Source organism: Pseudorca crassidens, chromosome 19 (genome assembly GCF_039906515.1).
Source record: "Pseudorca crassidens isolate mPseCra1 chromosome 19, mPseCra1.hap1, whole genome shotgun sequence".
NCBI classification, from domain to species: domain Eukaryota; kingdom Metazoa; phylum Chordata; class Mammalia; order Artiodactyla; family Delphinidae; genus Pseudorca; species Pseudorca crassidens.
Window position 1 is genome coordinate 44,621,599 of NC_090314.1, and position 208,946 is coordinate 44,830,544.

General features: G+C 51.7%; 10 protein-coding genes across 26 annotated transcripts; 4 read left to right on the forward strand and 6 right to left on the reverse strand.

Moving 5' to 3' along the window:
• Window positions 1-21,117: 21,117 nt before the first annotated feature.
• EIF1 (eukaryotic translation initiation factor 1) lies at window positions 21,118-23,751 on the forward strand. The gene is made up of 4 exons (XM_067717229.1): window positions 21,118-21,305; window positions 22,014-22,177; window positions 22,321-22,422; window positions 22,874-23,751. The coding sequence occupies exons 1-4, from the start codon at window positions 21,275-21,277 to the stop codon at window positions 22,916-22,918; spliced, it is 342 nt and encodes a 113-aa protein (XP_067573330.1). The 5' UTR covers window positions 21,118-21,274; the 3' UTR covers window positions 22,919-23,751.
• An 18,069-nt stretch (window positions 23,752-41,820) lies between these two features.
• Window positions 41,821-42,277, forward strand: GAST (gastrin). Its single transcript, XM_067717062.1, has 2 exons — window positions 41,821-42,031; window positions 42,174-42,277. The coding sequence occupies exons 1-2, from the start codon at window positions 41,821-41,823 to the stop codon at window positions 42,275-42,277; spliced, it is 315 nt and encodes a 104-aa protein (XP_067573163.1).
• A 9,756-nt stretch (window positions 42,278-52,033) lies between these two features.
• HAP1 (huntingtin associated protein 1) lies at window positions 52,034-61,285 on the reverse strand. The gene is made up of 11 exons (XM_067714309.1): window positions 60,786-61,285; window positions 59,911-59,990; window positions 59,404-59,520; window positions 59,175-59,284; window positions 58,691-58,793; window positions 58,546-58,612; window positions 57,079-57,209; window positions 56,645-56,719; window positions 56,188-56,409; window positions 55,909-56,054; window positions 52,034-54,509 (listed from the first exon to the last, which is right to left on the reverse strand). Exons 1-11 carry the CDS (start codon window positions 61,255-61,257, stop codon window positions 54,080-54,082), a joined length of 1,953 nt encoding a protein of 650 aa, XP_067570410.1. The 5' UTR covers window positions 61,258-61,285; the 3' UTR covers window positions 52,034-54,079.
• Window positions 61,286-77,388: 16,103 nt separating this feature from the next.
• Window positions 77,389-104,045, reverse strand: JUP (junction plakoglobin). 10 transcript variants are annotated; one of them, XM_067716430.1, is made up of 15 exons: window positions 103,888-104,045; window positions 92,977-93,192; window positions 89,433-89,689; window positions 88,957-89,195; window positions 87,663-87,864; window positions 86,731-86,875; window positions 86,501-86,604; window positions 84,461-84,799; window positions 82,688-82,843; window positions 82,358-82,477; window positions 79,751-79,901; window positions 79,521-79,642; window positions 78,934-78,973; window positions 78,503-78,668; window positions 77,389-78,174 (listed from the first exon to the last, which is right to left on the reverse strand). In XM_067716430.1, the coding sequence occupies exons 2-14, from the start codon at window positions 93,182-93,184 to the stop codon at window positions 78,517-78,519; spliced, it is 2,235 nt and encodes a 744-aa protein (XP_067572531.1). In that variant the 5' UTR covers window positions 93,185-93,192; window positions 103,888-104,045; the 3' UTR covers window positions 77,389-78,174; window positions 78,503-78,516. The 10 variants fall into 10 exon arrangements, with proteins under 10 accessions (XP_067572531.1, XP_067572539.1, XP_067572536.1 ...); XM_067716438.1 differs by having other exon boundaries at window positions 92,977-93,189; window positions 103,888-104,027; XM_067716435.1 differs by having other exon boundaries at window positions 103,873-104,025.
• Window positions 104,046-115,099: 11,054 nt separating this feature from the next.
• P3H4 (prolyl 3-hydroxylase family member 4 (inactive)) lies at window positions 115,100-121,536 on the reverse strand. Of its 2 annotated transcripts, XM_067715280.1 has the most exons (9): window positions 120,681-121,536; window positions 120,414-120,566; window positions 120,125-120,296; window positions 119,267-119,395; window positions 118,234-118,379; window positions 117,976-118,026; window positions 117,487-117,570; window positions 115,873-116,017; window positions 115,100-115,547 (listed from the first exon to the last, which is right to left on the reverse strand). In XM_067715280.1, the coding sequence occupies exons 1-9, from the start codon at window positions 121,161-121,163 to the stop codon at window positions 115,525-115,527; spliced, it is 1,386 nt and encodes a 461-aa protein (XP_067571381.1). In that variant the 5' UTR covers window positions 121,164-121,536; the 3' UTR covers window positions 115,100-115,524. The 2 variants fall into 2 exon arrangements, with proteins under 2 accessions (XP_067571381.1, XP_067571382.1); XM_067715281.1 differs by lacking the exon at window positions 117,976-118,026 and having other exon boundaries at window positions 120,681-121,530.
• A 484-nt stretch (window positions 121,537-122,020) lies between these two features.
• FKBP10 (FKBP prolyl isomerase 10) lies at window positions 122,021-130,067 on the forward strand. The gene is made up of 10 exons (XM_067715279.1): window positions 122,021-122,565; window positions 125,143-125,288; window positions 125,617-125,806; window positions 125,921-126,066; window positions 126,524-126,713; window positions 126,825-126,970; window positions 127,569-127,761; window positions 128,079-128,221; window positions 128,450-128,613; window positions 128,985-130,067. Exons 1-10 carry the CDS (start codon window positions 122,204-122,206, stop codon window positions 129,168-129,170), a joined length of 1,866 nt encoding a protein of 621 aa, XP_067571380.1. The 5' UTR covers window positions 122,021-122,203; the 3' UTR covers window positions 129,171-130,067.
• Window positions 130,068-131,597: 1,530 nt separating this feature from the next.
• Window positions 131,598-139,300, reverse strand: NT5C3B (5'-nucleotidase, cytosolic IIIB). Of its 3 annotated transcripts, XM_067715284.1 has the most exons (9): window positions 139,249-139,300; window positions 138,928-139,026; window positions 138,283-138,352; window positions 138,150-138,196; window positions 135,809-135,894; window positions 135,153-135,242; window positions 134,005-134,167; window positions 132,957-133,157; window positions 131,598-132,100 (listed from the first exon to the last, which is right to left on the reverse strand). In XM_067715284.1, exons 1-9 carry the CDS (start codon window positions 139,258-139,260, stop codon window positions 131,966-131,968), a joined length of 903 nt encoding a protein of 300 aa, XP_067571385.1. In that variant the 5' UTR covers window positions 139,261-139,300; the 3' UTR covers window positions 131,598-131,965. The 3 variants fall into 3 exon arrangements, with proteins under 3 accessions (XP_067571385.1, XP_067571383.1, XP_067571384.1); XM_067715282.1 differs by having other exon boundaries at window positions 138,928-139,295; XM_067715283.1 differs by lacking the exon at window positions 138,928-139,026 and having other exon boundaries at window positions 139,027-139,294.
• An 812-nt stretch (window positions 139,301-140,112) lies between these two features.
• On the forward strand, window positions 140,113-145,756 carry KLHL10 (kelch like family member 10). Its single transcript, XM_067714222.1, is given in 5 exon segments — window positions 140,113-140,332; window positions 142,736-143,225; window positions 144,091-144,708; window positions 144,995-145,144; window positions 145,364-145,756. Coding segments are annotated over 5 exon segments (1,845 nt in total). The 5' UTR covers window positions 140,113-140,138.
• Window positions 145,757-145,946: 190 nt separating this feature from the next.
• Window positions 145,947-156,765, reverse strand: KLHL11 (kelch like family member 11). Of its 3 annotated transcripts, none has more exons than XR_010937392.1 (3): window positions 156,163-156,765; window positions 149,956-151,711; window positions 145,947-147,813 (listed from the first exon to the last, which is right to left on the reverse strand). XR_010937392.1 is itself a non-coding variant. In XM_067715278.1 (2 exons), the coding sequence occupies exons 1-2, from the start codon at window positions 156,705-156,707 to the stop codon at window positions 150,130-150,132; spliced, it is 2,127 nt and encodes a 708-aa protein (XP_067571379.1). In that variant the 5' UTR covers window positions 156,708-156,765; the 3' UTR covers window positions 145,947-150,129. The 3 variants fall into 3 exon arrangements, 1 of the variants encoding a protein (XP_067571379.1); XR_010937391.1 differs by having other exon boundaries at window positions 145,947-148,413; XM_067715278.1 differs by having other exon boundaries at window positions 145,947-151,711.
• Window positions 156,766-157,717: 952 nt separating this feature from the next.
• On the reverse strand, window positions 157,718-200,276 carry ACLY (ATP citrate lyase). 3 transcript variants are annotated; one of them, XM_067716061.1, is made up of 29 exons: window positions 200,120-200,276; window positions 194,984-195,165; window positions 193,685-193,807; window positions 191,901-191,963; window positions 191,256-191,446; window positions 190,711-190,790; window positions 189,521-189,648; window positions 188,605-188,723; window positions 187,875-188,011; window positions 186,982-187,043; window positions 185,062-185,179; window positions 182,924-183,078; window positions 182,383-182,473; window positions 181,267-181,296; window positions 177,996-178,137; window positions 177,544-177,712; window positions 175,678-175,782; window positions 174,319-174,515; window positions 171,787-171,868; window positions 170,980-171,090; window positions 166,791-166,918; window positions 166,100-166,193; window positions 163,907-164,061; window positions 162,410-162,560; window positions 162,067-162,210; window positions 159,903-160,016; window positions 159,455-159,537; window positions 159,097-159,173; window positions 157,718-158,679 (listed from the first exon to the last, which is right to left on the reverse strand). In XM_067716061.1, the coding sequence occupies exons 2-29, from the start codon at window positions 195,140-195,142 to the stop codon at window positions 158,585-158,587; spliced, it is 3,303 nt and encodes a 1,100-aa protein (XP_067572162.1). In that variant the 5' UTR covers window positions 195,143-195,165; window positions 200,120-200,276; the 3' UTR covers window positions 157,718-158,584. The 3 variants fall into 3 exon arrangements, with proteins under 3 accessions (XP_067572162.1, XP_067572161.1, XP_067572163.1); XM_067716060.1 differs by having other exon boundaries at window positions 189,521-189,651; XM_067716062.1 differs by lacking the exon at window positions 181,267-181,296 and having other exon boundaries at window positions 189,521-189,651.
• Window positions 200,277-208,946: the final 8,670 nt, after the last annotated feature.

Below are 208,946 nucleotides of genomic sequence, written 5' to 3' on the forward strand. Positions count from 1 at the left end.
AAAGAGGGTCACTGCTTACCACCAGACCAGCTCCCAGGATGGGCATCAGCCAGGAGCCAGGCCTGAGTCTGCAGCCCAAGACCTCCCCAAAACTCCCGGCTCTGTGTCCTGTCCACCGCCTCCCAAATCCAGTCTGCTCCCCTCCCCCACCACCATGTAATCTGCAAGAAGAGGAAAGGCACCAGATATGCTCATTGTATGCAAATAATATGCAAATGAACTAGACTCCCTGGGTCAGCTTGGACAGTGAGTGACCAGAGCAAGGGGACAGCAGACCTTCAAACTCCAAGGGGATAGACCACCCCCAGCACTGTCTCAGTCCTCCCACTAGTTCCTAGAATACATAGCCCTCACCCCCAAACCTTCACCCCGAAGCTCCAGTCTCCTGCTCTTCCCTTCACCTACTGGTTCAACTTTGAGTCACAGGGGGGCTGCAGGATGGAGGCCTTGAGGTGGGCTCAGCCCCTGCCTTCCAGGAGCTCACAGTCTATCTGGGAAGTGGACACAGACACAGCCACCACTCCCCAGTAGAGAGCCGGGCTCAGGACAGCGCTTCTCAGCCTTGAAATTACCTGGGGACTTGGGAACTCAGTAGTTCTGGGTGTGGCCCGAGACTCTGCATTTCTGGCCAGCTCCCGGGGATATTGATGTTCCTGGTCCCAGGCCACTCTGCAAGCACCCAGGAGTATAGAGGTGTGTGCACAGTGCCCCTGGGAACACGAGGGGGCTGGGAGAAAAGCAGGTAGAAGAGCCGTTAGGAACCAGCAGGCCAGGCTCAAATCTCAGCCCTGTCCTGATTTGCAGTGGGCACGTGTCTCCCCAACCCAGAGCTCGGGGTCCTGAGCTGAAAGATGCCCATGGATAACAACTGCCCCCACCTCACCAGGTTCCCGAGGCTTCAGTGAAACAGGACTTGTCAAGGGCCTCCATGAAGCCTGGCACATTGCAAGTGCTTGATAATTGGGAGACATTAAAAAAAAAAAATCCAAGGTTGATTAGGAAAGGGCATGGGGAAGATTTTGGGGTGAAGGAAATGTTCTCTATCTTGATTGGGGTGGTGGTCCTTTGGGTACACGCATTTGTCAAAACTCATGAACTCTGGGACCTCCCTGGTGGTCCAGTGTTTAAGAATCCCTCTTGCAATGCAGGGAACGCCGGTTTGATGCCTGGTCCGGGAACTAAGATCTCACATGCCACAGGGCAACTAAATTCTCGCACCACAACTAGGGAGAAGCCCACACACTGCAAAGAAGATGCCGTGTGCCGCAACTAAGACCCTACACAGCCAATAAATAAATAAATAAATAAACTCATGGACTCTGCACTTAAAATGGGTGAATACTTCAATTAAAGTTGAATTAAATACTTCAATTGAATACTTCAATTGAACTTCAATTGAATACTTCAATTAAAGTTGAATTTTTACAAAGAGAGAAATGAGATTGGGACTTGCAAGGTGAAAAGGACAGGGGTTTCATTAGAAAGAGAGAACTGCCCAGGTGGAGGCATGGAGGTGGGAAAACGCAGCCACAGGAAGAAGGGGAGGAGACAGGTCTCCCTCACTGAGCACTTCTGTGAGGGGTGGAGGAGAGCCAAGACCAAAACTGGGAGGAGAGCGTCCTGACTCCCTCCAAGGGCTGCTGGAGACCAGGGTCCATGGAGCCCCTGCTGAGTGTTTCCGGGTGGCTGACATCAGTGACCCCTCATTGAGCACCTACTGTACGCCAGGCACTGGTTTGGGACTTAACCTAGATCAGGGCTCACCTGATCCCTTCCCAAGAACTAAAAATAGTATTACATATTTAAGTCATTTTTTTTAAAGTAAAAGAACAACATTCCATGACACGAGAAAATTGTACAAAATTCAAATTTTGACGTCCAATAGTAAAGATGTATTGGAACACGGCCACGCCCATTTGTCCATGGGTTGTTTCACACTCCAAGGACAGAATTGAGTAGTTGTGACAGAGACCAAATGCCAGCAAAACCTAAAATATTTACCATCTGGCCCTTTACAAAACAGTTTGCCTCTTAAGCCTACAAAGTAGAGGTTAAGACCGCACTGTACGAATGAGGAAGAATGAGGGCGCTACGCAGCCTTCCTCCGTTGCTGAGGTTCGGACCTGCCCCCAACTCCAGGCAGGGCTGACCCCGCCTCCCTAGCCCTGCTGGCAAACCCGACCCACCTCCTCCGAGCACCCGGCAGAGCAGCAGCGTCCCCTGCCGGCGGTCGGAGGTTGGACGGCACGAGCCGAGCCCCGACTCTTGGCGTCTGCCGCCACCTGGTGGCGTTCTTCGGACGTGCAGCCAGGGGACCAGGCGGATGGGGTCCGAGGGACGGCGGGGCCCGTGCAGATAGATGTAGCAGTGACCGAGGCCAACCGGCAAACTATTCAGGCAGAGATTGAAGCCTTCAAGCTAGTGTCCACTGAAAACGTTTCACCTCGTTCCTGCTTATTTGATGGGTGAGAGTACCTGTGACAGTGCCTAGCGGGATGCCTAGATGCTTAAAAACGTCAGGTGTTGACTGTGGCTCTCAGTCTCCACTTCCTGCGGGGGTGGGGGGAGCAAGAGCTGCGGCCAGAGGATGATTGGAAGGGACTTGAAAGATCTTGAACTGACCCAAGTCCCCCAACCATGCACTGGGCTTTGCATGCTTCTTTCATTCTTTCTTACCTTCATTCATTATTCATTCATTCTTCCAAGAAAACTTTCTTGAGCACCAAACGAGGCAATGCCCTGATAACAAGACTGTGTCCTTGCCACGTGCATCTGATAGTCCAGTGGGAAAGGCTATTACCCGATAATTTCAGTAAGGCATGAGGAGCCATATTTAGGGGAAGCAGAGAAGCCTAAACCAGCAGGGCAGCACACAAGACTTTGGGGAAGGCTTCAAGTGGCCCAAAGATGGGTGAGTGCATGTGCAAAGGCCCAGAGGTGAGTGTGCCCAGCAGGTTGCTGAAAGAAGGCCTGAGAGGCAGGAACACAGAGAGCAGCTGGGCAAGGACACAAGACGAGGCTGGAGGGAGAAGCGGACTGTGCCAGGCAGAGCCTTCAATGCTGGGTGGGTGCACCAGGGTCAACGGGCAGCCCCTGCAAGGTCTGGGAAGAGGCAGGGCACTTCTGTTCCTCAGGCTCACCCATTCCATGACTGGGCAGTTCTGATCGCTGGAAAGTTATTCATTCTGGGGTGAAGCAGCCAGCTGTAAGCTCCCCCTGCCCACAGGCTCCTGTCCTGCTCAGGACATGCACAGGTGGAGTGGCCTCCCTGCCCCCAGGACAGCCTCTCACCCCCTCACAGCCTCACTGGCTCTTCCCTGACAAAGGCAGCCTCACAGGGCAGGCGGGAAGGAGCTCTGGAACCAGGCTCCAGGTGCAAATCCCAGCTCATCCCCTTAATGGCTGTGTAACCCTGGGCCTCTTACCTAACCTCTGTGAACCTCGATTCTCTCCTCTGTGAAAGAGGCATAACACTGCTCACCTCAGAGTGGGTGCACTTGCGAGGGATGGAGGTAAGAAGTACTCCCTGCCCTCGGTGTGCTCCCAGGGCCCTGGGCTGACCTGTGATGTGGGTCTTAGGTGTCGGTCATCAGTGAGCGCTCCTCGTTTGCCACTTCACTCCCAGTACAGTGCTTGCCACCTCATGGGTGCTCAATAATTTTAGCTGGATGAATGAATAAATGAGTAAATGAATGATCACCGTGCTGATTACATGCAAACCCACAATTGCCACTCGGGACACAGGACAGCACAATTACGAACGGTGACACAGCTCCCCAGCTGAACCAGCAGTACCCTCGCCCCCATCACATCCCTGGTGAAGGTGCAGAGGCCCAAAGCTCGGAAGACAAACCCACTCAATTAAGAAGTGGAGAAGGGCTTCCCTGGTGGCACAGTGGTTGAGAGTCCGCCTGCCGATGCAGGGGACACGGGTTCGTGCCCCGGTCCGGGAAGATCCCACATGCCGCGGAGCAGCTAGGCCCGTGAGCCATGGCCGCTGGGTCTGCGCGTCCGGAGCCTGTGCTCCGCAACAGGAGAGGCCACAACAGTGAGAGGCCCGCGTACCACAAAAAAAAAAAAAAAAAAGTAGTGGAGGAAACTCAAGACTGAGCCCTGCGTGCTCGCGGCGCCCTCTGTTGGACAGACCCATCATTGCGCGCCGCGGGAGGGGGTGGGGGACACGCAGTCCTTACCCCCGCCCCGCCCCCTCCTCCACTCTATCCCCGCGAACCCCTGGGGATAGCCCCGCCCCTTCCTCACACACCCCGTCGCCCAGGGAAGCCCCAGAGTGTACCTGACCCTCCGCAGACATCTTTGTCCTTCCTCTCGCCTCTCCCCTGCGCCCTCGGCAAGCACATTTCAGGCATTCCTAAATCCCCGCTATCCCGCCCCCGCTCTCTCAGTTGGTCTCAATTGCCAAATGTTGGAGCGGAAAAGGACTTTAATAATGATAGTAAATTATTAAAGTCCCTCTCTGCTCCAACATCGCCCCTCTTCTGGGCCACACAGAATCCCAGAAAGGGGGAGAATGTGGTGACCGTCAGGTCATTAGTGCAACCATCATTTCGCCTTCGGGAAAATCGGGGCAGGGGGAGGAGACTTCGTGGGCATTTGCCGCGAGCTGGACTCTATGATCGGCCCTTTCCTGGTACAAAGACACTTGCCCGAGGCCGCAGTGCAGAACCAGGACCCAAACCTGCCACTCCCTCCCTGCCTGGTACTCCTTCCATCCTACCGGGATCTCTCTTGGAAAAGGGACCTTGGAAGAGGGCGGTACAGGAAACACACGCACACACTCACTGTAGGCCTCCAACTGGTGTGCCCACCCCAGACCTAACGCCCCCACCCCTAGGGAGAGGACTCTCTTCCACACACCTCGAGGGAACCGAGTAACCTTTCAGGGCTTTGGATGCTGGGAAGGTAGTAGGAACAAGGGGGGCGGGGGCGGGAACCGGCGGGAACCTCACCTGTTCTGAAGCCCGGTCTATGCTGCCATCTTGTGGCCTTAGCAGGAAGTGCGCCTGTTCCGCCGCTCTGCGTCCGTCCTGTAATGTTCCAAGTTAACACGGGTTGAGCGAAACTGAACAGTGTGCTCCGGCTCGCAGGGACATAGAAAGGAACAAGGCACAGCCTTGAAAAGCCCGTTCCTTTACAGTTCATTTAAAGCTTACAGTCTGGCCGGGTGGCCTCCAAGTGACATGGTCCAAAACTCAACTCAGAGCCAGATACCAAAATAGAAGGTCTGCAAAAGGTTCCAAAAGACGGAGAGGCATCAGAAAAGTGATGTTGAAGCTGGGCGTTAAAGGGCAGGTAGAACTGGAGGCAAGAGAAGATGAAAGAAGACACTCCAGGTGAAGGGACCAGCCTGAGCAAAGATACAGAGGCAGGAAAACATCGGTTCTAAGGAATCCAGTTTGTCCCAAGACTAGGTCAGATGTAAGGCATTGAGGGCGAGATCATTTGGGAGACTAACGGGCAAAGCTGAGTTTGTACTTAAATCCTTATGCAGTGAGGAACCAGCAAAAGTCTCTGAGCAGGGGCACAGCTCTGTCAGGGATCTGTCCAGGAATAAAAGCATAGGAGCTGCAGAGGAGGGGAGTGAACAGGGCAGACAGGAGAGAAGTTTGGGGCAGCTGAGAGGCTGCTGGGCAAAGAGAACAGATGAAGAACACGCAGCGCTGATGGTGGTACTACTGAGAGTGCTGACAAGCCAGGGCCACCAGGAGAGACGAGGACTTCAGCTCGAGTTGCTCTCGGTGAAGACGTCCTTCACGCAACTAGAAGTAATAAATTAATAAAAGTGGAAGCAGTAACACTCGCTCACATGTGTGCAGACTACATAGTAAAGAAAGCACTTTAACTCATGCATGCCTTTGACTAGTATTTATTGAGCCCCTACTATGCACCAGGCCCTGTGCTAAATGGTTTGGGATCCATCAGTAAAGGGTGGTTGATTCCAGTAGGGGAGACAGACATTAACAGCCCTAATAAATACGTAAAGTACATGGTGTTCTAGAAGGTGCTATGGGAAAAAAGGAGCCGTCATGCAGGGAAAGGAGTATGGGAGGACTGGGTGGAGAGCTGCAATTTAAAACAAGGGGTGGGGGGGAGGGGGGTCCAAGAGGGAGGGGATGTGTTTATGCATATGGCTGATTCCCTTCGTTGTGCAGCAGAAATTAACAAAACATTGTAAAGCAATTATACTCCAATTTAAAAAAAGTAAAATTTAATTTAAAAAATATAAATAAATAAAACAGGGTGGTCAAGAAAGGAGCCATTTAAGCAAAACCTCGAGAGGAAGGGTAGCAGGGAATCTTAAAAAAAAAACAAACACAAGTGAACTTTTTTCCAAAACAGAAAGAGACTCACAGACATAGAAAACAAATTTATGGTTACCAAAGGGGAAGGGGGTGTGGGGGAGGGATAAATGAGGAGGTTAGGATTAACATGTACATGTCACTATATATAAAATAGATAAGCAGCAAGGACCTACTGTACAGCACAGGGAACTCTACTCAATATTTTGTAATAGTCTATAAGGGAAGAGAATCTGAAGAAGAATTTATTTATTTATTTACCTACTTACTTTACTTATTTATTTATATTTATAGATAACTGAATCACTGTGCGGTACACCTGAATCTAGCATGATACTACAAATCAGCTATACTTCAATTTTTAAATTTTTTTTAGTTTACTTTCCCCTAAGAGGCCTATGTTCCCCCCGCCTTCCCTTTTTTCTATTAAGATGTATTTAAAGCCTGAATTCTAAGCCACCTTGGAATTGCTCTTTTTTTTTCCTGGGTACCTCTCCCGCATGCATGAGGTATACATGTTAATAAATCTGTTTGTTTTTCTCTTGTTAATCTGTCTTTTATTACAGGATTCTCAGCCAATAACTTAGAAGGGTGGAGGGAAAATTATGTTTTCTTCCCCTAGAACACATTGGGAAAGAAAGCCACGTGAATATCTGGGGAGAAGCTTCCAGATACCAAAGTGGGAGCATTTCCGGCATGTTCTAGGCCCAGCAAGGGATCTGGTGTGGCTGGAGTTGGGGGTGGAGTGTGGAGTAGCTGAGATGGGCTGGGAGAGGTGATAAGGACTGATACAGGCGCCCTGTAGAACATGTGAAGACCGGCTTTTTCTTTTGAGCGGATGGCAGTCATGTTGTGATTTCCATTTTAAGGAGCTTCCTCAGGCTGCCGTGTGGGGACCAGCTCCAGGGAGCTGGGGTGAAAGTTGGGGGGCTATTGCAACAATCCAAGGCATAGATGATGGTGGTTCCGTCTGGGGCAGGAACCAAGGAGTGTTGAGCAGTGATCAGGCTCTGATATATTGTGCAGAGAGAGCTCAAGTTTGCCTAACCATTGGATGTGGGGTGGGAGAGAAGAGTCAGGATGCTGTCTCCATGGGGAAGGAGCAGCTTGGGCGGGGAGGGGAGATTAGGAGCTCAGACTAGGGCTTGGTAAGTGTGGGGTGTTTATTAAGCATCATAAGGCGGATATCAAGTGAATTAACTTCATTCAGCCCACTTGGTAACCGTGTGTGTGTGCGTTTGTGTGTGTGTGTGTTTTATTGTGGAAAGTACACGTAACATAAAATTTACCATTTTAATCATTTTTAAGTATATCATTCAGTGGCATGAAGTCGATTCACATTGTTGTACAACCATCATCCAACATCATCTTCCTCATCACAGTCCACCTCCAGAAACTTCTCATCATCCCAGACTGAAACTCTGTACCCATTAAACAATAACTCCCCATTCTCCCTTCCCCCAAGCCCTGGCAACCATCATTCTATTTCTATAAATTTGCCTATTCTGGTACTTCCTCTAGGTGGAATCATCCAATATTTGTCCTTTTGTATCTGGCTTTCTTCATTTAGCATAGTGTTTTCAAGGTTCATCCGTGTTGTAGCATGTGTCAAAATTTCATTCCTTATTAAGGCTGAATAATATTCCATTGCATAGGAATTCGTCTTGTTTATCCATTCATCCATCAGTGAACATTTGAGGGTTTTTCACCTTTTGGCTACTGTGAATAGTGCTGCTATGAACATGGGTGTACATCTGCTCATGTCTCTCCTTTCAATTCTTCTGGGTTTATACACAGAAGTGGAATTGTGAATCATATGTCGATTCCATGTTTAGTTTTTCTGAGGAGCTGCTATGCGGTTTCCCAACCCTGTGTGTTTTTTCCCCACTTTTACCCAGGAGGGCTTGAGAATCAGACAGGGAAAGGAACTTACAGGAGGTAGCAGAGCCCTGAGCCAAGGATGCTTGCCCCAGAGATGTTTCTGGTTCTCTTGGCCACTGTGATTCGGAAACCCCTGCTAGAGACAGACCTGGAAATAGAAACTTGTGGGAGCTGAATTGAACCGAGGTGCAAACTTAGGAGCCATCTTCATAGAGCTGGTGGGGAACGAGTTTGCCAGTTTGCTGCAGAAGAGAGGAATGTGAGACCCAAGACAGCAGGAAGCAGGAGTTTGGGAACTGGCAGGAGTCCAGAGAAGGAAGGGGAGCTAGCAGAGAAAGCAAAGGGAGAGCTGCCTGTCAATACAGTCCATACAGTCCAATACAGTCCAGACCATCCAATCACAGCTTGCTAGCAGCTGTGTGACTTTGGGCTGGTTACTTACCCTTTCTTTTTTATTTATTTATTTATTTATTTATTTATTTATTTATTTATTTATTTATAAGTAGGTAAGTCCCTACTTACCCTTTCTGAGTCTCTGTCTCCCCATCTATAAAATGGTGATGATAAAAGTTCTTGCCTCAGGACTTCCCTGGTGGCGCAGTGGTTAAGAGTCTGCCTGCCAATGCAGGGGACACGGGTTCAAGCTCTAGTCTGGGAAGATCCCACATGCCGCGGAGCAACTAAGACTGTGCGCCACAACTACTGAGCCTGCACTCTAGAGCCCGTGAGCCACAACTACTGAGCCCCCATGCCACAAATACTGAAGCCCGCGTGCCTAGAGCCCATGATCTGAAACGAGAAGCCACCGCAATGAGAAGACCACGCACCACAACGAAGACTAGCCCCTGCTCGCCTCAACTAGAGAAAGCCCGCACGCAACAATGAAGACCCAATGTGGCCAAAAATTAATTAATTAATTTTTTTAAAAAAGGTCCTTGCCTCGTCGGGTTGACGTGACAACTAAACACGATGAACTAGGATTTGTAAAGCCCTTGGCAGAGAGCTGAGCGTCACAGAGTCCAGGGAGGAAAGAGTCAGAGAAGTGGCTGGGAGAGAAGGGAAAGGCCCTCCTTCACATGGGCTGCTGCAGAGGGAATGTGAACCAGTTTGTCTCTGGAGGGCAGTTTAGCAAACACCTTAAAGATATGCTTTTCTGTTGACCCAGAAAATCCACTTAGAGGAATTATCCTGAAAGGCGTGCAAGTTGAATTACCCACAAGGATGTTCATGCAGTGCTGTTGATGAGAACAAAGGATTGGAGACGATTTAGATGTCCAAGAAAAGCAAACTGGTTACATTATTTATGCTACATTCAGATAAATAAAAACTTCATAGCCGTTAAAAGTGTGGTTGTAGGGCATCCCTGGTGGCGCAGTGGTTGAGAGTCTGCCTGCCGACGCAGGGGACACGGGTTCGTGCCCCGGTCCGGGAAGATCCCACATGCCGGGAAGCGGCTGGGCCCGTGAGCCATGGCCGCTGAGCCTGCGCGTCCGGAGCCTGTGCTCCGCAACGGGAGAGGCCACAACAGTGAGAGGCCCGCGTACGGCAAAAAAAAAAAAAAAAAGACCAGGAGGGGTCTGCGCAGCTAAGACTTTTGAGCTAAGTTAGGGGAGGTGGTGTAAATGCCCTCTGTTGAGGGTCACTGGGTAAAACTTACATCGTTCGCTCACGTTTTAAGTAAGAATGGATTCTTTGGGGAAGATCTGAAGCCATGCCGAAGGCTGTGTACAGCATAGCAAGGCACAAGGCAGGAGGACGCTGAAAGCAGTGGGCAGATTCATAAACAGACAGAAACACGCCAAAATGGGTCCTGGTCATCCCTGGGTGGTAACTGCCTTAACAGGTGTTTTTTGGGGGGTCACTTTTCTACTTTTCAAATTTTTATGCAATAAGAATGTATTATTTTACAACTTGGGGAGATATCATTATTTTGAAAATAAAATGAAGCATAGAGATGCTGAAAGAACTGAAGGAAGTGGGTTCACTCAAGGGCCATGCCAGGCCGCCCTGCCCTGGGCGGGGCTTCCGTGCCTCCCCCGCCCTGGGAAGAGAAGCCAGCAGTGATTTGGGGGTATCTGTTGGGGGGCACGGCCAGGCACAGACAGTCCTCCAGGGCGGGGGTACCCTCACAGTTAAGGGCACAGGCTCAGGGCTTGAACGCAGCCCTGCCGCTTACTAGCTATGATCTTGCGAAAATAATCCCAGCTCTCTAAATTCAGTGTCCTCGTCTGTAAGAGAAGAGCCATTCCCACTTGGTGGGGCTTAGGGAGGATTGAACAAGACAGTAAATATAAACTGCTTAATGCCAAGCCCATCACTTGGAAGCAGATAGTAAATAATATTTCTACAACGGGCCATGGCCTCCCTATAAGGTAACCAAAGTGTCACAGTTTCCCCCATGCAGAAGCCCAGGCCAGTCTTGAAGCAAAAGCCCAAACCTCACTCTGTCCCCAAAAGAAAATCCTCTCCTCAAAAGCACCAGTGAGCAACTGGTATTTTACGAAGGATTCAGCAGGAGCAGTGAGGATGGGTCAGGTGGGACACCAGGTGGGACACCAAATCCAGGTTCTCCCAGACCCTCCCTCTCCACCTGGCCCCACAGACTGCATGGCCCCCAGCCTCACTGGCCACACCTACCCCTCCCTTGGCATCTCCCCGGGGGTCTCGTCCTTCGCCCAGCATCTTAGCTCCACCAGTCTCCTCCACCTGCCAACTAAGGCCCCTCAGGGCACTGGAGCTGCTCTCCTTAGAAGGTGAGCTGCAGGTTATAGATAAACCAGTGGATTTTTTCCTGATACATACAGGAAAGGACGCTGAGGTTCAGAGAGATTATGCAAGCTGTCTTGTAATAGGGAAGAACAAACGTGACTCCCTCCATACTGGATCTGTTTCTTTTACTTTAACCTTTTCATTCTACTGCTCTTCTTACAAGTTAAGAATGTTGCTTATAGCCTGCAATTTACAGGATAGCCCATTCTTAAGGCTCTGAACTTTACAGGTATAACACTTTTCTAACCATATAGAAATAAAAAGTTGCAGAACAGAGAATAACCTTTTTCTTGTTGAAGGTTTACAGGAACATCGAAACCTGATCTATGCAGACAGCTACAAGGGGAGGGTGGGACAAATTGGGAGATTAGGATTGGCATATATACCCTACCAAGCATAAAATAGCTAGCTAGTGGGAACATGCTATAAAGAACAGGAAGCTCAGCTCAGTGCTCTGTGACAACCCAGATGGGTGGGATGGGGGGGTGGAAGGGAGGTCTAAGAGGGAGAGAATATAGGTATACGCATAGCTGGTTCATTTCATGGTACAGCAGAAACTAGCACAACATTGTAAAGCAATTATACTCCAATTTAAAAAATTGTTTTAATTAAAAAAAAAAAAGGATTCTGGCACCAAGAAGTTTGCAGCAACCAACCACACCCCCTCCCCTTTTAGTATAAAAGAAGCCTGAATTCTGACTCAGGGAAGACGGTTCTTTGGGACACTAGTCCACCACCTTCTCTGTCTGCTGGCTTTCTGAGTAAAGTCGCTATCCTTTGCCCCAACAACTGGTCTCTTGATTTATTGGCCTGTCCTGCGGTGAGAAGTACGAGCTTGGAGTTGGTTACAGCCTGAGGACACAGAACACACAAGTAGCAGGACAGCATCTCAAATGGTCCCTTGACTTAAAACCCCAATTTTGTTAGCAGGGCCTCCTGTAGGGACCGAGATGATTCCCCTGGGTTTGGGCTGCAACGCAGGAAGCTCCCAGATCCTCGGGAGCATCTGGGAAGAGAGAAAGGAAAACACCCACGAATACATGCTCACACTTACTCAGATGTGCATCCACACGCACACTGACACTCACATGCCTATAGCCTGCACATACACTCTCACCTGCACGTATTCACACACACCCACACATACACACACACACACACACGTTGTCCCGCTCATCTCTGAAGCACAACTGAACTCTGGCAGCCCCCCTGACCCTTCTGTCAAAGTGTGGGTTGAGGCACTGTTTGTTTAAAGAAAGGAATTAGGGATCCAAAAAAATGTTTGTTTGTGTGTTTTTTTTGTTTTTGTTTTTTGCGGTACGCGTGCCTCTCACTGTTGTGGCCTCTCCCGTTGCGGAGCACAGGCTCCGGACGCGCGGGCTCAGCGGCCACGGCTCACGGGCCCAGCTACTCCGCGGCATGTGGGATCTTCCTGGACCGGAGCACGAACCCGTGTCCCCTGCAATGGCAGGCGGACTCTCAACCACTGCGCCACCAGGGAAGCCCTAAAAAATGTTTGTTTGTTTTGCGGTACGCGGGCCTCTCCCATTGCGGAGCACAGGCTCCGGACGCGCAGGCTCAGCGGCCATGGCTCACGGGCCCAGCCGCTCTGCGGCACGTGGTATCTTCCCGGACCGGGACACGAACCTGTATCCCCTGCATCGGCAGGCGGACTCTCAACCACTGCGCCACCAGGGAAGCCCCCAAAAATGTTTTTTAAATCCTAGTCTATGTGCTGTGATAGCTGCCCTGTCCACAGCAGCAGTGACCACCCAGACTCAGTCCTCGAGAGTGTAGTAACATCCCCTCCTCACCCCAAGAATTGGGATGCACTCCCAGGCACTAGCCCCACCAAGGAAATGACCAACCCCCTACAAAGGCAGAATCACCCCAAGGCTTCTCCTGGAAACCCAGCCACTCCAGGTGGCCACGCTGCCCACCAGGAAGAGGGCCACCACCACCCTGGCCAGTGTCCTTGTCCAAGCCCAGGCTTGGACAGAAGAGCTAATGCCACCTGCTTTGTCAGAATCTCGTGGGACGGGAGTGGGAAACACTCAGCACAGCATGTAGTGAGTAGCGGGTACTCAATAATTGTTCGTTTCACAAAATGAAAAATGTATCGCCCAAGAGTGAACGCTAACGTAAACCATGGGGTTTGGGTGACTGGAATGTGTCACTGTAGGTTCATCAGTTGTAACAAATGTACCACTCTGGTGGGAATGTTGACGGTGGAAGAGGCAGCTATGCCTGGGTGGGGGCAGAAGGTATATGGGAACTCTGTACTTTCCTCTCGATTTTGCTGTAAACCTGAAACTGCTCTGAAGAATAAAGTCTATTTTTTTGTAATTATTTCCTAGAATTCCTCTTAGGAAGAGTCTTATCTAGGGGTAGAGAGGACAGCATCTAAGCTGTTTGGGGCAAAGGACAAGGTCGGTGCCCCAGCCCCTGGGGCATGGTCAGGTGGCCATATTTGGTCACTAGCTGGTGGAGGCGTCAGCTTGGGCTGGGCGAGTGAAACAAAAGGAAAGACCTTCACCTTCTTGGTGGTAGAACTCTCAGCCCTGCCCAGGAAGAGACCCAGTTTGGGTGGGTGAAGATAAGCCACTTGGGAAAGGAAAAGATCATGTAACTCTCTTCACATGACCATCCCTGAGCTGTTTTCTCAACTGGGAGCAGGAAGCAATTCGCAAGCTCATCAGAGATGCTTGAGGCTGGAGTAGGAGACCAGGAAACACGTCTGATGTTGGTGAGGAGGAGGCTGGGGGGACAGTCAAGCGTATGAGTGTGGATTTGCCACATGCTGTGTCAACGAACCCTCTCTTCAGTCTGGAATCATCTAGAGCAGTGCTTTCCAGTAGAAACATAATGCATATGCCACCCATGTAACTTTAAATTTCCTGGTAGACACATTTTTTAAAAAGTAAAAAGAAGCAGGTGAAATTAATTTTAATAATCTATTTTATTTAACCCATATATCCAAAATATTATTATTTCAATAAGCAATCATATAAAAGTTATTGAGATATTATTTTTTATTTTTGGCTGCATTGGGTCTCCGTTGCTGCGTGCAGGCTTTCTCTAGTTGTGGTGAGCGGGGGCTACTCTTCCTTGCGGTGCGCGGGCTTCTCATTGCCGTGGCTTCTCTTGTTGCAGATCACGGGCTCTAGGCGCACGGGCTTTAGTAGTTGCAGCACGTAGGCTCAGTAGTTGTGGCTCGTGGGCTCTAGAGCGCAGGCTCAGTAGTTGTGGTGCACGGGCTTAGCTGCTCCGCGGCATGTGGGAATCTTCCCGGACCAGGGCTTGAACCCGTGTCCCCTGCATTGGCAGGCGGATTCTTAACCACTGTGCCACCAGGGAAGCCCTACATTAGCTTTTTTAAAAATAAAATAAAAATAAAAATAAACCTGAGGAGGTATGGTCTCTGTCCAAGGAAGACTGCCAAACACACCTGTGAGCTTCTCCCAGAGAGGGACCTGGTGTGAACTGACTTCCCCACAACGACATCTGATGCTCTTTACTCCATCTGGAATGTCTACCCCCACCCCCACCCCACCCCAGGGGACTCCTACTGCCACGCTCAGAACGCAGCACCCTCTGTGCACCTGTGCCCCTTCCGCCTGCGCCCCTGGCTCGCTGGGGGCATCTTCTGAACCCTGCCAAGCTGTGAACTCCCTGAGGGTAGGTGCCAGGTCTGGCCGTCTAGGCTTCCTCCGCAAGCCCAGGCTACACTTTATCCTCCCCGCAACCGAGTCTGCAGTTTGCCTGCCCAGGGGAGGGGAACCAGGGTCTCTGGCCTGTACCTCCCTTCCTAAGCAAAGCTGCCTCCCCCCGATCCCATCCACAGAGGGTCCTGCAGGACTCCCAGAAGGAGGAGGAAGCAGAGGGGAAGGAGAAGAAAGCAGGATGGGGAAGGCAGATGCTCCACCGGCAAAGGGGGGCCGAGCAGGAGTCCCTGGCAAGCGGAGGAAAAGTGAGAACAAGAAGAAAGCCTGGGGCGCAGCGGCAGGGGCCGGGGGGGGGGGGGGATGGCTGGAGGGGAGCAAAGCACACTGGGCTTAAGGGTCCAGCTCCGTGAATTTTTACCACCAGGATCAAGATGGAGATCGTTTCCAGCACCCCATAAGGGTCCTTCGCGTCGCTTCCCACCACACACCCTGGGAGGGGGGAGGTTGAAGGGTGATGTATCATGAGCGGAACCCCGGCTGAGGGCTAAAGCACATCTCACAACAGCCCCGTGCAATCTGGGTCAGTGCTGCAGCAAGCCCAGGTCTGCCTCCTTTTCCAAGCGGTAAGAATAGCAGACTTCATTCCCTGAGGAGCGGTGGGGGGGACATGATTCCCATCATGTACATACATACTGGTAGCTCCCAAATAAGGAATGCAAGAAAGATCGCATGTATTTGACTTTCTTTCAATCAAGTTAAATCCTGTGCCAGTTATCCCACCAGCTGCCCAGAAATCTGACCTTGGATGTGACAGGGCCTGATCCCCAGGATTCCCTCTAGGTCACGGGGTTCTCTGTAGCACCAGAGCTACAGGGAGGCTGCTTGGACCAGATGAGCCATCTGCCTTGGTTACCATGGAGATGCCTATTTCCCCAGAGGATGTGATCTTTTCCTGGTGAGAGATTCTGCTGCTTCCATGCCAGGTTCAGAGCCCTGGGGAATCTTAATCAAGGCTGAAGGTCCCCAGGAGTCCCACACAGCCATGCCCTTGCCATGTCCCAAGCTCACCCTGGAGAGGTGCCCACCTCTGTCCCCCCATTCTCAGGGACTTACTCCTGTCCCCTGCGGCTCTGAGCTCTCTCTCTTTCCCTTCTCCTCTGAGAATCTGGCATTATCTACTTAGTGATTTAATAACATTACATTTTTATCCTGTCACACTTATTTTTCTCTTTAAATCTCCTCAAAAGCTTAAGAGAGAAAGTATTCATATCCCTTTGTGCAGATGAAAAATATGGAGGCTGGGAGACTAAGTCACCCAGGCAGGAAGAGGTGGAGGTGATACTCAGATTCAGGTACTCCAGAGCCCGTGCTCTGGGGTCAGGACTCGGAAGTAGAGTGCGGTAACAAACAGGACAGTATTATCAGCAGGAACAGATGTCACTTTCAGACAAATTTGTCCTGGCTCCATCATTACTATACAAGCTCCCCGGGCTGGGACAACCTCTGCACTAGGTGGTGGACTCTTTTATTTTTTTTAAATAAGATTTTTTTTTTTAATGTGGACCATTTTTAGTCTTTATTGAATTTGTTACAATACTGCTTCTGTTCTATGCTTTGGTGTTTTGGCCCCAAGGCATGTGGGATCTTAGCTCCCCTACCAGGGATCAAACTCGCTCCCCCTGCATTGGAAGGCGAAGTCTTGACCACTGGGCCGCTAGGGAAGTCCCTGGATAGTGGACTCTTATAGACCCTCCTTGGAAATGTCCCCAACGGGAACACAGAACTACAGACTTTAGACCTGGAGAAGGCCTTAGAAATCACTGAGTCCTCCTTCTAGGGGATAAAATGGAAGCCCTGAGAGGCGAACAGGGTTCGCCCAGGAAGCTGGTGGTAACCAAGAACTGGGTGTCCCACTTTCCTAGCCACCTGCCCCCGGCCTGGCCTCTGAACAGTAGTAGGCTGGCCAAAGCAAAGCCTGTGTGTGTTTGTGGCAATAACTGTTTACAGTGCACTGAGGTCAGGTCTGGCACCGGACACCAGGTCCCTGTAAGAGGAGCTGGGGAACATGCTTATCTAGGGCCACCCTCCCTGCCCTGCACCAGGAAGCCAGGTCCAGGAGCTCCCTTTAGAGCCCAGAGTCGGACCTCTGAAAAGGACCTTTTCTCAGTGCTTCACCCCAGGACTCTCTAAGAGGGCGGCAGAGGTTGCAGCCTGGAGCCAGGGGTTGGCCATTCCTAGTAACTGAGCAACTATGAGACAAGTTGGGACCTGGCACTCTTTGCTGCAGTGTTTGCACCTGAACAAACATCTCCTAGAGCAACAAAATGCAAAGAAACTATGAGGGACTAAAAATAACTGCATGCATGCACAGTTGGGGCAAATTATGGATAACAAGATACAAAAAGACCAAAAACCCAACTGCCACTTCTGAAGACCCAGGAGCAAAAGCGGGGTACTGCGCATGCCCCCTGCACTCAATTCCACCAAAGGGGTGGGCAGACCTCCTGAGCCACCCCTCTGGCCCGACCCCTGGACACACCCCTACCTCACCCCATATAGGGAACCAGCTCGCCCCCCCTCAGGAGCAATCAGGGGAACCGGTTGCTTGTTTTTGCTCCCCCCTGCTGCAGCAGGGCCCCCAGTGAAGCCTTGCCTGAATTTCTTGTCTGGCCTCTTAGCAATTTCTATCGATTAAGGAGGGCCAAGAACCCTAGCCGGTAGCACCTACAACGCCTGTTCATTCGACAAGTATTGCACACCCACCGTGTGCAGGCACCCACTGCACACACACAGCAGAGGAGAGAGGCACGCACCCTATTCTTTTGAGCTCACAGTCTAACAGGGAGATAACTAAGGGAACTGGCAGAGCCAGACCACGGGCATGCCACCTGCGCCATCACACAGGGCCCCACGCTTAGGAGGGCGCTGTGCCTGGCTTAATGTTCTGCTGTCGCTGTCTTCAAATTCTGAATCGTTTTTGAACAAAGAGCCTCACGCTGTCATCTTGTACCAGGCCCAGCAATTTATGTAGCCGGTTCAAGGAACAGGCAAGCAAAATGCAGTGTGATTAATGCCAAAGAGAGGAAGCGGGGGCACAGAGATGACTCCCAGCTGAGTCCTGGAGGATGAGTGGGAGATATCAAACAGGGAAGAGGAGGGGAAGAAAAGGGACAGCACGTACGGACCCTGCAATGTGAGAGATCGGGTGCTTCATAGAACGTTGTAGAACGTGGGGAGCGGTGATACACCATGAGGTGAAGGGGAACTAGGACCAAGAAAAGCCAAGATAATCCTGAAGAACAAAACAGAGGAGCTCACGCTATTGGGCACAGAGACTTTTTATAAAACTCCGATAATTGACAGATTATGGCTCTGGAATAAATAGAGCAGTGGAACAGAACAGAGAGTCTGAAAACGAACCCACGCATAAATGGAAACACGATTATGATAGAGAAGGCAGGACAAATCAGGTACTAGTCAATAAATGGTGCTGGGACAATTGGCTATCCACATAGGAAAAAGAATTAGACCCCTCTCTCACATCTCACACACACACACACACACACACACACACACACACACACACACACTTCCTTCCAGGTGGTTTAAAGACCTAAATGTGATTGGGAGATTGCGATCGACATATATACACTAATATGTACAAAATAGACAACTAATGAGAACCTGCTGTATAGCACAGGGAACTCCACTTCGCTGTACAGTAGAAACTAACACAACATTGTAAAACAACTATATCCCAATTTTTTTAAAAAGATCTAAATGTGAAAAAGCAAAGCTTTAAAACTTTCAGGAAAAAAACAGGGTATCTTTATAAACTGGAGGCAGAGAAAAGATTTCTTCAATATGACATAGAAAGGATCTTTTCCTAAAAGGAAAAGATAAGCTGGACCACACTGCGATTTTAAATTTTCTTATAACAAAATACGTGTGCACACTGGGGGAGCCAGCTCTGACTCATTCACTCTCTCCCCCCAAACCCCTTTCAAGCACAGCCACATCTGTGAGTGTAGAGGTTTCCAGGTGGAGGAAGGTTGTGTCCTTAGCTTCTTCTGGGATGGGTGTGAGACTGGGACGCCCATGCCTTCTAGCCATGGTTCCCCAATTCCTGATATCAAGGAAGCCAAATGATTATTCAAAAGACTACTTAGTAAATACGGAATCAAAAAAACTATCAAGAAGAATGGTATAGATGATCTTACTTGCAAAACAGAAATAGAGAGACACAAACATAGAGAACAAACGTAGGGAAACCAAGGGGAGCGGGCGGGTGGGGGGATGAATTGGGAGACTGGGATTGACATATATACACTGTTGATACTATGTATAAAACTGATAACTGGGCTTCCCTGGTGGCGCAGTGGTTGAGAGTCCGCCTGCCAATGCAGGGGACATGGGTTCCTGCCCCGGTCCTGGAAGATCCCACATGCCGCGGAGTGGCTGGGCCCGTGAGCCATGGCCGCTGAGCCTGCGCGTCCGGAGCCTGTGGTCCGCAACGGGAGAGGCCACAACAGTGAGAGGCCCGCGTACCGCAAAAAAAAAAAAAAAAAAACTGATAACTAATGGGAACCTACTGTATAGCTCAGGGAACTCTACTCAGTGCTCTGTGGTGACCTAAATGGGAAGGAAATCCAAAAAAGAGGGGATATATGTATATATATAGCTGATTCACTTTGCTGTACAGTAGAAACAAACACAACATTGTAAAGCAACTATACTCCAATAAAAATTAATTTAAAAAAAAAACTATCAAGTACACCCAGCTTTTCCTCCTTTGGGGTTTTCCATGTTATGGGCTCTTTCTCTTTAAGCATCAACTGGGAAGTCACCTCCTCAGAGGCCTCCTGAAGCCCTTGTTGTGATGCGCTCCACGGACAAAGAACAAGATAAACTCAAAGGGCCAACATCACCGGAACAGAGAGTTACCAGACCCTTATCACTCTGTCACAATGAGACCATTGCAACATCTCTGAGCTTTCCCAAGCAGCATGCCTTGCTCCTTTCCCATCCCATATAAAGGAAGGTATTCATCCCACTGGAAACATGTGGACCCTACCCAAGTGGCAGGTGACTTCACAAGTCCCTGGCTATAAAAACGGACAAGCAACCCATGCTCATCGTCGACTTTCCCTGGCTACCAGGAAGTCGGCCCACTGTTCTTGCAGCGACCCTTCTCTTTAATAAACTCTTCTTTACATTCTGCCTTGTGTCTGGAAATTCTTTTCCAACCCGTGCTCAGACCATGACATTTGTCACTCTCTCATGTCACCTTATTTACTTCTTTCTTGGCACCTGTCACAATCTGTCATCTTATTTATTGTCTCTCCCTCCCATTAGACTCCACTGGTGCCAGTGACCCTGACCATCAAGATACATAAACCCACAGTCCTTGGGGCCAGCATACATGTTTCTGTTTGCCTTGCACAGTGTTTTTCCAAAATTAAATTTATTGGCAATGATTAGAAATCAAAAGATTTTATAGAAACATCTGAATTTCAGGGTTCTCTTGAAAAAGAAGATCCAGCACAATGGGCTGGAGCCGCTGCAGCCTCTGATTTTCACCCCGGCGCTCACCACACCCCGTTACACCACCCTTGGCTGTCTGCACTCCTTTAACTTACCTCTCTGGTCCCTAGAAGCCTTTGGAGTCTAAAACCATACTAGGTACCCCTGCAACTATGAGCATTTCAATTAATAAATTGAAAGTGCAAGAAAGGTTGACTGTTTTTAAGGAAATAGTTCAAGCTCTGGGAAGGCTCAACCTCACACAATTTGTATGACAAAAGTGCATGAATTCTTCTTGACCCCCAGAACCAGCGTTACTCTCCCTTGAACTTGTGCTAATGATCTGGGAATTCTTTCCTTAGACGATCTAAACGATACGTTTAAAGTAGATTAATTCATTTTTAGATTAGATTCATCTAAATGATAAATTAATCTAAATGATAAAGTTAAGGTTTTGGTTATACTATTGTACGTTGAAAAAGTGCCGCCCTAAATCTGTTACGGAGCAAATCTGTAAAGTAGGGAGTAAGTGGGTAGTTGGGTGGGTATGAGATAGTGGGAATTTGTCGTGTTTGGGAGAGTCAGCATCTAAATCCCCTCTAAGGAGTGTCTACCCCAGGAAAAAACCCTTCCCTGCAACAGGATCAAGAAGGCGGAACAAGCCAGAGAACATAGGGTGCAGGCGCAGAAACCTCCGCCAGTTGTCTGCACCGGCCACCTTCCTCCAGCACTGCGCAGGCGCCTAGACGAACCAACCCTTCCCTCCCCCTTCCATCTCTCCCCTAGTCGAGAGGACGCCCTCCCGCAGCACACAGTTCCTGCGCAAGCGCCGTCCCGCGTCCCCGCCTCCGGACCAATTGGAAGCGGCGGCGCCCGGGCGCAGGGGGCACAACGTCGTGGGTGGGGCCTGGACGTGAGGGCAGCGCGCTGGCGTCACAGGGCGGCTACATAAGTGAATACAGGCACCGCCCCTCCGTCCCAGTCACTGAGCCGCCGCCGAGGACTCAGCAGTCTCCCCCTCGAGCCCCCTAGCTTCCCGACGCTCCGTCCCCCCCGCCCGCCTTCTCCAGCCGCCGCCTTCCGCAGGCCGTTTCCACCGAGGAAAAGGAATCGTATCGTATGTCCGCTATCCAGAACCTCCACTCTTTCGGTAAGTCCCGGAAAGGTCCCAAGAGGAGGAAGGCCCGGGCGGGGCGCTCCGGCTCCGCAGCCAGGGCTCGGAAAGCTGCTAAGCGTTCCGTACCTTAGTGAACTTGGGTAGAGGAGAGATGTCGGGGCTCGCAGGCAGTGGGGCCGCGGCCTGGGCCCTGGGGTTGGCCCCTGAGCGCGACCGGAAGGAGCGGGCGGGAGGTCAACCCTTGGGCGGGTCCGGCGTCTCGGGTGGCGCATTTACTAATGGCTCCCTGGCCTTTTCGGGCCACACCCGCCCCTCCCGCCACCCTTTCGTCACATCCCATACGTCACCGCCGTTGTCACAGAGCCGGGAGGGAGAGGCGGTGCCAGCCATAAGTGACAGCTGCGCGCGCCAATGGGGCGGGAAGCGTGGCCCCGCCTCGGAGGTTGGGTTCCGGCCGGTTGCATCAGCTGGGTGGGGCGCCGCCGGCCAACCCTGGCTCCCCCGACATGTGATCGGCTTTCGAGGGCGGGCCTGGGGCAGGAAGCCCAGACTTTCTCCCGGACTGGAGAAGCCGGCCGTCCCGGACTGACCTGTTCGAGGAGAGCCAACAAAGAACATATCTGATCTGACCAGGCCCTGACGATTTCAGTATCAGTTTCTGCACACGGAAGAGATCCAGTGGGAGGGTGGCAGTGGGATCTGAGCACAATAGCACTAAACGAGCTTGACCTTTCTTCCCAGACCCCTTTGCTGATGCAAGTAAGGGTGATGATCTGCTTCCTGCTGGCACTGAGGATTATATCCATATAAGAATTCAACAGAGAAACGGCAGGAAGACCCTTACTACTGTCCAAGGGATCGCTGATGATTACGATAAAAAGAAACTAGTGAAGGCGTTTAAGAAGGTAGGTTTTCAATGAGATTGTAGGGAAATCGTGTTCACCTTGCCTACGTGGGGCTGCTGTCCTGTATTACTTTCTGAAAAGGGTTATTAGTGGCATTCAGGTTGTTGCGCTGCCTAACTTGTTTGCTTGCATTGTCCTTGCAGAAATTTGCCTGCAATGGAACTGTAATTGAGCATCCAGAATATGGAGAAGTAATTCAGCTACAGGGTGACCAGCGCAAGAACATATGCCAGTTCCTCGTAGAGGTGAGTGGTCACTTCCTGTTAGTACATTTGTGCCTGTGCCCTGGCTAACTCATCTGAGATCTGCCTAGTCTAGTCGGTCTCTGCTGGGGACGTAGAAGTTTGTTTTCTAAGGCTAAGCCAAACAGTTGAGTTTTTGAAGTTCATCGACAAAATGTATTTCTGAAAACAAGGGATTTGTCTGCCTTAAGTTTACTGTTTACATGGGTCTGCTTTAAGGGTGCAATTGCATGCAGACAGATACTAAAACAAGCAGGATGTCTGGTTGGCTGTTCCTAAGTGCTGAAATCCTATTGCACCATTGGTGGTTAACTGAGTGTACCCTGAGTTGAGAGCATCTGGGCTCTGGGACTTCTCTTGACCAGTGTAGAAGCAGGAAGACAGGATTGTTGTCATCAGAAATGGAGGCTTTAACTCTATTTCCTCTTTAAAACTGCCCTTTTTTCCTTTGCAGATTGGACTGGCTAAGGACGATCAGCTGAAGGTTCATGGGTTTTAAGTGCTCCTGGCTCACTGAAGCTTAAGTGAGGATTTCCTTGCAATGAGTAGAATTTTCCTCCTGTCCCTTGTCACAAGTTTAAAAACCTCACAGCTTGTGTAATGTAACCATTTGGGGTCTGCTTTTAACTTGGACTAGTGTAACTCCTTCATGCAATAAACTGAAAAGAGCCATGCTGTCTAGTCTTGAAGTCCCTCATTTAAACAGAGGTCAAGCAGTAGGCACCTGGCAGTGTCCGGCCTGAAACAAAGCAATAACGGTGATGTTTCAGCCAAGTCCAGAGCCCCAAGATCACAGGCGGCTATGTCTGGCCAGAAGCTCCTCAGCAATCCCTCTACAGAGTTCCCTGCCCTAAGAGAATGTCGCCACCTGAACAGCCCTCGGTGAAGCTGAGAGTGGAGGATGGGGTGAGGCAGCGACGGCAGCTGTACTGCTAGAGGGAGTCTCTGATCATCAGGGGAAAGATCCCGTGGTATCTCCAACGTGACCAGGTGGGCAGAGCTTAGAGCAGCCACCTTCCTTCTATTGAGGTGACAGGACATCTGGCTTGCCACCAAGGTCTTTTTGACCACACATATCCTAGCTGATCGATGTCCAAACTAGAATGTGAGGCCAACCTTCTATCAGAGTTAAACTTTTGACAAGGGAACCAATTTCAAACCGATGTATCAGTCATGTAGCTGTAGAGCTCGCAACTTACTAGCAACAGCTGCCCGATGCCACGTGAAGTAACAAACTGGTTTTTGGTTTTTGGGGGGTTTTTTTCCCCTTCAGTTTTAATGTTATGTAATGTATTTAAACCCTTATTTAAATAAAACTTGTTTTCAGAAACATCTGACTTGCAGATTTCTGTTTAATATATAGTCATAGTCAATCTTGTATGTGTGGAGGAACCACAGAAATGGCAGTAGAGGTTACATCTGCACCTGCAGCTCCTCCAGTGGGGCCTCAGCCTCTTAATGAAAAACTAGTGAGCTTGTCCCTCCAAGTGCCCCCCATGTCAGCTGTCCTGTAAGCATTCAGCCAGAGCTGTGCTGTCCCATTAATCTGTCCTGAAAGAAGGTGCTGCTTGGCTGACGGACACTTGGTCAGCTGCCTGAGTGGTGTAGTGGTTGTGGAGGGACTTGCCTTGTGAGACGACAGAGCAGGGTTGGTTTGGAAATCCTTGACTTCCCTTGTTAACAGGTCTTAAGGACTGTGACAAAATGATGAATATGGTGTGCGACTTGATGTAATCCACAAACCCTAGAAAAGGCATAACGAAAGTAATTTTTCTAGAGAATAGGTTTGTAGTATTAAAAATGTAACTAAAATGTTGGCGAAGCTGATACTTAATGTTGGGAGGCCATCCCTTGACAAAGGCAATGAGTAGTGAAGTGTATCAAAGTCTGCTCTTAGGGCCATTCTATTAAACACAAAATTTTCTGTTTGTGGATTGTGAACTGGTCAGACTTCAAACTCGAATGGTCGTTAGGAGTCAACCCTTCCCCTCTTGGTTGCCGGCCCATTTTGTAGATAAAGGTTAGCCTCCCACATAGAGGCCAACCTGGAGCCAGGGAGGTGTTTGTGGAAGAGGAGGACCAATGAGATGCAGGGCTGAGCCAGTGGTAATTGCCCTGAAAAGAAGATTCTAACCCCAGAGGCAGAAGCTTGTAACCCAAGATCCTACAAAACTGATTGTGTTTAATAAACAACTTACCACTTGGCTCCAAATGTAGTAGCATTGTTCAAATTATTTGGATGATACTTTTAAAAATCAGAAAGATCTGACTGTTAGCCAAAAGGGCTTATAGGGGCTTCTATTATAGAACAACCTAGAGGCCAAACCCGCAGAAGACCACAATCAGAATATGGGACGAGGGGCTTCCCTGGTGGCACAGTGGTTACGAATCCACCTGCCAGTGCAGGGGACACAGGTTCGAGCCCTGGTCCGGGAAGATCCCACGTGCCTCGGAGTAAGTAAGCCCGTGTACCACAACTACTGAGCCTGCGTGCCTAGAGCCCGTGCTCCTCAACAAGAGAAGCCACTGCAATGAGAAGCCCACGCACCACAATGAAGAGTAGCCCCCGCTCGCTGCAACTAGAAAAGCCCGCGTGCAGCAGCAAAGATCCAATGTAGCCAAAAATAAATACGTAAATTTTTTTTTAATCTGTTTAAAAAAAAAGAAGATGGGATGAAACAGTAAGAGAATCCTGTGCTGTTGATGTGCTGGTCCTGTGCTAGGTTGTTAACATCTCTTGTGGCTATTAAAGACCTCCAGTTCTCCAGGATGGGACTTGGAAAACTGGCAACATCAGTATTCAATCAGCTGTCTGAAACTAAAACAAGTATCTGAACATAATGGCAAGAGGTTTGTGAACATTATTTATTTTGGCCTCACCAAATGGCATGAGAGATCTTAGTTCCCCCCCGACCAGGGATCAAACCTGTGCCCCCCTAGTGGAAGCTTGGAGTCTTAACCACTGGACCACCAGGGAAGTCCTGGTTTGTGAACATTCTAATCAAATTGATGTGACTTGGGTGTATCTCAGGGAATGAAATAATTAAGAAAGGCTAGGGACTTCCCTGGCAGTCCAGCGGTTAAAAATCCATGCTTCCACTGCGGAGGGCACAGACTCAATTCCTGGTCGGGGAACTAAAATCCCACGTGACACGTAGTATAGACAAAAAATAAATACACAGGGCTTCCCTGGTGGCGCAGTGGTTGAGAGTCCACCTGCCAATGCAGGGGACACGGGTTCGTGCCCCGGTCCGGGAAGATCCCAAGTGCCGCGTAGTGGCTGGGCCCATGAGCCATGGCCGCTGAGCCTGCACATCCGGAGCCTGTGCTCTGCAACGGGAGAGGCCACAACAGTGAGAGGCACACATACCAAATAAATAAATACACAAATGGGCGTGCCCCCCCAAAAAAGCCTAATTGTCTCCATTTGATAGTTAAAAAATATGAAATGTGGAAATTCCCAAGGCTAATAGGTGGTTGCACATTTTCTAGAACCCAGGACTCTCCACTGCTCTTCCCACCAGATGACCTAAATAGTTTATTGTACAGAGGTTGCATGCTTGGTATATGCAGTGCAGTATGCAAGGAATCGTGGGCCTCAAAAAGGCTAGTCAGACACCCTGTGCTTGGGATGCTGACCCCAGATAGGGGTGTGAGACTGGCACACAGCCATGACACAAGGCAGAGAGGGGTCAAGGCCACCAGTGACTTTACCAAAGAGCTGCAGGATCTCTGAGGATTAGGAAATGTTCCCCACTTCCATAGGACCTCCCATAGGACCAGGGAAGGCTTCATAAAGGAGGTGCCGTCAGAAGCAGGGCATTCCAGGCAAAGAGAAGGAATCAAGACCCAGGGGTGGAAGCACCTAGTGTGTGTGAGGAAGCCATGGCTGGAACAAAGGCTCTGCCTGGAGCAGAAATAATTCAGTACTGCCTCTCACTATATGCCAGCCCGGTGCTAAACGACTCATTTCACAGTACGGACTCAGTCCCATGGTAGACAGATTCAGAGGGAATATAACTTAACCAGCAAGTAGGTGGGGAGGAGGGGGTGGAGGAGAATAAGGGCTGGGGGAAGACTGGTGTGAGGTCAGAGTGGGCTGAGACACGAGCTAAGACGTTTTAATGTCAATAGGCAAAAGAATCACAGTAGAGAATGTCTCGCAGGGAATTCCCTGGTGGTCCAGTGGTTAAGGGTCCCCGTTCCCACTGCAGGGGGCACAGATTCGATCCCTGGTTGGGGAACTAAGATCCTGCATGCCGTGCAGCTCGGCCAAAAAAATAAAGACTGATTAGGAAGATGATTAATAAAATTTACGGCCAAAAAAAAAGTCTCCCAGCTCTCTGCTCCTTAGTTCCTTTCTCCCACCCCCAGTTTTTTCTCTCTGCCTCATCCTTCCCCTCTCTTCCTTCAGTCTCCCTGCCCAGCCCAATGCTCACCCTCGGCAACAGGGACAAGCAGGACCAAAGACAAAATGAAGGCAAAATGCAGACTGGTGAGCTAAAACTACTTTAAAACCTATTCAATTTTTAATCTATAAATAGGTCAAAGAAACCCAGTATATTCGTGAACAAGCATTGTACCAGGAGGCTCTAGAATTGACTCCCTTCCTCGTTTACCAGCCTGGGTGGTATGTGGCATCAGTGTCAAAACACTTTACTATTAATCTGAAAAAGAATGAATATATGTATGTATAACTGAATCACTATGCTGTACACCAGAAACTTAACACAACATTGTAAATCAACTATACTCCAATAAAGTTTTTTAAAAGAGAATTAAATTTTAAAATCTATATGGGAGGGACTTCCCTGGTAGTCCGGTGGGTAAGACTCTGCGCTCCCAGGGCAGAGGGCCTGGGTTCGATCCCTGGTCAGGGAACTAGATCTCACATGCATGCCACAACTAAGAGTTCACCTGCCACAACTAAGAGCCCACATGCCACAACTAACACCCGGAGCAGCCAAAATAAATGAATAAATTTTTTTTAATAAAAAATAAAATGTATATGGGAAAAGAATCTAAAAAAGGTTGAATATATGTATATGAAGAACTGAATCCCTGTGCGGTACACCTGAAACTAACACAACATTGTAAATCAACTCTACTCCAGTAAAATTTTTTAAAAAGAATTAAAAAAACAAAACAAAAAAAACTATTCACTGTCACAATTACTTTGAAATTAAGAGCTCCTTGACTAATTTTTAACTTTTAAGGAGATAAGACATTATTTCAAAATTAGCTCATAATCAAGTCCAATTAAAATATTCATAAAATGCACTGTTCTTGGGGGAGCCTGTTAAAAATTCAGATTCTAGGCCTCCCCCAGGACAGTTTGGCTGTACCGGGTACTAGCTAACCAGTGCCCGGGTCCCAGCTACTTTTCAAGGGCCTACAAAAATGTCTAAGGACTGAAGAAAAATGCATCATTTCCAAAATCTGACTCAAACACTGCAAAATCAGCATAATTGTTCAACACTACAAAAGCTAACATCGTCCGTAGCTGCAATATAATTCTTATATAACTATATGTAAACGTAATAAAGGTTCTAGAGAAAGAATAATATTATTTTTAACAAAACTCAGATTTGTAAAATTTATCAATATGTTTTCAAAAATGTTACAGAATTGCTTCCTCCCTCCTCAAAAAAAAAAAAAGTTACAGAAAATGTATGTCTATATGGCCTGTGAGTACATTTTATTCATTTGGTATGAGGTGTGACGTAGCCTCGGAGGATATTACAGAGGCCTACAAACTCCAGGAAATGGCGCTGCCTTTAGGGCCAGAGATTCTCATCCAGAAGCTCTGAAATGGGGCCCAGGAACCTGCCCTTTAACCAGCATCAGCCAGTTCCTATGGGAGGGCCACAAACCCCATGTGGGAAAACACTGCTGTGGCTAATGGGGAGATATTGAAGAAACTTGAGCAGGAGAGAAGCATCAGCAGAGCTAAACTTCAGGGCAGGTAATCAAGAGTATTTTATCTAAGGGACTTCCCTGGTGGTCCAGTGGTTAAGACTTTGCCTCCCAAGTTAGGGGGTGCGGGTTCAATCCCTGGTCGGGGACCTAAGGTCCCACATTCCTTGCAGCCGAAAAACAAAAATCAGAAGCAATATTGTAACAAGTTCAGTAAAGACTTTAAAAATGGTCCACATCAAAAAAAACTTTTAAAAAAGAGTATTTTATTTATTTAAGATGGTAGAAAAAGGGGTAACCGAGAGTTACCAGCATCTGAGAAACCAACCCCTGAGACTGTGAGAGTTCATGTATAACGTATGTGTGTGCGTCTTCTTCCAGACCTTCCATAGCTTTAATCAGATTCTTAAAGGAAGCCACTACCCAAAACAGTTAAGAATCTCTGGCCCATGATTTCCTCCCAAGACTTGCGAAGCCCCAGGGATTATCAAAGGTTTTCCAGGCACATCACTACAAGCAGTAAAAGTGCCTATTTCAATGTCGATTTTTTAAATTAATAACTATTTAAAATATTTAAAAATAACTCTGAAACGAGTGTGTTGAGCAGAAGACGCACGCAGCGGCCAGACTCCAAGGCGCTCAGAAGCCCGCACACGACTCACTCGCTGCACAGCCACTATCACCAGCCGTCATCCAGCTGCAGCCATCCAGATCGTTGCGAGGTTCAAATTATCTTTAATCTTAGACCTTGATGGTTAATTTATACCCAGAATGGACAACTGGTTGAAAACAGGAAGCATAGGGAACGCAGAGGTTGGAAAATGTTAATGTGGAAGCATAAACATGACAGTCATTCTGTGCGTGTGTCAGGTCATTGATTCTCACTCCATTTCTATGAAACAGTAGAAAACAAACACAGGACCAAATCAGGTGCAGGGAGATTGCGACTTAGGTTCCATTGTCCCATCATGGAAACAGAGCTAAAGACCTGCTGCTCAGCAGCACCTGGGAGCTTGTTAGATGTGCAGAATTTCAAGCCCCACAGTAGACTTAGTAAATCAATCTTTTTTTTTTTTTTTTTTTTTTTTTTTGGCCGCACTGGGCTTTCATTGCTGCGTGCAGGCTTTCTCTAGTTGCGGCGAGTGGGGGCTACTCTTTGTTTCAGTGCACGGGCTTCTCAGTGCAGCCGCTTCTCTTGTTGCAGAGCCCCGGCTCTAGGCGTGCAGGCTTCAGTAGTTGCGACGCGTGGGCTCAGTAGTTGTGGCTCGTGGGCTCTAGAGCGCAGGCTCAGTAGTTGTGGCGCACGGGCTTAGTTGTTCCAGGACATGTGGGGTCTTGCTGGACCAGGGATCGAACCCGTGTCCCCTAGCATTGGCAGGCGGATTCTTAACCACTGCGCCACCAGGAAAGTCCCTCAATCTTCACTTTAACAATCTTCATTAACAAAGTTTAAGAAGCACCAGCTTGGACCATAAAATTAGCAGACCTCATAGAGTGATCTGCAAGCTGGTTAAAGAAAGACGGTAACGTTATGAGTTTAAATTTTTTATAAATGCATTTCCCATTACAGTTTCAGATATGCATTGAAATGCACAAAAACAGACCGTTGAAGAATGGAAAGCAACAGTTATGAGCTAAATATGAACTGGTTAGTACCATGGTACACTGATTAGTACCATGCATCTCCAGGTTATTCAAGCAGACAGCACCTGAAAATTATTTTTCTCCTAACATGCTGTTTTCATTTATGACACAGCAGCTCCTTTGTAAGTACCAGGTCACATCCATCCCTTGGTACATATCTCTATTTGCTTTTAGACCATTTCTTTTGTTTAAAAATAATAATAATGAAGCTGATTCTATTGAAATGCAAAAAATAAATAACATGGCAGCGGCTGAGAGGTGCAGAAACCTGGCTGTCACAGCAGTCAGCTGGGGTGCTTTTTACTGGTACCAAGCCTGAGCTCAGCCCTCAGATCCTCAGGCCAGAACCCCTGGAGTGGCCCATGAGTGATCTCTCCATTCACCACTACCGAACCCTACCAGATCTGCAGGTCCTGTTCATCGGATCAAGGATGTCAAAAACAATGTTGGAGGAGAAAATACAAGGATGGCTATATCAAATGTGGCTTTTCATTTACTGGGACCAAAGGCAGCGCCCATCTCTCATGTGCTATCTGTAATGTGCTTGCATAAGTAGCCTGAAACTCTCTTATATCACCCTCCAGGAAAAATAATACAAAGTTTATTAAAAAATATCAGGTGATCCGTATGGACTACAGCTTTAAAAAAAATACATAATGAACTTTAAATCTGCATTTTAACATATATTTGTTCTCATAACCAAGCATGATGCAATATCACTTTTTAATTTGTCTAAAATCGTGCTTTTTCTTCTAATTAAATATAAGCAATGTTTTGTCACTTTTAAATGGGAAAGTCAAATTTTATCTTTAAATGGTATGATTATTACAGATATTTTATTTCATTTTTATTTTTTATTGAAGTATAGTTGATCTTCATCGTTGTGTAAATTTCTGCTGTACGGCAAAGTGATTCAGTTTTACATATATAAATACATTCTTCTTTATATTCTTTTCCATTATGGTTTATCACAGGATATTGAATATAGTTCCCTGTGCTATACAGTAGGACCTTGTTGTTTATCTATTCTATATGTAATACTTTGCAACTGATAACCCCCAACTCCCACTCCATCCCTCCCCCATCCCCCATCCCCCTTGGCAACCACAATCTGTTCTCTGTGTCTGTGAGTTACAGATTATATTTTAAATTAAGCTTTAAAGAAGAACCTGTCATTACCAACCTCAAATAAATTATCTTTTACTTAAAATGCCTGGCGTATACCTGGCATATGATGAAAATGATCTAAAATTCCCAAGCTGGTTCTCTAGGTTCTTGTGGTGGCTTGTGGTGGCTTATGGAATCTTAGTTCCCCACACACTCAGCAGTGGAAATAGGGAGTCCTAACCACTGGACCGCCAGGGAATTCCTCTCTAGATTCTTTTTTTTTTAATTTATTTATTATTTATTTATTTTATTTATTTTTGGCTGCATTGGGTCTTAGTCGAGGCACGTGGGATCTTTTATTGTGGCGCGAGGGCTTCTCTCTAGTTGTGTCCTGCGGGTTTTCTCTCTCTAGTTGAGGCATGGGAGCTCAGTAGTTGTGGCACGTGGGCTTAGTTGCCCCACAGCATGTGGGATCTTAGTTCCCCGACCAGGGATCAAACGCACATCCCCTGCATTGTAAGGCAGATTCTTTACCACTGGACCACCAGGAAGGTCCCTCTAGATTTTTCGTATGAGAGTAAGAAGGATCATCGATACAAAAAATTGAGACTCACTGAGAGAGATCTCAGATGCTTTGCTGCTGGAGGCGGGACAGAAGACACGGTGTGGGTGACTCTGAAAAGCCTTCCCAGGTTTATGACAGTGCCCAGTGGGCTCATGTAACCCAGGGTTTCTCAGCCTCAGCACTATTGATATTTAGCGCCAGGTAGTTATTGCGGGGAGGGAGAGGAGGTGGTCTGTCCCGCGTATCATAGAACGTTTAGCGGTATCTCTGACCTCTACGAATTAGATGCCAATAGCACTCCTTCCCCTACCCCCCCTCCCCAGACAACCAGAACTGTCTCTAGACATTGCCAAATGCCCCTGGGGGCAAAATCATACCTCCCTTTTGAGACCCACTGATTTCTCCCATCCTTTACCTCCTGCTCTACCAGATAGGCTAACCCTGCTCATTTTAAGCTTCTCATAGCATGAGCCATTCATTCATTCAATAAGCATTTATTCAGCACCTAATATGTGCCAGATAGTCTTTGAGGCACTGGGGATATAGCACTAAACAAAGATCCCTGCCCATGTGGAGTTTACACTCCAGTGGGGGAAGATGAACAGAATCAAACAAATGAATTAGATCCTTGTCCAGAAGGTGATAAGTGCTATGGAGAAAAAGAGAGCAGGAAAAGAGTGCCTCTCCCTGTCACACACTGAATGTGACCCCTTGCCTAAACACAGTGGAAATAATTTAGCTATTTGTACAGTGGTTGGCTTAGCGTCTGACTCCCCAACTAGAATAGAAACTCCATGAGAAAAAGGTGTGGTTTGACTTGTTCGTTGCTGAACCCCTGCATGGTAGAGCACCTGCACCAAGTAAGTACTCCGTAAATGTGAATGAATGAGCGAATGAATGAATGAACACAGCCGAGAGCTGGCAATGGGGTCTGGATATGGAAGAGAAGGTGTGTCTGGAAACAGCTTTAAGATCATGAACGCTGAAGTCATGACAGGGTGAGACCATCAAGGGAGACAGAAGAAGCGTCCATACGATCCCTGTGGAACTCCTATATTTGGAAGGAAAGGAAGGTTCAGGTAGGTAGAGAGGTTGAATGGTGCCTAGCAGGAGACCTTAAAGAAGCCCAGAGGGCTGGACTACAATGCCAAATGCTGCAGGAAACAGTTGTAGGCAACTAGGAGACACCCAAGGCCAATGAGTTGGTGACCTTGAGAAGGGTCAGAAGCCCCTTTTCAAGGAGCAGTGTAGGGGGTTGGTGAAGAGGTGAGTGCATTGGATACACACTACTCTTCCTTAAAAATATATATTTTATTTGACTCTGAAAACGATATGCACTCACTGAAAAATTGGAAAACAGCAAAAAGTAGGAAAAAAGAAAACAGAAATCTATGTAATCTACTATGTGAAAATTTCCCTGTATCCTTAACTGTTTTTCAAAAACACCATTATTGGGCTTCCCTGGTGGCGCAGTGGTTGAGAGTCCGCCTGCCAATGCAGGGGACACGGGTTCGTGCCCCGGTCCGGGAAGATCCCACATGCCGCGGAGCGCTGGGGCCCGTGATCCATGGCCACTGAGCCTGTGCGTCCGGAGCCTGTGGTCCGCAACGGGAGAGGCCACAGCAGTGAGAGGACCGCGTACCACAAAAACAAAAACAAAAACCCAGTGAGATGACACTTTACTCAGTAGGATGGCTATAGTCAAAAAGACAAAAAATAACCATTTTTGGTGGAGGATGTGGAGAAATGGGAACACTCATGCATTGTTGGTGGGAATGTAAAATGGTACAGCCTCTGAAGAAAACAGTCTGTCAGTTCCTCAAAAAGTTGAACATAGACTTACTCTGTGATCCAGCCCTTCCACTCCTAGGTATATACCCAAGAGAGCTGAAGACATATGTTCACATAATACCTTGTACATAAATGTTCCTAGCAAGCATTGTTCATAATAGCCAAAAAGTGGAAACAACCCAAATGTCCATCTAATCACGTTAATTGATGAATGAATAAATAAAATGTAGTGTATCCATGCAATGCCATATAATTTGGCAAAAAAAGGAACGAAGTACTGATACAGGCTGTAACATGAGTAAATCTTGAAAACAATGCTAAGTGAAAGAAGCCAGACACAGAAGGCCACGGTTTGTATGATTCCATTTATGTGAAATGTCCAGACGTATCCAGAGACAGAAAGTTGATGAGTGGTTGCCAGGGGAAAGGAGGAATGAGGAGGGACAGCAAAGGGGAACAGGGTTTCCTCTTGGGGTGATGAAAATGGTATTAAATAATGGTAATATTTGGGCTTCCCTGGTGGCGCAGTGGTTGAGAGTGCGCCTGCCGATGCAGGGGACACGGGTTCGTGCCCCAGTCCGGGAAGATCCCACATGCTGCGGAGTGGTTGGGCCCGTGAGCCATGGCCACTGAGCCTGCGTGTCTGGAGCCTGTGCTCCGCAATGGGAGAGGCCACAGCAGTGAGAGGCCCGCGTACTGAAAAAAAATAAAAATAAAAAATAATGGTAATATTTGGGTAACTTTGTGAATATCCTGAAACCCCTGGATTGTATACTTTAAAAGAGTGAATGGTGTGATATGTGAAATATATCTCAAGAAATAGGTTATATGTATTTTTTTAATTGCATCCTTTCAAAGCTGGCTGGGTGAGCCAATTATGAGCAGGGATTTTTGCTCTTGCCACATGGTACCCCTTTGGCTGGTGAACACAAATGTCCTCTACCCTCTGCCAGGGATAGTGTAGAATGAGATGGGTTTATAAATGCAGGAGAACTTCTGTAAAGCCTGGAGAAATACACTGCCCCCTCTCCCCTCCCTGAAATAGCTTTTCACAATAGCCAAGTGAGGTCGCAGGTAAAACCAGCCATCAAAACCTCCTCCCATTTCTCCTTAGCCCCACTGTCCCTCCAACCAACCCCACTCAAAGACTGCCGTACAGGGAGCAGGAAAGCAGCAAGGAAAGACTTTTATTTAATGCTTGTGAAATCAAACTGCCTAAGTTCAGATCTCAGTGGATGAGCCCTGTGTCCCGGGCAAATCACTGTGTGACTCTGGGATTGATTTGATTGATTTGATTTTATCCTAGTTGGGAGCTGATAAGTTATTCTTTGATCAATGCCGGCAGAAGACAAAAGACTCCTGGGTCAGAGACAAATAACCTTATTACTTACAACCCAGCTAACAGCATGATTTGCATCAATTCCCCTCGCCCCTCAAGCTCCACAGTTGGTGACACAATATGGACCCAGATGGATGCTTTGTGGGCAGTAGTTGCAGCTGAGGAACGCTGAGCTTGGGGAATCTCCCTACTCCCATCGGGAGATCAAGAACCTCATCCTTCAAGGTTACTCACTCCAAAGACATCTCCGAGACATGGCCCAGGTGAAGAGTGGTCATAACCTTGCATTCTTGGCCTCCTCAGCAAGAACATTCAGGAATGCTCAAGGTCCATAGTGGACCTTCATGGCTTCATTGCTTCTCCCAACAATCACCAGCTCTTTCTGTGCGTTCGTTTCTTCAGCTATAAACTAGGGACAAGAGTGTTACCCTCCTTGTGGGGTTGTGGTAGGGATTAGAAGACATAATGCATGTAAAGTGCTTACCATGGAGGTCTGGCCATAGAAATGCTCCCTAAATTTTAATCACCATCATTCTGGGAAGAGGGAGGGGAAACGTGTTATAGATGTCAGGAGGCTTTCATGGAGGAGAGCTTCAAGGTCCAGGGAAATAGACAAGGTTCCCCCGCTTACATCACCCCCAACCACCTGTAGTACCTTAAGCTCCCATCATACTGTCTCTCCTTCAAGACAAAAGGCATGAAAACCCTCTCGATCAACACTGTGTCCCCAGGGCCAGCACAGTGCCTGGCACTCAGTGAGAACTTAGAGGATTTTTGTTGAAGAAACAGATGAATGTATGAATGAATGAATGAATGAAAAAGTGAAGGCACAAGGTCTCTAACCAGGCAGGAGGGTCTGGGATGAAGGACCCTGGGAGGGGGGGTTGATCTTGAACGGGGCTATGGCCCCTCTAGTAACGGCAGAAAGGAGAAAAGGATGGAAGGCAGGGATTTCCCTGGTGGTCCAGTGGTTAAGACTCCACACTTCCACTGCAGGGGCACAGGTTCGATCCCTGGTTGGGGAACTAAGATACCAAGGGGCCTAAAACAAATAAAAAAAAAAGGATGGAAGGCAGACTTGGACAACCTTGTTCATGGTGGAGAGATGGGGGCCGATGTCAGATGACTTTGAGAGTGAAGGGAGAGATGAGTCACAAGGTTGCCAGGCAACAGCCCAGCTGCAGACTATTAATCTGTAATCGAATCAACTGGCCACTTTCAGGAACTTTCCTGTTTGCAGGGAGAGGAGGACAGAGACTAAGGGGTAGTGGCATCCTCTGGCAGGAACTGGGGACCAGCCTGGCAGGTTCTGAAACAGGACAAGGGCAGTAATCCAGAGGCACCACACACGACTGAAATGACAAACCCTGTGACCCAGGCTGGGGAGGAAAGTGAGACCGGGAAGGCTAGGTGGGTTGTGAGGACCCAGACGGGGTTGGGGAACCGGAGGTCCCAGCAAAGGTAGATTCAGCAGGCGCTGGGCTTCAGAAGAAAGGGTAGAACAGGAGGCTGTGGGCGAGGAGAGGCTGCAGTAGCCGGAGACCAAGAAGATGGACCAGGTTCACAGCTCAGCCGCCTCGCCTCCTACCCGTGGGGTCTGGGGTAAGCGACTCAACCTGGCCAACCACCCCTAAAATGTACCTGAGGAAAGAGTCCTCTCACATTAGTACTTTTAGAATTATTTTCCCATTTAAAAACACTATCGGTGGGACTTCCCTGGTGGTCCAGTGGTTAAGACTCCACACTCCTGATGCAGGGGGCCCGGGTTCGATCCCTGGTCGGGGAACAGATCCCGTGGGCCGCAACTGAGACCTGGTGGAGCCGAATAAATATTTTTAAAATAAAAACACTGTCGAGGAAGTGGGGGGGGAGCTTCCCTGGCAGTCCAGTGTTTAAGACCCCGCGCTTCCACTGCAGGGGGCGCGGGTTCGATCCCTGGTCGGGGAACTAAGATCCCGTAAGCCGCGCAGCACAGCCAAAAAAAAAAGAGAGAGGTGAGAGGCAGGGCCAGGGAGAGAGGCTGGGATGGGAGCACCTCTGCTCTCTCTCCTCTCCGCTGGGCCTGTCACCTGCCCTTGAGGTTGGCGGGTGGCCTCTTCGGACAGCAGGTGAGGCTAGAAGTCGTGAACCCACCTCCCTCTCCCCAGCCCCAGCCCTGGGAGGAACCGTGGATGCCCATGTGGATATGAACGGCACCCAGGTGTCACTGTTTGTCCCAGCACCTTCACACCCTCCAAGGCCCCGTTGCCTGGGGCGGGGTGACTGAGTCACCGTCAACCTCTCCCTTTTTCCATATCAATAACTGATTAGGAAGCCAAGGCACTGCCTTCCTGACAGCAGCTCATCAGAGGTTTCCCAAGGCCAGTCCTGACAGCAGGGAGTGTAGCTGGGGCGAGGGGCGGGGGACGTGGTGGCAGCGGAGTCCAAGGAAGATTTTCCCCTTGACAGGGAACCATCGCTTTTGTCTATTTTATGTGTCCCCCCTCCTCAAGAATCTAAACTCCACCAAAGCAACGAGAGGGCTGGTCACAGTCTCCTCTTATCCCCAGGGCCTCATCCAGACCATGGTTTACAGCACATGCTCGATAACTGGAACAAAAATGGACTAGATGGACAGTCAGATGCCCTGACAAACATCTCCCTTAATTGCACTGGAAAAATCACCCGCGAACTCACTCAGGGTCCGTTCTCACTGACAGAAGCCTTCAAAAGGCTGGAACTCCTTGGATTCATTTTCTAGTGTTGCCATAATAAATTACCACAAACTTAGAAGCTTAAAATAACGCAAATTCATTCCCTCACAGTTCTGTAGGTCAGGAGTCCAGGTATAGCATGGCCCACTGGGCCGAAATCAAGGTGCTGCCAGGGCTGCATTCCTTTCTGGAGGTGCCAGGGACAAATCCAAGTTCAAGTTCATCCAGGTTGTTGGCGGAATTCAGTTCTTTGCGGTCATGGGGCTGAAATCCCTGTTCCTTGCTGGTGGTCAGGGGGAACCACTTCACTCCTTAAGGTCACCTGCATCCCTCATCTCGCTGCCCCTCACCCGCCTTCAGCCCAGCAAGGGCTGGTCCTTCTCATTCTTCAAATCTCTGTTTCATCCTTCAGCCACATCACTTTTGCCTCTGGCCGAGGAGCGCTCTCTGTTTTTAAGGACTCATCTGATTAAATTGGGCTCACTCAGACCATCCAGAGTAAACTTCCTATTTTGAAGTTTGTAACCTTAATCGCATGTGCAACATCTCTTTTGCCATGCACTGTCATATCTTCACGGGTCCCAGAGTTTCCGGCCCAGCTCTCCTTGGTCAGTCATGTCAACTCAGGACCGTGTATGCAAAACGTGTGCATAGATCTTGTCACATTCCCCCTTCACCACAGCCCTGTGAGGTAGGAATGAGTGATTCCCATTTCACAGATGAGGCTAACTGAGACCCAGAGAGGCTAAGGGGAGAAGATGCAAACAAATTAGGTGCCCACGATATTCTGGGCAGCTTGCTTTATGTACGTCATCTTCAAGACTCCTCTCCAAGTTACTTCCTTCATTCCCTGGGGGGATAAAACAACCATCTGCCCCAAACTGGAAAAGGACAGAGCCAGGAAACCCTTCCCTTTGCCATCGGACTGGCTCCTCTTGTGAGGAGAACATGCAGTTTCTGTGACTGTGAGCCCCCCCACCACCACCCGCAGGCCCGCCAACGCCCACCAGCAGCAGCCGTCTTCCGCCATCACCTATTGCATGGGAGTACCTGCTTCTGTTTTGTGCAGTGGCCGCCCCTCCAGCAACCAGCCTGCAGAAGAACAGCCAAAGGAGCATAACCCCCTCCTCAGCAGAAATCCAGTCCTGGGCCCTATACAACCAGGGCTCTGCTGTAGGCTTATAATTTCCTGTTACCACAGCAACGCAAACGCCTCTATTCCCCTAGCACGTGAGCAGAGCTGCTCCCCACCACACCTTTTCTCCCAAGGCCCTTCAAAGTCCCTTCCATCTCTAAGATTCTGTGATTCGATTAATTATCAACAATGCCTGCCCCGTTTTTGTCATTTTCATTTATTTCATCTGCTGAGTCACTGAGTCCTGCTCCGGTTGTGAGTGGTTATTTACCAGAACGTTTGGCCACTGGTTGCCATGGACACTTCACAGCCTGCTTCTTTCATCATCTGTTCATTTTCAGCAAGTCTGGCTGTGAGCGTGGGTACCATGGCCCCTTATGATACCCAGGGACATCAAAACTCCCCCAGACAAGGAGGGGCCCTGATGACACATGAACAAGAGCTAAATCTCTAGCCCCAACCGTGGAAAAATCAAACACAGCCTAGAGCTAGTTGTATCCACCCAAACCAGGTCGATGCAGCAGTTTATCAAATAAGTTGACCAAACGCACCCTTTGGTTTTCTGGTACATTCGGGCAAACGCTTTAGTCTCTTGGCTAACCATTTAAAGATATATTTCAATATTGAAAAGTGCAGATTACTGTCTTGCTTTGCAAACAAAATGAGGGAGCCTGGAAGTCCAGGAACCTCAGGGAGCTGGCTTTGATGGGGGATGCAAGGGGTGGGGGAGGAGGGACAGACCCAAGAGATGATGGGGAACACCAAGCTAAACCCAGCCCAGCACAGAGGGCGTCAAAGGCATCAGAAGGGGGACGCTCAGGTTTTTCCAGGTAAGGGAGGTGAAGGGGCTTCAGAGGCAACCAGGATGCAGCCACTAGGCAGAGAGAGCAGGACCATCAGCCCACGGCCCATTGCTCCTGATAGCTATGACACGTCCTGTTTGCAGAGCCCAACAGAGGGGACAGGGGATCAATACATCACTCCACATTCACACACTCCCTGCTCTTCAAACATGAACGTGTCGGGAAATATGCTTCCCCTGAATCTAAGGTCACTCGGTCCATCCAACTGGGATGTGGTCCAAGGAATGACCACCAGGCTGCTGACCCCAAGGACATGGCAGGGGGCTCTGTCCTGAGCCCAGGGAGCCTGTCTCCCGCCTGATATGCCCAGCTGAAGAATTGCCCCCACTCTGCTCCTGCCCCTCTCTGTGAAGTTCAACTCGCCTTCCCTTCCCCCACATCTGGACAGCTGACTAAATGACAGGACGGGGCGGGGCTGAGGTACCTGTGCCCATCCTTATTCCTCTGCAGTGGGGAGCCTGGCCTCCTGGGGGAGGAGGGCTTGGGAGGGCCCTTGAGGGTTTATAAGTCAGGCTGGAGCGCCCAGCAGAGCAGAGAACTGAGGCGCCAGGCCAACAGCAGCGACACGCATCTCCCAACTCTGCAGGTGAGAGCACCCAGGAAGGGAGGGGAGAAGTTGGGAGGAGGGTTAATGGGACCCCTGCCCTCATCCAGTTAGCAGCCTCACACTTCAGTGTCTCCAGGGCTGGGAGCCTTCCCTTAGCCCTTAGCTGGGTTAGGTCTCAGCTCTAGGACCCACCCTGGCATCCCAGCCCTTGCCTTCGAGCTGCCCTGCTGCCTCAACCAGGGCCCTTCCCTGACCCCCTGACTCCATGCTCACCCCAGCCCTGCGGGGTGAGGATGAAGACTATTCTCCCATCTCTCGGGGGAGAAAACTGAGGCCCAGAGAGAGATGTGACTTGCCCAAAGTCACACAAATTGGGCAGGGTTGGAACTGGAACCTACAGCTCCTAGACCCATCTCAAGCTCTTTCCTAGACCAGCACTGTCTCATGGAACTTTCCATGTTGGTGGTAACATTCCACAGCCTCACTGTCCAATACGGTATCTGCCAGCCACATGTGCACTAAAAATGTGGCTTGTGCAAGAGAGGAATGTGTGTGTGTGTGTGTGTGTGTGTGTGTGTGTGGCCACCCAGCATGTGGGATCTTTGCTCCCCGACCAGGGATTGAACCCATGCCCCCTGCAGAGGAAGCACAGAGTCTTAACCACTGGGCCGCCAGGGAAGTCCCAGGAATTTTTAACTTTTATTAATTTAAATGTAAACAGCCACATGTGGCTGGTGGCCACCATATTGGACAGCATCGCTCTAGATCACTGGTTTTTCAGGTTTGTTTCTTTAGCAGCAGAACCCTTTCTCTTCCAAAAGAAATCTAACAGAGAAAACAGATGAAACCAGTAATTTATTAATACAAATGTGTTCTTCGAAGGCAACATGTTTATTATTTACTTCCGATAAATTTTAGATTTGTTTGAGGGTCCGGTTTATTTCTGTATTCTGGTTTCCCCAAACTTGGTTCACCTTGACACACAGCTGCAAATGGTGACAGTTTCAGTTTGTTTGTTTGTTTTTTAATTGCTAGATTATCATCAGAGGATAGTCCTCAGGTAAGTGAAAATGGCAGGAGAACCTTTCCTCCGAAGGCTGCACAAAAACAGGGTGACCCCACTACACAGTGAATGTGCTGGTTGGCTGCATAGAGAGGCGTGAGCAGCTGAGTGTGCGTATCCCATTCCTATTACTATTTAAAAGTTCACCTTCAGGGCTTCCCTGGTGGCGCAGTTGTTGAGAGTCTGCCTGCCACTGCAGGGGACACGGGTTCGTGCCCCAGTCCGGGAGGATCCCACATGCCTCGGAGTGGCTGGGCCCGTGGGCCATGGCCGCTGGGCCTGCATGTCCGGAGCCTGTGCTCCGCAACGGGAGGGGCCACAACAGTGAGAGGCCCGCGTACCGCAAAAAAAAAAAAAAGTTCACTTTCAGTTCCAAGACTTAAGCAGCTGAGTGTGTGTATCCCATTCCTATTACTATTTAAAGTTCACTTTCAGTTGCAAGACTTAAGCATTATGGAACCGCTCACATGGCCTCAAATTCTTCAGAACAGTTTAGAAACCATTGTTCTGGGTTTTAAATTCCTCCGAGAGAAACAGTCGCTGTAACTAGGGTAGGTAAGGAGCAAAGGGGCAAGGCTTGAGGTTGGGAGTTAGGGGAGGATCTGGCAGGACCTGGAGGAACAGACCACAACCCCACGCAGAATTGCAGATTTGTCAGCAGGGAGGGTCCTGGCCCTGCCTCTGGGTGCCTGGACAGCCCCACCTTTAAGCTCAACCCCTCTCTCCTTTGCAGACAAGATGCAGCGACTGTGTGCGTATGTGCTGATCTTGGTGCTGGCTCTGGCCACCTTCTCTGAAGCTTCTTGGAAGCCCCGCTCCCACCTGCAGGATGCACCCTTGGGTCCAGGGGCCAGTAGGGGCCAGGAGCCACGTGGGCTGGACCAGTTGGGCCCAGCCTCTCACCACCGAAGGCAGCTGGGGCTCCAGGATCCTTCACACTTGGTAGCAGGTAGGAGCTGCTGACAACAGTCCCTACTTGCCTCGCCCAGCCTGGTTTAGCCAAAGTCCCCCCAGGCTGGCCCTGGCCTCAGTCTCCAGAGGCTAGGCATCCTTCCCCCATCCTCACCTCCTCTCCCACCTCTGACCCTCAGACCTGTCCAAGAAGCAGGGACCATGGGTGGAAGAAGAAGAAGAAGCATATGGCTGGATGGACTTCGGCCGCCGCAGTGCCGAGGAAGGGGACCTAGGTCCCTAGAGCCAAGCTTGAGAGCCCAGCCACCTCCCAGCCCAGCCTAGCCCAGCCCCTGAAACATAAATCGAAATAAACTAGCTTCCAATGGATCACATTGTGTCAAGTGTCACGGGGCAGGGAATGGGGGTGGCTGCGGCAGAGTTGAGACAGGGAGGAGGGTTGAGCATGCCCCTAGGGGCAGGGATACTGGCTAAGTCTCCTGGGCGTCCCCAGAGCTTAACATTGAACAAGACTCTATAATGCGGATGGGAGAATAGACGGTGTTATCGCAACCAGAGTGAGCCTTCTAAAAGAGAAATCCATCATGCCACTCCAGAGTGAACACCCCAGTGCTTTCCGTTGCACTTAGAATAAAACCTAAGCTCCTGGGGACTTCCCTGGTGGTCCAGTGGTTAAGACTCCACGCTTCCACTGCAGGGAGCACGGGTTGGATCACTGATTGGGGAACTAAGATCCCCGCATGCCGCATGGCCCAGCCAGAAAAACAAAACAAAAACAAACAAAAAAACCAACGTGGGCTCCTTGCCATAGCCCTAAGACCTAGCCCTGCTGTCCTCTTCCACCTCATGGGTGCCAAATTCCTTCCTCCTTCCTCTTCCTTCCTGCTACTCAAGCGCACCATGCTCTTTCCTGCCCTGAACCTTTGTCCTCTCTGTTCCCTGTGCGTGGAATGCATTTCCTGGGCACAAACGTGGCCGGCTCCTCTTTTTCTCTTGGGTCTTGGTTGAAAGGCCTCTTCCTGTGAGACCTGCCCTTTCTGCTCCTCGCACGCAGCCCCCAATAGTCTTTCATCACAGCATAGCACCGTCTGCAGGGCGCATTTCACAATCTGTAGTTGTTTTGTTTGCCAGTTTATTGTCTGCCGCCCCAGGTAGAAGGGAAACTCTATGGGTGGGGACTACGCGTCCTTCTTCCCTGCTGTATCCCTAGTGCCAAGAACAGGAGATACCCCATACATATTTATCAAATAGGGGACTTCCCTGGTGGTCCAGTGGTAAAGAATCTGCCTTATAATGCAGGGGATGCAGGTTTGATCCCTGGTCAGGAAACTAGGATCCCACACGCCGCGGGGCAACTAAGCCCGCATGCCTCAACTACTGAGCTCGTGTGTCTCAACGAGAGAGCCTGCGTGTCACAAACTACAGAGCCCACGCGCTCTGGAACCCGCGCCACAACTAGAGAAGAGAAAAATCCACGCACCACAACTAGAGAAGAGAAAATCCACACGCCACAACTAGAGAGAGGCCCGAGTGCCGCAACGAGGGGTCCCGTGTGCTGCAACTAAGACCCAACGCAGCCAAAAATGAATTAAATAAATAAATAATTTTAAAAATATTTATCAAATGGATAAATATTTATCAAATGGATAATTTGATTTATTTTGATAAAAAACATTTATCAAATGGATAAATATTTTAAAATATTTATCAAATGGATAGGCACGTGGCCGGCACACACACTTCGCGTTTTGCTCATATTCCTTTACTGTTCCTGTGCCTGTCACAGCATCCTACCCCAGGCACCTGCTACTCGCCACCTGAGGGCTTTCAGAACGGCAAGGCAGGCTAGAAATTCTGGGGAGTTAGTGCCTCCAGAAGCATCTGTCAGTCAATGACAGATTAGAGTTGGAGAACAATTACCCCAGCTCCCTCACCTGGGGCGGGGTAACACTGAGGTATATGCTACTCTGTCTCCCAGAGGTCCCCAGTAGCACTGAGCCCTAGTTACCCACAACAGTAACCTGCTCAACGATCTCCTTTATTGGCTCCCTTCCCTTCCCTGTCTCACATCCTTAGGCTGCTACAGATATTTCTTGTGATCACCGCCCAGATAAACTACCTGCATTCAAATCCCTATCTCCAAGTCTGCACCTGGGGGAACGCATCCTAAGACAGTGGGTACTAGAAGCAGTTATAGGAAGTAAGACCCCCATGATGGGATTCCGAGATTTGGTCCTGCACCGGCCAGACCCCATTGCTGTGCTAAGAAGGGTGCTGATAACACCTGCAGCATCACAGTCCCCTGTGGATTCTCTCATCTTACATCACAATTCCATTCTAGCAATGGAATGGGTCTTCATTGCTCCCTCTCTGAGCCTGTTGTCTCCTTCCTCAATACTCTGCTGAGGCAATTCAGACATCTTCCATTCAGTTGCTGTATGCTGTTGTTTTGTCTGTCAAGGAGTCATTACCAGCGAGTCATCTGGCTTCAGGTGTCTTTGCCAGGAAGTTAGATCCTGAGTCATAGGAGAGTAGGCATCCTTGTCTCCTATATAAATAAACTCTCCCCTGGGAATCCCCTGGCGGTCAGTGGTTAGGCTCCACGCTTTCACTGCCGAGAGCCTGGGTTCAAACCCTGGTTGGGGAGCTAAGATCCCGCAAGCCGGGCGGTGTGGCCAAAATAAAATAAAATAAAATAAACTCTCCCCTAGCCAGTCATTCTCCAGCTCACCCTCCTGGGTCTACCAACCTCAAAAATCCACTCCTATATTTGCTGTCCTGGTCCCTGCTGGTACATATTATCAGGTCATTCAGCTCCTGCAGCATTTGGCGGAGAGTAATCCCTCTATTCTCTTACCTGGAACAGTACTTCTCCACATGCTAAGACCTGGACGTCAGCTTGTGGTTTAGAAACGCCTAAGGGTGGCAGGGGCAAATCTTGAGAAGCATCATTTCAGGAGGCATCTGCCTCAGGGAGGTCTTTGCAGCCTCCAGGTAAAGGGAAGCTGCTTCCCTCTGGCAAAGTAGAGGTCCTTCTTCCAGCCCAGAGGATTCCCGGAAACCGGGAGTTCAAGATTCTTTTACTTTTTTTTTTTTTAATTGAAGTATAGTTGATTGACAACGTTGCGTTAGCTTCTGGTGTACAGCAAAATGATTCAGTTATACATATGTATATATATTCTTTTTCATATTCTTTTCCATTATGGTTTATTACAGGATATTGAATATAGTTCCCTGTTCTTTACAGTAGGTCCTTGTTGTTTATCTATTTTATATGTAATAGTGTGTATCTGCTAATCCCAAACTCCTAATTTATCCCACCCCTTTCCCCTTTGATAACCATAAGTTTTGTTTTTTGTTTTTTGTTTTGTTTTGTTTTTTGCGGTACGCGGGCCTCTCATGTGGGATCTTCCCGGACCGGGGCACGAACCCGTGTCCCCTGCCTCGGCAGGCGGACTCTCAACCACTGCGCCACCAGGGAAGCCCTTCTTTTCTTTTTTAAATGGGGGAGGGGATTTATTTGTTTGTTTGTTTGTTTGTTTTGGCCTTGGGACGCAAGGCTTGCAGGATCCTAATTCCCCGGCCAGAGATCAAACCCAGGTCACGGCAGTGAAAGTGCCGAGTCTTAACCACTGGGAATTCCCCATAAATTTGTTTTCTATGTCTGTGAGTCTGTTTCTGTTTTGTAGACAGGTTCCTGTCATTTTTTTCTTAATTAATTAATTTATTTTTGGCTGCGTTGGGTCTTCATTGCTGCGCGCAGGCTTTCTCTAGTTGCAGTGACCAGGGGCTACTCTTCGTTGCGGTGGGTGGGCTTCTCATTGCGGTGGCTTCTCTTGTTGCGGAGCACGGGCTCTAGGCGCACAGGCTTCAGTAGTTGTGGCTTGCGGGCTCTAGAGTGCAGGCTCAGTAGTTGTGGCTCACAGGCTTAGTTGCTCCGTGGCATGTGGGATCTTCCTGGACCAGGGCTCGAACCCATGTCTCCTACATTGGCAGGCAGATTCTTAACCACTGCACCACCAGGGAAGTCCCTGTGTCATATTTTAGATTCCACATGTAAGTGATATCTTTTGGTACTTGTCTTTCTCTGACATCCTTCACTTAGTATGATAATCTCTAGGTCCATCCATGTTGCTACAAATGGCATTATTTCATTCTTTCTATGGCTGGGTAGTATTCCATTGTATATATGTACCACATCTTCTTTATCCATTCATCTGTCGATGGACATTTAGGTTGCTTCCATGTCTTGGCTATTGTAAATAGTTCTGGTACGAACATAGGGGTGCATATATCTTTTCAAATTAGAGTTTTGCCCACATATATGCCCAGGAGTGGGATTGCTGGGTCATACGGCAACTCTATTTTTAGCTTTTTAAGGAACCTCCATACTGCTTTCCATAGTGGCTGTACCAATTTACATTCCCACCAACAGTGTAGGAGGGTTGGGAGTTCAAGATGCTTAAGGGTAGGGCTTCCCTGGTGGCGCAGTGGTTGAGAGTCCGCCTGCCGATGCAGGGGACACGGGTTCGTGCCCTGGTCCGGGAAGATCCCACATGCCGCGGAGCGGCTGGGCCTGTGAGCCATGGCCGCTGAGCCTGCACGTCTGGAGCCTGTGCTCCATAACGGGGTACTGCCAAAAAAAAATAAAAAGATTTTTAAGGGTATCTCCTCAAATGTTCCACCCATGGGTGTCATGGTCCCATTCCTTTCATTCTAGGACTTCAGCAGAGGAGACTTTTGGGGTGCTGCTTTCAGCCTCCTTTGTTACTCTGCACTCTTACCATCAGGTCTTGGTCCTGATTTCCAATGCAGTCTTCCCTTTGTTGCAATGGAGGCCATTTGACTTTCATACCATATCCTGAGTGAATGGTTGGCTGACCTGAGCCTAACATTTTCCTCCTTTAGAGATTCTCTGGTGATTAACAATAGCCAAGCCACTCCACAGTCATAATAATCATTGCTCTTATCTCTCAAGCGCTGAAGCAATTGATAAGCCAATGGACCCTCATCCACCAGGATCCCATCCTAATTCACTACAGATAAGAATCTCAGTAATTGTGAAGGACCTACTGTATAGCACAAGGAACTCTGCTCAATACTCTGCAATAAATGGGAAAAGAATTTGAAAAACAATAGATACATGTACAACTGAATTACTTTGCTGTACACCTAAAACTACACAACATTGTTAATCAAATATACTCCAATATAAAATAAAAATTTTTTAAAGGAATCTCAGTAATTGTGTTGCTACAGATCCCACAGTGCTAGAAATATCTGTGTTGGACAAGAATTTCATGTGAAGTCTCTGGGAAATCCCAATAAGAGAACTGCAGTGCAGACCCCTAGGGCTGGCGAACTTCTTTTAAAGGGCCAGATGGAAAATATTTTAGGCTTTGCAGGCCAAGAGGCAAAATCAGGGACATTGCATAGGTACTCAAATAACCATTCAAAGTGTACCCATTTAAACTATAAAAAACATTCTTAGCTTGCAGGCCAAACAAAAACAGGTGACGGGCCAGATTTGGCCCATGGGTTATAGTTTGCTGACCCCTGTTCTAGAGTCAAGGGCATGCTATCTACAGAAGAGAATTATTTACTGTTAAAAAAGCCACTCCCAGCATGCTACTGGGCCCTAGTAGGGAATGAGCACTTGACCACTGGACATTAAGTTACTATGCAATCAGAGTTGCCCACCCTGAGCTGGGTGTTTTCAGACTCACCACGTCATAAGGTTGAATGGGCCAAGCAGTGATTCAGTTTAGGATGAAATGGTACACTTGAGATTGGGCCTGAGGAAGGCCAGAGGGTACAAACAAGTTAGTCAGTCACCCACACCCCCAGGCCACCTATGTCTACTGCACCAGTGCCTCTTCCTCGGCTTACCCCTATAGCCTCACTGGAGGTTCCCTATGGCCAGCTCATACAGGAGGAAAAATTCAGACCTGGTTCACGAGGAGGTAGACTTGAAAAGCCGGTAAAAACTGAAAATAAACTGCTGCTGAACCACGGCTCACTCTGGGTGGCCCTGGAAGACGGTGGTGAAGGGCAGTCTTTCAGGTGGGTAGAGCTTCACGTTCTGGACCTGGGCATCCACTTGGTGTGGAGGGAGAAGCGGTTTGGTGGAAGAACACACACAGACCTCCGGGCAGCAGCAGGTCGGTCAGGGGACATGCAAGAGGAAGACTAGAAATTCCAAGACGAAGACAACTGGGAAAGAAGCAAGTAGATAGATCCATGGAGGGCGGCACAGGGCCTGTGGACTTCCGTGTCTCACACCAGTGCCCACCCGAGAGCATCCACTGAAACGACCAGGTGGTCAGGATGTCTCACCCAATGGAGGTCAGCTAGGTGCAGTCTTTGGCCACTCCCTACTTGCACTATGGGCCCATGAATAAAGTGACCATGGTGCCAGAGACAGAGGTCAGGCATGGAACCGATCGTCAATCCAGCTACTACCTCTGCTGCACATCTGACTTGTGAGCAGCAGAGGCCATTTCTGAGCCCTGGCTGTGGGACCACGCCCTTAGGGGACCAACAAGCCACTTGGTAAATTGATTCCATCAGACACCTTCCACCCTAGAAGGGGCATTGAACCATCCTGGTGGGGAGTGGTTCACGTTCTGAATGTAGGCTTTCCCTTCTGCCCGCAGTGCCTCCCCCAGCACTACAGGACGACAGAGCATCTAAGGACGTACAGCGTGTGACATGCTATCACAGGATCCCCTAAAACATGACCTCATATCACCTCACACGGGTCAGAATGGCCGTCATCCAAAACTCTACAAACAAGAAATGCTGGAGAGGGTGTGGAGAAGAGGGAACCCTCTTGCACTGTTGGTGGGAATGTAAATTGGTACAGCCACTATGGAGAACAGTATGGAGATTCCTTAAAAAACTAAAAATAGAACTACCATACGACACAGCAATCCCACTACTGGGCATATACCCTGTGAAAACCATAATTCAAAAAGAGTCATGTACCACAATGTTCATTGCAGCACTGTTTACAATAGCCAGGACATGGAAGCAACCTAAGTGTCTATTGACAGATGAATGGCTAAAGATGTGGCACATATATACAATGGAATATTACTCAGTCATAAAAAGAAATGAAACTGAGTTATTTGTAGTGAGGTGGATGGACCTAGAGTCTGTCATACAGAGCGAAGTAAGTCAGAAAGAGAAAAACAAATACCGTATGCTAACACATATATATGGAATCTAAAAAAAAAAAAAAAGGTTCTGATGAACCTAGGGGCAAGACAGGAATAAAGACGCAGATGTAGAGAATGGACTTGAGGACACGGGGAGGAGGAAGGGTAAGCTGGGACGAAGTGAGAGAGTAGCATTGACATATATACACTACCAAGTGTAAAATAGATAGTTAGTGAGAAGCAGCTGCATAGCACAGGGAGATCAGCTCGGTGCTTTGTATCCACCCAGAGGGGTGGGATAGGGAGGGTGGGAGGGAGATGCAACATGGAGGGGATATGGGGATATATGCATATATATAGCTGATTCACTGTTATACAGCAGAAACTAACACAACATTATAAAGCAATTATACTCCAATAAAGATGTTAAGTTAAAAAAAATTAAAAAATAAAAAAACAGGACCTCAGACAAGGGACCTGCTTTATAGTGAAGGAGGTGCAGCAATGAGCACATGACCATGGGATCCACTTGTCCTACCAGACACCATGTGACCCAGAGACCGCAGGCCTAAAAGAATGTCGGAATTAAAGGTGCAGCTAAGGCACTAACTTGGGGATGCACCCTGGAGGGTGGGGTGCAGGATATATTTTGAGCCAGAGGTTCTCAAACAATGCTTTGTCCCTGACAGCCAGAACACATGGGATAGGGAACCTAGGGGGAGAGTGGAAGTGGTCCCTATGACCACCATTGCCAGTGGCCCACCTCAGAAATTTGTACTTTCCGTCCCCACGCTTCTAGACACTCCTGGACTAGAAATCCTGGTTCCTGGGGAAAGATGCTTCCACCAGGGAGAACAGTAAAGGTTCTCCTAAATCTAAAGTTATAGGGGCTTGCGAATTCCCTGGTGGTCCAGTGGTTAGCACCCTGTGCTCCCACTACGGGGGGCCCAGTTTCCATCCCTAGTCAGGGAACTAAGATCTTGCAAGCCACACAGTGCGGCCAAAAACAAAAAAACAAAAAAAGAAAGAAAAAGAAAAAAATAAAGTTATAGGGGCTGCCTGGCCATTTTTGGTTCATGTCCATCAGGCAAAGAAAAGTCAATTATTAGCAGCGGTTACTGATTCTGATTAACATGAGGGGTTAGGATCACTGCCTCATAGTGGGGACAGGAAGGAGTATTCAGGGTCTGGAACTCAGGGGGATTCACTGAGGTGCGTCTTGGGACTTCCCGCCTGGCAATAACCATAAACAGGCAGTTGCAGTAACAATAGCCTGACCAGGGCCGATGACCAAGTGTTCAGACCTCTCAGGAATTACGATCTAGGTTACTTCACCAGGAAAGCAACCTGGACCAGCTGAAGTGCTGACCAAGGAAGAGGGGAATATAGGATGGGTGGTAGAGGAAGGAGATGAGAAGTATCATCTAGGGATTCAGGAGCAATTGCAGCTGAGGACCACAGCTTATACCATTCATCCTCCAGGTGTAATTCTTCTTCCTAAGACACTGTGACCAGCCGCCATCTTGGGCCAGAGTGAACTCCACATGGGGCTTGAGCGCATCTGAGTGGCACAAAGGGTGGACTGTAGCAGACTGTCAGTGACCTGCCCGCCTCCTCGGCACTCACCATTCTAGCACACGCTGACCACGGTCCATGACAAGTACAGTTAGTCTCTGCCAGGGGGCTTTTCCCCAGCGTATGTGTGGAGAGGCCAGAGCACCAGTGAGTTAATAACCCCCGGAGCAGACCTCAGCCAATGACAAACAAAACTTGGAGGATGCCTGCCCCAGCTTCCTCGCCCCTTGGATGGGGTAACTGAAATGGGTTCTAGACTGGTGCATCTCCAACTTCAATATGCATTGAAGGTCAAGGTCTTGGGGACCTTGTCAACATGCAGATTCCGACAATATAGGTGTTGGGTGAGACCTGAGACTCTGCATTTCTGATAAACTCCCAGGAGATGTTAATGATGCTGGTCCACAGACCACACTTTGAGTTGCAACGGGCTACACTCCCTCCCAGGTTTCCCCGGTAGAACTGAGCCTCTGTTGCCTAAAACTCCCTTTCGTTAGCTTCCTTCTGTTCTCAATTCCCCACTCCCCCACCAGCAGGGCTTCCTGGGATCATCTTCTAAATAAACTACTTGGTTTTTTTTTTTTTTCATGATTGAAATCTTTATTATCAATGCTCTGGAAACACCAAGAATTAATTAGAAGGTGACTAAACCGCTCTGAGAATTGAGCTCTTATTTTCCAAAATGATAAACTCTAAACTGGAAATTGAACATATCAAGCCAGACTCATAACAAAAGTTCTGGGACCCTCTGATCTCATACTGTTTTCTGTCCCTCTCTGCCTGCATGTTTGAGAATCCTGCCTTGGCAAGAGTCAGTCCAACAGCCTCATTTAACGGAACAAACGACGTGTTTTCACATGTTGTTCTGGGGGACCTCTGCCTAAGACAGTGGTGACTTCATTCCTGCTTTACCCTTTGCAGCTAGGCACTGAGTCAGGATCCCAGGAACAGAAAGGATCGGGGAAGGGGGCCTGCCCAAGCATGGGCTCTGGAGGCCTGAGGGCTTGGGTTCAAATCCCAGCTCCACAACCAGCTGTTCCACTCTTGGGAGGGTCACTTCACCTGCCTAGGTGTCAGTTTCATCACCTGACGACCATTTATCAGATCACCCACCAACCCTCCAGGGGTTGTTGAAATGATTATGTGTTTAATCAAAGCCCCTGGCACGTAATTCACTACTGGAGCCCATCCTCTCGCCACAGCTTTGCCGCACCAAAGTGCACATGCACACGCACACATTGCACACACACACACACACACACACACGTGCACTCCCTGAGAAAGACAGCAGAGGCTGGGCCAGGTAGCGCACAGGTCCTTTATTTCCTTCACCGGCACGTACACGGTCTGACAAGCAACAGAAGCATGAGAAGCACTGTGGGGAGGTGGGCAGATACCGACAGGGGCCTGAGCCCCCGACTCTAGGTGTTTATGAGTAAAGGGTGGGAAAGGGCGAAACATCTAGAACAAGGAAACAAGGGGCACTGAGGAGAGGATGTGGTGGGGAGTGACAGGGCCTTGGGAGGGAGCCTGGACACTCACAGGCCACAGGTGGGGAGGTGGGGAGGGCAGGGGAGGGGAGGGAGCCCTGCACCCCCATCCCGGGCAGAGGGAGTCCTCGCCCACACAGACAGATGCTTCTGGTTACACACAGCAATTAGGGACTGAGAAGAAAGAGCTAAGAACCGGGAAAGACGACCAGGTCCCTAAAAGTCACCAAGGACTGGGAAGCCACCTTTGATTGGGGGTCAAGGGGTGAGGGGCATGTAGTGACCAAGGTGCTCAAAACAACTTCCTACACCCCGGGCCTGAGCCCTGCCCCAGCTCAGAGCCGAGTCTGGTAGCTGGTGGGCCTCCCCCTGGGCTTCTTACGCCCCCTGAGCTTCTTACGCCCCTGGGGCCACCAAGTGATCCAGGCCCAGCAGCCACAGCTTTTGCACCAGCTGCAGAACGAGGGCCGGGGTTCCTTCAGCCTGTCCCAGAAGAGGGTCAAGGCTTGGGCCCTCAAGTTCCGGCCCAGGTTCATCAGGACAGCGGGTGGGCTGGTGACAGATCGGGGGTCCGGTTTCTGAGCAAGGGAAGGGAGGTCTGGAGAGGGTGGGGCTTGGCCAGGCAGCGGAAGGAGGGGCCTCAGGCTGTCTGTGGGGCCTCAGCAGGCTGCTGGGAAACAGCAAAGCCTGGAAAAGAAGTGGGTGGACGTGAACTGGGGGCCTGAGGACCACAGGTCTGGCCTGGGCAGCAGGCAGGGGCTACGCCTCGTCAGCTGTATCAGAAAGAGACAGCCACCATTGAGTTATGCAGGTTGTCTAGCCATAGAGGTCACCATTCAGTTTACAACCTGCACAACCTTACATGGCGACCCTGATGAGGCCACCCAGCAGTGACCAAACGGCCATCAGAGTCAGGGCAGATCAGATATAATGGTGAGGCTGCCAACAGGTTATAAACATCACAGCTCACCCAGGAGGCCAAGAAGGCACCAGGACAGGGTTAGAGGGGAGGGATGGGTCAGGGAAGTCGTTATGGCATAGCAGTGACGAAAACGGGTTCAGTGGCCTTGAACAAATTATTTTGCTCTCTGAACCTCCGTTTCCTCTCCAAACGGGGATAATACGTACCTACAGGGGTGTGAGGATTAGAGAAGATAATTCGCATCACTAAATCATCTTTGATATCTCCATGTACTCCTCAAGGCAGGGCTCTCACAGCCTAGCACAAGGCCTGTACTCAGCAGGTGTTACTCCCCAACCTTTGGGGCTTCCAGCTGGGGAGAGGAGACCTTAACCGCCCCCCATCACCCTGTAGGAGCCCCTAGCCCACCTTCAGACTCACCCAGGGGACTGGTCCGACTGTGGCCCTTGCTGGCAGAGGCTTTTGTCCTAATGGCCTGGGAATGTCCTTCCAGGCCCTGGGAGGGTGATTGGCCCTTTCCTCCTCCAGCCTCCGAAAGTCCTGGGTCGGCCCCCACAGCTGCTGCTCCACGACCCCGCCCCCCATGTTTGTTTTGGCTGCTGCCCCTGCTGCAGGGTTGAGGAGCCTTGGGGATGGGGGAGGTGGGGGTGGGGGGGACGCGGGAAGGGGGCGGGCCGAGACAGGAAGCTGAGACGCAGTGAGGGGCTACAGTCCGCGCCCTGACCCCCAGCCCAGCCCCAGGAGCAAAAAGGGTGAAGATCTGGAATCCTATGCACACTCCACGTAAATAAGCATTGGGGCCACAGTTCCCACTGAGGGGGACCTGAGATGCCTATGTAAATGATATGCAAAGTCCATGCAAATCAGCACGCTGGGTGGGGCCGGGCTGGGGTAAGTGAGCGTCTGGGGGGCTCACCTACCCTCACCTTTCATCGGCTTCACGATCTGCAGCTTGTCCGGCTGGCCGAAGGGAGGCCCCCACGGGAGCACTCACCTTTCTGGAGCATCTTCTGCCGCAGCTGCTGCCTGTAATGGGCGTCCTGCCAGTTGGCCAGTTGCTGGAGGACATACTTCATGTCCAGGCACGAGGGGCCCAAGCCGCTGGCATCCAGGGCTGACGTGACCACATTCATCCGCGTTGCCTCATCCAGCTCGGGCTCCGCCTCTTCCCAGGCCTCAGCCTCCTCAGACACCAGCTCTGCCTCTTCCGTCACCCCCTCGTCAGCTGCCAGCGCCTCTCCTGTGGCCCCCAGCTCCTCCGCAGGCACCAGCTCCTCCGCAGGCGCGAAATCCTCAGCTGACATCAGCCCCTCCTCTGCCTCGAGCCCCTGCTCCCGCTCTCGATCTTCACTGTAGTGCAGCTCACAGCTGGGCAGGGAGACAGGAGAGTCCTTCCCTAACCCCCCAAAGCCAGAGCCACCCCTCTTCACTGCCCCAGGGCACCTCCAGCCACTGGGGCTCCTGCTCTCCGCCCCGGCCTGCACACAGACCCTGATGGTTACTCCCCAGTTCTGTCCCAGCCAGGGGAGAGGGCAGCTGGGTACCAGCCTCAAGGCTTCAAACACCCAGCCCATGACCCTGGTAGAAAGAAGAATGGTCACCAACAGTGCCTAGGCCCCGCCTTCCCCCAGTAACCACACCATGCTGCACGGAACAGACCAGCAGGAATAACATCCCCTCTGCCCCCCTCCTTCATTATTTAACATTCACAACCCATCCCACATCTAGTTGCCATGGGAACAAATCCATTTTAGTAAGGCCCAGACAGGTCAAGTGACTTGCCCAAGGACACACAGCCAGTAAAGGGATCAAGCTGGGACTCAGTCCCAGTTGTTTCCAGCTCCTAGGCCAGTGCCCATTCGCCTCTCAGTCCCTGGTCAGGTGAAGGGAAGGCTTCAGCTCCCACTTGGAGAAGCCTCAAATCAGATGGCCACCCATGGGGCAAAATTTGAAGGCAAAGCGGGCAGCTCCTTCCCAGAACAACTCTTAGCCCAGCCGGCCCGAGAGCAGGGGCTTCTCCAGGGTTGTAGGGCCACAGAACCAGCTGCAGGGGGTTGTCTGGCTGCTGAAAGGTGAGGGCAGGTGGGGACTTCCCTGGTGGCGCGGTGTTTAAGAATCCGCTTGCCAATTCACGGGACGTGGGTTCAAGCCCTGGTCGGGGAACTAAGATCCCACATGCCACAGAGCAACTAAGCCCATGTGCCACAACTACTGAGCCTGCGCTCTAGAGCCCGCGAGCCACAACTACTGAGCCCGTGCACCACAACTACTGAAGCCCACGCACCTAGAGCCCGTGCTCTGCAACAAGAGAAGCCACCGCAACGAGAAGCCCACGCACCACAACGAAGAGTAGCCCCCGCTCGCCGCAAGGAGAGAAAGCCTGTGCAGCAACAAAGACCCAACGCGGCCAAAAACATAATAATATTTTTTTTAAAAAGGTGAGGGCAGGTGAAGGGGGAGCCCCTGGTCGGCGTACCCCAGATCTGAGGTCTCCTCTGGAGTCACCTTCAACATAGAAAAGGGCCTTCACTGTCCCGAGGCAACGGGAAGCTGAAAGTGTGAAACCCCTGGGACCCCATCATGCAGAAAAATCCCAGGGAGAAATGATACACCCAGAACGTGTGCACAGAGGAAAGGTTTTGAGTGGAAGGGGCCAAGGACCAATGAGGCAGGAGGAGGGGCAGCCGGGGGGGGAGGAGCGGGGGAGGGAGGTCAGAGCGGGGTGTGAGGTGAACCCCCTCCCACTACCAGAAAGGCTGCTGCCTACCAGGTAGGCGAGAGTGAGTGCAGGGCAGGCAAAGGTCTGGGGCCCAGAGTGCACCTTTCCATAAAATACACAGGGTCTGAGATAATCCTCCTTATAGACGTTCTGAGCTCCTCAGCCAGCGTCTCCTGGAAATCAGGAAGTGCTTCCTACGGTGGAGAGGGGGCACATCACCAGAAGATCCCCACAGAACCCCCCACCCATACCCCCAGGCACAGGAAAGGACCGCGGATAGACACAGATCGCACAGAGGTAAAAAGGCAGGCAGCCAGGGGGCCTCACCAGAGGTACAGTGTCCGTGTAGTGGGTGACAGAGCCAGTGGACGCCGGGGCTTGCTGGCGGAGGGGCTTCACCTCCTCCTGGGCCTCAGTCAGCATGCTCCCACGCTCAGAGTACTTCTCCCGTAGGTCCTGCAGCTGGGAACCCGCCCACAGGCTCTGCTGGGACGCAGGCACACCCAGCCCAGACGCCTTGCCCACTCTCTCCCCAGGGAGCGGGGAAGCCTGGGCAAAGAGGCAAGAGGCCCAGACTCTAGACCCCCATAATGATATGCAGGGTGATCCCCGGACTCCGCTCCACTCAGACCCCAAATGAACTGCCACCTGCCAGGCCCTGTGCCAGAGGCTGAGGGTATGGAAAGGACAGACCCAGTCCCTGCTGCAAGGAGCTTGTCCTCTCAGGAGAGTCAGGCAGCTGCCCAAGGGTCCCAGGTCCCCCAGGAGCCCAGGGTAGCCTCACCTCATCCTGGAGCTGCGTCTGGATTTCTTTCTCCGAAGCCAGCTGCAGCTGCAACTTCTCAGCCTCAGCCCCATACTGGAAGGACCCAAGACCAGTGAAGTTCACCCCAGACCTCCCCGCTCCCGCGCACACCCTGCTCTGGCAAGTCTTCCCAGGCTCATCAGTGAGTCTCTGGCAGCTCTTCCAAAAAGAAGTCACGTGGAATAAGGCCAAAGAACGTGGGGAGTCACGTGGCCTGTTTCCTGGAACACCCTGTGTCTCTCTTTGGGCTCGGTCCCCAACTTGGGACGAGTGGACAGGATGAGGCGCTCTCTGATGTCTCCTCCAACACTGACTCTGACACAGAGAGGGGCCTTGGGCCTCTGAGCTCCATGGGGTGTGGGTCCCATGGGGCCACGACAGGAGCAAGGAGCCCCGCACACACCCCGACGCACCGTCTGGCAGCACTGCTGCAGCTTCATGACCTGGGCCCGCAGCTGGGCAGCCTCCCTCTGCTGCTGTTCAGAGTTCTGCATCCTGAGCGCCAGCACCTCCGACAGCTCGGCCATCTGCTGGCTGGCCTCCGCTGGGGAGGAGTGAGGAGAGGTCAGTTCTGGTTCCCTGGGTCCTCAGTCTCCCAGATGCCTCCGTCCACCTGCACCCCTCAGCTCGCGCCAAGTACCCGAGGTTCCACAGGGCTTAGCATCCCTCACTCGGGTCTTCTTTTCAATAAACATTTACTGACTGACACAGAGCAGGGTGTTGGACAAGCAGTCAGCAAGACCTGGCCCCAGCCCACACTGAGCTCAAGACTAGTGTGGAGACTGAGGGAAAAAGAAATCGCAATAGTGCACGTTATGGACTAGGATGCGGCAAGCGTAAAGGGTGCATCGGGGTCACAGCTGCCGCACCCAGGCCAGCCTGGCAAGGTCTGAGATGCTAGGACCTCCCCGGGGAAATGGGGCTCGCCCAGCAGAAGGGAAGACAGGGCCCAGGCAGGGTGTGGAGAGGCCCAGAGGACACCAGGAGGGAATGGCTGGGGCTGTGGGCAGGGCCCAGATCACTAGGGCTGGGGTAGGGAGGGTGGGGTTTATCCTTTGGCCAATGGGGAGTTACTTGGGTGTTTTAGGCAGGGGAGTGACATAGATTTGGTTTTAGAAAACTCCTTTGCGCTGTGTGCAGAAGGGCCTGGAAGGGTAGGAGTGGAGGCAGAGAGACCAGTTAAGAGTTGGCCTGGGCTAGAGGCAGCTGGGGTGGGAAAAGGAAAGAGACGTGAGCCTTTCCTAGCCTTTCCTGTTGTAGAAGCAACAGAATGTGGGGACTGGCTCCTACTCCGGGGGCCTGGGACCGGGGTGGGGGGGGCCATTCAGGGAACCCAGGGGGAAGGAAGGCCAGATTTGGGGTGAGCGGAACAGCACGAGTTCATCTGTTGCCACCTTGAGTATGCATCTCCCCAGCTAGGCCTGAGCTCCTCAGGGACAAACGCTGTGCCTCACTCATCTTCAGGACCACACAGTGCCAGGCACAGCCTCTGCCTGATAATGCAGTGCCTGAGGAGGGAGGGGGGCCCTGGTCTCTGGCGGTTCATGGCTCCCTCCATTCCTCGCTCCCAGCCCCCTCCCTCCCCCTTCTCAAATAACAAAAGGAGACAAGCTTAGAGGAGCCCCACAGCATCCGCACAGCTCTTTACAGTTTGCACAAAGCACTTCCTCAGCTGTAACCCCTGGAGAGGTCAGCAGGGCCAAGTTTATGAACCCCCATTCTAAAGATGAAGTTTCAGAGAGGTTAAGGAACTTGTCCAAGGTAACACAGCTAGGTGTCAGAGCTGCGACATGAACTCAAGTCTCCAAACTCCAAATCCCAGGTTCTTGTCTCTGCTCCTCTGGACAGCGCCCCCTACCCCCAGTTACAAGTTCACGTACAAAACTGCTCCACACAACCCAGGATGAACATCTGTCCTTCCTCCTCAAGGTCATCGAGTTGAGAGACCTGGAGAGCGGGAGAGAGGAAGGGGCAGGGGCGTCAACACCCCCTGCCCACGGGCACGCCCTCCTCCCCCGTCCTCACCTCCTCTCGCAGCTGCTCGTTCTCCTCCTCCAGCAGCCGCAGCCGCTCCTGCAGGGCCTCCAGCTGCGGGCAGTGGTGTGCCTCTGACTCTGTCAGAGGAGTCCTAGGGGAGGGAGTGATGGGAGTCGGGGTGCAGGGGCTCGGGGGACCCAGTTCCCAGCCCACTCAGGGCTCCCCCACCCCAGGCTGACTGCGGTGGTCTCAGTTAGCTCCAGCAACCCCAGTGGCAGGTACGTGGTGTCCCTGTTTGCGAACAAGGAAACTGAGGCTCGGAGAAGGGGCCGCCCAGGTGCAAAGGCAGGACACTTGCGGGGGGTTCCCTGGCGGTCCAGTGGTTAGGATCGGCACTTTCACTGCCATGGCCCAGGTTCAATCCCTGGTGGGGGACCTGAGATCTTGAAAGCCGCGTGGCGCAGCGAAAAATTAAAAAAAAAAAAAAAGGCAGGACACTGACGGATCTGAGGCTTCGTAGGGATGACCATGCCCCCGCTCTTCTTCTTCATCCTCCTCGTCCTCCTCCTCTTCATCATCAGAGTCTGAGTAAAGCTGAAGGAGGTCATCCCGCAGGCTCACCTGGTGTCTGAGATGTAAAATCTGGCAGGAGGAAGAGAAGCCCTAGGGCGGGGTATGCGCAGGGGCAGGCACACAGCCCAGCACAGTGGGATGGAGGCCGGCCTGAGATACGCCTCCCGCTGCCCTCCCCACCCAGGTACCTCCTCCCTGGCCGAGCCCAGCATGGCTTCCAGCTTGCTGTTCTCCTCCGGCAGAACACTGTTCTGTTTCACCAGGGACTGGCCAATGTGAGCTGCCGTGTTCAAGTCCCGCTCTCTCTGCAGAGGGATCCCCATCCATGGGGAATATGTTCCTGGTTTCTGGGATCTCCCAGACAGATGGGAGGAGCTAGCGTCCAGAGGAAAGCTAGGCCACTGCTGGAGACCCTCTCCATCCCCTAGTTCTCCGAGGTACTAGACAAGAGCCTGCCATGAACCCACTGTGGGACCTGACTCAGTTTCCCCCTATGGAAAAAGAGATCAGACCGGAAGGTGCTAAGAGCTCTTGCAGCCTGGACATCCCACATCTACCTGTCTTCCGTAAGAGGGACCTCCAGCTTGGCCCCCAGAGAGGTAGCCAGGCAGGAACACTCCTACCCCTACAGACATAATTAAAACGGGAGCCTGGCTAAAGCTGGGGCTGTCCCGGGCGGGGAAGGCAGCACACACCTCCTCTAGCAAACTCAACATCACTTTGACATCTTCTTGGGTGATTTTCTTGACTGGTGGGTGTAGGTCAGGACACAGCGCTGCAAGAGAAAGCGGGAAGCCACATCAGGGAAAAGAGGGCCCATGCTACCTGCCACCTTACTGTTTCCTGCCCTCAACAGCAAGGATCAGCAACAACGGAGAAGACTGAGTTCCCTTTCTGCCCCCAATATCCTCTGCATACCCCCAGTAATCAGCACTCCCTTCCCTGCTCCCAGGGCCAGCTGGACTCCTGTTTGTTTGATTGATTGATTGATTGTTTTTTCTGGAGGGGCCTGGGAGGGGTAAGGAGATCCCAGTCCTACAGCTCGGAGGGAAGAGGAGAGGCAGCTTCTGTCTGAGGCTCCGCCCACCCCCAAGATTGTTTGGGGGTAGGGGGGGAAGCCCGATCTTGACCCCAGCAGCCAGGAGGTTGGCAAAACCTCCTCTCTGCCCACCCACCTCCCCGTCGCTGGCGCGGCGGGCCAGCGCAGGCTCAGAGCGCACCGGGCAGAGCCCTCCCGCAGCCCCCCGGCCCTCTCCTGGCACTGCGGTAGCCTCGGGAGGGGGGCACTGAGAGTGCGCAGATCTGCTGCAGCAACAGGCGTGAAGAGGGGGGCAGGGGAGCGCGAGCACCGGGGATCTTACCCACCGACGGAAATAGGGAACGAGAGAAGGGGAGAAGGAGGTGGGGAAAAGGGGACCGGAGAGGCGCCGCAGACCATGACTTCGCAAGGGTGGGCGGAGGGGTGGGACTGAGGGCCAGAGGGTACCGGGCGCCCGGACCCGACGGGGCCCCCTCCTCCCTGCTGCTGCCCTAGTCCCACCTGCTCCGGGGGTCCGGGGACCCAGTTTACCTTCCTCCAGCTCCCGAATAAAGGAGGCGCGCTCGGGGCCCGACACCCCAGGCCGCCGGCCGATGTAGGCAGCCGGCGTCTTCCAGATGCCCGCTGCCTTTCCAGTCCCCAAGCCAGCGGCCCGGGGGCCAAATGGACCTTGGAATATGAAGCGAGTCCGCGGCGCGTCCGAGTTGTCGGGCACGGACTGGGCATTCCCCTGGACTGCCGAGAATGCGGACGCGCGCTGGACTCCTGCCTCCGATCCAGCCTTGGAGGCCGGGCGAGCTCCCGCTGAGGGTCCCGAGACGGTTGCGGATCCGGATCCTGCTGCCTGTCCTGCCGCCGGTACCTGCACAGGGGCGGGCTCAGGCTCGCCGGAGGGCTCTGGAGCGGGATTGCCTGCGGGCAGAGGAGCTGGGGTGACTGCTGCCGGATCGCCGGGTCCCGGCCAGTCGCCGGCTGAACCCTGCCCCAACTCTTGCGGGCGCATGTTGAGTCCGCAGTCGGCTGCCGCAGCAGGGCCTTTATAACCTGTGCCTGGATGCGCGCCAGCCGGGCCGTACCACGCGCGGGAGGGGGCGGCCGAGGAGCGACTGGTGGTGCCCGGCACTGGCGGGCGCTCAGGAGGCGAGCCAATGAGGCGAAACAGAGCGCAAAAGTAAGAGAAGAGCGAGGAGAAGAGGCGAGTGGAGTTCCAGCTGGTTCAGCGGACTTGGGCTCCGAGTGCTGGCCTTCTCTCCCCTCTCCACCTCCGGAGAATGGTTTTGCCCAAAGCCGCCGCTTCCCGGGGTTTCGGTTACCCGGACTTGGAAGTCCCTAACTGGGGGAACCCCCTCGCTCCGCTCCAGCCAGAGGCTTTTCGGCTGCCTTCCCTGGATCTGACCTGTAAGTTGGGGCCGTATTGTGTCTCTCCCGCGTGGGCTGGGAGATAAATCCAAACTCCAGTACGGCCTCCACGCGCTGCCCAGTCTGGGACATCATGATCCCGGCGCTCACACCCACGGTGTTCCAGCCGCTTGACAGACCTCTTTCTTATTTCTTAAGTCGTTTTATTGCCTTTCCTAGTGCTTTACCTCCGCCCTTATTCACTTTGCCCACCTCATACCACGGTAGCAAACACCTGTTCTTCCGGGAGACCCCACTTAGATGTCTCCGCGTAAAGACTCATCCGACCCCGTCCTTCTCGGCCCCAGAGCATCCTTTATGCGATGGCCGCAGTGGTCACACTGTGTCTGTCTCCGAGACCAGACGTGCGCCCCTTCAACACAGGGAGCGTGTTCCTCAGAGCGCAGCACGTGACGGGATACCTGTGAGGGTCGCCGTAAGTCCTGAATGAACTGTGGAGCGGCAGAGGAGTCCAGTGGCCATTTCTGTGCCTTTGGACCGGAGGAACCTACAGGCCAAAAAGAAATGGCTGCGGCACTGATTCTTTTAAAGCCTTGGGATTATTCTTGGTGCCCCAATTCCCTTCTCTTCAATACCGTCAATCACCAAATCCTGCTTAATTTACCTCCTAAATAGTTCTCACATGTGCCACCTCCTTTTCAGCCCTTCTGCTCTTGAGGCCTCATTCTCTCTTCTAGATTGTTGTGAGTCTCTCCTCCCACCCACCCGACCCCCATCCACATGACTCCATCTCTAACCCATCTCTCTCACTCATACCCCTATCCTAGCTAAGGAATTCCAGGAGCCCTTTTCCTACCGCCACCACTCAAAGCCGGAGCCCAGGACAGAGGCTGTGCCCAAGGTGTGCCCCTGGGACAGAGGCTCTTCGTGCTGACAGCGTGCTTTGGGGGCCAGGTGTCCATGACACAGCCTGGAACAAGAGGCACAACCCAGGAAGGAGGATCAGAGTGCCCCATCCCCAGCCGTCCAGTGGAGAAGCAGTGTGATTAGAGTATTTCCTTCTGTCTGGGTTCATTCATTCCTTTGACAAATATTTCTTGAGCACCTACTATATATACTAGGCACCGTGCTAGACTCTCAGGCTAGACCAGGGAACAAGGGAAACTAGATCCCTGCTCTCCTGGAGTTTAGAGTCTAGAAGGGGAGGCAGATAAACAAGAGAACAAGTAAGGTAGTTACAGAGTGTGGGGAGTTCTCTGAAAGAAACAAACGGAGCTATGACTGAGAAAAATGGAAAGTGCTACTGACAGGGTAGTCTGGGCCGTGGCAGAGGAGAAATCATTAACTGCGTAGTATTTTGCATCTCAACCCACACCTCCACCTTCACAGCCCATTCATACCCACCCCCCTCCAGTGGCAGCCTCTCTCCCCAGAAGCCTGTGTTTCTTATTCCTGATTGGTGAGTGAACCCTGGAGCCAGTTCACCTCCCCTTCCCCAAATCCTGCATACCCACATGGGGATTCATCTGCCAGTTGATCAAAGGAGCAGTCTGCACTAGTTACGTTGTTTCTGAAACAGTGGCTCAAATGCAGCCCCCTCATTGGCTGGGAAGTAAGAAGTGGTTCCCCTGTGGAACCAGACCCCTCCCAACCCTTGCCCACCTGGCCCCTGCTCCCTCTTCCTCTCCTCTCCTCCCATCCAGACTCCAGGGCACTTCTGCCAAGTTGTTAAAGGTGGCTCAGGCCAGAGGCTTTGGATAAAAAGATGGGGCATCTAAGCTCCACGGCCATTTTTTATGGTCATAATCCTTAACAACCTTAATATTTGTTGGCTTCATTTCTTCTTTCATCTCAGCTCTTCTCGTCCCCCTAACTTACCTTCTACTCCTTATTCATTCAACAAATATTTATTTATTTATTTATTATTAAAGTATAGTTGATTGACAATGTGTTAATTTCTGCTGCACAGCAAAGTAACTCAGTTATACACATATATACATTCTTTTTTACATTCTTTTCCATTATGATTTATCCCAAGATATTGGATGTTGGATATTCCCTGTGCTATACAGTGGGACCTTGCTGTTTATCCATTCTATATGAAATAGTTTGCATCTACTAACCCCAAACTCCCACTCCATCCCTCCCCCATTCCCCCTCCCCCTTGGCAACCACAAGTCTGTTCTCTGTCTGTGAGTCTGTTTCTGTTTTGTGGATAGATTAATTTGTGCCATATTTTAGATTCCACATATAAGTGATATCATATGGTATTTGTCTTTCTCTTTCTGACTTACTTCACTTAGTATGATAATCTCTAGTCGCATCCATGTTGCTGCAAATGGCATTATTTTGTTCTTTTTTATGGCCGAGTAATATTCCACTGTATATATGTACCACGTCTTCTTTATCCATTCATCTGTTGATGGACATTTAGGTTGTTTCCATGTCTTGGCTATTGTGAACAGTGCTGCTGTGAACATAGGTGTGAATTCAACAAACATTTATCAAGCACCTGGTGCCAGGCATTGTGACAGGTGTTGGGGACACATCAGTGAGACAAAACAAAGATCTTTGCCCTCCTAGGGCCCACATGCAATGCAGAGCTACAAATAATAAACAAAGAAGTAGAGCACATAGCATAAATGATGTGAAAAGTGCTGGGAGAAGAAAAGAAAGCAGGAGGAGGACCTGGGAGGGGTGGGTGGGCTGTGGGTTGCAAGTTTAAATATTTGGGTGGTCAGGGAAGCTCTCACTGAAGAGTCACTTAAGTCCAAAGCTGAAGGAGGGAGGGAGCTGGGGAGAATATTCACCAACAGAGGGTTCGAAGCAGCAACAGCAAATGCAAAGACTCGAGGCCACAGAAGGAGCCACAGTTGCTAAAATGACATGAACAAAAGGGACTATAGATGAGGGAGGTGGAGAGGTAACAGCAGGGCCCGATGGGCTAGACCTAAGTTGAGTCAGTGGAGGACTTTACATCAGAGGAGTGATGTCACCTGGCTTAAGCTTTAACAGGAAGGCGCTGGCTGTTTGGCTGAGAATAGACAGCCAGCAGGGGGTGTCTTAGTCCGTTCAGATTGCTCTAACAAAATACCATAGACTGGATGGCTTACAAACAACAGAAATTTACTCCTCAGAGTTCTGGAGGCTGGAAGTCCAAGATCCAGATGCCGGCATGTTCCGTGTCTGGTGAGAGGTCCAATTTCTTGTTCATAGACAGCGCTCTTCCCTTCTCACTGTGTCCTCACCTGGTAAGGGAGCTCTCTGGGGTCTCTTTTATAAGGCTGCAGTTCCCATTCAGGAGGGCTCCACCCTCATGGCATAATCACTTCCTCAAAGCCTCCTCCTCTTAATACTATCACATTGGGGCTGAAGTTTCAGCCTACGAATTGCAGAGGGAGGTGGAGGACAAAACAGTCTGTAACAACCCTATCACTCTTTTAAAAAAAAAATAAAAGCTTTTTTGAGATATAACTCACGTGCCATAAAATTCACCATTTAAAAGTGTCCAGGGGCTTCCCTGGTGGCGCAATGGTTGAGAGTCCGCCTGCCGATGCAGGGGACACGGGTTCGGGCCCCAGTCCGGGAAGATCCCACATGCCACGGAGCGGCTGGGCCCGTGAGCCATGGCCGCTGAGCCTGCGCGTCCGGAGCCTGTGCTCCGCAACGGGAGAGGCCACAACAGTGAGGCCCGCGTATCGCAAAAAAAAAAAAAAAAAAAAAGTGTCCAATCTGGACTTCCCTGGTGGCACAGTGGTTAAGAATCTGCTGCCAGTGCAGGGGACACAGGTTCAAGCCCTGGTTCGGGAAGATACCACATGCCGCGGAGCAACTAGGCCTGTGCGCCACAACTACTGAACCTGCGCTCTAGAGCTCACGAGCCACAACTACTGAAGCCTGCACGCCTGGAGCCCGTGCTCCGCAATAAGAGAAGCCACCGCAGTGAGAAGCCTGCACACCAGACTGAAGAGCAGCCCCCGCTCGACACAACTAGAGAAAGCCCGCACGCAACAACGAAGACCCAACACAGCCAAAGTAAATAAATAAAATTTTTAAATAAATAAATAAAAATAAATTAAAAATAAATAATTTTAAAAGATAAAACAAAAAAAAGAAAAAATGTTTAATCTCTGGTTTTAGTATATTCACAGAATTGTACAACCAACACCACTACCTAATTTCAGAACATTTTCATCAAACCAGAATGAAACCCCATACCTATTGGTAGTCATTCCCCATTCCCCTCCCCCACAAGCCCCAGCGACCACTAATCTACTTTCTATCTCTATGGATTGCCTATTCCGGACACTTCATATTAATGGAATCATATAATATGTGGCCTCTGTGTCTGGCTTCTTTCACTTAGCATCGTGTTTTTAAGGTTCATTTAAGGTGTAGAATATATCAATACTTCATTCCTTTTTTTGTAACCAGACTTATTGAGGTATAATTGACAATTCTAACTGAACATACTTAAAGTGGAACATACTTAAACAGGGTAAGTTTTGATAGACTTATAATACTCATGAAGCCATCCTCACAATCAAGACAATGAACATATCCATCACTCCATATTTTATCTTTCAAAAAAAATAAAGTTTATATTTTAGAGCAGTTTTAGGTTCACAGCAAAATTGAGCTTAGAAAGTACAAAGAGTTCCCTATATACCCCCTCCCACAACACACGCATAGCTTTCCTCATTATCAGCATCTCCCCCCAGAGTGGGACATTTGTTACAACTGATGAGCCTAAACTGACACATCATCATCACCCAAAGTCCATAGTTTACATTAGGGGTCACTCTTGGTGTTTTACATTCTATGGATCTGGACAAATGTATGACATGTAGCCATCATTATGGTATCATACAGAACATTTTCATTGCCCTAAGAATCCTCTGCAACATGGATAGGCTCAGAGATTATCATACTAAGTGAAGTAAGTCAGAAAGAAAAAGACAAATACCATATGATATCACTTATATGTGGAATCTAAAATATGACACACATGAACTTATTTACGAAACAGAAGTAGGCTCACAGACGTAGAGAACAGATTTGTGGCGGACAAGGGGGAGGAAGGATGCGGGAGGGATGGACTAGGAGTTTGGGATTAGATGGCGCAAACTCATATATAAAATGGATAACAAACTTGGATAACCTTGTTGTTTAACAAGGTCCTACTGTATAGCACAGGGAATTACATTCAAATCCTGTGATAAACCATAATGGAAAAGAATATACAAAAGAATGTATACATATATGTATAACTGAATCACTGTGCTGTACAGCAATAATTAACACATTATAAATCAACTATGCTTCAATTTAAAAAAAATCCCCTGGGCTCCACCTTTCATCCCTCCCTCTACCTCAACCCTGGCAACCATAGATATTTTCACAATCTCATAGTTTGGCCTTTTCCAGAATGTCATATAGTTGGAATCACACAATATCTAGCCTTTTTGGATTGGCTTCTTTCACTTACTAATATGTATTTAAGGTTCTTCCATGTCTTTTCATGTCTCGATATCTCATTCTTTTTTTGCACTGAATAATATTTTATCATCTGGATGTATCATGGTTTATTAATCTATTCACCTACTGATGTCCTTTCATTTTTGTTTGATTTATTATTTATTTATGTATTTTGGCCGCGCCAGATCTTAGTTGCAGCACACGGGATCTTTGTTGCGGCATGCAGTATATTTAGTTGAGGCATGTGGACTTCTTAGTTGGGGCATGTGGGCTTCTTAGTTGCAGGAATGCATGCAGGATCTAGTTTCACAACCAGGGATCAAACCCGGACCCCCTGCATTGGGAGCGCGGAGTCTTACCCACTGGACCACCAGGGAAGTCCCCTTACGTTTTTGAAAAGAGCCTTTTTTTTTTTTGGTACGCGGGCCTCTCACTGTTGTGGCCTCTCCCGTTGCGGAGCACAGGCTCCGGACGCGCAGGCTCAGCGGCCATGGCTCACGGGCCCAGCCGCTCCGCGGCATGTGGGATCTTCCTGGACAGGGGCACGAACCCGTGTCCCCTGAATCGGCAGGCGGACTCTCAACCACTGTGCCACCAGGGAAGCCTGAGCCTTTATTTTTTAAAGATAGATACCGAACTTTTTGTATATGAAACAATGTCTGGGATTTGCTTCAAAATAACACAGGAGGGGGAAGCCGATGGGGACATAGATGAAACAAGGTCGGCCATGAGTTGGTAACTAGTGTCGTCATCATGGGATAAACACAGGCGGATCATAATACTGTTCTCTCTCTCCCGTGTGTTTTTTGTTTTCCATAATAAAATCTTACATTTTAATTGAAGTATAGTTGATATACGATGTGTTAGTTTCTGGTGTACAGAAAATTGATTCAGTTATACATATATATACATATTCTTCTTCATATTCTTTTCCATCATGGTTTATCCCAGGATAGTGAATATAGTTCCCTGTGCTATACAGTAGGACATTGTTGTTTATCTATTTCATATATAGTAGTTTGCATCTGCTAATCCCAAACTAATTTATCCCTCCCCCCTTTGGTAAATATAAATTTGTTTTCTATGTCTGTGAGTCTATTTCTGTTTTGTAAATAAGTTCATTTCTATCATTTTTTTAGATTCCACATATAAGTGATATCATATGGTATTTGTCTTTCTCTTTCTGACTTACTTCATTCAGTACGATAATCTCTAGGTCCATCCATGTTGCTCCAAATGGCATTGTTTCATTCTTTTTTATGGCTGAGTAGTATTCCTTTCTGTATGTATGGACCACATCTTCTTCATCCATTCATCCGTCGATGGACATTAGGCTCTTTCCATGTCTTGGCTATTGTAAATAGCGCTGCTATGAACATTGGGGGGGGTTGTCTTAATAAAATCTTACTTTTAGGAAATTCCCTTGTGGTCCAGTGGTTAGGACGCAGAGCCTTCACTGCCAGGGCCGGGGTTCAATCCCAGGTCAGGGAACTGATATCCCACAAGCTGCGCGGCACAGCCAATAAATAAATAAATAAATAAAATCTTACTTTTAAAGTAGTAACACACAGACACACATTACCCCTGATAACTCCCTATCCTCTACAAAGAGGGCTGAAAATCAGTTGTAAGCATCTCTCCTGCTTTGTCGCCCAGAACATTCCAATCTTACATAGTTTTATTGTCATCAAGGCCAACAAGAGTCCAACTTTTGGGCAGCACATTCATTCCTGTTTGGGGCTCCCATCTCACCCACCTGCACCTATGCCATCCACTGACATCCCCCCGCTCCAGCCATGCAGGACTTCTCCCAACCCTTGGAACTTCTCACACTTTCATTCATTCACTCAACAAGTCTTCATTGAGCCCCTCCAAGAGCCTGGTACTCTTCTAGGAACTGGGGATACAGCAATGAACAAGACAAGTCCCTACCGTCGGGAGCTTCCACTCTAGGGAAGTAGACACGGTAACACCACCTATAATGTCACATAGTGACACCATGTATAATATCCTATGGTGATAAGCACTGTGGGAGAGAAAGAGAGCCAAGTAAGGAGGAGGAGGAACAGGTGTTACTGTTTCAGAAAGCGTGTTCTGGGAAGGCTTCCCTGAGGAGGTGACATTTGGGCACAGACCAAAGTGAATTAAGCAAGTGAGCCCTGCCTATATGAGGGAAGAGCTGTTCAGGCAGAGGAAAAGCAAGTACAAAGACCTGGAGACCCGTGCCTGCTTGGATGCTCGTGGGATGGGACACCCCCGAGGATTTTCCAGCAGGAGAGCAACATGGTCTAACCTACATTTATGAGAAGATCACTTTGGCTCCTGGGTAAAGAATGAATTCTGGAGCAACGCTGTCCAATAAGAATAGAATGGGAGTCACAAACACAAGTCACAGATGTAATTTTTTTCATATTCTTTTCCACTGTGGTTTATCACAGGATATTGAACACAGTGCTATACAGTGGGACCTTGTTGTTTATCCATTCTATATGTAATAGTCTGCATTTGCTAATCCCAAACTCCCAATCCATCCCTCCCCACCCCCTTCTCCTTGGCAACCACAAGTCTGTTCTCTATGTCCATCTGTTTTTGTTTTGCCACACATGTGATTTTAAATGTTCTAGCAGCTGTATTTTTTTATAGCAGCTGTATTTTATTTTATTATTTTTAATACATTTATTTATTTTATTTTTTTATTATTTTTGAATGCGTTGGGTCTTCGTTGAGATGCACGGGCTTCTCATTGCGGTAGCTTCTCTTGTTGCGGAGCACGAGCTCTAGGCGCACGGGCTTCAGTAGTTGCAGCACACAGGCTCATTAGTTGTGGCTCGTGGGCTCTAGAGCCCAGGCCCAGTAGTTGTGGTGCACGGGCTTAGTTGCCCTGTGGCACGTGGGATCTTCCCAGACCAGGGCTCGAACCCGTGTCCCCTGCATTGGCAGGCGGATTCTCAACTACTGCATCACCAGGGAAGTCCCCCACTGATCTTTTTTAAAAAAACAAAAAAAATTTCTTTCTTGTGATGAGAACTCTTAGTCTTTACTCGCTTAACGACTTTCACAGATAGCATAAAACAGTGTTACTTCTATTTATCATGTTAGACATCACATCCCAGGAACTTCTTTATCTTGTAACTGGAAGTCTGTACCTTTGGACTGACTTCCCCTACTTCCCCCTTCCCCTACCCCCCATCTCTGTTAACCACAAATCTGATTTCTTTTTCTGTGTTTGTTTTTAAAGTATAATCAACCTACGACACTGTGTTAATTCCTGTTGCACGATACAGTGATTCAATATTTCTATGCATTTCAAAATGATCACCATGGAAGTTCCCTGGTGGCATAGTGGTTAGGATTCCAGGTTTTCACTGCCGTGGCCCAGGTTCAGTCCCTCGTCGGGGAACTGAGATCCCGCAAGTCCCGCAATGCGGCACCCCCCCCCCAAAAAATATATATATATATCTCACCATGATAAGTCTAGTCAGCATCTGTCACCATACAAAGATATTACATAGTTGTTGACTAGATCTCTCACTGTACATTTCATACCCATGACTCATTTATTTTGCAACTGAAAATTTGTACCTCTTGATCTCCCTCAACTTTTTGTTTCCTCCCCTCTGACAACCACCTGTTTGTATCTCTTATCTATAAACTTGTTTCTGTTTTGTTATGTTTGTTCATTATTTTTTTTTTAGATTCCACATATGGGTGAAATCATAGGTATTTGCCTTTCTGTCCGACTTATTTCACTTAGCATAATACCCTCTAGGTCCATCCATGTTGTTGAAAATGGCAAGATTTCGTTCTCTTTTATGGCTGAGTAATATTTTATTTTATACATATATATATATATATACGTGTGTGTGTGTGTATATATCACATCTTCTTTATACATTCATCTGTTGATGGACACTTTGCTTCCATATCTTGGCTATTGTAAATAATGCTGCTGTGAACATAGAGGTGCATGAAGTGTGCACGTCTTTCCTACAGTTTATTTGTCAGCAAAAAGTTTTTTATTTTTTTTTATTGAAGTACAGTTGATTTACAATGTTGCGTTAGATTCTGGTGTACAGCAAAGTGGTTCAGTTATACATATATATATTCTTTTTCGTTATGTTATTACAAGATATTGAATATATTTCCCTGTGCTATACAGTAGGACCTTGTTGTTTATCTGTTTTATGTATAGTAGTTGGTGTCTGCTAATCCCAAACTCCTAATTTATCCCTCCGCCCCTCCTTTGGTAACCATAAGTTTGTTTTTTATGTCAGCGAGTCTGTTTGTTTTGTAAATAAGTCCATTCGTGGACTTATTTACATATAAGACTGTACATATAAGTGATATCATTTGATATCTGTCTTTCTCTGTCTGTCAACAAGAAGTTTTAAGAAGACACAACCCAACCCCAAGGGCTTGCTGTGGACAGGGAGGATGGAGAATACCAGGAGGTGGCCATGACCTGGCATCAGCACAGCCCGGACTACGTGAGGCTGCCGCTCTGTCGAGTGGCTCCCCCACTAGCCACTAGCTTCCTGGACAGTCTTACTGGAGACATCTCTGTAGCTCCAACACCAAGCACAGAACAGGACATAGAGTAGGGGCCCATTTAATTTTTGCTGAATAGATGTTTGCTGAACTGAATTATCCCAGTCCTTGAGAAAGCAGCCCTGAGACCCCTGGGAAGTGTGGGGTAAAGAAGAAGGAAGTGGGATGGAGAAGACAGAGTTGAAGGGGACCCATGAGGCTCCCAGGTAACAACACCCTCTAGGACCAGGCACTAGTGCCTGGCAACTCTCACTGTAGCCACCAGAGGGCAGTGCCAGTCCACATGCCCCCACCCACACCCCACCCAACCCCAGCTCCCTCGCCTGCAGGGTCATCACCCCACAGAAGAGGCAGTGCAGGGATGGTGACTCCATTTTTCAGATGGAAAAACTAGGGCTCAGACCCCCAGTCCGTCCGCAATAAGCATTTCGGTCTGGCTGTTGGGTTTCTGCCGCTTTCTGCCCAGGTCTGCCAGGCATACTCCTCACCGCAGCCATGAACTTGGGGCACAGACACTCTGATCCCCAGCCTTGGGCGACACACACCCAGCTCAGGCCACCTCCCTTGGCCTGAACCTGGAAAAAGCCACCTGGGACAGGGTTCCCCGTGGAAAGAGCCCCTGAGGTTGAATGCAGGGACCCGGGCAGACCCAGGCACCAGGCCTACCTTCTGCATCAGACTGGGGGGCAGGACGGAGGGGTGCCCTGGACGTGGGACAGCACAGACCTCTCACCCCCACCCCCTCTCCTGCTCGTCTCCCGCAGGCCTCCGGGGAGCCCTCCTCCCTCTCCTGGTCCCACTTCCCCAGCAGAACCAGGCAATGGCCACGACAGTGTAACCCCCGATCCCCCGGGTCCCTCCACCCCTCAGCGCCCCCTTTCCCTTACTCCGCTTCCCAGGATCCCAGCCAGACTCCTGGGGCACTGGGCCTTCCAAGCCCTCCCCTGAGCCGGGGTGAGGACGTGGGGATGCACTGGGGTCCTGAGCACCTCAGCCCACTGTCTTCTGGTTTCTAGGCCCTGCTGTTGGCCAGGACAGTGAAGAGAGACAAGCAAGGAGAGAGGACAGAGGGGAAGTACCTGGGGCGATGGTCAGGGTGGGACGCAGGGGCCCCAGGGAGGATGGCCAGGACCTTGGGCAGAGTGCCATTTCCTCCTCTCCAAGCCCCACCAAGCTCTCTCCCACAGGGCTCTTGTTCCGTAGAACCCCTGCCACCCATACAGCCTGCAGGCTCACTCCTGCTCATCTGTCCTTCTGAGGTTGCCCTCCTCCTCTGAGAAGCCCTCCCTGCTCCGAGACCAGGGTGTCTCCTTGATCTGCCCTCTCCTGGCACCCTCGCCTGCCTCTCACTGTTCACCGTGTAAGATTGTTACCAATGAGCTGATTATTTTAAAAACAATGAGGAACTGATTCACTTTGTTATAAAGCAGAAACTAACACACCATTGTAAAGCAGTTATACTCCAATAAAGATGTTAAAAAAAAAAAAAAAGGGCTTCCCTGGTGGCACAGTGGTTGAGAGTCCGCCTGCCGATGCAGGGACACAGGTTCGCGCCCCGGTCCGGGAAGATCCCACATGCCGCAGAGCGGCTGGGCCCGTGAGCCACGGACGCTGAGCCTGCGCGTCCGCAGCCCGTGCTCCGCAACGGGAGAGGCCATAACAGTGAGAGGCCCGCGTACCGCAAAAAAAAAAAAGGGAAAGAAATAGAACAAAATTAAAGAAAGAAAGAGTCAGGTGTCCTGGATTCAGATCTCAGCCCCGGTGCTCACACAGCTGTTCTGCCTTCGGCACGTTTTCTAACCTCTCTGAGCCTCGGGGGCTGCACCTTGTATAATTTACCTTCATTTTATACACCTCACAGGGATGTGGGGACTGAGATTATTCAGTAAAGTACTTTGCACCTGAGGGCTCATAACTGCTGTTGTTAGTATGAGTTAAAACTATAGAGTTATAGGCAGGTCACTGGAACGTCGTTAGCCTCAAAAGTGAAATGAGAGGAAGTAGTCCTCCCCCTCAAAGTTGTGAGGAAATCACTTAGCAGAGGGTCTGGTACTAAGGAAAAGGTAAATGAGTGATGATGGGCATGATCACTGACTGTTACTACGACCGGCCCTCCAAGAATGACCTCAAGACAGAACCTCACCCTCCACGTGGGGTCACTGTTGCCTTCTGGTTAAAACCTCAGTGGTTTCCCCACACACACACCCCAGCTTATCCAGGATCAAGTTCACACGGTTTGGCCAGATGCACAAGGCCTTCCGCCCTCTGACTTTTGCCCCATTTTCCAGCCTGTTTCTCACTGTACCGCCCCCCTCCTCTTTAAGGGCCGGGCACACCAACCCACTGTTATTTCTTGAACTCCCCACCCAGATCCCCATGTCCATGTCTTTGCTGTTCCCACTGCCAGGAATGCCAGTGCCTCCCAGTGACGGCCAGCAAATACCTCCTCCCTATTCACAATGAGGCTCAGTTGCCCCCCACTCCCTCTCGGACTTCCTGGACCCACCCAGACTCCTAAGCACATGCTCCCATCCATGCCGTCCTGCTGGTCTTGGTTTACTGTCCATCCACCTTCCCCCTGGAAGACAAGAACATGGGCGTCTCTACCCACGGTGCCTTGAACAAAGCCTGGCAAACAGCAGGCCCTTAGGAAGCAGTTGATGAATGAATGAATGAATGAATGAACGAACGATCCACAAATCTAGCCAACGCAGTGCTACTGCGTTCCTCCAGAGACAGTTCTTTCCTTGGGGAACAAAGATCCCACGTGCCGCGGGGCAACTAATCTTTCCCACACGTTCTGGGTGTAGCTGAATTTCCCCATATTTCCTATATGTGCATAGATGTTTTTAGATTAAAGTATAGGATTTAGGATTCCATCAAATTATTTCCTACCTAGTTATTTTATCTTATCGATTGTACCTTTTAAGCCAACTTACATGCTTTGGAGATGAGGTCATGCAGAAATGTTTTTTAAATGTTTAGTGTAAGACTCCCTTTAATAACTTATTTTTAGTAACTTATTTTTTTAATTGACAGACGTTATTTTAAGCCATTTTAGGTCCACAGATGAGAACTTATTTTTAAGACTTTTTTTGGCCACGCCATGCAGCATGTGGGATCTTAGTTCCCCGACCAGGGATCAAACCCATGGCCCCTGCACTGGAAGCGCGGAAGCTTAACCAGACCGCCAGGGAAGTCCTTTAAAGACGTATTTTAATAACTTGATATTAATCCCACCTTGTTGGATTCTGCCCCTCATTCCGGCCCATTGCCATTTCTAGGCGGGTGGGGGCTTGGTTCGGCCATCTAGCAAGTGACCCTCCCTTGTCATAGGTGGGTGTCTGTCTGCATTGGTACTGTTGATACCAAGGTAGAGATGTTGATCATGTGGGTGGCAGAGACCTTCCTCCAGACCCTCTAGATGGACAGGGCCAGGGTCCTATTCCTTGGATGTGGGTCAATCAGGTCTGCCCCCCTCACCTAGGTGTCTCTCTAGAAAAAAGCCTCTCGCCCTTTCCTTCTTCTTGCTGGAGTCGCTGTGCTTTCTCATTTCATCCTCATGCTCGGTAGGCGGAGCAGGCATTACCCCCTTTTTACAGATGAGGATATTGAAGTTCAGAGAAGTGAACTGACTTTCTCAAGGTTGTGGGGCTCAGACAGCTCCTGCGTGAAAACTGAAGCAGCAGTCAACTCACTCCATTGAGTTTAACTTGCATTGTTTCCCCTTTTGACCAGGCTGCCAGGAAGCTCAGCGTCAATGAGGAAGCTCAATCATGGCTAGTATGAACCCTTAACATGGGTGCTTTGCTGCCCCTTGCTTTCCCTTGTCCTCATTGCCTGTTTTGAGACTTGAAAGAGCAATCCTTTCTTATAAGCCATCTCCAATTCTCTTTTGGAAAGATGGTGGGTGGGAGAGAGTTATATTCCACTGGCTTCCCCAGATCTACTCCCCACTCTGCTCTGGACAGCAGGATACAACATGGATAGACCACATTGATGGGCTCTCTGGTTTCTGCTTGGGTTTGGCCAACAGGGAGCACCAGTAGGGAGTGAGGTCACAGCCTTCCCTTGTCAGGAACCTCATCCACAGGGCTCTGTCCCCAAGAAGCACTCCTTCCCTTCCTGCCTGAGGGTAGAGAAGGCGAGGCCCCCATAATTAGTCCAGAGTACTACCCTCTCCCTTCCTGCTTCCTATACCTGCCCACACCTTTGTAAAACTGTCCCTTTAGCAAATTCTCAAATTACCCAAATTGATCGTTTCCTATCAGGACTCTCTTATGGGCTGAATGTCTGTGTCCCTCTGAATTCATATGTTGAAGTTCTAGCCCCCAGTGTGATGGTATTTGGAGATAGGGCCTTTGGGAGATAATCTGGTTTAGATGAGGTCACAAGGGTGGGACTCTCATGATGGGATTCGTGCCCTTATAAGAAGAGGGAGAGAAATCTCTCTCTCTCTGAGCCAGCACCAAGGAAAGGTCATGTGAGCACACAGCAAGGAGGTGTTGTCTGCAAGCCAAGTAGGCTCTCACCAGACATGGAATCTACTGGCACCATGATCTTGGACTTCCTGCCTCCAGAACTGTGAGAAGTAAATGGGGTTTAAGCCACCAGTCTATGGTATTTTGTTATAGCAACCCGAGCAGACTAAGGCAGGCCCTGAACACAGAGTACAGAAAGTGCATTGTTAAGAGACCTTCTCGTGGGAATTCCCTGGCAGTGCAGTGGTTAAGACTGTGCACTTTCACTGCCAAGGGCCCGGGTTCAATCCCTGGTCGGGGAACTAAGGTCCCACAAGCCGCGAGGCACAGCCAAAAAAAAAAAAGACCTTCTCATGATCTCTGAAAATTCTGTTCTCCCCTCCCATTCCACGGCCCCTCTCAGCAGAGCTCTCCTCAGCATCTCATCACCTCTCCCCTGCACCTTTCAGCTGCCGCCTTACTGGGCTCCCTGCCCCGCCCCCAACACCAGACCTGTGCCACTGCTCCTCCAAGAACAAGGCCATGACCTCCCTCCACGGCCCGAGCTCCAGGCAGGTATAGAGATGAGGCAACGGATCTGGTGAGAGCAGGCCCGCAGGGGCCACATGTTCCAGGCTTGGCATGTGTGTTATACTCAGCCCTCCCCAGGAAGGAGAATTTGGGGACGTGGGCGGGGGACCGTCACATAAGCTGACAGTGGCACCGTGATGGGTGAAATGAGAGCAGAGGGAACAGCATGGACAATGATCAGGAGGCAAGAAACAGCGCGGAGGACGTTGGCTGAAGGGACGGAGGGGAGGGGTGCAGGGGCGGGGGCGGGCCCACCACACACCGACCAATAAGGGGCCGGGACTCCAAGCTACAGGCCACGGCGGGGCGGGGGGGTGGGGTGGGGGTGGGGTAGTGTTCTGCCCTGGAGAGATGGGCCAATGTTCATTAAGGCTGGACGGGGGCAGAGCAGGCTGGAAGTTGAGAGGCCGGCAAGGAGGCTGACCGCTGAAGAGATAAGTACGGCCTGGTGTGCCCAAAAGGGGGGACTCACCCCCAGTCATCTCTTCACCCCTCCTAGCCTCCCAAGGTTCCAAGTTGTGTGTATTAAATTAAATCAACTCCAGCTCCTGGACGGCTCCTTTCTCCCCGCTCCCCCGCACCTTGCCTTCTCCACACACAAGGCAGCCTGGACGCTCGGGATCCAGCCGAGGAGGCATCAGGCTGCTAACGGAGCCCCGCCCCCCCCCACCCCTCTCCCCCAGACAGCCTCCACCAGATCTGTGCCTTAGTTTTATTTTCTTTGCTTTGGTCTATACAAAAAACCAATAACCAAAAACATAAAGCGATAATAATAAAATTTTCTACTGGGACCTTCCCCAGCCCCCCACACCCGTGTGCAGGAGGTGGTGGGGGGAGTCTGAAACAGGAAGGGGAAGAGAAAGCCCCTCACCGCACACCAGAGGGGTCAGCCAAGAGCACTTTTCCGGGGGTCAGCTAGGGCAGTTGTGTGGGCGGGACAGGTGCAAGGGAGCTGCTAACCCTGGGAGGGGCCAAAGCCAACTGCGCATCCTGGGGAGGGAGCAGGCCATGTCCTGGCGCAGGGGAGGCACTCTCCGCATCTCCGCCCCATCCCCCTGGTCAGAGGATCCCTGAACTTTTCAAGATAAGCTTTGGATTCTGGGCCTTTGGGCCTTGAACCTGGGGCCTGGAGACCCCAGGGGCTCAGTACAGTTGGTGGAGTTCAGTGACCAAATCGGAGCCAGCCGGAGAAGGAACCACGGCCCTATGGAGACGGGAAGCCCAGGAGGAGGGGGGACAGAGTGGGGGCCTCAAGTCTAAAGCTTTAGTGCCAGGGCCTCGGGGGTGGGAGGGGGTGTCGGGCCCTGGACCCACAGCCCAGAACAGGAAAGCAAGAGCAGATCGCCATCCCGAGAAAGACCCTACAGAGGACCTCTGAAGGCGCAGGGTTCAGCAGGAAGTTGCAGCCCTCCTGCCCAGGCTCAGGCACTTGGCTATCTCGCCCCAACGCCCGCGAGGAGAGCCTCTCAGATGGGGAACCGCACCTGGAGGGAGGGGCAGACACAGAGGGGTCAGGCCAGCCCTGTGGCCCGTAGGAGTTCGTGCATAACCCGGCCACCATGGTAGAAGGGGCAGGACTCCTCGCCTCAAGCAAAGATAACAGAATGAGGCAGGCGAGGCACACCTTCCCTGGGGGAGCTCAGCACCAAGAGACCCCACACTTGTTCCCCCCAGAAAGGAGCCAGGGTTTCAGGGGAAACCTGAGAGGGCCTCCATGAGAAGGAGGTTCTGAAGGGAAGGGAAAGCCCGAGCCTCAGCAGCCCATAGCGGGAAGGGAGAGCCGCAAAGCAGGGCGGGGAGGGGTCGCCATACTAGGGTCCAGGCAGCTAGGCCAGCATGTGGTCCGCAGTGGGGTAGGGGGGCCTGAGGCCGTCGCTGTAGGTGTCAATGGGATAGTCCCCATCCATGTCCATGTGCATCTCCAGGGGGTCCAGGGGCACGTCACTCGAGTACATGGGGCGGTAGGTGGCATCCATGTCTGGGGAGGAGAAGGGAGCTCCGTCCAGGGTCTCAGGTTACCCTGCGTGGGGGTCTGGACAGCCCTCAGCCACACACTTTCTACCTCTGCCCGCCCCCAGTGGGTCCGCCCCCTTCCCCAGACTCTCACATCAGGGACCCGGACAGAAGTGCATGTGGACACGACAGTGGCTGTCACTGGTCCTGTGGCCCTGGGGTCACAAAGTTGCCCCCTTGCTCACACCCACACACGCACCCCCTCTGCCCTGGGCTCTGCACACACTTACCATCTGCGTAGGGTTCATTAACGGGGATCATGCTCTGGGCCTGAGGATGGAGACAAAGAGAAACATTGTGGGAGGGGAAGGATGGAAAATGTAGGCTCCAGGCTGGGGGCAAAGACCCCTTGAAGGAACAGAGGATGAGATAGGGTTACACAGAGCTCTGATGAACTCCTCTCCTCAGGCACCTCCCCAGGGTGGAGGGTCCCACCATTCATGCTAGGAGGCACCCTCAGAACTAGAGCAGGGAGGGGAGTAGAGGGGAGAGGACTAGAGAATGGGTGCCAGGAGCTGCCCCACCCAGGATCAGGGCAGCCTCCAGCCTATACGGCACCTTTGTGCAAGTTAGAGAAAGGCACCCCTGCCCCAACACTTCAGATTAGTCTGGACAAAATAAAAGTGCCATTTTGTAGGTCAAAAACAGTAGATGGTTCAAACCACTACTTCCATCTGCTGGGGATTGTCATAAATGATCCAATTATAAAATAAAAATCTATGAAGTTGACAGGATGGTAGAGGCCTCCCTAAGTGCAATCCTTGTGCAGTGTACAACTTGCACAACCAGACACTGCAGCCCAACCCGGGATACTCACAGCCTCCCAGGCTGCAGGGTCGTGCTTGAAGAGGGAGTTGGTGAGCTCCACAGACACACGCTTTCGGTAATCTGGGTTCTTGTCCTCGGAGATGCGGAACAAGACAGCAGCAGCGTAGGTGGCTGAGCAGAGAAAAGGACGGGCCGCGTCAGGTCCCTGCCTCCACCCAGGCTGGAGGAACAAGGCCCAGCTTCCCCCCTCGACCCCTCGCCCCCAGCCCAGCCCCTCACCGGTGCCCTCATTGTGGGAGTGCAGTAGCTCCATGAGTGGGGCTGAGGCCCCCTCAGCATCAATGACGTCGGCCGCCTCCTTGTCCTGGGCCAGCTCGCACAGCACCCCAGTGGCCACACGCTGGATGTTCTCCACTGAGGAGTACAGGAGCTGGGGAGAGGGGGCGTGGGGTGGGCGTGAGGCAGGCGGGCATGAGGCACCTCACCGCCCTGACCATCTCTGCCTCCGTTTTTTGGATTTAACCCAAGTCCATAGTAGAAAGCATGAAAAGTATAAGAAAAGTAAAAAGAAATGGAAAAGCACGCTGGACACAATCCCCCACCCAGACACAGCTTCTTTGCATTGGATTTTTATCATAGTCATATACATATATTTGATTCCTGTTTTTTTATCAAACATTGTGGCATAAAGCATTTTCCCACATTATTCAATAACTTTTCTTTAAAAATCTATGAGTTCACGGGAATTCCCTGGCGGTCCAGTGGTTAGGACTCTGCACTTTCACTACCGAGGGCGTGAGTTCAATCCCTGGTCAGAGAACAAATAAGAAGCAGCACAGAGCAGCCAAAAAAAAAAAAAAAATCTACGCGCACGTATTGATACTCAAGAGAGAAAGAGACAGAGACTTGGATGGACCTAGAGACTGTCATACGGAGTGAAGGAAGTCAGAAAGAGAAAAACAAATATCGTATATTAACTATTAATATTTGTGGAATCTCAAAAAATGGTACAGATGAATCAGTTTGCAAGGCAGAAATAGAGACACAGATATAGAGAACAAAAGTAAGGACACCAAGGGGGGAAAGCAGGGGGAGTGGGGGTGGTGGTGGTGGGATGAACTGGGAGATTGGGATTGACATGTATACACTGATGTGTATAAAGTAGATAACTAACAAGAACCTGCTGTATAGGGGTTTCCCTGGCGGTGCCAGTAGTTAAGAATCCTCCTGTCAATGCAGGGGACACGGGTTCGAGTCCTGGGCCAGGAAGATCCTACATGCCGCGGAGCAACTAAGCCCGTGTGCCGAAACTACTGAGCCTGCGCTCTAGAGCCCGTGAGCCACAACTACTGAAGCCCAAGCACCTAGAGCCCGTGCTCCACAACAAGAGAAGCCACTGCAATGAGAAGCAGGCGCACCGCAACGAAGAGCAGCCCCTGCTCGTCGCAACCAGAGAAAGCCCGCGCGCGGCAACAAAGACCCAACTCAGCCAAAAATAATACATAAATTAATTTTTTAAAAAAGAACCTGCTGTATAAAAAATTAAATTTTAAAAAAAAGAGAGAGAGAGAGAAAGAGAATGCTACAAAGCAAAACAACAACAAAAAGTAAAAAAACCTCATCAATCGCAAGTGGAGGTAGCTACCGGCACCAATTCCTTACTCTGAACGTTAATAATTAAAGGAAAGAAATTTCAAAAACTAAAAGTTCTTCTTCGACACCATTGTCTATGACCACATGATATAATGGACCATTCTTTTTTTAACCATTCTCTTATCATTGGACAGTCGGTTAATTTTCAATTATTAGTAGTAACACTGCAATTGTCAGCTCTGTGCATACACCTATGCCATGTGTTCAATTACATTATGCTATTTCATAAAGACAGAGTCCCAGACCTGTACTACTTGGCTGTCTATACATATTTCAAAACTGCTTTCTGGAAAGGTTCTACCACCTTATCTTCCCACCAGCAGGGTCTAAGACTGCCCATTTGATCACATCTTCATCAGCACAAAGCACTCCATTTTTTTTTTTTTTTGCGGTACGCGGGCCTCTCACTGCTGTGGCCTCTCCCGTTGCAGAGCACAGGCTCCAGACGCGCAGGCTCAGCGGCCATGGCTCACGGGCCCAGCCGCTCCGCGGCATGTGGGATCTTCCCGGACCGGGGCACAAACCCGTGTCCCCGGCATCGGCAGGCGGACTCTCAACCACTGCGCCACCAGGGAAGCCCAAGCACTCTCAGTTTTTTCTTTGCCAATTTGATCGTGGAAAATGGGCTCTCACTGCAGGGTAATCTTCATTTCTTTAAACTCCTGGGGTTGAGCATTGCTTTTTGTTTTTTGGGTTTTTTAATATTTATTTATTTGGCTGCGCTGGGTCTTAGTTGCGGTACGCGGGGTCTTTAGTTGTGGCATGTGAACCCTTAGGGGTGGGATTGAATCCGGGCCGCCTGCATTTGGAGTGCGGAGTCTTAGCCATTGGACCACTAGGGAAGTCCCGAGCATTGTCTGTTTATGAGCCAGCTGGGAATTGCATGTGCCTCTTTTTATATAACTACTGGGGTCTAGTATTAACGAGCTCTTTTTATATGAAAGATATTAAACTCTTGCCTGTTGTAATGCTTGCAAATATGTTCTCAGTTTGCTGTTTACTTTTCAATGCTTTTAGGTTTTGTCGGACATTAAAACATAGTTTTTATTTTCATTTGCTGGCGTTTGCTAAGTGGTCACTCCTGGTACGGCCACTTCTCTCCAAACTCCTCCAAAGACCTCTTGATGCCTGGCCCAGACCCCCTCAAACCCATGGCTGGCAACCTTCCCCTTTCAGCAGTGGGCAGAAGCAGGGGTTGGGGGAACCTCTCCTGCCCACCTGCCCCAGACTCACCTGCACAAACAGGGGGATGGTGTTGAGTCGGAAGATCTCCATGCGGTTCATGGGATCCCGGGCGAGGATGTGCAGGGCTCCGGTGCAGCCTTCCACGATCTCCTCCATCCTCACGCCGTCCTGTACAAGAGAGAGCCGTTGGGGCATAGCAACAGGTAGCCCTTGGGAGTGGTCACACACCCCCAGGACGCTGGCAAACCTCACTGGTCCTTGGAGTTGGCATCAACTGCAACTCGCCTCCCTATTTACACACTCGCGTGCGCACACGTTCACACAGAGGACACTCTGACTCCCCGGGTAGAGGGTCATAGGCCCCTGCAGCTCACTTACCGTGTAGGGCTGCTGTGTGCCTGCAGCCATGTGGCGCTGGGCATCCTGGTGGGCCTTGACCAGCAGCTGGACGAGGCGGGGAATGACCGCTGCCTCCTGCAGTGGGGCATGGTTGGCTGGGCACAGGGCCAGATTCCTGATCAGGCCGATGGTTGCCTGGCAAGAAAAGGGACACTCATCAAGGGCATTTCCTGGGCATCACTTCTCCAGCATCATCTCCTCCTTCCCCTCTCATCTCTTCTGTCCCCCAGGCCAGCCACAGACATGCTGGAAGATCTCCAGAGAATGAGATCACCCCCAGCCCATGCCCCGTATTCCACACAATCTGTGGGTCCCCATGTCTAACTCTTAGAGCCCCTGCTAAAATGATACCCCATTCCAGAATATTCCATCAGCCCCCAGGCCCTGACACTGCCCCCTGTCCCCTCTCTCTTACCTCCCACTCACAGACAACATAGTCTTGCTTTTCTGATAGTTCCCAAACCCTGATTATAAGGGAGAGGGGGTCCTCACTAGGGGTGACCCCGAAGCCTCCTGCTTTGGTGACGCTCACACTGTAATCAACCCCCAGCAGGCGGCTCTGGGAAGAGGTCTCTGCCCCAGGGTCCTCCCACTCCCAGGAGCCATTCTGGCCTCCCAGGGCTCCTTGGGGAGCAATTTATCATCTTATTTGATCCTCAAAACAAGAAACCAGGAGGGCAGGGATGAAAATCACGAGGGAGATGAGGACAGGGTGGATGACCTGCCAAGGTCACTTGTCAACTTAGCTGCTGGGTCAGGGTGCAAACCCTCCGCCCACCTCGAGCTTGTGCTGCAGACCAAGACCAAGGAGGGGAGGGACCGCGTGCTGCCCTTTCTTTAAAATACGATATATATAATCACTTAAGAGTCATTCTCATCTGGACTGTTCTATTGTTGAAAACGTAGGCAACAGGAGCCCCTGCCAGCTGGCTCCTGCGCCCTTTGACAAGACCCCAGTCTACGGCGGCTTCCCTCACTCTCTAGCACCAGGTGTCACACACACCGGTAGCTCTGCCCTGGCTCACCCTCACCTCCCCTGCCTGTGACAGGGAACTGATACACATCTCTCCTCTACCCAGGCAGCCCCCCGAGAAGAAGGCTCCACCCTGGCTCCCGGTAGCAGACACCCAGTGTCCCCAGAATCCTCTCTACCCTTCGTCTTTTTCGCAACCCTCCTGAGTTTGAGCAGGACACATAAAACAGTGCTAACATCCTTGCATCCAGATGTGGCCAAATGACCAGGTTCCAGAGTATGGGCTGAAGTGCTGTGTCCCACTTTCTGGTCGCTGCTAGCCCTCCCTACTTCTCCAGGGCTAAAAGGCACCTATGGGGATGATATAGTCCAACTGTTCGTGTGAGGACAGCCCACCCTCATGACCAGACCCTCTGGCATGAGGAATGTGCTCCATGGACCACCAATATCACCTGGGGGCTTGTTAGAAATGCAGACTCTCAGGCCCACCCCAGGCCCACCGAATCAGAGCCTGCAGTTGAATGAGACTGCCCAGGGCATTCCTGTGCATATTAAACTTTGAAGCTCTATTCTAGGAGATGGCTGAGCTACGAGATAGAAGGAGTCTGGGTCTCAGGAGGTCTAACCCGGAACATGAGAGAGGAGTAAACGTTTGTCTTATCGGAGCCACTGTATTTCAGGCTTCTCTGTTACCGCAGCTTTGCCTGAACCCATACAGCGCCTAATCTGGTCTTCAGAGCTCCTCCCCTCGCTGGACCCCACCGTGCAGTGGGCGGTACCTTGACCAGCGGCCACTGGTTGGGCTGGTTGAGCAGCTTGACGATGGCCGGGATGCCGTAGTTGAGGCGCACGGAGTTCTGAGCCATCTCGGCCTCGGGGTGGCGGCTGGTGAGGTGGCGCAGGGCACAGATGGCGGGCTCTGTGATGTCATCCTTGTCACCGGCACACAGGATGGCATGGATGAGCGCCTCCACGCCGCTGTTCTGCGTCACCAGCGTCTTGTTCTTGCTGTTGTTGCAGGTCAGGTTGGACAGAGTACCCGTGGCACAGGTGAGGACGTTGACGTCGTCCACGCTCAGCTGGTTCACCAGAATCTTCAGCACACTCTCCAGGCCCTCCTGGGGTCGGGGGAGGCAGAGTGAGGGAGATTCCCAAACGCAGGGTCTTCCCAAGTGTACCCGGGAGAACAGATGGCCTACGGAGGTCTCCAGCCCACTCAGCTCATACTCGATGGGCCCTGCCTGTGTGTGTTCATCCCCGTGATCCCGCCAAAACCCGTGAGAAGGTAGTCACGGGGCAGCTGAGGTCCAGAGAGGTTGAGGGCCTTGCCCACAGACCCACAGCTAGTGAGCCGGATCTGAACTCAGGCCTGTCTGTAAGCTCCACGCTCTTTCCTTCCACCCGCTCCTGTCCTCAGACCCAACAGAGCTCTACTCAGGCCGAGGGAGGCCCCTAGGCCAGAAAGAAAGTGTTGAGGAGGTCCATGCTTCCATGGCCCAGCTGACCCACTTTTACACGCTTCTCCCCTCTCTGGGCCTTAAGCTGCTGCCCATTCTGTGGTCCCCAGGCCAAATCTGCTTTCAGGAAACACCCCTAACCCAGGAGCCTCATTCTCCCAAGGGGAGCCATGTGGGCCGTGATGGAACAGGAAGAGCCCAGGATCTGGGGACAGACAGTCCTGAGTTCAAATCCCAGCTCTGCTGTCTGTGACCAAGGGCCGTTCCTTAACTCCCTGAGCCTCTCTTTTTTTTTTTTCTATTTTTCTGTGAAAACTTTCTTTTTCTTTAAATTTTTTATTTTATATTGGAGTATAGTTGATTTACAGTGTTGTGTTAGTTTCAGGTGTACAGCAAAGTCAGTTATACATATACATGTATCTATTCTTTTTCAGATTCTTTTCCCATTTAGGTTATTACAGAATACTGAGTAGAGTTCCCTGTGCTATACAGTAGGCCCTGTTGATTACCTATTTTAAATATAGCAGTGTGTACATGTTAATACCAAATTCCCAGTTTGTCCCTTCCCCCCGGTAACCATAAATTTGTTCTTTAAGTCTGTGAGTCTGTTTCTGTTTTATAAGTAAGTTCATTTGTATCATTTTTTTTTTAGCTTCCGCATATAAGCGACATCGTGTGATATTTGTCTTTCTCTGAATGACTTACTTCACTTGGTATGATAATCTCCAGGTCCATTTGTGTTGCTGCCAATGGCATTATTTCATTCTTTTTAATGGCTAAGTAATATTCCACTGTGTATCTGGACCACCTGAGCCTCTGTTTCTTCATCTAGGCCCCACACTCTACCTCCCAGTACTGAAAGGGGTAAAGGAGCCAATGTCCCCGGTGCCTAGTGGAGCCCAGCACGTGGCAGGTGCTCAACAAGCAGCCGATCGATGCAATTCTTAGCAGTGACAGTCAGGTTGGAAGAGGGACCAGAAGACTTGTCCTGAAACTGCATTTTTCCTTAAGCTGTTTTTAGGCACTGGCGACCCCCAAGCCGTCTCCTGCACACTACTGCTCCCCCCCGCCCAGGGTCTAGGTCAGAACTGTTCCTCTGACACCACCTGAACCCCAGCCAAGAAACATCAGCCTCCTTCATCTAGTCCTCTTTCTGAATCCCTAACAGGGATTAGAGCCTTGAGCCTAAAGGGATGAGGGGTTACAGGGCACTTCCATCCCCAGCCACAGTGGAGCAAGATACAGAGGTCTCAGCCCTTCCCCAGCTCCTAAGGTCAGACTCCCAGACAGGAGGTTGGACATGGTAAGATGGAAGGACGAGGTGGCTGAAGAGGCAGACCCAGGCTCCACGACCTCCCTCACCTGCTTGGTGGCCACGTCCGAGAGGTTGCGCAGGGTCCAGAGGCAGTTCTGCACGAGGCGGGGGCTGTTGCTCGTCAGGTGTTTGCCCAGGGCCTGCATCCCACCTGGGGTGGGAGACAGGGGCACCTCAGCCACAGGGGAGCACCGCTGACTGAGCCTGGTCACTGGTCAGAGCCCCTACCCCCGCCTGCCTGGCCACATGGGCCACCCTCACCGGCCACAGTACTCACCAGCCTCCACGATAGCGGGCTTATTGCTGGGACACACGGACAGCACCTTGAGCACACGGCTGGTGGTCCAGAGCAGCTTCTCGTAACTGTAGTTCCGCATGATGTGCACGAGAGCCTGGGGCCCTCCATTGGCCAGGATGATGAGCTGTGGAGGGAGGGGGGAAATGCGTGTGAGACAGATAGGGACCATGACAGGGAACAAAGAAGGAAGGGGGGTGACAGAGCTGTTACTACTGTGCTTCATCTAAAACCTGAACAGCTTTTGTGACTATTAAATAAGCCAAAACGTTACAAAAAAAGGTAATTCACAATGCTGGAAAGGATGAGGTGAAACTACGAACGCACATTGCCACTGATGGCATTGCAATAATGCAATCCTTTTGGAAAGTACCTGGAATTCTGCGTAAAAGCTTAGAGATATTAAAAATCCTCAGCCCCACTGATGAAAAACTTTTCCTACTCTCTGGGAAAGGCTGTGTACTTGAAAATGTTCATTACAGCATCGTTCGTTCATCAAGGTGGAAAATCGGGAGCAACCTAGATGCCCTCCCTCAGAATAAAGTCTGGGGCCTCCACTTAAGTGAAATGCTATTTGCTGTTATAGAGGGTGGTTTTGCGGACAGTCTAGCCAAAAAAAAAAAATTTAATATCATGCAGAAAACAGATGCAAAGTTGTAAATTGCTCGAAGTACAACTGTGTACAAACATGCCCACAGGAAAGCACTGGAGAAGCACACGGTTGTATGAGGATAATGAATTTTTTCTTTCCCTTGTCCTCAAAATATCCAGTAATATGGTGAAACATGTACATCTGTATACACATATATATTTAACCTAAATAGGGTAAGAAGGCAGTGTCCTGAAGCTGCCGCTGGACGGAGGGTGATGCCACGGGGGCTGCAGGTCTTGGTTGGGGGTGGGGTGCGGCCCACCTTGCTCTCCTGGTTGCCGTAGGCCAGAAGCTGCAGGCAGTCGGTGGTGATGGCCAGGAACTTGGGGTTGTTCTTGTTGAGCAGAGGCACCATCTTCTGCAGCCCGTCTGCCAGGCGCACCGCCATCTTGGCGCCCTCCTGGTACAGCAGCAGGTTGTGCAGCGTGGTGATGGCGTAGAAAAGGACCGACTCCACGGGGGAGCTGGGAGAGGGGCAGGGGGGTCACGTGAGTCAGGTCCCAGGTAAATGTGGGCCACCTCTCAGTACTGACACCCCAATGGTGTCCCTTGAGTCCAGCCCCACTTTTTTTGGGGGGGCCACACTGTGCGGCATGCAGGATCTTAGTTCCCTGACCAGGGATCAAACCCACGCCCCATGCAGTGGAAGCGCAGAGTCTTAACCACTGGACCGCCAGGGGAGTCCCCCAGCCCCATTTTTTTTTTTTTTTTTTTGCGGTACGCAGGCCTCTCACTGTTGTGGCCTCTCCCATTGCAGAGCACAGGCTCCGGACGCGCAGGCTCAGCGGCCATGGCTCACGGGCCCAGCTGCTCCGCGGCATGTGGGATCTTCCCGGACCGGGGCACGAACCCGTGTCCCCTGCATCGGCAGGCAGACTCTCAACCACTGCGCCACCAGGGAAGCACCCCCCCCCAGCCCCATTTTTATGCACAAAGCACACAGCATCTCTCCTCTCTCCACTGGGACCAGGACTCCTCCTGCTTTATGCTCCCGGCTGGGTGCTAACGCACGGTTGGTCCCTTCGACACCTGTCCCTACTGAGTAACTGCCATGTGGAAGGCCTCGTATTAGAGAGGCCCTGCAAGGGACTCAGGGGAATAAGATCAGTATCTCCACCCTTAGGTAACTCGCAGCCTCATATGATGTAAGGAAAAAGGCCAATCAACACTGCAAGGCTGGGAAAGGTAAAGGTGGCAAAGGACTTCGCACATGCTGTTCCCTCTGCCTGTAATACTCTTCCCTTCATCTACACCAGCCAAACTCCACTCATCCGTCAACCCCCTGCCATTAGAGTGAACAGCTTCTTGGAGCTCCGCTGACCAATCTTGGACACACCTCTGCTCTCATCTATACTGTATCCTGATAACTAACCTGTGAGTTACATGCCTGTCTCCCCTGCTAGGCTGTGAGCAGCTGAGCACCAAGACTGGGTGTGGTTCTGCACCTGGCACATAGTAGGTGCTCAGTAAATGTATGGAAGCCCAGGGACGTGGGCAGGTTGGGGAGTCCAAGGGAGGGGAAGCCCCAGGCTCCCGCGGTGGGTAGGGGTCGGTACCTGAGCATGCGGACCAGGGCAGGGATGCCACCCGACTTGAAGATGGCAAGCAGCCCCTCGCGGTGGTGGGAGAGGTTGTGAAGGATGCTGGTGGTACAGCGGGCTGTGTCCAGGTCGCTGGTGTTCTGCATGGCGCGCACGACGGCTGCTACCAGCTGGGGCGAGCCCATCAGCGCCCGCCGAGATGCCTCCTTCTTCGACAGCTGGTTCACGATCATGGCCGCCTTGGTCACCACCACCTGGGGGGAGGGGGAGGACAGGAGGATCTGAGCAGATGGGCCAGGCTGGTTGCCACTGTGAGAAGGAAGGGCCAGGAGACCCCTCCACAAAGCTCAGACAGACCCGGGTCAGACTCTTCCCACTGATGGGGCTTTGGGTCAATGACCTCCCTCCACCCCAGGTAGGGCCCTCTCCTGCAGACACCTGACCTCTCCCTTCCCTGCCCCGCCTCCACCCCAGCCAGATCCCTCACAGACCGGGTCCTCATCGTTGAGCAGCTTGGTGAGCTCAGGAAGGGCCCGGGTGGCCAGCTCGGCGTCGTCCTGGTAGTTGATGAGATGCACGATGGCCGACTTCAGGAGCTGGGACGGCTCGGCCAGCCGCTGCAGGTTGGTGGTCTGTCCCTCCACCTGGGTGGCCAGCAGGCAGCTGTCCTCTCTTGTCACACCAGGACATATGGCCTCCCGCACCCGCTGGGCTCTGCCTGTCGTGGACATCTGGTAATCCAGGTCACCTGGGGGCCAACAGGCAGGGACTGAGCTGCAGGATGCAGGCAGGGGGACACTGGGGAGCAGGCATCCCATCTGGGTCCTCTGGACCGCCTCCCAGACCACCACTCATAGTTCTACCTTTAACCAGTGACCTTGAGGAGGGCATCATCACCTCAGTTACATCATCTGTAAAATGGGGCACCACCTGTTCTGTCCGTCGCAGGGAATTCTTACAAGAATTAAATGAGATAATAGTTATGAATTGGGACCTCCCTGGTGGTCCAGTGGTAAAGAATCCTCCTTACAATGCAGGGGATGCGGGTTTGATCCCTGGTCAGGTAACTAAGATCTCACATGCCGCGGGGCAACGAAGCTCATGTGCCACAACTACTGAGCTCACGCACCTCAACTAGAGCCCACGTGCCACAAACTACAGAGCCCTCGCGCTCTGGAACCCACGTGCCACTACAATGCCCACACGTCCTGGAGCCTGCGCACCACAACTAGAAAACAGAAAATCCACATGCCACAACTAGAGAGAAGGCTGTACACCACAATGGAGAGTCCACGTGCCGCAGCTAAGACCCGACGCAGCTAAAAACAAATAAAATAAATAATAAATAAATCTTTAAAAAAAAAGTTGTGAATTGCTCTTAAAAGAAAGGATGACGAGGTACTTCCCTGGTGGCACAGTGGTTGAGAGTCCGCCTGCCGATACAGGGGACACGGGTTCGTGCCCCGGTCCGGGAGGATCCCATATGCCGCGGAGCAGCTGGGCCCGTGAGCCATGGCCGCTGAGCCTGCGCGTCCGGAGCCTGTGCTCCGCAACGGGAGAGGCCACAACAGTGAGAGGCCCGCGTACGGCAAAAAAAAAAAAAAAAAAAGAAAGGATGGGGGCTTCCCTGGTGGCACAGTGGTTGAGAATCTGCCTGCCAATGCAGGGGACACGGGTTCGAGCCCTGGTCTGGGAAGATCCCACATACCACGGAGCAACTGTGCCCGTGAGCCACAACTACTGACCCTGCGCGTCTGGAGCTTGTGCTCCGCAACAGTGAGAGGTCCGTGCACCGTGATGAAGAGTGGACCCCGCTCGCTGCAACTAGAGGAAGCCCTCGCACAGAAACGAAGACCCAACACAGCCAAAAATAAATTAATTAATTAATTTAAAAAAAGAAAGGATGCATGTGCCTGGCACATATTGCTAAAAAAAAGTTCAGAGATTATTATTATTAAAAGGAATAGCTAACATCTTTTGAGTACAGGCACATCTTGGAGATACTGCGGTTTCATTTCCAGACCACTGCAATGAAGTGAATATTGCAATAAAGTGAGTCATGAATTTTTTGGTTTCCCAGTGCATATAAAAGTTATGTTTACACTGTATGTAGTGTATTAAGTGTGCAATAGCATTATGTCTAAAAAATGTACATATCTCAATTTTAAAATACTGCCCAAAAATGCTAACCGTCATCTGCGTCTTCAGCAAGTCATAGTAGTAATATCAAAGATCACTGATCATACATCACTATGACAAATAGAATAGTCATGAAAATGTTTGAAATACTGCAAGAATTACTAAAATGTGACACAGAGACATGAAGTGAGCAAACGCTGTTGCAGAAATGACACCGATTGACTTGCTCCATGCAGAGTTACCACAAAACTTCAATTTGTAAAAAACGCAGTATCTGCGAAGTGCAATAAAGTGAAGTGCAATAAAACGAGGTGTGCCTGTACTTATTATGTGCTTAGCAGTGAATTAAGTGCTTTCCTTATACTTTTCTCATTTAATCTTACAACAATCCTAGAACGTAAGGACTATTATTATCTCCACTTTATAGATGGGAAAACTGAGACACAGAGAGGTTATAAGAACCCAAGCTGGGATCTGAACTCAGACAGCCTGACTCCAGAATCCAACCCCGACTCTATGCCCCTCCCTTAACCACCAGGTAGGGGTAGGATGAGACAACCTCGGTCTATTTTCAACCCTGAAATCTCACGGTTCTAATTATACCCTCATCCTCCCCAAAGGAGACAACTCTCCCATTATACGGGCAGGCAAATAGAGGCCCAGAGGGCCACCCAGTAGAATACAGCAGATCAGAGGGAAAGTCCAGACTGTGGGTTTCAGCAAGCAAGAGGGGGGCTCTCAGCTCAGAGTCCAGGCTCCACCCCCTGGCGGGTCTGGGAGTCCCACAAACAGGTGCCCCGGCTTCCCAGGCAGCCCTGCCCTGGCAGGCAGCCCTGCCCTGGCAAGTGTCCCAAAGCCCCGAAGAGAGGGAGGCAGAGGTTCCACCCTCCAGTCAGTCGGGAAGGAGAGACCATCCACGTGACTTTCCCGTCTGGATGCTGTACTTCAGCTACCAACACAATGCCTGGCCCTGCCAGGCTGAGAGGCCTCTGCCTGCCGTGTGGGAGGAGCTCCCCAGGGTGCAGAGGCTGAGCTCCGCCGTGGCCCAGGCTGCCGAAGCCTACCCAGCGCCCTCCCCAGCTCCCATAGCTCTCCGGGCTGCAACACTCAGGGCCCTGGAGGTATCTGTGGACTACAGACAGGACTGGATACTCCTCTCCCCCAGAGAGGCAGGGCACCCTGGGCTGGTGGGGAAGGCTCTGCCTTCCCGGCATATTTGAGGCTCCTGGAGCAAGAGGACTGTGTCTTCCCCACAGTCCCTGAATTCCCTGAAGGCAGCAGTGATGCCTCCTCATCACACTGTAAGTTCACGGAAGGCAAAGACTGTGCCTCTTCCTTCAGACTGGTGGGCAGGGTCTACGCTTCCGCTCCGTACCAGAGGTTCATGGAAGAGGAATCTGCCTCCCTCCCAGATGGGGGCGCTCTGAAGTCGCTGTGCCTCCTCCCTCAGACTGGTAAGTCTAAGAACAGGAGCTGTGGGGCTTCCCTGGTGGCGCAGTGGTTGAGAATCCACCAGCCAGTGCAGGGAACATGGGTTCAAGCCTTAGTCTGGGAAGATCCCACATGCATCGGAGCAACTAAGCCCACGTGCCACAACTACTGAAGCCTGCATGCCTAGAGCCCATGCTCCGCAACAAGAGAAGCCACCGCAATGAGAAGCCCGTGCACCACAACTAGAGAAAGCCCGTGCGCAGCAACGAAGACCCAATGCAGCCAAAAATAAATAGATAAATAAATTTATATATTAAAAAAAACAAACAAACAACCGTAGCTGTGCCTCCCTCCTCAGACCGGGAGCCCCCTAAAGTCTGCCTCCTCTGACCCTGACCTCCCTCCAGTGCCCAGCCTGGTTTTCGGCTGGAATAGTCCCATGGAAGAGTCCCCAGGGATCCTGACCTTGGCTCTGGGGCACCGCCTGGGTGTAGGTGGTGGTCTTCTTCAGCATGTACTGGCGCTCACAGGCCTCGTCATCCTCCGTGACGCCTTTGCTGCTGACCGAGGGCACGCAGGTATTGACCCCCGAGTGGATGCCCGAGTCGTAGGTGTACGTCTGTTGCCACTCCGTCACCTTGATGGGTTGTTCGATCAGGTTCATCACGTCCATGGTGGCTGCTGGGGACACAAAGGAGGGGCAGGAAATCAGCTGGCCGCAGTGAGGCATCCCATCAACAGGCCCAGTCCCCACCTTCAGCCTCTCCCCAGGCCCTGCCCATCACCCCTAACCCGCACCACAGCTGCAAGGCCGTCAGCAGGCTGTGGAGGAGGGTGGGAGACAGGAGACACCAAGCCCAGGGGGGGACTGCCAGGATGGGACACCTGTCTGTGAGTCCTGGGCTTGCATCTCTGACCTCCAGCCCAGGGTGGGGCGAACCCAATAGCGGGAGGGGTATAAAGGGCCAGATGCCCCAACCCAGCCCTCAGCTCACTCACCTTGCTGTCCCAGCCCCAAACCCCCAGAACAGGAGAAGGCATTCAGGACCTTCAACAGCTTCTAGGGTCCCGCAGACCCACCCCCATCCACTGGGGCCCCCTGGGAAGCACTGTAGAGGTGAGGCAGCTACACCCCAGGCACTGGGCAGGAAACCGGGTGGGGCAGGGAAGCAGCCAGACAGGTTTGTCTGGGAAGCCTCAGAGACTCCAAGATCTCACTTTCCTGCAGATGGGGCAGGATCACGAGTGACCCCAGAGGCTCAGGCCCTAAGGACCCCATCTCTCCAGCACTCCAGCTTCTAGAAGCCTTTCCCGGAATTCTGAATCCCACCAACCAGTTCAAATCTCAGCCACATACTTCAGAGGCTCTGCTGAACCTCAGTCCTCATTTGTAAAATGGGGTAGCACCACCTCCCTCGTAGGCTGTTGTGAGGACCAGATTCGTAAAGGACCCAGCCTGGTGCCTGGCACACAGTAGGTGTTCAATGTTGGTGACCATGGCCAGATATCAGTATTGCTTCTCCCTCAGGGTGGGGCAGACTACTATTCAGAGACTTGGGGCCACTTGAGGCTCATGAAGAGCTGGGCCTGACTCTACCAGGGAGGTGGTGACTCCCACTTGGTCTGTCCAGCTCCCGTCTCGGTGCTGACCTCCAGAGTCCAGCAGCTGGGAGGACGGGCAAGGGAGGCTGTGCCCCAGTGAGGGCCTTCCTGGTGTCCTTCAAGAAGGCTTCCCTGGTGGCGCAGTGGTTAAGAATCCGCCTGCCCATGCAGGGGCCACGGGTTCGAGCCCTGGTCCAGGAAGATCCCACATGCCGCGGAGCAACAAGGGCCATGCGCCACAACTACTGAGCCTGCGCTCTAGAGCCCCCAAGCCACAGCTACTGCGCCCGCGTGCCGCAACTACTGAAGCCCGCGCACCTAGGGCCTGTGCTCCGCAACAAGAGAAGCCACTGCAATGAGAAGCCCGCGCACCACAACAAAGAGTAGCCCCCCCTCACCGTAACTAGAGAAAGCCTGAGCACAGCAACGAAGACCCAACATAGCCAAAAATTTTAAAAACAAATAAATAAATTTTAAAAGGTCACCATCCTCACAAGTGGGTTTCGAAGCACATGCTCTGCTCCCGCATTTACAGATGGGGAAACTGAGGCTCCACCCAGTAAGGAGGCATAGCAGAGAAATGACAGAGCCAGGCCCAGGCCCAGGTGTGAGTGACACCCGAGTCTGTGGCCTGTGCACACCCAGTGTGGCCTCAGATGGCAAGTAGACCCCAGGCTGGTCCACCCGTGAGGCTGGGCATCAGTACCCAGCACCTCAAACCCACTGTCCCACTGTGTTGGGCGACCAGTTAAGGACGAGGCTGGAGTGGCTGGTGAGCCTGGTCCCACCCCAGGAACAAAGATCACCAAGGATATGTCTTCTGGGACGGCCCCAGTGCTACCCTCCGGGAGGATGACAAAGATCCTTCATGTCACCCTGCCTTTTATGGCGACCCCAGCTCCTCGTCTGCCTGTGAGCACACCTGGAACCGGCAGAGGCAGGAGCCAGACCAGCTCCCCGCAGACTCCTTCCTCTCCTCCCATCACCCCGAGTGACTCAGAGTTTCAGGCTGATAAACAGAAGCGGGCTCGGTGCCTCCAGACGTGCCCAGCTGCTTTCCAGGCACCGGCCAAGTGTGGCTATTTCAGGGGAAGCCCTTCCCCCTCACCCCCACCCTAACCACACACTGCCCGGCACTCCTGCCTTCCCTGGACACAGAGAATACAGGAGAGTTTGGGAGGAGAAAGCCTGTCGCAGAAGCCCCAGGGAGAAAATTCAGGCAGGAGGCCTTGGACATCCAAGCACTGGAGAAGGAAGATGAAACTGCATCAGTAAATACAGTTGCATTAACCCTGTAAAGGCCACTTTGCCGAGCAGAGGGCTGAGCCGACATCTGGACGCCGAGCCTCAGTCAGATTCGCTTAGGACAAACTGGACATCTCCAGCCCTATCAGTAAAAACACGCAACCCGAGCCAGAAAAAGCTGCTCCCCGGTAGAGACCACCGCCTACCCTGATGCTTCTGAGCCAAGTAAGAGGGATACAGGCCTTGGCCGGAACCTCAGGGACAATCCCCTCACCAGCCCCATATGCAAAGGGACCACCGAGGTCAAGGCTGGCCATAGGAGGGGCATTTCCTCAGCAGGCCCCTCACCAACCCCCGCCAGCCCAGGCCTGGAGCCAAAAGAAGTTGAGGGCTGGACAGCTGCCCAGGGCGAGACAGAGCCCTCAGAGGTCAAAGGATCCATGGCGGAGGGGAGGCGGGGCGGGGGAAAGCCTTAACTAGCAAATGAATCTCATGCTTCCCTAGAAGCAACCCTGGCCGGCATTTTATTATTCCCAGTTTCTAGGTGAGGAAACAAGCTCCAGGCTGAAAAACAGTGGCGCTCTGCTCAAATCCAGATCTGCCTCACTGCCAACCAGCCTCCAGCCCACCAAGGAGAGAATGCCAGACACCCTGCTGCAGAAGACAGTGAGGGGCAGGGGGCAGGAGGGGCACAGGTGGAGCCGAGCACCTGCTGCTTGGCAATCAGGAGTCCCAGGTTCTAGTCCCACCTCTGCTGCAAACTTGCTGTGTGTCCTTGGGCAACAGCTTTCCCTCTCTGTGCTTCATCTTCAGAAAGGGTAGCCCAGGTGATCTCAGAGGAAAGTTGATATCTAAGATTCTAGGGATAAAGAGTCAGAATTCCCATGACAGACCAGAAAAGGCTGAGGGTGGGCAGGGTCAGAGGTGGAAAGCAGTCCAGAAAGGACATGCACCAGAACTCTTCTTGAAGAAAGGATGCTGGTGGGAAGTCACTCCCGCCACAGGAAAGATATAAGTCAGACCTCAGGCAGGGCTGTCAAGCAGCCCCACCTTTCTCCCCACCTACTCCCCAGGAGAACCAGGGGAATTCTTTTTTTCTTTTTTAATATATTTATTTATTTATTTTTGGCTGTGTTGGGTCTTCGTTGACGCACACGGGCTTTCTCTAGTTGCGGCCAGCGGGGGCTACTCTTTGTTGCAGAGCACGGGCTCTAGGCACACAGGCTTCAGTAGTTGTGGCACATAGGCTTAGTTGCTCCGTGGCGTGTGGGATCTTCCCGGACCAGGGCTCGAACCTGTGTCCCCTGCACTAGCAGGCAGATTCTTAACCACTGCGCCACCAGGGAAGCCCCAGGGGAATTCTTTCACAAGAAACAAAAGTGCTGTTTTTGCAGCTCCCAGGGTGGAGGAGGCCGCACCCGGTTTGGTCTTGTCCCTCTCCGCCCTGGACCTGGAGTGACACCCGCCACAATGCCCCTGGACAGAGCCAGGGTGGAAGGAGGCGAGACAGACGCGGGCCCTGCCCCTGCACCCTGGCGGGAGCCGGGCAGAGCCAGACACAGGGCGGGGCCCTGAGTTGAATGGGCGCACTTTGTTTAGCAAGCAGTCTCTATTGCAGGAGGAAGAAGCCAGCTCAGAGATCACTGGGTGGGGTGGGGGACCTGGCAAGGGACAGGAAGAGAGAAGACAGGGGCCCTGAAGAGGGTGTGCGAAGGACCCTTCCCCCACTGGTCCACACTGGCCAGGAGTCTGCAAGCAAGGGGACTGCTTTGGGGCCTGCCCTGCCTGTCGCTCCTGCTTCCTCCTCCGCGTGGCCAACCCAGGGGGCTGGCAGCAAGCACCCTAAATCGAAGACTGTCCTGGCAGAGTGTGGCCCAGTTCTGACATTAAAAAGAACTCCCAGGAATTCCCAGGCAGTCCAGTGGTTAGGACTCCGTGCTTCCACCGCAGGGGGCACGGGTTCGATCCCTGGTCGGGGAACGAAGGTCCTGCATGCCATGCGTCACGGCCAAAAAAAAATTAAAGAGAAATAAAAAGAACCCCCACCAGAGCTGCATCAGGCTTCTTCGCCCTGCCAGTACCTGCCGCAGTGACGGGCTGGGCCGGGCTGCAGGACGCCAAGTGTCAATAAGACACGGGGAGACCAGGACAGGAAATGGGCTGCCTGAGAGGTGAGCTGGGACCCGGCTCAGAAACACTGCATCAGAGCAGTCAGGGCCCCCCAGAAGTTCCTTGGGCCAGAGGCCAGCACCCTGTGCAGACACGGATCACGGGCTCAGAAAATGACAGACGAAGGGGGCCATGGGCAGGGCGGGAGGGCATGGGGGTCAGGGGAAGGCTCCATCCAGCCCCCCGCGCTCACTGGCCGCGTGCCCTTGGGCGAATCACGCAACTTCCCGAAGCCTCATTCCACCTCTGTAAAGTAGAGACAATCAAGACACTCCCTTCTTCAGACGGCTGTGTGTTGTGTGGATGGTACACAGCCATGACTGTGCAAGGCCTCTGTTGGTAGGAAAGGCCCAGGCAAGCGTCCTTCTACTAGGGAAGCACAGACATGGCAGAGGAGGAAGCCAGCAGAGATGGGCCTGGCAAGGTAGCCGGTAGCCAGCCTGCTTTGTGGGACCCAGTACTCAGGGCAAGACCCAGGCTTCCTTTCCCTGACCCCTCAGATGAAGGCTAGGAGGGGAGCTGCCTCCCGGCCCTAGGCCAGAGCCCCTGGGGTCGGGGGAGGTGTGGCCGGGGAGGATGAGTTATGTCCAGGTCCTGGGAGGGGAGGCCAGGTGGAGACATGGCGCTGCCCCTCTCCCCGGTCACACGTGCCGCCTTCTGCAGCTGGAGGCCTGCAGGCCAGTCAGGCCTGGACATTCCCCACATAGCAGCCCCAGGGGAGAGGCTGGGCTCCACAGTGTCGCCAGCCACCACCCTTCCCCACTCTGTCTCTGGCTCCAGAAGAGATCTGGCGAGCGGTCCCAAGCACAGACGGAAACAGACTCTAGAAAAGTACAGAGACAGACAGGACTGCATCCCTTGAGAGCGCTGTCTCCCCCATCAGGCTGGGGCTTCCCATCTAGGCCTCTCCCCTCAGACGGGTGGCTCCAGGAGAAATGTCCACCACCCGCACACTAGATGTTCCTTAGCAGAGACTGTGGTCTCCCCCATCAGACTGGTCATTCCAAACGGGCAGGGACTGAAGCGGGTACCATGTGTGGCCAGGGTCCTGGGGACGGGAGAAGATACAGAAGCCCATCCTGAGCTTCCGGAGGAAACCCCTCACTTCCAGGCTGGAGGACAGCCTGAGCTGTGGCCCAGCACTGGCTGCGAGTGGAGGTTCAGGTCAGGCCGACCCAGCTGCTGTTTATTTTCTTCCTTCTGGGCTCCTGCCCAAAGCAAACAAACCAGGGTGGGAAAATGAAGGGGACTTGGAGGAGAGGGAAATGCCTAGCCAGGTGGCTGGACCCTGGGAACCTCCGGGCTCCCCTGGAGAGGGCTCCAGCTGGAGCGCCATTCCCTGCTGGGGACCCTGGGTGGGCAAAAATCCCAAACCGGCAGATGACCCTAAACCGGGACTCCTGGGAATGCAAAAACACTTTACCAGCCTCAGGAAACAACAGCTAAGGACTCACTTGGGTCGGTGACGTGTCTCAATACCCAAGTGCCTGGTGTCCCCACCTGACCGCCCCCACCCAGGGGGGCTTGGGGAGCCCGTCCCCAGCTCATGTCCACTCCTCAGGGTGTGATTCCCCAGGGTTTCATTCTGCAAGGATCGCTGCCTGGCCCTCTCCTGGAAAAGCAGGGAAGACCCAACTCTTACTTCCCTGTTCAGCATTTGCTGGAGAAAACTAGGGTTCGGATAAAGATTTGGTTAAAACTTGTTATTGTATACAGAGCATAAGAGCATCCGAGAGCGAGGCTGAGATAACAGGAGGATGCTAAGAAAAGAGAAGGGAAGGAAATGTTCATGGTTAGATGCCTCAACAGGATTACGGGTGACTTTTTTTCTTCTCTTGGAAACTTTCCTAAACTTTCCAACTGTTTTGTAAAATGATCAGATGTTACTTTTTCAATCAAGTGGGAGCGGGAGTTGTGTAGTGAGTGCATCCTCCGCTCACCACAAAATAAGCAGTGTATTGATTGCCCAGCCCCGTCCCAATTCTCCCCTGTCCCTGCCACTCACCAGAGACAAGAATCCTCTGTCCCCACAGGGAGGAAAGACAGTCGACCTGTAACCCACACTCTGCAGGTCTTAGAAAGCTGAGCTTCCTGCCCTGAGGGCCCCCAAAGCCTGAGGGGCCAGGAGGCTGAGCAAAGGGGGAGTGGTCGGTGAGCTTTCTCTTCAGCCTAGCCAAGGAAGCTGCTGGAAATCAGGACAGTCCACGCCCCCCAGACCTCCCCCAGATTCAACCACGTCCCTGGAGGCAGGCCTCAAGGTGTCGCTTGCAGAGACACAAACCCTGATGACCTGCCCCAGTCACACTGCTGCTTCTCTTCATAGGGGTCACTGGGCCAGCGGCTCATGGCCACCTGCCTCTCACATGGCCAGGTCTCTCCTCCCAAAAGACACAAGACTAAGAGTTTCCCCAGGGACCCCAAAAGACCTCAGACTCGCCCCAAAGGGTAGTGATTCCTACCTGCCCTCTCTCCTGGGGCAGCCTGGCTCTCCCCCAGCTCACAGGGATGGGACCCTGCTTCATCCTCTTCCGAGAAGAGTCAACCCTGAGCCTCCACCAGGATCTCCCTCTTGCTCATCAACTCAAGATCTCATCTCTAACAGGCAGGAAGTCCTTCCTCCTGTCTAGCCTCCATTCCTTCCATAAGAGTCCCAATCGCTCTTGTGTCCTCAGGGCTGTTGGAAAACTGCAAGCCTGTCACCCTTTTCACAGCAATCACCCGGGACTAAGTTCATTCTCTTTCTTTCTTTGTCACATCAAGTCCCCTCAGCCTTCTCTTCTCCAGGATCAGTAACTCCCCATGCCTAGGGTCCCCTCCTGACCTCAAGGGATCTGGAAGCCCCGTGTCGATAGGCTCAGTACCCAGGCTGTACTGACACAGATAGAGGCCCCATTTCCCAGGCCCATTCCGGTGTCAGGTGCCCAGTAGGCAGACGTGCCAGCAGGTCTGAGGACAGTGACACCAGCCCCTCCCTCCAGGACCCAGGCCCTGCTGACCCCACCCCAATCACCAGAAAGGCCTCCTCAGCAGCAGAAAACCTACTCCCAGCCCCCAGGGCTCCCAGCTCCAGAGGACAGCCAGCTCCCCGCCCTAGACCAGCCTGGCAGTGCTGACTGGTAGAGTCCAGGCAGGACACTGGTCCGGTCCTAAATCTGACTCTCGTTTCTCTCCACTCCCCAGGGGACAGGCCCCCCTTTATCCTGGCCCAGCTCCAGCCCCCAGCAAAGCATACAACTCCCACTTCCTATACAGGGAGAAGTCCAGAACAGTCCATGGCTCGGCCCAGCTCAAGCCAGGAGGCGGCAGCAGCTTTGACCCCTGCCCTCCTCTCCCTGCCGAAACCTCCTCCACACATCCGCCACAGCCCCTGGCCTTGGGGAGACAGCCCCCTCCACCAGGAACCAAAAACCAACCCACGGGAGGGTCAGGGGTTTCAGAGGACAGGAGGCTGGGACGTGAGTCACCCCTACCTGGCAAACCTGCCCCCGCCTTCACCAACCACACACACCACCCTGGAGCCTTTGGAATTCTCTTCTCCCCAAACTCCTAAGCAGAGACTCTCAAAAAAGGGATGGCAGCAAAATTCTTCCCAGAGCCATGGTGGGGTGATACAGCAAGATGGGCCCTGGGCTGGGCGCCAAAGGACCCAAATGCCAGCCTTGGCCCTGCTTGGGTCTCACTGTGCAACCTTGGGCAAGTTACTTAACTCCCCTTCCTCACCTGTAGAATGGGGTAATGATACTTGCCTAGAGGGATGGTCATAAAGATTAAGTGAGAACAGTTAATGACAGTGCTTGGAATCTGTAAGTAGCCCCTTACCTTTTAAGTGGCCACTTATCAAGTACTTATTCGGTAGTTGGTACTATTATTTCCATTTTGCCCAGGAGGTCACTGAAGCTCAGAGAGGTGAAGTGACTTGACCAAGGCCACGCAGGTAACGAGCGACAGAGCTGGGAATCAAACCTAGCTCAGTCCAAGCCTAAATCCCTATGCTCAGAACTGCCCCACTATAACATTTGTCCAAATAATAGCCCTTCTGTAGAGAAGTCAACTGCCCCATCTCATTCTAAGGTGGCTCTTTTCCACAAGCCCTCCCAGGCCAGGGAGAGACCCCCGTCACCTGTACCTGCCCAGTCAGTACCCCTTCCTTCCCATGCAATGCACTCTCAAAGCCTCATCTCTGGCAGCCCAAACAGAGATTCCAGAGGAAATGGGGTTGTAACTGGGGTGGGGTAGGACCGGGTGGAGGCATGGAGAGGGCTCATGTCACCCAAGCTGAGGCTTGATCTAGCAAGAAATGACCACTTGGATCCTACCTTTTTTTCCCCTCTCCCTCCAGTCCAGTAAGTAGCCAGTTTGCACCTCCTAACAATACTTCCTCAGTATTATCTTTTCATCGAAGCCAGGAAACAGATTAGCTAACCTAATCATTTAACCAGTGTAATTAACAATGCCTTCCCCTCCTCCACTTTGGCACAGAGAAGAGGGAAAACAGGTTATTTTGCCCAAACTCCTTGCCCTTGTGACACCCACTGGAGCAGAAGAGGTATGGGACTCCCCCTGACCCAGGCTCCCCCTGACCCAGGGCACTCCATGGGGTGGGTCTGACCTCCGCCCTCACTCTCCCATCTACCCCCCACGGGGTAAGGGTCTTCCCAAGTGAGTCAGGGCAAGCAACCCTGATCCCCCCAGTCTTCCCTTCATCTCAGGAATGGAGAACCTGGCTGTTACATCCCCCCTTTCTGTTCCCCAAGGAGGCCAGGGAAGGCGCTCTCAGGAAATTGTTGGGGGGGAGTAGGGAGGGCAGCAGCTAACGCAGCTCTGCCTGAAACCTTCCCCACTGAAGGCTTCCTCCAGTCCCACCTTCCCCATCGAAGTCTCTCCGGAAAGGGGGTGGGTGGGAAAAGGACTTCAAAAGCCTCCAGAAGGAATGCACCTTCAAAACCCAGAAATCAAATGGAAATCCAGCCCCATTGCTCCGCGCTCTTCGGACTCAATCCCCAGCCAGCTAAATAACGTGGGGGATGGGATAGAGGGAAAAAAAACACCAGAACAATCGCTCCCCCCACCCTCAGTCAGTTTGGCCCGACCCGGCCCCACCCCCATTCCTGGGGAGGGGGGCAGAGCTCGGGAGAGAGCCTGTAGGGCAGACCTCCTGCGAGGGGGTGTGGTGGTCCCCGGAGACAGGAAGACAAGGAAGAAGCTGCTTCCCCTTTGGCCCGGCCCCCCACCCCGGCCCCCCCTCAGGCCCCAAGGGGCCCAGCAAACAGGATGGAGGTGGGGGCTGGGAGGACGGGGTCACAGCGCAGGCACTGCCCAGGTTCAGCCTGGCCGGCTGGGGGAGGGGGCTTTGCTCCGAGAAGGACCCCTAAAGCCTGCGGGAAGCCCCGGGCAAGGAGGCAGGAAAACCCCCAGAGAAAGCCGCCGTGAATACTCCTTCCTGGAAAGTTTGTTCGGCGTGATTTTTCCGCCAAGAAGAGGATAGAAAGGAAGGGTAGTCCTGTTCCCATATCAACACTCTGGAAGCCGCAGCTACTGGAAACTGGGCCGGTGAATTCTCCACCCGTGCACGACCCCTCCGCCCAGACCCCTATCTGGAGCCTCGGGTGCCAGACACCGGCTGGGCGCGGAGCCGGGCCCAGCACCAATCCCCCTGCCATCCCATCCCGCCTCCGCTGGCGGAGCCAGAGCCCGGCACCCACCCGAATGGAGCGGAGAGAGGCGCCGCAGGTACAGTCCTGACCAGGCTCGCAGAGCTGGAGGGCAGGGCCTCCGGACTCCGTGTGCTCACCTGCTCGGCAGGTGGGGCCCGCGTCTCTAGGAAAATGTGCGCTCAGCCCTCACAGTTGGGCAAGCCGGGCGTAGACAATAGGGCCCCACCCAGGCCTGGGGGAGTAGAGAGGGAGGGAAAGCGAGGATAACGCGTGGGGTGGGGTGACGGTGGCCCCAAAGAGACCAGCGGCAGCAAGTTTCGCAAACAGTAAATTCCTGATTACAGAGTGAGCGCTGGGACGCAGGCCGAGCAGGTTAAAGTCTCCCCCGCAAGAAGCAGGGCCAGAGTCAGGGACGCGGCGCCCAGCGAGCTCCGCGGGTCCCGGGGGAGGCGCGACCCGGAGGCACCTGCCCTGATCCCTCCCCACCTTTCTCAGACACCGGCTCTCGGAGCCCCCAGTCGCGCTCCGCGCGAACCTCGCGCCCACTTAGTCACCGCGCCCAGGACCCCAGCGCGCCCCCTACCGCCCGTGCAGGGTGGCTCTCCCTGGCTCCCGCCCTCACCTGCCCGGGGACGGCGGGGATCGGCCTCTCGTCCGCTCGCCCCGCTTCCCTCGCCTCAGCGATACCTGCCCCGATCGTCCGCACCTGCGTTTGGAGCCTGGCCGGGCTGGGTAGGGGTCGGGCCGGGATGGGAGCCGGCGCGGGCTGCGAACTGAGCTTAGCGCACTCGGGCGGTGGCTGCTCCGGACTCTGGCCAAGGCAGCAACTCAGTAACCGAACAAAAGGCGAAAGGACCTGACAGCCAAGCCACGCCTCTCGCCCCCTCGAAGCTCCGCCCCTGAGGGAGACGCCCACCCGCTGATGTGGGCTTACTGGCTGCCTGGCCTGACTGTCCTATGGAGAGGCGGAGCCTCGCGCCCAGTCCCCTTTCACCGCCGCCTCTGTTTATCCGCTGGCCATTGGCCCCAGGGACTGCCACTCGGCCCTAGAGACGTTTTCCAACTTGAGGTTCCATCCTAACTCCTCACCTATTGGCAGATTGAGGGTTACTTCCTCCTGATTGGGTAAGGAACTGTCAGTAAGACTAAGGAAAGAACCAATGGAAGGGATGGGGTGTGTCTTGTCCCACCCTACCCCCGAGCAGGTAAGAATGATTACTCTCCCCTTCCCCCTACCTGTCCAACAGGTGAGTCAGGAGGGGCCATGGGAAAGGACAGATGACTTCACTGGCCAGCCAACTCAGCATCAGGCATGATGCTTCTTTGGGCTTATTCACCCTTGCCCCAAAGTGGTAATAACGTATTAGTATAGCATTTCATAGGCTTTTTTTTCTGGGCTGGGATTTTTTTTCCCAAAAGATGGAGTGCTCATGAGCTTTACAATTAGAAGTCCTGGATTCGGGTTCTGCTACTTAGTAGCTGTGTGATCTTAGGCAAATTACTTGTCTTTCACCCTGTTTCTCCACACCTGTAAAATGGGTTTATGAGCTACATCTCTCTCATGGGGGCGAAGGAAGTTTTGTGAAGTCACTTGGACAACTGCTAAAACTTAAAGTTAAATTAATGATGGGTTTTTAAAAAAAAATTCTCATGACAATTCTGAAAAATTGCTAGGGCAACAAAATGGTCCTCATTTCAAAGATGAGGAAACTGCTTCAGAGAGATGACAAAACTAGAAAATGGCACATCCTAAACTAGACCCCTTTTCTAACTTCAAGGTCCACCAAACCACATGCTCTCCTGGTGGAATAATAGCATAGACATAAAATGTCAAAGCAGTGGGGAGGGGCTGGGGAAAAGGCAAAAATGAATATTCTGGGGAGAGGCAGAAGAGCCACGATGTGTGTCAAAGAGAAAGTATTGGTGGGTTTGGAAAAAGTCAGGCAGCAGATCTAAAGGACATCAACACTGGCATAAAAGAAATGGGGCAGCAGGCCCCTCAGTAGTGGAAGTCTGGGTTAGTTATCAGAAAGAACTTCCCAGGGCTTCTCTGGTGGCGCAGTGGTTAAGAATCCGCCTGCCAATGCAGGGGACACGGGTTCGAGCCCTGGTCTGGAGGATCCCACGTGCCACGGAGCAACTAAGCCCGTGCACCACAACTACTGAGGCTGCGCTCTAGAGCCCGCGAGCCTCAACTGAAGCCCACATGCCTAGAGTCCATGCTCCGCAACAAGGGAAGCCACCGCAATGAGAAGCCCGCGCACCACAACGAAGAGTAGCTCCCGCTCGCCACAACTAGAGAAAGCCCGTGTGCGGCAACGAAGACCCAACACAGCCAAAAATAAATAAGTAAAATAAATAAATTTAAAAAAAAAAAGAGGGCTTCCCTGGTGGCGCAGTGGTTGAGAGTCCACCTGCCGATGCAGGGGACAAGGGTTCCTGCCCCGGTCCGGGAAGATCCCACATGCCGCGGAGCGGCTGGGCCCGTGAGCCATGGCCGCTGAGCCTGCGCGTCCGGAGCCTGTGCTCCGCAGCGGGAGAGGCCACAACAGTGAGACGCCCGCGTACCGCAAAAAAAAAAAAAAGAAAGAAAGAACTTCCCAGTAGGCGGGTTGAGAAGACAAGGGTCTTTCTGTGGTTGATGAAGTGAATGCCTGCTGTACAGTGTGCCAAGGGTCTTACAGACATTCATTTATTAACACAAGTATTGGGCTTCCCTGGTGGCGCAGTGGTTAAGAATCCGCCTGCCAATGCAGGGGACACGGGTTCGAGCCCTGGTCTGGAGGAACCCACATGCTGTGGAGCAACTAAGCCCATGCACCACAACTACTGAGCCTGCGCTCTAGAGCCTATGAGCCACAGCTGCTGAGCCTGCGTGCTGCAACTACTGAAGCCCTCACTCCTATAGCCCGTGCTCCACAACAAAAGAAGCCACCGAAATGAGTAGCCTGCGCACCACAATGGAGCGTAGACCCCGCTCTCAGCAACTAGAGAAAGCCCGTGAGCAGCAACGAAGACCCAACACAGCCAAAAATAAATAAATAAATTTATTTTTTAAAAAAACCACAAGTATTGAGCACCAACTGTATACTAGACACTGGGTTAGACCCTGGTGACAGGGAAAATCAAATGACCCCAACCCTCAAAGGGCTTCCAGAGGGCCAAGTGTAAACAGGTCATCTTAGCCACTCCATGTGTGTCGGTGTTGGAGGGGTGATTGTTCAGGAAAGGGTCCCCCGCTCAAAAAACCTTTACATCCCCAAAGCTAGCCCTCAGGATGGGCTGGATGGAGGCATGTCCATCCTTGACCACTTTCTCCACCAGAGAAAGGAATGATGGCAAAACAGTCTCACTTCTGAGGCTTGTGCCATCCAAGTCTTCCTGGAAGGGGTCAGGGAGACATCAACATCCCCAGCCAGTTACCATCCACATGCCCTGGCCACTGCCCTGTGCTTTGTTTCCCCTACTCCCCAACTTCTTTCTCCCTACCTTCCCTGTGCCCCATCCACCTGCTTGCCACCCTGCCGCGCCATGCAGCAGCCAGCCCCCAGCTTGGGAGGAAAAGAGCTCCCAATCCTAGGCTGCTGCCCCCTCCAGCGTTTCTCTTCATTCCTCTCCCACCTCCCATCTTCCCCTGCCCACTTCACGTACCCACACAAGGCGACACACAGACACACACATGTCCAGACCTAAGCCTGGCTTAACCCCTTCCTTTCTCCTGACTTCAGTAGGTTGTTTGACTGCAAAAGGGTGGAGAAGCCTGGGTGGGGTGGAGAGACAGAAATAAGGCTTCAGAATAAAGCCTGTGTGTTTGTGTGTGTGTCCCCAGAATTCTCCCTGCATGTCAGCCTAGAACATGCTGCAACAAGCTGGCCCCAAAACTCAGCCTGAGACTGGGTGGAGGCATCACCACAGCAGCAGGAAAGACTGGGCTAAGAGCTGCATCTCCCACATCAAGGGAGTTTCTGCACGTTTATTAAGCACCTACTGTTGCCTCCTAGGCACTGAGGATTCATCTGTAGGATACAGAAAAGAATCAGAAAATGAGGTTTACTAGAATCAGCTGTCTATATAGGGGATTTGGTCTCATGGGGCAAGGAGGTGCCTAGGGATAGGGATGAGAGTCCCTGTGGCCACAGTCTCCTCTGTAGCTTGAACTTGAAGGAAAGGCCACAAGACCATCTTACCCAGTCCCCTGCCTCCAAGCCTTTAAAGGCAGGGACTTCTCTGTTTGACAAACCTCCAGGAAAGGAGATTCTCCAGCCTCCCTTATATGAATACCCTTGTCTCCTTATTCTAACACTGGTAAATTCCTTCTGGTGTCTAGCCCTCATTCATATCCCTGCAGTTTAAACTAATTTCTCTTGCCCAGAGCTCAGTGGAAGCGGAGTCTTTGGGCCACCAAGAACACATATAGTTAATTCAACCTTGCAGATTCGTGGGGCCTCAGAGTAAAGGAGGAAAGGGCATCAAGTGGCCCCTCCCAAGTCCCCCCAGAGACAGGAGTTACTGGCAAAGAGGGGCCCGTCTGATGAGGGGAGCCGGTGGAGGATGGGAGGCGTTTCCCTGGAGAAAGGGGACCGAGGCAGCCCGGCCACCCTCCTCAGCTCCTCTCCCTTCTTCTCAACCTCCACGAGGCCTCTGGGCCATATAAGGAGGTGCATGAGTCTCTGTTATCAGTCCTTTCTCTGTGGAGGCCCCTTCCCCAGACAGAAGCAAGTAGACATTTAGATCTGCACACGTTACACACACACACACACCCTTCCATGCTCACACCTCAAGGATATACACTCACAGGCACAGATTCATACACACAAACCCCAGCTGAGTCAGCACTCTCTCCCCAGTACACTCAAATACACACGGCCTTCTTCCCTCCTCTTCTGCCTGGCCTCGGGGATGGCCGCCTCCATAAAGGAAGACCAGGTAAACAGACGGGACGCTAAACTTCAGGCTGATGATGGTCCCTTGCCACCACCCAGCAGCTCTCCCCTGGTGTTACAGCAGCGGGAAAGGAGCACGGATAAGTGGAAGTCATTCCCGGGGGGCAAAGTCCCAGGCAAAGGGGCAGAGCCATCCGTACACCTAGGCCCCTGCTCTGGTCCTTCTGCGGTCGCGTCCCTCCACACAGAGCCAAGGGGATGAACGTACACAGATTGATGCCTTGGCCCTTGGAGATCACACTACGGGTACGTGCCCAGCTCTGACCCTGCTTCTAGGGCCTGTGGGTCTCTTACTCAGGTTCTTTCTCCTGTTCAGATAGCAGCACTGTGCATGGTGTGAGCACAGTAGGCCAAGGGGCTACAAGGGGCAGTTATGGGAAAGGGATGCACACAGCGGGGACATGCAAGCTGTGGTCCCTGCACCCACATGCTGGAGGCCGTTTGTGGTGTGGGGGAAGCCAGGGCTGCGAAGGGGAGGGGAGATGGCCCGGGGCTGGGGGTCAGGGAGAAGTTTTCTGCAGGCTTCCATGTTCTGAGAAGGAGTCAGAAGTCTGAATTCCAGCCTGGCTTTCAGGTCACGGTGGAGGTATACTTGGCAAGGTGTATTTTTTTTTTTTTTTTTTGAACAAAAGAGCATTTATTCTTCTCTTCCTTATTACAAAACATGTTAAGTATAAAAAATGAAAAAGAATCAGCTATATTCCCATCATAGTTAAATAATCGCTGTTCATACTTTGTTGTGTATATTTCCAGCATTTTCTCTAAGCATTTTCACGTATCCATTTTTTCTTTTTTTTGGATTATAGTCGATTCACAATGTTGTGTTAGGTTCAGGCGTATAGTAATGTGATTCAGTTATACATATACATATATTCATTCTTCTTCAGATTCTTTTCTCATCTAGGTTATCACAAAATTAGTAGACTTCCCTGTGCTATACGGTAGGTCCTTGTTAGTAATAAGGTGTACCTTTGAACAGTTAGCTTGACTTGTAACTTATGTAGATCTATGTCCGTGCAACTCCGTTTGCACTGCTGCCCCTGTCCACTGCCCCTGGCGTTTGGGTGAGGGGACTTGCTCAGGGTGACCCCTTCAGGCCTGGGGAGAGGACACTGGCTACAGAAGGGTCTCCCAAATGCTCTGGCTGGAGTGGGCCCAAGCATCGCCAGGAGTGGGAACAGGGCAGGACGGTGCAAGGCCCCAGAGGTGAGGGTGGGTGTGCTCCTGCCATTTTTGCTCCCCTTTGTCCAAGGGGAGGAACCTCGAGGCCAGAGGCTGCCCACGGCCTGGCCCAGTGGGTGTGTGCCCAGCCGGCCTGGGGAGGGCTCTCAATAGCAGAGGTAGCTCCAGCCACACTTCCCAGCGAGGCGAGGTGTGTGGGCGGGGATGGAATGTCAAAGGGAAAACAGGGAGACAAGAAAACAGAGATAGGATGGGCCAGAAATAGCGCGGGCCAGGGCGAGATACCAGGGGCCAGTGGTGGTGGACGGAAAGGCTGGAGGAGGGTCAGGACCTGTCCAGAGAATGTCCATCTCCGAGCGGCCCCCTCCTCCCCCCTCACCCACCTTAACCGTCCCAAAGTACGATTTCAGGGCTTCGGGAGCCCAAAAGGCAGGGTCCCAAGCATCAGGATTCTATTCTGGAGCTGCGTCTCCCTGGGTCTCTGAGTAACCTTCTCCCCGTCCTGAGTGGGTTGGGGGAAGGGAGGGGACGAGGCCTTGCCGCTTGAGTCACCCCGCTTCCAGTTCCTGGCCTGGGCGACTCCACTCACAGGCTGACACAGCTGGGGCCCCACCCGCCTTGCCAGCCTGCCTGCCTGCCCCTCCCTCCCCCAACAAGCCAGGGGCGACGCCTGCCCCGACAGGCACCCTTCCCACCGAGAGGCCACCCCTCCCCGGCCCGCATGCGTGCGTGCGTGTCAGCGCGCGCGCGCACGCACACACGGCAGGAGTTTCTCTCCCACCTGTTGAGAATCCTTGGGAAGAGGGAGGAGTACTCATTAATAAGAGGCCCCTTCCTTGTATATTTGGGGACACTGAATTTGGAGCTAGGAGAGGAACTTCCCCAAGGTCACACAAGCAAACTCCTGGCAGTTGGGGGGAGGGGGGCAGATGAGAACCAACCTTGGGAGAAGTCAGCTGGAGGTGTGACTTCAGGCAAACCTCCGGATTAGAGAGCCAAGGCTGGGGGAGGGGTGGGGCAGCCAGGGGCCGGCAGGCCCTCCTCAGGGACTAAATAAGTACCTTCCCTCACTTCCTCTAAACCCTCTAAGCCGGCGAGGGCCCTACACAGACCCACTGCCATCGATTATGCAAAGAGACCCTTCCCCCACCTCCTCCCGCGCACTGGCCTTCCCGGTCTCCCTGACCTGGACTCCACCTCGGTGGGAACTAGGGCCAAGGTTTGGAGGCCCCTAGCCTTGTACATTAATCCCAGCTTCCCTAGTCCCATCCTGCGGCCACCAGGGAATTTGAGAGTTGAGATCCTTGAATATTTCATCAGCACTTCAGCCTGCAGTTGAAGAAGCAGCCAACTTACAGCTCATGGATAATTTATGGCCCCAGCAGAGAACCTGGAAGTAGTGAGGGGGAGGGGCAGGGAGAGTGGGGGCGGGTGAAGCCTGGACCCGGCTGTGAAGCCAGCTCCATCCGAAGTATGTGCTGGGGGCCGGGGAGGAGCTCCAAGGCCAGGGACATTTCCATTTTTGAGGATATCAAGGTATTACCAAAAAAAAATGGTTATCAAAATAATTATGCTAAAGGTTAAAGTTACATGACAAGCATTTTCTGACTTCATTCCTGTGTCTCTGTAACTGTGTGCATAACCTCACTTGGAGATAACAAAAAATTTATGTTATCTCCTTCATGGCTGTGAAACCTCCAGAAAGACCCCCTGCTTCCCACACCCACCCAGGGCCAGGGAAAGAGGCCAGACTCCCCAGTTAGACTGTCTGAACCTCACTCCTTTCTAGCCTCCTCCTCCAGGAAAGCCACCAGGATTTAGCGAAATGCTCAAAAGAAAAGAATCTCAAATGGCCACCACTTACTTTGCTCCAGGAACATAACACAGCACTCTTCTCGTTAAAGGAAAGCTGAAAAGATGACCCCAAATAGAAAATGTCAAGTTCTCTTGGCCTCTTCTTTTTTTGGCCTCTTCTTTACCAAGGGACATACCTTAGTGCGTTCTTCCACAGATTCAGAGGATCAAGTATATGGGGCGGGGGAGGGGGGTAAACAAGCAGCCATGTCCTCCTTTTACCTCAGTTTCTCCACCTGAGTTATGGGCATGAAAGGTGCTCCCACCGCAAGGGCTTTTTGGGGGTCAGAAGAGATGCTATTCAGGCACCCCGGCGCCAGCTGGCACCCAGGCAGGTGGTGATTATGGGGTGATGTGTCCCCAGTGTGGGCTGGGGCTGGCTCCAGTGGGCAGCCCCAGCACTCAGCATACTCCCATATAATCCCCAAGTCATCTTGGAGTTTTATCATGCAGCCCTGGGAGCCCAATCTAGTCTCTCTGGGCCTCAGTTTCCCCATCCATGAATTTGGGGCCATCTGCTGGAGCCATCCTTGGAGAGAAGCTGCAAGAGGAGGGCTGGATGAAGGCCCCTGAGTGGGGAAGCTGCAGAGGGCTTGGGTCCTGCGGCTGCCAGGACTCCCCCAGTAAGCTTATGAGGTTGGCCCCAGTGCCAACTGGACACAGCTTTCTGACACAGGAGCGGGTCAGGGGGACCGTACTCTCCCTGAGGAGGAGAACACTAGGGTGAGACTTCAAGAACTAGTTCTCAAACCTAAGCAGGGAATTTCTTCCTCTGGAATTTACAAGAATTTGGGGGAATCCCATAGGACCCTCCCTCCCCTGCCTCCATTGGCCATCACCTCTCAGGATTCAAGACAAGGCTGGTCTAAATGACCCCAGCGAGTCTGTCCCCAGACCCTCTAACATCTGGTCCAATCCCAGGGAGCCAACAGCGGGAAGTGGGACTGGGCTATGGAATCAGGCCTGAGAGTGAGGCTTGACTGCCTGCCCTTCCTCCCCTTCCTGCTTTCCTCCCTTCCTCTCTACCCTTCCTCCTTCCCTCTCTCCCTTCTGGAACTCTCTGCCTCCCTCGGTGAGCTGTGGCAATGTGTGGGCTTTGTCTCCACATCTGGTCCTCACCTTCCTCTCCCCAGCCCCAGCTGACAGCCTAAAGGGACAAAGCCAGCTCCGGGGACCAGAGAGAGGAGACCACGGTGTTCTCTGCTCTCTCCCTTCTCTGAGTATCATGGATTTAGGGAGAAATGTTTCAAACCCAGCTCAGGCACCCCCCACCTTGAGGAACCTTGGACAGGTTGCTCTCATTCCTCAGCCTCACCTGTGGCAGAAGGGAATTGATATCTATGTTGCAAGACTGTTTTTTGTTTGTTTTGGCCGCGTGGCATGCGGGACCTTAGTTCCCGGACCAGGGATCGAACCCTTGCCCCCTGCGCTGGAAGCAAGGAGTGTTAACCACTGGACCGCCAGGGAAGTCCAGGAACCGGAAGACTGTTTTGAAGGCTGTAAAGAACCTGCCAAGTGCCCGGCACACAGTGGGTATTCAACACATTGTAGCAGCGATGCTTTGCTTGGGGCAGGGCCTTTCTGGATCCAGGACACCTCTGAGACATCTGAGTCTGGCTCTGTTGTGTGAGGTCATCATCCCCAGTGCCCTTTTGGCTGTCTCTAACCTTCTAGCCATTTTGCTACAGATGCTAGGGCTGCTGAGATGCTGGGTGGGTAGTTGGGAGCCGGGTAAGGAGAGGACCGAGTGAGACAGAGACGTGGAGGAGGTGAAGGCGTCTGGGCTGGGTGGGCTTGGGAGAATGGGCTGGAGGGCCCCAGAGGGCCCACGCTGGGACTCGCTGGGACTCGCTGGGACTCGCTAGAACTCGATCTCACCGGTCTGGGGAGCTGGCCGGGCAATGGGGAGACACTGACATCAGAGAGAGGTGGGAGTGGCTGGTGGCTGGTGGCTGCCAGGGATGGAGAAGCTGAGTAAGGCCCACTGGAAGGGGAGGTAACGCCGGGGTGAGTACCTAGAGAGGGGCGGCCTTCTGTTCCCAGGACACACGCCCGCACGCGCACACATACACACACACACCCTCACCCTCAGATGCACACTTGGACACACACATCAACACACTTTTTTTTTTTAACACACTTTTTAAAAATTTTTTTGGTACGCGGGCCTCTCACTATTGTGGCCTCTCCCGTTGCGGAGCACAGGCCCCGGGGGCCCAGCCGCTCCGCGGCATGTGGGATCTTCCCGGACTGGGGCACGAACCCGTGTCCCCTGCATCGGCAGGCGGACTCTCAACCACTGCGCCACCAGGGAAGCCCTAACACACTTCTTAAACCGTACCCCCATTCCCGCCCTGTTCTCCCGATCCTCTCACCCTGCTCTATTTTTCCAACGCACTTATGTTAACATAGCCAGATAACTCATTCATTGTAACATTTATTGTTTATTGCCTGTCTCCCCGCTGGAATGCAAGCTCCAGGAAGGCAGGGGGTGCTTGGCTTGCTTTGCCCACTATTGTATGCCCAGCACCTGCGACGTACCCGGCTCGTAGGTGCCCAATACATAAGCGTTGAGTACAATCACATATTCTAGGGTTAGGGTCACGAATGCGCGCACCCTCAGGGACGCATGCGCAAACCCGCACTGTCGCCCACGACGCTGCCACGGACATTCTCAGACACGTGCACGCAGGCACTCGCTCGCATCCACACCAACACACAAGCACACAGGCCTTCTCGCTCCCGCACACAGGCGCTTTCAGACTCAAACCCAGCGGTCCAGATTCCAGAGCTCCTACTCACGCAGGCATGCTGGAGCGCGTCCCCACTCCCCACCCTCCGGAGGGCCAGCCCCGGAGGGCAGCCCCTCCCAGAAACAGGGGGCGGGGCCTCGGTGGAAGCTGACAACACAGCAGCTTGAGAGGGGTGGGGTGGGGCAGGGCCGCCCTGGTACCTGGGAGCTCTTTGGAGACGCTGCCACTGCAGACCCACCTACGGGAGGGAGGGAGCAGTGAGGTCACCGGCGCCCCCAGCTTTGACCCCGCCCGTGCTCCACACTCCGCCTCTGTCCTTCCTTTCTTCATCTTCGCCAAAGGCCCAGGAGAAGGGCATGGGGTGAGGCAGGGAGTCCTCCTGGACACAGTGATGGGCAGGGCTCAGGCCACGTCAGCTGGCACATCTGGGCAGGGGCTTACCAGCTTCCGCTCCACCTTCCAGTAAGAGGAGAAAGGTCCTCCACCACCCTACCGCTGGGAGAACAGAAATGTGGGCAGTGGGCCAGAACTGTCACCTGGCTGGCCCTAGCCCGGTGTCCCTCCGCAGAGAGACCCCTTTTGCCCCTATTTCCCTGCTCGGGATCATGAAGTGGGGGGGGAATCACAGGGTGGGTGGTAGCCACCTCCAAATTCTCTGCCCCCCCAGAGCCAATGCAAGATTGGGCAAGATGGTCTGGCAGTCCCACTGCCACCACAAAGTCTCATGTTATCAAGCCGTATCCCTAGGGTTCCTCTGGCCACTAAGAGGGTCTGTTCCCTGCCGTGGAATGAATGGGAGAGTGGGCAGAGAGGGCAGCGCAGGGCATGCTTGCTCTCAGTAAACGCTTGGAAAGCAAAAACCGGAAGTAAGTGTCCTTGGCCCCCCCCCCCCTCCCCACATTCCCTGAGGGAAGCGATGCTGAACTAGGAAAATACAGGACATACCACCTTAGAAATCTGAAACCACCATCTTGCCAGGACTCAGGCAGAACTGCATCCTCACGCCCCCTAGTGGCAGATTGCAATGGCAGGCTGATGCTCCTCGTGGTTGCAAACACCCAGGGTCCATCCACAGAGGCCAAACTGTGGCCCCTCACCTGTCTCCACATTTACTGATGAGGGGAGATGGGTGCAGAGGGAAGGAGGGAAGGACTTGCCCAGGGGAGTCTGGACCCCAATGCTGTGATTCATTCAACAAGAAATGTTTATTGAGCACTGACGGCCAATGTGCCAGGAACCGCTGGACTCCTGGTCCAGTGCTCTTCGGGATGCCAGCTGCCCCTCTGCTGTGTCTGCAATTCAGCTTGAGACCCCGACTAGGAAGAGCTAGCATCTTCTCTTCCAGGAGACTGCCCCACCGGGTGGGGAGGACACTGGGAGGAGGACAGGCCGGCAGCCGCTGCAGCACCATCATACGGTGGTCCAGAGACCCAGAGAGGAGGCAAGAGGGGTCTGGGGAGCAGTGCTCACAGTTGGGACAGGATGGGGCCTGGTCAGCTATGTCCATTTACATGTTTAATAAATAGTTGTTGTTGCTGCCCAGGCTGGTGGGGGTGGTACCACTGGGCCCGGGATTCCCAAAGCTCTTGAGGGGTGCCGGGGGCCCTCTTCTTATGCTAGTTCAGGCTCCGGCTCTGAAAAATGAAAGGAGAGAGGATTGGGGTTAGCTTCCCATCCCCAACAGGTTTCTGGGTGCTGTCCTCGGGGAGGTGGTGCAGGCAGGAGTGAGGGTCCCCAGGAACAGGTCTCAGCCGGTCCCTCCTCCAGGAAGGATGTCACCCCCACCCCTCTACCAGGTGGGACAGGGGCTGCTAACAGGCCGGAAGCCCCCAGAAGAGGGGTGCCAGCACCCAGCACAGCTACTCCACAGCCTCTGCAGGCCAGTGCTTGGATCCTCCTGTCCCTAACGTCTAGCCCAGGCTGCATCCCCGCCCCTCCACCGGGACACAAGTCGCTGACCGGCCTCAGCCTCGTCGCCCTTGGCATCTGGCTCCTGCCACCAGTCGGCATAGATGCTTTCCTCGTAGTCGCCCTCCCCTTCAAACTCGGCATCAGACGGGGGCTCCTCAGGCTCCACGGGCGGTTCTGTCTCCTTCAGCTCCATCTAGAGCAGCGCCAGGATGGGAGGATAAACCAGGTCATAGCAGGCACAAACCCGGATCGGCTCCCTTCCTGGCCAAGGGGCCCTCCCATCCCATCTTGGTCCCAAACCCCTCCTTCCCAGTCACACTCAAGACCTCACACAGGAATAACTAGAGGGTTTCTCCCTAAGTCCTCTTCCCAAACTGCCCCCTCAATGAACTGATGCATGGGGCTCCACCAGCAGAGCTTCAGGGTTGGTGTAACCTTCTTCCTCTCCACAGCCCACCTTTTAAGCGTAAATATCCAGGCAACACTGCTAGTCCATGAATACTGTCTGCTCATGCTGCTTCCCAGCCAGGAACACCTTTACTCCCCTGTGCTTGGATAGCTTTTGTTTATCCCTCCAACACCAGGCATCAGCTCCAGGATGCGGCCCTTGCTGATGACCCTGGCTGGGTCTGGAGGCCTCGTCCAGCACCCCGTGCTGACTTCTCCCACTGCACTGAACGGTGATCTGATTGGGCGAGGGACTGTGCCTTTCATCAATTTACCACAGCCCCAAGCACGGTGTCTGGCAAACAGCAAGCGACAAATAACAGTAATCAAAATGGCTACCACCCCCTGAGAACCTACTATGCGCCAGCTCTACACTAAGTGATTCACATCCTAGATCTCATTGAATTCCCACCACAGCAGTGTAAGATGGCCATTATTCTCTCCATTCCATGGAAGAAGAACTGGAAGTTAGAGGGTTACCTAACACTTGCCTGGAGGCTATCCAACTGGGAAATGGTGGAGCCAAGTCTGGTAAGCACCAAAGCCTGGGGGCTCACTGTGCAGACCTGGCCCCCTGTTTGATGAGGGGGGGCATGGGTGCATGAACAATGGGGGGGATAGATAAATAAGCACTGGGCGGCCACACCTCAGAGAATTCAGGCTCTCAAACCCTCATTTAGAATCAACGTAATAACACACCGTGGTCCTTCCTTCCTGGCGTCCTGTGTTCATTCATTCACTCACTGGTTCATTCAAGCCCAGTTTCTGAGGGCCAGCTCTGTGCCAGGTGCTATGGGAGAGCTGGGAATAACCTGGTCCCTGTCCTGGAGCCCAGTCCTCTAGGAGACTGGCTGGAGAAAAGGGCGGGGTGAGACAGACAGGGCTGTAAGTAACTCCGGTCCAGGGAGGCACAGACGGTCAGAGTAGGCACTGCAAGCCCAGAAGACAGAGCCAGGACGTACAGCAAGGGCTTCTGGAAGAGGCGCCACCAGAGCTGGGCCCAGGAGAAGCGAGATTCAGACATGTAGAGAACGGGGGTGTGAGGACACGGAGTGGGGAGAGGAGGGCAGGTGTAAACAAGGGACAGGTGAAATCCCTCTGCTTCACAATGGCTGACTGCCACGAGCTGAGGCTGAGGTTCGGCACAGCGGCCCCAGGAAGAGGATCAAGGGGTGTCCGTCACCACCCAAGCCAGGAGGGCAAGGGGCCACTTACCTCGTCATCTGACTGCAGGTACATGTGCGCAAACTCCAGCAGCTCCCGAAGCTCAGCTGTCTGGTTGTGGTAGAGCATGGCCTCCTGGGAGGAGGGAAGAAAAGTGAGGTGAGCCAGGCCCTGCTGCCAGATGGTGGAGGGGCCAGAGCTCCTAGGATCTGGGCCCTCGGGCCCTTTCACAGCTCGAGGAGCAGGGAACAGGTATCAGTTCACATGCTGGTCGAAAAATCACAGCTGCTTGAAGCGCCGGGTTAAGAAGGATTCTGAGGGCTCAGTGAGAAAGAGTGCCTAAATCGATTCGCAAAGTCTGCCACTGACAAGGAAGTGGGGAGTGGCACCACGTGCCCCATATTTGCCAGTCTTGCCCTAGAATTCCAAGGGGTTCCTCAGTTGGTCCAGGTTATGGGGTCCCTGGGGAAGGAGGGCAAAGGCCAGCAGTGAGCATGGTGAGAGTGGGGAAGGGAGCAGGCAGGGACAGATATTTTTTACCTCCCACATGCCAGGCACTGTGCTGGAGACGTAGGCTGTTCCACCCCCATTTTGCAGGTGAGGCAACAGATTCAGAAAAGGCCAGTAGTGTTCCCAGGACCACACAGCTGGTGGGTTTGAACCTAGGACTCCAACTACAACCCAAATTCTTCCTTTTTATTTCTCACCCTGCCTTTGGAAGAAGCCATGTTTTTTTGTTTTTTGTTTTTGTTTTTTTAATCAAATCGTATATCCTGAGAATGCCTCGGCGATGCCCACCTCCCTGGGCTGGAAGTCCTCCTCCTCCAGGCCCCAGCGGGCCCTGTGGAAGCGATAATACACCAGGTTTTGCTGCATGACATTGTCTTCGGGGTCAAAGAGCATGTAGCTGGCGGCACTGCGGGCAGCCTGGCGCACGTCGTTCACTGCAGGCAGGACAGGAGTGAGTAGTGGCCCTGGCACTTCCCCACCTTCAGGGATAACCCTCAACTAACCCACCCCTATCTCCCAATCTAGTCCAGTGCCCCTGGCTCCCCAGCTGCCTCCCAGAATACCTGTTGGGCGCCTCATCCCACCCAGTAATAATACAAGCTAGAATGTATTGGGCACTTACCTTATGCCCCATGTAACTCATTTAAACCTCACTGTTACTGTCATCCCCATTTTACAGATAAGAAATCTGAGGCACAGAGAGGTCAGGTAAACTGCTTGAGCTCACACAGCTGGAGAATGATGGCACTGGGGAATCAGAAGCCGGTGGCGCAGCCCTCAACCTGTTTGCCAACTAGAACACAAAGGGTCTCCTGGCCCTTGGTCTTCAGCTCCTCCTCTCCAGCTCCAGCCCGTCTGAATCTTGGCATCTCTGCATTGCAGAAACCCTGGAGATTGACCATCTTAGCCCCGGCTGATGCCAGAATCCCCCGTAAGTGAGGACGGCCTTAAGTGCTGGTGCTACTTTTTATTAGCCATGTTAACTAATGGCCCCTGACCCTCTGTGAGCCTCGGCTTCCTCATCTGAAAAATGGGTCCAGTAACGCCAGCTACCGGTTGCTTGTAAGGGGATCAAGTGAGATAAACAGATGTGGCAGGGCTTTGTAAACTATCAAGTGCTGTGCAGTTGTTGACTATCTAGTCATTTACCCAAGAGGCCCTGGCATTCTCCCCTGAGGCTGCTCTCTGTTCCCCGCCACAAGCTGCTCACCTGCCTCACCACCGCCAGCCTTCCCTCCCATCACCAAGGGTCCTCAATTCTGGCTCGGCTTCATTCCCAGTGCAGTGCTCTCCCCCACCCCAAGCCCCCCAGGACGCTCACACTTGTAGTAGGCAAACTGCAGGTAGTGATACATGGTGGCCACGAACTTCTCCACGAAGAAGCCACCCACGTTGGGGGTCAAGTTGGCCTCACAGTCCACCTTGCACTGCAGGGATTCTGCAAAGAGATCTGGGGGTGGGGGTGGCAGCGGTGAGGAGCTGGTGTACTGAAGCGCTCCATCCCGCTGATGGGGAGGACGGCCGATGGCTTCCAGTCCCAGCTCTGCCTGCTGATCCCACGAGACAGTCGAGGGACAAGGGATGCGGCGGAAGCCTACAGTGGCCTGGGCTGACTTATCACCCCCACAGCTCACCCACCGCCCCAAAGCCAGAGGAAGCCAGGGCACACTGGGAGGTTGGCAGGTGAGGCCTGCAGGTGGGACTGAAGCCCAAAGAGAGAAGCTCAGGACAGTCCCTTCTGCCCCTGCTGAGGGACTCTGCCCTTAGGGATCCCCAGACTAGGTGTGATTTCTGGCCACAAACTGCTTTCTGCACACACCTGCTGGATCGTTTCCCACCTCAGCAACCTTGCACCTGCGTTGCCCTCTGCCTGGAAGGCCCATGAACCCAACCTCCCCAGACCCTTTTGGGATGTCACCTCCTCTCTGCACCGATGCCCAGCACCTTGGACACTCCCTACTGCAGCCCTCTGCACCCAGTGGCAGGTGTTGTTGGTCCCTCTCAGCCAATGCCGACTGAAGGGTCTGAGGGTAGGGATAACGCCTTATGCCTGTCCGCCTCCCAAGCACTTAGCAGGCGCTCCGTAAATGTGTATGGAATGAATATTTGTGTTAAGGTGCCTTAGAAGTTCTGGGAAGCAGGGCCCTGCGATGAAAGGGATGCCCACCGGGGTGGATACCTGCTATGGCTGGATAGAAGTCCTTGAAGTCCACCTGCTCGTGGGCCCCCTCGCAGCCAGCCAGACACCGGGCAAAGACGGCCATGTACTCGGCCAGGGCCCGCTCCATGTCCTCGGTGCTGCTACGGAAATCTCCGCTGTTGTAGAGCTTCACAGCCCGGAGGAACACGGCCTAGGGGGAGGGGACGCGGCACAGGGGTCAAGGGGACCCCCACACCTCCCCTCCCCCACGGGCCCTATGGGGGACTCAGGGAATTGCGTCAGGGCTGGCCCTACCCTGGCACCCCACCTCATAGGGCTGGGCCTCCAAGTCCGTGAGGGGCTCGTCGGCGGCGTCCAGCAGCCCGCGATAGTAGTTGAGATACTTGGCGGTGAGCTCGTGCTTCGGGTTCCTCTGAAGGAAGGTGTAGGCCGCGGCCACCGCTTTCTCCAGCCGGTTCGCCTGCGGCGTGGGGACAGGGCCGGTCAGCAGGGCCAGAGCCCGCAGCCCCAAGCACACGCGAGGAGCCGCGCTCCCCCCGACCCGACTAGGAGGCGCCGCCGGCTGGACGCACACCTTGAACTGCGCGTAGTGCAGGTACTGGTAGGGCAGGCGGCTCTGGAAGTCGCGCAGCAGCTGGCGCGGCGGGTAGGGCACCTGGAAGGCGGGCAGCGAACGCTTGCAGCGCCGCAAGCAGGCGGCGCGCTCCAGGACGTGGCCGAAGAGCCGCAGCTCGCGGGCCCACTCGTCGCCGCGGCCGCCGTCGGGGCCGGGGGTCGCAGGCCCGGGGGGCGCGGCGGCGGGCGGCGCGGGGCCGCTGCAGTTGGCGTGGCAGAAGGCCTCGCTGTCCCGCAGCAGCCGGTGCAGCCGCAGCGCGGCCTCGAGGTAGCGAGCGCTCTCGCGCCAGCTCTCGCCCTCGTACTGCTCCAGCGCGTGCCCGTAGGCCGCGGCCAGGGGCATCAGGTCCTCGGGCGGGAAGCCCCGGAAGCTGTACTTCTCGTACTGCGCCCCGGCGCTGCCCAGCAGCAGCCACAGCAGCCCCCACGCCGCCCGACCCATAGCCCCCTCCGCGCCGCTGTCTCTTCCCTCCGCGAGCTGGCGTCCCGGCCCAGCTGCCGGGCAGGCTGGCGGGCTCAGGGGCCCGGGACTGGCCGGCGCGCCCGCTGGGTCTTAGCGCCTGGTACCGGGGGCAGCGAGGCGGGGTCGTGGCTTGAGTCAGATCCCCCGAGGGCCCGAGGGCTGTGTCTCCACTCTTTTAAGAAAGCCAACACTATCCTGCGTCTCCGATCTCCTGCCCTTGGGGGTCCTCCCCTTGGCAGATGGTGAGAGGGTGGAGGAACAATTCCCGCAGGGATGCGGAGCCCAGAAAGCCCCTCCCACACAAAGACAGTCCCCCCACCCCCAGACCTTTATATAGAGAAACTGAGGGAAGTGCCACCTCACTCTACTTTACCCAAGCCCTGGAATCTGCTCTTCCATCAGAGCGGTCCTTCTGCTCACTCCCCACTCCCAGCCCCGAAGACGTTCCTCCAAGTGTCCCCCCAGCCCGCGACGGGGAGGCACACCCCCGGTTTTACCCTGCACGTCCTCCACTCTCACCACCTCCCACTCGATCTCCATCCCCACGTCAGTAAGTCCTCTGGCAGTCCAGCTTTTGCAGGACAAAGCAGCCCGTCGTCCCTGGAGAGGCCGTCCCTGGGGCAGAAGGGGTGGGAGGGAGCACTGAGATACCCCTCCGATTCCGGAGCCTCACCAGCCACCTGGAGAGACCTAGATTTGGGGTTGCCAGCCAAAGAAACAAGGGATGCTTCAGTCCGGCTTTAGGACCCGGGGGGCTCCAGAAGAAAGACTGAACTTTTTTTTTTAAGTCGGCTCCGACTTTCCCAACTTTCCGGAACTTCCCTACCCCTCCCAGGTCTCTCAGCCCCAGGGTACGGGTGGGGGGAAATCTGGAGGGCTTTGTGGTGCTTTCCTCGTACTCTAAAGCTATCAGCCTGGCCCTCCTCCTCCAATTCCACACCCCTTCCCCCCACTCCCACCCCGCCAGCTCAGCCTCCCCAGCCCCCATTCCACGTGGACCAGCCAGGGCGGGGGTGAGGATGGAGGACAGGAAGAGGGGGAGCCAGCTCTGGGAGGAGGGGGGCGAAGGAGTCTGGCGGCGGCGGCGGCTCTCTCGCTCGCCCTCACTGCCGGCCGTCCCAGCTCCAGGCACCATGTTCCGCGCGGGGCGCCCCAGCCACACCGTCCTCCGGCTCCCCCTGCTGCAGTCGCTGCTGCTGCTACTGCTGCAGGCCGTGGGGAGGGGGCTGGGCCGCGCCAGCCCGGCCGGGAGCCCCCTGGAAGATGTGGTTATCGAGAGGTACCACATCCCCAGGGCCTGTCCCCGGGAAGTGCAGATGGGGGACTTTGTGCGCTACCACTACAACGGTACTTTCGAGGACGGCAAGAAGTTTGACTCGAGGTAACGGCTTGGGTGCCCCCAGACTCACCATTTCCCTTCCCGGAGCCCGGGACCAAGCTCTCTCAGTCCTGGGGTTCCCCCGTTGCTGCTTTTAAGCTGTGTCTGCATGCTCCCTACTCACACCGTGATCCCCTAACCTCAAACACAGCACCCTGGGTGGGGGGACTCCTAGACGTCCATCTCCCCAGACATCCCTGCCCTCAATTTCAAACCTTCGCCTCTCAGAAGACCCCTGTTTCTTTCACACAAACTCTCTCTGTCTCTCAGAGTGCTTGAGAATCACGGTGAACTGCTCTATTTACTTACCAGTGCTCTATTTAAAGACATAGAGGGGGTTTTCTGGTCCACAGAGTTGGGGGGAAGGGCATGGTCCCTGCTGCATGTGAATCCTCCGGTGGTCTCAGCACAGCACCCTCTACATTTCCATCCACCCTGACTCCCTTTCTGGTTCCAGCCACAGGTTTCAGTGCCTTTGTGTTTAGAGAAGAAGAAGTAAGTAGAGTTTTGGGGGGAGGGGGAGGGGTTTTAGCAGCCAGTGGGGTAAAGCAGGTGGGCACTCTAAGACAGCAGGATGGATCAGGGAGTGCAGGGCATAGCTTGGTGTAAGGACCCTGTCTGCCTACATGTCACACGGTCACACATGCCACCCTGGGCTCCTCCGAGGGTTTTCATGCCTCCCTCTCCCCGTGATCCCGCACCCTCATCTCCCTCCATCTTAGCTCGACCAGGTCAGTGCTGTCGCCCATCTTGCCAGCCTTGGGGTTTGAGAGATGGGTTTCTGGTCTGTGTCCAGGCTTTCCGTCTGCTCTGGCAAGTCCATTTTTCTCGGTGGGGGCAGGGCCGTACGCCAGGCCAGCCTCAGTTAAACCTTGGGTCCAGGTCGCACACACAACTCGGCCTATAGAGATTAGTGGCTTTGGAGGCGAGCAGTTTATTGGGTAAGAACACGAACTCCTGAGACCAAGACCCTGGACTCAAACCCAGGCTGTGATCATGGACGAGGAGTTTTGCCTCTTTAAGCTTTACTTTCCTCATCTGAAAACAAGGAGATTAAAAAACAGTCTGGAAAACTGCATCCCTCCTTCCTAAGGCTGATGTTAGGACTCAAGACGATGAATGAACGTGAACTTCACACAGTACCTTACGGTCTGCAAGCGGGTTCAGTACCCATTGATTAGCCTTGACTCTGGGGAGAACTTTGGTAGTGTTTAACTGGTAGAAGCTTCTTGCCATGCTTGGGCTCTCACAACGGCACTGTGGAGGAAGCAGGCCGTACAACCAGCTCAGTGGGCAAAATGAGGCATAGGCAGTAGACAGGAGTACAGCTGTGAGCCTGTGGCCACCCAGGAGTGGAGGGGGGGTTGGGAGTTGGAGAATGGCCTCCCTATCGGGGATTCTGATAGGGACTCTTGGACCCAGGTTGCATCCAAGCAGTGCTGAGCTTGGAAAACTTTCACAACCCATGACACCTTCCATCAAAATAATAATCTCCCATCTTTCCTTAACTTCTTGAAACTTAAACCTAACTAAATCAAGTAAAAGCCATGGCGATTTTAGAGTAGCCTTTTTCAAAATTGAAAACCAATCCCTATCCCCAGCCAGCTCTGCTTTTCCCTTCCTTTCTTCTGTGAATTGATGGTGCAGTGGCCCAAACGTGGGCTTTGGAGTTCAACAGACCAAACATTAGCTGTGTGACCTTGGGCAAATCATTTGGTCTCTCAAGTCTCAATTTTTCTCGTAAGAAAAATGAAATCAATAATGCCCGTTTCGGGAATTCCCTGGTGGTCCAGTGGTTAGGACTCGGCGCTTTCACTGCTGTGGCCCGGCTTGGCCCGGCTTTGATCCCTGGTGGGGGAACTAAGATCTCACAAGCTGCATGGTGCGGCAAATAATAATAATAATAATAATGCCCACCTCACAGGGAGAGAATTAAATAAGATAATGCATGCAGGGACTTCCCTGGTGGCCCAACGGTTAAGGCTCCGCGCTCCCAATGCAGGGGGCCCGGGTTCGATCCCTGGTCAGGGAACTAGATTCCGCATGCCACAACTAAGAGCCCACATGCCGCAACTAAAAGATCCCGCATGCCGCAACGAAGATCCCAAGTGCCACAGCTAAAGATGCGGCACAGCCAAATAAATAAATATTTTTAAAAAGATAATGAATGCAAAATGCCAACCATTTCTTCGGCCTTATCATTTAAGTGCTGGATAACTGGTCTCCCCCCCCACACACACACCCCCACCCCGCCCTGGGTCTGCACTTCCCACTCCTTTTCTGTCAGCAGATAGCAGCAGCAGATGGGACTGCTGGCACCATCCCCCCACCCCAGGGTAGATAAAAGCCCCTGGCCTCCTGGAGGACTTCCTTTCATAACAGCCCATCCTATTAAGGCGGGAGTCACGCGCATCTAGGAGGGAGGCTTGAAGAGTTGAGGAGCCTGTGGACCTGCACCTTTGTGTAGGGAGGGGGATGGGGTGTGTGTGTGTGTGTGCGTGCGCGCGCACTTGTGCACCTGTGCATGTATGTGACCATGGGCAGAGGCCACTGTATCCCACCTGTCCCCTCCCTCCCCAGCTATGACCGCCACGCCTTGGTGGCCATCGTGGTGGGCGTGGGACGCCTCATCACCGGCATGGACCGAGGCCTCATGGGCATGTGCGTCAATGAGCGGCGACGCCTCATCGTGCCTCCGCACCTCGGCTATGGCAGCATCGGCGTGGGTGAGGAGAGCCGGGGCCCAGGCATGGGGGGGGGGAGGAGACCAGGAGGCGGAAGCAAGGGCTCAGGGCCGGAAAACTGAAGCTCAGAGAGGGAGAGCGGCTTTCCAAGGTCACGCCGCATGCGCCGCAGAATGAATAGCGCGGCAGGTCTGGGACTAGACTTTTCCGTCTCTTGCCCCTGGGGCGGGAGGAAGGGCAATAATAGGGCCCTGGGTAGGATCCTAGCTTGACCTGGGAGAAGGGGAACTAAGGATGGTGGAGTGGGAGGCCAAGCAGGATGCTCAGACCTCCACTCCACCCCCCACTCTGGGGGCTGCACCAAACGCAGCGGGCCTTATTCCCCCGGATGCCACCCTCTACTTTGATGTGGTCCTGCTGGATGTGTGGAACAAGGCGGACACTGTGCAGGTGAGCACCTTGCTGCGCCCGCCCCACTGCCCCCGCATGGTCCAGGACAGCGACTTTGTCCGCTACCACTACAACGGCACGCTGCTGGATGGCACTGCCTTCGACACCAGGTAAGGGCTGGAAGGAGCCCTGGGGCGCCAGGGACTGTGGCACGCAGCGGAGAGTCGGGGGCCTTCCTGCCTCTCCCACCAACAGCAGCCTCACCCCTACCTCATCCTCTGCAGCTACAGTAGAGGTGGCACTTACGACACCTACGTGGGCTCTGGCTGGCTGATCAAGGGCATGGACCAGGGGCTGCTGGGCATGTGTCCTGGAGAGAGAAGGAAGATCGTCATCCCTCCATTCCTGGCCTATGGCGAGAAAGGCTATGGTGAGGGCAAGCAGGGACTTGGGCTGCCACATATAGTTGTTCAGGTTGAGTACTGCACAAGGACACCCAGCCAGGGAGGCAAGTAGTGATGCAATCTAGCCCTTGGTGGTCACCTCACTAAGAAGGGGTGCTTGGGTGGTTAGGACTCGGCACTATCACTGCTGGGGTCCGGGTTCAATCCCTGGTTGGGGAACTGGGATTCCGGAAGCCTCGAAGCACAGCCAAAAACAAAAGGTGCTTTATTCCGATTCACACAAAGCCTCATACGGGCTGGTGGTGGCCCTGGGGAGAGCTCAGCTCAGGCCTCACAGGGGCAGAACCGGGGCTGCTGATGGGCGTCAAAGGCTCTGGAAAGCAGGGTTAGCACCTTTTTGCACGGTGCTCACATAGGCCTTCCTGAGTGGAAGAGCCCTGCTTTGCTCTCCACGTGTATGGTTCAAGCCTATCCCTTCCCCAGGGACTGTGATCCCCCCGCAGGCCTCCCTGGTCTTCCAAGTCCTACTGATTGACGTCCACAACCCAAAGGACGCGGTTCAGCTGGAGACACTGGAGCTGCCACCTGGCTGCGTCCGGAGAGCCGTGGCTGGGGACTTCATGCGTTACCACTACAACGGCTCCCTGATGGATGGTACCCTCTTTGACTCCAGGTCCGGGGGGTCCTGAGGACGACGGTGGGGGCTGGGGGCGGCTCTGTGCTGCAGGAAGGGCGGGGCCGCTGTGACTCTCTTGCCCGCCTCCCCGCCTTGTATGTATTGCAGCTACTCCCGAAACCGCACCTACAATACCTATGTGGGGCAGGGCTATGTCATCCCAGGGATGGACCGGGGGCTGCAGGGCTCGTGCATGGGGGAGCGCCGGAGAATCACCATCCCCCCCCACCTTGCCTATGGGGAGAACGGGACTGGTAGGCATGCTCCCTGTTCCCCAAGCCAACACCGCAGTTCCTCCTGACCTTCCCCCTGATGGGCAGGGGCAAAGGGGGCGGATTCCAGCCATTGCTCTGCCCCTCTCATCGAAAAAACTGGTCCCCCACCCAACTCCTGCCACAAGGACTCCATCCTTTTCTCCAGGGGGCAGTCCCCCACTTCTCCCCTTCCACACTGGAGAAAGGCAGCAGACTCCTGAGCTTGGGGAGGGAGGGTGGTTATGGAAGAACAGAAACAGCATAGCCCTGGGAAGCAAAGAGACCTGGATTTGAGTCCCAGCTTTGCTGGAAGCCTTTGTTTGCTCACCTGTAAAATGGACCTAATCACATCGATCAGCAGGGTGAGTTATTGGGAGGTTGCAAGATACACATGGAAAAGGCTTTCCAGCTGGCGTGCCCCTCCCCTCCCCTGCCTCCTCACCACCACAGAGTACATTACAAGAGTTGACTATGTAGACAAACATCCCATCCCATCCTTGTTTAAAACCCCAGGATGGGGAAGGTCTGGGGCCTCCATGGAGACCTAGAGCAGCCCCTCCTAGACTCCAGCTGATCCACGCCCCCATTCTGGCCCCAGGAGACAAGATCCCTGGCTCTGCTGTGCTGATCTTCGACGTCCACATCATCGACTTCCACAACCCTGCAGATCCAGTGGAAATCAAGACACTGTCCCGGCCCCTGGAGGCCTGTAACGAGACGGCCAGGCTTGGGGACTTCGTTCGCTACCACTACAACTGCTCTCTGCTGGACGGCACCAAGCTCTTCTCCTCGTGGGTCCGGGGCAGGGCCAGGGCTGGGCAGGCGGGTGGGCCTAGCAGCACCCCTGACCCTTCCTCCCTAAGTTCCCATCTAAGCTGAAATTCTTAAGTCCACAGGCAGAGGGAGGGTGAAGTAAGCAGTAGGGGAGCTGCTAGTTCCACTCAGTGGAGGGAAATGAGCAGGGAGAGATGAGCCCCCGGCCACACTGCAGGGCAGTTACGAGATAAGGGGATTGATCCTATCTCTGCACTGCTGGGTCCCCGCACCCTGCCCTGGGCCTGCCAGGGACCAGGATGAGCACTGACCTGGGAATCTGCTCTCCCCCCAGCCACGACTACGGGGCCCCTCAGGAGGCGACTCTGGGCGCCCACAAGGTGATCGAAGGTCTGGACACAGGCCTGCAGGGCATGTGTGTGGGAGAGAGGCGGCAGCTGGTGGTCCCTCCGCACCTGGCCCATGGAGAGAGCGGAGGTGAGCAGAGACTGGCCTGATGGCTTTCCTCCTCCCCTCTGCCCCCGCCCCCTGGAGCCTGGATGGCTGCGGGCAGGAGTGAGTGAGGCCTTCCCAATGCTTCCCATTCCATGCCCCACTCTCCAGCCGCCAAGGCAGGAGCTGAGGCCTGTAGGCTGGGAGCGCACTGGGCAGGCAGTGAAGCCGGGCCCAGACCCTTCCCTCTCTCTACTCCTCCCCTCCCTCCAGCCCGGGGGGTTCCTGGAAGTGCTGTGCTCCTGTTTGAGGTGGAGCTGATGTCCCGGGAGGATGGGCTGCCCACAGGCTACCTGTTTGTGTGGCACGAAGACCCTCCTGCCAACCTGTTTGAAGACATGGACCTCAACAAGGATGGCGAGGTGCCCCCGGAGGAGGTGGGTGAGGAGTTCACCCCTAGTAATCCCTCCCACGCTGTCACCTGGCAGGAGCCACCTTGCACGGTGGCATCTAACGAGAACACAGTGTGTGTCCACCATCCTGTCTGCACCCGTCTTGCTGCCCTTCTGCGGGTCAGTGTGCCTTAAGCCCCTCCTCCCGCCTTCACCTCTGGCACATGCAGCCCATCGCCCCGTGGCTGCCCGACCCTGGGCACGCCCTCCGCCCCCGCCCCCCTCAGGACGCAGCACCAACCAGCTCCTCTCCTCAGTCCTCGCTGGAAGGCCTCCACCTGGGGACCCGTCCCAAGATGAGCACAGCTGCTCAGGCAGGACGCTCTCTCCCCTCCCCTTGGCTCTCCTCGCTGCAGTTCTCCACCTTCATCAAGGCTCAAGTCAGTGAGGGCAAGGGACGCCTCCTGCCTGGCCAGGACCCTGAGAAAACCATAGGAGACATGTTCCAGAACCAGGATCGCAACCAGGATGGGAACATCACCGCTGAGGAGCTCAAGCTGAAGTCGGACGAAGACCAGGAGCGGGTCCACGAGGAGCTCTGAAGGGCCGGGGCCTGGGCCCAACTGCAAAGGTCGTCTAGGGGGACAGCGGGCAGTGGGGCCGACTTCCCAACAGTCACCCTCCCTGCTGGCATGAGGTCTGGAAGTTTCTAGAAAGTGGTCAGAGGGGACAACTCTGGTTTTCCCACTGCCCGAGAGTAAAATCCACAGCACAGATCTCTATTTGGTTTTTCTCTCCCAGCCCCAAACCCCTTCCTTAAAAGTTTTGGAATTACAAAGCCAATCTGGGGATTGGTGGAGTTTGTGGGTTGGCTGGGGTCATTGCTGGCCCCTTGCTCAGACCTCCCCTCCGTGTCACCAGACACTGAGGAAGGCCAAGCTCATCATTTCCTTCTCTCCCCAAACTTCCCCTTTACCTGTACTTTTCCTCACCATCCTCAACCCGCACACCCCCGCCCCCGCCCCCGGTCCCCATTCCTCTGTCCTGGCAGCTCCCCAGGAACATGAACCCCCAGCTTTCCTCCCTCGGCTCTGGCTGGTTCCTAGGGAAGGGGACGTTTCCGGGGGGGCAGCCCTACCTTACCTGTCCGGTTCCCTTCACCTGTCTCACGCCCCCTCGCCGCCGACCAGTGGTGGCTGAAGAGCCCCTAGGGTGCTGCACTTCAGGGCTGGGCTTTGTGTCTCCTTTTATCCCTAAAGAAGGCTGCCTTCTCTAGGGACCAAAGAACAAGAGCAAATTGAAGGGGGGTGGTATGAGGAAACCTACTTGGATGGATCTTAGGGCTACGAAATCCTTGGTTCGGGGCTGAGATAAATGTGGAAAAGGGGCTCATTATTGAGGGGTGAGGGGGGGTGGGCAGAGCTCTGCACACTCAAAAGGCTAAACTGGTGTCAGACCCTCTTCTCCTTTGTGCCAAATAAAACACGTCCGAAACCAAAGTCCTCGGGATGCAGTCTTTCTTGATTGGTGGCGGGAAGCTTAGACCCAAGTGTTGGGAGGAAGGGGAGCAAGGCAGGCCATCTCCATGGCCCTTCAGCTCAAGACCCTGTGTCCCTAGGTCTCAGCCTCCTGCCTCCCTGAGGCCCAGCTGGGGCCCTCACCATGGAGGGAGGCTGGGGGGTACGTGTCCACAGAGAGGGGCCTGCAGGGGAGGCCTGGAGACATGATCCTGATCTCCTAAGGGTCCCAGCTGAATGGAAAAACAAGTTCCCTGAACTCAAACACAACATGCAAAGCTCAGGGGTTAAATTAAACCACACAGGTCAGATTCCCCTTTCACACAGACCGTTTCTAATATGGTGACGTTCCCACCTCTCCCTGCTCCTGGCCGCCAGCTGTTACCACCTGCCTGGTGCTTCTCCCTCCTGCCAGAGAGAAAGGTAATGGAGTTCAAACCTCTGGTGTCCTGAGGAAGGAGTTGCTTCAGCCACTCATCAGGCCATCTGCCCTCACCTGCCTGGCTGGACTCTGGCCAGTGCGACAGAGGTGACCCAAGCCATCCAAGGGGGTGGGGTGGGGGGGATGCTTGGGAGAGAAAATGACTGGATTCACACCCCAAACTGCCCCCACAAGCACCGAGCTCTTGCCCAAGATCCCCCGAGAGACGGAGCTGCTCCCCACGGTCGCCAGCAACTGATACTCCCTGGTCCCAAAGCACAGAAAGCACCTCGGGGTCGACAGAGGTGACGGCCTCAGATGATGACCACCCTCCCCCAAGCCTAACAGGACAGCCTGAACTAAGTCCGTGTGGAGGCAGCGTGATGCAGAAGAGGAGGCTGGCTCTGTCGGAAACACTGCAACCCCAGTGTTAGAAAGGACTGGTCCTTTCTAAGTGGAAAAGGACCCCTGTGAGGATGAAACGTACCTCATGCAGGACCCCTGTGAGGATGAAACGGCACCTGCAGCACCTGGGTGCACACAGCTGGCCCTCAGTCAGCTGGCCCATCACTTTCTCTGCTGAGCTGCAGACAAACACAACTTACCAGCCACCAGGCAGGCGGATGAGGGAACGGATCCGACCACCCTGAGCACCGGCTCCCTTCAGGTCCCGACTCAACCACCCTTAAGTCGTGCACTTTAGTGGCCGTGGAGGAGGAGGAAGGACAGGAGCCAAGGGCCCCAGTGAAAATCCACACTCATATGCATCACTTTAGGGACCCATAGAGAGGGGGCTCTGCATCCAGGGCCGGCCAAACTCAGCTGATCCCTGCTGAATTTCACGTTTAACGGCTGCATGAGAATCAAGTCAAACCATTCCAGGCCAGAAACACACCCTTCCGACCCTGCCTGCCCACCGTGATGCCCACAGACACACTAGGCTGTGCTCGCTGTGCTCAGCGTCTCCTGGGCTAATTCAGGGGTTTTCAAACTGTGTTCCGTGGAGCTCTAGCAGCTTCTCGGAGGTTCCTGCGCCTCCAGAACCAGGAGGTACAGGCTCTGCCCCGCCCCCACCCCAATCGGAACAGCTCTGTGTTTTCCTTTTTTTATTTTGATCTGTTTCACATATTAGATTTGTTTGAAGAGCAGCTGCCCATGTTAAAAAATACTGGAAAAAAGATTCCCTGGACCAAATGATTCCTAAAGTGCTAACACTGTGTAGGTCCACCGTTCATCTGGAATGGCTTTTGCTGCCCTCCGGGCTGGCAGGGCTCCCTCAAGGCTCTGCAGAACACAAACCACGAAGCCAGGGAAAGGGGGAGGGAGGGGTGTGGGCCAGCAGCTCCCGGCCGCCCGGACTCTTCTCTGCAGCACAGGCAGGAGCAGTGCTCAGAGCAGAGTAGCCTTCCGGTGAAGCCCGTCCGCATCACAGCCCGCGGGGCCTGACCCCGGCCCGCCCTCAGGAGCCCTGCATCTCTGTGCAGTCCCTCTGCTGCAGGATGTGCTGCAGCAGCCCGTTGACCACGTCCAGCGTCTCATCCTTCTCCAGCACGATGTCATACGAGTCCATGTAGCGCTCCCGCTGCTCCTCCACCTGCCGGGGGAGCAGAGACCGAGAGTCCCCCAGCGCCCTGCCCTCCGCGTTGCCCGCTGTTGCCCACCTGGGGCTGGGGAAGAGGGCATTCAAGCTGCGACTCCCCAGGAGGAGCTCAAGGTTACCGGGACCTGCCCTTTGGAGACACAGATGGCCATGGATGCAGGCCGCCACAATTAACCCTTGGGTCAGTGCCAAAAGGACCATCACAACCATTAGAAACAAAAACTATCAGACGTTACCTCTAATCTATCTGGATTGAATCTTCATGAGGCTTCAGCACCTGCCGGCTGAGGGTGAGAACTGGAGGCCTTCTAGCCTGATGCCATACTGTGCCCCTCTGTGACCTTATGTTTTCACCCCTGTCAACCTCTGGTCTGTTCCTATGCTTTCCTTCTCTAAATTATAAACCCACATCCTGAATACCAACATCTCCCATCTCAATCATGCCTTACTGGTATGATTTAGGAGGACTGGTAATCAGCCCAACCACTTTCTAAACTATGTCACCTTGGGCAAGTTACTGAACCCCCTTGCCTCAGTTTCCTCATTTGTAAACTGGGTATAACAGTCACTACCTCAGAGTATGACTGCACAGATGAACTGGGTTAACGTGCGCAGCACTCGGTAAGTGTGGGCTGATGACGTGCTCTGACCTCTGGGTCACGCCGTGTGCTTCGTGCACAGCTGTAACCACTGGGTATTTCTTCTGTTTCCTATGAGACTATGGCTTGTGTCTGACCTCTGTGCCTCTCGTACTTCACACAGGGTCCAGCCCACAGAAGGTGTTCAATAAGCACTCGTTAACAGGAATGAAGGAGAAGCCGGCCATGAAGAACCCGGGTCTCCTACCTACCTTGTCATTTAGGAAGCCAACCTTGAGAATGTTCTCCACGCCAGGAACCCCATCGGCCATGGTGAGGTCCCCCATGGAGTCTCCCAGCAGGAGGATGTTGGTTTTGCCCTGAAGCTGCTCGAAGTAACCAGAGTTCTCGCACACGGAGCTGTTCTTGTTGTAGGTGTGTATGAGCTGGCCCTTGAATCCCTTTAGGAAGCCCTAAATAATCAAGACGAGAGACAGACAGAAGGACTACAAGGGCCCATTCGGGACCAGTGTTCCACTGTCTCTGCCACAGAGGAAAGGGAATCCTGAAAGCCACAGATAATGCCAGAACTTCATTGTGATCCAACTAGGGGCCAGCAAGCTAGGGCCCGTGGACTAGATTTGGCCTATTTTTGTAAATTGCTTTGCTGGAACACAGCCAGGTCCACTTGTTTACATCTTGTCTACGGGTGCTTTTTTGTGTGACAGAGTAGCTGTGACAGAGATCATATTGCCCGCAAAGCCCGAGATACTTACTACCTGGTCTTTTACAGAAAAAGTTTACAACCCCTGGTTTAAATTAACAGGAACCATCAAATATTGTTGATCGCCTACTCTGGTGAAAGCATGAAGCCCGTGATACAAGCGCTGCCTGGCTACATGTGCGCTAACCTCAGCTGTGGGCCACACCCTAACCACAGGTCAAAGGGATGAAAATTCCAGCCTTGGTTTTAAGGGGAAGAAGTCAGAACACGGGTGAGTCAGAGCAGCCCACCTCTGGCTCAAGAAAAACAAGTCCAAGTCCAAGCCCTTGAGTACCTAGGATGGCACACGAGCCATGACAGTGACACAGGGCCTGGCCAAGCCCTAAACTCAGTCCTCCCTGGCAGAGTCGACTGTCAGCCAACACCCAAGAGTGGGTCCTTCAAAAGCGACTGTCTTTAGCTGGCACTAATAAATAAATAACTGCCGAGGGCAAAGAAGGTGGTATGCCTTCCCTCCCCCCTCCCCCATCACGGTTAACATTTAGGGTGAAGCACCCTGGCTGGCGGTCCCCACCCCTCTTCCAGCCCCAGCTCACATCTTCATCAAACTCCATGTAGTTAGAGACGATGTGGATGTTCGGGTGGAACACTTTCCTCTGCCGCATGATTTCTTCCAGGATATCCCCAACGCCCGCGGAGAAGATGAAAAGGGGAACGCTGTTCTGGGAGAGGGTGTTGAAGAACGTCTTGTATCCATCCCTGAAGTGACATGAACGGTTCTGAAATGGCACTGCCTCTGCGACTGTTCTTTATTTTCTATTTGGGTTACATCTTTAACATTTTTAAAAAACATTTTAAATTGTGGTATAAAATACATACAGTAAATTATTAAAGTGCACTAATCTTAAGTGTTCAGCTCAGTTAATATTTACATATGTTCACACACATGTACTTACTAATCAGGTCAAGATTCCCTCATGTTCCTTCCCAGTCGATGCCATCGCCCCCATTTTGACTTCACATCACCATTGATTTGCTCTCCCTGCCCCTGAACTTCATATACACCATATAACCACATTTTTTGTTTGTTTGTTTGTTTGTTTGTTTCTGTATTATTTTGCCTGAGCAAAATACAACCAGGCAGCTATCCTGAGGCAGCTTCACTGGGGGACACCTCCAACCCACCCAGGCACTTACTGGGTTTGCACGTGTCTACTCTCCTGGCTTTCCACGAGCTAGCCTCTCTCCCCAATCAGGACACACAATCCTTGAGGGAAGGCACCCGTGTGGACTCCTTCCTCTACGTGCCCTCATCCCTCCTCCAGTAAAGAACGCTCCAGCAGACAGCTGCACTGTGAAGGCCACGGAAGATCAAGGGCCCTAGGTCAGCCAACTCCCATGTCTGGATAAAGAACGCCAGTCGCCATGGGGACCCCAAAAGTCTGTTTATCATTGGGAAGAATGAGCTAGACGCTGTTTGTTCTAGGAGATGGAGCCCTGGTCATATTCACACCACATCCACTACCAGCAGACTGCATCCTGGGACACACCCAAGGATAGAAAATTCTCTGGCTGTGTCCAGAGAGGACAAGCAAGACCTTCTCCACGTCATCTACTCATGGTGCTAGATCGCTTCTGACTCTCCCAGCAACCGACTCCTCTTTGATTCTTCCCAGCCTCTCTTTTGTGAGCAAACCCATCGCAAACAGTCTGGCAGAAACATTTTCCAGAGCAGGCAGCTCACCTAAGCATTGCGTTGGACTCTCTCACCACCTGGGCTATCTGAAACTTCTGAACCTTCTGCTGGCACAGGAGCTCATGCGCTTTGGTCCACCTGGAAACAGACACCCCACAAAACCCCAAATTCAAACCACTAAGTAAAGTGACCTTTCCCATCTCAGGGCCGAGTCTCCTCTGGAAGTACTGACAGCGGAGGCCTCATCCTTTCCCCCAGAGCCATTTCCTGAAGGACCCTGCTTGTCCCTAAAGGAAGAGGGTAAGACAGCAACACAGCAGCAACACAAGAGCTGGGCAAGTTGCTGCTGATGTCAAAGCTCTTCTGAATCCCTTCCTCTGTGACCCCACTCTATGGAGAACTGGGGCTTTGCCCAGTGATACTGGTTTCCTTAGGAGGGTTATTGCCCCAAAGCACTTATTGCCCCAAACTAAGGGGCTTCTAACTCATTCCAAGGATACTTGGTGAGCCCTCTACTCTAGCAGTAGCCACACGTAGCCTGGCTTTATCTGGACAATTTGTTCTAGCAGCTGCGCTTGTGGCCTTCAGTTAAGCATTCAGTAAGGTAAAGGAGCCTGCATCTGACCAAAGCTCAGGAAAAATACGCCCCCGTCCAGACCAAGCATCGTGAGGGCCAGGGGCGTTTCACCACCACCATCACTTACCATTCCACCATGTCAGGTAACTTCTCTTTGATGGTCCGGTGTGGGTCAATCTCAATTGGGTAATAGTGGTGGAAGAGCGCTTTGAGCTGTGACATCGAAATGAAGAGAAAAGCCGTTTAGTCCACATCAAGTTTTCCCCAGCAGAGTCCTACAGTCCAGCATGAGAAAAAAGTCACCTAGAAGATGCAACTCCAGGTAAGGGAGTGACTGGAGCTGCAGAGCCGGCCATCCCTCTGCACTCCTGCTTAATCAGTAAGAACTGATTTAACGCTGTATTTCCCAAAATGTGGTATATTTTCTCAGGTGGTAGGCAAGATAACTTTTGGGGGGGGCGTACATGGATAAAAACACTTTTCATTTTAGTGGTTTGGGATTCATTTTAATGTATGTCGGAAAAAAAGAAAACTAGAATAGCACACTCATGCTTTCATGAAGATTGCTCCTTTCTTTTGCAAGTTAACTGCATTCAGATCTTTAAAGGCAGGGTAATTTACACAGATCTGGCAAAAATCATTCAAGTGAACTAGAAGACTGGAGCTTGGGACACAGCATGTTAGGGGATAACTCCATCGCACTGCCAATGTCAGGTGGACAACCTCACGGGGAGCATCTCTGTGCACCTCCTCTGGCTAAGGTCACCTTCCACATGCCAGGACCTTCCACAATCTAGGGAGGCTGCTTCAGGGATCATGTGTCACATGGGCTCAGTCAGTAACAGTGCCCAATAAAAATGAGAATTGACTGAGTAAAAAATTTTAATTTTAATACGTGCATGGTGTCGGAATATTATGAGATCAAATGGAGTCCCTGACCATCAGTCCAAAAGAGGGTTAAATACAAAGAGTGACAGAGACAGCAAGCTCCTAAAATGTATTAAGATTCTCAATGTTTCCTTGAGTGTGAGAACATTTTTCTGAAAGTATAACAGAATTCAACAGAATATAAATTTCTTTTTTTAAAAAATTTATTTATTTTATTTTTGGCTGTGTTGGGTCTTCGTTTCTGGGCTTTCTCTAGTTGCGGCAAGCAGGGGCCACTCTTCATCGCAGTGCACGGGCCTCTCACTGTCGTGGCCTCTCTTGTGGAGCACAGGCTCCAGACACGCAGGCTCAGTAGTTGTGGCGCACGGGCCTAGCTGCTCCGCGGCATGTGGGATCCTCCCAGACCAGGGCTCGAACCCGTGTCCCCTGCATTGGCAGGCAGATTCTGAACCACTGCGTCACCAGGGAAACCCCCAGAATATAAATTTTTAAAAAGAAAAAAGATTTCTTACATAAATTTTGCTTTGTTAATTTCTTCAGGAACCCATCAACGCCACAAATCTTAATGTTCTCTAGCTTCTTTATCCCAGAGAGGGCATCCAAACCTATTGTCTTATTTGTGGACGTAGCTCTCTGGAAGCTGCTATGATCAGGGATGTGAGGAACCAAAAAAAGTGACCTGCCAAAGGTAATCAGTGGTGGAGCCAGAATCTACCTTAAGCTACAAGTGGCATCACCAGAGAGACAGGTGTAGAAACAGAAGAGCTATCTATAATTCACTGTCCATCTTAATAACCAGTAATCATGACAGAGTATTAGAAGATCTGACCAATATGGCAGACCAGCAGACCACTTAGTAACCAATTTGGTGAACTTCATAATCAAGTGGAACTAAATGATATAGCTCTTTAGCAGAAAGAGCTCAGCAACCTGCAGAGAAACGAGGGGCTAGCACAGCTCTGCTCTGGCAAAGAGGACACTGATGGGAAGAACGCGTAGCAAAGTAAAATGAACTCCAAGCCTACAGGGATCTCTTTACAGTATCTGTATGCATCTTATGGAAACGGGAGTTTCATACACAGATGTTAATTCAGAAGCCTTTCTTGGTACCTGCTGCCTTACCAAGAAAATTTATACTATCAAGGAAAGAGCATAATATAGAGGAAAGAGTTCGGGAACAGAATCAGATCTATGGGAAAACCAAGCTCTGCATCTTGCTGTATGACCTCGGGTACGTTGCTCAAACCTCTCCAAGCCTCTGTTTTCCCATCTGCTAAATGGAGACAGTAATGATTCTATCCACCTCTCGGAGTTGTGGGAGGGTTAAACAGCAAACATCAAAGTCTCCTATTAAGTTCTACAGATAGGAGTAAGCATATTCCAACCATCTATCATCACGTGTCTTGGCCAATAAGGAAAAGCTGTTTCAGTGTATTAAGACTAGGTCCACCTGAGCATAACAACAATTTTTAAAAAAATTAATCTTCTAAGGTCTCAACCCTGGAATCTTTGGTCCTAACCAAGAACCACTGGAAGTCGTATATGATAGCCATTCCTGAGCAGAGAAGGGAGTAACCCACCTCTTTCCGGCACTCCTCACTGATGATCTTGCTGTTATCCAGAATATCTGCAAAAACACGGAACTCCTTTTACTTGCCCCTTATAAGCCATCGTCCTGTCAAGCCCAATAAAGCAAGCTAGTATGTGACTTACTGTAAGAAGAAGGGCATCGCTTTCCATTATATGCAAACCTGCTCAAGGTCATGTCAAAATCAGAAATGACCTAAAATGCAAAAGAGAGATGAAGCCTAGACAGGCTCCTTCCAGGGTGGCCCTGTGCCAGCCAGGGAGGATGATTATGGAAGTCCAAACAGCTCAGTGCAGGTCTGCGGGCAAAGCCCTGGGGGAGTCAGGAAGCGCCGAAGGAAGAACTAATCCTAGTTAATACCTGTGCTAACCCAGAGAAGATCCAGCCTCTCTGAGGATGGGGGTGGGGACTGCAGAATCAGGACCCCTTCCACTCTTTCAATAGCACCCATCTCAATGCCCTGGTCCTTCGTAAGATGCCCCCACCTTTTGGCCCATCTACACATCTGCGTCTTCTTGGGGAGCCCACCAACCTCGGCTAGTGAGGACAAGACCCGGAGGCCTGGTGTGGGGTGCGTTCTGTCTACAGCACGACCTGAGAAATTTGAAATCTAGGTTGCTGGGCAGGTGGGCTCTCCCCAAGGCAAAACAGGCTTGCCCTCGGGCAGCTGGCCATTTCTAGGGGCTGAAGGCATGCTTGCTGGTGTCCGCAGCAAAGCGGGAAGGCGCACTGGGTAGGCCACATCCCCAGCCCCCCCGCCCCCGCGGTACCTGTAAGCGGTCTCCCCCGCCCTTGCGGAGGGCGCCCACGATCTCCTGCACCCGCCCGGGCTGCCGCATCAGAACCGTGGCCTTCATCAGGGTGCTCACCTGTCCCGAGACCCGAGAGAACCGCTGACCCCGGCACCGCGTTGCGCCCAAGGGGAGGCCGGCGAGGCCGGGCCGGGGGCGCGGGCGACGAGCGGGGGCTCCGGCCGGGCCTGGGCGCCTACGGCCGCAGTGGCGCGGCGAGGCCCAGGCGGCCCGGTGGGGGTCTCGGAGCGCCCGGGGTTTCGGGGCCCGCCCCACGCCGGTCTCCTCCTCCCGCCTCACCTCCTCCGCCATGGCGCTCGCCGGCCTGTTGGCGGCGTGGGCACAACGACCGCCCCGCGGCCTCACTGCGCAGGCGTCGCTTCCGCGGGGCGGGGTGGGGGTGAGGTGCGGGGACGGGGAACGGGTCCGGGGCGGGGGGTGGGGGGTGGACGGGGAGTGTCCCAAGAGGCTGGGGTTACGTGGGTGGGTGCCACTCTTTTTAGAACAAAAACCCTAACCGGAATGGACGTTTCCAGGCTTAAGGTTTGCATGAGCAAAAGGGCGCAGATGGGAGGGGGTGTGAAGGAGCCATAAGTGAGTTCTGTTGAAGATCCAGAAGGTGCTTCCTTCACGGGCCTCGCTCCTCATCACAGAAGATGAGTGACTCAGTCCAGAGGGCAGGAGGGCCCTGGACATCTGGGCCAGAATGAAAACCCATCAGCTTTACTTCTCCCTTCTGCCTCCTCTGACTCGGTTTCCTTGAACTCAGTGTCTCAGGAGCCAAGGGCCAAGCTGCGGAAGAAGGTAGATGGTTGCCACAGAGACGCCAAACTGAGCACCGGAAGCGGGCAGCAGGAGCTAGAGTGAATCAAAAGTCTTACGTGGTGTTAGTGGTCACGTCCTGCTTCTGGTTGGTTGCGGAAGATGTGGGGTGGTCTTCAGCCTGAGTGATGCCATGGGGGCGGGGGGGGGGGAGGAATGAGGACAGGGACAGGAGAGAGTTCCAGAACCTGACATCACAATCCTGAGAGTGATGTCACAGCGGGCCCAGGATTCTGGAACTTGGGCTGCCTGCTGGGCCCAATGTGAAAGGTATAGTAGGAAGAAGGAGTGACAGCTGGCTAAAGGGCCCCGACCACCCTCCCCGACACCCTAGGAGAGCAGCCTGGCTCCCCTTGTCCCAGGGCGCCATGGAGATGGAGAGCACGGCGGCCTCCGCAGGTTTCCACCAGCCTCACATGGAGAGGAAGATGAGTGCGATGACCTGTGAGATCTTCAACGAGCTTAGGCTAGAGGGCAAGCTCTGCGACGTGGTCATCAAGGTCAATGGTTTTGAGTTCAATGCCCACAAGAACATCCTCTGTAGCTGCAGTTCCTACTTTAGGTACAACACGGTTGCTGGACTAAGCCAAAAGGGGGAATGGGGCTCATTCTGAGACATTTTGGTTCATTTCATATTTCCCACCCCATTATCTTAAGTTTAGGGACACTGTCAAAGCCCTGGGCTCCTGTAGACTGGCTCCTTTGTCTTCTGAAGAGGCACAGCTAGGGCCAGAGCCTCTTCTGTCTCATTTTCAACTAGATTTCAACCAACTATTGGTGGGCCAGATGCTTTTTTTCTTTGATTTTCACCCAAACCAACCTTTGGGAAGGTTGGACACCTGTAGTGGGTTTCCTACTTAAACCTAGATGACAGTGCCACTCCAGCCACCCCTTAAGCCCCTATCTGAGACTATCTCAAACAGGGTGACAAATTAACAAGGACTGAGAGGGTGGGAAGGGGGATGAGGGGAAAGAACCAAGGAAATATTTTTCAGAAGAAAAAAGGAGTTTGAGCCAAAACTATTGTAACCCAGGAAGTAAAAGACCTATTTTGTTCATGAGCTGAAAATATGTGAGTACTCGGTTCCAATGAAGATATGATAAGTGCGTGCCACCCGTTGCTAAAAATTCTCATTCATCTAGACCTAGAGCAGGGTATACAAAATGACCAAATAGTGACTATTTTAAGCTTTGCAGGCCATACAGTCTCTGTCACAACTACTCCACTCTGCCTTTAGTAGGAAAGCAGCCACAGACAATACTAAATGAAAGGGCATGGCTCTGTTCCAATAAAATTATTTATGAATACCGAAATTTGAATTTAACTTCCAGGTGTCACAAAATATTTTCCCCCCAAAAGAAAAGAAAAAAATGTTTCCCCATTTAAAAATGTAAAAAATATTCTTAGCTCACGTGCAGTACAAAAACAAGAGTTGGCCTGAATTTGGCCAAGAGGCTGTAGGTTTTCAGACCTCTTCTCTAGAGAATTTGATCTCTGAGCCCACATTCCCTTAAACTTCCTAGAAAAAGGAAGGAAAAATATATTAGAGCAGGGACTTCTGTCCTCTGCAACACCTAGAGAAGTACCTAGCTACATAGTAGGGACCCAATAAGTTGTTGTAGAATAGTAGTCATTTTACTCATTCAATAATTATTTACGGAGTGCCCATTTTGTGACAGGTACTGGAAATAAAACAATGTATAAACATTCCTGTTCTCGTAAAGTTTACCTTCCAGTAGGGGGAACAGGCATTTAATAAATAAAATACATATTACGTCATAAGTGCTAGGGAAAAAAAGGAAGATAGAGAGGGGTCAGTGGTAATTTTAAATAGGATTATCACTTTGCTGACAAAGTGACATTCGAGCAAAGACTTCAAGGGGCTGCGGTCTTGGGAAATAACGGAGATCTTGGGGGAGCCTTCCAGGCAGAGTACGAAGCAAAGTGCACAGATGGAAGCATCTCTGGTGTATTCAAGGAAAGCAAGGCCAGCAGGGCTGGAGCAAGGTGAGGAGGAAGGTGAGAGGAAATATGGTTAGAGAGGTATTCATGGTCCAGATCTCAGAGGTCTCTTGTAGTCCCTGGTAAGGACTTTGTATTTTACTCTGAGTAACAAGGGAAGTCAGTGGAAGGTTCTGAGCGGAAGAGGAGCATCAACTCATAAGGAGCATGCTGGTGTCTGGGATAAGACTATAAACTCTGGAGGTGTCAAAAGCAGAAGCAGAGAGATCAGTTGGGAGGTTTACTTCCAATAATCTAGGCAAGAGCTGGTGGTGGCTCACACCAAGAAGGTAGCAATGAGAGAGGTGAGAAGCGATCAGATTCTGGATATGTGTTGATTGAATAATACTTGGTTTTTTTTGTGTTTTTTTTGCGGTACGTGGGCCTCTCACTGTTGCGGCCTCTCCCGTTGCGGAGCACAGGCTCCGGACGCGCAGGCTCAGTGGCCATGGCTCACGGGCCCAGCCACTCGGCGGCATGTGGGATCTTCCCAGACCGGGGCACGAACCCGTGTCCCCCCAGTCGGCAGGCGGACTCTCAACCACTGAGCCACCAGAGAAGCCCAATAATACTTGTTTTAAAAGTGTATTTGCTCAAGTTTAATTTCCTTAATTAAGATAGAATTTGGTGGGCAATGGGCTGAGACAGAAAAAGACCTCGGTCTTACTCCCAGCTGTAGATACCAGTTTCTCCATCCACAAAATGGGAAAAAGCCTACTTATCATGAAGATAGGAATAAAAGTGACCGAAGTCAAAGTTCTTGGAAAGGTTCTCTTGACCACTGTATAAAACCTACCCTCCTCCCCCCGCTTCCTCACGCCAATTTATTTCCAATTTACTTATTGTGCACACTATTTGGAAAATGTCCAAATGTCCCACAACAAGAGAAGGTGGCGGGGGTAGGGAACATGGCAAACTAGAGAGAAGTATTTCAGTGACCGCTAGTTTCTTTCTTTCTTCCAGAGCTTTGTTTACAAGTGGCTGGAACAACATTGAAAAGAAGGTATACAACATCCCTGGCATTACCCCCAACATGATGAAGCTAATTATCGAATATGCGTACACCCGGACCGTCCCCATCACACCAGACAACATGGAGAACCTGCTGGTTGCTGCAGACCAATTTAACATCATGGGTATTGTCAGGGCTTGCTGTGAGTTCCTCGAGTCGGAGCTGTGTTTGGATAATTGTATCGGCATCTGCAAGTTCACAGACTACATCTACTGCCCTGAGCTGAGGCGGAAGACCTACACGTTCATACTGCACAACTTTGAGGAGATGGTGAAAGTCTCAGAAGAGTTTTTAGAGCTCTCAGTCACTGAACTTAAGGATATCATTGAGAAAGATGAGCTCAACGTCAAACAAGAAGATGCTGTATTTGAGGCCATTGTAAAATGGACTTCTTATGACCCCCAAAATAGGAAGCAGCATATTTCAGTCTTGCTTCCCAAGGTCGTTTAGTTATTCTTTTGTGGGATGCTTAATTGCTTTTTTTTTTTTTTTTTTTGCCTGTGCCACATGGTTTGTGGGATCTTAATTCCACAACCAGGGATCGAACCCGTGCCCCTGCAGTGGAAGCTCAGAGTCCTAACCACTGGACTGCCAGAGAATTCCCTTAATTGCTCACTTTTGATTCATTTATCCCAGAGGGATTGTCCCAAGAGCCATACTCAGATGTTTGACAGATTCCAAGGCTGTAGTTATACTTACATATACTTATATATGTACCTCTACAGAAGGCATCCCCTGCTATTCTCTGGAATTTTGCAATTTTCTTTGCCCTTGACATTGCTAGTTCCTTCTGCTCCAGTTATATTCTCTTTGACCAAGATTCTCCCTGGTAGTGGGGGAAGGAGAGGGCAGGCCTTCAAAAGAATTCTAAAGGGTCTTCCTCTCACCCCTTTCCTTCTGTCAGTTTCCCCAACCAAAACAGGAGTTGGACAAGAAACCAGATCATGGGCATTGCACTCAATTGTAGCCATTTGGTGCTAATTCATGTTATTTTACATATAGAGACATAGATATCCAATTACTGAATAATGACCACAGCTTTTTCTGGTCTAATAGTCCTGTCCAGGGGCCAAGGAATGGACTAGCTCTGTGACCACTTGAGGTGGCTTCTATCTCGCTCATTCTCAGCATCCAATGTATACCACCTCCAAAACACAAATATTTAAACTGTGAGCTGTAAATTACAAAAACAAAACAAAACATGATCCTACTGCATTCGGAGAAGACTGTAAAACTGCGGGCTTAAGGACATGGGTTTTCCAGACACCACACCTAGTCTGAATGACTTTCTCTATTTCCTTCTTAGGTTCGCCTGGGTCTAATGCATGCTGAATACTTCATGACCAATGTTAAGATGAATGACTATATCAAAGACAGCGAGGAATGCAAGCCAGTCATCATTAATGCACTGAAGGCCATGTATGACCTAAACATGAACGGATCTTCTAATTCTGACTTCACCAACCCACTCACCAGGCCCCGCCTGCCCTACGCCATCCTATTTGCAATTGGTGGCTGGAGTGGTGGGAGCCCCACCAATACCATTGAGGCATATGATGCTCGGGCAGACAGATGGCTGAATGTCACTTGTGAGGAAGAGAGTCCTCGTGCCTACCACGGGACAGCTTATTTGAAAGGCTATGTTTATATCATTGGGGGGTTCGATAGTATAGACTATTTCAATAGTGTCAAGCGTTTTAACCCAGTCAAGAAAACGTGGCACCAGGTATCCCCGATGCACTCCAAGCGTTGCTATGTCAGCGTGACAGTCCTCGGTAATTTTATTTATGCCATGGGAGGATTTGATGGCTATGTGCGTCTCAACACTGCTGAACGTTATGAGCCAGAGACCAACCAATGGACACTCATTGCCCCCATGCATGAACAGAGGAGTGATGCGAGTGCCACAACACTCCATGGAAAGGTAAGACCCCAGGGGAAGGGGGGGTTAGGAGATGTGAAAGCAAACAGGCCTGGAAATAATGGATGGAAAACAGAAGTGGCAGGATTCACTTTGCAATACTAACTCCTTCATCAAATGACTATCTTTTCTGATTTTACTTATTAAAAAGCAATGCATGCACATGTGGAAAAAAGAAACTCAGACTGAAGACTGGCATCAGAAGTGTCCCCTGCCCCAGCCACCACCATATACACACCCTTTCTTTCTACTCCCCAGTTTTAATAATCTTGGAACTCTCTTCACACAGGTCTACATATGTGGTGGGTTTAACGGAAATGAATGCCTGTCAACGGCAGAAGTGTACAACGCTGAGAGTAATCAGTGGACAGTCATAGCACCCATGAGAAGCAGGAGGAGTGGAATAGGCGTAACTGCTTATGGAGAACACGTATATGCGGTGAGTTCCTTTTGTACAACAAAAATTATAGCCCTACATTTCCTATTAGCAGATAGGTTTACACTACCACTGGGAAGAATCTGAAAGCTTCTTTCCGTGGAAGATAGTGGAAGAGGGAGGTATGAAATCACTGGTCCCCCCCGCCACCCCCAAAGAGGGCATCCTCAGCAAACAGAAGCGATGGTTAACAGCCAGCTGTGTTTCCTCTGCTGTCCACAGGTAGGCGGCTTTGATGGAGCTAATCGACTTAGGAGTGCAGAAGTCTACAGCCCAGTGGCTAATATCTGGCGCACAATCCCCACTATGTTTACTCCTCGTAGCAATTTTGGTATTGGGGTGGTAGACGACCTCTTGTTTGTGGTGGGTGGCTTTAATGGCTTTACCACCACCTTTAATGTTGAGTGCTATGATGAAAAGACCGAAGAGTGGTATGATGCTCATGACATGAGTATATACCGCAGTGCTCTGAGCTGCTGTGTGGTACCAGGGCTGGCCAACGTTGAGGAATACGCAGCTAGACGAGGCAACTTCACAGGATTAGCACTGCGCGATGAAGTAAGGCATTCCGCCTCGACAAGTACCCTACCTGTATGAGCCTCTTCACTTGGCTAATAAAAAGTCTAAGCAAGCAATAAGAATTTTCTTTTAAATAAATGCAGTGTTTAAACTTCTAGGAGTATTGGAAAATGTTCAACTTAAGGGAGCCAAGGGTTGCATGACTGAAGGGAATAAGAGGGGAGGAAGAAAGCAATTATATTCAATGGTGCAGAGTTAAAAAGGAAAAATCACAGTGCAAATCAGCTCTAAAGAAATACATTTATTTAAAACTTACATTGAGATGATTAGTAGCTATAACACAGAACAAGATAGCTTAGGAACATAAAACAAGCTATTTTACAATGTAATGTCTCAAAGCGTCCTAAATTCTATATCTCCTCTGACTTAAGGGGGGGCAGTCAAGATTATACTTGCAGTAGATAGGGGCTTGATACTGTCAGCCCAGAAAACTCACTATATCAACTGGAACTAAATATTTATTTTACAAATAACTCAAAGAGCCCCAGCACATGGATCGTAAGATCTTCAACCATGTAGCAAGCACTACTTTTCAGGAGTGCATTATGCAGGAGGATTAAGTTAACAAGTGCCCTACTGTATGTGCTTCACTGTCAGACATTTCCAGTAATGGTCATGGAGAGTAAGACAAAAGCCCTACAAAGGTAATCAACAAAGAGTGGTTATTTGCTATCTAATTAAATTCCTTGAAGCAAAATGACGATTCTGTTATTGTTATTGTATTACATCACGACTATGAGTTGTTTTGTTTCCAATGACCAAAACATATTATAATAGTAAGCATTATAACAAAAACAAAAATGGACTATTCTCAAGAAAGTAACAAACTGGAGTGATGAACTGTGACAGAATGTTTAACAGTTTAAAAAAGGAGAGACTGAATTGTTTCTCCAAATATTCTACACTTAAATGACAACCTATACACACCCTATGTTTCTAGTGTAGGCAGAGAACTTGCTTCACAATTCTACATATTTGGAAAAGACGTGAAATGTGGCCGATACACTTAGTTTGAGGCAAGTACAAAAAAACCCTCCCTTTGGTTATGCTCGATTAGGCCAAGTAACTAAAATATACAATTCAGCTTATGTGTCTACCAATAGTATAGTGTTCATATTAGAATTAATGAAGCAGAGAATGAAGTATTTACACATACCACGTCTACACTAGCAAGAAACATAAAGAGGAAAAAAAGTGTGCCCTAGAAACTGCCTTACCAGCAGCCTGAGGAGTTTAATATACAGAAGAACAGAAATCTGCCATAAACACTATCTTTCTATCTCTTCAAACTTCTGTCCTACATAAAAAAAGATTTCAAAATTTTTTTTGTCCCAGAAATACAATGCAAAATCAAGTAATCAAGACAAAACTGATGTCAATGAATTTTGAGGTTTTTTTTTTTTTTTTTTTAGCAAAGTAGTTTTGAATTGGCACAGCAAAAGCAAAGTTGGGTATCAAGATACACAAGACTAATCATGCAAACAACTGCAAGTGAGATGTATTACTTAAACACTAAGCTCATGACTGACATTCTCAATATATACACTGATTTTTTTTTTTTAAACTGTGGTGGGGTAGGTATAGTTAAAGGATATCCATTCTAAGATACAAGCAGCCTCACTCATATAGGTATTACTTTTTGGTATAATCAATTCCTCTCTTTTCCTTCTACAAAACAAAAACAAAAGCAAAAAAGGTTTGCTTGAATACATATTAAGCTGTCTTTTTAAAGCTGCATTTTTAACTTCTTAAGTTATCAAACACAATCTTTAAGGTTTCATCAAAAAGGAAATTTCTTTCCCAAAGAGCCACTTTAGGCTGGTCATCATAATCAGAACCTTTCCAAATACTGCAGGAAGTTACTTCCAGTTTAGAATTTCAGAATGTCAGCCTTGAACAGATTTAAGCAAATCTGGTTTCTTTCCTTATTAACAAGTTAGTTAGGATATTTCAGAAACACAAGTTACTGATGTGAAATCACACATGTGAATTCAAAGATGAAAATTAGGAATCCAGTAGTCAGGAACCCTGCACACATCGTCATGCAAGGAAGGAAGGACTTACCCTCTCTTTCCAGCCATGGCCTCGGCTGCCTGCCGAGTTAAAAAACAACAGTTTCAATCACGTTTTCAAAACCAGATTCTACCTAAATCTTATGAGTTATGACTTCCGCCACATCATGTGAAAAAAAGATAACCCTACAAATAACTTGGTAATGACTGTCTCAGAAGACAACTCTGAGACAAAAAAAAAAAAGGCAATCAAAAACCTTACACCCTTCTGGAGAGAAACTGGCACCTTAGTGAGCTACTAAATTATTTCAACAGCACCAAGAAAAGGCAGTTTGCTAGCACAGTCTATCAGAGAGAAATGAGAACTTCATTCAATGAGCTTTCCTGTCTTACTTGCATAGACCTCTCACAACTACTTAGCACTTCTCAGAATCCAAATAGCTTTTATTAAAATAACTACAAATAAATGGAAATTAAGAAAACAGTAGAGGTGGGGTAGGATAATATATCCTCATATAGAAATAGACTTGCAGGGCTTCCCTGGTGGCGCAGTGGTTGAGAGTCCGCCTGCCGACGCAGGGGACACGGGTTCGTGCCCCGGTCCGGGAAGGTCCCACATGCCGCGGAGCGGCTGTGCCCGTGAGCCATGGCCGCTGGGCCTGCGCGTCTGGAGTTTGTGCTCTGCAGTGGGGGAGGCCACAACAGTGAGAGGCCCGCGTATCGCAAAAAAAAAAAAAAAAAAAAAAAAAGAAATAGACTTGCAGTCTCCCGTCCCTACCCCGGCCTAAATTAAATGGTTTTAAAGCAGATTTCCAACACATTATTGAAAAACTTTGTCCTAGGCAGGGATACCGATTCAGAAATTTCAGTTAAGCTCTTAGTATAGAGTCCAAGGGCTAAACATTAATAGTCTCACAGCACACTGAGAGCCAAAATTCCTGGTTGTGCTTTTTTTCCTTTTGATGTTTGATCCAACTAATAAGATTAACTATAATGGACTAGGGGGAAAAAAAAATCACTGTACTTGGAATTCACCTTCTAGAATGGTATTCCAGAATGTCTAAGAAGGTAGAGACATTCTGAAAGAAACAAGAAAAGTATACTGGACCCACACTTCAAACCGTTAGAGCAGGAGTCCCTTATGTTAACTGAGTGCTAAAAGTCAACCTAAGTGCTAATTTGCATAAAGCCTGGGCGCAGATAAGAATATCAGAAGAATGCATAAAAATAAATAAAAGATAACCAAAGTGATAAATTTTTAAGAGCCATAATTATGCGCCCAAATGTAGTATTCTAGGCTCAGGCAAAGTTCCAATGAAAGTCTAGGGCAACTGGATAAAACATTGTAATAATCCAGGCTGAGAAATAATAAGGCTTCTCTTTAGCAACATTTCTCTAAATTGTTACTTCCTTCCCATTTTGAAGAAAGTTTCTTCTAGAAAGGAATGGTAAGGATTCCATACAATATGCATCAGAGCAAAAGTTAAAACTGAAGGCATCGTGTCGATTGTCATTGGCATTATTTACACTCATTAATTTATCTTCAAATAAGCCTGCAACTCCCGAAAAAAGCGTTTTTAAATTTTTCGGTGCCTTTGATTTCTTACTCTAGACTAATAATACTTTTCTTCTTAGAGAAATAAATCTCACAGATATGACTTCCTCTGTATTCAATCAGTCAGCTAAAGATCAGTACTCTTGCCAACTACCACTGTCTCAGAGCGATGACTTGAAGTTTATAACACAGTTGCTAAAGAAATGAAAAATACTCAAAAAATGCATGAGCCAATCACAAAGTTCTTATCAATCATCTCTTCTAGAAATAAACAAGACAGCATTTGTAGATAAACAAATATAAAAAAGTATCAATGCAAACATTCTGAAATCACCTTGCTGAAATACTGTGCTTTTCCCTTCAAATTTCAATCTCACTATTGCACATACCTCCTGTAGATGACGGCTCAATGCATAAATTCTGATCTTGTCAAAACCAACCATTCGGGAAAAAAATGAAAAAGATTATCAAAGTAAATGTGCAAATATAACTGGTGCTTAAAGCATGTTCAAAACATAAGACCCTAAGACAAAGGAGTTAAAACTTGCTGGCAGACAAACAGTCAAGTAACTACACCTGGTTTTTCCACTTATCTTTAGTAAGATCTTATTCAGCTAATACACACGCAAACCAAAGATGGATAAAGACTGCAAACTAACAAAAATTACCATGTATTGAATTGATCTTCCCATTCTTCAGTTTTTGACTATATCTCCTTTATATGGGGCGATAATCAGTTCATGTAGAAAATAAGTTATTGACATACTTTTTCAAGTAACAGTCTGGGTATCTTCAGCCTCATGAACAGGTATAACGGTTTTGAGCTGCACATATCAGAGAACCTAGCATTCTATCTGAGAGCTTGGCACTCGTCGCATGTTTAGGGCGTGTCGATGTATTTCTTGCATCTGTCTGATCCGGTCCTTCTGCCACATTAAGTTTTGAGGCATAGGATATCTCTGAGTGCCATGCAAGTACCGATATGGGATTCTCACATGGCAGGCAGTGGCTCTACAACGAGGCTGTGGCATGGGAGGAAGAAGCATCCACCTCTTTCTCTCGGCACAATATCGGTAAGCTTCTTTCCGATACTGTTTGTCAATATCGTCACTGTTTTTCCAGCCTCCAATAATGAAAACGTCATCTTTGTAATAGCAAATGGCCGCTCCTTCGATGCTTAGGACTTCTGGAGGTAAGCTTTCAAGGATCTCATCGGAAACTTGGCTGGCAATTTTTCTTACTGCCTCTTCATTTTCTAAAGAATAACTCTTGGGACAGCATGAGGCTGTCTGATAAAAGTTTGAATTGACCACAGACATTTGGAAAAAGCAGTAATTGTCAATAAGTGGCAAAGATTCCACATCTTGCCACTGTCGAGTCTCCGTATCATAACAAGTGATGACAGCCTTTAATCCATCTTCAGTGTCCCGGTCCACAGGAGTGCGGGCAGCGATGTACACAAACCGGTCTTCAATGGCTAGTGCTTTAACATCTCGAAGAATCTTTGGTGCTGATTCCAAGTTGTGCCATTTATCAAGCTCGGGATTATAAACAGTCACATCTTTAAAACCAGGACTGAAGTTGCCATGTCCTCCAATGCTGTATAGCTTCCCTTTGACTTCTGTTAGTCCAAAAGAATGCTTCCTTGTCATCAGACTACAAACGTGTTCCCAGGTATTCAAGTTTGGGTTATACCTTTCCACAGTTTTAGCAAACCCTGGTTCCATCGACCCAGCAACATACACGTAGGATTCTGTTACTGCAACAGCATGTCCATCAAGGTGATTATGAATATGGGGTAGGTTTACCCATCTGTCCTCATCGACAAAATATCCCACACATTCACTTAAATAGTCCCCTCCTTCTGACACGCCTCCAATAACCATGATCACGTCCATGTTTTGCCCATAGCGAGGTAATAATGAGACATGAGAAGCAGGATGCTGGAACGTGCCAGACTGTATATTCTCGGCTCTAAGAGCATGCCTCTCCACTGCGTCGGCCACTAACTTGACACAAACTTCATTATTGGCCACCAGCCTCTCTGGTTTGACATGACGAGTAAGGTAAGTAGGTTTCATCTGGGACAATCTGAGCAATTTAAAAAGTTCTTCAAAGTATCTCTCTCTCTCTTCAGCATTTCTCTGAACCCATTTCAAAACGGTTTCAAATAGAACCTCTTCAGAATCAACTGTAATCTCCAAGTCTGACAGCCAGTCTCGAATGAGGTGGAACGGTAAAGTATAAAATTCCTCATCCTGAATTACTTTGTGGAAGTTTCTCCGTATCATATCCGCAGCTTTCAGAGCAAGTTGGCTTAGAGTATACATGTGAGCTAAACTATGAATGGCCACACAATTAGACAGATGAAGTTTTTTCTTGAGAAATTCTCCACAAAATTCTTTTAAACGAATTAATAGGAACCTAAAATCAAGAAAAAGAGAAAGAATTTTCAAATGTGCGTATTTTATGTGGCTGTACTTTTGAGAGCATCTGAATTATAAACTGAAATGTAAGCTTCATCTCACTTCATGCACAACACCTGAAAAAGCATATCCTCCCAAATTAAAAAGGATTGTGCTGAAAAGTAGGTTTAAAAGCATATATAAAAATCATCTTTATATATTTTAAATTATTTCCATTAGATAGTTTATATGTACTATATATTACACAAAGTATGTATAATACACACACACACAGAATTTTTGATTATGTAAGGTGTTTCAGAACATATCCTTCAATAAAGTGCAACAGTCCCATACTTTATTTCCACTTTAACTTGCCCTTGGCAAAGGCAAATCCCTATCCAAGGTTGTCTCTGCCATCCTGCCCTAGTCCTTTGCCAGCAACCAGCCTCTTCTTAGGTGAGGCTGGGTCTCAGTGAAGAGAATTTCTTTAGCATCAGCTACATGGTACAGGAACTGTGACTCCTGGGAGGCTGTCTGGTCAGCTCTCAGAGGGAATGGCGGTGCAGGCTTTGTGTCAGAGGTTTTAATCCTCTCTTCACCAGAGCTTTCTCCTTGAGTAGCCCAGGGGTGGGGGCAGGGGTGGTGCTCAGGGGTTTTGTCCTGAGCTGGGTTCTCATTAAAGCAGGTGAGGCAAGGCAAACGAAAACATCTGAAGAAGCCAGGAAATAAAACAACAGAAAACGTGTAGGATGGTCCACGTTACAAAAGTAAAGAAAGTAGTTTGGCATGTAGCTGACTAGATGTTGTTTGCTCACATAAATTAATCTGGCAGAATTCAGCCCCAGGGGTAGCCAATTTGAGACCACTGCTGAAGAGTAAGTCCCCAGAACTGAGAACATTAAATAATGTAAGAACGACTTCATCGGGACTTCCCTGGGGTCCAGTGGTTAAGATTCCGTGCTTCCACTGCAGGGGACGCGGGTTCCATCCCTGGTTGGGGAACCAAGATCCCACAGGCCGCTTGGCACGGCCAAAAAAGGAAAAAAAAAAGGAATGACTTCATCAGTCCAGGCCTCTCTCACGTCAGTAACCATTTGCTATTGTGATTATTGTGCTTAATAACTGACTGCGATATGAAGATGAATCTCAAGACAGGCTCCCTTCACCCTCTCCAGAGAACACACCATCTCAGACATAAACCAGAGACAAGGTTGAGTGGTAAGAGCTCTAGTGGCTCTCAAACATGTCGGTGCCAGGGTCACTCACTCCTGGGCTGCCCCACGCCCTACTTCTGATTTTTGGCAGGCACTCCAGGTAAGCCGACACGCATCCCCTTGGACAGGTGTTTGGAAACACTGCTCTATGAAAACAATAGCTACTGTATACTGGGCACGCGCCACGTGACAGGCATCATGCTGGGCACTTCCTATTATCCCTTCAGGTTGTAGGTGCCTGCAAGGTAGGTGTGATCAACAGAAAGAGTATATGGGGGGAGGTGGGGAGGTAGTAAAGGAATCCTGCCTCAGAGCTGATGGGTGAGGTTGGATGTGATGGTTGCAGGGCGCTTAGTGCCAAACACAAGGCAGCTGCTCAGCAACTGACATATGGAGAGAAGTTAAAGTGTTAAGTCAACTGCCTGGGGTGTTCTCTCCTCTCCTCACCCCAATTCTCCAGTAAAGCAGCAGTAAATCTGAAAGAACACAAGCTCACATGACAGAAGCAAACGCGGCTTGAATGAGTGCAATGACCCTTCTCTATCCATCTGCATTCAACAAACCTCCCTCTCTTCTCTCAGACCTACATCCACCCACCCAACCCCACCCTCAAACAGATGACCCAGTCTCATGCTTTGAGAAAACAGAAGCAGTCAGGCAGAAACTTCATTTTCCCACTACCTTTTTTTTTTTTTTGGCCACACCTCGCAGCTTGTGGGATCTTAGTTCCCCGACCAGGGATTGAACCCGGGCCCCGGCAGTGAGAGCACCTAGTCCTAACCACTGGACTGCCGGGGAATTCTCTCCCACTATCCAATCTGTCTGCCTAACAGCTGTACCCTATACTCTGCCTTCCCAGTCCAACTTCTCCACTTTTAATATGGATTCCATCCCCTTCTTGGTTTCAAGGACTTTGGTCCTATAACATCAATTTCTCCTCTTGCACAGATTCATTTTCCATCAGCACACAAACACGCTCCACTATCTCCTGTCTTGGGGTTGGGGGGGAAGACCTTCCTGGACTCCTCTCCACACATGTCCATGTGTATCATTTTTCTGGTCCTCTTGACAGTCAGACTTAAATGGCTCTTGTCAGTGCCATCAGGGACCTCTATTATCACCAAATCCAATGATCACTTACAGTTGACAGAGCTGACATGATTGGCTACTCCCTCCTTGACACACTTCAGGCTTCCATGGGATCAGTCTCCTCTGCTGGTTCCTCTTTACCATTCTGGAGAACCCCAGGGCTCAGTCCCGCTGTTTCTCTTTTCTATCTAGACTCTCTTCCTAAGTAATTTCATCCAGTCCCGAGGCTTTAATTACCACCGATTGCTAATTTCCTTCCAATCTGTAGCTCCCAGTGCTCTTCTATACAACTGCCTACTAGACACTTCCTGGACCAAAAACCAAACTCCTGATTTTCCTCCCAAACACTTTCCTGCAGTCTTTCACATCTTAATAAATAATGAACGAACTCCATCTTTCCAGTGGGTCAAAAAACTAGCAGTCTTTTCCCTAACCCCCCACATCAAATCCATCAGCAAATGCATCTCCTCTGCCTTCAAAATATGTCTAGAATCAAAGCATTTCTCATCACTCTTCGTTCTCCCTCCTCAATCCAAACCTCCACCACCATTGCCACAACCTCCTAAACTAGTCTCTCTGCTTCTGCCCTTGCAGCCCCTTCCCCACCACCTCATCCTTTTTCTCAACACAACAGCATTCTCCAAATCAAAGTGCATCATTCCTCTAGCCCAAACCTTCCCATGTCATTCAGAGTAAGAGCCCAAGTCCTTCCACAGGCTGACAAGGCCCTGTGGGATCCGGATCCATCCCCATTACCACCTTCAGGCCTCTCCTACTCCTCTCACCCTGCATCCCTTTGATTCAGCCACACTGGCCTCCTGCTATTCTCTAACACCCAGACAAGCACCACCTCAGGACAAGCACCTGTGTCCCCAACCTGAAACACCCTTAACCTCACTTCCTTCGGTTCTTTGCAAAATGTCTTCTTCACAAGGATTTCTCTATCCATCCAATTTTAAAAACAGCTCCTTTACACCAGCACTTTCTATATGCCCCACCATCCTTCATTTTTCAAAACAGCTCTAGCAATCACCTAACATGCTGTTTTATTTATTGTCCATCTACCAATGTAAGTGCAATGTGGAAAGGGACTTTCGTCTGTTTTGTTCACTGCTGAATTCCCAGCAGCTTAGAACCCAGTGTCTGAACTGATGCATAATAGGTACTCAATAGGTATTTGTTCAAATAACGAATGTGTAACATAATACCGCCCCCAAAGACTCCGCCCCACCTCCAAACTGCATTCACCTGCCTCCTACCTAGTCTCTGGAACATCCATCTGGGCCCCCTACAATCCATCTTCCCCAGCAGCAGGATCATCTTTAAAAATATTTAAATCAGATCATTTCTTTAGCCAGCTTCCCATCACCCAGTAAAATCCAAACGCCTTTTCCCAACGCATTTCACACACCCTTCTCCCCTTCATCCACTAGATCACTGAGTTTTCCTTTTTTACTTCTTCTCTAAGCCAAATGAGATCCCGCCCGAGGGCCTTTGCGCTATCTGCCAGAAATGGTCATTCCCCATGTTTGCATGGCCAGTACTCCGTTGCCGTTTAAAGGTCTGTTTAAATGTCACCTCCTCAGAAAGGTCTTTCCTCTACGCAATCACTATCCTTTCATCCTTTTTATTTTATTTTAATTTATTTTATTTGCGGTACGCGGGCCTCTCACTGTTGTGGCCTCTCCCGTTGCGGGGCACAGGCTCCGGACGCGCAGGCTCAGCGGCCATGGCTCACGGGCCCAGCCGCTCCACGGCATGTGGGATCTTCCCAGACCGGGGCATGAACCCGTGTCCCCTGCGTCGGCAGGCGGACCCTCAACCACTGCGCCACCAGGGAAGCCCCCTTTCATCCTTTTTAAATGTCAACACAGTACTTATTACATGCGGACCTTCTTCTTCATTGCCTTTGTCCCTTCACCTGGAGTCTGACAGGGTGCCCTCGCCGGACTGGCAGGTTGCAACCTCAGCACCCAGCGCAGGGGCGGCCCCACAGCACACAGCAGGAGCTCAATAAGTATCAAACGAATGCACTTCGTCAGGGCTCACTCGAGCCCACCCTGGACACTGTCCTCCCCGCCTTCTCCTGCGCCCTCCCTGGATGCGGCCCTCGGTCGGCGAGCATCCCCACCCCCGCCCTGCACATCCCGCCTTCGCCACCTACCTGTCGGCTAACTCCAGCACCTCGTGCACACTGCCCGTGCTGACGCGGATGCGCCCGGTGTACATGTACTCGATAACAGCTTCCACCGTGTCGGGTTCGGGCCCGGGCTCGGAGCTCCACTTGCGCATCTCCACCCGGCCCGAGCGGGACTCGGAGAACTGGCCCGAGAGCAGGGGCGTGAAGTACTCGGTGGCGGCGGCCAGCACCGAGCGATGGGCCCGGAACTCGCGGCCTCCCGCACCGCCGAAGCACAAGGTAATGTCGCAGAAGAGGCCCTGGCGCCGCTGCTCGTTCTGCCTCCATGACAGCTCCGAGCAGTGAGAGCTGCACTCGAAATCCTCGGCCTCCGGGCCCGGGTCGCCCCCGCTCGCCTCCATTGCAGACAAGCCAGGACCAGGCCCGAAGTCCACCGTGCCGCTGCCTCTGACTTCGGCGGCCAGCCCCGCCGAGCCGGCGGCGGCCGTCTCCATGCTCTCCATCTCTAGCACCTGCAGAGATGCAGCCGCAGCCGCCGCTGCTGCTGCCGCCACCGCCGCCGCCGCCATCTTGACGCCGCCGCCCCCGACCCCGCAGTCCCCGAAGGATCCGGCAGTCCTGGTGCGACACAGAGGGATTCTGGGAATAAGTAGTGGGCGCGGGGCGGAGCCGGCCGCCGCTGGGTCTGCGCATGCGCCCCCCCGCCCTAACGCGTCCCCCTCAGGTAAGGTGCAAACGTAATGCTCCCCAGTTATGACAGTCTCCCCGGGGGCCGCCCATCCACACGCCCTTGGGAGGATGGCTGTTTCCATCCCCTTAGAGAGCAGCGTGCTCTTCGTGATCGTTTTGTAAAACAAAAGCCCCCTTAGACGCTCACCCAGTGTTGTCTTGGGTGGCAACACTGGATTTTTATTTAAACGTTTAGAATGGCCTTGGAGTAAAAATTGAAAAAGAAAAAAAAGACTCGAGACTGAGCCCCAGTTAAGTGGATGCGGGTGAGCAAGTTACTTATTATCTCTGAACTAATTTATCTTTCTAAAAAATGGGATACTATCTAGATTGGAAGACCGCTGTGAGGATTAAATGAGATGCTTGTCAGGTGTTTTACACAGTGCTTGGTCCACAGTTACTGTTCCATAAATACTTGTTAAAAAGATAAATAAAAGCCACTTTGGGGCTTTAAGCAAGGGAGTGGCTCAATCAGATGCCTGTTTTAAAATGTCGCTGGTGGCTGTGTGGAGAATGGACCGTAAGGGGACAAAAGTGGAACTAAGGGCACTAAGTTATCAGACCAGATATGGGTAGATCAGAGGGGTAAATCGACAGGACTTGGCAACCAGAGAAGTGAAGGCAGGCTTTTGGCTTGAGTATCTAAGTAAAGCTTTCGTTCCCATTCACTGAGAAATGGAAGGTACAGATTCACGGGAGAAGATAGTGGGGGTTTTTTGAAGGTAGTATTTTGATTCTTTTTTTTTTTAAGAGATGGATGAACATTTTTAAAACTACATGTAGTAAAACTATTAGAAAGTACACTTCAAAGGAATGCAGATGAAAGGAAATGGATGACATGAGACAGCAGTATGTTTTCATTGTTACTATATAGTTTATTTAAACCGAACTGTGATAATACAGAGGAGAGACTGAAGTGGCAGCTGCCCAGAATCTTTGTGGATTACAGATGCAAACTGAGGACAAGTCGATAACAGACAAGTCAGTTGCATAAATACAGAGAATGTCAAGACACAAGACATTTCACAGCTTTTTGCTTGGCGCTTCCATTTTAAACATATGTATGTTACGACTTTACATTTTAAATTACTGCTCCACATATTCTGTAACAATGGCTAAGGATGCAATAGTCCTGTCCCCCTGACATTGGTCTGCAACATGGAACATTTCAGGGGGATACCAAACAAACTCTTAACACACAACATACGAAAAGATCCTAAAAAAAAAATCAGATTAATACAATGTTCTTCAGGTTATATGAGGAGGGCGAAAAGGAAAAACAACATATTAGGGGTCCTTTAAGTGGAGAGTATCTTGAGGTCTTAAAAGTGTCATTCCCTTCCTTCAAGGGGAAAACGTTTTTTTAACTAATGGAAAAAAGAAAGCAACATTGTAACACCCTACAATGAGGAAAAACACTATCCTGACAGTGCTTAGATGCTTCCATATAATAAATACAGCAGGTAGCAAAGCAAATGTTACAAGTATTGGCTGGGTTCTTATTTCTATGCTTATAAAAAAAATATTAAGCTTCTTTGTGTAGACTGAACAGTGTTAGCCTGTGGGTGTTGGTCTTCGGTGCCTGTACACTGGTGGCTGTTTACATTCCAGGCCCACCCTTTAAGCAAGCTCCAGTGCCAGCTGTCTGTGGCTATTTCCCGGGGGTGGGGGGAGGCGTTCTCGTCTTCACTTTACTGTGGCAGGGTTCCTGGCTCCATTACATGCTCATGTGCTCCGGAAGAACGTATGAGATATCATCCCATGGGTGACGATACAGCCCCTGCTTCAGCCTCTTCTGATCGAGATAGTGTCCTAACATGAAGCAAACGCATCTTTTTGTTAAGAGTTGGTGAGTTTTTTAAATTTTGGTGAGGGGGAGGAGATAAGGAAGGGAAATCTTAACTAATACAAAACAAATGGGGAAGGACATCCCGATCCATCCCCCAGGCAGATGCCAGCCTTGGTAAAAGGGAACTATTGGACTTCATTCTGTTTCCCTGGGCTAGCAATCAAACTCATTTCCAAGAACAAAGGAACAAAGATAAAGATAAGGCAGAAGTTTAAGAAAGGAAGGATTCGGAACAATGATTAAGACAAGGTGTCATCTCTCTCCCAGAAACTGGCCACATAGGTTAAGTGGTATACCTGAACCATGGGGTAAAACAAACAAAAACAGAAACAAACAAAAAACACAAAAACAAACACACAGAACTCTTACTGCCAACTCACCAATGAAGCCCATACTCCTCCCCAGCACAAAGATGCCATTGAGGGCTCCAATGTCAATATATTCATCAGCTTCCTCCCTGCAACACACAATCCACTTGTAGTTTTACAGTGGCTCACGTGACTGCCCTCCTCCCCAAAGAAAGTACAATTTCTGCCCAGGAATGAGAAGCTAGCTCTCTTTGAACTCAAAGTAGAAAAAAGGGATGTTCTGGATGGTAGGTGTAGAGGCACTTTTTTCTTCTTTATACCTCTCCATATTTCCTAAATCCTCTCTAATGAGCATGCGTTGCTTTTAGAGTTGGGAGGAAACAAGAAAAATCAGTAGGCATTAGGAAGAAGAATATAGCTGCAAGCTCACCGAGTGAAGGACCCACAGTTTCTGAGCATGTCTACAAATGCAACTCCAATTAAACCGTCTACATTCAGGATAAGGTTTGGTTTCTGGGAAGGCAAAAAAATTCCAAGTATTTATCATTAGTACTCATTTTTGTTCCTCGTAATGTTCCACTATTACCATGACAACTATTACTACGAATTCCTGACCACCATTTAAAAGGCTCCCGCCAAAACATCCCAGTTGATTAGGAGAGACAGTGTCTTACTTAATTCCCAATGTCTAGCAAAGGACCCAACCCCTCGTTGACACTTAGTACGCCTGTTCAACTTAGTTAAACAACAGAAACAAAAGTTTCCAGAAAACCAGGTTCAATTTTAGCTGCACAGTCAAAATGTAACCTGGCTCTCATTTTCCCCGAGAAATTCAGCCAAAACTCTGATTCGGGCATTAGGGACATTTTCTTTTTTACCTTCGAGGTGGTAATCTTCTCTACTTCCAGGGCATAGTCAAGCAGGGGTGTGGCAGGGAAGTGCTGTCTGACGTAATCTTTGAGGATCTGCACACGCATGTCTGGGTTGTTTATCTAGGAAGTGACCCAAAGTTACAGAGGAACCCACTCTAACACTGCTGTTAAAAGACATGTTCCTGGGAATACCCTGGTGGTCCAGTGGTTAGGACTCTGCGCTTTCATTGCTGGGGCCTGGATCCCTGGTTGGGGAACTAAGATTCTGCATGCTGTGTGGCACGGCCAAAGGGGGGAAAAAAAAAAAAGATATGTTCATGCTTGTGTCCCACACAGGTGGACACAACTGTACGTGTCATATCCAGGAGGTGTGTTTCAGGGACTTGATCCACATGTATGATTCCATGCAGCACAGATCACGACACTGCTGTGGGGCTTAAGGTTTTTTGACGTCCTCTCATATCTTATTTGAGCCTCAAAACCACCTGAGATGTGGCGATGTTGGGTAAGTCAGCCATAGGGTCAGGCAGCAGGGCTGGGGCGCCTACCCTCAATGGGAAGTCTGAGGTTCTAGCCGCTAGCCATACTGCCCACCAGCTTGGCAACGTAGTCAAGCTGTAACCAAGTTCTAGGTTTTTAACTAAGCAAGCACGTGTTGGCAGTGGAGCAGCAAAGCATCCCTGAAATTCCAGGAAAACGTCTGGACCTGAGATGAATGGAGATGAACCTTCTGTTCAGAGACCCACACTAATCACCTGTTGGGGGTGGGGGGTGGGTAGTGAGACAGGTTAGGCGCCCGCCAAGTCCCGATACCACAGGGACCTCCTCCCTTGGCCAAGACACGCAAGGTCAGGATGGAGTCCAGGAAGGAAGGCACCCAAAGACTGGGCGTGGCAGCACAGGCCTGCCGCTAGCTGGGGAAGATGCCCTGCGCTGTGCGTGTGCCGTCTGCCTGGGAGGTGGCGATGGCTGAGCCAAGTTCTGTGAGCCCAGATGCAACATCCCTCAGAAGGAACCACCGTCCCTGGTTCAGTCTTTGCCATCCAGCTGCCTCTGGATCTACCCTGAGCTGGCCCAGCACGGGGATGCCTGGATCGCACGCATGACCCTCTTGTATTAATGTGAGTCATACACCCCGCTCAGAGCAGCAGAGTGAGGGCTCTGGAGCTACGGAGCCAAGGACCCCGAGCAGCTCCCCTTCTCTCGTTGCCTTTGATTTCTAAACACAGCTCACACAGGACACACAGAGGACTAGATGCCCTGTGAGAGACTCTATTAATTACTTAGAATAGTCACGCTGGCCTCTCCCAATCGGGCTGGCCCTGATTTTATTACTCTTCCCGCCCCAGTGGTGTCAGGCTTAACCACACTGACTTGCTTTGGCCGATGAAATGTCAGTGAAGAAAAAGGGGCTGTGCAACGTCCAAACAGAAGCTTCAAGAGCTTTCTTGTGGTTCTGCCACAGCTGTTTTCCTTCTGACATGAGACCAGCACCTCCTGGATAGGGGCTGCTCCTTCGGTGGAGATGACAGAGCCGTCACCGTAGCCAACCCACAGTGGATGGAGGATGAGTAAGAAACGAACCTTTGCTGCTGTGAGCCACTGAGATTTTCGGAGTTGTTTGTTACAGCAACCTGCAGCATTATGTAGCCTATGGTGACCAATATGTCCCCTTAACCCTGACCTTAGTCCTTTCTCCTATTAAGATTCACCTGGGAAGCTAAAGTTACCAAGTTTCCAGCTCATTGTATTTTCACACCACAACTGAACACAATAAAAACTGTTTAAGGGCAGTCTGTATTATAATGGAAAAAAAGCTGCCTCGGGCTTCCCTGGTGGCGCAGTCGTTGAGAGTCCGCCTGCCGTTGCAGGGGACACGTGTTCGTGCCCCGGTCCGGGAAGATCCCACATGCTGCGGGGCGGCTGGGCCCGTGAGCCATGGCCACTGAGCCTGAGCGTCCGGAGCCTGTGCTCCACAGCGGGAGAGGCCACAGCAGTGAGAGGCCCGCGTACCACAGAAAAAACAAAAAAAACCAGCTGCCTCAGTGCTGGCATCTGTCAACAAAGCTTTTCATGTTGGGAGCCGAGAGCCCGGCTGTGCCCAACTAGATCAGTGCTCTCTCATCCTCATCCACCCTGTAGATCCAGTGCCTTGAGAGCGACAACTTACCGATTTCACTCGGTGACCAATGCCCATGATGAGTTTTCCTTCCTTCTTCATCTTGTTCACAAACTCCATGGGGATGATGCCACTGTCGAAGGCCTTGCTGAACATCTTGGCTGCTGCATCCAGGGCACCCCCAAACCGGTCGCCCTATAGGAGAAGCCAGCCCATGCCGCCCCAAGCTGTCGGAGTCCCCTTCAGCTTCGCAGGCCAATCCGGCGTGCCCCGAACAGCCCCCAGCACGGGGTGTCACACTCCACGGCTCCCTCTACGACCCTCCTGCAGCCAGGCGGCATGATGCTAAAGCCTGGTGTCCCTGCTGTTTACCTCCCAGGATGACGGTACTCACGATGGTGAGCAGTCCCGAGGTGAGGCTGGAAACCAGGTCCTTCCCGGCCCGAGCGCAGATGATGGTGTTGTGAGCCCCAGAGACGGCTGGCCCGTGATCAGCCGTCACCATCAGGCACATCTCAATGAACTGGCAGGAGTACTTGGGCAACCTGGAGGGGGGCGTAAAGGAGTGAGGGGAGAGGACAGGAGAGCTGGAACAAAGGCAAGAGGCTGAACAGGAGATACGCTGACAAGGCCACGGTCCTCCTGTCTCCCGTCTCCTTGAACAAGTCACTCAAACTCAAGAAAGGCAGCGACCTCCCAGTCCAGGCCTAATACTATCTTACAACTCCAAGGCAGCACCCTCTGATTCCTGAGTGGCTCTGGATGTCGCCCAGATCAAATACTGCTTTTAGAACTGAGGTTAGCAAGCAGGGTTTGAAATCTCTTCTTTAGGCAGTTTTCAGCCTGAGTTGCTGTGACAGGATGTGACCTTTTTTGTGGTTACTGCTCTCCACATGCCAGACAGAGAGGAGGTGAGATCCCTGTCCCTTTCACAGTGCACAGTGATCAGCCTCCCAGCTGATGATTAAGAACAAAGTCTGGGGAATTCCCTGGCGGTCCAGTGGTTAGGACTCCGTGCTCTCACTGCCGAGGGCACGGGTTCGATCCCTGGTGGGGGAACTAAGATCCCGCAAGCCGTGCGGCGCAGCCAAAAAAACCCCCCAAAAACAAGATCCCACATGCTGAGCGGTGCAGCCAAAAAAATCCCAAAAAACAAGAAAACAAACAAAAACCAAAGTCTGGAGCCGTGGGGACGCAAGAGCACACACAGTAAAACCTGCTCGGGTGTTACAACCCTTGAACTTTTCCCAAAGGGTCCAAAGCAGGACCAAGACCCATCTCTCTTCAGGTGAGGGCAGGACACAAACCAAGACCTCCACCTGGCTTTCTGCCCAGAGCCACTCCAAGCCAGGGCTCTGTGAACATGTACTCATCGGCCTCCTTGCCCAACTGTCAGTCCCAGGGGAGGGCTAAGCTTGGGAGCTGCAGAGAAAACCAATTTTTTTCTCCATGCAGGCTGATGAGACACAAATTTACAGAGGACACAATACAAGGTACTTTAACTGTGCCAGTTCAGCAACTCCAGCAGGCCTGCACTCCTTAAGCTACTGGACGCCTCTAGACCTCCTTGGCTAACCCCTACCTTTCTCTCAAAGAGGCCTGCATTCAACTCTGGCCCGTTTCTTTAAAAGTTCCCATGGGAAAGGGGCTGATACAAGATCCCTGATGAGGTCATTGCTTTCTACTTCTCTTGGTTAAGGCTGGCCTTTCTGTCCTTGGAAGACCTAGGACCAGCCTTTATCTCTTTTCTCTGACCTTTCAATTGATCTGTGGCCATAAAGAGTGGACCTGGACATGGTCCCCAAGGCTGCCCACTCCCACTCCCTTGTCAGGGGAAGAAAACTAACTCTGAGTCACGGGGCCCTGCCATCTTCTGCCCTCCACGCCTCACCTTTTCTGGAACCAGAGGAGGCCGAGGACCCCGCCGATGCCCATCTCCTCCTTGAAGACCTCAGTGATGGGCATGCCTGCGTAGATGAGCTCCTGGCCTCGCTCATCACAGATGCTGGTCATGAATGAGGCAGGTTTGCGGATCAAGCCCAGCTCCTGAGCAGAGATGGGGGCAGAGGCAAGCAGGGCTGTGGTGACCACAGAGATTTTCCCACAGCAGCCCCACCGTCTGTGCCCAGAACCGGTGTCCCAGGCAGGTCTCAAATTCTGGCGGCCAAGCAACGGCTCTCAAAGTCCTCCCAATAAGGAAACGCAAAAGCCCTTTTATTAGATCATGTGGGGCGTAGAAAATAGGAGCAGTCACGCCATGGCACCCGCTCAGCCTGGGCACTGTTGCTGGTCTTTACCAAGCGTTTGCAGGCCCAGGCAGTTCGCTAAGCTGTTGAAATCCAGGGGTTCATTTTAACCTCACAAACAGAGTAACCAGTCCCAGGTCGCCTGGCTAAGAAATGGAAGAATGAATCCCAAGGGACAATTTTTAAAATACTCTACACACAGCTACCAGTCCCCCAGCAAAACAATGAGGCACATGGCTGGGAAAATGGGGAATCCCCTCAACACGTCCTTTCCCTGGGGGAGGGGACTGAGCTCCTGAATCCTCCGTTTCCAGAGTTGGGGCACAACAGGGGTAGCATCAGCTAACTCTGTCCAAGCCCATTTCTTCAATTATCCCTTGTGAACTTAAGAAATGCTTTTAAGTTATGTTTTAATAGAAGCAACATGAATACATCCTCCTTTTAAAAAATCCGCACTAGAACAGCTAAAATCATGTTGCCTTTGACCTCCACCCCATCTTGGTTTTCTGCCTTCGTGTTTCTTAGTTTAGTGGACATCTTTCTTGACCTTTCTTTCTCCACTTTTATTTACACGCATAGACACGTGGAGAAGAGACAACGGTGTTTTGCGTGCCTACATTTTTCATAATCATAATATAAATACTGTCCTATAATGTGCTGGTCACTCAATGAATCTGAGCTCTACACATGTCAGCACATACGTAGATCTAGTTCATTCCTTTTAACTACTGTAGAGTATCCCCTCGTATGACAATCCTACAGGTTGGCCATTCCTCCACTGATGACCATCAACTAGAAAAATATTCTTGAACAAGTGTGTGTACGCAAGCATTTCCTGGAAGGAGCTTTCCAGACTTGGAACGGCCGGGCCATAAGGTAGGAGTGCTGTTAAATTGGATTGACATTACCCAACTGCCTTTCACAAAGGCTGTGTCAATTCCACTCTCGCCACCAATGAATGAATGTAGCAGCCTCCTCACACCCATACAAACAATGTATCAGAGAACTGTTTTTTTTTTCTCTTTGCTGACCTGTAGAGCAAAATTGGTGTCACAGCTTCTACTTTGGTTTTTTTATAGAGTAAGGTTGAGCATCTCTTTATGTTGAAAGGACATCTCCTATCCATTTTTCTAATGGGTACTGGTCTTTTAAAAATTGATTTTCTAGGGACTTCCCTGGTGGCACAGTGGTTAAGAATCCACCTGTCAGTGCAGGGGACACGGGTTCGATCCCTGGTCCAGGAAGACCCCACATGCCGCAGAGCAAGTAAGCCCGTGTGCCACAACTACTAAGCCTGTGCTCTAGAGCCCGCGAGCCACAACTACTGAGCCTGCGCTCTAGAGCCCGCGAGCCACAACTACTGAGCCCGTGTGCCACAACTACTGAAGCCTGTGCGCCTAGAGCCTGTGCTCCACAAGAGAAGCCACCGCAATGAGAAGCTCACGCACCGCAACAAAGAGTAGCCCCCGCTCGCCGCAATTAGAGAAAGCCTGCGTGCAGCAATGAAGACCCAATGCAGCCAAAAATAAGTAAATAATTTATAAATTATTTTTTTAAAATTGATTTCTAAGAGTTCTTGTATATAAGGAAATTCCCTCTTTATCTATGCCCCCGCCTTAGACAAGTAGCCTGAAATCTCTTAGCAGGTGCAAACAGCTCTAGAGGACGTCGTCTGTCCCCAGCCCCCGTCCCCAGGTCAGGCCACACAGCTGTGGGAGATACACGCCGCCCCTTGCCCTCCTGGGCCCTGCATTTGTTTCACCTGCTGGTCAAAAGGGGCCACCTCACAAGCTCCAGTGCACCTTGCCCACACAGTCAGGGACACACGTGGCACCTACCCTGGCCCAAGAGTAGTCCATGGGCACCGTCGGAGGCGGCACCTCCTGAGCAGGTATGATGACCCCTCTGGCCACGAGATCCTCGTACACGGACCTGGGAGGCAGGGGAAGGGGAGGAGAAAAGACATCCGTGTGGATTTTATTCTTCTGGGCTCTTTAAGCTGCCCCACGAACGGTCCTCCCTCTTACCCCAGAGTTTCCCAGCTCTGTATCCCCTCCTGTCAGCAGTTACCAGGTGGATTCCCGAGAACTAAACGAAAACAGGTTCTAGCCAAGGCCTGCCCCACCGCCTCTGAATGGGGCTTTAGAGAAGGCTGAGAATCTGGAGGCCATGGAAGGCCAGAGGGAAGGAACAGGAAGAGACAATAGCTTATCTAGCAGCTCTTTATCAATTGGTTTGAGATGACATTTTCTAATGTTTCTATGCCCTTCTCTCATTTATGGCCCGCCAACTAGGTAGGCTCAGAAACGGAATGTTTTTAACACCAGTGTGAACGGCGCGTAACTGCTGCTTCTAGAAACAAAACAAAATGAAAGCCAAAAAGAAAGGATTTTGCACCATCCGTAGAGCTGCCTGAGACACCTGAGAGGGTCCAGGAATATCAGACACCTATATTTTGGAGAGGGTGCTGTCCTCGGGAGGGAATGGGAAAGGGACAGGGAGGTGGCATGCTCCACCAGCTCCGCGTACTGGATGATCTCTCCAAGTTCATCGAAGCTCCGGGGCACAAACACTCCAGCCTCCTTCAAAGCCTGGTTTTTGGCTACTGCAGTTTCAGAAGCCTGGTTGGCACAAGCTCCAGCGTGGCCGAACTGTACCTGGAAGGCAAAGGAGAACGGCTTTACCAGGCCTGTTAATCCCCCGAAAGAGAGGACAAAGGCTCCTGGGACCATCGGCACTGATTATAGGCCGGACCCCACTCAGTGCTCTATGTGAATCACTTCAAGCCTCCAGAAGGCTCAATAAATAGGCACGATGGCTGACTCTCATTCACAGATGAGAACCCGAGGCAGCAAGCAGTTCAAGAGCTTACTCAAGGTCACACAGCTGGTGCACTACACCCAGGACACCAAGCCAGGTGCCCAACTCCACAAACACCTTCATCTGGCTTCCCGCGGGGCACTTGTTGGGGTGGGGGTAGGGAGACAGAGAATAGCCATTAGTTTTGAGCAACTGTGCGAAGTTACAAACTGCCAACCTTAGCTAAGCTGAGCTCATAGGCATGATCTGACTGTCCTGCGCATACTTTGTATAAAGGATGTATCCTTATTAAGCAAAACAGAACACCAGAAGGTATCATTAAAAATACAAATGGGACTTCCCTGGTGGCGCAGTGGTTACGAATCCGCCTGCCGATGCAGGGGACACGGGTTCGAGCCCTGGTCCGGGAAGATCCCACATGCCGCGAACAACTAAGCCCGTGCGCCACAGCTACTGAGCCTGCGTGCCACAACTACTGAAGCCCGCGCGCCTAGTGCCCATGCCCAGCAACAGGAGAAGCCACCACAATGAGAAGCCCGCGCACCGCCACGAAGAGTAACCCCCGTCCGCAACTAGAGAAAGTCTGTGTGCAGCAACGAGTACCCAACGCAGCCAAAAACAAGTAAATAAATTAATTAATAACAACAACAACAACAAATTTCCAGCTTCTTATAAAAAGTCAGATTTTGGGCTTCCCTGGTGGCGCAGTGGTTGAGAGTCCGCCTGCCGATGCAGGGGACGTGGGTTTGTGCCCCAGTCCGGGAGGATCACACGTGCCGCGGAGCGGCTGGGCACGTGAGCCATGGCCGCTGAACCTGCGCGTCCGGAGCCTGTGCCCCGCAACGGGAGAGGCCACAACAGTGAGAGGCCCGAGTACCGCAAAAAAAAAAAAAAAAAAAAGTCAGATTTTGCACCATTTGGCCTGTACTGTATTCCTACTTAGCAACGATCACAGGGAGCCAATTAGCTATTGCCCCCTTCCACCTGAGCATGAACTAAGATTAAACTATAAACTCAACAGAATATGGAGGGGTAACTTATGGGGAGTGAGAGGGAAGAGAAAACCAATCAGAAGAGCTACGTGTTACCTGTTGTCTCTGATTCAGCAACAAGGAAAAGGAATTAACCTATTGAAACTTGGTATAAAACCCTGATTAGGGCAGGTGTGGTGGGTAATCATAACAATACCTTCCCTGTTTAAATAACACTGTGTCCAGGCACTTTTCTAAGAGCTTTGCAAATGTCATCATTCAGTAGCTATGACTGTTTCCTCTCAACAAGGAAATGGAAGCACAGAGGGGTAGAGTCACTTGCCCAAGGTCACACAGGTAGTACGTGGTAGCATTTGAACCAGGCACTGTGGCCTCTCACTGTGCTCTAGCACGACATATAACAAAAGGGGCTCAAGTGTTGAAAAGGTTAGGAGCCACTGCTCCAGTTAGCGAGGCTTGAAGACACATGCTTCAAAGTGGGTTCCCAATGCCTTCTTTAGCATTTAATCTGCATGGGTGGATGGGGTGGGAAGGAGGGTCTGTACTCACATAAACTTAGAGAACACTGCGTCCAAGGAAGTTAAGCAAGTGTAACTCAGATTTCTCAAAGCTAACACTAAAGCTTTTAGAAGGGAGAGAGATGATATTGCATGTTCATAATTTACAGGAGCTTCCCGTTGTTTGTTTTTGTTTGGGGGACCACTGCTACAGGACCAGTGTTGTGTGAAAATGCCACCTTACCACTGTCCCCTTGTCTCTACTCCCAGAGCCCAGTTCTCAGTTCAGTTTCCCCGAGGCACTGAACTGAGGATGTTACCTATCTCATCTCCTCTACAGGGCAGAAAGCTCTGCAAAGTCATATGACCTGTTCAAGAAATCAAAAAGCACTTCTTAGCTGGCCTGTCAAGGTACTATTCGACATTTGCGTATCCTTGAAACTACACAAAGAAAACTGTTAAAAAAATGAATCACAAAGCAAAACACCTTGAGGACCTGCCCTACCCACGGGGCGATGCTGAGCACCTGGCCAGAAACAGAAGAGCAGGGTCCTTGCCCTCTAGGAGGTGCCCTCGGCATAAAGGGAGTGGGGTGGTGGGGGGCTCTTATACAGCAGAGCTGGTGAAGAGAAACCCTGGAGGGAAGGGAGGAATTATTTTTGGCTGTTGTGGTGGAGGGGAGAGCAGCCGTGAAGAAAGAGAATCAGGGGCTTCCCTGGTGGCGCAGTGGTTGCGAGTCCGCCTGCCAATGCAGGGGACACGGGTTCGTGCCCCAGTCCGGGAAGATCCCACATGCCCGCGGAGCGGGTAGGCCCGTGAGCCATGGCCGCTGAGCCTGCGCGTCCGGAGCCTGTGCTCCGCAACTGGAGAGGCCACAACAGTGAGAGGCCCGAGTACGGCAAAAAAAAAAAAAAAAAAGAAAGAGAATCAGGAAGAGCTTCATGGAACAGGTGTGTTGAAGAATGGACATGAGTATTTGCTAAGAACTGTATGTGGCAGACCTTTACAATTACCTTCTTATGTAAGTGAGGCAACAATCCCGAATCATCCCCTTTTTACAGCTCAGGAAACTGAGGTACGGAGAGGCTAAACGACTTGCCCCAGTCACACAGATCCACCAAGAGCTGATTCTCAAGCCTGTGAGAGTGGAGCTCAGCCCTGGATGATGGGCAGGATTCTGTGACCTGCTCCCTCCCGTTTCACTTAGAAAACAGATACACACACGAACACAGTTCATAGTTACACCAGATGGATCCTATGATAAGCATTTATCGCACCCTGCCCCTTCGTAGAGTCAACATAACCTGAACTCTATGTCGACATCTCAAAATGCACCTCATTCTTCTCCTGCCTGGTTTCCAATTACGTGGCCGTGCCGCGAGGACACAGTCCCCTCCCGACCAGCGTTTAGGGTGTTTCCTTTTCTTGCCATCGCAACACTGCAGTGAGCATCCTTGTACACATACCTTGAAATATTTTTGCGCGCAGACCCACAGAGCAAATTTGCAGGAATGGAACCGCTGGTTCAAAAGAGGCGCATTTTACAACCGGACAAAATACTGCCACTTGGAGGAGGGCAGGACTCTGAAGGGGAAAGGCGAGCAATCCGGGGGAAAGGGTAGGGTGACAGGCTAACTCGAAGAATCGAGGGTTTAAGCGTAGGGATTATCATTGCTGCAGGAGTCCTTGATGGCCGAGTTTTATTTCATATACACAGAGCAGAGGTCAAGGCCTTACACGCAGAGCCTGCTCAGCCACTGATGAACTGATGGGTGACAGGTGGTGGTTTCCTCGGTTTCATCCTCACCAGGTGGGCCATCTTCGAGATAGAGGATTGTCTAAGCTGGACCACAGGGGCTGAGGTCTGGCCGATCCCACCCCGCAGGAGTCCGACAGCTCAGAGCTTTTCTATCTAACGTCCACTACAGGCTGTACTTACTTCTGCCCACAGGCACTGTCACAGGCATCCGGTCATGGTAACACATACAGAGGTTTTCTTCTACAGCTTCTCCCCGTGCAGAACTTCCCACCACCGCCCTCCCCAGCTCTGAGCCTAGGGTGTATCCTCTCCCTCCCAGGCCTCCCTCTCGCTCAGCAAATTCCTCCTTATTCCTTAAGGAGCGGTTCCTCTTCTCCAGGAAGCCACCTCAACTCCTCCAGGCAGTAAATTGCTTCTACTCTGAGAAGGGACTCAGAGCCTTGTTCTGGCCTTAATCTGGCTATGAGTTTGTCTCTCCCAACTGGATTTTAGCTTCTAGAGAGCAGGGCCCCAGCTGGACCTTGTAGGAACCAAGCAGGTAATAAACGTTTATCGAAGGAACCAGCTGCTTCATAAGACGACCACACGGCTCCCCGCAGACGCCCCCCCTCTCGGCCTCCCTGCCCAGCAGGGATCTGTCATGGCTATACCTCGGAGGAGAACATGGTGGCACAGGTCCCGATGCACCAGCAGACCACGGGCTTGGTGATGCGGCCCTCCTTGATGCCCCGGCAGATCTTATATTCCTCCGTGCCTCCTATCTGCCAGAGAACAGGGAACAAGAAAAAGCCCCCAAGTCAGTGGAACCCATTCTGAGTTGCACCTAGAGCAGCAGTGCAGCAGGAAATCTGTCCCACATCAGGTAGGGGCCGGGGCCATCAGGTGTCCCGAGTTAGAACTTGGCTAGAAGATGAGGGCACATGGGCTTTGGCCTGGAAGATTGAGATTAGATGCAAGGAAGAATGTTTAAAGGGCAGTGGGTATCCTCGGAGAGTCCCCGGAACTCCCCTTTCCTGATCTAAGGGTATGAGATAATTTAGGACCAGACCTGATCAGGGGCACAAGTAAGAGAGGCTCTTTGACTCCAGCTACCCACTGCCCACCAGGGACAGACTGGGGCCAGCCAGTGAAAGCTTCTCCTCTGCTGGCACTAAAATATCTGTGCCGCTGAGAGGCAAGAACTTCTCTCCTAGGAACAAACATGGCAGTGTTAACCGTGGCAGCCTCTAAGCCCCAGTGTCTAGGGAGCAGGATTACCAGGGACTGCCACTTTCAGTTATAGATAACCAAAATGCGTGATTTTTTTAAAAACTAAAATCATCGTTACTTTTATAATCAGAAAAAAATTTTTTTTTACTTTAATAATCAAGTAACCTTTTCTATTTTAATTGAAGCATAGCTGATTTACAGTGTTGTGTCAATCTCCGCTGTAAAACCATTTTTTAAAAATAACTCACCTCTCCAAGAACCACAATCATTTTGACTCCTGGAGTGTCCTGGTAACGTAACACATGATCCATGAACGTTGAGCCGGGGTACCTGGTGAGAGCAGGGAGGATATTCATGAGCAGGAGACTCGGTGAGGTGAGGTGTGTGTACCCGTGTGGGAAGCACACCTGTACTAAGAACACTGTGGGGTTTTTTGTGGGTGTGGATGCCCAGTGAGGGTCCAGAGATGCCTTAGGAATAACGGGGGAGGGGGAGGTAGTAAATGGGGCACAAGGGAAGGGAAGGAAGAGGAATTAGTGAGCCCAGAGAAGTTCATACGGCAGTAAGAGATGCCTCGAGAGCACATGTGGGGTGAGTTTAAAATATGTCCACAAGTTCTTTGAAAAGTGTGGAAACTCATGCCTCTCCTCCTGAATTTGGGTTGAGTTTAATGATTAGCTTCTAAGGAACAAAATATGGAGGAAGTCATTCTGTAACATTGACTTCCAAGGCGGGGTCATAAAAAAATTGCTTCTGTCCAGCGCTCTCCCCTGAATCGCTCGCTCTAGGGGAAGCCAGCCGCCGAGTCTTGAGGACTCTCAGCAGCCTGTGCAGAAGCCCACAGAGAAGAACCACCTGCCGGCCACGTGGATGGGTCACCTCCAGCGTGCCACATCTGACCGCCTCAACAGAGAGCCCACCTGCCAGAACTGCCCAGCTGAGCCCTGAAGCCTAACGCACAAGAACCATGAGGGTACACGTTCATTGTTGTTTGTAGCCACTTTGTTTTGGGGTGACTTTTTTTAATACAAAGCAAAAGATAATTAATACAATGTACCAAGCTATATCCTAGGCGATTGCTAGAAGGTCTATGTATAAACCAAAATATTTTTTTAAATTTTCTACTGTCACATGAGTTTGCAAAAGAGTTGTTTAAGGCCAAGTAAGCTTCAGATCTACAAGGTCCTTGTAGATCTTCGAGTGCTTCTGATATGCTCAGGGGTATTTAAATCCCAAGAGGACAGTATAACTGGCAGCACTGCCCAGACCCGTCTGACCCAGAGCCTTTCGTCAGGGAGCACCTGGGGACTAGGGTCCCAAGGCCACCTCCCTGAAGACCTCTCCCTTCTCACACAGTTGTTCCATTTGCAATGACTTGGCGGAGCCAGAAAGCCTTGACAAGGTGACTCACTCTCCCAACAGCTTTTGCTTCCTGAGCCAAACAGCTGCAGTAGTGACAGCAGTAACGACAGTAAACAGTGATGGCTAACATTTATTATGGTAATAAATACCAAGCATTGCTCGAAGACATTACTCAACTGATGACCTACCGATTACTGTTCCTACTAACAAAAATAATGAGGACACTATCTGCGAAATAATAAGAAATATGTATGTCTCTGCTCCCAGTTACTGACACGGAGCTCTGAGAACCCTTGTAATCTCCTGAGTGACCAGGGGCGCTAGGAGCATCGTCTGTTCTGATATTTGGTCTTTGACACCGGTTCCTGACACAGCCCTCCTAAAAACTTTGTAATTTCCTTAGTCATGGGGGTGATAGGAGTGTCTTTTGTTCTCATGAGGCAACTCTTGGAGGGCTCCTGCGGTGTGCTCACCAGAGAAGGCAGGGAAGCTCCTCGCACCCAACATGCCTTGCCCTATGCACCTCTTCCATCTGGTTGTTCCTGAGTTGCATCCTTTTGTAATAAGCCGGTAAGCTAGTGAGCAAACTTTTCCTGAGTTCTGTGAGCCCTTCTAGCAAATTATCGAACTCGAGGAGGGGATCATGGGAGCCTCTGATTTATAGCCGGTGGTCAGAAGTACCAGAGGGCTGGACTTGTGACTGACATATGAAGTTGGGGGCACTCCTGTGGGACTGAGCCCTGAACCTGTGGGACCTGACGCTATGATGCCATCTTGAAGTAGAGTGTCAGAATTGAACTGAATTGTAGGACCTCCAGTTGCTATCTGCAGAGAATCAGAGAACTGCTTGGTGTGGGAAAATCTGGCCACATTTGTGGCCAGAAGTATGAGTATGGTAGTGAGTAAAGGAACAGTGTTTCCTTTCACTCTTATTAACTACAACTAGCACTGAGTACTAACTAAGCACAGGCCCTGTGTTAGTCTCACTTAATCCTCCAACAACCCCAGGAGGTAGAGATTATGACCTTACCCATTTGCTACGTAAGGCTGATGGAGGTCTAGGGAGGGTTGGAAACCTGCCCAGGATTGCCCCCACCCCGCCCCCCCAAACAGGGAAACTGGGATTTGAACCCCCAGGGTCTGATTTCAGAATGAGCCCTGCTAAGCAGTGCACTCTGCTGCCACCCTCCGGCCACAGCTCAGACAACAAAGGGAATTACCCCCAAAGCCCAAACACCTTTTAAAACACCTTCCTGTGTTTTTCTCTGTATTTTCTGATCTTATGCTCATGTTGGTCCTGAGACAGAGAAGAGATGCCCCACTTTATGGACTTAAGAAACATCCCTGTGTGCATGGAGCTCAGCGGCGGGCGGCGAGCAGAGATAGAGGACCTAGCGCCCTGTCCCTCAGCTGATCACCTGTCCCCGCCGATGGCCACGCCCTCGTAGACGCCATCCGTGGTCCGAGAGATGATATTGTTGAGCTCGTTGGACATGCCGCCCGAACGCGAGACATAGGCCACGCTGCCGGGGCGGTACAGCTTGGAGGCCAGGATGTTGTCCAGCATCCCGCCCGTGTTCCCGATCTTAAAGCACCCGGGCTTGATGCCACCAACCTGCAAGGGCGGAAACCGCGGTCAGGGAGGAGGGCGGGCTGATTGACCATAGAGCTCGGGGGGTGGTCACAGAGCCCTGGATTACCCGCCCAGCCCACCCTGGCCAGCACCTGCATGTCGGGGTTCCTGCTGAGGAAGACTCTCTTCTCCCATCAAGAGACATCACACAGAAAAAAGGGAGCCTTATTGGTAAAACGTGGCTTACGACTGCAGATTTGGAGGTGTACACTCAGGGTCAGGTCGCCTCTTCTGCTCCAAAAGGGCAACAGCACCCAGTAAAAGTGTCTGATGCAAGTGTGCACCTCTGCTCAAGATCACCCTCTGTCTCCAAGATGAAAGGTCCCTTGCTTAGCTCAAAAAGCTTACGCTTGAGGACATGGGGAGGGGGAAGGGTAAGCTGGGACGAAGTGAGAGAGCGGCATGGACATATATACACTACTAAACGTAAAACAGACAGCTAGTGGGAAGCAGCCGCATAGCCCAGGGAGATCAGCTCGGTGTTCTGTGACCGCCTAGCGGGGTGGGGGGAGACGCAAGAGGGAGGGGATGTGGGGATGTATGTATGCGTACAGCCGGCTCACTCTGTGATACAGCAGAAACACACCATTGTAAAGCAAGTACACTCCAATAAAGATGCTAAAAAAATTCTTGGCTTCAGCCAAATTTTTAAGGCAACAACTAAATAAAAACAAACAACAAAAACAAAAAAACATTCACGGGGCCATTTTTTCTTATGTAAAGGCCTTTGGGTCAAAAGTAAGGTCCCTAGGTAGATTTTTCTTTGGTTTACAGTTGAAGGAATAATCAAAGACCATGCTATGGTTGTCTGAGGGTGGACACTTAAAAAAATCTTGTTAGCCCCTCGAAACTGTAAAGGTGATATGGTCTGCGGAGAGAGCCCTTTATTAACTGAAGTGGACAGGGAATTCCCTTGCGGTCCAGTGGTTAGGACTCAGCACTTCCACTGCCAGGGCCTGGGCTCGATCCTTGGTTGCGGCACTAGGATCCTGTAGGCCGCACGGCGCAGCCAGAAAAAAAAAATTCACTGGAAATGGACAGCCTGACTTTCAACAGGTACTCTCTCAATCTTTTCAAACTAGATGGGAGACAGTAGCATCAGCAATGAGCTTCCTACGGGCCCAGAAGTGGAAGGGATGCTCACGGTGGCAGGTCCAATGATGGTCACTCCCTTCTGCTCTGCCTTCTTGATCAGCTTCCTCGTGAGGGCCTCGGGGATGCCTTCAGCTATGATGGCGATGGTCCGGATCTAGGGCACGAGGATAGTCCCTTCCCGTTATCATTTCACCACTTGAGATGTCGAGGCAGTGACCATTCCAGAACCCATCTCCCAGGGCCCCTTCCAGGAGTAATGATAACAATATGCACCCCCTTCTTCCCACAGGCCTCTGTTCCTACTCTGCTCATTCAACCCTCCCCCCAAAGAGAGGCACCCAAAACTGCGCTCCATTGGTTAACACCACAGTGAGTCAGTAACCAAGTGGAACAAATGTTTCTGAAAACTTGCTGTAGTCAAAACTGTTATATTCTCACCTATCCAAAAACTCATGAGACTCAGCCCCACCTGCTTCCCACGTGTCCAGGTGCCGGAGCATGAAGCAGCTATCCAGGGCTATCCCTGCTGTGCCCTCTGAGGCTCTGACTCTACACCCCCACAGGACAAAACCTTGATAGAAACAAGCTGCTTCCACACTTGGACCAGACAGTGGGCTGAGGGAGAAGCCAGAGGGGGTTGGCGGGTCGGGGGGAAGATCCAAGGCAAACTTTTTCTATAAAGGGCCAGACAGTGTTTTGGGGTCTGTTGGTCATGTGGTCTCTGTGGTAACGACTAAATTTTGCCTCTGCAGCATAGAAGCAGCCACGGACAATATGTAAATGAGTGAGCATGGCTGTGTTCCAATAAAACTTTATTTACAACAGGCAGGGGGCTGGGTTTGGCCCTTGCATTGTAGTTCACCAACCTCTGTTCTAAACTAGAAAAGCCACTCATTTTTAGCAGGTGTGTTTTCTTTTTTGCTTCATCGAGATATCAGAACAAGTTTACTCCAGTCATAAACTGAAGTAAGCCAGTCTGGGATCAGACAATAATTTTGAACAGAAAACTCAGTATCTTAATCCCTAAGGGCTCTTACAAATCAGTAACAAAAAAGATAAACAGCTCAACAGAGAAAAAGGAGGCGAGGCCGTGTCACAGAATGCAAATGGCCAATACGTATTTTCGAAGCTCATCTTAGTTAATAATCAAAGATATGCAAATTAAATAGAATGCCTATCATTTTGTCAAGCATGTACGTTCTTTATGTCCAAGCGTTCAATGTTGGCAAGGGTACAGAGAAACAGTCGTTCTCATGCTAGTGATGGGAGTTTACATCCCCAGTTCTGGACCTTTCTGGAGGGCCCCTGGGCAGGATGGATCAAAGGCTTTCAAATCTGCACATTCTGATGCAGCAGTTTGACCTCGAGACATTTATGCTGGGGAAACAATTAAGGATCTATGCTCATCATGAGACTCGAAAAAGCAAAAATGATGTTGCTGGTAAGTATTGATGTGGAAAGAGTCACTGAAGGATTATAAGATAGATACAGCGTTATTCCATTTGTTCAAACCCAGAAAAAGGTGTGAATAAGGATGTACTCAAACGTCAGCAACCATATTTCTGGGAAATGAGACCCGAGGTATTTACCCTCTTCTTCTTACTATCAGCATTTAATTATTTTCTATAATAAATACGTAACAATTTTACAGTAAGCAAAAAAAGTGCTTTTGATCCTGTTTTGAAAGCCAGTCTCAGCACAGAGAGGACCTGGTGGAGGCAGACGGCCCCGGACTGACTCTCTGGCAGCCCGGGTAAGCAGCCCACCAACCCTTGGTGACTACCTTGCCTCCTGAAGATCAGGTCTCCAACCACTATCCCCCCAATCACTGGCCAGTCCCGAGTCCCAAGGCCTTTGTCGCAGCGGACGCCATTCAGGGTGCCCCTGCCTCCCGCCCCAGGGCGCAGGGAGCTACCTGTGCGTGATTCATGGTCTCCATGGTGCTGTCATAGGCTGAGCGCAGGGAGGCAAAGCTGATCAGCACATCCACCTCCGGGTGCTTCTTCATGGCATCAGCCATGTTCTTGAAGACGGGGATCAGGATCTCCTTGTGACCCCAGTAAAACTTCTGTTTGTGGTCCCCGCTGTGAGGAAGGCAGAGGAGGGGTCAGGACACTCTTAACCGGCCAGGGCTCGGGAGGGGCTTCACCCGGAAGGCGGAAAGGCAGGGTCTGTCTTCAAAGAGTTTAGTCTGTGGGGGAAAAAGATCCCCCAGGAACTCGACCGCCCCGTCTGGGGTGGGCAGATGCTTCTCGGGCAAAGGGGACAATCCAGGGCTCGCCCAGCTCTGTGCTGCTGCTGGAGGAGATGGGATGAGGACATCCCGCTCAGTGGCCGCGTCCAGCCTCCCTGCCGTGCGCGACTCACGTGAAAGGGTAGACCATGGCAGCCACCGAGGGCTCGTCGCGGGAGCAGACGTAGTCAAAGTCCAGCATGCCCTGCACGGCCCGGGTCTGCATGCCCCACACGATGGCCTTGGTATGGCGGCTGAAGAGGGTGGCGCTCTTTCCTGGGGGGCAGAGACAGAGCGAGTATACCCAGAACACACCCCCCGGGGGCTGCCTGCCAGACCCCTCCACGCCCCACGTCCTGCGAGGGCGAGGCGTCAAAACTGCAAAGGAATGTCAAGAAGACGGAACTCTGAGAACGTGGGGGAGGAGGCGCCTAGATTTCTTCTGGAAAGAGGTGGCAGAGAGCGCAAAATGAACCGAGGGAACCTGCCTGGCTGGCAAAGGGCTCAGCAGGGAACAGACAGCAGAATTCCTACAGGACCTGCTCAACTTCACAGGAAAGGTATGTACATGCAAATGAGGGCTTGATCAATTATTTAAAGTCACCAGAAAAAAATGTTAAGCTCTCCCAATTTGGGTGACCGAAAGTTTTTTTTTTTTTAACTTTATTTTTTTTCGGGGGGCGTGGGCATGCGGGATCTTAGTTCCCCAACCAGGGATTGGTTGAACCTGTACCCCCTGCAGTGGAAGCACGGAGTCGTTTTGTTCTTTTGGGTTTTTTTTTATTTTAATTTTATTTATTTGTTATACAGCAGGTTCTTATTAGTTATCTACTTTATACATATTAGTGTATACATGTCAATCCCAATCTCCCAATTCATCCCACCACCACCCCACCACTGCTTTCCCCCCTTGGTGTCCATACGTTTGTTCTCTACATCTGTGTCTCTATTTCTGCCCTGCAAACTGGTTCCTCTGTACCATTTTTCTAGGTTCCACATATATGCGTTAACATACGATATTTGTTTTTCTCTTTCTGACTTAGGAAGCATGGAGTCTTAACCACTGGACCACGAGGGAAGTCCCTTGGACTTTTTAAAATTAAAGTATTGTTGATTTACAATGTTGTATTAATTTCTGCTGTACAGCAAAGTGGCTCAGTTATACATCTATATATTCTTTTCTATATTCTTTTCCACTATGGTTTATAAAAGGACACTGAATATAGTTCCCTGTGCTATACAGTAGGACCCTGTTGTCTACCACAAGACTTCAAGCAGCTCCCCAACAATCCTTGTCGCCTGTGAACTTGGACATAAGCCAGCTCGGGACAGGATTTGAATCCTCCTGATTCTAGGTCAGCGCAGGTCCAATGAAGAGGTCTGCTGTAGCCTGATCCTAACTGAACTTCCACCTGACCTGCTCCCCACAGCCTCCTCCCAGGTGGCTCTTTCCTGCTCGGAACAATGCTCTTGGACAGGCCGGCAGGAAAGGGGCGGAAAGGGGCGTCAGGAAAGGGGTGAGGGGAACGACAAGAGCTGGCGGAAGTGCATTCCTGAGCTGTCGCCCCAGACAGGCAGGTCACCTGACCCTCCTGCTTTCTGCTGGAGAAAAGTAGCCCACAGGGGACGTTCTCAGCTCCCCCAAGGAAAATAACGCAGAGAGCTCAGGGGCATTGGTATTAATTAACCTACTGTACTAGCACAGGCTTGGCTAAAAGAGACCAGTTTCCCAAGGCATGTAAGATTCTCATCCCTATGCAGGCTTGCCTCTTCCATCACAGCCATAAGCTTCTCATGACAGAAGGCTCCTGCTGGTGCAAACACCCGGGATTTACTGTGCCCTGGACCCATCTGGGTTCCAATGAGACGTGAGATCACAGAACAAGGGAGACCACCTAATCCAGTTCCCTCACTTTCCAGTCCCAGAAAACTGAAGGCCAGAGTTGCCAAATGACGAAGATTGTAGGTCATCTAGCATCAGAGCCAGGATTCTGTCCTAACCTGAGGTGCAGCTCAACTGTGCAACTGAGGAGGGATATAAAGCCAGCACGGCCCCACCACTCCCCATCCTCGGGGAGCCCACATCCCCAAGAGTCAGCACGCACGCAAGTGCACATACACCCATCTGTCCACCCGAGAGGCTACAGAAATCAGGACAAGGCCTGGAATCTCTACGAACCCACCCGCACTTCCAGCTCGAACGGGGGCAGAACTGGAGCTCTCAGAGCACAGAGAAGGCAAAGCTGAAGGTGGCAATCGTCAGCCCAGCAGCAGCACAGATGGAGGCCCCAGAGAGAACCTGTGCTCCGGGGCTAAGCCCCCACCAGGCTCCTCCACTGGCTCTGCTGTCCTGGCCCAATCTACCCTCCCTTCCTGATCCACCGCCATCCTTCCTCTCCCACGTCTCAGCACCGCCCAGGACAGTGAGACTAAACCCCACCTCCACCCTCCACAGCCAAGAGCTCTCACTGAGAGTCTGCCCCCGTTCCTTCTGTCCTTCTGCACAGGGCTCAGCCTCAGGTCTGGTCTTTTAGGTAACAGTGGATGATGCCAGAGGTAGGGGAGGAAGGGCTACTTGACCTTGCCTAGTTACCCCTTTCCTCTTCTTAGCAAGGAGTCAGAGGTCATCATTACGAAACCCCCCTTCACCAGAAACTCCCCTTCCCCAGAGCGGGGGATCTCTCACAGCTGTCAATGTCAAAAAGGTAAATGAAGGCGCTGACGCTTTGAACCGATTCACCTATTCACCTCGGTCAACAGGTGAACGTGTACAAGTTTGTGTGAACACACACAGAAAATGTCCCTGCTAAACAGTGACCTCACACAGCAGACAAAGCCCAGTCCCTCCTCCAGATTTACTGCACACCCTTCCGGGTCTCTCTCTCTCCTTCTCCATTCTGTCTTCCACCCAAATCCCAGAGAAATCTAAACTTGTCCCTGGTGCTGGGAGTCTGGGCTGAAGTCGGCGGTGGTGAGGCTGAGGTGGGAAAAGAAAACGAGGACATCATGGGATGTAGATGAAAATCAGGTGGTCAGTGGCTCCCCTTCTGGCCCGCTGGCTCTGCCACGCCCCCTTCAGTTTCCATGGCTCCCTCTTTCCCAGGAGGACCCTCCCTCCTCAGCTCCACCCACTGCCCAAGGCTGTGGGCCTGGCTCTTGCCCGTCCTGCGCTCTCCACCCCCTCCCACATGGAGTCACAGCCCCACGGCAAGGAAAGCGGGGGTGTGAAATAAGCAGGGGTGGGAAAGAAAGGAGAGCGAAGACTAGGACTTGGGGCAGGCCACACCAAGGCAGGGACAGAAAGTATACCAGACAACACTGCAACCCACCGGGGACGGGGAGACAAAGCACACCGTAAGACTGTAACCCGCTATCAAGCCACACGCGGAGCTGGGGGCATCCTACCTTGCAGGGATCTTGGACCTGGGACTGAATCTGTCAAAGAAAATGACCAAGGCAACTGAGTGACCCGCTGATGGCTGGAGGCTTTGGAGGGAGCGGGTGGGAACAGGGAGAGGTCCATGGACAAGCCTTGCAGGGCTGCTGCGCTCCCCGTCTCTTGTCTATTCACAACAGACAGGAGCGAGGCCAACAGAAGAGAGACCCCCGATCAGCAGAGTGGAGGCAAGAAGGGGAGAAGGCCCACAGAGCGCAGAGAGGAGCAAAAGCACCAAGGCTTGGAGGGTGTGCTGAGCACCAAAGGCCCAGGCCCTCCAGAGGGACAGCAGGCCCGCTCCCACCCTCTTGACCTGTTTTGTCCCCATGAAGCACAATGAGATGATTAGGCCGAGGGACTGGACCTGTCATTCTGTGCTGTGGACAAAGCTACCGGTTTGGGGACTGCAGGGCGGCGGCTTCCAATCTTGAGTGCTTGGAGCCAGTGTCACTATTTCACAAGATGCCTTAAGCACGCTCCGTCCGTCCCGGGAAGAGGCCACACAGGCCACGTCAGCCCAGCGGTAACTAACACAGGTTACCTAGTGCTGGTCGCAAGGGCTGGCTGGCAGGGATCACGTCTCTCATGAATCACAGGAGGGACAGACGAGCAGGCAAAGCACAGACGGGCTGGGAGACCATGTGCGCCCTTGCGGTGGGCTCACCGGAAGGGACTGTCCTGGGAAGAGCCCCAGGATGGCTGGGGGCATGGGCGCGGGAGTTCTCCGCCGTTCTGAGCTTTGGGCTCCTGCCGTCCACTCAGGAGGAGAGGCTGAGGGACGCTGCCCCCACCTGGTATTTCTGTAACCCTGTCTCCTCCGCAGCCTCCCTGCCCAGCTCACACACCCCATAGAAGGGGGCGGAGGGGAAGACAATGGGGAGTGGGGTGACCCAGGCACAGCGTGGGCCCTCAGCACCAGGAGAGCCCACGGGGAAGGCTCCAGCCACCACTTCCTCGTGTCTGTTCCCATCCCATGCACCAGGCCCAAAAGCAAAGCCCAAACCGCTTTCCATCCACCTCTGCTGGCCCAGCGGGGCCCAGGAAGGGAAGGGGGACAGGAGGGTCCTGAAACTGCTGGGAGTTACCTAGTGGCATGGCAGGCTTGGCCTTCTTTGCAGGTGCCACCTCATCAGCCCTGGACTCAGAAAAAGACGCCGTCCTGCTGGGGGCTGGAGTCTGGGGGAACAAGGAGAGAGAAACAGTCGCAGGGAACAGCTGGAAAAAAAGCTACCGGTCATTAAGGCCCCAAAGAACTCAGGTAACAAGAACTATGCACAGCTCTGTTCTCTACAAGCTGCTTCCAAAAGAACTAGTTAACAACCCTCTGAGATAGGAATTAGTATTGTCCCCAAGCCACAGGTGAGCAAACTGAGGTTCTTGGCGATACCCACCAAGGTCCCTCCCTTGAACTCAGGTCTGATTAAAAAATCCCTGGTCTTTCCATTACACTACTTTGATAGGGCAGAAAAAACTGGCAGAGATACAGAAACCAACCACATACTACCTTCTCCCCACACCTCCCCAGTGCCCCCAAAAAGCTGGGGACCGTGCCCAGGATGGGATGGGATGTGAGGGGCGACAAAGATGACTCTGCAGGCTTTACGGCAGAGGAAGACTGGCACCTACCGACGTGCTCCCGCTGGCGTTGAGGAGGAAGTTTGCAGTGTGGGCCGCTGTGGGCGGCTGATTGGGGATGGGCCGATGGCCCAGAGCCATGCCCACAATGGCCGTCATGTGAGTCTCAGTGCCAAACACGTGGATGGGGATCCCAGTGGTCTTCCCTGTGAGGGACGGAAAAGGATCCATGGTTCAAGTCTCCTAATAAGTGCCTTGCAAGGAAGGCCACATGACTGGCAAGGCCCCTTCACAGCCCGCCCGATGTCTGGCGCTTTCTGTGCAAGACCAATTATCCCAGGAGAAGTTGGTGGTCATTATCTTCACCATCAAACAAAACCCTGTAAAGGTTACCTGCCAGTAAGAGCAAGAAAGAGCCTTACAGACACTCTCCAGTGACCACAGGCAGCACGAGAGCCTGCGCTCCTCACGTTCCCCGGCTCTCCGACCCCCTCCAGATTTGTCGCCCGTGGCCACCACGCTGCAGCCACCCAGGCCCGGCCTCTGTTCCTCAACAGCCGGGCTCCTTTCCCCAGGGCTCTGGCCCTGTTCCTTCCTCTGCATGGAGCTGTCACCTGGCTGTCACTCAGCTCAGCTCAAGTGCCACCTCTTGGGAAAGGCCTTCTGACCTCGACAGTCGCTCCCCTCCACACCGCCCTGCCTGGAGATCCCCACCAAACAGCCTCTTGTTCCAGCCGCTGTTTACTTGTTCATTGTCCCGTGAGTTGAACGTCCCAGGCATGACTGAGTAACATTCACCGTGCTGTTCCGAGGGCTACGTCCATGGCAGGTCCACAGTTTCAGGTGAAAACTAGGACTTGGTACCACTTCAAGTGACCTAGGTGGGTCAGTGTTTGCCATGGATATCAGATTTGGGGAAATGGGAAGGTGGAAAGGTTGTCTCTCCTGTTAGAGGGCATGATCACCGAGCAGGAGTGTCTCATATCCTCACCCTCACACCCCCCCACCCCACACATAACTGCTCTTAGCAACGGGGTCGCGCTGCACTCAAGACCAAAGCTGCTGGTTCTATCAGGTCAACTCAGGGAGACCCAGTCTTAGTCCTCACTGACGTCACATGGCCCCCAAGTTCTTGACGGCTCTGAGTCTGAGGTCTCAGGAGCCTGCAGGAGACGCCCAAAATGCAGAAGGAAGAAAGGAAACCAAAATGGACCCACATCCTCTCTGCCCTCAGCTCAGCGAGGGGCAACTCCCTCCGGTTCTATCAATTACCAGACCCCTCCCTCCAACCAGGCCACCAGCGGTCGGGGCCTGGACACTTACCACTGTCTCCCTCCTCCGCCCCCCAGTCCAGGCCACCACTCTGCCCTAGAGGCTGCCGCAGCCTCCTAGGTGGTCCCCCTGCTTCGACCTGGCTGCCCTCTGGTCTTGTCTCCACCCAGCAGCCTAAACAACCTTCTCAAACCTAAGTCAAATGGTGTCACTCCTCTGCTCAGTCTTCCAGCAGCTGCCAGGGTCACAGCCAAGTGCCCACGGGACCTGTTCTAGCCCCGCGCATATCTGCTCCCTCGGCCTCTCTGCCTCCATCCCCGGACCCCCTGCCTTTGCTCTCCCGACCCCAGTCCCTCAGCCCTCCCAGCTGGTCCTACCCCAGGGCCTTGGGACTTGCCCTTTCCTCGGCAGACATCCACCACTGACTGCTCCCTCCTCCAGGTCTCTGCTCAAATGCCACCTTTCTGGTCAAGCGTTCTCCGATTGCCTCATTTAAAACTGCCCTGTCCCCTCCCACAGATGCTAGAGGCACAGATGTCCCGCCCCTTCTCCCTGCTCATCTTCCTTCATGCCGCCTGACACTGCAGTCACTGTTCTCAACTGCACGAGGGCTCGCTGCCCGTCATCTGTCGCACGTGGCTGTGACCCCAGGGTTCAGCACAGGGCCCGGCACACAGCAGGCCTTCCACAATTATTTGTTAAGTGAACAGCTGAATGAAAATGCCTTCCTGCCCATTCCGAGTTTAGGTTTCGGTCAGGTGCTCTGTGTCAGGAGGGCACAGAACAGCAGCAGAAGCGAGCTGCACCTCCAGAGGCGGGGGGGAGGGCACGGAGGCACTGGAAGACTGACTCTTGCAGGAATCCCGAGGAGGCGTGACACTCAGGGTGGGAGAGACAGAAAAGGTTCCCCATCTTACCGACTTCTCCCATCACCCGTAAGCCCTCCTGGTAGTTGGGGCCACCTCTTCGGACAAAGATCGTGACCTCGTGCTCCTTCAGGGGGCCCTGGTAATCTCGAATCGCTCTCACGATGCCCTGGAAGCACCAAGGGACAACAGACATGTGACTAGAATGAACGCAGCCATAAAGCAAGCGTTTATAACCATGGGAAACAAATGTCCCAGGGCGTAGATTACAAGGGCTGCTGGGAGTTCCCTGGTGGTCCAGTGGTTAGGATTCAGCGCCTTCACTGCTGCGGCCCAGGTTCAACCCCTGGTCGAGGAACTGAGATTCCACAAGCCGTGCGGCACAGCCAGAAACAAAACAAAACGAAAAAAATAGGGCGGCTTCTCACAAAGCACGGCAGGCCCTGGCACTCAAGAATTTTACACGTGTTGCACACACAAGCGACCCAAAGGCCCAGGACAAGCAACCACTGTTAATGGTGCTGAGGTGAGAACATGGGGCACCTAGCGGTGACACCCCTCGATGCGCGGGGTGCTGGGCCTCCAACACCAGTGGGGCTTTGCTGGTCTCTCTTATCCCAATCTATAGTAGTTCTTGTTCTCTTACTGCAATTTTGGGGGAAACTCTATACCGAGGTCCTATGCAAGAGCTGTCAGGGTGATCAGGACATTGTCTACTTAAATGTCAAAGTCCTACAAAAGCTTCTTCAAGTGATTTGGGGGAAAAGCATTGCAATGGGTATCAACTTTGGAAACGTGGGAGCACGTACAGGTGTGGACCAGTTTTGTCTCTCCAGATGGAGGGCAAGTTTACTGAGTCTACGTTCTGTCGCTCGTGGCATTTCACGGGAAGCTCTACACACAGTTCCTGCTCCAGACATAACCGCCCTTATCGACGCGCTGCCTTTATTACAGGCTGCTCAGAAGTTAAAACAAAGCTGTTGAGATTCACCTGTGTCAGATCTGTTTGTTGAATCAGGTCCAATTAGGGACCTGTTTTAGGCAGGACTGGCGAGGCCTGGTCCCCTCCTTCTCGAGAGCTCAGACTTTCAAGACTGACATTTATTTATGCATTATTTTCTTTCTTTTTTTTTTTTGCGGTACGTGGGCCTCTCCCGTTCCGGAGCACAGGCTCTGGACGCGCAGGCTCAGCGGCCATGGCACATGGGCCCAGCCGCTCCACGGCATGTGGGATCCTCCCGGACCGGGACACGAACCCGCGTCCCCTGCATCAGCAGGAGGACTTTCAACCACTGCGCCACCAGGGAAGCCCTATGCATTATTTTCAAAGCTTATGTGGAACTACCAGATGGAAGACACTCTTTTGAAGGGCTTCAGTGAGCACCTGACAGGATGGGATACGTGGCCTCCTGAGGCGGCCCCCTTGAAGGGGAGGAGTCTCGAGACACGCTAGCTGTCATCCTTCTTGACCAGCAGTCACACTTTCTTTAAACTGGGGCCCACGCCCCTGACTTGTGCACAGGGACCCAGGCTGACGGGCCTCTGGCTGGAAGAGCAGGAGCCCCAGGGCATCAGACATTTCCTCATGCCAACCTTTTGGAGAAGGGGCAGATGATTGGGAAACAGAAACGCTAGGAGGTGCAGAGAACCCAGAGTCTTACAATGGAGTGTTGGAAATGAGATCAGTCAAGCCAGTTTTTGAAGAATTGGTCCTGAAAGGGGGGAAGGCAGAAATTCCCCTTCTCCCCACACTTCAGATGGGAGAATTATGGCCCAGCGAGGGTCAGCTGCTTGGCCAGAGACACACAGGTTCGGATCCAGATCCATCCCGGTGTCTTGTGCATCCCTAGGTCAAAAGCCCCTCCCCCGGACTGGGTAACTCATGGGAACCTGCTTCTGTCTCAAACCTACTTGCACAGAAACTTCCCTTCCCTGCTCCCAACCCACCCACGTTCCCCTGCAGCTGGTTACCTTGAATGTGGCGGCCACATTGGTGAAGTTGGCGATGCTGCCTCCGATAATGAGGATCTTGCCTGGGTTTGGAGCAAGAGAAGTCAGAAAAAGGTTAGAAAGGTAGACTTGGGCATCATAGAAATCCAACTGAGAGAGTGCTCTCTCCTGAGTGAGCGTCCCCCAGCTGTTAGGAGATACCAGTGCAGAGGCGGGGGGAGCAAGCTGGTCTCTCCTGATGCCTGTTCAGTGTCATCAGCTCACCTCTCCATAACCTATGCCACCAAGCAAGCGGCTGATCCAAGCCCAGAAAATCTCAATTTCTTTTTCTGGCTGCGTCGTGCAGCTTGTGGGATCCTACTTCCTGACCAGGGATCAAACCCGGGCCCTTGGCACTGAGAGTGAGGAGTCCCAACCACTGGGCGGCCAGGGAATTCTCGAACCCACAGAATCTCTACGTCATTCCTAGCTGGCATCTAGAAACCCAGCTTGGTTTTTGGATACCCCTGGTGGGAATCTCTATCTGGCTCAAGGGAAGGGGAACTGGTATGTGTGGTCCCAAAACACAGGACAGGTGATACAGGAAAGCTGGGAATCACACAGCCCAGACAATAAATGTGTAAGTGAGTCGCTAAGAACCACGTTATAGCAGTCAGCAAAAGCATGCCACCACCGCCTCCCCTTGCACCTACTCATAGGGCTGTACACATCCATCCATTCCTCGCCCCCTCGGAGCCCCCAGTCTGACAGACCCTGTCACTGCCCATTGTGCAGTCAGGGAAACTGAGGTCCAGAAGTTAAATAACTAGTCCCAGGTTGCAAAGGACCAGGAAAACCCTGGTGCCTCACAGCCCAGCCAAAGCTGTCCCCACCGAGGACGCTGGGCTGTCCCGGGGAAGGAGCGCGTGTCTCACCATCGGGGTGCTTCTCGCGGGTCATGAGGGAGAGGATCGTCTTGGCGTAGTCATAGGTCTGCTGCTCGCTGGGGGCGCCCGAGTACTCCCCGTAGTTCGCTAGCTCGTTGACACCCCCTAGGTCGCAGATGGTATCGCTGCCAGGGAAGCAAGGAAGTCAGTGCTGGCTCCAGCTTGAGTGGCAGAGGGTGGCGGCCTGGTGCCTGGGAGGCCACGCAGACGCCCCTGAAGCCTTGAGGCCGGGCAGCCTATGGACCTCAGACCCTCAAGGCCCAAACAAGTCATACTTGAAGGTTAACTGTCCTGCATCATACTCTCCCGGGGGGGCATCCTCCCAGCCCTACCCAAGACTTCTATGAAGTGTAAAAGTGTGACTATTCATACAGGCACTACAATACCTGGAAGGACACCCAACGTGGTGGCCTGGTAGGGGGAGGGGTGGTGACACAGCCAAGCAAAATTCACTTTCTGGTTCATTTTCTGTATTTGTTGTACTTTTGCATGGAGCACATTATCACTAATGATAAGAATTATAACTAATAATTTCATTTTGAAGCAAAGAAGAAGGTTGCAGAGACGCTGTGTAGGCCCCTCTGGGATGCCCACGAGTTCTGCTCTGCACCGAGCGGGGGGAAACTGGAGACCCCGAGGTGAAGCGACTTGATCCAGGCCACATGTGGGAAGCCTAGGTGGACCTGGCTGCCATCCCCTCAGCAGCCCTCTCAGTCACCTGTACACGACAGAGGCGCCACCTCCGGCCACCATGGTCCAGATCCTCCCCTTGGGGTTCAGCAAGGTCAGCTTCAAGCTTGCCCCACTTTTGGCATCCAGGTCTGCGATGTAGGCTTCCTAGGGGCCAGACAGCAACAGGTGGGCCCTGGGGGCACACCCTTCACCAGGTCACAGATCCCAGGACCCCTCCCCTTCTCCTGGGGTCGTATGAAGAGGTCCTCCACTGCCTTCACAGTGTCAGGGAGAAGGGCTTGTGCAGGGCCTCACATGCCTGGGACAAAACGTGATGCCGATGCCGTCTCCAAGCACCAAAACCCCCACAGCCAGTCACCACCTGGAGGCAAACTTCCCAGGTCCTTTCTCTCCGACTTCAAGTCCTTGGCTCTCTGCCCGAGTCCCAGGCCTCGCTATGTCACTCTGCTTCTAGCATGGCCCCCACTCCCAGCATCTGCCTGCCTAGCTCATCCCGTGCTGTGCCCCCCAGGCCCCATCCCTCCCCCCAGCCCAGCCTCTTCCCTTGACCTGGGTTCCGTCACACATGCCTGATGCTGCGGCGAGGACCTCTCAGAGGATGGGGTGGGAAGGAGCAATTAAAATTCTCAGCAAGTGGCCGAGAGAACTACCTTCCTGGCAGGATTCGGGGAGCCACTCAGAATTACTGAGAAACAACAAGTCACGTCACGAGCCCAGGGAGGCTGATTGAGAGGGGAGTCTGAAAGGACCTCCGGCCGGGATTCAGGGGCTTGGCTGGCCCCCACACCCTCCTCCTCCAGGGCTTTTAAAAAATTAAATGGCTCCTGGCCTTCCTTTCCTGCCAAATACCTAGCCCACAAGGGTTACCAAATGCTCATAGGAGGCCAGTCACTCCCCCACCCCGCCGGTCCCCCTCCGTCTCCTCCCCAAACCAGCCTCACCTCTGGATAAGCCTCCCGCCCGAAGGGGGGGGGGAACTCTATGTCACCCCACTTCACTTTGCAGATGTAGTCGGCGGTGGCGTCCACCTTGGCTGCCAGGTCAAGGACGTAGACGCCATCTTTGGTCACTACTTTAAGAAGGAAAAAAAAAAAGCAAAGAAGAGGCAATCAGACATGGGCCCTAGCCGAGGTGACCATCAACCTCCAACCCCCTCCAGACTTCCCCACACATCACTCCCACGGGGGACCACCCAGGCCTAACGACCCTCCAGCTCAACAAGAAACCAGATTGGTCCTTATGGAGACACAGCTTTTCCCCCATTCAAGGAAAAACAAATTCTACAAGACCAGTCCCCGCTCCCTGACCTGCAGGTAATAGGGCAGGAACGTCTGTTTCAGTTGCCATGGCAATTTTTAAGCATTTTTACAAAATGCTATACTCCATGCCTTAAATGTCTATCTATTCATCCACCACAACCCTGCTATTTACAAAAAAAGTGTCTAAGGCACAGTCTCTAAGGCCCCCGGGTGCACACACCAGGGGCTCCTAGGGTCCAGCGAGAAGTGGGAAGCCATGGGCACACTGGGCCCCCAGCCAGCAGGATTCATTTACTGCCGCCTCACTGGAGTCCATTTCCCTTTCCCCCAGGGCCATTTAGCTAATTAAGTCAGCACAGAGCCATCTGGTCCATTAAAGGGGCTACGTCCCTAGCTGGAATCTATCAGGACTTTGCCCTATGAAGCCCTGGCCAGAGCCAGCCCACGCCATCTGCCTCCTTCACAGCGCGAGAGGCTTCGCCGAGGTCTTTCCAGCCTCGGGGGTCAATGATGGACCAACTCCTGGAGGGGGAAGCGGGGAGGGGGTCTCCGAGGCACCAAGAGGAAGGAAGGGTCTGACCGGTCAGCTCCTGGTAGAACAGCCTAACCCACTGGCAGCGAGAGCCACAGGGCAGAGTCAGATCACAGCCAGGACTTCCCCAGCACAGAAGAAAGAAAGAAACTGGAGATGGCGAAGAGGAATGACCGTGGCCTCCTGAGAGCTCAGGAACAGGAGCCCGGAGATCCCTCCGCCCACGCACAGCTGTCTGCGCTGCCCCCTGCAAGTGGGGGTCTGGTCCTCGGAACGTCAAGGCCAGGGCTACCATAAGTACTCAGACTCTGCCCTGTCCCACCCCAGCAGAGACAGTTACCAAGGGGGTTGATCTCGAGGTAGGTGAAGTACAGATCCTCATAGAAATGGAAGAGGCCGGAGATAAAGCTGGCTAGAATCCTACAGGGGGAGGCAGAGAGGGACTGTCAATCCGCGGCGGAGCGGGCGCAGAAGCAATCCCTCACTGCCTCTGACAGCTCCACTTGCCAACAGCCACCCCGCTGACCCCTCGCTTTCCGCTCCAAACCCCGCTCCCCAGACATCACTCTTCAGCCGCTGAGGCGGAAGGGAGCTGTCAGGCATGCAGCAGGAGGGGGACACGTGCCAGACAGAAGGGGCACGGAGGTGAGGGACACTGACGCACGTTTCAGTCTGAGCCGGCCTCCCCTCCACCCGCAGCATCCCTCCTGGGGACGGGGAGTGGCGGTGCCTGCCTTTTGCTCCCCACCTTCCGGCCAGATGCTGGGGCGGCGCAGTGGGTGCCCAGACAGGGATAGACCACTCTGCTTTCCCCACTCTGCGCCCAGAGCTGTCGGCCTTCCCCGTTCCTCCGCTGCCACCTCCCAGCCACCCCTCTCACTCAACTCTTTCTTGTCTTTGGGGGCGTGGACCAACAGGTGTTTCTTGATGCCCTCAAGATTCAGCTTCTCGTCCACACCAACGAGCAGTTTCTGGGCTTTGGCGTCCACGTCACCCACATCCACCCCGCCTTCGTGGTGGAACAGGACGTAGTCCCCTTCTCGGGTAGCATAGATGCAGACATAGAACTCCTCCTCCTTACGGGGAAGAGAGCACCACGTGGGTGAGGGGCCCAACCCCGGTGGTATCATTTCTAAAACCCCATAGACACCTCTCACAAGGTAAGAGCAGATCACCATCTTCCCCTTGAGGACAAGAGACAAGAGGCCACTGCCTTGCTGGCTGACAGTCCAGACTGAGCCAACGTGACCTGCTCTGGGGGAAGGGGCCCTGCCTTCAAGTCCTTCTCATCCCAGCACTGGGAAGTCCCCTCTGTTACCAACCTTGATTCCTTCCTGCTGCAAACTAAGCCCTTTCCTTCATCTCTGGACTCCCTGCTCCGTAGCACCCTCAAACCCTCAGCACCGCTTCAGAGACTCTGGTCCCTTTGGTTTTTCTCCAGCAGCTTGATTTCTCCTTCATCATTTTAGGGCCAACAGGCACAAAGCTCCCAGAGGGAGAAGCCCCAGCTTGGAGTCACTTCCCACATACCTGAGTGTGGGGGACGAAGGGTTCGATCAGAAAGTTCTTGAGGAAGCCTCTGGCCTTGCCAACCTACAGAGATTGAGGGAGGTAAAGCTTAGACAAGAAGGCATGTCTTGCTCGCAGGGCAGGAGGAAGGATCGCCCTCTGGTCCCTCCACCTCGCCCTCCCATCAGAGGCGGGGCCCAAGCACTACTGCCACAACACCTGCCAGAAAGAGATCTTTCCAGAAACCAGGGCAGTGGGCTCAAGAAGTCTTCATGAGATCTCCTCTTCCATCCACCACCTCGTGCCAGCTACACTTCAACACTGACCTCACACATCCTTTCCTGCCTCCTCTGGAGGAGGATAAATGAGCTGCAGCAACAGCCCGCCCCCAGAAGCAGAGATCAGGAGCGTCTCCCCCTCTGCTGCGCCACAAATTAAAGCGCTCAGACAAACCAAGGCTGTCTACCCCAGAGCGCAGGCAGGGAGACCCAGCCCCAGAGCATGAGTCTAGGCGCAGGGAATGGCTCGGAGCGGGGAGGGAGGGGAGCCTGACGGGGAAAACTTTTCCACACAGACCTTCCCGGCTGAGGACAACAGGCCTGCAGAGCTAATCAGTTTGAGTGGGTCCCTGGCAGCAGCCGAGGCGAGACAGCCCTCATCCCTCCCAGCGTGTCCCGAAGCCCCCGCCCACCCATGCGTGCGTCACTGCTGAGTCAGGACCAGACAGTGATCCATCAGAGGTAATGAGCTGCTCCCGCTGGGGTCAACGCTGCTGCCGGCTCAGAGGTCCCTGACATCCCCCTCCCAACAGACAGCGGAGGAGAAGGAAGCATGAGGACCTCCCCGGGGACACTGCTCAGCCCCCAACCCTGCTGTCCTCTCCCCAAAGGCCTGGGGGCACAAAGGTCCAGATCCCTCTGCCCCCAGGCCTGTGTGTAACTTCGAGGATCCCTCTTTACCCAGGAGAGCCAGAAACCGGGAAATGAACGTGAAGAGCTTAATTTGAGGAAGGCCAGTAAAAAGGAAGATGGTTCCATCACCATCTTCATCCTACTCCCGGGCAACCAAGTTAGAGAACAGCTCAACCCTGGTCCATGGTCACCCCAAATGCGACAAAGCCAGGTATGGACAGCACATCCTCCCCAGCGTAAGCCAAGCCTCAGCTTACTCCCTCCCTTCAGTTCTCCAGCTCCTTTTGGGAGAAGAAAAAGAAATGCAGTTTTATTTCTGGGCATCACGTAGCCTTCCTAAGCCGTATTTCACTTTAACTATCTCATCTACAGAGTTGAAATGGATCAATGAGCTGGAAGAAGGCAAGAATTAAGTTTACTCTTCAGTATTATTAATTGTTTCCTCCTCCTAGGTTCTTGGCCCAAGAACGTTTCTGCCTAAATGATTCTGCATCTCCCTTCAAGTTTTTTTTTTTTTTTTTTTAACCCACCCGCTTATATACGCAGGTCATGACAAGCTACCTTACCCTTTCTGGAAACTAAAAAGAAAGGAGTTCCCAGAATAGTTCTCAGAGTCCCATCTCCACGACTGTTGTTAAAGAAACAGACCATTTCTACCTGGCTCTCTAATTGTACTGGGGTTACCTGCACAGCACATCTTGCCGTTCCCTGATAGGGGAGCTGGGAACGAGCACCAAGGGGGCCCTGCTGCCTAAGGCAGCTCTGCCGGGCTCCTGCCTTCCCCAGGCTGCAATCTGACCAGCTGGGGGGGTGACCCACAGTGCTGATCTGGAGGCGACCACATTTGCTTCTGTTACCACAGCACATCCACCCCGACCCTACACCCAGACTCACTGTGGCCTCCTGTCCCAGCCGTGGCTTCAACCAGGACTTGACTCCATCCAGAGTGAGGTTGACCCCAACTAGGCCCAGCTTTCCACGCCGTTTGATCAGCTGGTCTGGCTTAACCACCAAGCTCTGGAATAAGAGGGGTTTGTATTTACAGCAAGGAAAGATAGGGAAGAGTAAGAGGTGACAGTTTGGGGACCCAAAGCACAGCGTAGCCTGGTGGCTTCCAATCCACCCCACCCCCAGAACGAATTCCACCCACCCTTCAAGGTCAACTCCCAGAAGCTTCCCTCACCTACCCCTGCCAACATCTTTCTTTTAACGACAAGGAAGCTAAAGCCATCCTCACCCAGGAAGGGGTCTGGCAGAGCAGGTGCTCACTGAATACGTGCTGAATGAGTAAGTGATTCCCTACCCTCCCTATGTGGTATCCTAGCTTCATTCAACTTCTCAGACTATCGACTAGCACCTGTGTTTCAAAAGAAAGAACGGAGACAGAGCCTTGGGGTGACAAAGGACCTTTGAGGACATCTGGTCCACCCGATCCCAGGGTTTGAACCCTGTCTGTAAGACCAACAAGCAGCCCCTAGCCACTGCTCACACACTTCTAGGACCAGGAAGTTCACCGCCTCCGGAGGCAGCTTGCTTTGTGGTTTGGGCTGCCTCATGGTGGGAGGAAACCTGCATCCCTGAATGCCTCCCCCTACTGGTCCCAGTCCCGCCCCCTGGGGCCTGCCAAAGAAGTCTAAGCTTCCAGACACCATCCCAACAATGGCCCTGCAGAGATCTACAGAGAGGAGCCTCTACTCCAGGGTGCATCCCATCAGCCGTTCTACCCAAAGTACAACGTCACACTTCCTCATGGCCCTGACATATTCCTGACAGGGTGGTGTTTGTCAGTGAGCAACTACCAAGTGCCAGGCAGCACACTGAATACTTTCCAGACATTGTTACTAATCCCTAAACTCACAGGGTGAGTGCTATGCCCATTTGACAGATGGGGAATCTAAAACTCTAGAGAGGTGAAATGGCTTGCCCCAGGCCACATGGTTAATATGCAGAGAGCTGCCATCTGAATTCCGGTTTGTCCAGTTCCAGTCCAGGCTCTGTACGCCGTGCCAGGGGACCTCAGTATGCAGGGCCCGGGGCCAAACACAAAACGTGCTCAGCCCCCTGCACCCTGCCCAACCATGCAGACCGGCTGCCATCACATGCCCCGGGGGGACATCTCCAGCAAACCTACTGCTTTCTCTTCCTGGGACTCTGGGCCTGGAGGAGGGGCTCAGGCCGGGGGGGCGGGCTCACCTGGCTGAGTAGCCACGGGTGGTCCTGCAGCAGGTGGGCCCAGTCAGTGTCAGGGGTGACCCGGGCATACTTGAACCGGTTCTGGATGGCCGAGGTGGTGCAGATGTACTTGTAGAGGAGTTCTTTGCCTGTCTGCTCGGAGATCGCCTTGGCCGACATGGCTGCGGAGGGCCCTGCTCTACCTGGTGGGGTGAGAGGGGCTGGTCAGAGCGGGTGGGGAGATGGAGGTGCCATCTTCTCCAGCAGGGCAGACCCATGCCCAGCTGCCCCCAGACGATAAAACCAGATCTCAGCGCTTCTCTGAGGGAGAAGAGGGCTGCCCCAGGAGGAGGGATGGAAGGGAGATCTCAAACAGCACTTCTAACATCATAGAAGGAGGATCGGGAAACGATGGATGAGGAAAGATGGTGGAGAAAAACAAAGGTGGCATTTATTCCCCCAGAGACTCTTGGCCTCCACTCCCTTTAGGAAAACTAGCTCACCCAAGACCACATGCATCCTGGCACAAAGGAAGCCAGATGGGGAGACCAGGAATCGCAGGGATGTGACCCACACCTGAGTGCTAGTCCCAGCCGAGGTGGGCATACAGACACTGAAACACACCCTTTGGTCCTGTGACCTGTGGGGAACACGGCCAAATGGTGCAATGCTGGCCTTACACACCCTCCATGTTTGGTCTCCCCCACACCCAGACTCACCCACTTCACACTCTTATACACATCACCAGCCTGAAGGCTGGGCGAGCAAGTCTACTTAGCCTCACGCAGGACCAAGCCCCCAAGGAGCAAAGAGGAAGAGTCACGTCAAAGCCCATTTCTCCTAGGACACTAGACTCCCACCCAAGTTCAGAGCAGAAACAGGCTGGCGGAACCGTGACTTTCAGTGCATCCCACCCACCCCACTGAGTCATCCAGCTACTAATTTAGAGCAAAACAGAGGCCTCTCTGGGGACCACCCATACTGGTCACTTCTAACTGAGCCAGAGTTGGGAGAAGAGGCAGAAACCATCCTCGGTCACATGTACGTGAGCCCTGGGAGGGACATGGAGATGTATGGCCTTGTTTCTTAGATGAGGAATAAAACCTCAGAGGGGTTAAGATAACTTGTCCAAGAAGCCTAATTAATAAGCGGGTTGGGCGGGGAGGACTTCCTTGGTGGTGCAGTGGTTAAGGATCCGCCCGCTAATGCAGGGGACACGGGTTCGAGCCCTGGTCCGGGAAGATCCCACATGCCGCAGAGCAACTAAGCCCGTGCACCACAACTACTGAGCCTGTGCTCTAGAGCCCGTGAGCCACAACTACCGAGCCTGAGCCCTACAGCCCATGCTCCGCAACACGAGAAGCCACTGCAATGAGAAGCCCGCGGGCCACAACTAGAGAAAGCCCACATGCAGTAATGAAGACCCAATGCAGCCCCCCCAAAAAAAAAGCAGGGGACCTAAGGCTTTTTCTTTTTTGGCTGTGTTGGGTCTTCGTTGCTGCGTGCAGGCTTTCTCTAGTTGTGGCCAACGGGGGTTACTCTTTGTTGTGGTGCGCGGGCTTCTCACTGTGGTGGCTTCTCTTGTTGCAGAGCATGGGCTCTAGGCGCATGGGCTTCAGTAGTTGTGGTGCACCGGATTAGTTGCTCTGCGGCATGCGGGATCTTCCGGGACCAGGGCTAGAACCTGTGTCCCATGCATCGGCAGGCGGATTCTTAACGACTACCAAACCAGGGAAGTCCAGGACCCAAGGCTTGAACCCAAACCCTCTCACTCCTGGTCCCCAGAAAACCCACATCTCAGCCCTAGAGAAAAGAGCAGTTCTCCAAGAACCAGGCCATTTCCCCTACCTTCACCTCACAGAAGAGTCTCTGATGACAATTTCTTCATATTCCCTCCCCATCGCTTTGTCCTGACACACCCATTCTCCCTTGGGTAGTGCCAGGAGCGATTTGGGGAGAGAAAGGGTGGGGAGACAGGGAGGGAAAGGAAACCAAGTCATTCATGCCAAGAGCTTGGCCAGATCAGGAAAAGTCACTCCTGCCTCTCCAACAAAGACCCAGAACTGAAGTTGTTGAATTTGCTGGGGGAGAAAAGTCAAGTGTAAATAAAGGAGGGTGGAACTGGAGGGCTGGCTGGTTTATACACTCAGGAAGGCTGGTCTCCATTCCCAGCTGAGGGAAGGCCAGAGTTCCAGGGGCCACTCTGCACCTCCCTCCCAAAAGCCAGGTTGGGCTTCAGGTTCTCACCCTGGCTTGGCTGGCTCCCTCAGCCTCCCAGCTAGTCCCCAGCTCGGCACAATGGGTGCATTCAGTCTGGTGTCTGGCCCAAAGTCGGGTAGCTGGGAAGGGGCTCAAAGGAGACGTTCCCTTTTCTCACCTTCCCCTGGGATGACTTCCGGCTCCTTCTCAACATAAGTTTCCGAAGGAGGTACCTCAACCAGCCCCACTGCCTCACAGCCGTCCACCCCCCACCCACTCCAGCTCCATTTCCCAACCTCCTTGACTCAGACCAGAAAAACTGGTCCTGAAATCAGATGGGTACACGTGCCCCTACCCCCCTCCCAAACAGAGTGCAGCCCAGGGCAGATCAAGCAGAGAAAGGAGGGGGCAGCTGCTGACCACCCTTAGCGGTTCTGACACATCAGCCGCCGGCTGATCACGGATTCCAGGAGAAAGGAAGCCCCTCGCTAAGCCTCTCCAGCAGAGGGCACTCCCAGAACAACAACCCCCCAAACCTGGCACCTCCCCAAACAGAGACCCAACTTTGGAAAGAACACGGATGAGAAATGGGACCTTCTGCAGCTGAAAAAAAATCACAATTTTCTTGAGCCCTTGTTCAAATCTCAGATCCAAGAACTCATCTTCAATCAGTCCCCGGGAGGGGATGGGAGAGAAGACAACAGGGGATGATACAGGATAGAAAAGTTCTGCCAGTTCACCCAAACACAGATTTGCCACTAGAGCACTGTGGCTTAGATGGCGAAGGCCCTCTCAAAGCCAAGACAGAGAACTTACATGATAGAAAAAAAGCATGGAAAGAATCTGGCCTCTGCATATTCAAGACAGGGTAAGAAGGCTCACAAAACCAGGGAGTGGACTGGGTGGAGATAAATCTGCAAGTTTAATCATTCAGTAGGGCCTCTCTAGGGCAGTGGCTCTTAACCTATCTGAGGTCTCAGACTCTTCTGAGCACCAGAAAAAAAGCCCAGAAAAACGTGCACATACCCAGTTGTGCATATCATTTCAAGGTGGTGACCTATGACCATGACCTGACAGCCCAGAGACCAGTAGCTAAGAACATCTGCTCAAGAGACAATAGGACTTAACGTGTATATCAATCCGGGCTGGGAACACAACACACACACACACACACACAAACACACACACCCCACTACAGAGTCTTGGGCTGCCTCCTCAGGAATTGAATAATTGAATGTGTTATCAAACTGGTGAGAGATGGTTTCAGGGCAGAGCGAAGACCCCAGGGGTCCACTCTGGGGCCCCAGAAACTGTTACTTAGCTAAATGTGGCAGATATCATGCCAAGGAACCTGAAAACACACACACACACACACACACACACACCCCTCTCTCTCTCTCTCTCTCTCTCTCTATCCAAAGGAGGGACCTTCTGAGCAGAATGGGGTCTTTTCTGCACACAGGATAAGTGGCCCAGAACTGAGTTCATTCACAGCAGCCACCGAGGGCAGAAGCAGCCCACAGACAAGGCTGAATGAAAGGACCCTGTTCCCCAGGACTGTATTCCTGGGACACCGCCAGTGGAGAGGAACCACTGGGGACGCTACTTATGGTCTCTGTGGGAAGGCCAAAGAGCACTTATTTTAAGGTTAGTATCCGTAGGATTGGGATTTTTTTGAAACGACAGACAATCCCTGGAGTAAAAGGAGGGGCAGAATTCTGAGGGTCCTCTACTGCAGCAAACATAGTGGAGAATGGGGGTGGGGGCACCAACCACCCAGCTCAGTGTCTGAGGGCTGTTCCCATCACCATCCTCCCAGCTGTTTAAGGAGCTCTTAAAAAAAAAAAAAAAAAAGCAGAAGAAGCAGCAGAAGCAGCAGCAGCTCTTTCAGAGGTGAAAACAACCCTCTGGGCAGCTGGGTCTACCAGCTGTCTTTCACCCAACATTTCAGAATCTCAGAAACCCAACGATCTGAGCTGGCTGGAACCCAGAGCAAAGTTAAAGGGAGGAGAGAGAAGCGGGCTGTGGGCTGGCTGACCAAACTGTGCTATGCACTGCTCCCCTCCCACCCCCGCAAAATCCTCTTCCCAGGCAGACTCCGGAGGACCACCTAATGGCAGAACTCCTTGGCCCTTCACAGTATCTGCCAAGGTTGGAGAGGGCAGCTGGCGCCGCGACTGGCCCTCTGCCAAGCCCAACAGGAGGGCGGCGGCAGCATCCTCCAGCCCCATGAGGACCTTGCCTCGACCAAGCTCGGCAGCAACGTCAAGGGTGGGGAGGGACACGGGTACCCCGACCATCTGTCGCTTAGCGGCTGGGCCCGACGGCACCTCCAGAGCTAGGAGGGTCTTTCCTGCACCGCCGATCCAAGGCTAGGTCCTCGTGGCGAGGCCTGGGTCGGCCCGGCCCCATGTGGCCCGCAGCGGCTGCGTGCCCCGCTCGCTCCCTCCACTTCGGCGCGGGGCTCAGTCGACTCTCCACAGAACTAAGAGGAAGGGCCTGAGCCCGGCTTATGAGGGGTAGGAGTGGGGAAACTAGCCACTACTTCCCGTCCCCGGCATCCGGTGGGAGGCACCCAGATGGGGGCAAGAGGTGGCCGGATAAAGCCCGACGAGGCTCGATGACTGGCCCCGGGGTGGGGATGAGGGGCTCCAGTTAGGGGCAAATGCAATTCGGCGGAGAGAAGACAGCCAAGGACGGCGGCAAGCCCTGTGCAAACTCCGAGGAACTGGAATGTGGAGGAGTGGGGGAGGGGAGGGGGCGACACGAGGCAACCAGCCGGGATCCCGGCGAAGGCTAACCTAAAGCTTAAGACCCTCAAAACTTCCAAGCAGGTGCAGGGAGCGCGCGTGAGCCCGAAGCCGGCGTCGGGGGAGGCGGTTCCGGGTTGGGGGAGGGAGGCAGGAAGCTCTGGACCAGGTGAGGTCCATCTCGCGAAAGCTGTCGCCCGCCACTCACCTCTCTGCGAAAGCCTGTGCGCGGCGCTCGGTCTACAGGGCCCCAAACACCGCCACTACCGGGAGCGTTCCAGGCTCCCGCGGCCGCCCGGGATCCGGCTTTTGTCCCGGCCCTGGCGGGCTTCTCCCCGCCCCCAACGGCACACTGCCCGAGCCGCCCGGCGATTGGCCACACGCGTTCCCTAGCCTGAGCTCCAGAGCTCCTCTCAATTCGCTGCCCGGTATAGCCCCGCCCCCGAGGCCGGGCCCCAGTGGCTGCTGGGACTTGTAGTCCCGGTGGTGCGTCTGTCCCAGACCGCTGGCCGGCACCGCCTCTCCGGAGCCTGCCAGGACAGGGAGGGGTCGGGGGCGGGGCCTCGGGTGGGGAGATAGGCCGGGCTACACTGGGAGGAGAACGTAGGAGGCTAGGGGCAGTGGCCTGATCGCTTAGGAGGTGGGCGGACCGCCGCTGCGATGGGGGAGTTGGGGAGGGGGGCTGGGGTGTCAACCGAACGGGCTGTATAGCAGCTCTGGGGACTCGGAATCTCCTTCCTGTCTCCCCGGGGGAGAAACTGACGTCCGTATCCCCGCAGCCTGAAATCGGCCACAACGAACCCAGGTGCTTAGACCAGGTATTTAAGCAGCCGTGGTAGACTGCTTTCCCATTTGCACGTGGACCTTCTTCGTTGAGCTGGTGGGGCGAAGCAGAGAGCTGAGGTTTATAGATTAGACCTCCCAAAGTGGGTGGGATAGGGCGGAGGACCGGGTGAGCCGGTGGGGCTAGAAAGGTGTCAATCACACCACCTTGCGTCCTACTCACCTGCTCACCTCAGCGCAGAGCTGAGAATTCAACGGGAGATTCTAGCACAGAGCTGGGCCCATCTCTGCTGGTCTCCTGCTCCCGCCCCTCCCCCCACAATCCCACGCTTAGACACGAATGAACGAACTGCTGCCTTCCCCCTTCTCCATTACCTGTGAGACAGACTATATTTTCCAAGTCAAAATCTGGGACACCGGCCTGACAGGTGCTGGTGAACTTGTGGGGCAGTATTTTTGAAATCAGACAGTCCCGGAAACCAAGACATATATTTACTGCTAAGACATTCTGGAGTTTTCCTATGTCCACCCCAGTCCTCTAGGTCTCCCGAGCTGCTCCCTGACCCTGACAGCTGTCTAGCTCCAGGAAGGAGAATCATGCGCTGAGCAGCTCAGGTGAAGGGGTCAGCCCAGTGTGCAGAGAATCCCCATGGCCGTGTCCCTGCCAAGCACTGGGGTCATACACTGTAACGATGTTGACATTCTTGTGCACAGAAACTCTGCCAAACCCTTCTCCCTGCAATCCAGTCATAGCCAGGAGGAGGGGGGCAGCTAAACTTGCTGCCCATGCCTGAACAAATGATCCCTGTTGATGTCACTTTCTGGCCCCTTCCCTTGGGCATCTTTTTGAAATAGCACTTCCTCAACTCCCCTCTCCTCCTGGTCATAAAGAGTCTTCCACTCCTACATGGAGTGAGCTCCACCCCTACCAAGAATCTCCCCAAATAGCATCAATCTTGGAGAAAGATCACCTCATCACAGCTAAAGAAACCGTCTCCTATGAAGGTACTCCTTTTCTGGCCTTGGTGGATAGCAACTCAGGATCTTCGTGGGCTAGTGGGAAGATTTCAGTCAGGGGGAATCAACTGCGTAGCAATTATCCCTCTGGTTAGAAAGATACACTCATCCAAACAACAAGGTCCTACTGTATAGCACAGGGAACGATATTTAATATCCTGTGATAAACCATATGGAGGGCTTCCCTGGTGGCACAGTGGTTGAGAGTCCGCCTGCCGATTCAGGGGACATGGGTTCGTGCCCTGGTCCGGGAAGATCCCACATGCCGCGGAGCGGCTGGGCCCGTAAGCCATGGCCGCTGAGCCTGTGCCTCTGGAGCCTGTGCTCCGCAATGCGAGAGGCCACAACAGTGAGAGGCCTGAGTACCGCAAAAAAAAAAAAAAAAAAAAAAAACCATATGGAAAAGAATATAAAAAAGAATACATATATGTATAACAAACACTTTGCTGTACAGCAGAAATTAACACAACATTGTAAGTCAACTATACTTCAACAAAATAAAAAAAAAAAATACGCTCATCCAGAAACAGGCATCCAAGTAGAACATAAACTATAACAAACTTTGTATATCAACTTGACAATGTGGAGAAAAAATTTAAATGCACATGTCCTTTGCCCCAGCAATTCCACTTCTAACAATTTATCCTTCAGATATATTTGCAGATGTACATGTTTTCTTCATTGCTGTCTCTCCAGCACTTTGAGTGGGGCCTGGTACATAGTAAATGCTCAATAAATATTTGCTGAGTGATTACGTTCCCCATCTAGATGTTGCTGGACCCAAGTCTGACTAGTCCTGGGTAGGACAACAAGAAAGTAACTGTCCAAGGAGTGAGGGAGGAGAGGTGCTGGCCAGAGTGTCCATGAGCCAATCACTGAGGTTTTTCAGTTCTCTCAGTGGTCCCATTCTGGGCCTCTACCCCCAACCTTGCCCAGGAAGACTCCCTCATTACCTCACCATGCCCCAACGGAGGCTCCTCTGCTTCAAATTAATCAATCTGGGCCCCATCTTCTCATCTTCCTGTTCTGACTTAAAAGCTCTAAACTCTTTTGATTTTCCCTTCTGAATCACCTCCCTCCTCTTTTAGACTGGGCAGAGGACAGGTCCATGTCACTGGGTACCATCTCTGAGCTCAGGCTTTGGGCATTCTATCTCAGTTTCAGAAGCCTTAGACTACCTAATGACTCCCTCCTAGATTTTAATCCATTTTGGCTAATATTCATTGAGCACCTACTACGTGAAAGGCATGGGTGCTAGCACATACTCCTCACAGCAACCCCTTGCACTAAGTGTCATCATCATTTTGCAGATAAGCAACTGACCCTCTGCCACCAGGTCCCTTGCCTAGTCCACTAAAACCTGCTGCAGGTGAAGAGGAGGGAAAGATAATCATATCCAGTTCATCTCCCCATTGGACGATAAGCTCCTCAAGACATGGGAATGTGCCTTGTTCATTATGGCATCCCCAGTGCCTAGCATGGGGCTAGGCACACATTAGGCACTCACTGTATATATGACTGAATATACGCTGGAATGAATGTGTGAATGAAAGAAAGAAATCATAGGGGGACAGTAGGGGGAGGAGGGAGGAGATGCAGCCAGGAGGAGGGTCTACGGGAGTGTGCAGTTCTAAATCCACCTCTCTCTTGTGACAGCCAGAGACAGGGGCTTACAGCAGAGACCCATCGTCCTCCACCCTGTGGAGAACCAGGGGGAGTTCTCACTCCTGCAACACTCAATTTTTTCCCAACACCAATTGGAGCCAAGGGCCTGTGTGCCCTGGAGAAGTGCCCCAGGGAGGGTCCACCAGAGCCAGCATCTGTACTCAGGAAGTATCTTCCAGCCAGACCAACCAATTCCTGGATGGCCTCTTTCTAGTCATCTCCAACTTTACCCTCACCCTGTCTTAAAAATTGCTGCTGCAATAGTTTCCTGTGAAATTCCCCCTTCTTTCAGGAAACTTTCCCCTAGGAAGGCAGTTTACCACTTTCTGTTCCAAGACAGAGCCTGCATGACTCTTCCCTAACAGATCACTCAGCCTTGACCTTTACTTGCCATGTTTTACCTTATCTCTGAGTGAATTTGTCATTTTTGCCTCTTGTCTCTCTTTGCGTTCCATTTTGGGGAATTCTCTCAAGGGCAGGTAGAAGGTGTACAGATAAGAGCTGTCAGGCTCCATCAGGGCCAAAGTCTCTACCCTGACACCAATCTTTTTTTTTTTAATATTTATTTATCTATTTAGCTGAACCTAGTCTTATTTGCAGCACACGGGATCTTTTAGTTGCAGCACATGGGATCTTTTAGTTGAGGCATGCGGGATCTAGTTCCCTGACCAGGGATCGAACCCGGGCCCCCTGCATTGGAAGCGAGGAGTTTTAACCTCCGGACCACCAGGGAAGTCTCCCGACACCAATGTTAAGAGACATCCTGGGATGTTTGGAGGCCTCGTCCCAAGCACAGGTTGCATTCTCCTCTCTCCCTCACAACTTAGGTGTTGTTGCAAGGATGCACAGCCCCTAGTGCTGCTTATTCAGGGCTCCTTGATGACAGATTCATAGAAAGTCAGAACCAAAAGAGACCTCAGAAATACCCTAGTCCAATTCTCTAATTTTACAAAGGAAATACAGGGGAAACTGAGGTCCAAAGAGGTGACCTTACTGCAGATGGGAAGGCAGATTGATGCAACTACCTTGGGGGACTTCCTTGGTGGTGCAGTGGTTAAGAATCCGCCTGCCAATGCAGGGGACACGGGTTCAATCCCTGGTCCAGGAAGATCCTACATGCCGCGGAGCAACTAAGCCCATGCGCCACAGTTACTGAGCCTGTGCTCTAGAGCCTGCAAGCCACAACTACTGAGCTCGTGTGCTAACACTACTGAAGCCCGCATGCCTAGAGCCCATGCTCCACAACAAGAGAAGCTACCGCAATGAGAAGCCCATGCACCACAACTACAGAAAGGCCACACGCAGCAACGAAGACCCAACGCAGCGAAAAAAAAAAAACAAACAAAAAAATTACTTTGGAAATCATTTGGCATTTATCTTATAAAATTAAAGAGTAACATACACTAAGACCCTGCAGCTTCACTCCTAGGTATGTACCCCGGAGACTCTCACACACATATGTGCGAGGACACACATGCAAGATTGTCCAAAAACTGGACAGAGCCCAGATGTCCATCAACAGTTGGATGGATGGATGGGTTGTGGTATATTCATACAAGGAAAAACTTGACAGACAGCAGGGGAAAATGAATGAATTGCAGCTACCCACAGCAACATGAATGCATCTCAAAAAACAAGTGTTGAGCAAAAGAAAGTAGACCAGGGGACACAGGTTCGTGCCCCGGTCCGGGAAGATCCCACATGCCGCAGAGCGGCTGGGCCCGTGAGCCATGGCCGCTGAGCCTGCGCGTCTGGAGCCTGTGCTCCGCAACGGGAGAGGCCACAACAGTGAGAGGTCCGCGTACCGCAAAAAAAACAAAAAAAACCCCCAAAAAAACCCACACAGTTATAGTAGGATTCAACTCACATAGAGTTAAAACAAGCAAAACTAAATTGTATTATTTGGAATGGATACATAGGTGGAAAAACCACAGAGAAAAGCAAGGAAATGATTATTGAAAAAAAAAAGGACAGTGGTTCTTTCATTTCATATGTGTTTACTGAACTCCTGCAATGTGCCACATGCTATTCTGGGCACGGGAGCAACAACAGTGAATGAAACAAGCAAAGATTCTCACCCTGTGGAGCTCACATTTTATCAGCAATAAACAATTCATAAAATAAATAAAGAAGTTATAATAATATATTGGAAGGTGGTGCTATGGAAAAAAGAAAAGCACGGAGGCTCAAGAATTCCCAAATCAGGGAGGGATAAATTAGGAGGTTGAGATTAACATATACACACTACTATATATATAGAACAGATAACCAACAAGGACCTACTGTATATAGAACAGGGAACTCTACTCAATATTTTGTAATAACCTGTAAGGGAAAAGAATCTGAAATATATATATATATATATATGTATGTATAACTGAATCGCTGTGCTGTACACCTGAAACTAACACAATTTTATAATCAACATACTTCCATAAAAAAATTAATTAGTTAAAAAAAATAAATGAATAAACAATTCCCGCATTGGAAGTTGAGGGCAAGTAGGTTGCAGTATTATAGAGGATGGGCAGGGTTAGCCTCATTGCAAAGGAGAGATTTGAGCAAATGCATGAAGGAGGGGAAAGTGTCAGTTAAGTGGTGGGGAGGCAGTATTCCAGCCCAGTCCCAGGCCCCTTGGAGCTGAGAGAACAGGCCAAGAGAAGGCCCTAAGGAAGGAGTCTAGCTGGTGTCTTCCTGCATGAGGAACAGTAAGGAGGCCAGGTGGTTGGAGCACGGGGCGTGATGGGGAGAGTAGCTTTTATTCTGAGTGAAATAGGGGACCACTACAGGGTTTTAAACAGAGTGCCATGATCTGAGTTATAATTTAGAAGGAATATTCTGACTCCTGTGTTGAGAAAGAAGGGGGCAAGGGTAGAACGTGGAGACCTAGTTGGAAGGATCTTGCATTAATCCAAGAGAGAGACCATGGGGGCTCCGACCAGAGCAGTAACTGGAAAGGTGGTGGTTACCTGGGTAGGGGTGGCAGTGCAGGAGTGGCGTTGTGATTGGGGAGGGGCCTCACAGGGAGTTATCTGTGTGATGAATGCATGGGTGTTCATTTTATAATTATCTATTAAACTGTACATGTTTCATTGATGTTTCTGTACCTATGTTTTAATTCACAGTAAATGAGGAAATAAAGAAGTAACATAAGGAGACAAGCTAGTAAATGGCTGGGACAGGTTGGGATCCAATTCCAGTGCCTTTTACCCTACCAATCCAACCCAAGACACATGTCCCAGCTCAGTTCCCCTATATCCTGGTGCTGTGGCTTGGGGCAAACCCTGTCACCTCTCTCAGGCCCAGTGTTTCATCTGGGAAACCAGGAAAGTACTGCCTGGCTCCCTCCCTCCCTTGGGTGCTGTGAATTTCACAGAGTGTTTTGTAAACTGCCAAAAAGCACATGTTACTGTTGCTGTTTTATTGAATTTTTTTTTTTTTTTTTTTTTTTTTTTGTGGTACACAAGCCACTCACTGTTGTGGCCTCTCCCATTGCGGAGCACAGGTTCCAGACGCGCAGGCTCAGCGGCCATGGCTCACAGGCCCAGCTGCTCCACGGCATGTGGGATCTTCCCGGACCGGGGCACGAACCCGCGTCTCCTGCATCGGCAGGCAGACTCTCAACCACTGTGCCACCAGGGAAGCCTGTTTTATTGAATTTAAAAAAACATCTTTACTGATATATAATTGAAGTACAATAAACTGTACATATTTAAAGTGTACCATTTGATGAGTTTTAACACATGCATACACAATGAAAATGTTACCACAATCAAGATAATACACATATCCTTTACCCCCCAAAAGTCTCCTTCTACTCCTTTGTAATCTATCCCTCCCTGCCCTATACCTCCAAGTTCCCAGGAGACACCGTTTTGCTTTTGGGCAATACAGATTAAGTTTGCATTTTCTAGAATTTTATATAAATGGAATTATATAGTCTTTTTTGTACAAATTCTTTCATTCAGCATCATTACTTTGAGCTTTATCCATGTTATGCATGTATCAATAGTTCTTTCCTGGGCTTCCCTGGTGGCGCAGTGGTTGAGAATCTGCCTGCTAACGCAGGGGACACGGGTTCAAGACCTGGTCTGGGAGGATCCCACATGCCGTGGAGCAACCAGGCCCGTGAGCCACAACTACCGAGCCTGCGCGTCTGGAGCCTGTGCTCTGCAACAAGAGAAGCTGCGATAGTGAGAGGCCTGTGCACCGAGATGAAGAGTGGCCCCCGCTTGCCACAACTAGAGAAAGCCCTCGCACAGAAACAAAGATGCACACTGCAAAAATAAATTAATAAACTCCTACCCCCAACATCTTTAAAAAAAAAAAGTTCTTTCCTTTTAATAGCTGAGTAGTATTCCATTACATGGATAAACTACAATTTGTTTATCCATTGACCGGTTGATGGCTATGTTTCCAGTTTGGGGCTATTACAACTAAAGCTGCTATGAATGTTCCCATAGAGCTTTGATTTCTCTTGGGTAGATTTCTAGGAGTAGAATGGCTGGGTCATATGCTAAGTGTGTTGAACTTTTTTAGAAGCTGCCAAACCGTTTCCTAAAGTGGTTAAACCATTTTACATTCTCACCAGCAGTGTGTGAGAGTTCTGGTTGCTTAACGACCTCATCAACCTGGTAACATCAGTCTTTTTCACTTTAACCATTATAGCGGGTGTGTAGTGGTGTCTACCTGTAGTTCTTTTTATTTATTCATTTATCTGTTTATTTATTTATTTTTGGCTGTGTTGGGTCTTCACTGCTGCGCACGGGCTTTCTCTAGTTGCGGTGAGCAGGCGGTGGTTTCTTTTGTTGCAGAGCACGGGCTCTAGGCGCGCGGACTTCAGTAGTTGTGGCACACAGCCTCAGTAGCTGTGGTGCACGGGCTTAGTCGCCACGCAGCATGTGGGATCTTCCCGGACCAAGGCTCGAACCTGTCCCTGCCTTGGCAGACGGATTCTCAACCACTGCGCCACCAGGGAAGCCCCGTACCTGTGGTTCTTAATTTGTATTTTCCTAATGACATCGAGCATCTTTTCATGTGCTAATTGACCTTCCACATATCTTCTTCAATGAAATAACTATTAAAATCTTTTGGTCATTTTTTAATTTATTTGTCTTATTATGGAGTTGTAAGAGCTCTTTACTTATTGCACTTACAAGTTCTTTGTCAGATAGATGTTTTGCAAATATTTTATCCCAGTCTGTGGCTTGCCTTTTAATTTTCTTAACAGTGTCTTTTTGAAGAGCAAAGGATTTTCATTTTGATGATATCAAATTTATTTTTTTCATGTTTTTTTGCTCTATTATTTTCATCTATTTTTTTTATAGTTTTATAATTCGACCTCTTATATTTAAGTCTTTTGAGTTAATTTTTGTATGTAGTATGAGGTAAGGGTCAGATTTTTTCTTATTTTGCTTTGTTTTGGCATATGGTCATCCAATTCTTCCAGCATCATTTGTCAAAAAGATTATTCTTTCCCCCATGAGTTTCCTCAGCAACATTAATTGATCATATATGTGTGGATCTATTTATGGACTCTATTCTATTCCATTGATTTATATATTGATCTT

Excerpts from the sequence above, each read along its gene's own strand:
- EIF1 (XM_067717229.1), top strand. The coding sequence starts at position 21,275 with ATGTCCGCTATCCAGAACCTCCACTCTTTCG. Across the intron at positions 21,306-22,013 it reads CCAGAACCTCCACTCTTTCG|ACCCCTTTGCTGATGCAAGT; the intron begins GTAAGTCCCGGA and ends CTTTCTTCCCAG. Across the intron at positions 22,423-22,873 it reads TATGCCAGTTCCTCGTAGAG|ATTGGACTGGCTAAGGACGA; the intron begins GTGAGTGGTCAC and ends TTTCCTTTGCAG.
- GAST (XM_067717062.1), top strand. The coding sequence starts at position 41,821 with ATGCAGCGACTGTGTGCGTATGTGCTGATCTTGGTGCTGGCTCTGGCC. Across the intron at positions 42,032-42,173 it reads TCCTTCACACTTGGTAGCAG|ACCTGTCCAAGAAGCAGGGA; the intron begins GTAGGAGCTGCT and ends TCTGACCCTCAG.
- HAP1 (XM_067714309.1), bottom strand. The coding sequence starts at position 61,257 with ATGCGCCCGCAAGAGTTGGGGCAGGGTTCAGCCGGCGACTGGCCGGGA. Across the intron at positions 59,991-60,785 it reads TATTCGGGAGCTGGAGGAAG|CGCTGTGTCCTGACCTACAC; the intron begins GTAAACTGGGTC and ends TTTCTCTTGCAG. Across the intron at positions 54,510-55,908 it reads CACTCACTCTCGCCTACCTG|CTGTGAGCTGCACTACAGTG; the intron begins GTAGGCAGCAGC and ends CTCCCTGCCCAG.
- JUP (XM_067716430.1), bottom strand. The coding sequence starts at position 93,184 with ATGGACGTGATGAACCTGATCGAACAACCCATCAAGGTGACGGAGTGG. Across the intron at positions 87,865-88,956 it reads GCCCTGGTCCGCATGCTCAG|CTCCCCCGTGGAGTCGGTCC; the intron begins GTACCGACCCCT and ends CCCCTCTCCCAG. Across the intron at positions 79,643-79,750 it reads CTCCCACAATGAGGGCACCG|CCACCTACGCTGCTGCTGTC; the intron begins GTGAGGGGCTGG and ends TTCTCTGCTCAG.
- P3H4 (XM_067715280.1), bottom strand. The coding sequence starts at position 121,163 with ATGGGTCGGGCGGCGTGGGGGCTGCTGTGGCTGCTGCTGGGCAGCGCC. Across the intron at positions 120,567-120,680 it reads TGCACTACGCGCAGTTCAAG|GCGAACCGGCTGGAGAAAGC; the intron begins GTGTGCGTCCAG and ends CCCACGCCGCAG. Across the intron at positions 117,571-117,975 it reads CAGTGCCTGGCATGTGGGAG|GAGGCCATGCTCTACCACAA; the intron begins GTAAAAAATATC and ends CCCTCCTCCCAG.
- FKBP10 (XM_067715279.1), top strand. The coding sequence starts at position 122,204 with ATGGAGGACAGGAAGAGGGGGAGCCAGCTCTGGGAGGAGGGGGGCGAA. Across the intron at positions 126,714-126,824 it reads GGTACCCTCTTTGACTCCAG|CTACTCCCGAAACCGCACCT; the intron begins GTCCGGGGGGTC and ends TATGTATTGCAG. Across the intron at positions 128,222-128,449 it reads GGCCCATGGAGAGAGCGGAG|CCCGGGGGGTTCCTGGAAGT; the intron begins GTGAGCAGAGAC and ends CCCTCCCTCCAG.
- NT5C3B (XM_067715282.1), bottom strand. The coding sequence starts at position 139,260 with ATGGCGGAGGAGGTGAGGCGGGAGGAGGAGACCGGCGTGGGGCGGGCC. Across the intron at positions 134,168-135,152 it reads GAGTCCAACGCAATGCTTAG|GGATGGATACAAGACGTTCT; the intron begins GTGAGCTGCCTG and ends ATGTCACTTCAG. Across the intron at positions 132,101-132,956 it reads TTGGCTTCCTAAATGACAAG|GTGGAGGAGCAGCGGGAGCG; the intron begins GTAGGTAGGAGA and ends CTCCCCCGGCAG.
- KLHL11 (XM_067715278.1), bottom strand. The coding sequence starts at position 156,707 with ATGGCGGCGGCGGCGGTGGCGGCAGCAGCAGCGGCGGCTGCGGCTGCA. Across the intron at positions 151,712-156,162 it reads GTGCTGGAGTTAGCCGACAG|GTTCCTATTAATTCGTTTAA; the intron begins GTAGGTGGCGAA and ends TCTTGATTTTAG.
- ACLY (XM_067716060.1), bottom strand. The coding sequence starts at position 195,142 with ATGTCGGCCAAGGCGATCTCCGAGCAGACAGGCAAAGAACTCCTCTAC. Across the intron at positions 174,516-175,677 it reads CCATCATTGGACCTGCCACC|GTTGGTGGCATCAAGCCCGG; the intron begins GTGAGCATCCCT and ends CCGCCCTTGCAG. Across the intron at positions 166,194-166,790 it reads GAACTTGGAGAGATCATCCA|GTCCGTGTACGAGGATCTCG; the intron begins GTACGCGGAGCT and ends CCTGCCTCCCAG.